At 38.2% G+C, this 288,358-nt stretch overlaps 1 protein-coding gene, 1 non-coding gene and 1 pseudogene across 4 annotated transcripts; 2 read left to right on the top strand and 1 right to left on the bottom strand.

Moving 5' to 3' along the window:
- The first annotated feature begins 83,333 nt into the window (after window positions 1-83,333).
- On the top strand, window positions 83,334-255,462 carry MAN1A1 (mannosidase alpha class 1A member 1). 3 transcript variants are annotated; one of them, XM_010373463.2, is made up of 13 exons: window positions 83,334-83,548; window positions 84,778-85,605; window positions 126,708-126,804; window positions 131,630-131,745; window positions 141,214-141,294; window positions 183,344-183,438; window positions 223,890-224,013; window positions 227,488-227,581; window positions 233,838-233,953; window positions 244,255-244,474; window positions 245,562-245,734; window positions 253,837-253,952; window positions 254,323-255,462. In XM_010373463.2, the coding sequence occupies exons 1-13, from the start codon at window positions 83,522-83,524 to the stop codon at window positions 254,447-254,449; spliced, it is 2,214 nt and encodes a 737-aa protein (XP_010371765.1). In that variant the 5' UTR covers window positions 83,334-83,521; the 3' UTR covers window positions 254,450-255,462. The 3 variants fall into 3 exon arrangements, with proteins under 3 accessions (XP_010371765.1, XP_010371766.1, XP_010371767.1); XM_010373464.2 differs by lacking the exon at window positions 83,334-83,548 and adding an exon at window positions 84,307-84,522; XM_010373465.2 differs by lacking the exon at window positions 83,334-83,548 and adding an exon at window positions 84,322-84,542.
- On the bottom strand, window positions 107,021-107,122 carry LOC115897109. The gene has a single exon (XR_004057054.1). It is a non-coding gene; the product is annotated as a U6 spliceosomal RNA (small nuclear RNA).
- LOC115896917 lies at window positions 162,345-162,919 on the top strand (annotated as a pseudogene).
- Window positions 255,463-288,358: the final 32,896 nt, after the last annotated feature.

The following is a 288,358-nucleotide window of genomic DNA, read 5'->3' as shown; positions in this document are numbered from 1 at the left end:
GAATCAACCCAAATGTCCATCTGTGACAGACTGGATTAAGAAAATGTGGCACATATACACCATGGAATACTATGCAGTCATAAAAAAGGATGAGTTTGCGTCCTTTGTAGGGACATGGATGCAGCTGGAAACCATCATTCTTAGCAAACTGTCACAAGAAGAGAAAACCAAACACCGCATGTTCTCATTCATAGGTGGGAACTGAACAATGAGATCACTTGGACTCGGGAAGGGGAACATCACACACTGGGGCCTATCATGGGGAGGGGGGAGGGGGGAGGGATTGCACTGGGGAGTTATACATGGTATAAATGATGAATTGATGGGTGCTGACGAGTTGATGGGTGCAGCACACCAACATGGCACAAATATACATATGTAACAAACCTGCACGTTATGCACATGTACCCTAGAACTTAAAGTATAATAATAAAAAAAAAGAATAAAATATATATATATATATATCTGTATCTGCTGGGCATGGTGGCTCACACCTGTAATCCCAACACTTTGGGAGGCCAAGGCAGTGGAACACTCCTAATGAGGAGCTCAAGACTAGCCTGGGCAACAAGGCAAAATCCTGTCTCTACAAAAAATACAAAAATTACCCAGGTGTAGTGGCCTGCGCCTATAATCCTAGCTACTCAAGAGGCTGAGCGGGGAGAATCGCTTGAGCCCGGGAGGTTGAGGCTGCAGTGAGCTAAGATTGTGCCACTGCATTCCAGCCTGGGTGACATGGCAAGACCCTGTCTCAGAGAAAACAAAAAACAAAAAGAATTCCTGGCTGAGTGCCCATTTGGGTGTCAGGTAAGGAAAGGAATTGGAGAAAAGTGTCAGATAAAAATCTAGCAATACTGGACAGTTTGTTACTCAAGAAAGAGGGGTTTTAGAGGATGGAACAACAGATAATGCAGGGCTGTTGAGTCGGAAGAGACACGTACAAAGAAGTGTGTGATTGGGCTGAGAGTTTAGCGACCCTCATGACATGCACGTTTACTGGAGAGAATGACTTTAGATCTTCCTAACTCTGTGACTCCACTTCAATGGCCATGAAACTAACAGCTGTTCAAAGAGAAAAAGCAAGCTGGAAAAACAGGAAACAGGTGGCCGTTCTCGAAGAACAGTACACATGTTCATCTGACCAAGCAAGATTTAGCCTTGAATCCAGCAAACGTTTTTCAAGCATCTACTATATGGCAGGGCCTGAGCTAGGCTCATCTGCATATATTATCTTATTTAATCCTCAGAACCACAAAGCAAACTATATGTGTATTAAGATTATAAAGGCTTAATATTAAAACAGAGTGAAGTAATCAGCAGTCAAGCTGGAACATTCCAGAATCCTCAACTCTTTTTACCACCAGGGATGTAGTGGTTACCTTGAAGACAGGTCGGACACATCTGCCTACATCCTTCCTCTTTGTTCCTTCCTCTTGTCCACCTTGGTGGTTCTCAAAGAACTGATGAACAGAGCTATATCATCAAAACTATATTCACTATCCTTTATGGATAATTTAAAGGATTTTCAAAAATAATTCTAATTTTGTCTTAAATACTAACTATATAATCCATCCCCCAAGTAAGATGTGATTCCTCTGTTTGAGAATTTATTGTTATGGGCAGGGGGGTGGGGAAAGAGGAGATGTTGATCAAAGGGTGCAAAGTTTCAGTTAGACAGGAGGAATAAGTTTTTGTGATCTGTTGCATAGAATGGTGCCTATAATAAATAATAATGTATTGTGTAGTTCAAAATTGCTAAAAAGAGTAGACTTTAAATGTTTTCATCACTAAAAATGGTACTTAATGGATTTGTTGATTGGCTTGGTTTAATTATTCCATAATGTAAATATGTATCAAAACATCACATAAATACCCTATAAATATATACAATTATTATGTCAGTTAAAAATAATTTTTTTAAAAAGTAAAGAAAGAAGAATATATTAGTGCATGGAGAGGCTTGCATTTGGGGTGATGATGCATATAACAAGAAAAGCAGACAATATGGAATGGTTCCTAGCCCTATCTCCACTGATTTAAGAGCTAGTTGCCCTGAAATCTCATTAAACAATTGGGACACAAGGCAAAGGTACTTTGGCAACTTTGCCAAAATAAAGAGAAGATGTCTCCCCAGACTGGCTTAGAGAAGACAAATCTTGGAAGTGCAGCTGAAGGAGGAGGGAAAATAGGACAGGGGAGAGAGAGTGTAGGAGAGCAAGGATGAGGCTACTCAGTAATTGATGAGACTTGTTTGTGTGGATATACATGTGAAGACTTCCAGACATTCCAGGAATTTATGAGGCTGGAGCCCTCCATAAGTAGGTAGAACAAGAGCCAATGAACGAGGTTACAGGCAGAAATTCTCACAGACAAGAAATATTTAGGTGGTATATTTGAGAAGGATTTGCAGGTTTTATTGGAGTACCAATGTTTATATTTTGGCTATTTGTTTACTTTTGACTTTTTAGATTAAAGCATCTTTAGACACGTCAGTTTATTCGACTGGTTTTCAAATTTACTTTGAATTATATATCTACTGTTTTTACCATTCCATACAGGTCCAAAAGTGTCTAAAGAATTGTTATGTAAAACTTTGCAACTGTAGTACCTGACAATATATTTTAGCTCCTAATAATTCCCGGATATCAAAATTACTGGCTGATTTTTTTTACAATTCCAGGAAACACAGGCAAAAGCCAAACCCATTATTATAGGTTAAGGAGATAAAACACTAGGTTGCCTGAATTAGTTTACTCTTCAATCATTACTTTTGACAAGGTAGAGACTAAAAATGGCAATGGAAACTTACTTGATTATGGTTGTTAAATTTTCTGAATTGGTAAATAATTTTCTGAATTGGTAAAAAAAGGAAAGCACTTTTTTTCTTTTGATTTTGAAACTATACAGTTACAATGATTCTTATTTTGCACTTTGTTAATTGAGAACTTATACAATAGTCATGTTTGAAAAACATTACAGGTTACAAAAAAGCCAAGGAAATGTTAATTTTTCTAGAAGAATATCTTAGGAAAAGCTTTATTACAATGGATCCATTTTTATATACATTATACCACTGAAAATAATACACAAGATTGCTTCAAAAGTAATTATCAGAGGATGTTGCATCTTGTCTTTTAATCATGTATATATACTTTTATATTTATTTGACATTACAAAACTAAAATATGTGTGGCTGGGGTAGACACATCCTTAATTTCTAACATATATTCTGGTCCTAAAATTCTATACTTAGGATATTCCATTATCAAAATCTGTCCAAAAGAAAAATAGAAATCACCATCACAATTGATTCTATCTTCTAGGTACCAACATTGAATGGCTCTCTCAAATCTCACTATGAGCTAGAACAGAATCTCAAATTCTTTCTTAGGCTGTAACATAACAGCTAATTTTCTTTTCATTTTCATTCATTCTTTTCCATTTTCTGAGCAACAATTACTGTGTTCTCAGTCACTGAGAAATCAGAGATAAAGGTCCCTGCTCTCCAGGAGTTTGGGGAGGAAAATAATTTTAATATAAACGAAAAAGCCCTATGAGCTAAGCACAGGATTTATAGTGAACTCACCAGACAGACAATGAAACCAAACTGGAACATTTCTCTGAGGAGTTGATGCCTGCCCTGAGTTTTGAAGGATATATAAATGTGAAAGGGACAGGAAAGATGTACCAAACAGCAATAATAGAATGTGCAAAAATACAGAGGCAAGAGAGCACTTGGCCTTTTCCACAAACTGAGGGTGGTCTGCTACAATCTGAGTGATGGCTGCAGGTAATAAATGGCAGAGTGTGTTATGAGATGAGTTTGGGCAGTAGGGGTCAAATTAGAAAGGACCTTCTCTACCATGCTAATGAGTTAGAATTTTTTTCTAAAGGCAATCAAGGGTTATTAAAGGTGTTAAACTGGACAATGAACGACATGATCTGGTTTTGTGTTTTCAAAAACTTACTATTTTTGAAGGTGAAGAATGGATTTTAATGAGATCAGAGTTGGATTTAGAAAGAGCAGTAGGGTAACTGTTTCTAAATTCAGCCAGTGACAAAAGAAGGAGATGGATTCAGAGATATTAAAAATAAAACATTTACAGGACTCTGCCACTAATTAGACATAATATGAAGAGGGAACGTTGAAACCAAGACTGTGCCCCAGTTTATCTTGGTTAACTGGCTAGCTGCTCCTCCACTGAACAAGAAAAGACAAACAGGACCAGACTCAGTGGAGACTTCAGTTTTGAACATGTCGGCTTTGAAGTGCCTGTAGTATAGTCAGAGACAAAGGCCCAGAAGAGAAATCTGGATGGAAATGTGGATCTGAGATTCATCTGCATGCAGGTCATAGTTGAAGCCAGCAACCTAAATAAGGCCTTTCACAGACAGTGTGTAGATTAGAAAGCAAAGAGGTCTGGCTGGGCATGCTGACTCACTCCTGTAATCCCAGCACTTTGGGAGGTTGAGGTGGTTGAATCACCGGAGGTCAGGAGTTTGAGATCAGCCTGACCAATATGGTGAAACTCCATCTCTACTAAAAATACAAAAATTAGCTGGGCGCTGTGGCACACGCCTGTAATCCCAGCACTTTGGGAGGCCGAGGCAGGCAGATCACCTGAGGTCATGAATTGAAAACCAGCCATGGCCAACATGGTGAAACCCCGTCTCTACCAAAAAATAGAAAAACCTCGCCAGGGGTGCTGGCGTGGGCCTGTAGTCCCGGCTACTTGGGAGGCTGAGGTGCGAGAATCACTTGAACCTGGGAGGCGAAGGTTGCAGTGAGCCAAGATCACGCCACTGTGCACGGCCTCCAGCCTGGATGACAGAGTGAGGCCCTGTCTCCAGAAAAAAAAGAAGACAAAACAAAAGAAGAGAGGTCTAAGCACACACTACTAGGAAGTATGCATGTTTTAGGAAAGCTAAAAGAAAAAGGAGCCAAAAGGATATCCCACAAGCTATGAAGGACTGGTATAATGGGAAAACAAGTGATGAGAATGTTTCATAGACAACATGGCCACTAATGCTGAACACTGAGAAAGATACAGTGAGAAAATGGCTGAAAAGTATCAGATTTAACAATGAGGACCCTGATGATTTGGAAAGAGAAATTTTAATTATATGATGGAAGTGGATTGCAGTGAGTTCAGGTGCAAAAAAGAGATAAAGAAGTGGAGACCATTGTTATTTTCTTGGGATAATTTCAGTTACAAATGAATTAGAAAAATAAGATAGTGGATAGAGTAGAAGTCAGTGGATAGAATAGAGTCAATAAAGGGTTTTGTAGGGATGTGGGTTTGTGAATGTGTTTTTGCTTTGTCTTATTTGGTACAGAGACAGCAGCGTGTTTACAGGCCAAGATGAGATCCTGGGAAAACAAAGGTATAAGAGAAGGGGCAATCTGCTACAAAACACTCAAAGACATATACAGGAAGAGGATCAGCAAAACAAGTGGAGATTAAATTTCAGACAGTGGGGAAAACAATTCCTCTAAAATGAAGAGAGTAAGCTATGTCCTGGCCTAGACAGAGCTATGTTAATAGAAAGAGGTGGAGGAGGAAATAGGAAGTTGAGAAAGTTGTCTCCTGATAGACTTGATCCCCTCTGTGCCTTAGGATATAAGAAAAGTCATCTGCTGAGAGCACGGAGAAGCGGGTAGGATCCGGTGAGCAAAGAATGTTAAGGTCTAAAATTGCTCAATAGATGGAAGCCCTTGTTTGCTTATTAGTAAACAGCTTACTGGAAAAATAATTTCAAAAATAAAAACATTTGTCAAAATGAAAGAGTTAAAACTATTTTTATGACTACTTTCACTCTCTTAACTTTTGTTTCTTAATTTCATTTGAATCCTTGATCCCTGCCAGTAAGTGGTACCAGTACTATCAGCGTATTCTACACAATCAACAGTGCTTTCCGTACAGCAAATTGCAACACTATTGCAACAAACAGAAAAAATTATTGTCCCACTATATTTACCTTATGTATACATTTACCATAAATTCCATTATTTTTCAAGACAATGGAATTCCTTTACAATACTAGTATTGGGAGACAGGCCTAAGGCTACATTAATAGGAAAACTATAAATTTAATTTTTACATGGAAGAGAATACAATGTAACCACAGTGTATCTAAATATTTTACAAAGAGCTATATTATAATAGACTTCTACTTATAATTTTTTCTCTTAACCTTTCATTTTGTTCTAATTCCACTTTAATTGCATTTTGATTATCCAAAAGGGAATAGTAAAATAAAATAAATGACACAATTATTAAGACACGGCAGTAATTTTAGCTTGGATTGACGATAGATGATATACAACTGAGGTAATTGAAATATGCTATACAAGTGAGATTAAAAAAAAAAACAACCTGAATTTCATACAAGGCCAATAGTTGAATCCCTGTGGAGTTATGTTCTTAAGCCAAAAGTAATTATCTAAATCTGAGCAAAAACTTTTAGTGTAAGTCTTCCAATAATTTATTGAGAATATAATGCAATGAACTATAAATTAATATTGCCTACAAAAATTAAGTTGAACATTTCACAAAGTAACAAGTTAGCTCAAAATATTTTTGTCAAAATCTGTTTCATTCCTATAAGGACATACCACTACTGAGAATGACAAAAGATCAGTCAGTCAGAGAATATGGTACAAAATAATGTAGATATGCCAGTAAAGCTTACTATTATATGATCTTAAATTTGGCACTACTCCTCCCAACCACTTCTGTAGGACCTTATCAAAATTAAATCCAAAGCTTTTTTTTCTTTTTTGAGACGGAGTCTTACTCTGTTGCCCAGGCTGCAATGCAGTGGCACACTCTCGGCTCACTGCAACCTCTGCCTCCCGGATTCAAGCAATTCTCCCTGCCTCAGCCTCCCCGAGTAGCTGGCATTACAGGTGCCCGCCACCACGTCCAGCTAATTTTTGTGTTTTTAGTAGAGATGGGTTTCACCATGTTGGCCAGGCTGGTCTCGAACTCTTGACCTCAGGTGATCTGCCCACCTCGGCCTCCCAAAGCATTTTTATTTTACAACAGTCAAAAATTAGTCATTGGCAAAAGATTTTACACACTCAAACCCAATACTTCTTTTTAGTATTTACAAGAACTGTACAAGATTTGTGAATAGAAAACCTACACATGTAATCTCCTAATTATAGTGCAGTGCCTGATAAAATAATAGAAAATGAACTTGTAAAATGGGCAATCTGTTGATGAACTTTATCCATCAAATACTAATGCACAGTTTAAGCAAAATGTTTAATTAAAAATAAAATTCCCGGCCGGGCGCGGTGGCTCAAGCCTGTAATCCCAGCACTTTGGGAGGCCGAGACGGGCGGATCAAGAGGTCAGGAGATCGAGACCATCCTGGCTAACACTGTGAAACCCCGTCTCTACTAAAAAATACAAAAAAAACTAGCCGGCCGAGGTGGCGGGCGCCTGTAGACCCAGCTACTCGGGAGGCTGAGGCAGGAGAATGGCCTGAACCCGGGAGGCAGAGCTTGCAGTGAGCTGAGATCCGGCCACTGCACTCCAGCCCCGGCGACAGAGTGAGACTCTGTCTCAAAAAATAAAATAAAATAAAATAAAATTCCCTTTACATCCCCAGCTTTAGACTTTATAAATGTAAGATACTTTCGTAACGTAAAAAATATATATTTAATTTGAAAGGAAACATGGAAAGACAATGGGGAATTTATTTCTATGTTACCTCTTCTCAACCTTTAAACTAGAAAGTTGTACGTTTAGAATGCTGTGACGCTGTGGTGTATTTAGCAAATGTGCTATCCTTTACATTCATGAAGCTGTTCTAAAGGCATACCACTGAAATTTTCAGCTCAGTAGCAATGCCATGAAACATTAGGCAAGCATTCAGAAAAGAGCTGGTCAACCTAACTAATGTAGAATCAGAACATACAACAGAGGGAGAGCTAACTGGCTCAAAGTTAGCCAGTTACTGTTTTCTAAATTCACACTCTTTTACGTTAAAATTATGTTTAAAGTTAGGGCTACATTTTATTGCCTGCTCTAACTAATTGAGCTAATCATTCATTATATAGTGTCTACCTTCTTGCTTTTGTTTTTGCTATTAATTGTAGAAAGAAAAAAAAAAAAAAAAAACCATGTAATACAAAATTTACTACCTTAACTGAGGTTTTTTAAGTGTACAGTTTTGTAGTAGTAAATGTATTCCTATTGTTGTGCAACAGCTCTCTAGAACCTTTTCATCTTGCAAAACTGAGATCTTATATCTATTGAACGACTCTCCATTTCCCACTCCCCCACTCCATGGAAGCTACCATTTTACTTTCTATTTCTAAGAGTTCAACTGCTTTAGATGTCTCATATAAGTGGAATCATTACAGTATTTATCTTTTTGTGACTGCCTTACTTCAATTAACATCATGTCCTTAAAGTTCATCCATGTTGTAGCATGTAACAGAATATCCTTCCTTTTAAAGCTCAATAATATTCCATTGTCAGTGCTGGTGAAAATCTTGTTCTATGCACTGTAATGAAAAGCTGTGTCCTTCTAATGGCTCTATGGTGATTTAGCCTAGATTAAATATTTAATGCTACAATCTTAGAGCAACTAATACTAATTATGTTCCTGTACATAGTCCCGAAAAAGATCCCCAGATGCCCTCAATCCAGGGCCTTGCCTTCTGGAGCCAGGTTAACATCTGTTGTTGAAATAGTCTGGGAGGTTGATGCTGTTTCTTTCCTATCTTGGAGATACTTTGGAATAAAAACTAAATATGTATGCCTGCAGAGACATCAACTAGCACTTCTCAAAAACCTACAAGTAATTTATGAGGATTCCATCTTTTCTGATTTGTCAGGGTATTGAGGGGATTGGAGGAAATGTGAAACTATTTTCAGACAATATTACTCTCTTTTAGCAGTTCTAATTAGTTAACAAATAAGGGAAGCATTTCCCTGGCTTAATGGAAATGACTAAAAATAAACATAAATAAATAATGCTGGAAAGAACAAAGAATGTGTGAGAATCCTCAGATCAACAATGTAGGCATACTTCCAAATATTTGTTTTGGCAATAAGACAAAACCACCTATTATATTTCAAATAAAGCATTTCTAATTATGAAAGTTTCTTTTTTTCCCTCACTTGAAATAAAAGTCAAGAATTCTGCTTTAAGTCTTTCACAAGCAGAGCTGCCCAAGAACCTGATATTTTAACTCTCTATTCAGGTAGTTCTCAAGTTTTGCAAATGTTGTGAAAGAATGCATTGGATGTTTATTAATATGCTGATTCACGGGCCTTAGCCCTAGAGGATCTGATACAGTAAGAATCTGATTTATATTCCTACACCAAGTGATTCTGAGGCAAATGGTCTGAGGAGCAGGATTGGCTACATAATTTGTAGAAAATCAAAATGCAGGCCCCTTGCTAAAAAACAATTGAAATTTCAAGATGGTGACAGCAAAGTAATAAACCAAGAGTGAGGACCTTTGAAATCTGGGCCCCTCTGTGACCGCACAGGTCACAAGCCCATGAAGTCAGCCCCAATGGGTAGATTAGAAACACTTCTCCAGATAAGGTTTGAGTCAGACAACGCTGGATGCTTCCAGAGCCCTTAGAGACTGAAATAGAATCTATCCCCACATTACCTCAGAAAGCATAGCCCACGATGGCTTCTCTTCCCAAGGAATCCTTGAGGAATTATGACAGGATCCTCTTCCAGATGAGAATGGAAAAATAATCTTTTTAAGTTCAGTTTTTGGAAAAATTAAATAAAGAGAAAAATGTAAATAGCCATATTTGGGGCCAGATGTGTTTATTTTTAATTTTCTATTTGATAGCTATTGTATGGTTCTATTTCATCAATGTGAGACCATTATAAAGCATAAAGCAGGGATAGAGGATTTAAAGAACAATCTGGTGCTGTGAGGCACCAGCTATACACAGCCCTGGCTGCAAGACCCAGCATGATTTAAATTCCCTCAGCCACATATGGAAAGGGACAGAAAGCAGGAAGTGACCATCCAAAAGTGACCAGGATGTCCATGTTTTCTCAAGGACTGTTCCCCCAGTGGCATTTCAAGGGTCATGGAAAAAAATTGGAAGAGTCTAAACTAAGATGGTAGTGTCTGACAATTGAACCACACAGCCAAAACACCCACGGCAATGTGGAAAACAAGAACATTATGCAACCAGAGAAATCACCAGTGCTTAAATGTCACCTCAATAAGGAGACCTCAGGCTTGTTTTCTGAGAATGTATAGAGAATGTACATACCTAGATTGTATAGTTTAGCACAAGAAATGTATGAGGGAAATCAGGCCCAAAAGTTCTGAGCAACAAGTAGAGATTTTGTTTGAGGCAAGATAGCAAGACATAATCCTCCACCATTCATGAAGGAAAAACCCCTGAGGGAAACTGTCAGGAGGAGGTGAGGATCCAAGGGAAACAAACAGGGCCTGATCAGGACTCAACAGCCTCTCATCCTGGAATGAGGAAAATAGATGATAGATAGACAGACAGACGACAGATAGGTAATAGACAGATGATAGACGGATAGATGATAGAAGATAGGTAGATGATAGATAGATGATAGAGATGATAAACAGATAGATGATAGATAGATACATAGATAGATGATTGATTGATTAGATAGATAGATAGATAGATAGATAGATAGATAGATAGACAGATAATAGATCAATAGAGAAAATCTGCCTTATCTTGAGGAGGGAATAGTAATTGAATACAACCTTTTTTGTTATACATATTGCAGTGACTTCCCAAATAATTTGTTTTCTAATGTCCTGAGCTTAAAATATTTTCTAAAAACCTCAATAATTATAAGTAAACATTTTAAACCAAAATGGACTTACAGACCATATCATGTCCTTTGGTTCCTAATTGGGGAAATTAAGTTTTTCAAGTCGCAAGTTATACCTATATTCCTGTACACTGTTAATTCAAATCAGGTGTAGCTCTGATTGAGCATGTACCAATTATTTCATTTTATAAATTGTGTCAAAATTAGAACATCCCAATTGTGCTTTATTAAAGATAGTCTTTAAAATATTGGCATCAAAGAGCACGTGGTTGAAATAATCTAAATATATATCAGTTAATTAGACAAAAAGAGGAGTGGCAAGAAAGAAAATAGTAAGGCATTAAAGTTGCATCAGAATGTAGACAAAAAAGGGAACTACAATAGGAAAAATCTCACATTAGGCTACTTGAATTATAGGCTCCAAAACAGTGCTTTAATATTATTCATTAGAAGCAAATACTTGGGGTTTTCACAAGACCATGGTCAAATCATGTAATTTCTCTGTAATTATAACTCCTCATCAATAAAATGGGAATAACCTTTTGGAATTGTGAAGATTTCATAACATAATATACATGTTAGCTATTTCAGGCCACCAGGGAAAAGAAGGTACATTCTGGTTGCTTCAATCTAACAGCTACAGTTCCAGACCTCCTGGATGGAAAAGCAGTTGAACTCTCAAAAGTGAGTACTTCTGCTCCCTCCTCTAACAACTCTAGTGACTGCCAGCCTCTCTCTCTGTCTCTGCCTGTAAAGCCCTTTTTCCTCTGATCTGTTACCTTCTCATGCCTCCACTGCCTCATGACTTCTGCTGCTTCTTTTCTGAGTACACGTGTTCCCAACCACTTCTGCCTATTCTAGTGACCTGCATTCAAACTCTCAAGAGTGATTAATTAGATACTTACCAGAAAGAGCATTCCTGCTAGCCAGAGTTCTCCCATCAGGCTGTTCAAGGTCACTGACCTACCTAAGGATGGTGTCTTCAGATGAACCCTTTGTTCAATCAGCTGCAGGGCAAATCACAGGAATTACTTGCAATAATGTTCCTCAGAAGGAGGAAAGGTTGGTAGGCACTTGGAACACCATATCCTGTCTCTTAGAATGGAAAGCTCTTAGCTCAGCAAAAAACAACTAGTATGGGTTCACTGCAGTACTGCAAGTATGAAATGAAGGAGTGGTGATAGGAACCAATCAAACCTTGATAAATATCAATCTTGATGAATATTATGAAGCCAAAAAAAATTATGTGGGTGTGAATTAGAGGGCAGGAGAATGTAAAAACAAAAGAGAGATATGAAGAAACAGAAAAGAGAAGGTATATAAGTATATGTCTGCAGGAATGAAAACAGCAGTGAATATGGACAATTGACCGAAAATGCAAGCAAAGAAATGGAAGGATAGACCTAAGTAAAAGTGAGGACAAGAAGAAAAATCCTAGGGAAAAGAACAAGAATTACGAGTGCTTGACTCTACAATCACAGAAGAACATAGCTCACCGCAAGAGGCCAACCTCCAAGACATCATGCTCTTTCTACTTTTGTCTTTATCCCTAACCAACCTCAGAGTCAAATGGGAATAAAGACAGAAGACAGGCGTCTGAGTCAGCTTCTCATTCGCAGGCACTTAAGTTCTGCCCCTTGAACTGCTGCTTCTTTTCTCAGCTGAATCTATTTTTCTGACAATAGCAATGTCTCATCAGTCATGTGTTAATTGGGAGAAAACATACTGGCCTCTTGCCTCTTTGCTATACTCAGAAATCAAGGACTTGATAAAGACAGAGCTTCCAGTGCAAGGAAAGATAAAAAACAAAAGGTTTCTTCTCTATTCTACCTGTTCTTCCTGCTTACCCCCATAGGCCCATCTCAATCCCCTTAAGGTCAGGGAATATCAGAGTAAACAAATGTATTTATTAACTCCCTTGAAGGTGGAAGTATCAGATAACACTCATGGCAGGTACAATGATTCCAACTAGAAGAAAACTGGGACACTTGTCATCCCACCTTCTTTAAGGATTGTTTTTACACAATATCCCATTCAAAAGATTCACTTCTTTTGGAATTCATTTCTTTTGGATTTAGAATTCAATCCAAATTCAATGACCAAAAATAATGAAAGTAATTAAAATCTTTACTGTTGTCTCTCAAAAATGCCTGAGTCATTATATTTATAATGTATAGCAAAAATTTAAATTATCCCTTACCACATCTTTCTCTTAATTTTTTACATAGTACGAAGTGCTCTCTCCTCACCTTTACTTCAAAAATTCCTAAAACATTTTCCCTGAAATGCAGTCCTTATTGAGTCTCCTCCTTTCTCTTTCTTCCTTCTTTTCCTGGATCTAGTCTTTTTCCATCCTGAAGAAATGTTTTTACTCTATCCAGTATAAGTAAAAAAAAGTCTATGTAACTTCTTTGCCTCTCCCTTACCTGTTAACTGCATTCTGCACAAAGGCCCAAGGATGATCTACCCAAGGCCACATGACAAGAGAAAGAGGAGAACTGGAAGATACTCATACATCAATTATTTTCTCCACCAAGTCATTTTTTTTTTTTCATGTCTAATCCATGACCTTACAACTTTAGATGACCTAGAACACAGAATAAACTTTTCCCAGGGAATAAGGTCACCACAGAAGTTTAACTTAAAGGATCTTCAAAACCTTGCTTGGTGACCAGGAGATTTTATTTCCATCTCAGCTTCAAACATATACATCTTAACAAAAATTATAGCTTAGGCTTTCTGTTTCTTTTATGTATTTGAGAAATCTCATTGTACAAGTAGTTTATTTGAGAAACTGTATTCTTTCTAGAGTATTTGTCCTCTCTACAGAGGAAAAGTAGGAAGCATTCTCTCTGGTATTTTATAGAAGAACAAATAAAAAAGTCAGGAAACTTAAGCAATCAATCAAATCTTTAGCAAGTGAGAAATCAACCAACTAGCTCAATCAAAAATTTCACCCTATTTTCAGGGAAGATAAACTAGACAAAGCAAAGTAAGCAGTCAGGTTTACTAAACACATTGTGAAATATCATGAAAACATTTCATGTTAACTTTTATTTAAACAATATAATCTATGTCTAAAATTTACTAATTTAAACTCCAATTCACTAAAACAATCATTTCACAAATATAGGTCCTCATTGTTTTTTTTTTCTATGAAAGAGAAAACTCCCAAATCATCCCTGTATCCTATGGACCAAGGTTACTACTACTGAGAAACACATTCATTGTTATAAAAGTATAAGAATGTAGAGTAAAATTATCAAGGTATATTGTGAATAAATATACATAGCTTCCCACATCCACTCTTCTCTTTACACAAGAAGTAGGCTCTTTGGACATATACGTGTAGGGCCCTCTCTTCTTCCAGTTTATCATGTTATATTTTGTTTTCAAAAACTCACAAGATTTGCAGTTCTTTATAACACAGAACACCAACTGGGCCCTATTCCTCACTGTGTCCTGCTTAATATTTCTGGGTACTGACAAGACAGCAGTCTTTGTAGACTGCCTGGACTCCCAGACTCTGTCTTCCTCTGTCACAGGAGCTCCACTTGGCAGAAGAGGAGATTATTAGGGAGTATTGACATGTGTGTTTGGAGTCATAGCCAAGCCAAGGCTTTCTCACTAGACCAGGTGGGCACCAGTCCGAGTCCTAAGCCAGTGAATCCTAACTCTAAAGCTTGCCTCAGACCCAGGCATGCTATGGTCAGATCTCCTGGTATGCTGTGGGATTTGAAGTGTGGTGTTGCTGTTACACTTTCAAAAGACAAGAGTATGCTTTTCTGGCTTATAACAATATATCAAGACATTCTAAAAGTCTTCTTAATAGATTGTTCTACCTTTGAAAGAGAAAACAAAATGTGTAATTTATATTTAAGTTGATACCATTGTAAACACAACCTACTGTGCTTTTAAACTATACATGTATATCCAAAAAAGGAAGAAAAATTATCTGAATTATCTGCCTTGCTTACAAAACTTATGAAAGCATGAAGAAATATTTGTGATTAAAATTATGTTAATCAACTAAAGCAAAAAAAGTGACTGATTCTGCTCTTGCTACTTTCACTTCAATTCAAATCCACAAAGCAGAAATTGTGCTGCAAGTCACTCTCCAAATACAACTGTTAACGTTTTGGTATAACTCTTTCTAGTTTCCTCTGCACGTGTTTTTAAAATCAAAGCTGCAATATATTTTGCTGGCATGTTCTAAAAGTCTCTAGATGATTCTCTGTAATCACATCCTCCTATCTTTCACTCCAACTTGTGTGTTCATCATTCCTTGCTATTCTTTACATATTTGCCCAATGTTAATGTACCTGTAAACATAATATTACTAACATTGCTCAATTTTGCCTCAGTTTTGAATGTTATATAATGGAAATCACACTTTGAGTATTCTTTTGTGGTTTGTGCTTTTCTATCAACGTTTGTTTATGAGAATCACCCATGTTGGTGCATGACTCTAGTTTATTCATTGTCATTGCTGCATAGCATTCCATCATACAAATAATCCATAGTAATCCACAATCTATATTTTCCATTCTACCATTAATAGGCATGGGGATAATCTTTGGTTCTTTGGTACTATGAACAATGCTGCTATAATTATTTTTGTACATGTCCTCTTTTGTACACAGAAAAAAGCCTATCTTAGTGGTAGGTATAATCCAGGGTGCAGTCTTTGGACCCTTCTATTTTATCTATACTCACTCTCCTAATCCCATAACTTTAAACACTATCTGCATGTTGCTAACTTGCACATTTATATTTTGATCCCAGAACTCTCCTCTGAATTACATATCTGTATATCCAACACCTCATCTTCATTGGAAGTCTAACAAACCTCTTAAAGTGAATATAACTAAAACTCAACCTTCAACTTTCCCCCTCAAACACTTTCACATATATCCTTCTCATTTTAGTTCAGGCAAGGCCATCTCTCCAATTTCTTTGGCCATAAAATCTGTAGTTATTTTTGATGCCCCTGTCTCTCACATACATCTCCATCCAATCCTTCAGCAAATACGGTTGACTCATTTCAAAAGACACCTGGAATCTGATCATTTAACACCACCAACACTGCTCTACCCCTGGTTCAAGCAACCATTTTCTCTCATCTGCATTATTCTAATACCTCCTTGCCTGCTCACACTGTTTCCTTCTTGCTCCTCCACAGCCTACTTAGCAACTGGCTTTTCACTGTTAAAGCGTAATTTTGATCATGTCACTCCTCTGCTACTCATTTCTTCCATAATAAAAGCCAACATCCTTGCAATGACATTTAAAGCCCTAACAGTCTGCCTTGATCATCTCTCTGATTTCATCTCTTAATGTTTTCTTCTCATTTTCTCCACTCCAATCACACAGGCAACTTGGTTTCCTCAATGGTACCAGAGATGTTCCAGCCTCAGGACCTGCTGTGAACTGAATTGTGTCTTGTCCAAAATTCGTATATTGAAGCTCTAATCCAAGTGTGACTGTATTTGAAGATAGGTCCTATAAGGAGATAAACTTAAATGAGATCATAAGGGTAGGGCCCTGATCAAATAGGATTAATGTTTTCACAAGAATAGACACCAGAGTTTTCTCTCTCTCTCTCTCTCTCTCTCTCTCTCTCTCTCTCTCTCTCTCTCTCTCTCTCTCTCTCTGTCTCTCTCTCTCGCTCTCTGCCATGTGAGGAAACAGTAAGAAGCCAGCCATCTTCAAGCCAGGAAGAGAGCTCTCACCAGAAACCTAACCCTACTAGAACTTTATCTTAGACCTTAGCCTTCAGAATCATAAGAAAATTAATTCCTGTTGTTTAGGCCATCCAGTCTATGGTATTTTGTTATGATAGCCCCAGAAGACTAAGACAGTTGTTGGTAATATGAAGTAGGGTGTTGCTATAACAAATACCAAAAATGTGGAAGTGGCTTTGGAACTGAGTAATAATTATGGGCTGAAGGAGTTTTGAGGTACAGGCTCAAAAAAGTTGATATTGTCATAAAGGGACTGTTGGTAGAAGTATTGTTACTGGCTATAATGGTGAGACTTTAGAAAGAGAAGAAGAGGACTGGAGACAAAGGCTCCATATTCTTAGAAAATACATAAATAATCACGAAAAGAATGTTGGCAGAAATATAGATGTTAAAGGCCATTACGGTGAGGTCTTAGATGGATGAGGAACATGTTAATTGAAACAAGAGGAAAGGTGATCCTTGCTAGAAAGTAGCAAATAATTTGGCTGAATTGTGTTTATGTTCTAGTGTTTTGTGGAAAGTAAAATTTACAAGCAATAAAATTTAGATATTTAGCAGAGGAAATTCCTAAGCAAATTAATGAAAATGCAGCTTGGGCCTTCCATAATGTTTATAGCAAAAAAATTCATAAAACTATTCAACTCTTCTAGTTAATGTCAACATTGTTCCACAGTGTTACGGGGTTTTTTATACTTTAAGTTATGGGATACATGTACAGAATGTGCAGGTTTGTTGATCAGTATGTGTGTGCCATGGTGGTTTGCTACACCCATCAAGCCATCATCTACATTAGGTATTTCTCCTAATGCTATCCCTCCTCTTCCCCCAACACCATGAAAGGCCCCAGTGTGGGATGTTCCCCTCCCTGTGTCCGTATGTTCTCATTGTTCAATTTCCACATATGAGTAAGAACATAAAGTTATTGATTTTCTGTTCCTGTGTTAGTTTGCTGAAAATGATGGTTTCTGGCTTCATCCTTGTCCCTGCAAAGCACATGAACTAATTCTTTTTTACGGCTGCATAGCATTCCATGGCATATATGTGCCACATTTTCTTTATCCAGTAGAATGGATATCCAGTAGAATGATTTATAGTCCTTTGGGTATATACCCAATAATAGGATTACTGGGTCAAATGGTATTTCTAGTTTTAGATCCTTAAGGAATCACCACACTGTCTTTCACAATGGTTGAACTAATTTACACTCCCACCAACAGTGTACAAGCGTTCCTATTTCTCCACATCCTCTCCAGCATCTTTTGTTTCCGGATTTTTAATGATGGCCATTCTAACTGGTGTGAGATGGTATCTCACTGTGGTTTTGATTTGCATTTCTCTAATGACCAGTGATAATGAGCTTTTTTCATTTGTTTGTTGGCCTCATAAATGTTTTCTTTTCAGAAGTGTCTGTTCATATCCTTACCCACTTTTTGATGGGGTTGTTTGTTTTTTTCTTGTAAATTTGTTCAAGTGCCTTGTAGATTCTAGATATTAGCCCTTTGTCAGATGGATAGATGGCAAAAATTTTCTCCCATTCTGCAGGTTGCCCATTCACTCTGATAATAGTTTCTTTTGCTGTGCAGAAGCTCTTCGGTTTAATTAGATTGCATTTGTCAGTTTTGGCTTTTGTGGCAATTACTTTTGGTGTTTTAGTCATGAAGTTTTGCCCATGCCTATGTTCTGAATGGTATTGCTTAGATTTTCTTCTAGAATTTTTATGGTTTTAGGTCTTATATTTAAATCTTTAATCTATCTTGAGTTGATTTTTGTATAAGGTATAAGGAAGGGGTCCAGCTTCAGTTTTCTGCATATCGCTAGCCAGTTTTCCCAACACCATTTATAAAATAGGGAAATCTTTCCCCATTGCATGTTTTTGTCAGGCTTGTCAAAGATCAGATGGTTGTAGTTCTGTGATGCTATTTCTGAGACTTCTGTTCTGTTTGATTTGATCTATATATCTGTTTTGGTACCAGTACCATGCTGGTTTTTTACTTTAGCCTTGTACTATAGTTTGAAGTCAGGTAACGTGATGCCCCCAGCTTTGTTCTTTTGACTTAGGATTGTCTTGGCTATATGGGCTCTTTTTGGGTTCCACATGAAATTTAAAGTAGTTTTTTCTAATTCTGTGAAGCAAGTCAATGGTAGTTTGATGGGAATAGCATTCAGTCTATCAATTACTTTGGGCAGTATGGCCATTTTCATGATATTGACTCTCCATATCCATGAACGTGAAATGTTTTTCCATTTGTTTGTATCCTCTCCTATTTTCTTGAGCAGTGGTTTGTAGTTGTTCTTGAAGAGGTATTTCACATACCTTGTAAGTTTATCCTAGGTATTTTATTCTCTTTGCAGCAATTCTGAATGGGAGTTTGCTCATTATATGGCTGTTTGTCTGTTACTGATGTATAGGAATGCTTGTGATTTGTGCACATTAATTTTGTATCCTGAGACTTTGCTGAAGTTGCTTATCAGTTCAAAGAGATTTAGGGCTGAGACGATGAGGTTTGCTAAACAGGCAAGCATGTCATCTGCAAACAGATAATTTGACTTCCTCTCTTCCTATTTGAATATGCTTTGTTTCTTTCTCTTGCCTGATTGCCCGGGCAATACTCAACTTCCAATACTATGTTGAATAGGAGTGGTGAGAGAGGGCATCCTTGTCTTGTGCTGGTTTTCAAAGGGAATACTTCCAACTTTTGCCCATTCAGTATGATATTGCCTGTGGGTTTGTCATAAATAGCTCTTATTATTTTGAGATATGTTCCCTGAATACCTGGTTTATTGAGTGCTTTTAGCATGAAGTGGTCTTGAATTTTATCGAAGGCCTTTTTTTGCATCTATTGAGATAATCATGTGGTTTGTGTCATTGCTTCTGTTTATATGATGGATAACTTTCATTGATTTGCATATGTTGAACCAGCCTTGCATCCCAGGAATGAAGCCGATTTGATTATGGTGGACAAGCTTTTTGATATGCTGCTGGATTTGGTTTGCCAAATCCATGTTCATCAGGGATATTGGTCTGAAATTTTCTTTTATTGTTGTGTCTCTGTCAGGTTTTGGTGTCAGGATCATGCTGGCCTAATAAAATGAGTTAGTTAGGAATCCTTCGTCTTTTTCTATTGTTTGGAATAGTTTCAGAAGGAATGGTGCCAGCTTCTCTTTGTAACTATGGTAGAATTCAGCCATGAATCCGTCTGGTCCTGGGCTTTTTTTGGTTTTAGGCTATTAATTACTGTTTCAGTTCAGAACTTGTTACTGGTCTATTCAGGGATTTGACTTCTTCCTGGTTTAGTCTTGGTCAGGTGTATGTGTCCAGGAATTTATCCATTCTTCTAGATTTTCTAGTTTATTTATGTAGAAATGTTTATAGTATCCTCTGATGGTAATTTGTATTTCTGTGGGATCAGTGGTGATCTCCCCTTTATCACTTTTTATTGTGTCTATTTGATTCTTCTCCATTTTCTCCTTTATTAGTCTGGATAGTGGTCTATCTATTTCGTTAATCTTTTCAGAAAACCAGCTCCTTGATTCATTGATTTTTTGAAGGGTTTTTCATGCCTCTATCTCCTTCAGTTCTGCTCTGATCTTAGTTATTTCTTGTCTTCTGCTAGCTTTTGAATGTGTTTTCTATTGCTTCTCTAGTTCTTTTAATTGTGATGTTAGGGTGTTCTCCTGTGGGCACTTAGTGCTATAAACTTCCCCCTACACACTGCTTTAGCTGTTCCCAGAGACTCTGGTATGTTGTGTCTTTTTTCTCATTGGTTTCAAAGAACTTGTTTATTTCTGTCTTAATTTTGTTATTTACCCAGTAGTCATTCAGGAGCAGGTTGTGCAGTTTCCATGCAGATGTGTGGGTTGGAGTGAGTATTTTAATCCTGAGTTCTAATTTGATTGCACTGTGGTCTGAGAGACTGTTTATTATGATTTCCATTCTTTTGCATTTGCTGAGGAGTGTTTTACTTCCAATTATGTGGTCAATTTTAGAGTAAGTGCTATGTATTGCTGATAGGATGGAGAGTTCTGTAGATGTCTATTAGGTCCACTTGGCCCAGAGCTGAGTTCAAGTCCTGGATATCCTTGTTAATTTTCTGTCTCATTGATCTGTCTAATATTGACACTGGGGTGTTAAAGTCTCCCACTATTATTGTGTGGGAGTCTAAGTCTCTTTGTAGGTCTCTAAGAACTTGCTTTATGAATCTGGGTGCTCCTGTATTGGGTGCATATATATTTAGGATAGTTAGCTCTTCTTGTTTCATTGACTCCTTTACCATTATGTAATGCCCTTCATTGTCTCTTTTGATCTTTGTTGGTTTAAAGTCTGTTTTATCAGAGACTAGGATTGCAACCCCTGCTTTCTTTTTGCTTTCCATTTGCTTGGTAGATCTTCCTCCATCCATTTATTTTGAACCTAGGTGTGTCTTTGCACATGAGATGGGTCTCCTGAATACAGCACACTGATGGGTCTTGACTCTTTATCCAATTTGCTAGTCTGTGTCTTTTAATTGGGATATTTAGTCCATTTACATTTAATGTTAATATTGTTATGTGTGAACTTGATTCTATAATTATGATTCTAGCTGTTTATTTTGCCCACTAGTTGATGCAGTTTTTTCATAGTGTCAATGATCTTTACATTTTGGTTTGTTTTTGCAGTGGCTGGTACAAACTTTTCCTTTCCATATTTAGTGCTTCCTTCAGGAGCTCTTGTAAGGCAGGCCTGGTGGTAACAAAATCCCTCAGTAATTGCTTGTCTGTAAAGGATTTTATTTCTCCTTCACTTATGAAGCTTAGTTTGGCTGGATATGAAATTCTGGGTTGATTTTCTTTAAGAATGTTGAATATTGGCCCCCATTCTCCTCTGGCTTATAGGGTTTCTGCAGAGAGATCCACTGTTAGTCTGATGAGCTTCCCTTTGTGGATAATCCGTCCTTTCTCTCTGGCTGCCCTTAACATTTTTCCTTCATTTGAACTTTGGTAAATCTGACAATTATGTGTCTTGGGGTTGCTCTTCTCGAGGAGTATCTTTGTGGTGTTCTCTCTATTTCCTGAATTGGAATGTTGGCCTGTCTTCTAGGTTGAGGAAGTTCTCCTGGATAATATCATGAAGTGTGTTTTCCAACTTGATTCTATACTCCCCATCACTTTCAGATACACCAATCAAATGTAGGTTTGGTCTTTTCACATAGTTCCATATTTCTTGGAGACTTTGTTCATTCCTTTTCATTCTTTATTCTCTAATCTTGTCTTCATTTTTTATTTCATTAAGTTGATCTTCAATCTCTGATATCCTTTCTTCCACTTGATCAATTTGGCTATTGATATTTGTGTATGCTTCATGAAGTTCTCATGCTGTGTTTTTCAGCGCCATCAGGTCATTTATGTTTCTCCCTAAACTGGTTATTCTAGTTACCAATTCCTCTACCCATTTATCAAGGTTCTTAGCTTCCTTGTATTGGGTTAGAACATGCTCCTTTAGCTCAGAAGAGTTTGTTATTACCCACCTTCTGAAGCCTATTTCTGTCAATTTGTCAAACTCATTCTTAGTCCAGTTTTTTCCCTTGCTGGCGAGGAGTTATCATCCCTTGGAAAATACGAGGCATTCTGGTTTTTGGAATTTTCAGCCTTTTCGTGCTGGTTTTTCCTCATCTTCATAGATTTATCTACCTTTGGTCTTTGCTGTTGGGACCTTCAGATGGAGTTTTTGCATGGTCTTTTTGTTGTTGCTGTTGTTGTTGATGTTGATGCTATTGCTTTCTGTTAGTTTTTCTTCTAACAGTCAAGCTCCTCTTCTGCAGGTCTGCTGGAGTTTGCTGGGGGTCCACTCCAGACCTTGTTTGCCTGGGTGTCACCAGGGGTGGCTGTAGAACAGCAAAGATTGCTGCCTGCTACCTCTTCTGGAGCTTCGTCCTAGAGTGGCACCCACGAGATGCCAGCCAGAGCCCTCCTGTATGAGGTGTTTGTCAACCCCTGCTGGGAAGTATCTACCAGCCACGAGGCACAGTGGTCAGGGACCCACTTGAGGAGGCAGTCTGTCCCTTAGCAGAGCTCAAGTGCTGTGCTGGGAGATCCACTGCTCTCTTCAGAGTCAGCAGGCAGGAACATTTAAGTCTGCTGAAGCTGCGCCCACAACTGCCCCTTCCCCCAGGGACTCTGTCCCAGGGAGATGAGAGTTTTATCTATAAGCTGCTGACTGGGACTCTGTCTTTCTTTCAGAGATGTCCTGCCTAAAGGGGAGGAATATAGAGAGGCAGTCTGACTCTGACCAGAGAGGGGGAAACTAGAGAAGCAGTCTGCAGCAGTGGGCTTGATCCAGTCTGAACTTCCCAGTGGCTTTGTTTACACTGTGAGGGGAAAGCCGCCTACCAAAGTCTCAGTAATGGCAGATGCCCCTCCCCCCACCAAGCTCAAGCATTCCAGGTTGACTTCAGACTGCTGTGCTGGCAGTGAGAATTTCAAGCCAATGGATCTTAGTTTGCTGGGCTCTGTGGGGGTGGGATCCGTTGAGTTAGACCGCTTGGCTCCCTGGCTTCAGCCCCATTTCCAGGGGAGTGAAGAGTTCTGTCTCACATGGCAGTTCCAGGCACCACTGGGGTATGAAAAAAAAAAAAAAAAAAAAAACTCCTGCAGCTAGCTCATGGTCTGCTCAAATGGCCATCCAGTTTTGTGTTTGAAACCCAGGGCCCTTGTGGTGTAGGCACCCAAGGGAATCTCCTGGTCTGTGCGTTGCGAAGGATGGGAAGAGATGATAGCACCATCTCTCAGGGCATGGTCCCTCACAGCTTCCCTTGGCTAGGGGGGAGAGTTCCCCAACCCCTTGCACTTTCTGGATGAGGTGACACCCCCACCCTGCTTCTGCTTGCCCTCCATGGGCTGCATCCACTGTTTAACCAGTCCCAGTGAGATGAACCGGGTACCTCAGATGGAAATGGAGAAATCACCCACCTTCTGCGTTGGTCTTACTGGGAGCTGCAGATTGGAACTCTTCCTATCCAGCCATCTTGCCTGGCAATCCACAGTGTTTTCACCAATATATGCCACCATCAGGACTGGAAGAGTATTCTTATTGTTCTACATCCTTGACAATACTTGCCATTGTGAAACTTGTTTAAAGTTCAAAATTTGATGGATCAAAAATTATAAACCATTATGATTTTATTGACATTTTGGTGACTACTAATGATATAGGACAAATCTTCATATTGTAATCGGTGGCTTGGATTTCCTCTTCCAGAAAGAGCCTAAGTGGAGGAAATGGCTAAAACTGGCAGATATGAGACAGGACAAATGTGCAGCTGCCACTTAGATGAATAAAATAGTATCTGGAGACTCACATTGTGAACTTTTGCTCCAAGAACCACTGCAGGAGCATACCAGAAAAACTGAAGAAATTCACAGGCCATTTCAAAGAAGCAGCTTGCCACTGCAAACACTGTGAGACAATCAAAAAACTGAGTACCCAAAGTGTGACAGGAAGAAATGTTAACCTCTAAACACACATCCCTACTGGAGATCATGAAAATCCAGATCACAGGAGAAGGATTTAACCTTATCTAGAGCCGAAGCAGATTTAGAGAGTTGAGAAAAATATAAAAGTAGAAGAAGCAATGGGAATAGCCCTGTAGGTACTCCTGTTCCTCAGCTAGAGCCCCGGAAAAGCTATTCCTGACCTTATCTCACAGGGGTGCTTAGGGAATGGAAGGCAGCCAGTGGAACTGGGAAGGGTCAGCAAGCAAGCTTATAGCCTGGAGCAAGATCTCAGCCCTGCTCTCCCACTGGCTGTCTGAATACAAACTCAGTGCTGTTGGGGAGACACGTGGGAGTGAGACTGGCCTTGCTGACTTTGTGGGAGCTGGGTAAGGCCTGTCACTGAGACCTTTCCTCCTCTTAGCTGGTGACCTTTATGACAGAGCAGAGGCAGCCATAATCTTCCTGGGAACATAACTCCATTAGCCTGAGAACCACCTCCCATCACCCATAGTGACCACAGCAAGCCCCACCCAACGAGAGTCTGAGCTTAGGTCCACCTGGCCCTGACCCCACCTGATGGTTTTTCTCTACCTGCCATGGTAACTGTAGACAAAGGACATAATCTTTGGAAGCTATATGGCCCCAACCATCACCTGAGAAACCCAATTACTCATCCTGGCCAATGTAGGGCAAGATTATATCCCCATTCTACTACTACAGCTGGCATTCTCTTGAAACACTATCTCTTGGCTGGAGGTCAACTAACTCAGTCATTACAGCAACTCATAACAAAACATCTTGCTCCAAAAAAAGGGAGAAAACAACAGCTAATTCCACTGCCTGCAGGACTCTGGCCAACCAGAGGTCATGAGTCTGTCCATGTGATAACTTTCTGCTAGCATAACCAGCATTTGAGAAAACCAGTGCACTAAACAACGGTGCAGTATAAATGAGGACTCCCACAGAGTCCACTTCACTCTCCTGCCACCATCACTGGAACAGGTGCTAGCATCCACAGCTGATAGACCTGAAAACCAATCCCATCACAGGACTCTTTTCAGATATTTCCCAGCACCAGCCAGAAGCCCTGCATCCCCACTGGGTGGCTAGACCCAGGAGGGCAATAACAATCACTGCAGTCTAGCTCTCAAGAAACCCAACCCCTAGAGAAAAGGGGAGAGCACCACATCAAGGGATCACCCTGTGGGACAAAAAAATCTGAACAGCAGTCCTTGAGTTCCAGATCTTTTTACTGAAACAGTCTACCCAAATGAGAAGGAACCAGAAAAGTAATTCTGGTACTATGACAAAACAAGGTTCTATAACACCCCCTAAAAGATCACACTAGCTCACCAGTAATGGATCCAAACCAAGAAGAAATCTCTGAATTGCCAGAAAAAGAATATAGAAGGTCAATTATTAAGTTACTCAAGGAGGCACCAGAGAAAGGTGAAAGGTGAAAACCAACTTAAAGAAATTTAAAAAACAATATAGAACATGGATGAAAAAGTCTCCAGAGAAATTTATATCATAAAGAAAAGACAATCACAACTTCTTGAAATGAAAGACACACTCAGAGAAATACACTGGAAAGTTTCAACAATAGAATTGAATAACTAGAAGAAAGAATTTCAGAGCTCGAGACAAGGTTTTGGAAATAACCCAATCTGACAAAGGCAAAGAAAAAAGGTTTTTAAAAATGAACAAAGCCTCCAGAAATGTGGGATTATGTTAAATGACCAAACTTAAGAATAATTGTTGATCCTGAGGAAGAAGAGAAATCTAAAATTTGGAAAACTTATGTGAGGAAATAATCGAGGGACATTTCCCTGGTCTTGCTAGAGATCTAGACATCCAAATACAAGAAGCTCAACAAACACCCAGGAAATACATCGCAAAAAGATCATAACCTAAGCACATAGTCATCAGGTTACCTAAAGTCAAGATGAAACTAAAAATCTTAAGATCTGTGAGGAAAAAGCATCAGGTAACCTAAAAAGGAAAACCTATCAGAGTAACAGCAGATTTCTCAGTGGAAACCTTGCAAGCCAGAATGAATTGGGGTTCTATCTTTAGCCTTCTGAAACAATATAATTATCAGCCAAGAATTTCATATCCAGCAAATCTAAGTTTCAGAAATGAAGGAGAAATATTTTTCAGACAAACAAATGCTGAGAGAATTCACCACCACCAAGCCAGCACCACAAAAAAAAAAAAAAAAAAAAAAAAAAAAAAAAAAAAAAAAAAAAAAGCTAAAATAAAGTTCTAAATCTTGAAACAAAATGTCAAAATACAGCGAAGTATAACCTCCTTAAAGCATATATCTTACAGGACCTATAAAACAATAACAGAATGAAAAAAAAAACACCAAGGTATTCAAGCAACAACTAGCATGATGAATAAAACAGTACACATCTCAATAATAACATTGAATATAAATGGCCTAAATGTTTCACTTAAAAGACACAAACAGAAGAATGAATAAATATCCACCAACCAAATATTTGCTGTGTTCAAAAGACTCACATAACATATAAGGACTCACATAAACTTAAGGAAGAGGGACAGAAAAAGATATTCCATGCAAATAGACAACAAAACAAGCAGAAATACCTAGCTATTCTTACATCAAACAAAACAGACTTTAAAGCAACAGCAGTTAAAAAAGACAAAGCGAAACATTATATAATGAGAAAAGGATCAGACCAACAGAAAAATATCACAATCCTAAATATATATGCACTTAACACTGGAGCTCCCAAATTTATAAAACAATTACTGCTCGACCTAAGAAATGAGATAGATGGCAACACAATAATTTTGGGAGACTTCAATACTCCACTGACAGTACTACATGGGTCATCAAGACAGAAAGTCAATAAAGAAACAATGGACTTAAACTATGCCCTACAAAAAATGGACTTAAAAGATAATTACAAAACATTCTACCCAACAACTGCAGAATATGCATTATTTCCATCCACACATGGAACATTCCTCAAGATAGACCATACGATAAGCCATAAAAAACAAGTCTCAAAAAATTTAAGAAAATCTAAATTATGCCATTGTGGTGATCTCTCTCAGATCACAATGAAACAAAATTGGAAATAAAAGGAACCCTCAAAACTATACAAATACATACGAATTAAATAATCTTCTGAATGATCCTCGGGTCAGCTATTAAATCAAGATGGAAATTTTAAAATTCTTTGAGCTTAACAATAATAGTGATGCAACCAATCAAAACCTCTGAGATACAGCAAAAGCAGTGGTAAGAGGAAAGTTCATAGTATTAAATGCCTATATCAAAAAGTCTGAAAGAACACAAATAGACAATCTAAGGTGACACCTCAAGGAACTAGAGAAACAAGAAAAAACCAAACCCGCCAGACGTGGTGGCTCACACCTGCAATCCCAGCACTTTGGGAGGCCGAGGCAGGTAGATCATGAGGTCAGGAGATCGAGACCATCCTGGATAACACAGTGAAACCCCATCTCTACAAAAATACAAAAAATTAGCCAGGCGTGGTGGTGGGCACCTGTAGTCCCAGCTACTCGGGAGGCTGGGGCAGGAGAATGGCATGAACCTGGGAAGTGGAGCTTGCAGTGAGCCGAGATCGTGCCACTGCACTCCAGCCTGGGCAACCAAGTGGGACTCTGTCACAAAAAAATAAATAAATAAAAAATACCAAACCCAAACCCAGCAGAAGAAAAGAAATAACCAAGATCAGAGCAGAACTAAATGAGATTGAAACAAACAAACAAAAATACAAAAGATAAGTGAAACAAAAAGCTGGTTCCTTGAAAAGATAAACAAAATTGATTCACCATTTGTGAGATTAACCAAAAGAGAAGAGAGAAGATTCAAATGAGCTGAAATAGAAATGAAATGGGAGATATTACAACTAATACCACATAAATACAAAAGATCATTCAAGATTACTATGAACAACTTTATGCACACAAACTAGAAAACCTAGAGGTTATGGATAAATTCCTGGAAATATACAGCCTTCCTAGATTAAACCAGGAAGAAATAAATCTCTGAACAGACCAATAACAAGTAGCAAGACTGAAATGTTAGTATAAATATTGCCAACAAAAAAAGTCCAGGATTAGATGGATTCACAGCTGAATTCTATCTGACATTCAAAGAAGAATTGGTACCAATCCTACTGAAACTATTCCAAAAAAAAAAAAAAAAAAAACAGAGAAAGAGGGAATCCTCCCTAAATCATTCTATGAAGCCTGTATTACCCTAATACCAGAAGCAAGAAAGGACATAGTGACAACAACAACAAAAAACAAAACTACAGACCAATATCTCTAATGAACATAGATGAAAAATCTTCAACAAAATATTAGCCAACCAAATTCAACGGCATATCAAAAAGATAATACTCTAAGATCAAGTGGATTTCATACCTGGGATGCAGGATTGGTTTAACATACACAGGTCAATAAATAAATAGAATTAAATAAACACCACATAAACAGATTTAAAAACAAAAATCACATGATGATCTCAGTAGATGCAGAAAAAGCACTTGACAAAATCCAGCATCACTTTATGATTAAAAACCTCAGCAAAGTCAGCATATAACGGACATACCTTAAGGTAATAAAAGCCATCTATGACAAACCCACAGCCAATATTATACTGAATGGGGAAAAAATGAAAGCATTCCCCCTGAGAACTGGAACAAGATAAGGATGCCCACTCTCACCACTTCTATTCAACATAGCACTGGAATTCCTAGCCAGAGCAATCAGACAAGAGAAATAAATAAAGGACATCTAAATTGGTAATGAGGAAATCAAACTGTTGCTGTTTGCCACTAATATGATTGTATGCCTAGAAAATCCTAAGATTCATCCAAAAGCCTCCTAGATCTGATAAATGAATTCAGTAAAGCTTCAGGATACAAAATCAATGTACACAAATCAGTTGCATTGCTATACACCAACAGCAACCAAGCTGACAATCAAATCAAGAATTCAACCCCTTTTACAACAGCTGCAAAAATAAAATAAACTACTTAGGAATATACCTAACCAAAGAGTTAAAAGATCTCTACACAGAAATCTACAAAACACTACTGACAGAAATCATAGACAACAGAAACAAATAAAAACACATCCCGTGCTCATAGATGGGTAGAATCAATATTGTGAAAATGACCATACTGCCAAAAAGCAATCTATAATTTTAATGCAATTTCCATAAAAATACCATCATCATTCTTCACAGAACTAGAAAAGCAATCCTAGGAACACACTATTCAACAAATGGTGCTTAGATAATTTGCAAGCCACATGCAGAAGACTGAAACTGAATCCTCATCTCTCACCTTTTACAAAAATCAACTCGAGATGGATCAAAGACTTAAATCTAAGACCTGAAACCATACAAATTCTAGAAGATAATATCAGAAAAACTATTCTAGACATTGGCTTAACCAAACAGTTCATGCCCAAGAACCCAAAAGCAAGTGCAACAACAAAGACAAATAGATGGGACTTAATTAAACTGAAAAGCTTCTGCACAGTATAAGAAATAATCAGCAGAGTAAACAGACAATCCACAGAGTGGAAGAAAATCTTCACAAACTATGCATCTGACAAAGGACTAATATCCATAATCTACACAGAACTCAGCAAGAAAAAAAAATCCCATCAAAAAGTTGGCTAAGGACATGAATAGACAATTCTCAAAAGAAGATCTACAGATAACCAACAAACATGAAAAAATGCTCAAGATCACTATCAGGAAAATGTAGATCAAATCCACAATGCAATACAATCTTACTCCTGCAAGAAAGGTCATAATTTAAAAATAAAAAATAATTGATGTTGGTGTGGATGTGGTGAAAAGGGAACATGTTTACACTGCAGGTGAGACTATAAACTAGTATGACCACTATGGCAAACAGTGTGTGATTCCTTCAAGAACTAAAGTAGAACAACCATTTGATCCAGCAATCCCACTACTGGGTGTCTACCCAGATGAAAAGAAAAAAGATGCTTGCACACACGTTTATAGCCGCACAATTTGAAATTGCAAAAATATGAAACCCACCCTAAATGCCCATCAATCAACAAGTGGATAAAGAAAATGTGATACATATATATATATATACACATACCGTGTGATATATATATACACCACGTGATACACACACACACACACACACACACACACCATGAAATACTACTCAGCCATAAAAAGGAACAAAATAATGGCATCTGCAGCAACCTGGATGTAGTTGGAGACCATTATTCTAAGTAAAGTAATTCAGGAATGGAAAACCAAACATTGTATGTTCTCTCTTATAAGTGGGATCTAAGCTATCAGAATGCACAGGCATCAGAATGACATAATGGACTCTGGGGACTTCAGTTAAAGGATGGAAGGGGGTGAGAAATAAGAGACTACACATTGGGTACAGTGTGCACTGCTCAGGTGATGCACCAAAATCTCAGAAATCACACCTACAGAACTTATCTATGTAACCGAACACCACCTGTTCTCCAAAAACTATTGAAATAACAATAATAATAAATAAAATATGTACATAAAAAACAGACTATGTGATTTTTTTCTGTCATAGTCTTTCCCTTATTGGCAGGTGAAAGTTCCTTGTGTATTCTAAACACTAATCTTTTTCAGCTATATATGTTGCCAAGTTTTCTCCTAATTTTTTTACCTATTTTTTGCTATTTTTTAAAATGAAAAAGAGTTCCTTAATTATAATGAAGAAAAAATGACTGGTATTTTCCACTAGTTTTGTCCTTTTGTGTCTGTTTATAAATTCTTCCTGATCTCAGCTCATAAAGATGTTCTCAGATTTATTCTTTCAAATCTTAAAATGTTGCCCTTCAGATTTATATCTTTATTCCACCTGGAATTGATTTTTGTGCTGTACAAAAATTAGAATCTCAGTTTAATTTTTTCCATATGAATAATCAATTTTTCCACATAATTTATTTTTAAAAAATTTTCCTACCTACTGCAATGAAACCTCTATTATATGTCAAGTCTCATTTGTGTGATCTGTTTCAGGGTGCCCTATTCTGCACCACTTAGATAATTATCCAGTGTCAGTGACACTGAACCAGTGTCTCAGTGTATTTATAACTATAGTTTATAATAAAAAATCTGGATATTAAGTAGAGCTAACATCCCTATGGTCTTCTTATTTAAGTGTATATAGGCTATTCTTGGCTCTTGGTTTTTCTATATAAAAATTAGAATCAGCTCATTACATTTGCAACAACCTCTCCTATCTCCAAACAGAAACCTGATTTGGAACTTTATTGGACCATCATTAACCCATAGATTAATAGAGGAAGAACTGACATCTTTAAAGTATTGTCTTCCAGTCCATGAATATGGTACATCTCTTCCTTTATTTAGGTCTTTAATAACTTTATTTAAGTTTTATAATTTTCTCTATAAAGGTGTTGCTCACGTATGATTATATTAATTCCTCTACATTTGATGTTTTGATAATATTTTAAAAGGTGTCATTTTAAATTTCAATATTCTAAATATTTTTTGTGTTGTATAGGAATTGATACTTGTATATTGATTCTTAAATCTAAAAATCTTGAGAAATGGGTTAATACATTTTTACCATATTCTTTTGGATTTTCTTCACAACTTAATTTTTTGACAGTGATAACAATTTATTTCCTGGTAATATGTATGCTTTTTTTCTTGACATTTTTTACTGTCTAGACTCTCTGAATAGAAGACAGGGGACATCTTTACTCTCAATCTCAAAGGGAAGCTTTTATGATGGATACTGTTTTCTATACTTTTTTTAATAGATACCTTTTATTATGCCAAGTTTCTTTCGATTGCTAGGTTGTTAAAACAATACTTTATTTATTTAAATTTTCAATGGGTGTTATTTTATCACATCCTTTTTCTACATATATTAAAATTATATGGCTTTTCTTTTCTGTTAATGTGGTAAATGACATTAATTAATATTCTATTTTTATACTTATTTTTTATTCATGGAATAAACTCAAAATGATCATTCATTCATTTCACAAGTATGCCCTTTACCCCAATTTGCCAAACACTCTCTAGGCATTACATAAATTACCTTGTAAGAATATTATAGCAACAAAGCTGTAAAAAGATGTAATGGTGTTCAGAAAATGGGACACTTGAAACTGAGAATTTTGAAAGTGTTAACATTGGTCCTGAAACGGGCTAGTGTATGCTACTGAGAATAAGTAGCTAAGGTAGGATAAATATCATAATCATTAAAAGATAGGAAGTCAATGAACTGAGAGAGTAAGATCTTAAAGGGATTACTTATGTGACTGTTGAAATCTCTAAGAGTTAAGATAAGAATAGTGTTGGAGAGAGTAAGACAGCTGGGAGCTAAAATTTTAAGGAATGGGGATGAATGAACCAGTCTCAGTAAATGACTGCAAGAAAGGAGAGTTGTGTTAATCTGAAATGCAAAATTTGAGCGCAGGCTTCAGAGAAGAGAGAAAGAATGATCCGGAAGATCACTGAAGCTCAAGGAATAGGGAGAAGTGTGGAGGGAGAATAATCCACCACTTGAGATTGAACAGACAGTATTAGGAGCAGTTTCCTCTGGTGAAAGTCAGGTTTCCACAAAAGCAAGAAAGTGAAGTAAGCATTTAAGCAAAAGGTTGAGAACATAAGGAGTTTAGCCAATGACTCAATGTTAGCTCCAGAAGGCCCAGTGGAAAGATTTCAGGTGTTGAAGAAATGTGGGAGAGGAAGAGAATAGAATGTTCAGATGAATGGGAAGAGAGAACTAGAGATGGGGATGACAAAAGAATACAGTGTTTTTTTGTAAAACTAACATAGAAAAATACAGCAAACATAACCATATTGTTTCTGATCATCTGTAGGTATAATAATGATAAGGCTGAGTTTAGGAGAGTGCAGAGCAATAGGGATTTGGCTGCCCTCTTCATTTCTGTTTATAAAAACCTTTCAGACTTGGAAACAGGCATTTTTATTCTTGTGCACATGTACGTGCTCTTTTGACCCAACCAATGGAAAGGGGTTGAGATGTACTTTTTCTGTTATATTTATTATACATTTTATATATTCATTATTAGATTTGCTAAAAATATTTTAAGGCTTTCCATCTGTGTACACAAGTACAAATGTCCTGTAACTATTCTCATTCTATCTTTGTCAAGTGGTCCAGACCACCATTACCATCCAGGAGCCCCAAGTAATTCTAGAAACCAAAGGAAGGAAAGTGAACCTCCTTCTGGACACCAGGGCTGGTCTTTCAATTCTCCTCTCCTCTCTTAGCATGACCATGAGGGGTGTCTCAGGAAGGTCTTTAACCCAATATTTTCCCAACTTGTGAGTTGCAGTTGGGGAGGCCTCTTGTTTACCCATGCCTTTCTAAATATACCTGAAAGTCCAACTCCTCTGTTGGCCAGGGATATTCTGACCTATATGGGACCACCACCCTGATGGCCCCAGGACAAACTCTTTGTCTCCCCCGGGGGAGATTGCCCAGAGGTTTGGGCAATTCAAGGGGAAACTGGTTAAGCCACAACTGCTATACTGGTCTGGGTCTACTTTAAGGATCCCATCTCCTTTCCTAGCCAGAAACAATATGCCTTCAAACTAGAAATTAGGAAAGGACTGGAAGCCATCATTGATAACTTAAGGTTGCAAGGCCTCCTCAAGCCTTGCAATAGCCCTTGTAATATCCGGATATTGGGGGTACAAAAACCTAACGGGGAATGGAGACTAGCTCAGGACCTCCACCTCATTAATGAGGCTGTAGTTCCAATTCACTTGCTGGGTCCCAATTTGTACACCCTGCTATAGCTCAAATACCTGAGGGAATGAAATGGTTCACAGTCCTGGACGTAAAGGATGCCTTCTGCATACTGTTACACCCCAACTCCTAGTATTTGTTTGCATTTGAGGATCCCTCTAACCAAACCACCCAGTTAACCTGGACAGTGTTGCCTCAGGAATTCTGAGACAGTCCCCACTTGTTTGGGAAAGCATTGTCAAGGGACCTCTCCACATTCCTTTATCCTCAGGTTAAAGTTTTACAATATGCAGATGATAGTCTTCTTTGTGCTCCAACTGAAGAAATCTCTCAGGAGAGCAGTAAAGCTCTTCTTAATTTTCTGGTTAACAGAGGATATAAGGTTTCAAAATCTAAAGCTCAGCTCTGTCAGACTTCAGTGAAATACCTAGGTTTGGTCTTGTCAGAGGGGACCAGGGCACTGGGCAAAGAAAGGATTAAGCCTATCTCCTCCTTTCTCCTCCTCAAAACCCTCAAGCAACTGAGGGGTTTCATAGGCATTACACAATTCTCCAGACTGTGGATACCTGGGTATGGTGAAGTAGCTTGTTCCTTATATCACTTAATAAAGGAGACTCAGGCAGCTAAAACTCACTCTGTAAATTGGGAACTGGAGGCTAGAAAGGATGTTGACCAACTCTAACAAGCCTTACTTAAAGCACCAGCCCTTAGTTTCCCCATAGGGAAGATGTTTAATGTTTATGTGTCACAAAGAATGGGAATGGCCCTGGGAGTTCTAACCAAGGCTTGAGGTTCAGCCCACCAGCCTGTAGGATACCTAATAAGGAGCTTGATTTGGTAACCAAAGGATGACTGCCCTGCCTCTGGGCAGTTGCAGTAATAACCTTGCTGACACCAGAGGCTACTAAGTTACTATGGGCAATAACTTAACCATTTATACTCTAAATAATGTGGCAGGACTATCTTCTAAGGGGAATAGCTGGCTAAAGGACAACCATCTCCTCAGGTATCAAGCTCTGTTATTAGAAGGATCTTCAGTACAATTAAGAACCTTCCCCTCCCTAAATCCAGCCACCTTCCTCTCAGAGGAAGCTGGAGAGCTTAAATATGACTATGAGAACAGATAGTAGTACAAACCCATGTAGCCAGAAAAGACCTCAAGGAAACCCCCTTAGATAACCCAGACTGGATTCTCTTCATGGAAAGAAGTTCTTTTGTAGAATAAAGGATCCATAAAGCAGGGTATACAATAGTTACTCTGGTTGATCCTGTTGAGAGCGCCTCTCTCTCCTCGGGCACAAGAGCTCAACTAACCAAGCTAACTGCCCTCACAAGGGTACTCGAATTAAGCAGAGAGAAAGCAGTTAACATTTATACTAACTCTAAGTATGCTTTCCGAGTCCTCCATGCCCCTGCCACTATCTGGAAAGAAAGGAACTTCCCCACAGCTAACAGGCCTTCCATTAAATAGCATCAGGAAATTAATAGACTATTCTCAGTTTTCCTCCCACAGGAAATGGCGGTAATACATTGTAAAGGCCACCAAAAAGGGATGGATGAAGTGGCCAAGGGAAATAGGTTGGGAAACCAAGCAGCTAAATCAGCAGTGAGACGGTTCCAGATTTCTGATCCATTTGAAGCCCCATTAATCTGGGAGGGCCCCATAAGAGAAATAGAACCTCAGTATTCTCCAGTGGAAATAGAATGGGCCACTTCTTAGGGATACATCTTTCAGTCCTCAGGATGGCTACAATCAGAGGATGACAAGCTTCATCTACTGGCTGCCAACCAATGGAAAGTTCTTAAAAGCCTTCACCAGGCCTTCCACCTAGGTAAGGAGAAAACCTATCAGTTGTCTCAGAGATTGTTCTCAGGTACAAACCTAATACAAATGGTTAAACAGGTTGTTAATGCTTGTGAGACTTGACTTAAAAATAATCCCCTCAACCAATGGCTTCTTCCCTCAGGAATCCAAAGGACAGGAGGCTATCTGGGGAGAGACAAGCAAATGGATTTCACCCTTATGCCAAAGGAAAGGGGCATCCAGTATCTCCTAGCATGGATAGGACAATTTCCATGTCAGACAGAGAAAGACTCTGAGGTAACAAAAGTACTAATTAGTGAGATAATTCTTCACTTTGGATGCCCTAAGTAACTCCAGAGCAATAATGGTCCCTCATTCAAGGTCATTGTCATCCAGGAGGTCTCAAAAGCACTAGGCATACAGTACCATCTTCATCATGCTTGGAGACCACAGTCCTCGGGAAAGGTAGAAAAGACAAGTGATATTATCAAAAGGCATCTCAGGAAACTGTCTCAATAGACTCATCTCCCCTAGACTACCTGTCTCCCCATAGCCCTACTACATAATAGAACCATGCCTTCACAGCTTGGTTTGAATCCCTTTGAAGTGATGTATGGATAGCATTTTCACACCAATGATTTCTTACTAGACCAAGAAATCTCTGATTTGATTAAACATGTAACTTCTTCGGCCCATTTCCAACAGGAACTGAAACAACTGTTGGACGCCCAACCCTACGAACTAGGACCACCTCTATTGAACCCAGGAGACCTAGTACTGGTAAAGGCAGTCCCTTCCCTTTCTTCCTCGATAAGCCAAACTGGGAGGGACTTTATATTGTACTTCTTTCTACTCATACGGCAATGAAGGTCACTGGAATAGATTCTTGGATTCATCATGTCTGAGTAAAGGCCTGGGAAACCAACAGAATTACCTCTGTCAACCCGGAAGAGCACCCAAAGTACCAATGGGAAGATACTGGCGACCTCAAGCTAAAAATCACAAAAGGTTAAGTATTAATAATTAACCTTCCATGAATATCCTCTTTATAGTCTTGCATATGCTTGCTGTTCTTATCTTCATTCTGTTCTATACCATGGGGTACAATGTTGTTTGCAGAATAATTAGTATATTTCATCTCTTATTTCTGTAATCTTTGACATTAGATTCTTTCCTTTTAACTTCTTTTTGTATAATACACATATTTGATCCATGCATACCTAACCTTGTAAAACTTGTTTCTTCTCACCTAGAGGCTATCAAATTCTAAATGGTCAGGCAACAAGAGCCTTGGACAATGGCTCCCTTTTGCTGGGGACCCTTAGGTAGACCTGTGGGAGGAATCTGATTGCTGTCCTCCTCAAAACAACGCCCCCTGTCAGCAGGACGTAGCTAAAACTGGTCATCATCTGTATTCTAACAGCAGTTAGATGTGCCTCTTCAGAGGTGGGGAATAGATAGGTACAGGAGGCAGGGAAACTCTGGGCAGAAGAGGGCAGGTCCCCGGCAAGCACCCCACCCTCAAGCCAAAAAGCCTGATACCACAAACCAAAGTGAGAAATTCACATCACTGTCTTCCCGCTGGAATGTTGTCTTTTCCAAAACCACTCATGGACCGCCCCACCCCAATCCTGCACCCATAAAAACTCCAGGCTCAGCTGGCAGAGACAGGAGAAGCAGCTAGACGTTGGAGGCTACAGTTGGACATTGGAGAGAAGCAGTTTGATTTCAGAGGGACAGTTTGACAGCGTACCTTCAGAGAGGAGTCCAGCCAAGGACAGCTGGACTTTAGAGGAAGATTGCCTTCCCGTTCTGTCCCCTTTCAGCTCTATTTCCCGCTGACAGCCACTTTCATCGGCAATAAAATCCCCCACATTTACCATCTTCAATTCATTCGTGCAACCTAATTCTTCTTGGATGCCAGACAAGAACTCGGGTGCCAAGAGTGTGGGTACCAAAGGTTGTCACACTGACTCTCCACTGAGCTGTTAACACTTAAGCCATCCACGGACAGCAAAGCAAAAAGGGCACTATGACACTCTTCCTGGTATTTCAGGGGTCACAGACATGCCCCCAAGATGCTGCCGTAGGCCTGGTATGAAGTTTACTCTTTCTGGTGCCCAAAAGCACTTGCCCTGGCTCCTGCACCCACTCACCTGCACTCCCCCTCCCATGAGGGGTGGACCAGCGAGTGAGTGGAGTTCGCCCCTGCCAGCTCTGAAGCAACCAGCTAGAGCTCGTGCACTCCAGCTCCCACCTGCGAAGGGGTCAGGGAAATATCCTGCTTCATTTCTTCATTTTCTATCTACAGAATCTGTTTATTTGTTAGATAATTATTTTATTAAAATTTTCTAGCTTAATTTTATTGTGGTCAATAACATGGTATGCAAAATGCCAGTCTTCAGAAAATTGACCAGTACTTTAGGGTTCAGTATGAAGTAACTTTTTTAAATGCTCCATTTAAACCCATTTATGTGTTTGAGGAAAAAATGTTTACACTTTAGTTGTAGGGCACCCTGATTATTTTATCATTAATCATGTTCAAATAGTCTATATCTTACTTTTTTCTACTGTATTTGTCAGTCCGTTACTGAGAGAAATACATTAAAATCTCTGAAAGTTGTTAATCCTCTTATTTTTATGCTTTTTGCCCAAAATTTATTTTGTATGATAAAAATAATAAACTTATACCACATTTCCTTTGTCTGGGTTTTGTCTAAAACATGTTTCTGTTCTTTTATTCTTAAGTTTTTGCAGCATTATGCTTTTGGTGTGTCTCTTGTAATCAGTCTACATTCTCAATTTTATTTTATTTTTCTGATTATCCATCCAGTAATCTTGGATTTTTTGACTGAAGCATTTGGATTTCTTTCTACCTGAATTTTTTTAACGCTGTCTTTTCTGTTTTTCACTTTCCTTCTTATGTCACTTTAGATTGTAGAATGTTTTATCCCATTATGAATTTAGTCATTGAACATTCTATGTGTTCTCTTTTGGTGGTTACCCCAGAAATTTCAATATGCATAGTTAATTTCACAATGTTAAAAATTGATCAATATATTTTTCTTCTACCTGTATACTACAATGGTCTTAGAATACTTTAATTTCACGTAATTCCCTCCTAACTTGCATGCTATTAATATCAAGAATTTTATTTCTGTATTGCTTTTTAACTCCAAATAATTGTTTGTATAGATAATCAATGTTTGCTAAAATTTATCCTCATATTTACAACTTTCTTCACTTTCATTTCTTCTTGCATCTCAGATCTTTCTTCACTTTTCTTCAGCTGAAGTAAAACGTTTCAAATTTCCTTTAGTTAGCCTCTGGTTGTGGCAAACTGTCTCAGTTTGTCTTGTCTGAAGTGTTCTTATTTCACCCCCAAGCAGAAGGTACAGCCCTTCAGTGTTTCACCTTAGTGAGAGATGTTTTTTATTTAATCCCACGCTGTGGGCAAATTCTGGGCTTGCTTTCTCATGCCTAAGCCACACTCCAAAATCACTACCCCCAAAATGCAGATAAAGTTGACGTTCACCAGGTTAAAATAATACCCCAGCCTCAATCCTCTGTTTACTTATCTGGGTTCTTGATTTTATTTTAGTTTTGGACTTAATATTTCTTACTTTTAGCTCATCCCTTTTCAAAAATTTAAAAATATATGTTTAATCCAGTATTTTTTAAAAGGTTAAGTTACTTAGCACTATGTTTTTATTACTCACATGACAATATTTCAATATTTTTTCATTTTATATCATAGCATTTGTAAATAATGTTTTTAAAGAATTTATGTTCCACAGAATATATGTACTATAGTTTATATTGTCATTCTTCTAATGTTGGGTTTTCATTTCCAGTTTTTACTACTATAAATAATACAAAAAGGGAAACCATAAAAGCAGAAAAAAAAAAAAAAACAAGTGAAAAGAACACAAACATTTCAGAGGCAATACATTTGCTTTTCTTCAATTATTTGAAAATGTGAACATTTTTCTGTGCTCTGTTTTTTTTTTAATTCCTTTTACAGATTTATCTATCAATGTCTTTGTATATATATTTTTTGAGACAGAGTTTTGCTCTTGTTGCCCAGGCTGGAGTGCAATGGCGCGATCCCAGCTCACTGCAAGCTCTGCCTCCCGGGTTTAAGCAATTCTCTCACGTCAGCCTCCTAAGTCAGCTTAGCTCCCATATGCCAGGCATCTTCAAATGCTAATCATATGTAACTACAGCTTTGAGAGGTACATTGTAAAGTTAGAAATTCACAGATTTAGGAAGATGGTTTCTGACTGATTTTAATTATTGTATTCATATACATACACAACAATTCATAACATCTAGATTTTTTCCAATATTATATTTTCTTGATTGACACACATATGAACACAGAAATTGACACAGATAATAATAGGATGTCTAAAAATGCAGATATTCACACATTTAGTTTATTTTTTTGCAGCTTTTATAGGTAGACATAACCTTTACTTTGAGCCAACCGTGAAAAACAAGGTGATACAGCATAACTTGGACTCTTCTCAAAAGTTAGGGAAAAAACAGGCATTGCAGGAAAAGAGGACAGTACTGATAATAAAAATGACTTGCTTTGTCACCAATTAGAGTAGAAAAGACCTTAAAGAAGAGCTAATGTCTGTCTATAGAGGAAGAAGATAAAATTAAAGGGTGAAATGACCAAACCTAGCCACACAACTGGAGCTGCAATCCAGTTTTTCAGAGTACTAGTCCAGAGCTTTGTTTTATGCACTTTCTACCTTCTTAAGCCTTAGATGATGTATATGTTCTCTTTGAGCTGCAAGATCTATGACATGAAGAACTTTACGAAATGAAATACATACCCTTGTCTAGGATGGGATAAGACTTATAAATTAACAAGTCAACTATATTAAAAGAGAAATTGAAGAATGACTTAAACCTCCTCAGTCTCAAATTACTTTTATTGAAACCCTCCTAGTAGTTGGTGACTTTCAGACTGTTAATTTTAAAGTAACATAATGCTTAATGGATACAAATTTTTGGTTAAGAGGATAAAAATTTTACATTATTTATGAACTAAGGAATGAGAATGGTGTAAAAGGCAAAAGATAGGTCTGTTCTGTTAAAAACATTGTGCTAATTTAAAAGAATGCTACTCTATACCAAGATAAATAGCTGGTTTCCAAAGTTGGTAGATGAAATGTTACCCTTAAATAGCTCAACAAATTAAGTTTTAAACAAATATTTTATAGGCTTTGCAGCCATATTATAAGTACTTTAAAATAGCATGCTGTGTTAAAAATGCTAAAATATATTTAGTAAAAGTATATTTGATAAGAAAATTGTACTACAATTTGTGTTAAATGGTTTAAAACAACTTATGATTATCTTTCATAGTTCTGAAGATTTCCTAGGCTCAAGTGGATAATCCTCACTTAAGAGTGGGGCAGTTGCAGTCAGATGGTAGCTGGGCCTAGAGTTATCACAAGTTACAACTGAGTTAAACAGCCATGATGCCTTCATGTGCTTTGTGACTAATGATGGCTGTCAACTTGGAGCTCAGCTGGGTTTGTCAACTGGAGCATCTACATGTGATCTTCCCTACGGCTTCAGATTCTCAGAGAATGGCAGCTGCATTCCAAGAGATACTGTCCCAAAAGCAAGCATTCCACAGCTCAGGAAATGAAAACTAAGATCAGTTAAGAGTTATGCTTAGAACTGGCACAGTGTCTGGCTTCCACTATATTCTCATGGTCAAAGCAGTTACAGTACACATCCAGACTCCACCTCTTGATAGAGTAGAAGTAAGATCAGATTGCAGAAGACCATGTGAGTGAAGAAATATTATTTAAACCATTTTTGGGAAACACGATCTGTTGCAACTTGTTACTAAGTCACATAAAAAAGGAATAAATTATCATTTAGTAATAATAAATAGAATTTACTGAATGTTAATTAAGTACCAGTTACTTTTCTCAGTACTTTAGTATGCATTAGCTTATTTAAATCTCAAAAATAAGCTTACAAGGAAACTGAAGACTGTCTAAGGTCTTGCCTCTAGTATATCTAGCTTGTACGTGTGGGAAGAGCAAGTATTACACATTACTCAGATAAATAGTATAACATTCATATTAAAATCCACTGAATTAAAATGTAGTTATATTTAAAGTGTTATATTTAAGTAATGATTTGTGCAGATATACCTAAAGACCAAATCAGAATAATGGCTTTATAGTCCATGGGTATCTCACTAGAAAAATTATTAAATTACTTTATTTTTTTAATTCATTGATTTATTATTTTTATAAAAATAATAGTCATCCACTGTAACGAGAAAAATAATCAGGGGAAAAAAAATGATGCTTCTCCATTCCCATTACCAGCAAGGTATGTTGAGAGTTGATGTAAATCTTTTGCTGCCCCTCTCTATTACATTAATTTATCATCTACAAATGGTTTATTGTTCCTTTTTTTTTTTTTTTCTTTTTTTAAGCGGAGTCTCACTCTGTCGCCCAGCCTGGTGTGCAATGCGTGATCTTGACTCCCTGCAACCTCCACCTCCTGGGTTCAAGCGATTCTCCTGCTTCAGCCTCCCGAGTCCTGGGACTATGGGCACTCACCACCACACTCGGCTAATTCTATATTTGTAGTAGAGATGAGTTTTCACCATATTGTCCAGGCTGGTCTCAAACTCCTGACCTTGTGATCCTACCCACCTTGGCCCCTCAAAGTGCTGGGATTACAGATGTTAGACACCATGCCCAGTCTGTTCCTTGCTTTTACAAAAATGGGATCCTAATTTGTTATCCTGCAATGTTGTCTTACTTCAATATTACATTATAGATATCCTTCCAGGTCTATAAATGTAAACTTAGTTGATTCTTCTAGAGAATTGTGTTTTATTATACGGAGTGAATATATTATAATTTATTGAACTGATCTATTAAGTTGTTTCAAGCCAGAATTGGAAAATGAGATGATCTCTTAAAATAGGAGAATAACATACAATAAAAGCGTCCATGGATAGATGTAATAGGAAACAATAGATCATATTTCTGCTTTCATTGTAAAGTTTCTTAAATAAAACTCTGCCTACTGTGTAACTTTTAGATAGGACAAGTTACTTTTGCCAAGAAAAAATAAAAGTACATTTATCACAGTTATATTATAATGCAATTTTAATCACCTTACTGAAAAACACAATTGACATACAATAAATTAAACTAATTAAAGTGAGTAATTTTAACATATGAACATCCTCAAAACACCACCACAATAAAGATAATGAACACAATTACCACTCCCAAAAGTTTCCTCATACCCTTTTGTAATCCCTTCATCTTGTAAGCTTTATTGGTACATATTCAATATTTTTGATGCCATTATAAATGGCATTGTTTAACATGAATTTTTGATTGCCATTTCAGATACTTAGAAAGGCAGATACTTAGAAAGATTGATTTTTATATCAATCTTGTATCCTACAATCTTGCTAAACTCACTTCTTAGTTCTAGTACCTTTTTTCTAGATTTCATAGAATTTTCTATATAATGATCATGTCATATACTACTGAAGGTATTTCTTTTTCTTTCTTTCTAATGTAGATAACTTTAATTTGTTTTTCTTGCCTTATTGCTTGGCTAGAATCTCTAGTAAGATGTTGAATAGAAGTAAGTGGTAAGAGCAAAAATCCATGCCTTGTGGGGGTAATACAGGCAGTCTTTCACCACGATATAGGATATTAGCTCAGTTTTTCATGAATGCTCTTTACCAATGTGAGGATATCTTCTTCTATTACTCATTTGCAGAGAATTTTTATCAGGAGTGGACGCTGAATTTTGTCAAATGTATTTTCTGCATCTTTTGAGATAATTGTGTTATTTTTCTTTTTAGTCTGTGTTATAAACTGAATGTTTGGATCCCCCCTCCCCCTCAAAATTTATATATTGAAACCCTAACCCCATTGTCTCTATATTTGGAGATAGGGCCTGTGAGGAGATGATAAAGGTTAGATGAGGTCATAAGATTGGAATACTAATCCAATAGGGCTGGTGCTCCAATAAGCAAATGAAGAGACACCAGAATTACTTCTTTCTCCACCATGTGAAAACAAAAAGTTGACTGTATGCAAGTCAAAAAAAGAGTCCTCACCAGAAATGAAACTATGCCAGAATCTTGATCTTGGACTTCCCAGCCATCAGAACTGTGAGAAATAAATTTCTGTTGTTTAAGCCACCCAGTCTACATAGTATTTTGTTAGATAGCCTGAGCTAATACAGTCTAGTAATACACTGACTTGCTTTCATTACTTTTTAAATGTTAAAGTTGGTTAAACCTTGCATTCTTGGAATAAACACCACTTGACTGTCATGTATTCTCATTTCTATGTATTATTTAATTGAATTGGCTAAAATTTTGCTATGAATATCTTTATCTATGTTCGTGATGCATAGTGGTCTGTAATTTTCTACTGTTGTATTACCTTTGCCTGCTTTCTGTATTAGAATAATACTATCCTCATAGAATGAGTAAGAGATTTTTCCTTTCCCTCCATTTTCTGGAAGAGTTTGTGTAAAGTGTATATTATTCCTTTCTTAAATATATGGTAGACTTCATCAATGAAAATATCTTACATAGATTTTTTTTCTTGTGGAAATATCTAAACTATAAATTCACTTTTTAAATAGATTTAGAAGTATTGAGGTTATCTATTTTTTCTTGAGTAAACTGTGGTAGATTGATTTTCAAGGAATTTGAACATTTCATTTAAATGGCTAATTACACTGGCACAAAGTTATACCTGTATAATCTATCATAATTTTAATTCGTATTCCTGGTGTTTATATTTTCCCTTTTAATCTTGATTGATTTAGCTACAGGATTATTAATTTTTTTTTGAGACTGGGTCTCACTGTATTGCCAAGGATGGAGTGCAGTGGCACAATCTCAACTCACTGCAACCTCCACCTCCTGGCTCAAGTGATCCTCTCACCTCAACCTCCCGAATACTTGGGACCACAGGCACGCAACACGATACTCAGCTAATTTTCGGTATTTTTGGTAGAAATGGGGTTTCATCATGTTGCTCGGGCTGGTCTCAAACTCCTGAGTTCAAGTGATTTGCCCATGTCAGCCTCCTAAAATGCTAGGATTATAGGTCTGAGCCACCACACCTGGCCAGGATTATTAATTATATTAATCCTAAAAACCATCTTGTGATTCCATTGATTTCCAGTATTGATTTTCTATTTTCTAATTCATTTATTTTTAACTGATCTTTATTTCCTTTCTTCTGCTTACTCTGTGTTTCATTTGCTCTTAGCTGAGGTCATTACTTTGAGACCTTTTCCTTGTCAAATGAATACAAATGTTTCATGCTAGAAAAGTTTCTGTAATTACTATATTAACTGTGTCCCATAATTTTTGTTTAGCATTTTATTTGTATTCCATAGAAAATACAATTAACTTTTTAAAAATTATTTAATTCACACATTCTTTAGAAAAGTATTATTTAGTTTACAAATATTTAGAGATTTTTTAGCTATCCTCCTGTTATTTTTTTATTATTATATTAAGGTTCTGGGATACACGTGCAGAACATGCAGGTTTGTTACATAGGTATACATGTGCCATGGTGTTTGCTGCACCCAACAACCCATCATCTAGGTTTTAAGCCCTGCATGCATTAGGTATTTGTCCTAATGCTATCCCTCCCCTTGCTCCCCATCCCCCTACATGCCCCAGGGTGTGATGGTCCCCTCCTTGTGTCTATGTGTTTTCATTGTTCAACTCCCACTTATGAGTGAGAACATGTGGTGTTTGGTTTTCTGTCCTCCTGTTATTTATTTATAATTTAATTCTATTGTGGTCATAAAACATACTTTGTATAACTTGAATTTTGTAAACCATACATAATTAGGTCTTGTTTTTTCATCTACTCAGTCAATCTCTGCCTTTTAATTGGAGTATTTAGACCATTTATATTTAATAATTGTTCATATGTGATTGAGTTTAAATCTATCACATTTCTATTTGTTTTCTATTTCTCTGATCTACTGTTTGTTCCCTTTTTCCTTTTTCTCTTTTTTGAATTAATTTTTTATAATTTTATATTCTCTCTTTTATTGGTTTATTAGCTATGACTTTTTGTTTTGGCATTTTACTGGTTGTTTATGATTTATAGTGATATATATGTAAATATATATTTTTTTAACTGAGTCTCTGTCACCCAGGCTAGACTGTAGCGGTATGATCTCAGCTCACTGCAACCTTCACATCCCAGGTTCAAGCAATCCTCCTACCTCAGCTTCTTGAACAGCTGGGACTACAGGTGCATGCCAGTATGCTCAGTAAATTTTTGTCTTTGTTTTTGTATTTTTCTGGTAGAGATGAGGTTTTGCCATGTTGCCCAGGCTGGTCTCAAACTCCTGGATTCAAGCAATCCTCCCATCTCAGCCTCCCAAAGTGCCGGAATTACAGGTATGAGCCACCATCCTCAGCCTACAGTATATATCTTTAAATTATCATAGTCTACCTTCAAATAATAATTTACCACTTCACCTGTAGTGTAATAACATAAAAAATATACTTCATTTCTCCTCTCCCTCCTCTCCCAAAATTAACTCAGGTACTTACTAGAATGCAGTTTTCTTTTTTGGGCTAGTTCATAGGCTAGCCACTGTTCTGGGTCCTTGAGACAATCAACAAATGGCTATTGTGCTATTGTGACATATATTTTACTTCTACATATGTTATAAATCTTGTAATTTATTGCTATTTTTACTTTAAACAATCAATTTTCTTTTTAATCTATTTAGATGTAAAGACAATAAAGTATTTTATATTTAGCCACATAGTCACCATTTACAGTGTCCTTCATACCTCTGTGTAGACCAAATTTCTATCCAGTATAATTTTCTTATGCCAGAGGATTTCTTTTGCAAATATAAATACTATCATGTTTTTCTTCCACTAAAACTCTCCAAGAGAAGGGGCAGAGCAAGATGGCTGAATAGAAGCCTCCACCAATTGTCCCTCCTATTAAATTTGGAACAACAAATTTAATAACTACATCAAAAAACTACCTTCATAAGAACCAAAAATCAGGTGAGCAATTACCTGTTTTTAACCAGGTACTGTTACCTGGTTATAATATTATATGGCTGAAAGAGGCACCAAAGAGGGTAGGAAAGACAGTCTTGAATTACTAAAAGCACCCCTTTCCCATCCCCTAGCAGCAGTTGTGTAGCACGGAGAAAAATTTGTGCACTTGGTGGAGAAAGAGTGTAGCAATTGTGGGACTCTGCATTGAACTCAGTGCTGCCCTGTCACAATCGAAAGCAAATCCATATCGAAGGAGGATTTAGACCAGCCCTAGCAAGAGGGGAACTGCCCATTCCAGCAGTCAGAACTTGGTTTTGGCAATCATTGCTACTGCAGACTAAAGTGTTCTGGGGTCCTAAATATACTTGAAAGGCAGTCTAAACTACTGACTGCAATTCCCGGGCAGGTCCTTGTACTATATGAGCTCACAGCCAGTGGACTTGAGAGGCAAGCAACCTAGTGAGACACCAGCTGGGACACCTAAGGGAGTGCTTGCACCACCCCTCCTCCATCTCCAGACCGTACAGTTCACAGCAACAAAAGTGACTCCTTCCTTCTGCTTGAAGAAAGGAGAGGGAAGAGTAAATAGGACTTTGCCTTGCATCTTGATATCAGCTTAGCCACAGTAGGATAGCACACCAATCATGAAGCCCTCAGTCCAGGCCCTAGCTCTTGGATGACATTTCTAGACAAACCCTGGGGCAGAAAAGAACCTTCTGCTTTAAAGGGTAGGATCCAGTATTGGCAGGATTCATCACCTGCTGACTAAAGAGCTCTTGGGCTCTAAATAACCAGCAGTTATACCCCAGTATACACCATGAGCCTTGGGTAAGACTCTGAGACATGCTGTCTTCAGGAGAGACCCAGCATATTCCCAGCTATGGTGGTTATGGTAGAGACTCTTTTTGCTTTAGAAAAGCAGAGGGAAAGTAAAAGGGACTTTATCTTGCACCTTAGGTACCAGCTCAACCACAGTAATGTAGAGCAGCAAGGAGGCTCTTGGAGTCCTCTATACTTGGCCTTGGCTCTTGAATTGCATTTCTGAACCTGCTCTGGGCCAGAGAGCAACCCAGTTCCCTAGAGAATAAGTCTTAGGTCTGGCAGCATTCACCACAAGCTAACAGAAGAACCCTTGGACTTTAAGTGAACATCAGTGGTAGTCTGACAGTAGTCCCCATAGGCCTGTGGTGGTCGTGGCCACAAGGCATGGTTCCTCTCCCTGTGGAAATGGAAGAGTGGGAAGAACATTGTCTTGTGATCTGAGTGCCAATAGCCACAGTAGAAAAAGCACTGATAGATTTCTAAGGTTTTTTACTCCATTCTCTGTCTCCTGGAAGGCATCTCTGGACTCCTACCCCAGGGCCTAGGGGAACTTGCTACCCTAAAGGGAAGGACACAAACCTGGCTGGCTTCACCACCTGCTGACTGCAAAGCCCTGGAGACTTGAGTGAATACAGGAGGTAGCCAATTAGTGGTTACAGCAGGCCTTTGTTGAGAAACAGTGCTGTGCTGGCTTCAGGTCTGACCCAGCACAGTCCCAGTGGTGATGGCCACTGGGTATTTGTGTCACCCGAACCCTATCTCCAGGAAGCTCAGCAGAGAAACACACAGAGAGAGAGAGAGACACTCTGTTTGTTTGGGAGGAAGTAAAGCCAGAGAAGAAGGGTATCTGCCTGGTAATCCAGAGAATAATTCCAGATTTTATCAAAGAAAACCAAGGTGGTAACCTCTACAAGTCTGCAAGAACCATAGCGTTCTTGCTATGGGTGCCCCCTAACACAGATATGACTTAGATACCAATATCCAAGTCCCTTTGAATACATGAAAAGCCTTCCCAGAAAGGCTAGAGAAGCCCAGACTACAAAGACTACAATAAATACTAAACTCTTCAGTGCCCAAACACAAACAAACATCTGCAAGCCCATCCAGAAAAACATGACCTCATCAAATAAACTAAATAAGGCACCAGGGACGAATCCTGGAGAAACAGAGATACGTGACCTTTCAGATAGATAATTCAAAATAGTTGCTTTGAGGAAACTCAAAGAAATCCAAAATAACTCAGAGAAGGAATTCAGAATTCTCTCAGATAATTTTAACACAGAGATTGATATAATTTTAAAGAATCAAGCAGAAATTCTGAAATTCAATTGACACAATAAAGAATGCATGAGAGTGCCTTAATAGCAGAATTAATCAAGGAGAAGAACTGGCAAGCTTGAAGACAGGCCATTTGAAAATACACAGTCAGGGAAGACAAAAGAAAAGAGAGTAAAAAGCAATGAGGCACATCTACGAGATCTAAAAAGATATTAATATTCAAGACACGAAATGGATAACAAGAGGGTTATGGAACATGAAGCAGATTTAACCCAAAGAAGAGTACCTCAAGGCATTTAATAATCAAAACTCCCAAAGGTCAAGTAAAAAGAATGAATCTTAAAAGCAACAAGAGGAAGGAAACAAATAACATACAATGGAGCTCCAATATGTCTGCCAGTAGACTTTCCAGGGGAAATTTTACAGGCCAGGAGAGAGAAGCATGACATATTTACTGCTAAAGTAAAAAACTTTCACCCTAGAATGGTATATACCACAAAAATATCTTTCAAACGTGAAGGAAAAATAAAGACTTTCCTCAGACAGACAAAAGCTGAGGGATTTCATCAACACCAGACCTGTGCTAAAAGAAATGATAAAGAGAATGCTACAATCAGAAGGTAAAGGACACTAATGAGCAATAAGGAATCATCTGAAGGTACAAAACTCACTGGTAAAAGTAAGCACACAGAAAAACACAATATTAAAACACTATAACTCTGGTGTGTAAACTACTCTTACGTTAAGTAGAAAGACTAAAAGATGAACCAATCAAAAATATAACTACAACAACTTTTCAAGACAGTACAATGCGACATAAAGAGAAACAACAAAAAGTTAAAAAGCAAAAGAACAAAGATAAAGTTTAGAGTTTTTATTTTTGTGTGTTTGTTTATGCAATCATTGTTAAGTTGTCATCAGTTTAAAATAAAGGATTATAAGATAGTATTTGCAAGCCATGTGGTAACCTCAAAAAAAAAATATAATGGATGCACAAAAAATTAAAACCAAGAAATTAAATCATATCACCTGGGAAGTCACCTCCACTATAAGGAAGACAGGAAGGAAAGAAATGACAGAAGACCACAAAACAACCAGAAAACAAATAACAAAATGGCAAGAGTAAGTCTGTACTTATCAATAATAACATTGAATGTAAATGAACTTAACTTTTAAATAAAAAAAAATAGAGTAGCTGAATGGGATGAAGAAACAAGACCCGTTGATCTGTTGCCTGCAAGAAACACAGTTCACATATAATAATATACATAGACTGAAAATAAACGGATGGAAAAAGATATTCTGTGCCAATGGAAACCAAAAAAGAGCAGAAGTAACTATACTTATATCTGATAAAATAATTTCAAGACAAAAACTATAAGAAGAGACAAAGGTCATTATATCATGATAAAGGGGCCAATTCAGCAAGAGGACATAACAGTTGTAAGTATACAGGCACCCAATGCTGGAGCACCCAGATATGTAAAGCATATATTACTAGAGCTAAAGACAGAGATAGACCCTAATACAATAATAGTGAGAGAATTCAACATCCCACTTTCAGCATTAGATAGAAAATCAAAAACATTGAATTCAATCTGCACTGTGGGCCAAATAGCCCTAATACAAAACATTTCACCCAGTGGCTGCAGAATACACAATCTTCTCCTCAGCAAATAGATCATTCTCTAGAATAGACCATGTTAGGTAACAGATATGGTTTAGCTGTGTCCCCACCCAAATTTCATCCTGAATTGTAACTCCCACAATTCCCATGTATCATGGAAGAAACCCAGGAGGAGGTGATTGAATTATAGGGGCAGATCTTTCCAGTGCTGTTCTCATGATAATGACTGAGTTTCACAAGATCTGATGGTTTTAAAACAGGAGTTTCCCTGCCCAAGCTCTCTCTTTGTCTGCTGCCATCCATGTAAGATGTGACTTGCTCTTCCTTGCTTTCCACCATGATTGTGAGGCCTCCCCAGCCACGTGGAACTTCAAGTTCATTAAACCTCTTTCTTTTGTAAAATGCCTAGTCTCAGATATGTCTTTATCAGCAGTGTGAAAATGAACAAATACAGTAAATTGGTACCAGTAGAATGGGACATTACTGAAAAGACACCTGAAAATCTGGAAGCAATTTTGGAACTGGGTAACAGGCAGAGGTTGTAACAGTTTGGAGGGCTCAGAAGAAGACAGGAAAATGTGGGAGAATCTGGAACTTCCTAGAGACTTGTTGAATGGCTTTGACAAAAATGCTGATAGTGATATAAACAAAAAGGTCCAGGCTGACGCGGTCTCAGATGGAGATGAGGAACTTGTTGGGAACTGGAGTAAAGGTGACTTGTTACGTTTTAGCAAACAGACTGGTGACATTTTGCCCCTGCCCTAGAGATTTGTGGAACTTTGAACTTGAGAGAGATGATTTAGGGTATCTGGAGGAAGAAATTTCTAATCAGAAAAGCATTCAAGATGTGACTTGTGTGCTGTTAAAGGCATTCAGTTTTATAAGACAAGCAGAGCGTAAGTTTGGAAAATGTGCAGCCTGACAATGCAATGAAAAAGAAAATCCCACTTTCTGAAGAGAAATTCAAGCTGGCTACAGAAATTTGCTTAAGTAATGAGGAGCCAAATGTTAATCACCAAGACAATGGAAAAAATGTCTCAAGGACACGTCAAAGGTCTTCATGGCAGCCTGTCCCATTACAGAGGCCTAGGAAGAAAACATGGTTTTGTGGGCTGAGTCCAGGGTCCCCAAGTTGTGTACAGTCTAAGGTACTTGGTGCCCTGCATCCCAGCTGCACCAGCCATGACTATATGGGGACAAGGTAGAGCTCAGGCCTTGGCTTCAGAGGGTGCAAACCCTAAGCCTTGGAAGCTTTCCCATGGTGTTGAGCCTACGGATGCACAGAGGTCAAGAACTGAGGTTTGGGAACCTCCACCTAGATTGCAGAGGATGTATAGAAACACCTGGATGTCCAAGCAGAAGTTTGCTACAAGGGCGGCACCCTCATGGAGAACCTCTGCTAGGGTAGTGCAGAAGGGAAATATGGTGCAGAGCCATCACTCAGAGTCCCTACTGGGATACTGTCTAGTGGGGCTGTGAGATGAGGGCCACCATTCTCCAGAGTCCAGAATGGTAGATCCACTGATGGCTTGCACTGTGTGTCTGAAAAATCCACAAACACACCAACCCATGAAGGTAGCTAGGAAGGAGGCTGCACCTTGCAAATCCACATGGGTAGAGCTGCCCAAGGGTGTAGGAATCCACCTCTTGCATCAGCATGACCTAGATGTGAGGCATGAAGTCAAAAGAGATCATTTTGGAGCCTTTAAGATTTGACTTCCCTGCTATATTTCAGACTTGCATGGGGCCTGCAGTCCCTTTGTTTTGGCCAATTTCTCCCATTAGGAATGGCTGAATTTACCCAATACCTGTACCCACATTGTATCTATGACATAACTAACTTGCTTTTGATTTTACAGGCTCATAGGCAGAAGAGACTTGCCTGGTACAGATGAGACTTTGGACTGTGGACTGTTGGGTTAATGCTGAAATGAGTTAAGAATTTGGGGGACAGTTGGGAAGGCATGATTGGTTTTGAAATGTAAAAAGGATGTGAGATTTGGGAGGGGCCAGGGGCGGAATGATATGGTTTGGCTATGTCCCCACCCAAATCTCATCTTGAATTGTAACTCCCACAATTCCTACATGTCATGGGAGGAACCCAGTGAGGGGTGATTGAATTATGTGGGTGGGTCTTTCCTGTGCTGTTCTTGTGATAGTGAATGGCTCTCATGAGATCTGATGGTTTTAAAAATGGGAGCTTCCCTGGACAAGCTCTCTCTTTGCCTGCCACCATCCATGTAAGATGTTACTTGCTCTTCCTTTCCTACCACCATGATTGTGAGGCCTCCCCAGCCATGTGGAACTGTAAGTCCATTAAACATCTTTCTTTTGTAAATTGCCCAGTCTTGGGTATATCTTTAACAATAGCATGAAAATGGATGAATACAGTAACAAATCAAGTCTTAAAATGTTTTTAAAAATTAAAATAATATCAAGCATCTTTTCTCACCATAATGAAAGAAAACAAGAAATCAATAACAAGAGGAATTTTGGAAACTATTAAAACAAATGTAAATTAAGTAATATGCTCCTGAATGACCAGTGGGTTCAAGAAAAAACTAAGAAGCAGATTGAAAATGTTCTTGAAAAAAATGATAATGAAAACACAACATACCAACACCTATGTAATGACACATCTTAAAGGACTAGAAAAGCAAGAGCAAACCAAACCTAAAAATAGTGGAGGAAAAGAAATAATAAAAATCAGAGCAGAAATAAATGAAACTGAAATGAAGACAACAATAATAAAGATCAATGAAATAAACAGGTAGTTTTGTGGAAAGATAAATAAAATTGACAAAATTTTAGCCAGACTAAGAAAAAAGGAGAGAAGACCCAAATTAATAAAATCAGAGATAACGAAAGAGATAATACACCCAACACTGCAGAAATTCAAAGGATCATTTGTGACTACTATGAGTAATGATATGCCAATAAATTGGAAAATCTAGAAGAAACAAATTCCTAGACACATACAAACTACTAAGATTGAACCATAAAGAAATAAAAAACCTGAACAGACCAACAACAAATGATATAAAAGCAATAATAAAAAGCCTCCAAGCAAAGAAAAGCCCAGTACCTGATGGCTTCACTGCCAAATTCTACCAAACATTTAAACAACTAATACCAATACTATTCAAACTGTTCCAAAAAATGGAGGAGGAGATAATACATCCAAACCTATTCTTCAAGGCCAGTATTACCTTGATACCAAAACCAGACAAAGACACATCAAAAAAAAAAAAAAAAAAAAAAAAAAAAGCTACAGGTTAATATCCCTGGTGAAAACTGATGCAAAAAGTTTCAACACAATACTAGCAAACTGAATTCCACAACACATTAAACTTTTCATTTATATTATGATCAAGTCGGATTTATCCCAAAGATGCAAGAATGGTTCAACATATGTAAATCAATCAATGTGATACATCATGTCAACAGAATGAAGAACAAAACCCTATGGTCATTTCAATTGATGCGGACAAAGCAGCTGACAAAAGACCCACAGCTAATATCATACTCAGTGGGGAAAAAACTGAAAGCCCTTCCTTTAAGATCTGGAACACAAAGATGCCCATTTTCACCACTGCTATTCAACATCACACTGGATGTCCTAGTTAGAGCAATCAGAAAAGAGAAAGAAATAAAAGGCATCCAAATTGGAAAAGAAGTCAAATTATCCTTGTTTGTAGATGATATAATCTTATATCTGGAAAAATCTAAACATTACACCAAAAAACTATTAGAACTGATAAACAAATTCAGTAAAGTTCCAGGATAAAAAATCAACATACAAAAATCAGCAGCATTTCTATATACCAAACAATCTGAAAAAGAAATCAAGAAAGTAATCCCATTTACAATAGCTACAAATAAAATACAATACCTACAAATTAACTTATCCAGACAAGTGAATGATCTCTACAATCAAAATTATAAAACATTGATGAAATTGAAAAGGACATCAAAAAAATGAAAAGATACTTCATGTTTATGGATTGGAAGAATCAATGTTGTTCAAACATTAATACTACCCAAAGCAATTCACAGATTCAATACAATCCCTATCAAAATACCAATGACATTCTTAATGACAGAAATAGAAAACACAATCCTAAAATTTATCTGGAACCACAAAAGACCCAGAGTAGATAAAACTATTTTGAGCAAAAAAGAACAAAACTAGAGGAATCACATTACTTGACTTCAAATTATACTACAGAGCTATAGTTACCAAAAAAAAGCATGGTACTAGTGTAAAAAGCGTCACATTACCAATGGAACAGAAGAGATAACCCAGAAACAAATCTATACACATACAGTGAACTCATTTTTGACAAAGGTGCCAAGGACACCTCTTCAATTGAAGGACAGTCTCTTCAATAAATGGTGCTGTGAAAACTGGATATCTATATGCAAAAGAATAAAACTTGACTCTTATCTCTCACCATATACAAAAATCAAATCAAAATGGGTTAAAGACTTAAATCTAAGACCTCAAACTGTGAAACTACTAGAAGAAACCACTGGAGAAATGCTGAATCTGTCTTGCAGACTCTGGCTGAGTGATGGATGAAAGGAGTACTCAGACACAGGTATCCAGTGAAAGAGCAGGCTAGGGGACTGCCAGCATTAGGGGCTGAAGAGAGTTAGCAGTTCCCCTAAGCCAGCAACGTTCACATTTATTTAGTACAGGTTTAATGACAAAGGCTTGGAGCAAACAAAATTTGTGGGTAATAAACATTGTTGACTCCCCAAGTAGAGAGCAGTCTTGTGCACAAATGATCAAAGGTTGGTTTCTGGAGAAAAAAGTAAACAAATTTATCTAGATAAGTTCATTTACATTCCCTTGTTATCTACCTTTTGTTCTCAGGCTCCAGATAAGAGAATCTGGCTGCCTTCAGCTAAATCCTCATTTGAAGCTTTTGCAAAACCTCCTGGCCTTCTAAGAAGGTTTGCATCTTTCCCTATAATTTTTCCCACCATCCTGACCCATCTCCTACAGAGAAACTCTCCAGGATGTTGGACTGGGCAAAGATTTCTTGAGTAATACCCCATGAGCACAAACAACCAAGGCAAAAATGGGCAAATGGGATCACATCAAGTTAAAGACCTTTTTCACAACAAAGGAAACAATTAGCAAAGTGAAGAGAGAACCCACGGAATGGGAGAAAATATTTGCAAACTACCTATCTGACAAGGGATTCATAACCGGAATATATAAGGAGCTCAGATGATTCTACAAGAAAAAAATCTAATTATCCAATTAAAATATAGGCAAAATATCTCAGTAGATATTTCTCAAAAGAAGACTAAAACATGGCAGACAAAAAATGATGTTCATTCTCAACATCATTGATCATCAGAGAAATGCAAATCGAAACTACAGGCCAGGCACAGTGGCTCACACTTGTAATCCCAGTGCTTCGGAAAGCCGAGGCAGGCAGATCACTTGAGGTCAGGAGTTGGAGACCAGCCTGGCCAACATGGTGAAAACTCATCTCTACTAAAAATACAAAAATTATCCAGGCATGGTGGTACATGCCTGTAGTCCCAGCTACTATGGAGGCTGAAGTGAAAGGGTCACTTGAACCCAGTAGACAGAGGTTGCAGTGAGCTGAAATCATGCCACTGCATTCCAACCTGGGCAACAGAGTGAGACTCTATCTCCAAAAAAAAAAAAAAAAAAAAAAAAAAAAAAAAAAAAAAAAACAATTAGCCAGGCATGGTGGTGTGGGCATGTAATCCTAGTTACTTGGGAGGCTGAGGCAGGAGAATCGCTTAGACCCAGGAGATAGAGGTTGCACTGAGCCAAGATCATAATCTCACCCAAGTTAAAATGACTTTTATCCAAAAGACAGGCAACAACAAATGCTGGTGAGGATGTGAAGAAATAGGAACCCTAGTATACTGTTTTTGGCAATGTAAATTAGTACAACCACTATGGAAAACAGTTTGGATGCTCCTCAAAAAACTAAATAAAGAGGCTATAATATGATCCAGGAAACCCACTGCTGGGCATATACCCAAAAGAAAGGAAATCACTATATCAAAGAGATATCTGCACTCCCATACTTATTGCAGCACTGTTCACAATAGCCAAGATTGGGAAGCATCCTAAGTGTCTGTCAATAGATGAATGGATAAAGAAAATGTGGTACATATACACAATGGAGTACTACTCAGACCTAAAAAAGAATGAAATCCTGTCATTTGGAACAGCATGCATGGAACTGGAGGTCATTATGCTAAGTGAAATGAGCCATGCACAGAAAGACAAACTTTGCATGATTGCATTTATTTGTGGGAGTAAAACTAAAAGCAATTGAACTCAGGGAGATAGAGAGTAGAAGGATGATTACTAGAGGCTGGGCAGGGTAGTGGGGGTTGGGGGAGTGGCAAGTGGGGATAACTAATTATAACAAAAAATAGAAATAATAAAGAAGACCTAGTATTTGATGGCACAACAGGCTGACTATAGTCAATAATAATTTTAAATAACGAATAGAGGATAATTGGATTGTTTGTAACCCAAAGGATAAATGTTTGAGGGAATGGATACTCCATTTACCCTGAAGTGATTATTAGGCATTGCATGCCTGTTAATATGGTTTGGCTCTGTGTCCCCGTCCAAATCTCATCTTAAACTGTAATCCCCACATGTTGAGGTAGGGAGGTGACTGGATTATGGGGGCAGTTTCCCCCATGCTGTTCTCATGATAGTGAGTGAGTTGTCATGAGATCTGATGGTTTTACAAGTGTTTTACAGTTCCTCCTTCATGCACTCACTCTCTCCTGCTGCCTTGTGAAGAAGGTGCCTGCTTCCCCTTCCACCATAATAGTAAGTTTCCTGAGGCCTCCCAGCCATGCAGATCTGGGGTCAAATAAACCTCTTTCCTTCATAGATTACCCAGTTTCAGGTAGTATCTTTATAGTAGTGTGAAAATTGACTAATATACCTGTATCAAAATATCTCACATAGCCCATGAATAGATATACCATGTACCCACAAAAATTAAAAACAAAATACACTTATTTTTAAAAACTTTCAATAGATTCCAATCATACTTAATGTAAAATGTAATATCCTAACCCATGACCTCCTAGGTTCTCTATGATCTGTTCTCAGAATACCTTTCTAATTGTTCCCTTCACACATACTCTGACTCTGCTCCACATTGGCTTTCTGCCATACATTACCTCAACAGAAAGGACACACATGCCCATCATTTCCTACACTTTATCTTGCTTTGCTTCCTTTCAAAGCACTTAATGCTACTTGAAATCATATTATATTTTTGTTTATGATTATCTCTCGGCTCTATCATTGGACCTAAGCTCCAGGAAACAAGAACCTTGTTTGTTCATACATTGTCTCCAGGTCCTAAAACAGTGGCTGGCATACAAAACTAGCTCAAAAAGAAAATTGCCTTCCAGTAACTACCTGAGTTAATTCTGATAACCATTATTATCCTACACCAAACAAAAGTCTCAAAAAGAGGATCCAGAACAGACTGGATTTTGGAAATAATTTGGGAGTATCACATCTTTGCCTATTCTGAAAGGATAGTTCCTTTTCTATAAATCTAAACAAGCTAGCTTTGAATTTCAGAACTATAATTAAGGTTCTGCCTTGGGGCAATAGAAGGCAAAGAACAAAGGGCAAGAAAGGCTCTGTTCTTCCGAATTATTCCTTCGTCATTTCCCAAACCCCTATATTTATAGAATACACAAAAGCATTAGGAAGGAGAGAAGGCAGAGGAAGACAAAATGCCAAACTTCTACTCTAGCCATCACAACCCAATAGGTCCAAGCAGATTTTAGAGTCCAAAGAATTTAAAAGTAGGCAAAATCTGGGAAGCTGTTCCATCTCTGAGTGCTCAGTTATTTTATACACTAAACTTGCTGTAGTTGTGAGGAATTAAATGATGACCAGAAGTCTGGATTTTTGAACCCAGTCAAAGGAACATATACCACAGTCCTCTGTCCCTTATATCTTCATTCATTTTTTTTCTGTACTCTGCATACTCTGCTAGGACAAATGAATAGTCTTTCAAATGTTATTATTAGTCCCTAATTTATACGTTGTAATTTTTTAACTTACATCATTCTCAGTCATCATTTTATGTGACCTACAGAAGTGAATTTATGCTACATAAATTCTGTCTAACACTAATAACTTCATCTTTCATATTTTTCACCCACAAAAATATCTATGTTTACAGCCAGAGGAGAAGCCATTATAAACCGTTATGGTAGTAAATTTGGAATGGGACTCCATAAGCAATAATTATTTTCCAAATTCCTTTTACCACTGTGTTTTGACAATTTATGTATTTCAGAAGTAATGTACAAAATATCTCCAGAAAATAAAGATCCCACACTGACTAGAAACCATTTTTTCTATGCACCAGGTCTATTCATGATTACAATAGGAGTAAGATATTCTGACTGTCCTAACATGCATTTGTATCTAAATTGTCTAGATCCATTCTTACATAATCCATAGTTTACTCATAAGATTATTTTGTAGATTTAAAAAGATAATTTATGTATAGCATATAACATATAATAAGCATTTAATAAATATTAGGTACTATTGATTAGTAAGTGACAATATTTCACTTATATAATCTTATGCAAAATATTATAAAATGATCTCCAGACATTTCTTCCAGTTTTCACAAACCTAAATTACAACGAATAGTCAAAATAATATACACCCAGCACTTTGGGAGGCAGAGGTAGATTGCTAGCTTGAGCCCAGGAGTGTGAGACTAGCCTGGGCAACATGGGGAAACCTCGTCTCTACAGAAAATACAAAAATTAGCCAAGTGTGGTGGTGCTCCTGTAGACCCAGCTACTCGGGAGGCTGAGGCAGGAGCATAGCTTGAGCCTGGGAGACGGAGGTGAGCTGAGATGCGGCCACTGCACTCTAGCCTGGGTGGCAGAGCCAGACTCTCACTCTCTCAGATAGATAGATAGATAGATAGATAGATAGATAGATAGATAGATAGATAGATAGATAGATAGATAGACTCACACACAATAGAGGACACAGGGTGAAGTAACTCTTTGTTCTACAGTGAGAGAATGATATAAACATCTCTCATTCATCTAAGAAATATGGATTGAGCATTTACTATAGGACAGGTGCTGAAATATAGTAGTGAACAACACAAGTAGGCTCCCTGTCCTCATTGAGCTTGCCATCTATCGTGAAAGAAAAACCTTAAGTGCACGGCTTACAAATGTGACAAATATTAAGAAGGAGAATTCAAGCAACCAACAGGCTTCTAAACTAGAGGTGATCTGAATTGAGAAAGTCTTCTTCGAGGTAATGGCATGACTATACATTTCATCTAGATATATGGATGTCATTTCTTTAGAGATTTTAAAATACCAACAACTGAAATTTCAAATTTATATTTGTGGATATAATAATTGTAATAGTGTCATCTTAAGCAGTAGATTCTAAAGTTCCTAGTTATTATGGTTAAAATTACCTTGAGAAATCCCTTAAGTTGCCCAAAATATTCAGTGTATGAATATTTACATGGTATTAACAATCTTGAATTTTAACTGTGCCCTGTGCTCCTAGAAAATAGCAAAGGTTAAGAAACCTCCCATCCTTTTGTGTTCTAGGAAATGACTTACGGTAAAGAATGACCTTTCCCATATAACACAGGTAAGACTTATCGATGCCCCCAATTTACCTATGATGAGACCAAACACACATCTTTGAAACATATGGGAACATTCTTAACCTCATAAATTGAAAGCTAAACCGCTCATCCCCACTAACCAATGGAAACAAGATGCTTACTAACCAAATTTTGGTTAAGCTTTTTTCCTTTCCCAAAATCCCTGAACTTTGGCTTACCCTCAAGTTGAGCCAGCACACAACTTTCCTTAAACAGTGCCCCCAAGAGAGCAGACAGGTCTCAGAGTCAAACATTCTCTGTCAGATCATGCCATCCTTTCATCCTTCTTCCCCAGACCCAGTTCATTCTAGCCTAGTTTACTCCTCTCTATAAAAGAAAAGCCAAACTTTTTTTTTTGCCTAACTCTTGAGATGCTTGCCCTTCTCTACCTTGTAATAATCCCTGCAAATAAAATCTCTCTTTACTGTGTCCAAGTTTGGTTTTTATTTGACACTACACACTGGAAACCAACACAATATTCCTCAATAAGGACAATACAATGAGGTTCACTCCAGCATTTAAAGAGCTTAATGTTTTCCAACTTGTTCAGCAGATAAAATACTTACTTGGCAATGTGGCACCAAAAAATATGTGGCTTCAAATGCTACAATCACAGAGCAAAATGTTCACATCATGTGAGCCCTGAGAGTAACTGAGATTGAAGTAACAGCAAAGGCCTCTCTCTGGCCCAACCTCATGCCAAAATGTATGCCCCTTGAGTAGAGTGGCTGGTGTAAAAAAATACATATATACATACCACTTTTTTCTTCATTCTTTCACTTCATCTTTCCTTTTTCTGGACACATATAGTTGAATCCTGTTAAGTGAAATGCAAGTGTAATTTGTCATCTCCACGCTCTAAAACACTACAACAAGAAAGGAGACAAAAGAAAGAAAATCATAATAAAATCTTATCTTCAGGAATCCTTAAGAGAATATGTCATTCTGAAATGTTGAAGATTTGCTCACTTAAATGTCCTTATAAAAATCTTTCTAAATTGCATTGCTTATTTCACTACGTTCTTAAACAAAGTACTCTGTAACTTAATCTGTTCTTAGATGATATATGATTAATGTTATTTTAAAATAAAAGTCCACTCTAGTGTACAGCAATGGTAGCTGCATGATCTACTGTGGTGGATAAGACTGAGTATTGCTGAGCTTTGTGAGCTGTTTTGTTTTGTTTTATGGAAACTGTCTCCTTTCTATCGTTAAAGTTTCATTTTTTTTCACTTCCGTCATAATATCTGCCTGTCACAACAACTCTTCTCCTTCCAAATGCTGCTTTTTATATGCTTTAGATTGAAAAGGAAGGGCGAACAGAAATTTTCATACTTCTAGGACTTGTTTGAGAGTATCCCAACTTTGAGAAAGGGCTCCAGGAACTTTTCTATGTAAGAGATTTTCTACAAACGAACTGCATAAGCTTTAGTATTTTCATCTTGTTCTTCCCATCTTGGCTGTGCAGAGCTCTCTTTATTTCCTGACTTCTAGCTATATTCCAAGTGTCAAAAAAGTAAAATGAAAAGAACATCTTGGAAGAGCATAATGATAGTAGTAAGGATGAAAGCTATTTTTTGGAGAATTGGAAGAGGCAGGCTGACAAATCATGTTAAAAGGTTTGGTTGAAAAGATCAATTCTCTCTCAGGTAATGCAATTTCCAGATTAGTGATTTTTTAAATAGATAGCAGAATCTGGAAGTATGACTTAATGAAAAAGAGTACTGGACTTGAGGCAGAGTACTTGATTCAAACTAAAGTCCTGTCATATATTAACTGTATGACCTTGAATAAATGATTGATTGATCTACACTAATTTTTAGTTTCTCAACTATCAAATAGAAATAGGATTATTTGCTCTGCTTGTATAACAGTGTTGCTGTCAAGATCCAAAAAAGCAATATATTTTAGAAGTGGCTTATAAAAGTATTAGAAGTGAATATTGTCTAAATACCACTATTCATGGACAAAGTTTATTTTTTCAATAAAAATTATATAGAGTAAATGTATGCAACATGATGTTTATATATATACATATAACAGTGAAATAATTACTCAGTCAAGCAAATTAATATACCTATCTCACATAGTTACCTTTTTTGTGTGTCTCCTTGAAAGCACCTGAAGTCTAATCTCTTACCAAAATTTCAATATGCAACACAGTATTACTAACTACAGTCATCATGCTGTAAATTAGAACTCTAGACATATTCATACTACAGAACCATAACTATGTATCCATTGACCTACATCTCCCCATTTGTCCCACCTCTCCAGGCCTGGTAACCACTGTTCTACCTTTGTTTCTTTGTATTTCACTTTTTAGTATATCCCATGGAAGTGTGATCATGCAATGCTTTTCTGTCTAGCTTATTTCACTTAGCAGAATGTCCTCCAGGTTTATCCATGTGGTCTCAAATGGGCATCCCCGTTTTTAAGGCTGAATAATATTCCATTATATATATACATACATCACAATTTCTCCATCCACCCATCCTTCCATTGACAGACACTTAGGTTGTTTCCTGTATCTTCGCTATTGTGAATAATGCAGCAATGAACATGAGAGTGTAGATATTTCATCAAGGTACTGATTTCATCCCCTTTGAGTATATACACAGAAAAGGGATCATTGCATCATGTAGTAGTTCTATTTTTACTTTTTGAGGAACCACCATATTGTTTTCCATAAAGGCTATATCAATATATATGCTTACCAACAGTGTACAAAAGTTCCCTCTTCTCTACTCCCTGGCCAACACATGTCTCTTGTCCTTTTGATAATAGCCATCCTGACAGGAATGAGGTGATATCTCATTGTGGTTTTGATTTGCATTTCACTAATGATTAGTGACATTGAAGATTTTTTTTCATGTATCTGCTAGCCAGTTTATGTCTTCTTTGGAGAAATGTTGATTCAAGTCCTTAGCCCATTTTTCAATCAGGATATTGGGTTTTTTTTGTTTTGCTTTGTTTTGTGTCATTGAGTTGTAGGAGTTTCTTACATATTTTGAATATTACCCTCTTATCAGATGTATGGTTCTCAAATATTTTCTCCCAATATGTTGGTTGCCTTTTTATTTTGTATTCGCAAGTTTTCTGTAATGCAAGTGCATCATATTATTCATGGTAGTTCTCCTAAATTTTCCGATAATACAAAGCACTTAGAACCATGCTTCTCAAACATTAATCAGCACAGAACCATGTTAAAATGTGTTGTTAAATTTGGATTGAGATTTGGACGCTAGGAATCTGACTATGCTTCCAGATGATGCAGATGCAGTTTGAGAAGCACTTTCATAACTTTCAGCACTTTCATAAAGCAGTGATTCTCAATGTTAGAAATGCAAATTCTCAAGCCCCGCCCCAGACTTACTGAATCAGAAGCTAGAAGGGAGAGGGGAGCAGCATTCTCAAGTCTGTTTTAACAAGCTCTGCAGGTGCTTCTGGTGTATTAGTAAAGCTTGAGAACAACTGGCCTACAGCGCTTATTGAATATCACATTTCCAGGCCGTGTCTCTGGAAATTCTGGTATAATAGATTTGGCTTAGGGCTCTGGAATTTGTTTTTAATCACCCATTCCTGGTGTATCTTATCTTCAGGCAAATTTGGGAAACACCGCTATAGCGATGGAGTCTCACCTTCAGGACCCTTTCATGTTGCCTTCAATTAGCCCTAGTATTGGGAACACTGCTGTAAAACATCCCCCATTCCATGTAATAATTCAGTAAGTCTCTGCTGAGCATTTCTATGAGTTAGACAGTATGTTGTACACCATTTGAAGTCCCATTTCCAACGGTCATTTATCCTAAGAGAGACTTAGATATTAGCAACTCTGTAGCCATGTGAAGAGTTTATTAACATTTCTTTCCAACTGAAACTGCCATTGCAAACATTATAACTGAGAAAATTATGACAGTGAAAGAGATCTGATCTAATCAACTCCATCTTGCTTCTAACCTCCAAGCTGAGCCTGTTCATTCCTGGGAATAGGCTGCACTAACTTTGGAAGGAACTTAGTTTATAGTTTAACTTTGAAACAAGGACAATAATAGCCCCTTCCTGAAACAAACCCCCTTCTTGCCTGAGGACTAGATTGCCTTTGTAGGACTAACAAATTAGCCACAAGATTAGAGATCATGGTTTAGGAGTCATGCAGCTAGATTTTGGCCCTCCTCAAATTGCTCCTGAGGATAACATCTTGAGATATTTTTGCAGACCCTGCACCTGATGGATCAGCTGGCACCACCTGAATCAATAAATTGGTTCATCTGGTCTCGTGGCCCCCACCCAGGGACTGACTCAATGCAAGAGGAGAGCTTCGACTCCCTGTGATTTTATCTCTGACCCAACCAATCAGCACTCCCACCAACTCACTGGCCGCTACAGAGTTTTCAGGGAGACTGATTTGAGTAATAATAAAACTCCAGTCTCCCATACAGCCAGCTCTGTGTAAATTAAACTCTTTCTCTATGGCAATTTCCCTGTCTTGATAAATCCGGTCTGTCTACACAGCAAGAAGGAGAACCTGTTGGGCATTACACTGTTAGAGATTAGCAATTCTGTAAACATGTAGAGTTTGTTTCTTTCCGTGAAGACTTCTTTATCTCTCAAGAGGGTCCTTTGGCAACGTTTGATCAGAACATTTGATACTAAAAAGAGGCCAAAACATTGCCCTCAGGACATATGAGCCAATTTGTTATTCAAAATGAAAACAGTTTTGTTTTATTTTCAACTGACTACATCTGTAGCATATACTAACTCAATGATTAATATAACAAAAAGTAAAAGTAGCATTATAATCTTTTCCCAAACAATGCAAACTGGGCTAACGTTAATTAATTCATCATTCATTCATATATTCATTTATATCACGCATCACATGGTTTTTACCTGAAAATTTCAACTTCTATTTTAGATTGAGCAGGTACATGTGCAGAGTTGTTACATGGATATACTGTGTGACGCTGAGGTTTGGGTATGAATGATCCTATCACCCAGATAGTAAACATAGTGATGCAGAATTTTTGCTCCTTAGTTCAGCTAAATCTGGGTTCCTGTGTCACAACCAAGAAAGATTAGGCATACGGACACACGGGAGGGTGAGGAGAGCAGAATTTGTTGGGTGAAAAGGAAAAAACAAAAACAAAAAACAAAACAAACAAAAAAAAACTCTCAGCAAAGCTAGAGGGATTTCTGCCAACAGGCTTCCACCTCACAGATCGAATACCAGGCCATCTTCAGATTGAATACCAAGATGAAAAGCCCAGGCTCCTCCTTGCACAAGGCACAAACTTCCAGTGGCTCCACCCCATTCCCCCAGTGTGCATGTGGGCATTATTCAGAAAGAATCCATCAGGAAAGGGTGGGCAAACAGAGGCAGTTCTCCCTCCAGGTCACGGGTTTCATCTGGGACCAGCAGTCTGGTCTTTTAGCCTTCAGGCTGTTTTAGGCTTGAAGGTGAAGTTTCACCAGAAACCCTCGGCTGTCTCCTGTCTCTATCAATAGTACCCAACAGGTAGCTTTTCAACTCTTGCCCGCCTCCATCCCTCCCGCTTCTAGTAGTCCTGTGTCTATTGTTTCTATCTGTACATCCATGTGTATCTCATGGCGAGCTCCCACTTATAAGTGAAAACACACAGTATTTGGTTTTCTGTTTACATTGATAGGCTTAGGATAATGGCCTCCAGCTGCATCCATGTTGCTGCAAAGGACATGATTTTGCTCTTTTTTATGGCTACATAGTAGTACATGGTGTATATGTACCACATTTTCTTTATTCAATCTACCATTGATGGACCTAAGTTGATTTCATGTCTTGGCTATTGTGAGTAGTGCTGCAATGAACAAATGAGTGTCTGTGCCTTTTTGATAGAATGCTTCATATTCCTTTGCATATATACCCAGTAATGGGATTGCTGGTTCACATGGTAGTTCTATTTTCAGTTCTTTCAGAAATCTCCAAACTGCTTTACACAGTGGCTGAACTAACTTACAATCCCACCAACAGTGTATAAGTGTTCCCTTTTCTCCATAGCCTCACCAACATCTGGTTTTGTTTTGTTTTGTTTTGTTTTACATTTTATTTTCACTTAACTTTTGAGTTCCAGGGGTACATTCAATGATTTATTATATAGGTAAACTTGTGTCATGGAGGTTTTTTGTACAGATTATTTCATCACCCAGGTATTAAGACTAGTACCCATTCATTGTTTTTACTGATTCTCTCCCTCCTCTCACCCTCCGCCCTGATAGGCCCCAGTGTGTGTTGTTCCCCTCTACGTGTCCATGTGTTCTCATCATTTAGCTCCCACTTATAAGTGAGAACATGTGGTATTTGGTTTTCTGATCCTGCATTAGTTTGCTAAGGATAATGGCCTCTAGCTCCATCCATGTTCCTGCAAAGGACATGATCTCATTCTTTTCTGTGGCTGTATGTATACCACTGGTGTATATGGGACCACTATTTTCTTTATCCAGTCTACCATTCATAGGCATTTAGGTTGATTCCGTGTCTCTGCTATTGTGAATAGAGCTGCAAAGAACACATGTGTGTATGTATCACATGGTTATTGAGCATTCACTGAATGGCTGAGTGCTGGGTACTTGTAAATGTTTATCTGTAATGCACTTTAAAATACTTTAGCATAAACAATGTGATATACCCTAAATGTGTTTTTTTTTTCTTTGTTATCCTAAACAAAAACTGCCTGTCCCTGAACTTCAGGGTCATCAACTAACATATACAGTACTTGGAAAGGCCACATTTTAGAACCAGCTAGTACAAGGTTTCAGTCCTCCTTACACATAGCATTCTTCTACATATCAAACAGAGGTTTCCATGAATTAGTATGAAGAATATGAGAAAATCGTTTTCTTTGGTAAAATTAGTGGCTTGTTAATTAGTATAGTGAATATTAGAAATGGATACCCACTAGTGAAATTAGTGGTATTCAAAATAGGTGGTTAGAGTAGGGTATTTTAGAGCTTCCTTCCCAACTCCCATGTTTCCATGAATAGGGATAAGAGTCTAGTGAACAGTTCGTCTTCATCCTTCATCTTTCACCATTTGGAATGACACTTAAGGCTTGAACTCTCGAATCTAATCATTGATTCAGACAATTCTGGCAGCTGGTGCTAACTATAAAGATAACTGAATCCTGACTCTAAATTGATGTTGTATCTGCTTTCAGTGAAACTTAAAAGAACTGAATAACTGGGATTTTACAGAGTTTAGCAGAATAGATAATATATGCTGGCTTTGCCTTTTATTAATCCTTATTTGTTTAATAAATGATTATTTGAGTGGCCCAATTTAGTCTAAGACTTGCTTTCATCATAATCTGCAGAAGAGATTGTGGGGGAGCACCCATCTTCACCCATCTCTAACTATTAGCAGCTTCTGTTATCTATAAAACAGAAATACTCATTGTGCTTGCCCAGATTGGTTTACATCAGTTCTTACAAAGAAACACTGGTGAGAAAAGCCAAACAAGATCCTTGTCTTTGTGGAACTACCCTCCTAGAAGTAGACAGACATTAATCACAGATCATCTAAATAAAATGTAAAATGCAACCAGGACAAGTACTCTAAGGAAGAGTTACATGGGACAATGAGAGCATACAATAGGGATTCTAACCTTGCCAGGGAGTTTGAGGAAGTCAGCTGCCATGGATTGAATCTTGTCTCCCCATCCCTAAATTCATACTTAAAGTCTTAACCTCTGATGTGATTTGGCTCATCTTGAATTGTAACTCCCACAATTCTCACATGTTGTGGGAGGGACCCAGTGGGAGGTAACTGAATCATAGGGGTGGGTCTTTCCCATGCTATTCTCATCATAGTGAGTAAGTCTCATGAGATCTGAAGGTTTTATAAAGCCTTTTATAAAGCTTTTATAAAGCCCTGCACAAGCCCTCTTCTCTTGTCTGCCACTATGTGAGACATACCTTTCACCTTCCACCATGATTTTGGGGCCTCCCCAGCCACGTGGAACTGAGAGTCTATTAAACCTTTCTTTCGTAAATTGCCCAGTCTCAGGTATGTCTATATTAGCAACATGAAAATAGACTAATACAACCTCCATGTGACTATATTTGGAGATAAGGAATTTAAGAGATAATTAGGTTAAATGAGGTCATAAGGGTGGGGCTCCAATATGGCAGGATTGGTAGTTTTATAAGATTTTCTCTCTCTCTCTCTCTGTCAAGCTCTCTCTCTACCTCTTTCTCTCTTTCTCCTTCTCTCCCTCTCTCCCTTCCCAAGGAAAGGTCACATGAGGACACAATAGGGAGCTGGCCATCTGCAAGCCAGGAAGAGAACCCTCAACAAGAACCTAATTTGCCAGCACCTTGATCCTGGACTTCTCAGCCTCCAAAATGGAGAGAAACAAATTTCCGTTGCTTATGCCACCCCATTTGTGGTATTCTGTTCTAGCAGTCCAAGCAGAATAAGACAGCAATCATAAGGAGAGACTATGAGGTAGACGGTGTGAAGAAGGATGAATAGGAGTTAACTATGTGTAGGGAGCAGGGGAAGAAGAGAATTCCAGAAACAGGAAAGAGCCTGGAGATAGGAAGCAAGGCAATTTCCTTGAGGACTAAGAGAAAGTGGAAGTGGCTGGCTGGCAGGGTAGCGTATGACATGATCAGATTTTACATTTAAAGGATTTGGGGAAGAATGGGTTGGGGGAGGAAAAGAGCTCAGGTTGAACAAATACGTTGTTGTAGTTCACGTGAGACATGAGGATGGCTTGGACTCGGGCATTGGTGTTGATGGTAGTAGAACTGGAGAGTAGTGGATAGATTCAAGGAGAGAAATCAATAAAATTTAATGATGGGTTAGACATGAGTTGGAGAAAAGGGGATTATCAAGAATATACCCTGGGTTTTTGGCCTGTTCAACTTGTTCACTGAGACAGGGAATATTAGAAGAGGACCAGGATTAGGGAGGAAAGAATATTAGGCTGGTTTTAAATTCTGTGTCCAGTAGGATGCAAGCAATATAAATGAATTCCAATTATCTAAAAACAAGAAATTGGAGGAGAAAATCAAGAACTCGCCAAATCAAAGGAAGCTAGAGCAAAATGCCTGAAAACCAGAGAGTGTCTTTGGACAAGCATCATCTGGCCAGGAGACCCCGACACTACAAGCATCATGCCACTGTACTACCAAAGATTAATCCTAATCCTGTCTTCATTTATGTTCTTCTTACTTAAATTTATAATCCCAGGCAGCAGTGTCTAATTGATGAGGTGACACACCAAAGCCTTGGCTTCTATGAGTATAGGGAGAGAGAGAATCTGACACCTTCATGTCAGTAGTGGGAGACGAAGCATTTATATTTCCTAGACTATATTCACTGGGGAATGCTTCCAAATAGAGAATACAGCGTACAGCAACAACATGGTTAAATACTAGACAGTCAGAAATAAAATGGCAAACATATACCACAACATTCACTCATATCCTTCTTCTCAAAATTACACTGCCCAAAAGATTGCTCCTCCTAATGTAATATAGGTATTACTTGTACAGGTTGAGCATTCTTCATCCAAAAATCTAAAATCTGAAATGCTCCAGAATTCAAAACTTTTTCAGTACCAATATGATGCCACAAGCAGAAAATTTTACACCCAGAAGTGGAAAATCTGACCTCATGAGACTGATCCTAGTCAAAACACATATACAAAATTACTTACAGTATTACATAAAACTACCTTAAGCCTATGTATATAAGGTGTATATGAAATGTAAATGAATTTCATGTTTAGACTTAGTTGTCATACCCAAGATATGTCATTATGTACATGCAAATATCCAAAATCCAAAAAAATCCAAAATCTGAAGCACTTCTGGTCCCAAGCATTTTGGATAAGGGATATTACAAAAGCACATTCCTTTTCCAAATGAAGATAATCACAAATCTCATCAATTACTCTATTTAGTTACAAATCTACAGTCTCCAGGTTATATCCTTTCTCCCTCTAGTTACACTGTGATATGTATTCTGTAGTCTAAATGATAAATTGTAGAATTAACCTCCACTAATAAAACATATATATTTTATTCTACTATAGAGTAAACAGAAAAGAACTGTGTTCACCAGACTTGGTTTTTGCATAGTAAAATCAAATGTGGCCTTAATGGAATGTTCTTTTTCAGCCCCAAGAATTCTATGATCCATTAGTCCCTGTTAGAGATTTCTGTAGTCATCCCATTTCATACCCTGCTGCCATTATGGGGACCAGGCCCACCATTTATTCCTTCAGTGATAAGTGACCCACCTGGCTTCTCCCCTCTCAGGGACTCACTATTCCTACTGAAATCAAGAAATCAATTTCTATTTCAGCTTCTCGAACAACCTGCAAAGAACAACCAGTACACCCCTTTTGAAATATGTCAGAGCTTTGCTTTGAATACAATGTATATCTCAAAAGCCCTAATGAATGGAATGTTTTCTGGGCCTGCTGTAGGGATACATTTTTGGATGGGTGGCAGGACACCTATGATAAATCAAATCCAAGATTTCAATCTCCCACTTATTTTAATAATCTTCTCCATGTTATTCTTAGGCATTTGTGACACCTGAAGTTCAGATGTAAGGTCAAGTTAGTGTTAACCAGCCCAGCTTCTCTCTATCACATGGCATCAGGAATCCCTGGTAAGTGAACTCATTTTGATAAGTTCAGACTAATCCAAAACATTTCTCCACCTCTGGTCATACGCCCTAAAATTCTATTCTTATATATGTGATTGCTACTGATATAAACTGGGGGAGTCCTACAATCTTTTGATGTCTAAGCCTTCTCCTCCTGGGTGTTACTTTATAATTGTTGTCCTGAGGCTGCCTGGGTTTCTAACTCTAGATATAAATTTGCAAATCATTCTAGTTCCTTCTAGCAGCATAACCACTTCATTTAAGGAAACAGTAGTCACATTTTGATTCCGTGAGCCTATGTATCCTCCTAATATCCTTCTAATAAATTCCTTTTTTGTGTGTGTTTGTTTTTGCTGAAGGAAACCAGTATGTTTTCTGTTATTTGCAATCAAAAGCATCTTAACTGAAAGAATTTGGAAGTAGGGTGTTACATAAAGCCATGAAAGTGTCCTTAGTATTTTGGGAAGACAATGTAGAAGTATATGGCATACAGTGACTAAATGGTAATTAAATTATCTTTCTTGGTTACCTGAGCTCAACTGCCCAACAGGATATAAAGCTCTGGGAGACAATGTTGCCACCACCAGTGAAGAATTCAAACAATTCAGTGATTATGGGTAGAAGTTAGTGCTTTTGATGGCATTAGCAATCTTAAAGAAAGAGATTATCAAATTTGAATACGTAAATTTTTGTCTCATGGTATGAACCAAAACCTAGGAACTTTTAGTTACTGGGCTAACAGCACCTCTTACCTTGCAAACCAAAACCAAAACCAGACATTCACCACTCCCAACATTAATCCACTTTTGGGCTGCCACATTTCAATATTAATCCATCTAGTTCTCACATGAAAGTAATAGTTGATTGTGAAAGAGTGATTCGAAAAGAATTTGGATGAGGGCACAGGGAAAGATCCCTCCCAAGTAAGCTCCATTATAACAATCCCTACTTTTCTGAATGACCAGGCTTCAAAAATAGACAAAAACTGAGGTCACTTTGGAGGTCCTACAGCCACAGAGGACCATAAACATGTTCTAAGACAAATGGGGGTATTGGAAGGAGCAACATCTAAGAAAAGAGGCAGATGCCTATTAGAGATATGTTGAAATTGAGATATTTTGAGACATACAAAAAAAAAAAAGGTAGGTAACTGGACATACAGACCTCAAACTCCAAGTCTGAAACAGAAATACTAATTTGAAAATATCTTGTATATACATACTCACTAAAGCAATGGGTTTGAATGGCATGAGTTAGGAAGGCAGTGAAAATTGAGAAGTTCCAGGACTGAGCCTTAAGGAAATGCCTACATTTAAAAGCCAGGAAGAAGAAGAATCCATCTGAGACAAAATAATTGACCAGAGATGTTGAAAACCAAGAGACTGTGTCTTGCAGAAGTCAAGGGAAGACTGTTTTAAAAAGTCGAGAAAGATAAGCATTGTTGAATGCTACTGTGATGTGAAGTCAAAGGAAGATTTAAAAATACCGCAGGAATTCACAACATGAGGGGCATTGGTGACTTTCATTATTGCTATTTTAATGGAGGGTAGGACCAGAAGCCAGGCTGGAGTAGGCTGAGCAGTGAGTGAGAGGTGGCGAATTGTAGACAGCTGGTATCATTAACAACTGCTTGGAGAAATGTGGCTGTGAAGAGGGAGGACAGGCAGTACCTGAAAGAATAGAACATCTTTTTGTTTTGTTTTGTCTAGTTGAAGAAACTGTATTGTTTTAAAGTCAAAAGGGCAAATATAAAAGGCAAAATTGAATATACATGAACAAAAATTGGATAAAAATAGTATAATGTTACAGAGAAAATGAGAGGTTTTAAAGTCCAACGCATGGGTGGTAGTTAGCCTCAGCCAGGAAAAGGGTATCATCACTCAATCATAACAAGATGTGAGGCTCAGTGCCGAGAAACGTGTTTTGTGTTTGAAACAGAAAAGATGAGGGAGTTCCCAAAAGCTAGCTGCTATTTCTCTGTAAAGGAAAGAAGGCATCTGCCAAGCATGAAGGTGCTAGAGTAGGGTTTCTCATCTCGGCATACTGACATCGTGGACCAGACAATGCTATACTGTGTGGGAATGTCCTGTGAGTTGTAGAATGTTGAGCAGCATCCTTGGCTCTTACCCACTAGATTTCAGTGACACTTCTGCCCACCCTGAACAGTGACAGTCAGAACTGCCTTCAGGTATTGCCAAATGTCACCGAGGGGTAGGAGGCATAACTGCTCTTCCCACCACACCCCCACTCTCTTGTGACGACCACTGGGTTGGAGAGAGTAGAAGAGAATGGAGAAAGTCTGAAAGTGTCTTGTTAAGTGGGAAAGTAAATCAACCAAATAGACACAAGGGGCTTGCCAGACAGTGTTTAGGATCATTTGAAGTCAGATTTGAAACCTGATGAAATCAATCTGCCATACTGTACTTTTTCTGCTAAGACCTGGGCTGCTAGGGTGCAGGTAGTGAAAAAGTTGATGTTTCCTAAAGTTAGAGGTTTGGACAAAAAAAAAAAAAAAAAGATGAAGTAGAAAAGTGCTTGAGATACTGGCAAAGCACTTCTTGAAATTACGAACCACAGAATCTAAGTAGGTTGGTGGGCAGAGAGGAGAGTTAAAATAAAAGATCTTTTAAAGAGGGATACTGAGATAACTGTAGGAGCTAGAAATGAAGTTTTGGCCAAACATCTTAAGAGATACACACACACACACACAGACACACACACACACACAAAATAACTTATTTCAAAAACAGTTTATGCATCCCTTCTTCGTGTACTAAATGAAGAAAATGAGAATATAAACGATTATGTGTTCTGTTTACTTTGTATCCTAATTACGACTCATTGTTACGGTGTTCAGTTTATGAATAACTACTTCTGAAAACTGCTGCAAAGAATTTTCTCTTTGCATTTCAGATTTCCGAGCCCCTTATTTGCTACAAGCAATACATAAACAGCAAGGCATTTACGAAATGAAAAAGGACTGTTTTTACTTAAAGGTTGGTCAACTAAAATGTCCTGTATGGCTCCTGTAGGGCAGTGCCCAGAATTAAATCTTTATCTCTTTGAAAGAACAGTAACACTGAAAGGGGAAATTAACAATAAATCTATTTTGAGAAGTGGAAATAATTAACGTGCCAGGTTCTTCTCACTGGATTTAGTATGTGACAGGCAAGACAAAACAACAACAAAAAACAACCAAACATTTTAAATTTAACTAAAAACTTCTAACCAAGGAGAAAGTAAACCACAACAAAAATTGGAGAGTACCTACAGCTTTTAATCAACCAAAGAAGGTTTGCGTAATTTTAATCTACCAAGAAAAACAGCATAGGCACATAGAGGAGCTGATGCTAAGAGAAGTCTGCTTAGACTAGTTCAGATTATTCTCTCTACATTTCTATGGTTTGAAAAGGAAATTGCACCTGAATGGTTTAGTAGTTTTACATCTTTGTGTTTAAGTGTTTTTGGTTCTATATAACTGCACATATATATATATGGCAGATATAAGATATATATATGACAGATTTAAAATATATTAAATGTGATTATTTCTATGAGGTATGAATAATTGATTTCTCTTTTTATAATGTCTTATTTCCCCAAATCACATTGTAATGATTTGGCATCCAGTAAGAGTAAAGAAATTGGTGGTCAGAGTAAACAGAAAACTCCACAGATTATAAAGAGGAATCAGTGATAATAGTTCTTTAATTTACCATTGGTTACTGTTTCTCAAAAATGAGAACGTTTAGAGATTTAGCAAAAGCATTATGCATCTCCATCTGCTTTCCATGTCAGGCAAGAAAGACAGATACTACTCACTACAAATAATTTTTTAAAGGATGTAGGGAGGAGGAGGAAATCCAGAAAAAATGTTTATTTGAACATATTGAAAGACAGCACGATTTATGCTATAAGACATGTACAACTTATTATTGTAAGAAGTTTAAGGTTTTTTTCATTTTTTGTTGGTCCATATATTCTAAATTTTATTTATACCTATATATTATATTTGTTATAAGAATATATAACAATAAAAAGTAAAGGATAAAAATCTACTTGAAAGAAACATAAATTAAATGGGGAATACTTTATGAAAGCAGAATAGAAAAGTTCTCAGGATATATTGATACTAGCTATTGAAAGCATGAAAGATAATGGTTTCTATTTTGATGAGATTAACTGAACATAAAAGAGTCAGTTATAGGTTCTGCTATACATTTGATAATGTCTTATTAAATATTCATGATTTCTCTAGAAAATAGTTATTCAAAATATTTTAACTTTTTGAGTTCAGGATCTCAGAGGGAGAGTAAGAACAAGAGTGAGGGCGAGAGAGACAGAGAGAGAGAAATTTTATCCCTTTGGTCTTCTCAATAATTTTATTGTTTTTGCTTTTTGTTTTTTTGAGACAGAGTTTTGCTCTTTTGCCAGGCGGGAGTGAAGTGGCAAGATATTGGCTCACTGCAACCTCCACCTCCCGTGTTCAAGCAATTCTCCTGCCTCAGCCTCCCGAGTAGATGGGATTACAGGCGCCAGCCACCAAGCCCAACAGTTTTTGTATTTTTAGTAGAGACAGGGTTTTGCCATGTTGGCCAGGCTGATCTCGACCTCCTGACCTCAGGTAATCCACCCACCTTGGCCTCCCAAAGTGCGAGGATTACAGGTGTGAGCCACTGCGCCCAGCCTGGAATTTTAATAATACAACAACAATACAAAATGTTAACAAATAATATTAGTGTTATTTACATCTTTTTTTTTTTTTAGACCATCTTGCTCTTCTCCAGGCAGGAGTACAGAGGCATAATCACAGCTACCTGTAATCTCAAACTCCTGGGCTCAAGCAATCCTCCTACTCCAGCTCCCTAAGCTGGGACTACAAGCACATGCCACCACGCCAACTAACATTTTGATTTTTTGTAGAGACAAGGTCTCATTATGTCACCCAGGCTGACCTTGAACTTTTGGCCTCAAGTGATCATCTTGCCTAGGCCTCCCAAAATGCTGGGATTACAGGCATGAGCCACTGTACCCAGTGGTTTATCTTATTAATAATTATTAATAGTTATTCCAACACCTTACAGTTGTACAGCGTTCTGCAATACACATATATCTATTTTTAACTTCACAACAAATTTTTCAGTTTGGAGGAGTCCCCATTATTTTACAGACGGAATTGAGGCTGTTTTAATTCATAAAACTCATAGTCAGTTTTAAAAATAGAGCTTCTGATTCCCAATCTAGCTTTCTTGCCTCTGTATCATTTTGTTTAAGTTTAAAAGCTGCCAGCCAGGTGCGGTGGCTCATGCCTGTAATCCCAACACTTTGGGATGCCAAGCTGAGTGGATTACCTGAGGTCAGGAGTTTAAGACCAGCCTGACCAACATGGTGAAACCCCGTCTCTACGAAAAATACAAAAAATTAGCTGGGCGTGGTGGCAGACGTCTGTAATCCCAGCTACCCAGGAGGCTGAGGCAGGAGAATCGCTTGAACCGAGGTGGAGGATGCAGTGAGCCGAGATCATGCTATTGCACTCCAGCCTGGATGACAAAAGCAAAACTCCACCTCAAAAAAAAAAAAAAAAACAGTTGCCAACTACAAACAAGTTAAGTTCTCCTGGAAACATCTTGGTCAGTACAGTGCTGCGAGGTACATTTAATAGTAATTTTCCACACATCAAAAATATGAATACTACTTGCCTATGTTTTACTTAATAGGAATGAGCATACAGCATAGAAGTGATTCATAACTTTAAAAAATTCCCTTGGCTTGACTACTAAATAAAAATACATATTTCTCAAGATGACAAACGATAGCATTTTCTCCTGTGTTTCTGAAAATGCTTCTTGACTTTATCCTCTTAGTATTTTTTGGACTTTAAAATTTAATAATGCTATTTAGTATAATGTCAACTTCATCTAGTTATTTTTATATATTTTTAGTAAGATATTCCATGGTTCTTAAGATTCTTATAAAACAGTTCTGAAAGGAAAACATTATTTTGGTAATAGCTTTATTGAAATATAATTCACATCATAAAAATCAACTGTGTAAAGTACAATTCAGTACTTTTTTAGTATATCCACAAAGTCATGCAGCCATCCCCAAAGAAAATTTTAGAACATTTTTATCACCTCCAAAAGAAATCTTATACCCTTATGGTGACCCTCCATCCTCCTATCCCTCCAGCCCAAGGCAACCACTAATCTACTTTCTGTCCCTACAGATTTACCTATTTCAGACATTTTATATATATACAGTTATATCATATGTGGTGTTTTGTAACTGACATCTTTAACTTAGTATAATGCTTTCAAGGTGCATGCATGTTGTAGTATGTGTCAACATTTCATTCCTTTTTATTGCTGAATAATAATTTTTGTATGGATAACAACATTTGTTCATCCACTTAGCTGATGGACATTTATGTTGTTTCCAGCATTTGGCTATTATAAATAATGCTGCTATGAACATTCATGTACAGATTTGTGTGTGCACATATATTTTCATTTCTCTTGAGTGTATCTAGGAGTGGAATTGTTGGATCATATGGTAACTCTATATTTATCCTTTTGAGGAACTGCCACACTGTTTTCCAAAGCAGCTGCACCATTTTACATTCCTACCAGAGAGAAAAATACTTTTTTTTAAGGAGAGAGAAATGATGAAGCTATGTACACTTAATAAAACGTACTTAAAGGCACAGTATATATAGCTCTCTAGTAACTGAAGTTTCACAAATTTAAATGTCCTTTCTTCTTAATTTGTTCTACCCCCATAAATACCTATGAAATAAAAAAAAAATAGCTCTAGAATTACTTAAGTAAACTATAATGCTGACTTACTTTTAACAATACTGAAGTCAATTTCTTGGTGAAGATATACATGAATTTTAATAATAAAAATATAAAATAGGTGGCACTCTGTTAACACTTTATATTTTCATGATTCTTATTGGTTACTGTTGAAGATAGGACAGAATTTTCATCGTAGAATACATCACACAAATTTAGTATTTGGAGAAAACTGGAGAACCTAATGATCTCAATGAATGTTCAAAAACTGTTTATAATCTAAGAGTCAGGCTAAGTATCTCAAACTCATCACATTTTAAGCCTAGTAATTTAGAAACCCTATATGAGATCCTGCCAGTTCCAGCCAATTAAGTCTAATAAACACATGGGTCACTGATTTGAAATTCCTCCCTTCTTTTTTCCGATGGTAATTTCAGTGTGTGTCTCTCTCTCCTTCCCCAAATCCAGACCAGTATTAATTACGCCAAATGAAATGACTACAAATCAAACATACAGAAATATAATTTGCCAAGGTACTATCTGCAACACAGATCTGCTTTTACTTTATCCCATAAGTGAGTCTATATATTCCAGGAGAATGCTCCAAATGAACTTAAAAAATAAGTTTAATGGACAAAGAACCACAGGTAAGTTCCTATCCATTTACAGGGACCCAAGGCTAAGACAAAGTTCTGTCCTTAAGGACCATATGAAAGACAGAACATGTTGTGCAAACAGTACCTTTATTTTGCAATAAAATTGGGAAGCCAGGTCGGGCGCGGTGGCTCAAGCCTGTAATCCCAGCACTTTGGGAGGCCGAAACGGGCGGATCACGAGGTCAGGAGATCCAGACCATCCTGGCTAACACGGTGAAATCCCGTCTCTACTAAAAAAATACAAAAAACTAGCCGGGCGAGGTGGCGGGCGCCTGTAGTCCCAGCTACTCGGGAGGCTGAGGCAGGAGAATGGCGTAAACCCGGGAGGCGGAGCTTGCAGTGAGCTGAGATCTGGCCACTGCACTCCAGCCCGGGCAACAGGGCGAGACTCCGTCTCAAAAAAAAAAAAAAAAAAAAAAATTGGGAAGCCAAGTGCTGTTGTGTCATAGTTGTAGGTAGTTTCTCCAAAATAGGAACAAGCACATGTGGTGGTTTCATTTCACTTTATTTCATGAAAATTAATTATAACTGGGCAGAATGATGTCTCACTATTTTTTTCCCTTTCTGAATTTTTTTATTGTTCCAGAAAAGCATGTGGTTTTTATGGGACTGAGAATGGAGAGAAAAAAAAGATTTTCTAAAAGAAAAACTGATTTATTTTAAAAATATATCTAATGTACTAGAAACTAAAAAAGGAAATATTTTATATCTTTCTCTGACCATGGAAAGAAACTTTTCCTTTGTTTCACTTAGTTGAAATAGTATATTCTCCTCAAGTCATACCATTCAAACATTTCATATACAAGGACCCCTAACGGTCATTGTTAGCATTCTCAGTGCCACCTTTCAGCTCTAAGACCTTGCTTTCCTGATTCTTCAGGCACTGAACCATAAGGCCATTCTCCTCACATTGAGACTTTGCCATCACTCACATTTTGTCAAGGCTTTAGGAACTATAAAGAATACTATTCAGTTTTTAAAAAGAAGGAAATTCTATCATTTGTGATGATGTGGTTGGAATTGGAGAACAATGCTAAGTGAAGTAAGTCAGGCACGGAAGATACCACATGTTCCCCCTTATACATAGAATCTAAAACAACTGAACTCAGAAGCAGAGAACAGAATCACCATTCTACCCTGCAGAGGCTGGGGATGGGGAGATAATGGTCAAAGGATACAAAATCTCAGATGAGAGGAATTTCTCTTTCTAGTTCTATCACACAGCATGGTGAATATAGTTCATGAGAGAATACTATACATTTAAAACCGGATGAGAAAGTAATTTTCAAATGTTCTTACCACAAACGATATTAAGTATTTGAGGTAATGGATATGTTACCTACCTGGATTTAAGTATTCTGCATTATATTCAGAAATCATAACATCACTTTTTACCCTACAAATTTATACAATTATAAATTGCCAATTAACAAGTAGTAGTAGTAGCAGTAGGTTAGTTGGTCAACCTTTTGATCCTATAAAGGGTGAAGAAACATTTTAAGACTCTCCAGCTACCAAACCCGACGCTGTTCCTCCCAACCATACTTTTTTCTCCAGTGGATATTATTCAAATACGGGTTGGGAGTTGAAAAGTGACAACCATATGAAAAGCCACATAACCTAAAATACCCTGCCTGCCATCCTTTCTTGGGTCTTCTTTAGAAGAATCCCACAGACACTGTTCTTTCCTCATTCCCAACATTAATTACCCTTCTAAGAGAGGGGAAAAATGGACTTAAATTTCTTAAATGCCCACTGTGCCAGATATATTAGTTACATCATTTAACCTAAGAGGCACAACAAAGCTGCAGATGAAGAATGAGAGACACAGAATAGGTGACTTCTTGGCCATGGTCACATAGCCAAGACATGCGCATGCATGCGCTCTATAATAAATTCCTCTCTTATTCAAACCCTTGCCCAGTGACCTCAGGAAAACCTCTCCCTGTTATTTCTTTCAGTCCCTTTGTTAATCAAATCAAAACAAAACCAAAGTAAAAATACCTAAAGGGCAATAGTTATGATATTCTTCAAACCAAAAGAAAGCTACACATGGTAAAGGAAAACTATACCTAAGAACTTCCACACACCTTTCTGAGCTTGCAAGTTGATTTTAGAATATTTCTGAAACTATCATTATATCTCCTCTTTCAAATAAATCTGTTTGTCCTCAGGCTCCAACACTCATAATAAATAAAACACTTTCTAATGTAATGTTACTTTGATTACCAGCATTGCAACAGTACTTTTTCCAAGATGTTATTCTTCCCTAGGGTGAGGTCTTTGCACTGCAGGCTAGCAACCCAAAGCACCATTTACAACTCTGTTTCTATGAAGAAAAATGCTCTGAAAGTTCCAAAGAGCCAATGCACACAAATACTTGCAGGACACAATGTTTTTAAGTTGGGGACAGTTAATATTTATGAAATGTGTTTAAAACAAAACTGTGTATTTCAGCAGGAGCCTGCAGGAACAGAGGGCTCCTGCCTTCACTGTCCCTGGCACCCACGCCCCCTCAAAAAAATGTGATTGGGGTTGTATAAAAATAATCTGCCACTCAGGTGTTTCAAAGTAAATCGAGGAAGAGCAAAAACATGGAATCAGAAATATAACAGTAGACTCCAATTGGCATACAAATAACACTGAGTTTCCTTTAAAACTCTGGTTGATTTCCAACTTAACATATCTCATGTAAAATTGAGAGTGCCCATTGAAGTATTGAAACTTCAAGATTAATATTCACAATAAATCATTTTTTACATATTACATTTGGATTTTTTTTAAATAAGAGCAAAGACCTATTGTGACCTAGAATTTGAAGACAATTAGAAAATCTCCTATTAAAAGATTTTATCAGAAATCTAACTTGTTGGAGAATTTCAGTCATTATTTACTATACATGTAGATTAAATTCATTTCTTTTATTAGATTGTTTTATTTAAAGTAAGAGAACAAAATCCTCAAAAGGATTCTTCCATAAACTTCTAACTAGTAGTGCCTAGAAACTTCCTAAGAAAAGTTTTTGCACTTTAATTTTTGAGAACTTATAATTTTATAAAACTATAAATTTACCAGTGTTATAAAAATATTGCCAATTTTTCCTCTGTAACTCTGCTCATAATTATTACTATATTTCATTTTAGGCATGCTAATGTAAAAATTAAATCTACCTTTTGGTAATTTTTTTTGAAAGCAGGAAAATCTAAGCGACAACATTTGTTTGGGGATTTCTTTGTAGTGTTTTGGGGTATCACTGATCATCAGATTTTTAAAAAATAACTTGATTCTAAAGATATAATCTTGAAACACAAAAATTTACAAATTATCAAAGAAATACAAAAAGACATTAAGTATTGAAAAAGGAAAATGTAAGAATTAAGTTTGCAAGCAAACCTGCAAAAATTACAAGAGAGTCATACTTCAAAAGGACTGGCTGGCCAAATAAAAAAACACAGCAAGTATAAAAAAAAAAAAATCCCACAAAATTACTAAGGTTCCTAGGTTTACATTAGACCATCCATGAGAAAACAGCAATTTCAGCACTATCATTGCATTCATAAAAAAGGTGACATTACCTTCAGGCAGATGTGGCTAGGGAGTCTTAGGGGACAAAGTCAAGGTTTCATTACTTAAAGGACAAGAACCAATCACCTTTATTTTTTATCTCAGGGTACAAAGTACTGTTTTCAATGGTAGAATGTCAAGTGCTTTGTAGCATTGAAATCAGAGGAAAGTGTCAGATTTTGCTTCTACAAAATGCACATTTTTACTTGTTGACTCTTTCTACTCCTCCCTTACCATGAGCACACAGGGCTTTATGTGGTTATTTTAAAGAGGATGCATACTTTGATTGCTATGCCTCTTCAGATACCTTCTTTGTGAATTTTTCAAATTTGCTCTGGCCCAAATATCGGTGTTTCCATATAGATCTTATCCCACCTAATGCACACAGACACCCTTTAATATGTACCTGTAATCAACCACCCATGTTAACTTCTTGTTTAACATACTATTAAAGCCAGGCTGCAAGTATAACCCTGTCATATAAGAAATACAGAAAATAAGAAAAACCATCTTAAAATAAGCTTCATGATGAACTTAAAAAGAGTAGTTACTTTAAAAGATTTAGAAACAACACAGATAAATTTAAAGTTTTTAGGGGGAAAAAAAATCCTTAAACCCATGTACTAAATTTTGAATATTTCCACTACAGAAGTTAAATGCCCAAACTGATCTGGTATCAAAATTAAAGTGTCAGTAATAGAATTAAGTTATAACTCTCCTTCATCACCATTTTAACATACACTTAAAAGTGGAATTTATTGTTTTGCTGGAATACTTAATAACATTAATTTGAAATAAAGCTTCTAAATATTTCTGGGGCTATAATTCCATTCTTAAAACATAATTTTTAAAATAAATCATTCCAAAAAAGGATGATCATAAAAAGATTAGCATTTGGGGTAATTAACCCAGTTCCTATTTATCTATCCGTTCAAGAGGTAACTCAGTTTTAAGGATGTTGTTAGAAACATTATTCCACAGTGATTCAAATCTTTCAGCCTATGCACAACCTATAAATGCATAATCGTTTGAAATAAAAATTGCCTTTCCATCATTAAAAAAAAAAATCATCCTTGTTTTCTATTTCAGGTCAGTCTGAACTTATTACCCTGCTTGGATATGCTGCACTCTTCTGGGCATAGAATTTCATAGCAGGTATCAAAATTACCAAGCCATAAAGCCAGCTTTATCAAACAATAATTTCCTATTAACAAGAACTTTGAGTGTATGACTCATTTTACACAAAACAAGTAGACGACAAATAATGATGGTTACAATTAATATTTAAATAATTAAAAGAAAACTGTTAAGGATTTCTGATTACTTTTCTACTTTCTCATACAGCTTAACACCTGGAAACAACTGTATTGGAACCACCTTCCTGAAAGGTGTTAGCTGTTTCGTCTTAAGCACAAACAGAACTAACGTCACATTTCCAGAGAAGGGTGAGGCTGAAATAAGGCGACTACAAATCAGCTTTCAGAAATGGGAAGTCAGTCAACGTTTTCCTCTCTGATAACACTTTATTTGTGCAGCAACAGGGGAATTACAACACATTTTGGAAAATAATTTCTATTGGACCAACTCCTCACTTCGCTGGAAGTAGTCGGATCCAAGACTTAATTTCAACACAATGTTCGACTTATTGCTTGAAGCTGTCGCAGCATAAAACTCGTCTTCGAATGGAAAATTTGACCAACTTCTATGAGGTAAATGAACACGAAAAGTGGGGGTGGGCGGGAGAGGCATACAAGTTTTTTCGGTTTTGGGGGGGAAGAGAGGGCGCATACGAAAAAAGTCCTAAGCAATCATAGAACTGTATCTCTTAAGATGGAAAAGGATGTTATACCAGAGGGCTCAAAAGCTCCCAGGGTCACGGCTCCCCTAACCGAGGGAACTGGGGTTTCACTGCCACTTGGCATGCGGGGAACCCTGGCCTTGGATAAAAAGAGGGTAACTGGAGTAAAGTCGTGCTTCAGAACGACCCAGTGCCCGGGATCCCCTGCGAGACCCCGTCTTTCCCGGGACTTCCTCGGGAGCGCCCCCGACCGCCCCGCGGGGGTCGGAGGAGGAGGCAGGGAGGTCCCGCGCCGGTCCAGACGCCTCCCGGGTCAGTAGAGGATCAACCACCCCGGGGACCCCGGCCGAGGCCGGCGCAGGATAAACTCCCCGACACCGAACTCCGCCTGCAGCTTCTCGGGGCTGGGCCTCAGCCACCGGTTCCATCGCCCTCCTCACCCCGGCTCCCGCCTACCTCGCGCCTACCGGCCCCTCGACCTCCCCGCCGCCGGCCGGGCCCCCGCGAGGCTGCGCTTCCCGTAAACTCCCCGCCCCGCGCAGCCCCCTCCTTGCCTCGGCCCCGCCCCCGCGGGACCCTGGACAGCGCGTGATTGGCCCGGCCGCGCCGTCACTCTCCGGCCGCGTCGCCTCCCTCGTTTCCTACAGCCCTGAGACCGGCAGTGAGATTAGTGCTCGCGGGGCCGCGGCGGAGGGTATCGTGCTGCTCTATTCGCTGCCACTCGCCCGCAGGTCCGCGCGCTCGCCCACCTGAGCCGCGCCGGGGCTGCGGAGCCACGGGCCAGCGCGCTCAGCCCAGCCTAGGAGACAGCAGTCTCAGCGCGGAGATGGGGAGCGGGCGAAGTTGACGAGTCCCCCGCCCACGCTGCGCCCCTCCTGCCCAGAGGTGCGCTGCCCCTCCACGAGGTGATAGCGCGCTGCCCTGCCCCCCGCCTGCGCGGGACAGCTCGCCCCTACCCACGGGACCCGAAAACTTCACCCCAAGTCCGAAGAGTAGGCTGCGAGGGCGGTGCCCGGAGCTGGACAGGAGTCTGCTCAAGGGGAGCGGTCCTGGCGGCTCGCCAGGAGTCGGAGGGCGGAGACCCGCTGGAAACTTTATCATCGCCGTAATTACTACGTTTTACTGTTTCTCTCCCCGCAGGGGCTGCAGCCAGCGGTCTGTCGCGCGTGCCTGTGTGCCCGAGGAGCCGCCCCGGGGAGAAGACCCGGCGCGGAGTTGTTCCCCCAGGGGAGATCCGCAGCCCAGCCGAGGGGGTCGGGCGGCCTGGATACGCAGGACCCAGCCCCGCAGCCGCGGACGCCCAGCGGCGGCGAAGTTTGGCTGCTGAGCAGCGCGGCGCCGGGCCACTGGACAGCGGGAGCGATGCCCGTGGGGGGCCTGTTGCCGCTCTTCAGCAGCCCCGCGGGCGGCGGCCTGGGCGGGGGGCTCGGCGGCGGCGGCGGCAGCAGGAAGGTGTCGGGCCCCGCCGCCCTCCGCCTGACGGAGAAGTTCGTGCTGCTGCTGGTATTCAGCGCCTTCATCACGCTCTGCTTCGGGGCGATCTTCTTCCTGCCAGACTCCTCCAAGCTGCTCAGCGGGGTCCTGTTCCACTCCAGCCCCGCCTTGCAGCCGGCCTCCGACCACAAGTCCGGGCCCGGGGCGCGCGCCGAGGACGCGGCAGAGGGTCGAGCCCGGCGCCGCGAGGAGGGGGCACCCGGGGACCCGGAGGCCGCCCTGGAGGACAACTTGGCCAGGATCCGCGAAAACCACGAGCGGGCTCTCAGGGAAGCCAAGGAGACCCTGCAGAAGCTGCCCGAGGAGATCCAAAGAGACATCCTACTGGAGAAGAAGAAGGTGGCCCAGGACCAGCTGCGTGACAAGGCGCCGTTCAGAGGCCTGCCCCCGGTGGACTTCGTGCCTCCCATCGGGGTGGAGAGCCGGGAACCCGCCGACGCCGCCATCCGCGAGAAAAGGGCAAAGATCAAAGAGGTGAGTGGGCCGCGCCAGAAATCTCTCCCGACGGGCCGTGTTTTTCAGAGAAAAACGGCAAGCCTTTGAAACTCTGAAGACTGCAACAATGCAGTGTATGGGGAGATGGAGGTTTGCCCCCTCCAGGTGCTGTGTCAAAAGCTGTTTCGTTTCCTGTTTTCAATGTGGTAGTAGATGTGTCCAGTGAGATCTAAGGTCAAATCTCGTTGCTTTTAACTAGCCTGCTCTTACTCTGGTGAGCACAAGCCACACGAGGTAGGTATAAATTCATGGGCAGGTAATATACAAACCTCTTTCTCTGGCCGCTACATGGTTAATCACCCCACCAGTAACAGCAACGGCACTGATCAGCCCCCTGGTAAGGACTGGGGACGTGGCTTTAAAGTGAGGCTTCACGCGTGGTAAAAGGAGCCGGCATACCCCGGGTTCTGCCATGTGGCCCTTGTCTGCCAGGTGGAATTCTGTGTGTACTTCCAGACTATAAAGGTGAAACTTGAGAACTTCCCATCATCGAGGGATACTATTGTTTACTTTTTTAAGAAATGAAAATATAAAAAGTCTTCTGCCTCTTGTATTTCTAATGCACAGCCAGAAATAAGGTATTCCATGTGATGCAACAGGTTTGCCTCCACAGCTGCACAATGGTGACAAACTTAATCCAGGATAAACATGGACTTTGATACATCTTTCCTAATTTCCTTCTCGTAATTGTCAGTTAGAACTTGTAACATGTGATTAGGTCAGGACCAGCTTAAAGCTGAAGGGGGCCATAGAAAGTCCTTTCAGGCTGTCATTTTCAAGATGAAAATGGAAGGACCCAGAGCTCCAGAACTCGTTAGTGATGAGTCAGGACTTCAAGCCCGAGGTCCGAACTTCCACCAGTCACCTGTCACCACGTTGTCTGTCGACATGCCTCCTCTCTGAGCTACTTCCCTATGTGAAACGGTACCAGCCTGGGTTTTACATAGAAAAGCTGTAGGAACCACATTAAAAGCATGTCATTCCAAATCTTGGTTCGATTTTCTAAAATATGAATGGAGGTAATATTTTTGCCATTTAAAAAATAATATAATCTCAGTGAAAGTAAATATTGTGTTTTCATATTGGGTAGGTAATCAGGAAAGGAAGTCCCTGATCCCATTTCCAGAGAGTAAACAGATTTTTTAAGGTGGTTGAGAGGTATTTAGTGTAAGTGGCTGCAGAATGAAGGCAGCGGGATTGTCATAGGATTTGTGACTTTGTAATATAAGACCAGCTGAATTTGGTTAAGCTGTAACTGAGCAAGTTAAAGTGGACTTGGATCCCTTTCAGTTTAGTAAGAATGCCTTCATCCCTCCTGTGCAGATAGCTTCTTTCCACAGTCCATCGGCATATCTGCTTTTTTGAGACCCCTCCTTAGGGACAGAACCCTCCCATACTTGGGGGAATGGATTCTACTCTCCAAAACAACTGTCTAGCAGTTTCCTTTCTCCATGAAATCCTGCCTGTGCTACCAAATCAGGAAGGTGGAACAAAGCTCTACTTCTTACCAAATCCTCCGAGACTCCTTAATAATATCCAACCAAAACCATAGGAAATTAACCCCAAATGTTCTGTATCTGCATGTGTTTCTGTTAAATTTGAACAGTGTAATTCATACATGTCATGCGTCCAAAGCCATACGAGCTGCCAGTTAGCTAGTACAAAATGACAGTTGTCCAAGGAAAAGATTTTAATACTAAAGATACATAGATGTTAAGCTGTTGGTACTGACCAACAGTGATTACAAGTGCATTCAGAGCAGAACCAGTGGGACAGTAGCAGTCTCAGACTCAGGACAGCATATTAACAGTGTACATATCCATCCCTGGTAGATCCATGTTGTCTGTGTCCCTAAATCACAAGGTCTTAATTAACCGTGTAAACGAGATTTATGTAGCCTCTGTCTAACATCTTAGCACCTAGATGTTTTGAAACCGCTCAGTCTTGCATAAACTAGTGGAACTAAATGTGTTCTTTAAAATTCCTTGTTGCTGTGAGAACCCAAAAAAGCCAGCATAATTAGCTTCAGCGTTTAGTCAAAGGCTAATGGGAAGAAATGGATTATGATTTTCCATCAGATTAGTTCAGGCAGATGTATTCCTTTGGAAACCAAAAGGAAAAAAAAAAGAAATTATGATGCTGTTCTAAAAACTGTGATGTAAATATTTGGCTTTAGAGAGGCAAGAGTGGTTGCCCATTGTAAATAGGGCACTGGACTTTACATATTTGGATTCAGTTTCAGGCACCACTGTGGACTTTTTGTTATAAACAAAATCTTTGCCTTAGTTTTGTTCTTTACCATTCCTGTGTTTTCTTTTCTTTTTTTTTTTTTTTCTTTTTTTTTTTTTTTTTTGAGACAGTCTGGTTCTGTTGCCCAGGCTGGAGTGCAGTGGCATGATCTTGGCATCTCGGCTCACTCCATCCTCTGCCTCCTGGGTTCGAGCGATTCTCCCGCCTCAGCCTCCCAAATAGCTGAGATTACAGGCATGTGCCACGACACCCAACTAATTTTTGTATTTTTAGTAGAGTCTGGGTTTCACCGTGTTGGCCAGGCTGGTCACGAACTTGACCTCAAGTGATGGACCCACCTGGCCTCTCAAAGTGCTGGGATTACAGGTGTGAGCCACCATGCCTGATCTGTTCCTGTATTTTCTAATTCTCTTTATACTTAGGTTCTCTATCACACCTGAATGCACTAACACTTTTAGTTAAAATTTAGAAAGTGCACTCAAATCTAACATGTTGGAAGCTTGGATTGTAATTTGAGTCAACCTGTTATTTTGTACTTGGTTCAAAGTCAGTCAATACTGTTTTTTATATCTACAGCACAATTATGTTACTAGTACTGCAGTAGATTTTTAGCAACTTTGTGTCTTAGGGGAGATACTCTGTTAATTTCAAATAGGTCATTGTACAGAATGCTTCACAAAAAATGTTAAATGCTTTCCACTACTAATTTGATGGATGGTAAATCTTTGATGTAAAACTTCAGAATAGAATTAAGATCTTCCTCCCTTAACCCCTGTTAAAACTTTGTAAATTAACTCTGGGATTTCGCTGAGATTTAAGATACATACATAGTGTATATTTATTTTCATGAGTTTAATCTTAAAATTGTACTCAGGTTGTCCTTTGCTTTGAAAAGCAGTGTTAGAATAATGAAGCACAAAAGTTAAAATAGCAGCATGGAAGTTTTAGAAAAATAGTCCATTTACTTTTTTTTTTTTTCAATCAGAAATCGTTTTTAGCTTCCTTTCTCCCCCACCCCGTAACCTCTCCCACTTGCGCAATGAGCCTGTGCTGTCCTTTAGGATTTAGAGCCTTAATCCAATTTGGAGGAAGATTTTTTTTTTTTTTCCGTTTTCTGGAATTAAGGGGGGGTCCTGAGTAATAGGGGCTGAGGCTAAAGACTGTCAGGTTGTTAGAGGGGACTCCTTTCTTCTCAGGCTGGAATCCTCACCAACCTAAGTGGGGATTGGGAGTATGTGCAGACTGGCAGCCTTAGATTTGTCGTGTAAGGTGACCCTGCACCTGTGGGGTCACAGTTTCCTTCTCTCAGTTCTCAAACAAGACTTTGGTATTTTATTCCAGACCTATTGTGTAATCATGAATTTAAAGAACATTTTCATATTGATGGCTAATAGTTAAAATACACATTTATTATACTTTATACTAGCCTTTGGCATATAGCCTATAATTTATGTTAACTATTGACAGTTGACCCTTTTGGTAAAGATCAGATGTGAGAATAATCTGCCTTGACAGGTTAAAGCAAAACACGTTTATTTTGACACTTAACTTTCTAGTTTATTTGTATGGGTAGTTCTGGGGTGGAAAATAATATTTACAAAATAATAAAAGCCATGATTTGGAGACTCAACCCAAGAAGCTTCGACATCCTTAGGTTGCTTGCCTGTGCCGCTGTGCTGTGACACATTCCCTACTGAACATAGGTCAGTGTGGAATTGCTCCACCCAAGGACCCTTCCCCAGAGCAGGGAGGACATGGGGTGTTTGCGAAGGTTTTTCTCTCCTTAGCAAGTAGATAAGTATTCAACAGTGTAAGTACTGGAATAGGTGCTGACTGCTAATATGCAAAAGCAAAAAAATACATATATACATTAATGGGTAGTTAATTACGTTCAGCTTCATTTTCTGTAAGCTGTTGATAGTTTCTCCGAGAAGAGTATTCTGTCTTCCTCTTAACTAGGATTCATATAAAGGAGCTGCTTATGTATATGGGACTTACAACCTAGTTAAAAGTGTGAAAAGAGGTTTTAAAAAATGTATTTTCAAACAAATGCAGCTATCTGTACTTCTTAGATGAGTTAATGAACTAAAGCATCTTGAAAAATTTATCTTAGTATTACACAAGATGCATTTGTATGAGATCTGAATTGGTTGAAATTCGCTGAAGAACTTACATATTTGAATCAGATTATTTCATAAGCTCTGGTAATGCAAATTTTTTATTGAAGAGAATTTTAAGCATGTGTCCAAAGGTCAGAGGGAAGGAATACCTGCAGATCCGTGTGAGGGATGAGGGCTAGATCAGAATTGCGCTGGAACCTGGTTATACCCCCTAACCCAGTCAAGCACCTGTGGTCTTTTAAATTTCTTTCTTTATAATTGTGTGTATGTTGGTCAAAGAAGAGTTTGATTAGTAAAAATAGGAACAGCCATGGTGGGCTCCAGAGATACTGTGAAACGAGTGGCAAAACAGCCTGTCCCCCAAGTAGATGAAAATAGTAAACGAGATACCTGTTTGGTGCGTTTAGGGAAGAGATTCCCTCTTTGAGGAAATGAGTCTTGACTTTTCCCTCAATATTCTTAGCCTAGTTCCTTGCTTGGTGTTCAGTGATTGAGCTCTATCTTATCCCCACACACCACCTCTCAATCTGTTAAAAGGCCCTTTACACAAACTCTGCAAATTATGGCATGATAACTTTAAATCTCAGATTTTAAAACTAAATGTATGCTCTAAGTCATAAAGTATTGCATCTGAAAGAGATCTGAGAGATAGTTCATTCATTTTACGGTAAAGGCAACCAAGACACAAAGATCTTTCTGGAAATCACGTCACCAGCTAGTGGCAGAGTTGAGTTGCAGAGGGAAGCCCCAGTCTTCTGTGAGTGTTGCTCACTGTCCCCCACATGGCTTGTCTCCTAAATAAAACTCCAAAGAATTGTGTAAATTATCCATGTTTATGATTTGCAGGCCCTAATAGAGAGTAAAAAAACATACAATTGTGCATTATTATAAATTTGACCTTATACTGGCATGGTGGTTTTTTTTTTTTTTTTTTTTTTTCAGCCAACCATGGATCAAAGTAATTTTTAAGTCAATTGTTAAAAATCTTACCAGTGGCATGGTTTAGAAGCCGCCTTCTTTGTAAAGACACCCAGGGAAAGCTTGATAGGACATCTTATTCTCTTTATAAAGAGCTCTCCAAGAAGCACAGGCATTTGTAATCATTCAGTTAAACAATCTTTATGAAGAAAAGTGGGGAAAAGAAGGAAGGGAGAGCAGAAGAGAGTGAGTTACTGTATATACAAAGGGTGAAAGGGGAGCACCCAGAGAAGGGACATGTGGTGACTAGAAATGCTGCTTTAAAATTACAAACGTGTGTGCTCTTCTGATACTGCATGATGGATAACAGAAGAATGGCAGCTAACCTAAAGGATGATTATTTTAAAAGTAGACATACATGTAAAAATCGCATCAATCTATGGGCAATTCTTTCCACCCAAGTAGGTTCTGGTGATTCTCTTTTTGGGTGCACTTACCTGTCTCTGCTCCATTCGTTTGGAGCGATGTCGTGGTTAGAAGGATGGTTCTGGACTCACATAACCTGGGTCTGAATCTGTTCTCTACCATTCTCTAGCTTTGTGACCTTCTGCAAATGATTTAATCTCTCAGAACTTTAGTTTCCTCATTTGTAAAATGAGGTTAATAGTAGTACCCACTTTGTTGGATCCCAAGGCTTAAATGTGATAGTAAAGCACTTAGAATGATATCGACATGAAGTGGGCACACAGTAAATGCTGCTTGTGATTATTGCTGTTACTGGTCACCACCAAAAGCCATCAAGCCAAGATTGCATCGATCCATATACTGTTTAATAACTCAGGAAAGTGGATAATGAAGTTTCAAAAGGGCATCAAAAATAGTTAAAATTGAGTTTTAGTGCTTAAAGGGATACATTTCCAGTTCATCAAAAAGACCTTTCCATATAACTGTAATTTTATTGTGCTACGGTCAACACTGATTTTCTTTGATTTCTGCCAAATTCCAAAAAAACTTGTGTCTTTAGAATGATATACTTACTGCATATACGTCTTCAGCTTCTTCAGAATATGTGTTAAAGAATTAATTTGTCTCTTTCTGACAGTCAAATATGCCTATTCCTGCAGATACCATCTTTCTCAGAGTAGTCACAGTCGAGTTATCTTAATTTCTTTTTTTTCTAATAAAGAATTTTTTTATTTACACAATACAGATCGGGTCTCACTATGTTTCCCGAGCTGGTTTCAAACTCCTGAGCTGAATCAGTCCTCCCACCTCGGCCTCCCAAAGTGTTGGGATTACAGGTGTGAGCCACCATGCCTGGCTGAGTTACCTGTCTTAAGTATTGAAGTTAATCTTTTACATAAAGAGATCGAGTAAAGTGAATTTCAGTCTGTTTCGTCTTGGAGGAATGTTTTTAAGAAGTGAGAATTATTATTTTAGGCTGGGCAAAAATTATGTAATTCTGATAAATTCTATAATCAGAGCTCCGTCCATCACCTGATAGTCAAAAGTTCCCTTAAATCAGTTTTATTTTGTAGCTCAGAGAGTTTGGTCTTTCTAAGACCTTCACATTGAATTTAGATTTATTAGGATTCCAGAGCCGCTATTCATTTTACACATGAGAAATAAGGCCAGTGAGCTGTGACTTCCTGAGATGCCCCCAGTGTACAAACAATAGCTGAGAATTGCTTCTCAGGTGTTGAGAAGTACTGAGAACCAGGCCTCACTCCACCTGGGATAAACTTGACTCTAATGAGAACGTGTGCTTTGGTGACTGGCCGACCAGCCTTCCCTCCTCAGCCCCGAATGACGGGCCAACTGCCAGAAGCCCCACTGAGACCATCCTAGAGGGAGGTGGGACATCTTTGCTGGGTAGGGGATTGCCTAAGAAAGCAATACGGGCTAATTCCTTTGCTCCCAGGAATATGGCAGCAGTGCCCCACCCCCACTGAGTTCTGCTAAAGACTTCTGTGATCATTAGGTACTTGAAAGAAAACCAAATGAGATTAAGGCTTAAGAGCATTTAAAAGTCATAGCCCTCATTTCTGTCATGAATACACTGGTAGTTGCTTTCCGTACTTTAGAGCTGAGCAGTCCTGCAGATAATCCAGAACAGAGATAATAAAATTGAAAAGCACACGTATCCTTTGTGTTTACTCAACTTTTGTGACTAGAATGACTCCTTCTTTCTCATGTTTCTCAGTCCGCTCATCTCCTTGGCTATTAAGTTTACCAAAAGCCCAGTCCCTGATTTGCTCTACTGCTTTCTCATCACTCTTGCTGTACATCCTTCATTCAGGTGACACTCAGAACATATTATATTAACTTCATTTGCATTTTTCATGTTTTTATGTGGGTCGCTAATTAGATCATCCTGTCTTGTGTGGGAGTGTTTAGTATGAGCAACTTAGTATGAGAGAGGGCGTGGAGATGAGGGGATAAAAACCTGATGAAGGACACCAAGTTCTGAAAGGGTGGTTTAATAACACAGCATTGCCACCCTCTGAAACAGCCTTTGTTACTGGTGCCTGTTTGTCTGTGCTAGGAGTTTATGAGAAAGGGGGTGAAAGTAATTGGTGTCCGAAGGCCTGTGAATGACTATAGCCAAGACGTGAACTCAGGCCATCCACAGACTACAAGCTATTGATAGTGTCTCCATTTCTGCCAAATTCTTCCTCATTAAATGGTCTCCTCAAGGTCCCTTCAGAACCCTCAGTTCTTCTAAATGACAGGATGATCTCAGAAATAGGACAAGAGGCCAGGGATCCTAGCCTACGCTGGGGGTGGCATGTCCAGCTTCCTGAGCTGATGTTTAGGTCATGATTGTCTGTCCCTAGTTCCTCTTTCACGGGAATACATGCTGGAGCTACGTACTAAAAAGGGAAGTGTGTTTCCTCACTGTATGTCTCTCTTTCGGGGCATAAGACAAGAGAACAGACCTGTGGAATGATTAGGGAAGTCAGGGGTATGTACCCTGTCTCAAAATCTGATTCCCAGCTGCCTGAAATTGACCACCAGTGTTTCTTTTTTACTGTTTTTGTTTTTGTTTTTGAGATGGAGTCTTGCTCTGTTGCCAAGACTGGAGTGCAGTGGTGCAATCTTGTCTCGCTGCGACCTCTGCCTCCTAGGTTCAGGCAATCCTCCTGCCTCAGCCTTCTGAGTAGCTGGGATTACAGACACCTGCCACCATGCTTGGCTAATTTTTGTATTTTTAGTAGAGGCAAGGTTTCTCTACATTGGCCAGGCTAGTCTAAAACTCCTGATCTCAAGTAATGCATCCACCTTGGCCTCCCAAAGTGCTGGGATTACAGGCGTGAGCCACCATGCCTGTCCATTTATTGATTCTTAAAGGTTTGCTTTAAATGTAGATGAATAAAGTTGCTCAGCAGAGTTATTAATATACTTTGAGATTTGTCTTAGCAAGGGATAGAATAGGTTTGTTGAAGCAAGTGTCTTCCATTGTGTTATTTCATTTATAAACTCATGTCTGCTTGGGAAAGAAAAATTTGAAAGCACACTAGAGTAGGAAAAAAAAATCCTTCATAGTTTTATCAGTAACTAAGTAGTGTCAATAATGCTCCTCCCTAACCCCAATATGTAAGTTCATTTTTCCCCCATGGTTATAACCACACTATATATACTTTTTTTTTCCATTTTCTTTGCAAGTGTCATTTTATGTTAGCATAATATATCCATGTCAAAGCATCATACTTTATTTAACCAGTCCTTTGTACCTGAACATTTAGATTATTTCCACTTTTTTGTTCTTATTTAAAATGCTGAGACAGACACCTTTGTCCAGTAAATTTCTGTCTCACTTTTTATTGCGCACACCCTAGTAAGTGGGATTTTCTTTTAAATTCTTAAGAGGGGAAATAAATTGGCGAACAGATAGTACGTTTTGAGGGATAACTTTCCAGAAACCATTTATACTCCCATGTATCATATAGTGAATGGAGTCTATTGATTCTTTGTGAATTTCATAGGTGATGAAGCAGTATATGGCATTTTCAATTTGCTTTTCTTTGATCAACACTGTCTCCTGTGTTGGTCATTTGCATTTCTTCCTTGGGAGTTGTATAGATAGAACAAGGAAATTTTAAAAGGAGAAAGATTGGGAAGGAATGAGATCCTAAGGAATCTTGGAGGCCTAAGGAATGAGATCCACCAGAGGAGATGGATCTGGCAAGGTGGCTGAATGGAACATGGACTCCTGTGGGAGGCAGAGTCCCCAAGGCAAAAGTTAGGATTTTATAAAGCAAAGTTGGAAGAAAAAAAATTTTTCCCCTAGACTGCACACTTAGGATAAAATATCCTTTATTGATAGGAGCTCTTACCAGGCTCTTGGGACAGCCCACATCCCTCAACTACGACCTAGCCAGCTTGACCAGCGCATCTTCATTTTTAAGTGATAGTTGGGATTTTGCCTCAGATATTTGAGGAAGGTATTGACCTCTCTGGAGATCTGCGGAAGGATCTTTCTCCCTTTGGAGTGTATCAGGATGCTTTTCTAATAGTTGAAGATCAAAAGTAGTCCAAATAGAATTTCAGAAGTGATTTTAATGATGCCAGAAAATGGCAAGTCTTACAAAGCTGAATTCTTAAAGAAGAAAATTTAACCAAAAGGAAATCATGAGATTTCATAGAAATATTTGTTCTTATGTGTGAAGAGGCAGGCTAATCTTGTGTGTGTGAGAGGTCTTCAGTGTTTTAATAGGATAAATATGCATTTTATCAAAGATATTTTTAAAGAAAAGCATGATTTTTTGTGTGTGAAGTTTGGGCTTTTTTTTTTTTCCACACTAAATCCTTCAAATGTTTTTAGTCATGTTTTTTAAGATAGTGAAGAGCTGCATATTTCAAAATGTATTTATATTCTGACCTTGGTTCATAAAAGTCTGCCAAATGCCAGAACTATTTAAATTTGGCTATAACACTGTGTTAACATGATGAATAACGATTGACATAAATGTACTATATTATTTTTATAAATTGTGGTTAGACATGATAGTAATTTTAGAATATTTACAACACTATTTTTGGAGACTTTCTTTTAGTCAACTAGCAGTGGTGAATGTTTTATCTAGCCAACTACAGGTTTTCAGCTCATAATTAGAAATGCCTGAGAAGTCCATATTGTGATTTAAGGAGTTATTAGCCCAAGTCAGCAATTTTATGAGGCATTCTTATTAGGAAGTATAAAATGAACTTTATGTAGTAAAAAACGTATTTTATAATTGGCATGTATCTAATACATTGTATACATTCACTCATATTAAGCACTTTGGTTCGTCTTCATTATTTAATCCTCCTGTGGTTACTTAACATAGAATGTGTAATGAAGAACTCAGTAGCTTTAAAGGGGGGTGGGAGAGGAGCATAGAAAATGAAGATGATTTATTAACTACTGTTGAAAGCTGCTTTAGCAGTTAGGGTGAATAAAAATGATGATTTATTAAGTATTCCATCGGTAATAAGATAAAGCCACAGTGTAGGGTTGGAAGTACTTCTATTTTCCCTAACTCCCAAGAATACAGAGTTTCTATGACATTGGCTCTTTGCAGTCATCCGTCCCTTCCAGAGCTATCATATTGAGGGCAGGAGAAAGAGCTTCCCCTATTCATCTATGTGTCCAACAGATAAGTTAGCTCTGGGCCCTGCCCATAATAGGGCCCAGTACGTATGTGTTGAATGAATATGCTCTTTGAAATAAACATGCCTGCAGGAGTTACTCAGGTTAAGTATGATTCCGTGCTAAGTAATCTGGTATTCCAGAAGTGGTGTCCACTCATCTTTGAAGTCCTTTCTAATGTATATACTCAATGGCTACAAGCCTTTGTCTTTTTGATTTTTTTTTTTTTTTCAACAACAGTCAGAAGTCATTTAGAATCAGACCTAGTGAATAAAGAGACTAATGAATGTAGGAAAAGCCTTTTCCAGTTTTCAGGTTGTTTTCCAGAATGATTTATAAAATGAAAACTGCATTCATTTTCTTATATGACCATAAACTGGTGAAAGTGGTGCAAAAAAAAAAAAAAAAAAAAAAAAAAACTTTTTGACCAAATATAACACTGGTGAAATAAACGTAGATGATTGTGAGATTCCTTTAAAGGTGAACACTCGAATATAAAGATTCTGTTGTTTTATTGAAAAGTGTTTGTATCTGCAGCCATTTTTTTAAAGATATGTTATTTTTAGAGTAGGTAGTGTCTTCATGTCTTTATTACCTAGAATACTGGACAGTATTTAATAAGGGATGCCATTTTTCTTGTATTTCAGTTTTATACAGGATATACCTAGAGTTGGTTTTGTTTTGCTTCCATTTTGGCAAAAATTTTTGAGAGATAAAGGTGTCTTAATGAGTAATGCTTACAGTACCATACTAAAATGAAAAGTCATAGGTTAGCTGTTATTTTCCACTAGAGAAATCAGAATTACATAAATATTTTCCTCCCTAAGAAGGTGTGATATTTTGAGAAAGAGAAAGAAGCTTGGTTTTCTATTTCCCAGTTTCATATTGTTTCTCCTGAAAAATGCTGTCTCATATAAATAATTGCATGGTAGAGGCTCAATGAATTTTATGCATTTGTCAATGGTCCCTTTTCCAGTTTATTCTGCAGATGACTATTAATCTTCCTAAAACATCACTTCTCCCATATTGCCCAACTCAGGTTTTTTAATGGTCCTCCATTTCCTATAAAGTAATGATTCAGACTTCAACATGCATCAGAATCACCTGCAGGACATGTTAAACTAGATTGCTGGTGCCGGGCGCAGTGGCTCACACCTGTAATCCTAGCACTTTGGGAGGCAGAGGGAAGGATCACTTGAGGCCAGGAATTCGAGACCAGCCTGACCAACATGGTAAAACCCCATCTCTACTAAAAATACAAAAACTAGCTGGGCATGGTGGTGTGAGCCTGTAGTCCCAGCTACTCAGGAGGCTGAGGCTGAAGAATCACTTGAACCCGGGAGGCGAAGGTTGCAGTGAACTGAGATTGTGCCACTGCACTCCAGCGTGGGTGACAGAGTGAGACTCTGTCTCAAAAATAATAATAATAAAATTTTAAAAGCCTGGAGTTTGATTCAGTAGGCCTGGATGGGCCCCAGACTTTGCATTTTTAACATGTTGCTAGGTGATACTGATTCTTCTGGTCCAGTGACTTCGGCTAGAAAAACACTGCTCTAGAATGAAGTCACAATGAAGTCGCAAATGTTTAGCATGGTATCCGTAGTCATTCATAAATCTGCCTCAGTTTACTTCTTGAGTTGTATCTCTGTTACTTACCAGGAAGGACTCTGTGCTTCCACAAAACTTACATAGTTACTATCTCCAGAACACATGTAGTTTAGGATTTCGTCTTGTTTAGTTTATGGTTCTCAAAAGGAGAGTCTTCTCACGTGCTCAAAATTCATGTCCTCATGAAGCCCTCTTTACATTCTCAACCTTTACTGATCCCTCCCCTTCTGCAAATTCCCATGTTATTTATTATTTCTATCTTTGGCCTGTGTGTCACTGATTTCATGTGCACATATGTTATCTTTCAAGTAGATTTCAGACACCGTAAAAGTGGGGACACCTTTTTTATCTCATAGGTCCATGGCCCAGAATTTGACAATAAAAGGCAATTCATCTTGAATGTAACCCAGATTAAGTATATCAATAAAATGTTTTACAAATGTGAGGCAGTATGGCAGAGTAGAAACACTTCTGGCCTCCCTTTCCACACCTTTGAAAGGGAGCTAATAATTCCTCTTTTTCAGAGTTGTAGGAATTAGAATAGAAAATGTATGTGAATCTCTGAGTGCAATGCCTGTCATATAGCATTTATTATTCAATACATAGTATGTACTTTCTAGCAGCAAGGAATTGCTGGGAGTAATAAGCTTGGACTTCTGCTAAGGAAAGGGGTTGGTAAGTAAATTGGATTCAGAAAGTCATTTCCAGGAAAGGAAAGTATGTTTTGGCTGCAGTGTTGCTGTATTGACCAGTAATAGCTTGTATTTTCTATTGTTGCCTCCCTTTTTAGTTGTTGTTGCCTCCCTTTTTAGTTGTTGTTGCCAAAATTGTCACTTCCTGTGGCAGGAAAGTAAGCATTATTTTGCCTTGTTAGAATTGTTATTACACAGAAGGGATGCTCATCCTCAGGAAAACCATAGAGAGGGTGTTGAATGGAGTGGTTCCTCATTCATTCGTCAGTGTCCAGTTACCTCTGACTTCTGGGCCTGGTGTCACACAACACTCAGATATGTGGGGAGGAAAGAAAACCAGGGGAAAAAGAAATCTGGAGAAATACCTTCAGGGCATAGAAAGAAATAATTTTTGTGAGCTGAAAAGCTGAAAATATTTCATTCAGAGATAGCTACGTGTGTAAATTTAGCTCAATAATTAGGCATATGGTGCTTTCATTTTAGGATGTATCCACCCTTTGTGATAATATCCGTTGATTATTAGAGCTGCTGCAGCTTTAACTACGTTGCCAGCAGAGATTCCTAGTGCATTTAAGACAAGAATTCAAGAGTGAAATGGAAAACTGAATTAATAATTTGTTCTTGGGTGGTTTTAATCTGCTCCTTATTAACTTTGTAGTTTATGCCTGGAGGATTAGATTTAGAAACAGAACACCAACTAATGTTCTAAAAGTTTACTTCCTTTTATTGGAACATTATACTCTTAAAGATTTTCTAAAGAACATTTTGGCTGTTTTAGTTTTAAATACAAGGTACACTTAAGTTCTTATGATTCAACCTAAAATAATAGAAAGTTTTTAATCTATGATATTAATTTTAACTTTTAAAGTATTTCATGTTAGACTTCAAGGCAGGAATTGTTTAATAAAAACCAACTAATAGAAGGAAAGGTATTCTTCACTGGGCACGAGGATATTTGGATCTCTTTTCCCAAGCTTTTTAAAATCCCCCTAGGTCTATATTTTTCAATCTTAGAATTTTAAATCTGCTTGCTGTTGATGGTAAAGAAAATAGGAAAATTAAAATCAAAGGTTATTTCTGTTTACTTCCTGTACCTTGTCAAATGTTTCTAAAATTGATCGAAAACAAACCATTGTAATTTTATAAATTGAAAAAAGAGTCGTATTCCAAGATATAGCCTAGTAGGATAAGCTGAAATAGGAAGTTTAAAAACAGCTGTCTGGGAGAGTGGGAGATGGTGATGCTGTCCATCTGCTGCTTGCTTAAAGCTTTAACTACCATCCTATTAGAATATACCTGAGAGTCTGGGAAGTCAGTGTATTTGCTTCTGTGGTTGTAGTTCTCCACCCACCTGTGATCTGAAGAATTACACCCTAGGTTTTTATAAGGTAAAGGCTCTACAATTTAGACATTTAGAAGGGACTTCTTTGAAAACTAGGAAGAAGTTTGGCAAAGTATACCAGGTATTGGTCTGAGTTAACCAATGGTAGTTTATTAGAAAGCTAGTCTGAATTTGTGTATTCTTGATAAATACAAGTTTTGACAGAAATTCTCCACTTTTGACGGATGTGGTAATAGAGGTTGAGGATTTTATAGCCAGATATGCTGCAGGTAATCAGGTGTTAGTTCTAGCTTAATAATTAGCTTAATTTAGTATTAGCTGTCTTTTTCTGTCGTACTTTTTACCCATGCTCTTAATCATCTTCCATCCTTGAGTGTGTTCTGCTGGTGAGATGCGGTACTAATGGTGCAAAAGCAGACAGCAGGAGAGTTGCAGAAGTGGTATTGTATATTTTACACACATCAGAAGACTAGTCACCTTAATACTGAGTAATTGACTATGATTGACAACAGGGAATGAGCAGCCCTCTCACTTCCTGGAACCTTGAGAGGTGAATTCCATACATTACCACTGGTGTTCAGAAGGATCACCTTTTTCTGATCTGGGGGCACTCGCTCCTAACCTTTTAGAATTCCTGAGGGAGGAAGCTGTCTAGTTACATGATTAGTTAGCACATTTGTGGACCTTTAGCTTTCAGTAGAATTGCTCGAAAGCTGTCTTAGGAAGTAATGCCTTTGGTTAATTTGAAATCTCATGCGTCAGCCGTGTTGCTAGTGTTTTCCAAAACACTGGGGGATTTTTGCAGACAGCATTTTCAGGAGCTGATTTGAAAGTAATAAGCCAAACTGGCAGGGAGGGAAGATTCTTCCTTCACCTCAGGGTTACTTTACTCTGGAGTGCCCTGTCTTCACAAATCCAGGGGACACACACCACATTAGTAGCCATAAGAGTGTCTGTTGTGTGTTATGCAGCCCAGAGTCTTCCACTGGTATATACCAAGTCCCCAAGTTAGATATTTCTCTTTTAAGCAGAATTTTGCCTTCATATTTAAAATAAAAATTATCTTCCTTAGTTGGCTTTTTTTTTTTTTTCTTTTTTTTGAGACAGAGTTTTGCTCTTGTCGCCCAGGCTGGAGTGCAGTGGCATGATCTCAGCTCACTGCAGCCTCAGCCTCTTGAGTAGCTGGGATTACAGGTGCCCGCCACCACACCCAGCTAATTTTTGTATTTTTGGTAGAGACTGGGTTTCACCATGTTGGCCAGGCTGGTCTCGAACTCCTGACCTCAGGTGATCCTCCCACCTTGGCCTCCCAAAGTGCTGGGATTACAGGCGGGAGCCACCATGCCCGGCCAGTTGGCTTTTAAACCTCAGCTATTAATTTGCAAGTATATTTGGTTTATGAACAACAGCAGCAACAATAACAATGTTTGATAATTTTCTTTTTCTATAGGTTTAAAACAGAGGCAACAGTTAAAACTATACTTTTAATAAAAAGTGCAGCTTCTCAGTTATACTCCATCATGTATTCCCTTTTTCTCCTAATAGAATGTGTTTGTTATTCTTCCTGTTCTGAGAGTGGCTCCTTAATTGATTTTATACCATCAGTTTGTATTATTATATATAATTAAGGCAATCAATAGCGAGATTTTTAACATCTCATCTTGACATAGATTTTGTTTCCTTTATCTGCAGTTTTTGTTTTTTGTTTGTTTGTTTGTTTTTTGAGATGGAGTCTCGCTCTGTGGCCCAGGCTGGAGTGCAGTGGCATGATCTCGGCTCACTGCAAGCTCCGCCTCTCAGGTTCACGCCATTCTCCTGCCTCAGCCTCCCGAGTAGCTGGGACTACAGGCGCCGGCCACCACACCCAACTAATTTTTTGTATTTTTAGTAGAGATGGGGTGTTGTCACTGTGTTAGCCAGGATGGTCTCGATATCCTGACCTCATGATCCACCCGCCTCGGCCTCCTAAAGTGCTGGGATTACAGGCGTGAGCCACTGCGCCCAGCTGTCTGCAGTTTTAATTCTAGACTGGTGAAAAGTATGCCGGTAACTACAGGATACCATTTGTTGACTGTTCACTTCCTGTTAGAGACTATGCTCACCACTTTATGTACATATTTTCATTAAATGCTCAGAACAAGTATTTGGTTTTTCTCAGAATACTGGTATTTAACCTTATTCTCCTCATTTTATACATAGGAAATTGAGGCCAGGAAGGGGCAAGCAAATTGCCCAGGGTCGAGCAGCTCCTGGGAGGTTGGAACCCAGGTCTGTCTGGTCCCTGCCCCCACCCTCTTCTTGTGCACTCATTTCTGCTGGGTTCCCCACACCCCCTGGTGCCTTGGCAGCCTCAGATCTTACCCACCTTGAATAAAGAATCAGGACTCCTGTTGCAGTCACTCCTCTACCTGAGAAGGAAGTAAAGGGAAATGAGGTGAGGGCTGGCACGATTTCTGTCCCAGCTTGTGGCAGACAACATGCTTTAATTCTGAAAGCAGCACCAATGCTCAGTTTGTCTGGAAAAGCCTCTCAAGAGTAATATTGTACTCAACTTAAGCACTGTGTTTACTAGTATGTGTTCATGTATGTATATATCACCTTGATGAGATTATATATATATATGTGCATAATATGTACTTGGTTATGTGTGTGTATATAATTATCTAAAATAATGCCTTAAGCATTAATGAAAGTTATTGTGGGTTCTGGAAAGTTGTTTAAATCAAGAGAAAGACAATAGTCACTGGAAGAAACAAATCTAAATTTGCTTGCTTTTTCTCCCTCATCTTGGGGCAACTATGACTCCTAAAGTTTAGGATACGTACAATTATTTAATGTTTAAGCAAGAGATTCTATAAAGTATGACCACATTAACAAAAATGTAGTTTGAATTTTAAATTCACAGTGAGCGTATATCACCAAAAAGAATTCTATGAGTCCAAATAATACATTATTACTGACTTGACACTCAAGTTTTATATAGAAGTGACAACAAAGTCTCTGTTTAATTGATCCTGAGAGATACGGACAGTATAACTCTGCAAATGGGGAAACACAGTGTCAATTCAAACCCGAATAGTTTTTTTTTTTAATTTTAATATTATATTCCTTTAATAAATCAGATTAAGAATCATTTCCAACAACTCTCCCACAAATATTTAGAAGTGCCACCCTGTGCAAGGCACTGGAGAGATGACAGTAAACAAGACCAGTATCACCACTGCCCACATGGAGCCCAAAGGAGTAGAGAGTAAGGAGGCCCTGGGACAAGTACCCTGGGAGGAGCCTAGAGGTACTATGGGAGCCTGGGATAGAACATAACTCTGGCAGATTGGGGTGTTCAGGAACACTTTCTAAATGAAGTAAAGTATTAGACCTGAGGATGAGTGGGAATTAGCCAGTTGCAGGCAAGATGAAGAGGGCTGCAGGATAGGAGTGGAATATATGAAGGTCCCCAGGGCAGCCAGAGGACTGAGCCAGAGTAGTAGTGCTGAGAAGAGGAAGTGGGCCACAGAAATGAAGCAGAGAAGGGGTCTGACCAGGTGTTTAGACTTTATCCTGAGATCATCAGGAACCATGGGAGGGTTTTAAGTTGCAGAAATAATATCAAATCTGCATTTTTGGATAAGACTAGAGTCTAGGATATGTGTTAGAAGGCTCGGCAGTGATCCAGATGAGAGGTGAGGATGGCCTAAATGCATAAAGGGGTAGTGAAGATAAAGAAAGTGAACAGATCCTTGAGATACTTAAAAATGGAATTTATAGAACTTTGTGAGCACTTAAAAATGGAGAGTGAGAGAGGAAATGGAGATAAAGAGGTTCTTGGGTTCCTGATTGGGTCACGGGTTTTCTGATGGTTGGAATCGTCAGGAAAAAGAGAGGAGTGCAGAGGGGTAATGGATGTGGTTTAGGATATGTGGCATTGGAGGAGAAAGATGTCCACGTGGAGGTCTCTTGTGAGCAGTTGGATGTATACAGCAAGCACTGCAAAGAGAGGTCTAGGCTAGAGATGCCCATCTTGAGGCCATTAAACTATGGAAATAAATAAGATCCCTTAGGGATGACGTGTCCTTTGAAAAGAGTCAAAGGCCTAGAAGCCCAAGGAACATCAACATTTACAGGATGTGCAGAGTCAGCAGCGACAGAGAAGGAGAAATCAGAGAGATGCAGAAAGAAAACTGGCAGAATGTGGCACTCGAGCATTTTTAGATCTTCAGTATTTGAAGGAGTGAGTCTCAGCAGTGTCAAATGCTGCTGAGAGTCAAGATGAGGACTAAGAATTGTTCTGTGGATTTGGTAAGAAGCAGGTAGAAGATGACCCTTACTGGGGCCAATTCAGTGCAGTATTCAGGGCGGCAGCTATATTGGAAGGGCACAGTATTGGTGGAGCTAAGGGAGGACACAGACAGTTCTTTCAAGAAGGTCAATGTGAATGAGGCCAGAGAGTTGGGGTGGTAGCTGCAGGATGACAGGGGGCAATGAGAAGGCTGAGTAAAGAAACAGAATATGTGCTGGGCACTGCTGAGCACACAGTCACAGCCAGCAGCTGGCCCCCTCTGCTCACTGGTTTGATTTTTCCTTTGTGGGGTTCAACCACTCTGCCATATTTGGACAAGGCAGACAAGTAGATTGACCTATCAAGGAAGACACAAGTTCCCAAGAACTTTTTTGAGAATCTGATACGAGAGATCATTTGTTAGTAAGAATGTAAATCCACTCAATTTGGGATCGGTGGGTGGAGGGGATGTTTATTATAAAAAGGGATCTCTCATGGATTTAGGTGAAGACCTCACAGAGCCTGGAATTACAAATGTGAAGGTTCCGGGAACCAAGACCGCTATTCCTCATTTCTTATTCTGGGCTACCTAGTCTTTTATCTTCAGTCATACCTGCTTTATTCTTTCCTCCAGTCATACCTGCTTTATTCTTTCCTCTGCAGACAGGCTGTCTTATGAATCAGTCCTCAAGTTTACATGGCCAATAAGTTTAAGTACTAATAGACTTTATAATAAGCACCTCAGAGGCTCAATTCCAAATTCCCAGAGTGGAGAATCTGACCCAGCTTTAGTTAAGTGTCTAATCATCTATGGCCAGGGGGTGGAGTATTGATTTTTAGTGCAAATGTAGGCATGGCAGAGAACCTCCTAAGTGACAGGAAGGAGAGGATTGCCTGGCTGTGCAGAGGTTTTCTGGCATCTCTGCTGCATCCAGACATCTGCTTTGCTGTGTTTACCTTATTGGAGATTTCTCTGTTGTGGGCCCACTTGTCAGAGGCAAGTTGTCCAGGGTTCTGCTATATATTCATCATGGAAGGTTTTACCTTATTGAAATGACAGTTCCCCAGCTTTAGCATTTTATGTTGTTCCATTAACTGTGATACAGACATGCCTGCAAAATATCAGTTCATGAACAAAACTTACTTTCCCTGAGATAGTAACCGTTTCACAGCCTCTCATATTACTGCTTCATTATGCGATGAAGTGTGAACCCTTTAATGGTGACTAGTTAAAACACATACCTGCACACATCAAATCCAGAATTTGATTCCAAATTTACAAAATAATCAAGTCTTCTTTTGAAATCCTACCTATCAAGACCCAATTTAAATCTTCTTCATTCCATAAATTCTTGCCTGTTCTTATCCCCTGAACAGCAGAAAATTATTTTTCTCTGTTTTTATGGCTCACTTTGTTTTAACCTACTTACTATCTTAGTGTTAAAGGCAGCACACGCAAAGGCACTGAGATGAAAGAGCTTGTGGCTTTGCCGCTTATTAACAATCCAACCCTGTGAAGGTATACAATGCATTTGAGCTTTATTTCTTTGTGAGAGTGATGATGATGCCTACCTTTCCTGGATGTGAGGAGCCAGCAGGTGAACGGATGCAAAACTATTTGCATGCTAGGAAACCTATGCAGATACTGATTACTTAAGGAAATAGTTTTGGAGTTTGAAGACCAGGTTTCTGAATCCCTGTCTGCCACTTGGTAATTCATGGTATGGCAGTGGGTGACTTACTGTTCTTCCTTGGGCATGTTGTGTGGTGTGTTTTCTTTTCATTCCTGTGACAAACTATCACAAACAGAGTGACTTAAAACAATCCAAATTAATATCTTACAGTTCTGTAGGTCAGAGTCAGAGTGGGCTTTTTGGTTTCTCTGCACTGAGTCTCATAAGGCCAAAAATGAGCTGTCAGCTGGCCCAGGCTCTTATCTGGCTCAGGGGAGAATCTATTTAACAAGCTCATTTAGGTTGTTGGCAAAATTCAGTTCCTTGCCAATTATGGGACTAAGGTCCCCATTTCCTTGCCGTCAGCCAGGGGACTCTCAGTTTCTGAAGGCCACCTGCTTTCTTCATCACTTTGCTCCCTCCATTTCCTTTTCATTCATTCATTCATTTAGACAAGTAAAAATTGTATATATTTATGGTGTACACATTTTGAAATATGTATCCATTGTGGAATGGCTAAATTCAGCTAATTATCATATCTGTTACCTCACATTCTTACCATTTCTTTTGGCGGGAGCACTTAAAATGTACTTTTTTGGCACTTTTCAAGTGTACAGTACAGTGTTCTTAGCTATAGTCACCATGTTGTACTAGCATCTTAAAAATATGGAATGTAGCCCGGCCAACATGGCGAAACCCCATCTCTATTAAAAATTACAAAAATTAGCCAGACATGGTGGTGCACACCTGTCATCCAGCTCCTCGGGAGACTGAGGCAGGAGAATCACCTGAACCCAGGAGGCGGAGATTGCAGTGAGCCAAGATCGAGCCACTGCACTCCAGCCTGGGCGACAGAGCAAGATCCTGTCTCAAAAAAGAAAAAAAAAATACAGAGTGCTTCATAAATTTGCACATGATCCTTGCAGAGGGGCCATGCTAATCTTCTCTGTGTTGTTCCAGTGTTCATACAAGTTGCCAAAGCAAGAACTGAACACTCCCTCCTTTTTCAAACCTGCAACATCACATGGAGTCCTTTTCAGCTGGATCTCTGACTTTGCTGTGATTTATGTTCAACAAACATAAACTGTTACCCAAGAGATATTTTGTGCCTCAGGTTGCTGGTAGGAGTAATGCAAATCAAAAGAAGCTCGGTTGGTAGTCGTACAGTAGTTCCTTTGTATAGCAACTTTTAGTACATGCAAATAAACAGAGAAGGCAAGCAAACATGCCAGATCCACATGTAAGGAGTACTGATAAATAGGAAGAATATTCCATTTTTTGCTTAGGACTTTTGTTGAAGCCTTTGACAAGCTATGTTATTTCAATTCCATTATTGTTCGTATTCTGGGCTCAATAGGGGTACTTAAAGCACCCAGTGTTGTAAGACTACTGAAAATTCACACACCCCCATCCCCGGAGACAGAGTCTTGCTCTGTCACCCAGGTTGGAGTGCAGTGGTGCAATCTCAACTCGCTGTAACCGCCGCCTCCTGGGTTCAAGCGATTCTCCTGCCTCAGCCTCCTGAGTAGCTGCGATTACAGGTGCATGCCACCACACCTGGCTAATTTTTGTATTTTTACTAGAGACATGGCTTCACCACGTTAGCCAGGCTGGTCTCAAACTTCCGACCTCAAGTGATCCGCCCACCTCGGCCTCCCAAAGTGCTGGGATTACAGCTGTGAGCCACCATGTCTGGCCAGACGACTGAAAATCTTGAATGAAAAATAATTCTAATTTTTGTTTATTCACCCTGCATCTTAGCAGGTATAGTGTAAAAGTTAGGAGCAAAAACTCTAGAGCCAAACTCCCTGATTTTGGTTTCTCTCTCTTTCATGTGTCCAGTGACCTTGGGCAAGTTACTTAACCTCCCTGTACTTCAGTTTTGTCACCTGTTAAATGAAGGTAAATATAGGCCTAACTTTGTGGAGTTATTATTGAGGATTAAATTAAATGTGTTGATATATGTAAAGTGTCTGGAATTGTAACTAGTACATGGTGCTGTGTGAGTCCTGGGATTATTATTCTAATTGAACAATGTGCTTTAACCATTGGCTCTCAACTAAGGCTGTTTTGCTCCCCAGGGTACATTTGCCAGTGCCTGGAGATAAGGGTTGTTACATCTGACAGGGTGAGATACAGACATCTAGTGTGTACAGGCCAGGGATACCACTCTGAGTCCAAAAATGCACAGGGCTGCCTCCCCAACCCCCAAACACAGAGTTATCCATCCCGAATGTCAGTAGTGTCAAGATTAAAAGCCCCTCCCTGTTGGGGCTTTTATGTTTTTAGTAACAACTTCATTTACAAATAAAATATTAATGTATCATGAGTGACTTTTAACAGTGAGGAAATTCATGACTGACAGCCATAGGGCTGGCTCTGAGTTCTACAGGAAAGTGAAAAGTAGAAAATAATTGTTCTGGTGATTATAAAAACAGGTATCACAGGAAAAGAGTGTGCTTAACTTCTAGAATATATAATTAAGGGTAAGAAATACTCTGGTCTTGTGAATCATTGAATGGGAGTTCTCATTTTCTAATTTTCCAGTGAGGTTCTTCTGGAGATGATAAGGAATGAAATTACAGGTGACCCTTGAACAATGCAGGGATTGGGGCACCAACCGCTCATGCAGTTGAAAACCTGCGTATGACTTTCAGTTCCCCCCCAAACTTAACTACCAATAGCCTACTGCTGACCGGAAGCCTTACTCACTAAACATAAACAGTCAGTTAACATGTATTTTGTATGTTATGGGTATGATATACTGTATTGTTATGACAAAGTAAGCTATAGAAAAGAAAATGTTATTTTGAAAATCATGAGAAAATATATTTATTCATCAGGTGGAAGTGAGTCATCATAAAGGTCTTCATTCCTTGTTGTCTTCGTGTTGAGTAGGCTGAGGAGGAGGAAGAGGAGAGGTGTTCATGCTGCCTCAGACAGAGGTGGAAGAAAATCCAAGTATAAGCAGACTCCCAAGTTCAAACCCATGTTGTTCAAGGGTCAGCTGTACTTGGATTTGGAAACTTGCTGTTACTGTGTATGTTAGAATACAGTGAGAGTTAAGATAAATATGCATTACAGTTGCTTATGTGGAATTTACCTATACTGTAGTAGCGGTAAATTTTGCAAGGCCCCAAATGTTTTTGCCACTGTTATTTTTATTTCTGAATATGATACAAGGCTTATGTGTTTGCTCTCTTCACTCCTTCTCATCCCATAGGAATATTGAATAATTTAGAATTTAGGGTATTCTTCAACTACTTATTTCTCTACCACCTCTTCTATCAATTTCAGCTATTTGATTTGTCTGTACAAGATTCTGTAGGACTGTCTGAGACTCTATTCATTCTCGTGGTTACAGAATTTGTCCTTTTGATGATAGGTCACTTAATCATCAACACTTCCATGACCACAGAGTGCAGAAGCTGATTAGACTGACATCCTGGATCATGTAGGAAGGAACCTGGGCACATTCCCATACCTTCCACTCTGTTAACTTACTTGGAGAAACTGAGAATCACAAGACACAAACAAAAATAACCTGCAGTTCATCATCAAGATTAAGCAGAATACTGACATGTTAGTCATCAACTGAGTGCTAAAAATACTTGATAATTGATTACATGATACAATTGCTAAGTATTGGTAAAAATATATGAGATTGTGATCATATTAGAAATACATTTGTCTCATGGTATTTAACAAATTTGTGGCTTACATCATTATGACAAAAGGAAGGTGTTAATTGCAGCGAGGATGGTAACCACTCTATCCTTTTTGGATCATTGTATTACAACTTTGAATCTATAGGCATAAAGAGAAACACCCTGACTCCTTATTTAAAAGGAAGAAACAAAACCTTTTTGAGTCAGATTATATCTGCCATATTTTTAAATTAGGGCTAGAACCTGGGAAAAGCAGTTTATAGCAGAACTACATTTTATAATGCGATCTTTTGTTCAGTTTGACTAGTTTGTTTTTCTGACACTCTGAAGTGGTGTAACAGTGATAACTACTTCTTCACAGACTTTGTGATTAAGAGAGATGAGCCTTAAATATAATTGGCATCTTTCAAGGGTTTGGGCAAAGTCCAGCCAGTATCCTGTGATGTCAGGGTATTAGAACAGAGAACCTCTTCTGTCAGCCACCACCTTGCTGTGGGCTCAGTTGCCTGCTTGAGCACCACATCAAAGACCCAGCTACACAGCAGTTGAAAACTAGCTAAAGCCTTCCTTCTACTTTGAAATGATTGTTACCCAAACCTTAGTTTGCTGCTTCCTAATTCAGAGCCTTATGCTGAAGACATTTTTGGAAAAAACTCAACAGCTTTATCAGTGAAATATGGGGAAATACCTAAGCCGAAATGGAACCAGAATGACAACGCTTAGCCCGGGAGGTTGAGGCTGTGGTGAGCTGAGATCGTGCCACTGTACTCCAGCCTGGGAGACAGAGCAAGATCCTGTCTCAAAAAAAAAAAAAAAAAAAAAAAAAAAAAATGCAGGCCATGTATTCAGTCCACTAGATTTCACAACCTTGGTTCTTTGTCATCAATAATTAGTTGATCTGGGGAAGAGAGACTTAGATTACAGTGAATCAGTATCTACGTATATTATAGCATTTCTGTAAGCAGGCCTGGCTGAGTAGCAAATAGCACACACAGGACCATGTTTCTTGCCTCATTTTGGTGTACATAGTGACATTTTATTGTGGTAGTCTGGACCAGTGAGTAGAGGGTCCCAAAGACTTGAGATCATCCTAGGAAGACAATTCCTTTACAACACATGGTTACCATTAGTTCTGAGAATAGAATTGAGATCTGAGTCTGGATTCCAAAGAATACTGGCAAGGCATATCATAGTAGTGATTAGTCTAAGCTGAGCAGGGCCCAGTACCCAGAGAGTCAAGCCTGGGAGAAGAAAAAAAGCCAAAATGGAACCAGAATGACAACACTTAGTAATGTGGATAAGATCATCACAGATATACGGCTGTACAGCAGTGAGCTCCTCATGAACAGGAATTGAATGCAGTGTAGGCCATGTAGCTGTAGGTGCTCAAGATGATTGTGGAAGGAATGAATGGTTCTGCCTGGCACAAAGGAACACGGGAATGGCTTTTGGTCTGGAGAGTCCAGTACTAGGACAGCTTCCACCCTGCTGCCCCACTGAATCTCTTGGGGAATTTGCTTTCTGCCTGGCTGAGGAAGGTGTGATCTGCTTCCTTCTCTGTGAGTTCTACAGGAGTGGGCCACTGTTAGGGAGGGCTGCGGCCCCTGGAACATTTTTACCATTGCTCAAAGTAAACATTTGCAGGGTCAGGGGCGGTGGCTCATGCCTGTAATCCCAGCACTTTGGGAGACTGAGGTGAGCAGATCCCTGGAGGTTAGGAGTTCAAGACCAGCCTGGCCAACATGGCAAAATCCCGTCTCTACTAAAAATTAGCGAGGCATGGTGGTACGTGCCTGTAGTCCCACCTACTAGGGAGACGGAGGCAGAAGAATCACTTGAGCCCGGGAGGTTGAGGCTGTGGTGAGCTGAGATCATGCCACTATACTCCAGCCTGGGAGACAGAGCAAGATCCTGTCTCAAAAAAAAAAAAAAAAAAAAAAAAAAAAAGAAAAATGCAGGCCATGTATTCAGTCCACTAGATTTCACAACCTTGGTTCTTTGTCAGTAAAATTCAAAGGTGAGTAGTTAGTTGTTGGGAGGGTGACCTTCTGAGTCAGGACCAAGGAAGCAGGCAAGAGGGACAGATCCTTCATAAATCCTGACAGAGCATCCTGTAGAAGGTAAAATATCCTTCTGGTTTGGAGGAGCATTTTAAACAAGGATCTTTTAAATCAAGTTAGAGAGTCCTAAGCCAAGGACAGCATTTTATATTCAGTACTGGGAAGGTATTTTCTGTCAACAGTAGAAGGTCATACTTCTCTGTTTGGAACAACAGCCTTGTTTCCAGAAATGAAGAATGTGGAATTCTAATATTGTTCAAACATTGAAAAGAAAACAGTGTGAGAGTCAGTTTATATGGAAATTGATAGTAGAAGATCACAAGTATACTGACCTATTTTAAATAAGATTTCATGTAGTTACAGTAAAACTTCGGGGAGAAAGTTGTATTCTTTCATGTATACATATTTGAGCGTCAGAAATTTTACATTTGAGAAAGAGAAATTGTAATTCAGCTATGATACCCTGTAAAATTAGGTAAAAATTAAACATTTCAAATAGTATTATCAGTTTTACTGACTAGAAGCATAGTATTTAATACAAATGCTATTATAAAATATTTTTTAACAAGGGCCCCTTTTCACAAAACTAAGGCTGTTTAATGTTATTAACAGAGTGGTATGTAATTATTGGGGTAATTCAGTTTTTACTAGCACTATGAATAAATTGTATTACAGAAGATACTTTAATATTTGAGGTTTATACCAAAGTATATAATATAGCCTTCTTTGATAACAATATTTACTTGAATAATTTATTTGATTTTGATCACATATTTTACTTTTTTCAAACAAGGTGGAGAAAAACTCCTCAAATTATTCTATGATGTTGCTATTTTCCGAGTGAATCCCAGAACCCTGACCACATACCTCTGTTTTTTTGTTTTTAACCATTTGTGCCTTCCCCCAAGCCCACATTAGTCTTTAAAACTTAATCAGAGGAGTTGGCTAATGTAATTTTTTTGGTAAATCATACTATTTATTATTATACAATTGTCACTGTCAAACCTTTAGAGAAGTTTCAGCTACCAAATAATATGAAAAATACTGCAGAGAAAAACTTCTGTTTTCTCAAGTTGGAGCAATGGTGCATAGCCCAGTTTTGAGCTGATCACTCTAGTTTTAAACAAACAACCAAAGGATAACTACTTAAATGCTAAATGCCTTAGTGATTGGTGGTAGTTCAAACTTTAGTTTGAACTTTAAACATAACTGGCTGACCCCTCCTTAAGAGAAGATACTGGCCGGGCGCAGTGGCTCATGCCTGTAATCCCAGCATTTTGGGAGGCCAAGGCGGGTGGATCACGAGGTAAGGAGTTTGAGACCAGCCTGGCCAACAGAGTGAAACCTCGTCTCTACTAAAAATACGAAAAATTAGCCAGGCGTGATGGCAAGCAACTGAAGTCCCAGCTACTTGGGAGGCTGAAGCAGGAGAATCGCTTGAACCCAGGAGACAGAGGTTGCAGTAAGCCAAGATTATGCCACTCAACTCCACCCTGGGGAACACAGCAAGACTCTGTCTCTTAAAAAAAAAAAAAAAAGATACCACCGCAGTTCTCCTGGCAGAAAAACCACTGCGACAGCATATGGGCACGTGCCACACCTTTGTTCAAGGCAGAAGGAAGAAGGAAAGCAAAGATACCCATTGACCTTGACAAATGTCCCATTGGCTGGAACTTTGACCAGTAGCCACTTCTAGCTGTGAAGAGTCTGAGAAAGAACATTAGGTCTTTACAGTTGTCAGTTTCAGCAAGAAGCAAAGGAAAAAGAGGTTTGCTTGTGGGGTAAATATATCTATATTATCTGCAGTAGGTCTAATAGATACTCATATTTTTATTGTTTTGCAGCTTTGTGTAGTCTTTTGGAATAATAAAACAATTTCACCTCTGCTGACAAACTTGACATTCCTTTTACTTCTTAAATTTATGGAGGTCTTTGCCCGATTTTTAAGCTGTAAAATAGCTGAAGAAAATTGGAAGTCATTGCATTCAAAGCTCATATTAAGTAATGCAGTCTATTTTAACAGGTTGCCGAATCGGGCATATATTTATTGCTGGCCACTTGCCATCCAGCAACAATAGAATGAATGATGATGATGAAGATGAATTTTTTTTTTTTTTTTTTTTTTACCATTTTGGAGAAAAAAATCAGGTTCTATCGGATTTTAAAACCCTATCAGAAGGGTTAGAGTAATGTGTTTGCAGGCCCAGGAAGTATTTGCCATCACTTACAAAATACCTCAGATGATCTTCAGTTCATAGAAAATATGATTTTAGGGTGGTAATGATACAGGCATATCAGATGTTAGTGCTTGCCTTAAAGATGGTACTGTATCACATATAGTCTAAAATAATTATTTGCCGTTTTTAGTGATAATCTTAGTAACATAGAAGTCTAGATGAAACCATAGAAGAGAGCTTTGAAAAATAATCTGTATCTCAGTACTTTTTCTCTGCATGTGTTTAATAAGAAATCTGATACTGCCATTTAGGGGCAATGTTTAGAGTATTACTGACATTCAAGCTAAGTATATTGAGCAATGTGTGTCTTTTCAGTAACACAAAATGAAATTATTAGAGTATTCTTTTGGTGATGAAATACAGTCCTCGATGAAACCAAGACTCATGGTAATGAAAGAACCGTGTAGGATGCCCAAGTAGAGGTGAACAGAAATCTTTCAAAGCAAGGAACTTTAGCTATTAAAATGTATGTAAAGCAAAGTTCTGTTTCAGTATATGTCAGGTAACTTTTTCCCTACAGGGTACCAGAAGTAAGAGATACTCATATTTTCACTTTCTTAACATAGCAGTACATTTAATGCTTTCCCTGCATCTGCAAGGTTTTCAAAAAAAGAAATATAGGAAGTTGGTTTTGCATGTCATGTTTCTGAAAGCCTCACTCTTAAACATAATGTAAATTTTTCCAGAATAATGAGATAGGTAACAGAAACATGCAAAGATGTATGTCAACAGAACATGAGTAACACTTTATTTGGAAGGCAAGTTTCCCCCAGATTGCATGGGTCACACATTTGGCTCAGGACAGTGTACAAGGTAATATATCTTAGGCTTCAGACTCAGTGTGAGTTCATAGCCAACCTCCATTGCTAAGATCTGATGTTGGGAAAATTACTTAACCTCTTGATTTCTTCATCTGTGCAGTGGGACTCTCACTGGGGAGACTACCTTCCTTGCAGAGTTGTTGTAAGGGATGAGCGGAGAAATGCTTTACATACTTCCTGATGTGTAAATGTTCAGTAAATGCTATTTCTATGACAAGGATGATGATAAGAAAATACCTTTTTGGGACATACCAATTATAGATTTTAAGTCTTGTAGAATCACTAGTTGCTACTCCAAGATTATCCTTAGGAACCAGCATTTCTGGTAGTATTACATTTCGTAAGTAAAGTCCTTTTATACATTTTTATTATTGTTACGCCCAGATAATAATTTGTAAAACTGTTATCAGCAGTATAAAAGGATTACTTTCAGAATTTACAAGATCATGGATTCTAGATGACAGTGGATATTCCACTTATTAATAATGGACAGTTTTAAGGACAGTTACTTCAGAAGGTTTTGTTTTGTTTTGTTTTTAGGAAAAACAAATTTTCCTATAATATGTGGCATTTTATGGCCAATCTATTTTTTATGAATTCTACCTTCAAATAATGATAACTTAGAGAATTGCAATTCATAATCCTTTAATTAAGAAAATAGTGATTTCTGGCCTTAATTTGAAAAGGAAATGCTTATACTGTGCAACTCTCTTCTTTAACAGCTTTATTCATAATTGCCAAAACTTGGAAGCAACCAAGATGTTCCTCAATAGGTAAATGGATAATTAAACTGCACTATATCCAGACAATGGAGTATTATTCAGCACTGAAAAGAAATATTATTCAACACTAAAAAGAAATGCACAATCAAGCAATAAAAGGGCATGGAGGTACCTTAAATGCATGTTACTAAGTGAAAGAAGTAACATGGCTACAATGTAAGGCTACATATTTTATGATTCCAATTATATGATATTTTGGATGAAACAAAACTATGCAGATAGTAAATTACTGGGGATTGGGGAGAGTTAGGGATGAATAGGTAACAAAGAGGATTTTCATGGCAGTGAAAACACTCTGTATTATACTATGGTGGTAAATACATCCCGTTATACATTGTCAAAACCACTGAAATATGCAACACTAAGAGTGAGCCTTAATGTAAGTCATGGACTTACATCTTTTTACATTTGGGTACTAATGATGTGTCAGTGTAGGAATCGTGCGTAATGTTGATAGTGAGGAGGCTGTGCCTTTTGGGGACAGAGGATATATGGGAACTTTGTACCTTCCACTCAGTTTTGCTGTGCATCTAAAACTTCTGTTTTAAAAAAAAGTCTGTTTTAGAAAACATACACACACAAAAGAAAGGAAAAAGGGGAAATACTTGTGCCCTGCAATTCTCCTCTTGACAACTGAAGAATGGGGCTTGACTCTCTGGGAATAGCTTGTTTCCAAAAAAAAAAAAAAGAAGAAGAATAAAAGAATGTAATTTAAAAAGGTAACTATATCTGACTTTGCTCATTTTAATGAAATTCAAGCTAATTCATTTTTATCGATCACTAAATAATTAGTAACTTTATTAACTACTAGTAATACTAGTGATAACCTCATAGTATTTTGTTTAAAAAAGGAATCTAAAGGGGAAAAAAAGTTTAGTCTTTGTAAGGTTGACAAATCTGTAAACAAATCTTTTAAAGACAGCACATTTCAATTTGTAAAATCATTTTGTCACTACTGCAAAAATTAAACTGTAGTGAAGATTTGAAGTTGTAGAATGATAAATGTATGAGTTAGAATGTTTGGGCTTACCTTTTTATTACAAGTATTTAAAAAAACCTTTTGAGATTAGACACTACATGAAAATAGTATTTGTTTTCTATGGGATACTTTTTTAGCTCTCTTTAGGATATTAAGGAAGCATCTGTGATATCCCAGCAAAGAATACCTTTTTTGCTGGGCACGGTGGCTCACTGCTGTAATCCCAGCACTTTGGGAGGCAAAAGCGGGCAGATCACCTGAGCTCAGGAGGTTGAGACCAGCCTGGCTAACATAGCGAAACCCCTTCTCTACTAAAAATACAAAAATTAGCCAGACATCTGTAATTCCAGCTACTCAGTAGGCTGAGGCAGGAGAATCGCTTGAATCCAGGAGGGGGGGAGATTGCAGTGAGCCAAGATCGCGCCACTGCATTCCAGCCTGGGCGACCAGAGTGAAACTCCATCTCAGAACACACACACACACACACACACACACACACACACACACACACACACACACACACACACCCCGAATACCTTTTTCTCTTAATCACTAAAGATCTATAGTTGCTGATGCTTCCCGTGTTGGGAAAGCCCTATAAGATCTTGGCCTGGGGACCAAGTGAGGAAGATCACCTGTCACCACAGGCCTGCAAGGGGTCACTTGCTGGCCTCACGTTGACCACAGAGGTCTTAGCAAGGCTAATCTAATGAATTCAGGGTTTCTGTGTTAATTAAAAATCAGCCAAATAAACAGACCAAAAACCCTGAGGTTAAACCTTTAAACGCAAAGTGACGACTTCTGAACTCAATGACAGCTTCTGCCTGGAGACCATAGTCATTAACCACAAGACAGATATTTCTGATGAGGAAATAACTGCAAATGGTAGACCCTTAGCTGATGCCAAACTATTCTATGTAAGGAAAGTGTTCTCGGCAATAGTGCTTCTTTCCAAAAAGGAATGGACTAGATATTCACATATGAATGAGCCCTTTTCTGACCTCTAACTTTTGAGTTGCTAAATTATTATCCCTTAGAATGTTTTAGAGAAATGGACTTACATTTTGGTCAAGTATTTCTTTTTTTCTTTTTTTCCCCCTGTACCCTCTTCCATTTGGTAACAGCACAAGAGTTTTATAAAATAATGTCAAAATTTGGCCATAAAAAAAGAGAACCATTAAATGCATATGATCCAATTTTTTGAGCTAGAGCTAGAAACACTGGCTTTTCCTTAGGAGAACAAGATACTACTTAGAAACAGAGCAATCTGTCCTCTACAAGTAGTGATTACTAGAATTCTCATTTTTTAAAACAGGCTTTATCAGGCATTCTGACTCTTTTTCTAAAGAAATTGCTGTTGCTAACCACGCTTTCATTTCACTGGGGAATTAATGCTCAGTGGCGCATTAGAATTCATGCAATAGCATTAAATAATTACTGTTTCTTTATATATCTCTTGCCAACTTAGAAGTACATTAAGATTGGCTGTAGGAGAATTCGGGACACCTCACTCTGAAGAAAATCCCCATCCATATATATATATTCTCCACTCAGCGAATAAGAGGCAACCTTGAGTACCTGGCAACAAACGAATTGCACACATAGCAACAAGAAAAGTCGAGTAATATAGAAAGAGGAAAGAGAAGCTGGTCTACATTAGCTCCCGTGGTGGTAGTAAACCTCAGAAAATATCAGATCTGTAGACAGCAGCTTGACATGAGAGGAATTCATGGTTTTCCATAAATCTAGTGACAGGCCAGGTCGGGTAGGGCAACACCATCTTGTCTGCCCAAGTAGCATACAGGGCAGGAGGAAAAAAGTTAGGTACAGAGCTGGAGTCGAGAGCCAAAGTGGAGGAGGAGGAAGGCTGGGAGAGTTGAAGGATGTAGGGCAGGCAAGGAAAGGTGGTATTGTGAGGGTCTTCAGTTGAGCCAGCTCCCAAGCCTGATTCGGTGTGTCATTTGGTGCCACACCTGGCCACAGCTGCTTAGACCCCAGCGAGGGCTGCCCTCTGTGTGTGGAGCAGCAGGAGGGCTCAGAGGCCTCAAATGACTATCTGAGGTTTGCAAGCAGCAAAAAGTGAGGGCTCTGTTCAGTGTATAGTGGAGAAAATCAGAATGAGAGAGTTCCCAGCCTTGCTCTTCTCTACACTACCTTGGGCCTTAGCTTCATCTGTAAAACAGGGATAATAATACCCCAGAGAGGGTGTTGTAAGGATTGGATGTGTTAAATTATATCGAATTCCCCTCACAGTGCACTGTGGTAGCTGTTTGACAAAGTTAATTCATTTCCTCCTTTACAGCCTCGGACTCCATAACCCATAATGACGACAGCTCCTACAGTTTCATTTGTAGAACAAAATAATACTTTCTAAAATGTGAAACTACTACTCATCCAGTGAAAGAATTAAGAAACTTACACATAATGCTTTATATACCTCAGATCTCAAAGACTTGCTAATTTGTGGCAAAGAGAAAGCACATATGGCGCTACCAGAGCAGTCCAGGAAGCTGGTTCTGAAGGGCAGCCTATGCTAAAAGTGAAACAGAAGCTCCCGGCTGAGCTATGGGAACCAGGGCTGGTGGGAAGCCACATGCCCACAGACCTAAAAACAGAGTGGTTAGTTCTAGCCGTGTGCCTGTAAAGTAGGGGTTGCAGTGCAAACTGCTGGGCTGTGGGCTAATTGTGGCTCACAGATTTTTTTTTTCAACCTTAGCCAGTGTAGTATTTTTTTTTTTTTTAATGGCTTTAGTCAGGGGCTTGACTCTCGTTTATTCATTTCTAGTTACCCTAGACCTGGTGGTTCTGTTCCTGTCTGGCCCTTCAAATGTTCTGACCCCTTTTTTGAGCCCACCGCAGAGCAGGGGCACAAACCAGAGAGCAGACGGTGGACTCAGAACCGGGGACTGAATGTATCCTATCCCTTTGTCCTAGGGTTGCCAGGTGAAATATAGCACTTTTAGTTAAATTTGAATGTCAGATAAACAACTTTTTTTTTTTTTTTTTTTTTTTTTTTCGTGTAAGCAGGTTCTGTGTAATGTTTCCATTTCCTAAATCTGGCAATGCTGCTTTATTCCACTTATAATTCTCATCCTCGCAACCGTAGGTACTAAGTAGTAATTATCATTGTAACATTGAGGTAAAGAATCTTGGAAATAGAACACCTTAGCAGCCTTTGGGACAGAGAGAGGGGATGCATTTATTTCAGCATTTGAAATAGCATGTGAATGAGTGTTTGAATTTGATATGGGGTAAAATTGGAAACTATCACAGCTAGAGGGCTTTTTTTTTTCATGTACTGGGTGATGACAGCTAGAAGGTGACTGGAGGTGGCCCTCGCTCACTGAAGAATCATGTGAAGACAGGGATCATTCCTAAGACTGTCTTGGGTGGCATCTTGATACCTGTTACATGAGAGGATGTTAAATACTTCCAGATGTAATTGTGGTAGACTCCAGGCAGGCAGTCTTTGTGAAGGCGGAGTCACATCAGGCTCTGCACTGTCACCTGTTGGTGACATTGGCCTCTTTTCTTTCCTATCCCGGAACTGCTCTGCCCACTCTTAGTTCAGCTAAAGTTCAAAGCATCAAAGGAAGGAGAACTTCCTTCCTAAGTTCTCCCTTATCTCTGTTTAACCACCTGAAGCCTAGGAGGACTCTGAGGAGGTGGCGTGCGTGGATAAAGGTCAGCCAGGTTCATTGAGTGTCTTCTAGTCAGGTGCCCTGTCACACCTGATCTCCTCACTGTGTGTAAGGGAGATAATATTTATTTTTTTAATAAGCTTTATTTTCTGAGCAGTTTTAGGCTCATAGCAAAATTGAGCAGAAAGTATGGAGAGTTCCCATATACCCCCTGTCCTCACACAGGCACAACCTCCCAATTTCAGCACCTCAACCCACACTGGTGCATTTGTTAAAATGGGTTATTCTTTTTTAAAGGTGAGAGAACTAAGGGGTAGAAGGGCAGACCCTGAGGCAGCCGGCTTCAGGCTTACCCACTGTGACCTGCTGTGCCATGTGCCTGTGACCTGCCTCAGTATCCGGTCACTTGGTGCCCAGTGGTCCTTCTGGCCCTCCAGATCTTCATTCTCATAAAGAAATGTCGGTAGTGGGGATAGCATTAGATAAGCAGAGGAAGGGGTGGTTAGATTGCTGTCTTTTGTTCATCCATGGAGAAATTCTCTTCCAAGGGATAAGTGAAGGTTTGGAGAAATTGTGAATTAATTTCCTCCAAGTTGCTTTTTATCTATGTTCCTCCCTTCTGTTTTCCAATTCCACCAAAGATTGAAAGAAATAAGGTTGATTCAGTGACCCTAAAAATATTTTATCTGAAAGTTCTAGAAGTTACTTTTATATGACAGCCAAGTAATTTTAACCAAAGTTTGATGGAAATTGCTGTCAGGCTTTTAAAGTCACTGTTTTTCAAAGCATCAATGCTAAGTGTAGTTTTAAGAGAAATGGTACATCACTTTCAGGTTTAACAATCAGTGAGTTAGAGTGCTCTTCCACCTCAGACCTTGCCTAAACCAGGTACAGCCCCTTGTATCCCCAAGAACAGCAGGGACATGATTATCACTGGACCACAGAGCTTCTTCCCTTTCATGACAAACAGCAGACTGTTATATAAATGAGCCAAAGATGGCCTCTGTCTGTTGGTCTCGAGGTTATTTCCTCACTGCAGGTTGAGACTCATTAACTCAAGAGCCCACCAACACCAAACTAATTTTTATACATCAAATTATTTTTAAAATAGCCCAAACAAGCAGATTTTTAGCTATTTAGAGCCTGCCTTACACATTCTGTGAAACCTCACCTAGCATCTTTTGGCCATTGATAAGATAGAGCTTTGTGGTTTTAAGACACTGAGCTGCTACTGCCCTTCAAAGTTCTCTGACACAGAGATACTCCACCATGCTGTGAAGTGACATCACTTAGTCCTAAGCCCTCATTCTAATGCACCTCTCCCTTGGGAGTTCCTTCGCCCTCCTCCCCTTCTGCATGGCGACCTGCTCACCGTATGCCTCTGGATGCCCTCGCATGCAACCCTGTACAAAGCACTACTCATTAAAGCTTGTTGTTTGTTAACTGCCTCTGTGGTCCTATCTTTTTCCCAGATCAACCTCAAATCCCTCGAACAAACCCCCCCTACACAGTAGTACCTTGGCACAACTAAGATTTTATGAAAGCCAGTGTATGAACTTGCAGAACTAAAGATCACTCCACATTGCCTTAACCCTGGAGTGGACCCTTCTACTCTTCCTTTCTTCCTCCATCTTTTGGATACCAAATAGTTCTGTATATTTTTTAAATGTATATATTAATAAACAGCTTGTGTATGATATAGGTTTGCCTGGTTTCACATATATTTGTCTCTTGTATTTATGTGTTGTACTAGGAAAAATTATGAAGCTCTTTTAGATTGCAAAGATCACAGACATTCTTAGGTTTTTAATAAAAGTAACTATAATGCCTAAAATGGATTGAGCACTTACTGTGTGTCGGGCAACGTGTTAAGCTCTTTTCATGCACTGTTTTATTTAATCATCACCACAACCAATGAGGTGTTTTTATTCACATTTTATGCATGCAGAAATTGGGCTCAGAGAGATTAATTGCCTCGCTTAGAGTCACACTGACGATGGCAGAGCTCAGATATGAAACCAGTTTCTCAGATGTGTTCACCCGTGATCCGCTCTTACCATTACTCCTCAGTAAATGAGAAGCTTTTCTACAAGTACACATGGGGAAGTAAGCAAACAGTCTCAGCAGGCAAAGAGGAAAAGGGAAGATGATTCATCAATATTCGGGACTCAACAGCATTGTTGATCGTTCTGTAGCAGCGGTACAGGCCTAACACAGTTCCACTGGGGAACCATCCAAGTGGCAACATCATCTCTGCCTCAGCCACCTCTTAACTTTTTTCTCCTTCCTTTCTCTTCTTTCTCATGGCTTCTGCTGCTTCATGGCCCTTTCTCCTGTGTGTTTGTACTTCTCTGTTTCTATGTCGCTGTCTGGCCTCTAGGTTCTCTCTGAATATCTCCCAGTTACACTTCCCTAGGTAGAGTGGATGGTTGGGGTTGTCTCACCCCATGCATTAGTGAGAACTACACACCAGGGCGCCTCGCCTTGGAGGCTCATGGCTGGCTCTCAGCTGTCTGCCTTTGAGTTGGGCTCCAGGCCCTGGTTCATTCAGCTGGGCCAGCATCACATCCTATAAACTATGGAAATTTTATGTAAGATCCCATAGAAGGAGGCCATAAGTGGGACTTGAACTTGTAGGCTTCAGTGAAATAGGGCAATGAAAGCCCAAAGTTTTCCTAAGATGTATCTGGCAAAATCATGTAATTTTCAAATACTTTTAATGTGTCTAATATGAAAATTTAAAGATTATATGTTTAAAACTTTAGCAAATAGAAGTATTTGCTAAGAGTAGTTCTAGCAATAAATATGCAAGATATGAAATCTGTGCATACTAGGGAAATTCCAACGTGTTTCTTCAGTGTGCTTGATTAGATCAGGACATTAAACTTAAATTGTTAGAAACAACAATAGAGTTGTATACGACATTTAATTAGTTTTCTTAGCCTTCTATTTCATAAACATTTAGTGAGTATGTAAGCAGGCAGTATCTTATGTTTCCATATATTATCAATGAGATTATAAGTGAGACACAGTCCTATATACTTCCCTTTCAGTCCTTTAGAATCTTAACTTTTCATAGTGTAGCAGATACTCAATAAATGATCTGGCCTAATTAATCAGCCCCGATGCCAACTGAGAAGAAAGTACAAATCAAAGAATCTTTTCTTATAAGCATGGAGTCAAGGGGAAGTAATACTATTTCTTTAATGCCTTATACCCAATTGAATATTGTCTGGGTTAAAATAATGGGTTGCAATTATGAAATTTTGGGTCCTTTCTTTCGTTTCACACAGTGTGTTGGCCATACCTTTCACCGGAGCAAATAGACGTATTCAGGAAAAAAACATCTTTGGCTTGCTTTCAGTTTATCTTTTTTTGTGAGGGTTTCACTACTGCATTTGAAATTTGGGCCCATTTTACTTCTACATGGAATGTCAGGCTGTAAAACCCTAATTAAGTTGATGAAAGACTACAAAAGAAACCTAAGGAGCCTGTGAAGAGGGGGGATCAATTCTATCCTTGTTAGTAGTTAAATTTTAGAAGTGTGACTTCCTTGTCCTGCCAGCTCATGAGAACTGGGTCTAGAGAACTTAAATTACTTCATCCCCGTCGCCACTCTGCTGGATAATGCCTTAATACTACAAAATTAAAAGCTGGTAGCCTTTTGATGTTTTCAAATATTTGTGTAAGTCGTAAATCTAAGTTAACAAGTTGATTTTATTTGTGACTTTTAAATTGAGGTTCATAGTCTATGCATGCATACACACACGCACACAATGTCTTACAGTTAGCTTTAATGCGGTAAATCATTTCCAGAGGTGATCAGCTGGTGGAATTGGTTAACCATATGACTGTTCCTCTTTACAATTGCTGGATAAACCCCTCCCAATGCTTCATTCAGGGCATTTTGACCACATCATTTTCTTCTTTTCTAACTGTAACTCATAGAAATCCCATGGGATCAGGAACCCATTTTGAGAAATATGTCAGCAACTTTTGAAATGTAGGAAACTAACCAATTAGTGTCAGCTTTTCCCTTGAGGGAATAAAATAGGAAAAGTTAATATATGCTACAGAGGTTACTTTAGGAGATCCTCTACTAGTGGTACATTGTATAAATTATCATTTTTGACAAAGCTGAAACAAATCATCATAACTTTTTTTTTTTCTGTTTTGATATTCAGTATATTCCAAAAGCTTTTGAATTGATAAAGTATCTTTGGAAATTTACAGGAATGAAGAATTTACTAAATGTAGTACATTTAATGGGAAAACCAAATAAAACTCAAATATAATCTCTAGGTGTTCTGTAGATTTTTTTATATACCTAGTCTTTCAGAGGCTCATTGGTTTCTATTTTTCTGTGATGTGAATTTAATTAGTTTTAATGTAGATTTAAAATTTAATAAACATGTGATTACCTGCCATCTGTCAAGCAGTATGCAAGGTACAAAAACACACACCATGTTCATGTATGCCTTACATACATCCTGTAAGAAATTATCCCAAATTCCAGATAAGAATCACAAAAGCTATGACTCATCCTTAAGTATGTGACTAATCAGTGGCATTGTAGGGATTATAAATCAAGTCATGTGACCCTCAAATCTATTTTACTTCTCAACAAAATTAATTTATAAGAAAAAAATCCTGAAAATACTGCCATATACACATTCTTTTGATTGTTGGAAGATCAATAATCTGATTCAGTAAAGGAAGATTTTGTTGCTGACTCATTAAAGGAAAGTGATGCAATGTGTTGGTTAATGCCGTGGGCTTTGGAGTCAGGCCAGCTTGGAGATGAACCCTGGCACCTTGTCTATGGAAAAATGTGGTGACTTTGACTAAAGTTGTTTTTTTAACTTCCAAGCCTCAGTTTCTTCATTTCTCTAACAATTATGATAAAACATATTTTATAGGGTTGTAGCAAGAATTGGTTACAATACTAAAGTCACAGCATTTAGCAGAGTACTCAGCAGATAATACTGATTCTTGGTAACTGTTGGTAATAATAGTGGTGAGTTAGGAAGGTAATTTACAAATTGGTTAAAGATGCTGATTGTTTTGTTCAGGAACGTATGAAAACTTTTGTTATTAATAAAATGATATTGATCTCAATGAAGATTTTGAGTGGTAAATGGCCCATAAATAATATCTATAACTTTATATGATGTTTTAAGATACTCTGAAATATGGAGTCAGATTGGAACATTTTCCAATTATGTCCATATTTTGATTACTGTTGATAATAAATTGGGGCTAGTGGCATGAATAAGTTCTAGACAGTTGAAGCATCCCAACCCTTTTAAAAAATATGTGTACAAAAATAATTATGTGTGGCCGGGCGCGGTGGCTCAAGCCTGTAATCCCAGCACTTTGGGAGGCCAAGACGGGTGGATCACGAGGTCAGGAGATCGAGACCATCCTGGCTAACACGGTGAAACCCCGTCTCTACTAAAAAATACAAAAAACTAGCTGGGTGAGGTGGCGGGCGCCTGTGGTCCCAGCTACTCGGGAGGCTGAGGCAGGAGAATGGCGTAAAACCGGGAGGCGGAGCTTGCAGTGAGCTGAGATCTGGCCACTGCACTCCAGCCCCAGCGACAGAGCGAGACTCTGTCTCAAAAAAAAAAAAAAAAAAAAAAATTATGTGTTATTTCAGTCATTGAAAACAATTTATACAACTAATTTATGGCAGAGGGGTTTGGCTTTTAAAACCATTATTGGTGCATGGACCCTCAATTAGGAATATACTGGATCAATCTTCAGTTACATACATATACACACATATGTATCCAATTAAAGATTGATCATGTTAAAATAAACAAGTTTTTCCAAAAGCTAGGCATGATCAGAGTTTTATTTTTTATTTCTTGTAAATATTTTAAAATACTTCTCCATATAGTCTTGGTCAGGAAACATCAAAGTGATTTAAAGGGATAACCTGAATATTTATCTGTAAGCTGTGAGGTCAACGAAGTAAGAAGAACTTTGTGCAAAAATATGAATTTTAAAGATAGTCTTCGCAGAATTAATCTTTTATGAAAATGAACTAGATAAATGTAGACATGGTTCATACTTTCAAGATAAGCTAAATTCCTTTGTCGGGAACTGACTTTTGAAAATGGTATTTGTATTAAATAGGATTAAATGAACTCAAAAAGAAAACTTTCCATTTGTAAACATAAAAGGGTAGTGTGTATGTGTACGAGCATGTTTATATGAGCATGTGTGTTCTGGTTTATATAATCATAACCCTTTTACTTAGTCATCCTTTTAACTAATGAATTTTAATGTTTTAGCCTTTGCTCTTCAATATATTACCTATTTTGTAGGAAAAACATCTCCATTCAAATTATAATCCTGTTTTTATTTTATTTCTCAGATGATGAAACATGCTTGGAATAATTATAAAGGTTATGCCTGGGGATTAAATGAACTGAAACCTATATCAAAAGGAGGCCATTCAAGCAGTTTGTTTGGTAAGTAGATGTGCTTTGGTTTCTTAGTGACTTAGTAACTTCTCAGTAACTTACTAACTTCTCCCCAGTTGCTTCAGCTTATGGATGGTGAAGAAGTCTGTGTAATATGGCCCAGGCCATTTGGTTAGGAAACTTGCACACCTGATGAAATTAGGTAAGGATTGTGCATAGTGTGTCCTTCAGTTAGAGTAGTGGCTGCGTGTTCGAATAACCTGCGTAACTTTAAAGAGTACTGATTCCTGGAGCATACTTATAAAGATTCTCACTTAATGGTTATAGGGTGCAGTATCAGGATTTTTGGCTTGTGGGGTGATTCCCACCATAGAAGCACTTGGTGGGCTGCACTAACTGCATCCTGTTAGGTAAAAGCTGTGCCTTTATACGTAAGCTGGGCAAGGCTGCCAGCCGTGGTGATCTTCACTGTATCTCAATTTTGACTGTAGGTTTCTCCTGTTTGTACCATGGAAGAGAAAGTGAGGATGGATTAGGTTAATTGAACTTCCATTTATCCACTTTTGCACACTTTATTGCATTTGGTTCCTGCAGCAGCCCTCTGTGACTGGTACTGTGGGCGTTAATAACATTCCATTGTGGAAGTAAGAAAGCTGAGTAACACAAGGGTTTCATGGATTCTTTGGGTCACAGAGCTGCCCAGTATCCTCCTACTGCACTTGATTTCTTTCTAATCCTTAAAATTTGTCTGTAAGTACCAGGATGAAGGGAATACAGTGTTACTCAGGAACTTCTGAATTCGACAATAGAACACTTTCTATACTTTAACTGAAAATGTTAAATAATAGCAATTCACATAATAGTTTCAGCTCACATTTATTGAGCACTTACTGTGTGCCAAGTGCCATTCATGCATTATCTCATTTAGCCTCATTAAAATATAATTTTATAGGTGAGAAAAATGAGGCCCAGAGAATAGTTTTCCCAGAGATAGCCACCTACTAACTGGCAGAGCTGGGACTTGAACCCTGGGGTGGCTAACATTAGAGTCCATGCTCCTAATTCTGACATGTTGCTTTTCCATTTATTTAGAACCTTCCATGTGTTTGGCTTTACTTGTAGCACTGGTGATAATGAAAATAATACAAGTCTTTGCACAGGTCTTTACACAGGTATTTGCCTAGTACACAACATATAAAATGTAAATAGTGAATTATCAATGCACCAGGTGGTTCAATATATACTTCCATGAAGTTCTGAGGAACCAGTAGGACCTCAGATTGGGAGAAGGGCATTGCAGGGTTTGCAAGAACAGGTAGAAAGAGCTGGGAAAAGTAGAAGAAAAGAGACTGTTGGTCTATCAGAGTGACACAGTTTTGAGATGAATAGAGCCTGTACCTGAAGTAGAGGCAGTAGAAGTAATTCCAGACACTTCTAAAGTAGTGTTTTTAGGATCCAGCTACCAGTTAACATGGGTAAGGGAGAGGTATGAATTGAAGAGAGAAACTCTGAAACTTCATGCAGAGCCAGAGGCCTTTATTTTTTCATTGTTTAAGATTTTTTAAAAAAATTGTAACTCCCATTTTGCTTTTATCTGTATAAAAGTCATTCGTACCCTTAAGAAATCAGTTAATGTGTTAAATTGCCGTAATCTTTATCAGAGGGATTGTTTGGTTTTCTGTTAAAACATTTATGATTTTAAAATTTGTTATTGAACATTAAAAATATGCTAGGTCTCTTAGGCCTGACTTTTGTTTTTTGGTTTTCATTGGCTTTTTCAGTAAAAAAAACACTTTTCATAATCAAGATAAGAACTTGCTCTTAGAAAAAGAGCTACAGGTATTAGCATAAGGAAATGAAATATTAATAATTCAAATGGTAATTAATCTCATTCCATCTTCAAATTAAAATAAGATGCATAATGATTTTCTTATTATAGAAATACCAATATAGTGGAACTTGTTACAAAGGCATACAAAGTTTTCATTTTTACAGATGAGAAAAACTTTTAACTGACTTCTTTAGCCCGCTTCTCAGTCAGATTTCTTATCTGTGTAATATATAGTCCCGTATAATCACTCAGCAAACCAGGCAGAAGATAGGAAAATGTGAGTTCTTCACCACCTGGCTTCTTAGGAAATAGTTTTTCTTTTGAGATAAGTGATTTTGAGTTTTAACCCTAAAAACAACCTTTTTGGAGAAAGAATTAGGCATTATGAATCTTTTCCCAGTTATTAGCCATTGGGGAACTCTTCAAGTCTGCTTCCTTCTCATGGTTGTTTCTCGCCAGTTATGTTGAACCTTCCATCTTTTTCATAGACAAAGACTGGTTCCTTCCTAAACAAGTTTAATGAATATAAAAAAGCATCTTAAATATTCCTGATCTCCCAATTCCATCTTAAACAGGAAACTAGAACTATTTGTTTCAGTATTTCAGTGGTAAAAAAGATTTCAAGTAAAACTGCACCTCAAAGAGAGGTATTTTGTGCTTGACCAATTATTCTCATGTAAAGCTACAATACAAGAAATAAAAATATTAACTTAAGGCTGTTAATAACTTAGAAATGAAATGTCAATGAAAATATGAAGCTGATATCATATTTCAAAATGCCCACTTTAAAATATTCCCTCCAGTGTCTCTCTGAATCCATAGTTCTAGCTTCAAAAAAGTTAAAGGAAATTGGATTACAGTAAAACATTTCACAAAATGCAAACGTCTTCAGGTTTCTTTCTCCTTATCATTAGATAAGATTTACAATTTTTATCTTTTTGAAAATCAAGTGTTTTAATATTCTGTTATTTATAGTTTTCTAATAACTTCTCAACTTGGCATTTGAAAGGCATGTGCCAGTGAAATAATTTTCATTTATATTTATAGATTCGGTCTTGGATCGTCCAGAATGCTAATTATATATAGGAAGTGTAGTGCCCAGTCTTTCAGCAGCCATTCATTGTGCACCTGAGTGTAGGATCAGCTGCCTGCCACTTGCACAGTCAATAACAAGGATGAAGTTCAGTGAAAGGAAAATGACTTTTATTTCCAAAGCTAGAGGTGGCTGGCTTACTCCTCTAGAAACTGCTTCAAACTTGAGGCTGGGAAGAGGATCTTAAAAATGGAACTTGAACTGGGAGGCATATGGGAAGGGTGCCTGAGTGTAAGGTCTGCGTGTCTTGTTCTGGTGGCTTTCTCTAGCTGTAGTCCACCTGGAGTGCAGGCTGACGTTATATCAACAATGGCTGGGTTGCTGACTAACTGCCTTGAGGTAGTCTCTGAAATTTTGCAGCTGGGTCTCCATGCTTGATCTGTCACAAGATTAGCCCCTGGAACTTCTAAGTAAGCACATAATTAGATCCAAGTATACAATTACGTAAATGTTCATGGGGTAAAAGAGTGCATAGTGGGAAAGGGAAGGGAGTGAAGTTTCAAAGCATGTTTCAGGGGCATACTTTAAGACTAAGGAAAAAGGTTTCTACAGTTTGCTTCAAGGTTACATCTTGAGACTGGAAGAAAGGACGAAGAAAAACATTTTAAAATGCGTTTTGAAGCTGAACTACTCAATTACAGTTGGTCATCATTGTCACAATTCCACAGGACACCATAAGGAATCTGGAGATAAGTAAGACGTGACTTGTTTGTTCTAAGTTGATAGTGCATCCCTCATGCCTCTAATTCCAGTACTTTGGAAGGCCAAGGTGGGAGTATTGCTTGAGGCCAGGAGTTTGAGACCAGCCTAAACAACATACCAAGACTCATCTCTACAAAAAAATTTTAAAAATTAGCCAGGTATGGTGGCACACACATATAATCCCAGCTACTCAGGAGGCTGAGGCAGGAGAATCACTTGTGCCTAGAAGTCTGGGGCTGCAGTGAGCTATGATTGCACCACTGTACTCCACCCTGGGGGACAGAGCAAGACCCTGTCTCAAAAGAAGAAAAAAGTTTATAGACTAAAAGATGCACATGTGTAATTTTAATACAAGATAGAAGGTGGTGAATGCCAGGGCAACATGAAGTCTCCATGTCATTGGAATTCAGAGGAAGTAAGCCACAGAGGTCAGGACTTGTAGAGGATGGAGGGCAGTTAGCATCAGTCAGAGTTCATACGGGGTGAAATTTCATTTTAGAGTAATGTCTTCTTAGAACTATCACTAAACAATTTTAGATCTAATTATATTTAGAGTTTTGCACAGGTGCACTTTGATTACATTAGTCTTAATAAGTCTGTTGCTCCTTGGTTTTAGGCCTATTCTTTTCTTGCTAGAGAATGCAATCACAGGCCGGGTGCAGTGGCTCACACCTGTAATCCCAGCACTTTGGGAGGCCTAGGCGGGTGGATCAGGAGGTCAAGAGATTGAGACCATCCTGGCCAACATGGTGAAACCCCATCTCTACTAAAAACACAAAAATTAGCCCATCATGATGATATGCGCCTATAATCCCAGCTACTCAGGAGGCTAAGGTAGGAGAATCACTTGAGCCCAGGAGATGAAGGTTGCAGTGAGCTGCGATTGCGCAGCTGCACTCCAGCCTGGGCAACACAGCGAGACTCCATCTCCAAAAAAAGAAAAAAAAAAAAACGGAAAGAAAAGAGAGAGAATGCAATCACAAATGAAATTTCTAAGATAAATTTCTGAGACATTTATTTTTTATAACTCAGAAGAAACTTTAAAGATTAGTATATCAGTCAATAGCCTGTGATAATTTTTAGTTTGGTGCCATTTTATGCTTTCATTGAAAGCATTTTAGACTATGTTTAATATTATTGCTTAATAATAAATCCAGTATTACCCTCTCGCTGTCTTAGGTGTGGTCAATTTACATATATTTTATCTAGCCAAAGTATTTTATCACATATTTTTCTGCTATTTTCAGGTAACATCAAAGGAGCAACTATAGTAGATGCCCTGGATACACTTTTTATTATGGAAATGAAAAATGAATTTGAAGAAGCAAAATCATGGGTTGAAGAAAATTTAGATTTTAATGTGGTAAGTTAAATAAGAGTTGCTAATTCAGTCCTTAAATTTCAGTTAGCATGGATAAATTCTGTAGTGGGCCGTATTATTGTAATGTACTCTAACAAAAATAATGCAATTTTAGATAGTACAAATATTATTATCTTATACTGTGTTCTTAAATTGTCCTCACTTACTACACAAATTTGTGTCTTATTTTTTGGCAAATTAAGGGTAAGAGAAAATAAATTAGTATTTATGGAGACCTACGTGTGCCTAGTATTCTTGTTCAGTCCTACCGCAATGCTATGAGATGGGCATTAATTTCACACCTTTGTATATTAAACATCTGCACCTCAGAGGCTTACTCCAGACTGCACAGCTGGTTGTGTATCAAGAGCTGTGATTCTGATATAGGTCCGTGGGGCTCCAGTGCTTATGCTTTCACACGGTGTCATGGTGTCTCCAGCAGCAGCAGCAGCTTTCATTTTCCCGTAAAGAAAGCTTCAAATTTTGTGGATCTTATACACCTCTCAGTAAAAACAAATTGATTATATATGTGATATATGTTTTTAAATTTTGTGTGCTGTCATTCTCAGCAAATATTTCAAGGCCCGTTGTATACTGAGGGAAAGAATCAGAATTAAGGATAGTGAATACTTCTAATACTTCTTGATAATTTCAGCTGGGGAGGACTACATCTTATCAGCTCTGATTTGATAGTCGTTGTTTTACTTTATAATGATATTGACAAAGAACTTATTCTAAGAAAAGAAAGCATGTAGGCCATGGAATTTTTTAGTCATTCACTTAAGTGTGCGCTATCGGTATTTCTAATCTGAGACCACTTTGCAGAAATTCTCGTAAGTCTCTTGTCTGTTGGGCAAGCATTTGATAGTATCTGTAAATCCCAGTCACCATGCACAAGTAACATTCTATATGTTGAAAGTGGACAAAGAGAATTTCCCACTGTTGCCTCTGCTTTGTGGCACTCTTGCTCTCAGAGACCAAATGAAGACACCAGTTGTTAGGCAGAATATTAAGGATCAGTAAAGCTAAGTATTTCCCCCATCTATTTCAATTAAAAACTTATATACATTAAAAGTTTAATATTTTGTTTCTACTCCCCTAATTAATTGCTATATATACCACATTTGGGGCACCTTAAAGACAGGCAGATGAGTCTGTGTTTAATTTGCCTAATAATTGAATCTAGAATATAAAGGAGACAATATTCCAATCAATGTTAAGGAACCTTGGGGATCAATGTGTTAAACCCTTCTATTTTAAATGTGAGAGAACAGGCATAAGGAGCTAGTGATTTGCTCAAGGTTATGGAGCTATTTGATTAGAGTGACCTGTGGTAATGCTGATATTGATAGAGCTAAACATGAAAAACTAAAGCACTGGAAAAAAACTGTTTCATTTTGGAGGCTTGCTTTCTTAATAATACTTCTGTGGGCCGGGCATGGTGGCTCACACCTGTAATCCCAGCACTTTGGGAGGCCAAGGCAGGCAAATCACGAGGTCAGGAGTTTGAGACCAGCCTGGGGTTGCAGTGAGCCGAGATTGCACCACTGCACTCCAGCCTGGGCGACACAGAGAGACTCAGACTCAAAAAAAAAAAAAAAGAAGAAAAGAAAAGAAAAGTTAATGCATCTAAATTTATTGCAAAGGGATAATAAAAACAAAACAAACACTATTGTTGAGAGTTGGCTTATCCTATGGTGCTCCTAAGTATAAACAAATTTTATACTCAAGAATAAATTTGTTAATGTGAAATATCCAATTTATATCACCGAAAAATGTAAAGTTTTCTATTGGTTTATACTGTAATTAACTAAAACTCATTTTCTTTTCATTAGGGCATAGGAAATTGATTCATTTTGCATACTTGGTAGCACAAAGTTCAAATGACTTTAATAGCTGGCTTAAAATAAGTCACTGGGATAATATGTTCTGGGGAGTAAGGAGCAAGGACTTCACAGAAGGAGCTTGTATTCAGTTCAGGTATCTGTAGAAGCACATACATATTGGGAGAAAACCCTAAGTATTGACTCCATGAATAACTTTTCTAATTTTAGCTCAAAGTAATCTTAGGACAAAGAATCTAAAACTGATTCTTGGTTAGTCACTCTTCATTCACTCATGTATTATTTACTAAGTATCTTCTAAGGATCAAGTATTTACTCTTATGGGCATTTAGTCTAGCAGGAAAAGTAGAGAACCTTAGCTAGTGCCAGGCTATCTCGGTAGGAAAGAAATGAAAGAGGAAACTACTATTTGACCAGGCGTGGTGGCTCACACCTGTAATCCCAACACTTTGAGAGGCCCAGACTTGTGGATTTCTTGAGCCCAGGAGTTCAAGACCAGCCTGGGCAGCATAGTAAGACCTCTCCCACCCCATATCTATTAAAAAAAAAAAAAAAAAAAAAAAAACTCCAGCCTGGGCAACAGAGTGAGACTCTGTCTCAAAAAATAAAAAAATTAGTAGTTTGTGATACATCCCAAGTATTATGATACGTGATTTTTTTTTCGTGGGTGTATCTTGTTTAATCTTCGTGACAAGCATACAGAGTAGTAACTGATATTTTTCCCTGTATTTATAGATGAATAAGTGGTTAATTAGTCTGTCCCAAATTATGCAGCAAGATCTCAGGTTTGAACACAGTCTGCCTAACTCAGTGACCTTGTGTTTTTTTAATTGAAGAAGAAATGCAAAGAGTTGAGAAATATATAGACAGCCAGAGAATTTGAGTCCTCTGAGGTTAGGCATGTCATCTTAATATTAGAGTACTAATTAGAGTGTATTGTTCAATAGTGATTTGATAAATGTTTGTTAAATGAAAGAGAAGTTAAGCTATCTTGTCCTACTTCCTGACAGCCTATGCTATACTCAGCTGGAAGAAGAGCTCAGGTGGAAGGGTAGCTGTATTGTGTCATCTGTTTATATAGTTACAGATGATATGGAGTTCAAATCAGTTGGTCTACCTGTTATTACCTAACCTATTTCCAGAACAGATTTGTAGTGGCCCCTGACAACAGGAAGATCAGTCACATAAGAACAAGTGATCAAGGGTTTCCTATTTGGGTATTTCTGATTTCAATTGTGGTTTTACTGACACTTAAAACAATGTTGGTTACCTAGAACCTCACATGAGAAATATTGAAAACTATCTTCTGTAATGAATTTTATAGAATATATAGAATTTTTCTCCAGATAACAATTTCTTATATTAACCCTTTGTAAAAGCTAAAGCTGTGTAGAAATTTTCCTTAAAGCCATATTTCTAGACTGCGGTAAAGCGATATCTGAGTGTGAGAGGCAGAGCCTTGAGCATGGCAAAGGATAGATGATCAGCCTGCTGTAGACACTAACTAGCAACACACTGCAACTGTGATCTTTGGCAAGCATCTGGATCATGCCTTTGGTTGTAATGAACACTTTGTGTTTTGGAGAACAGAAGTACTGGTGGCAACGGTGACTTTTTTTTTTTCTTCAGTGTAAAGATCCAGATTGTTTGCATATCCAGTTGGAATGCCCTCCTACTTTTCAAGAAAGTTAAGTTGTAGGGTTCCCTGTCCGGAGGATATATGTTGACTTCAAGAAGCAACTTTGGATCTTCTCAAATGCGTGACTGAGTACTTGGCTTAGGTCCAGAGTTCCATACTATAGAGCATGAAAGAAGTTACTTTTGCCCTAGTGTTGCTCCTGAGAAAGGTCTGTTTTAGAGCCACATTACATCCTGATGGGTGCAGATAACTAAATTAATTATCCTGTTAAATGAAGTTATTGAGTGTGTTCCATCTGAATGCTAGGGAATACCTGCCAAGAGTGATGATTTGGGTTTTGGTTTTAAGAGGATACTGTGCTGTTCTCTCTGATGGTAATTAGGGCTGCTGCTTGAGAGCCTCTGTACCTGCATGGTAAAACCAATCTATTAACATAGAGAAAATAGGTATTTGCATATCTTTGTGGCCCACAGAACTTGCACTTTGTTAGTGGTCTTAAGAGGTTTGTCACATTGCTTAAATAGGAAGCCAAAGGCTCTTCGGACACACTGTGACACACTGACTTACACTGTGAAATATTGCAATTTAATCTGTTTAAAGGGAGTTGTATGCTTTTAATCCTCAAAGTGGTAATCCAGCACACACTTTGAAGTATCATTTATAAATAAAGGTGTATGCTAAGCCTAAACATAGGCAAGGCTTATTGGTAGTTACCAGTCTTTAATCAATGGCTTTGAAAAGTCTCATGTTGCTTCTGACAAAGCCATTGATTAAAGATAAAGCATCGTTATCATGTGTTAGTAATGGAGCAGTTGTTAGTTATTTACGTTGGATTGTAGTGAAACAGTTGATATTAAACAGAAATATTGCATTGGTGTGTAGTGGGCAGTTATTAAAGCTTGCTTGATTCTCATGTGTGATAACAGCCCTGTACCCAGGCTCATAATTCACTAAGTAGAAAGCTGATACAGAGTTTGGAGGAATAGCTAGCAAAAGAGTAGCCACTGATTGTAGGGATCAGAGAATTGTCCTTTTAAAAACGAAAACTGTTACACTTTGAGTTCACTCTGAAAATTAAACACTCAGAATAGAATTTAAATATTTCTGAAAAGTTCTTTTCCAGGAAATATTTTTCCATTTAATGCAGTCAATCAGATCTGTTATGCTGTATGGAATCATAAGATAATAATTAAGAATTCTAATACAAATGCGACTCTAAATAAACATCATAAGGCTTGAAGGTTCAAAGAAACAATTTATATGTTCCTCGGAAAAAGCTTGCATCTTTATATAGCTCCTCAAGCAAAAGGAAACTGGCTGAATCTGCACCAAAACTTAAATTTGTTATTTTCATTGTCGATTCTGTTATTTCACTTACTGAAATCTATTAAAATACATTATCGTATAGCTAATTTTGGTGAATAAGTTGCCTATAAAAATATCAAATTTCAGAGTTGTTTAAAGTGCTGTCTTGTCTAGTGTGAAGAGGTTGGTCTTTCAGATACTTATTTGAAAACAGGTTTTGAAGTGTTCATTTTCTTTGTTGCCTAGATGGGGTTAGATACTTCCTGTCCATGATCTCAGGATACGTTGGTTCGGAAGAAGCCTTTCTTAGCAGAGAGATGGAACATGATGTTAGGATTGGAGGAGGGAAGCATACAAAATAATTTATAAATTGGACTCTTTTTTTCATGTTAGCAGTCTTTATCACTTTATCTCATGTTAGCAGTCTTTATCACTTTATCTCATACGTTTACATACATGTATACTAAATGAGTAGACAAAAATATACAGAAAAGGGATACATTTAAGGAGGAAGTTATCAATCTAAAACACCCAAGACAATGATAGAGATTAGTACTGAGAGATAATTTTTTCATGATTTGTAATACTTGCCTCTTGATTTTAGGTGTAAATTTAGGCATACCATATATTCAATTTATAGATGAATCTGGTTTAGTGTGTTCTTTGATTCAGTGGTCATTCATATAAGTAAATCAAAATGAAAGAACAATTTCTCCAATTCTTATTTTTTTATTGGTAGGTCTTAACCAAAAATTTCCAACCTTTTCTTGTTTATTGGTTGACATTAACTAATAGGTACATGGAATTTAAATAAAAGATGGGATCTACTTAAATTACTACTCACGTAAGACTGTGTACTAGAAGCCACTGAATACATGGGGCATACCGGAATGCAATCTTGAAGATTTAAAGGGGAAGTTAATTTTATTTTAAAACAAACTCAGGTAGACTGCAAAATTCACATTGTTAGGATAAATCTCATAAGATTTAGTGTTACAGGCTGCTTTGTCTACCTGCTGTCCCCGCCCTGCTCCAAATACCTCCTCTGTCATCAGGATAAGTCAGTAGAAAACTTTTAGAACATCAAGATTATTAATAAGAATGTATTTATTTACGTTTAATATTTTAATGGCAATTAGAATCAGAAGTTTATAGAAATGGCCTGAGACCCTCAATTGTAGAAATTCACTTTTGAAAATTCAGATTTCATATAAAATATATCAAGCCCCAAAGGAAGTTGGTCAACTTCTGTATTTCAAAAGAGGATTTTTAAGCCCTTGAGAAATAAGACCTCAAATAGGCCAAAGAAGGTGAGTATTTATGACTCTAGAGTTTCTGATTTTCCAGTGACCCTGGGAAGGTAGGTTTTAGTTCATTTAGGCTGAGCTGCACAGTGGTAGCAGCAACAACTGTCTATTGAGTGCGTTATTTGGGCCAGCTATTGTGTACATTACTTTACGTCATGGAGGAATGCTTTGTCCCTTTCTACATATGACGAAACCAAGACTCGGAATAAATTAGTTACCTGGGACCTCAAACTCAGGTGGCTTCCAAATCAACCTTCAATCCCAGGTCTTTCTGATTTCTGCAGTTTATAGTCTGCTGCTCAAGGATAGCCAACCAATTTGGTGTGGTGAGAGGATTTTTATCTTCTTAGTCTTTTTCATCTACGGATCTGTAAAGAGTGAACTAAAGGTTCTAAATTTCAATCTTTTGGCCTAAAAACATAATACAACCTAGAATATTGAAAGTGACCTCAAAGTAAGATTTCTATATTACTTAAACTTAACTTTGAAAAGGAGAGAGAAAGAATTATATGTTGGAAATTTGAATGTGGTTCTGGTTTTCAAACAGAGAAGATGGTGACTTGAGAACTAGTGATGGTGGTGGTGTGATGTTCCAGAGCAAGATTTATTAAAGATAAGGACATAGCAGTCACTGGGATCCTTCATGGATTAACTAACAAGCCAGATTTGCTTCTTAAACAGGCTCACTGGACAGACTGTTAGATCCATGAAATCCAGAGCTATAGCAAGTTACCTTGAGTATGGCACCTTGCAGGGTCATTTCTCAATATTGTACAGTACAAAATAAATAAAATTTAGGTTTTAGAATATGTAATTGAATCAATAACTGGTTGAATAACTGCATCCAACAGTTGATTGATGTCTAGCTGAAGATATATTTCTGGCGGTGTTTGACATAACTCAGACCTCCATGTTGCAATAATTTTTATCAGATGTCTATATAAAGGTCATGATTATCCAGATTTTCACAGGAGGAAGAGAAAATGCGTTATGTAAAGAATCTATAGCCAGAATAAGAATATAAGATCATCTTATAAGTCTTCAATAGGCAGAAATGTGGGAAACTGTTTCCAGGTTTAAAAACTGAAAAACCTAAGTACTAATTGAGAGGAATGTGATTTGAGGGTTTAAGCTTATTACATTTTATTATTAGATATTATTACTCTTAAACATAGGAAACATAGTCACGTGAACCAAACTAAATGTATGGATTATCTTCCCTTTTCCTTATCAGTAATTTTGTAGAACATTAAAGCCTTTGCCAATATTTATGTAAAACTCATTCAGTGTGATAGACCTCAAAGTTAAATTACACCTATATAGAGTACTTTTAATCAGATTGTATCAGGTGCACATTACAAATTATAAAATACAGTTAAACACACCAGTCTTATTTTGTGATGTTTTTGCCTAACGTTGACCTAATAATTCTGTCTCCTAACTTGTTTTCATAATTGTCCTTTTATAGGAATTTTTTTGAATTTTTTTAATTTAAGCAATTATTTGGCTTTAATTGTTAGATCCTTAAACCTTTTTACAGAGAGCATGTAAGGATAAAATGAATACTTATCACCTTTTTTTGTGGAAATGTTTTATCCCACTAAAATGTAGACTCAAGTGACCTTGAGGACCTTATCAGTCTTTATTGCCATTTCCCTATAACCTAGGACAGGATCTGGCACATAGTAGTTGCTTAATAAATGCTTGTTAAAGGAAATAATATCTCATGATTTTGACTAAGTTTATCTGCCAGATATTGACTCCATACATTTTAAATTGCTGTGAGTCCCATGATTATTAGTGAGTGGTTTGATGTTAGGCAAAAGTGAACAACTACTCAGTAGGCCCAATGAACATGAAAAGAAGGTAACTAAAGCTTGAAATGTACTTTATAATCTAAATAGTAGGTTAGCTATTCTAACTTATCTAGTAACAGAATGTAAGACAGATCTATTTACTAATTGAATATAAAATATTGGCAGTCATTACTAATTATATGACCATGAATAAAGAGACTTGGAGCATTATCATGTGAGGTGTATAGAAGTCAGACTAGCAGAGCCCTGCATCAGGAGTCACAGTACTCAAGTTCAAATCCTGCTTCTACCAATTATTAGTTGTCTGAACTTCAAAAAGTAACATTAACCACTATAAGTCTCGGCTTCAGCATTTTAAAATGGACATAAGAATAGTAATTAATTCATAAGGTCATTGTGAGGACTAAAAGAGATAGTCTATATGAAGACATTAGCACAGCACCTGGTACGTTGTAAATAAGAAAAGCAAGCTATTATTGATGTAAATAAGGACTATTTCACCATGGTATAGCATACATGATTATTATCACGTCCTTTATGTGAAGACAAATTGTCTTCTCAGAGATAAGAAGAACAATCCCAAGCCACAGGCAAAAAGTTGGAAACCAGCACTAGGACCCAAGTCCTCGGACTTCAAATCCTATTTGCAGTCCAGCTGTGCAACATAATGAAAAGATTCCTAGACTAATGTGGAACTACTAGATTCCTAGACTAATGTAGGCTGAATGGCCTTTCAGGAATAAGAAGCAGGCAAACAAATAAAATAAAGGAGAATGCAGATCAGAAAAAAAAATGCCCTGGCCCCATTGTGTTTACACAAATAGGGAATATCAAGTATTGTATCTGCTGTTGAAGAGAGAGGAGAGAACTTTAGTTTACAAATATTTTTATAGTTTTGTTTAGGAGTCAAAAGTATTTTTATCTATTGTGTTAGTCCATTTTCACACTGCTGATAAAAACATACCTGAGACTGGGAAGAAAAAGAGGTTTAGTGGACTTACAGTTTTACATGGCTGGGGAGGCCTAACGATCATGGCGGAAGGCAAGGAGCAAGTCACATCTTACATGGATGGCCAGAGGCAAAGAGAGAAAGAGCTTGTGCAGGGAAACTCCCTTTTTAAAACCATCAGATTTCATGAGACTTATTCACTATCACAACAACAGCACGAGAAAGAGCCCCCCCGCCCCCACCATGATTCAGTTATCTCCCATGCGGTCCATCCCACAACATGTGTGAATAATGAGAACTACAAGATGAGATTTTGGTGGGGACACAGAGACACACCATATCCTTTATTTTAAGTATGTTTTTCCTTTATTTTAAAAAATTGTCATATAATGATTGTACGATTTTGGGGGTCCATTAGTGATGTTTTGACATATATAATGCACAGTGATATTTAATACTTTAATTTTAAAAGGGAGAGCATTTCCCCCTGTATATAAATTTCTCTGGGCAAGCATAAGATTTGAACAAAATTTAAGTATTTAGTATAATGTATCACAATTATGGTTTTCTGAAATGTGTACTATCATGTTTGATTTTTTTTTTTCCATAGAATGCTGAAATTTCTGTCTTTGAAGTAAATATACGCTTTGTTGGTGGACTACTCTCAGCCTACTATCTGTCTGGAGAAGAGGTAAGATGAAAAGTGGTATATAAATATGAATTATAAAGTGTCTTAAACTAAATTTTTGGTAAAATATGCCATTTGTGACATATACTTAGAAGGAATCTATGGAATTTTTATATTTCAATGAAGCTGTAGCTTACACTGAGTTTCTTACAATATGTGCTAATTAAATGAGCAAGCTGGGAAAGTTTGGCAGAACATATTGTCAGCAAATGTTAATGCCTTTAAAAACTGGCGCTATTGTGTTATGTATGGTGTGATTATAGCCAAAAATTATATGTGCCTATGGACAAATTAAAGAAGTTTAGTGTAGTGGCAGGCTTGTGGATGAATTTTTTTCTTTAAGAATTATTTTAATGTTAATATAAATAAAAACTTCTTTAAATGAAGGCTGGCAAGCAAGATATAAAAATTATAGTTTTTATGTAATTGAGGGAGTGAGACACTTAGCTACCAAGTAAACAGTCCTAAAGGCCAGCATCCCTGTATCAAGTGCTTTGGAGCTCTTCCTGAGTCGAGGCTTCATTAATTATCCACTGCTTGGAGCAAGGCAGGAATTTTAAATTTAACTGCCTTTTATTGATAGATTAAGAAAGGATTTTTGTATCCTCTTAAAGGCCACTGATGCTATTTTCTTGAAAGGTTTTGGACAACTTTAGGAATATCATAGGTGTCCACTAAGGGTTGTTGGAATGGGCCTCATCTTTAATGTTGACAGTGTTAAATGCTGACATTATGGAAAAACTGTCACGTACTTCAGTTGCACCTCAATCAGATTTGAGTTAGCCTCAGCATTCCAACTGGGGAAAGAGTAGATCTTACCCAATGCAGTATTTCATGTATTGCTATGCTCCTTCAAACATTTAAGGAGAGCAATAAATGTTTAATGAGAAAAACTGTTTGACTTTGTTTGTGTCTCTCAAGTACTTTCTTAACCACAACATACAACCCTCACAATCTTACATTTCTTCTCTGTTTAGATTTTATTCTACCTTAGATCTTTCCAAAGTAAATAGGTGACTTCTGTATTCCTCTGTATCTCTCCTGTTTTAGTGTTAAATGTTGTTCATTGTGGACTCTGTTACCTTCTCAGCCAGGGTAATGTGATCCGCCGGTGCATTATGCCTCTTCCTCCCTTTTTTCGATTTTTCCACTGCCAAATAACTTCATTTGTTCAGTTCAGTTTACGGTATAGTAAGGATTAAGCCAAAACCAAAATACCCCAGGACACTATATTTTTTAAAAGTTATGATTAAAATTAACTGATGGTATTTTAGTTAACAGGTTTCTGCTTTTAGAATACTTGTCCTTGAGTATCCAATGCCAGGATGTTCTCATTGCTTTGGTAATGCTATACTAAGATGACCTTGGTTTTAACTTCTTCCATAATTTATGTGGAGGTGAGACAATTTGGAGGAAATAAGGATTGCATCCTTTTGTGTCTGGGCTCAATTAGGATAATAGAGCATACAAAGAAAAACACATATGTATTTATTCTAAATATACATCATGTTTGATTAGGATACTTTTTCACTCAGTGTTTTAAGTTTACATATATATATGTCTTTCTTATATATGTGTATACTTGATATGTGTATATATATATAATTATAATACCCACATATTATAGTTTGCCTATAGATGAAATAATTTGCCTAAGACTTTGTAAGGATATTTTTAATTCTGTACAGTGAACTTTAGTAAACAAGTGGCTACAAAGAACACTTCCGTTGCAAATAACTATTCTTTCAGTCTGTCTGCTTTGTCCTCATCACTATACAAACATGTTTTTATTACATGTAGGTTTTTTGTATTTTTATTTTTATGATAAAAATGTAAGATTTTCTTCTTTTATTTTTGTATCTGTAGAGTGCTTTAGTTATAGGGACCCATATTCTTAGCATGTTTTTTCTTATAATTTCTAAACATTGGACAATTAGATTATTTTCAGTATCTTTTTATTTTGAATAATATTGCTATAATCAATAATATTTGTTCTCTGAAGTGGTGTTGGCAGGTGAGAAGTGATTAATACTGGATTGTTTTAACATCATCACTTACCTATTTCTCCCAATTACTTAGTCCCTAACAATTGATTTTCATTTGATGAATGCATTCAGGGGAATTGGCCATTAGGAATGTGATCCAGAAAATTTATTTTACCTCAGGTCTGTTCTTGAGCTATTTGTATTCATATCAAAATGTTTTTAAATGAGCGTTCATGTAATAGAACACCACCATAGCAAATTATGAATAAGTTGGTTTTAAATAGTTGATAAAGTTTTATACCACACACTTTTTATGTAGATCAGACAATTTACTAAGGTGTCTAAGACAATTCATCTTTCTGTGTATCTCATAGGGGGACTTTTAAACCACCATGATTTAACATTGATTTCATCACCAAGGCTCAGGAGTATTTTAAGAACAAATCACCATCAGAAGTAGATAGACCCCACATTGATATCAGCTCAAGATTCTTAAATTTATATTGCAAAAGCAGGAGAAGAAGTACCACTGATTTGTGACACGTGTTTCAGGAAAGTTACAGTTAGAAACAATGAACAATAGTTAAGAATCCCAGCAGAAGTCTAAACTATCGAAAAACTAATAGAAACATGAAGTACCTGTAGTAAACTTTGATTACAGGTGCATATTCAAAAATTTGAAACCTCCTAGCTCAGTTAAAATATTTTGTAGCACCATAAAAAAGTCAATCCTCAGTATTTTCAAATGTTATGTAAGAAACTCAACCACGAGAATTACAAACAGATAGGATGGAGATGAGATGAATATTAAATAGAAAGGATCAGTATTAAAAGTAAATTTAAAAGGTAGCACTGCTCTATTATAAGCTGGAAGGGAACTAAAATTCTCACTAGAGATGGTAAATATAGCAGCATCTAGAATATGATTACCCAAAATATGTTCTAAAGACCACTAGTTTCTTTTATGGCAGGATAAATCTGTATCTGTGTAGATACTAAAAATATGTTTGAGAAGAGCTACATCCTGTATTCTTTCTTGGAAATTTAGAATGCACAAAAAAAGCGAATTAACTTTTATTTACCCTCACATTTTCCACACCTACTTAACAATAGCCTTCCTCTATTTAAAAAAAAAAATAAAGTGACATCTGCTAAGAGTAAATTATAATTATTTTTCAGAACAATTTTTGGAAATACTACTACAGAATAAGAGTAAAGCAAAGATGATATTGAAATTGACAAGTGCAAAAACGTGTAAAATATGACATTGCAAGAGAAGGTGACACATGTAGAAAAGAACTTATGTGAATATACCATGTAACATTATTTGTTTTACAACAGAAACCAATAGCTATATTGAGCAGAAAGCGAATGTAATAGGACATAGAGATGTTACAGAATCAGAGAGAGGGCTGAAGAGCAACTTGGAACAAAAAGTGTCAAGTTGGCATAGGGGATCTCTATAGCTGTACTATCACCCTGGGACACCCTACAATTAGTAACATGACTGTTTCTTCCACCCTTCTGTTAGTCTACTCAAGACACAAAGTCCCTGGAGAAAGAAACTAATTATGAGAGTTTCCGTTACATTCAGCCTCTTTGGGGATCTTGGAGAATGAAAAAGGATATGATAGAAATCTTCTGCAAAGTTTGGATTCATATCCCGTGAAGACTGAGTAGTATAAGGAAGTATAGATTCCTGAACAGGAAATTGAGGCCCTGTGAGAAGGGTAGGGAGGTAGGACGGGTAGGAGCCAACAATAAGATTTCACCCACTGTGGTGAATATAAATATGGCAGAGGAAATAGACAAGCCACATGGAAACTGACAAGTTAATAAGATATCTGAAAAAATGTAATCTGATTTGCAAAACTGTTTTGTAAGCTAAGAGACGACATTTAGAATAGACCAGAGTATTTAGTCCTCAAAGAAAACATTCCGCCAGTACAATTTAAGTGTGTAAAACAGAAAAACAATAGCCAACTCCTGGAAGCCAAAATGATTAAGAACTAGCTTTCAAAGAAAAAAGGTGAGGAAGACATCGTATCCAAGAATGGTAAAAGAGACAGAATGGATTTTTACAGTAGATGAGTTTACTATGATAACCTTTCATTCTGAAGGCAGCAAAAGGATTTTTCTTCAGATTCCCCCTAAAAGTTATCCACTGCTGCAAACACCAGTACAAAATATTGCTGAGAGAGATTTACTCAATAAGTATAATACTGCCAAATTTTAAGACTAACAAGGAGGAAACATGGAGGGGAGTAGGATTGTGGAGTAGAAAGGAGATAAGATTGAGAATGTTTACTGGTGGGAAGATGTATTTGCTTTTTCATAATAGGGTTAAGATATTTGGAGCATTTGGGAGTTAGAAATCGATTTTTTAGAGTTTGTTTTATGGATAATCATAAAAAGTTTAGAAATTCTCTAGAAAATTAGGATATATGGGCCGGGTGCGGTGGCTCACACCTGTAATCCCAGCACTTTGGGAGGCCGAGGCGGGTGGATCACAAGATCGGGAGATGGAGACCATCCTGGCTAACACAGAGCAACCCCGTCTCTACTAAAATACAAAAAATTAGCCAGGCGTAGTGGCACACACCTGTAGTCCCAGCTACTCAGGAGGCTGAGGCAGGAGAATGGCGTGAACCCAGGAGGCGGAGCTTGCAGTGAGCCGATATTGTGCCACTGCACTCCAGCCTGGGTGACAGAGCGAGACTCCATCTCAAAAAAAAGAAAAAAGAAAATTAGGATATATGATTGGTTATGTTTCAAACTCAATGTCTGCCACAATTCATTAGAAAGTGAGTAATCTCCCAGACTATCCGTCTGTTTCCTGCCTCATTCTGCAAAATAATCAGAGTGCCGGAAAATGTGTATGATTCCATCAGAGCTGTGGAAAAACAGAGAATAAAGTTAGGGCATATGAAAGTTTCAGGTAAGGTTAGCACATAGCAGTGTATTCTGCCAGTTTGTAAATCATCTGGGCTTTGTACGGAAATGTATCTTCAGGTTTCCTAGGGATCAGAGCAAAGAAGGGAAGAGAATTAACAGCAATCTGGTTTTGCCATATGAATACAAAAAATTTGATATCATAAAATAACCCACATATATTGCTATGATGAATTTTCCATAAAAGGTAGAAATACGTGGTATAAACAAGAAAAATCCAGCAATACATTTGGATCCACCAGAAATACATTAGCACCTTCCCAAATCCTGCCTAAATTCTAAATTATGACAATTGAGCTTAGATTTATCCTGCTCTCTTATATATGGAAAGAATTTTAATTATGATCTCTAATTAGGTAGATGTAAATCCAGAAAGCAGAGATATCAACAAAAGGCCTAATTGGGGAAAAAAATAAAAAGGCCGGAATTGAAAACAGTGGTCATAATACCTTAAAATAAAAATAAATGTTAATCCCATACAATGAAGAAATAACAGAGCTATGCAATACAGTTAAAAGGAAGAATTGAAATAGTGGTACAGCAAAATTGAAAATTAGGTAATTGATACAGTTTGGATGTGTGTCCCCTCCAAATCTCATATTGAAGTGTGATCCCCAGTGTTAAAGATGGGGTCTAATGAGAGATGTTTGGGTCATGGGGCCAGATCCCTTATGAATGGCTTGGTGCCTTCCTCCAGGGTAATGAGTGAGTTCTCACTCTATTAGTTACCGCAAGGTCTGGTTGTTAAAAAGAATCTGGCTGGACATGGTGGCTCATCCCTGTAATCCCAACACTTGGGGAGACTGAGGCAGGGGGATCACTTGAGCCTCAGGAATTTGAGAGAAGCCCAGGCAACAAAGGCAGACTCTGTCTCTACTTAAAAAAAATAAAAAGGGTGCTACCTTCTTTCTCTTTCCCCTGTCTCTCTTGCTGTCCCTCTGGCCATGTGTAACACCTGCTCCCCCTTCACCTTCTGCCATGATTGTAGGTTTCCTGAGGGCCCCACCAGAAGCAGATGCTGATATTATGCTGCTTATACCATCTGCAGAACCATGAGCCAAAATAAACCTCTTTTGTTTATACATCACCCAGCCTTGGGTATTCCTTTATAGCAACACAAAACAGACTAATACAATACTTAAATTCTTTACAATATTTTTCATATGCTATAGACAATGAAAATTTTAGGAAAATATGTACATCATACCTCCAATCAAAATATAACATTAGAAATGTACACATATTTAAAATGGTAGACCTACTTGAAAATTTAAAAATCTCTCAAATAACTAGATCAAGGAATGAGTATATTAGACTATTTAACAACTACAGTATAAGCATCACATTAAATTTGGTGGAAAGCAGCCAGAGTTATACTTAAAAAAATACATAGCTCCAAAGGTCTGCATTAAGAAAAAGTAAATATGTGGTTAAGTCTATATTTCATTAATTTAGGGGAAAAAAGAGATATAACAAAAATAAGAATATAAATAGATCGCAAAATGAAAGAGAAGCTGAGAAAACTTTCTCTGCCCCTTCTCAACAGCATCCTTATTGAGACACTCTTCTGGGAAAAACCTTGAAAGCAGTAAGAACCATGTTGTTCACTTATTAAGAGACAGAAAGTTTTGATGACCATGAGTTTGAGTGGCCCCCTCAGCAGGAAGACTCTTCTAAGCATGTTTTTGTATAGTGTCCTCACCTGTACAGAGCAGCTCATGGAAACGGTGCTTATCAGATTGGGTGGTGATTGGGATAAAGCAGTGAGAGAGATGCTCCAGATCACAATCACTGTTTGGAAGAAATCATGTGTCTCTTCAGCAGGTATTGGATGAGTGTCAACTACATGTCAGACACTGCCCATGGCCTCGAGATACGCCTGAGATAAAATAGCCCCCAGTCCCTGGCCTTGTGGAGCTTACATTTTACTGATTAAATGTAGCTCATAAATCAAAACTGGAAAACTTGATGAGACCTGTAAGAAAAAAGTTGATGTTCTGGTTGGTCGGTTTTGTTATTGGAATGACAGGCGAGCACACAGGGAGAAAACTGACAGTGATGTTCATCCAACTGACCTTCATACTGCCAGCATCTCCCCTCTTCAGTCTCTCCCCCACTGTAGCACTAAGGAAAGTCGTCATCACTCCACACAGTCTTCTTGCAAACCACCACTGGTCCATGTGGCCTTAAAAGTTTAATCGTTTTGATTCGGCCTACAAAACCTTTGTAATTCAGTCTCAGCCTACTTTTTCTGGTTTCCTTCATAACGGTCCTCATGCATCTTCCACTGTATAACAGACCCTTTTTCTTCCAAAAAACGCACCAAGCACATCTGAGTACTTCTTATATCTGCATTCCCTCTACCTGGAATGGCTTTCACCCTGCTCCTTCCACCTGCCAAGATAGATACAGCCCCTCCAAGGCCCTCCCTGGTTTTACAACACTAAGACACCCCACCCCCTGCCCCTTCTCTTCCTTTCCTGCATTCTCTGCATACACTGCTGTTATAGTTCATTGTTTACGGCTCTGTGAACCTTCTCACCTCCTCACTCCCTTTTCCCCAGTAGGATTTGTACAACTCAAAAATAAAAATGATGTTTTTGCTGTTTTCATATCCTCATGCTTAGCACTGTATGCCTGGCACTAGAAAACATTTAGTAAATGTTCATTGACTAAAACTCTTCAACAGGTTTTCTGTGACCTTCACTTTTTAAAACCCCAACAGAAAATTCTTCCAGTGACTTTTAAAGTAAAATCTGTACATGGATAATATAAATAAGCAATTGGCCTGGAAGGCTTGTGGTAAGAGATTGGAAGGAGAAAACGTGATGTCGCAAGGTGATTAACAATATGCATCATCTCTAACCACATACAGCCTCTGTGGCTCCACCTCCAACCACCCCAGCTAGCAAAACATCTTCCTTTTTATCTGTTCTGTAAATGCTGATTCTCTGAAAAAGAAAGTTTTCAAAATCAGCTGGAAACTATTTGTAAATTATATCATTACTAAATACAGTAGCTCATTTATTGTAGACATTTAAAGTAGATTTGACATAGAGCATTCTGAAATTATAAACCTAAGAAGAAATTATAAAAAGTAAATGTGAAAGTGATTCTACAAAGTATATATATGGTCATTAATTTGAGGAAACTAACTAAAACTTAATGACACATTTATGCCAATTTCCTAGAAAGGAACAATTTTAATTATATTTATCAGGTGATACTGACTGTAATATTAATGTAGTTATATAATTATGTAATTATTGTATATTAATGTGTTTGGCCCTATAATTTCTTAGAGGTTTAGATTTAGCCTTACATATATTTTAAATATTAATTTGCTATTTGGCAGTATTGAAATTTTTATAAGAAAGGAATGTAAAATACTGAATAGCTAATATTTTCATTTAAAAGTTTAATTCAGTAAAACAGAATTATAATTTTACTTATTATGTTTATAATTAAATTTCCATGGTTAATGAGTTATAGCTGTTACACAATGACTATTCCATTATGATAGGTAAATTTAATTTACGTTTTAAAAGTACAGAGTTAATTCAAAAACAACACATATTTTAGTCAAAAGAAATTACTACTTTTTCTTGTCCTAGAGTGAATTGCAGAAATCATACCTACCCCTTAACTCAGATTTGTTCTGTTTGTCCCTCTGCATAAGCCCTATCTTGTACTGATAATTGTTTTTGAAAGCATTGTTTCATAAGCTGTAAAAATTTTATCTCCACAATTCATGAGCTCATTTCTACATTTCACTAACAATCCCAGCACTAAAACTTATTTATACTTATGCGTAAATGGTAGAAGCTGGCCTACCCCTTGATCTCATTGCCAAGTGAGTGCTTGAAACCTAACAGAAAGGGAAAGTCAGAAAATTCAGTTGTTTTTGTTTGTTTGTTTTGTTTTGTTTTGTTTGTTTGTTTTCTGAGACGGAGTCTTGCTCTGCCGCCCAGGCTGGAGTGCAGTGGTACGATCTCAGCTCACTTCACTGCAACCTCCTCTCAGGTTCAAGCAATTTTCCTGCCTCAGCCTCCTGAGTAGCTGGGATTACAGGCTCCCGCCACCATGCCTGGCTAATTTTTTTGTGTGTTTTTAGCAGAGACGGGGTTTTACCATGTTGGTCAGGCTGGTCTTGATCTTTGACCTCATGATCCAACCGCCTCGGCCTCCCAAAATGCTGGGATTACAGGCATGAGCCACCGCGCCTGGCCAAATTCAGTTGTTTTTTAATGGAATGTTTTTATTCCTTGTAGTTTAGCATAATTCCCTACACATAGCAGCAAATTACAAATTCACATCAGTGAGAAATAGACCTGTGTTATCACTCAGCAACAGCCTGCAATCTCAATGGATTAAGACAGTATGTTCTACCTGGACTCTGCTTCTCATCATCTTTCCTTCAGAGTCCAACCTGCTGGGGCAGCTGCCATCTAGGTCATTTCCAGTTGTCATGGGGAAGAGGGAGTGGTGACAAAAGAGATTCTGGCAAATCCCACACTGGCTTTGAATGCACCTGTCTGAAAGACCCATGTTACTTCAGCTTACATTTCATTGGCCAGAGCAAGTCATAGGGCCACTGTAACTTAAAGGGGTGAAGAGGAGGTGATGAACAGCATTCATGACCACCACAGCGACCGCTGACTTGGGTTAGACTGTGTAGCCCTCTCGACTGCCCAGAGTAGCAGAAGATAAGAATTACTGAGAAGAAAACTTTTTCAAGAGTCCCCACACTGGAGCCAGCCAGTCTCACTGGAAAACACCTTCCATAAAATGGCACCAAAGTAGTAAGGGTGACAAGTATGATTTGGGATACGAATCTTCACTAATACACATCTTCACTACATTTTCAAGTAAAAAGCACTTGTTTACAAAGTTTGCCCTCTCCTGGAAATATCTTCTACTTTGTAGGCTTCTCCCCAGCCTTCCAGATTTGAAACAGTAAAGTTGACAGACAGACATGTACTGCCCTCTATACCACCACTGCTGTTGTCTGTGATGGGAGGCAGTTGCTGTTTGGCAGCGGCCTGCTGTGTTGCCTGGTTGTCGAAGACCTGGTGCTTTTCCTTCCACCACTTTTTCTTTGATTTAAGTGCGCACTAGGTCAGTCACTTCTCATTTTTCAAAAGCCTAATGAAAGAGGTGAGGTAATACGTTATATTTTGATTTATATTGAATCACTTTATAATTCATAATGACTGTTGAAACCAGTACTTCAAATCATTTTTATTGCCTGAGTCATATTGACATGGATTTCTAACACAGATTTTTGCCTGTGAGTGAATGTTTTTCAACAAAAGTTGTTTTTTCCAGGAATGTTCTTGCAAATTATTTTTCTTTGAAATTGTGATCTCCTTTAGAAGGGTATATAAGATAGCTGTAGCAAGGAATTTAAAATTTAATAGGGCTAGCAGAAAATGCCTCAGAATTGTGATAATTTACCATCTGGTAATTTCATTCATTAAGTGAATCAGCAGATGCTTATTGAACACCTGCTTTGAGGCACTGCAGTTGGTGCTGCAGAAACAACAGTGAATAAGAGAAACGTAGTCCCCATTGACAAATGTTAATTCTAATATTAATTTCACAACAACCGTATAAAGTAGGAGTAGGAACTGTTTTTATTCTCATTTTATGGAGGAAGAAACAGAGGCAGAGTGTTCTTTGCCCAAGGACATGCAAAGTAGCAGAGCTAGGCTTCCAACTTGGGCATTCTGGCTCCAAGCTACTGAATAGCAGCTAGACATTAGAGATCTCAAACACAGAAGATAAGATATCGATAGGCCTGAACCCATGAGTCATCAACAACTAAATGATAATTGAAGGAATGGACAGGAATAAGGTTGTCCAGGGCAATAGGCCTTACTATTTAAGCGTTAATGAGAAGAAAGAGCTAGAAAAGGAGACTGAGATGTCGTGGTCTGAGAAGTAGGAGGGAAACTAGTAGATTGTGACATCACAGAGTCCAAGAGAAAATAGTATTTTGGAAACTGAGATATTCAGTTGTGTCAAATGCTGCTGCTAGAAGTTGTATATGGACTCTCTTTAGCATCTTACAACATGGAGGTCATGGATGACTTTATGCAGGGTTCTTCTGGTAGAGTAATAGGATAGAATCCAAATTTTTTTTGATTGAAGAAGAGAAGATGGTAAGGAAATTAAGATTAGTTCAGGGTCTTTAAGCAGTTAGGGAAGGTGGCATTCACGAAAACAGATGGCCTTTGGGGAGGCATCCTTTGTAATATAAGAAAGTGGGGGAGAAGGTAGGAATACAAGTAGGTAACTTGTTAGACTTGGTGGCAAATAAATGAGATAATTATTCTCTGGTAGACCCTGTTAAGTACAAGACAAGGATTTCTGCTGAGACTCAGGGACAGGAGAGATGTTTGATGTGAATGTGTACAGTTTAAAATTGTCATTCTGAAGGGTTGACTACAGAAACATGGTAGAGGTCCTGGACAGTGTCTAGGCTAGTAGCCATGAATTGATGGTAGGCTTAATCCTCATAAGTGTATAATACTTTTTCCAACAGTGATTGACATTTTAGGTACGAGCATGGAGAAGGCAGTTAGTTGGTTTTAGTTGAGGTTTGGTAGCCAGGTAACACAGAGAGAAAGGCATGGATTTTAAAGTATTGGCAAAATTTATTGAATTTATAGACCCTGCAGTCCAAGATGAATATAAGGCAGTAGGAAAAAGGCAGGTAAATAGTGGTTAGAGAGAAAATGGACTGGTTGAATTGCTTGAGGTTTAGCTGAAGTAGAATAGGAGTAGTAGCCATAATTTAACAGGTTATTGGAAGCTTTTAAAGTTAAGGCTATATGGTGGGATGTATGAATTATAATTTTTTTGTAATGTATTAGTTTTAAGTGATGTCATGATCTAAGATAACATTATGAGATTGAGTGGTTGAGGGGGGATTTTGCCAGAGTCTATCTGCATGGCTGTGTTAATCCATTTTGTATTGCTATAAAAGAATACTGAGGCTGGGTAATTTATAAAGAAGAGAGATTTATTTGACTTACGGTTCTGCAGTCTATGTAAGCGTGGCTCCAGCATCTGCTTGGCTTCTTGTGAAGCCTCAGGCAGCTTTCCACTCATGGCAGAAGGCAGTGGGGGAGCAGGCATGTGACACAGTGGGAGAAGGGACCGAGAGAGAAGGGAGGTGTCATAATCTCTAAACAACCAGATGTCATGTGAACTCGCAGAGCAAGAACTCACTCATCACCAAGGGGAGGGCACCAAGACATTCATGAGGGATCTGCCCCCATGACCCAAACACCACCTGCTAGGCCCCACCTCCAAAACTGGGAAGGGGGGCACATTTCAAGATGAGATTTGGAGGGGACGGATATCAGTTATCACTGACTATGCAACGTATTTCAATTTTAAAAATAATAAGATGTAAAAATTGCTGTTTTAAAAAATCTAAGCACCAGTGAACTGATTTTTAATACTGCTAAAATATAAATGCTTTCTATAAAATTCATAAATCCATACTAAAATGTGTACTGAACAAAGCTTACTGCTTAAACAAAAAGCAGAGGGAATTATTCATGCAGAATGAAGTTTAAATATGTGATTGTTGAACAAACATTATGACTCTAGAATGACTCTAGAGCCTTAAGAAGTAAGTCAGATGATTAGAGTTGGCAGTAGAAATGTAAACAAAATGCATATCAGCTAATTAGCTGGATTTAAATGCAACTATACCTGTACAGAGCTGTTTCTTCTAAACAATAACTCCTGGAATTTTATCTGCATAGATAAATGTAGATAATTTGATTGTGGTGCTGTGAATTTGTTTTGGATTTTTGTCACTGGTTTTTTTTTTTTTTTTTTTTTTTTTTCTTTCTGAAATGAGGGTCTCTCTGTCACTCAGACTGGAGCACAGTGGCATGATCATAGCTCACTGCATCCTTGAACTCCTGGGCTCAAGGAATCCTTCTGCCTCAGCTCTCTGAATAGCTGGGACTACATATGCACACCACCATGCCTGGCTAATTACTTAAGCCGTCACCATTTTGTCCAGACTGGTCTTGAACTCCTGACCTAAAGTGACCCTCCTGCCTCTGCCTCCCAAAGTGCTAGGACTATAGGCGTGAGCCACTGCCCCTGGCCTGGATTTCTTGTGTAAATTAAGTCTTACCTTAATGTATGAAACTATGATTTGATTCATAAAAATTTGTTTTTGTTAAAAATTTTTATGGTCTAGGAATGAGGTGCCTTCTAAAGGATGTCCTTTAAAGATTTCATTTGTCAAACTTTCTTGTGTTATCACTTTATGATGTAGATTTATGGTTTATGTACTTTTTTAAGTTTTTTTCTTTAATACATTTTAGAAAATAGTTCATTGACAGATCATAGGGTTAACCATTTTAGTAACTGAGTCCACTTCTGCTACATGATGAAATGTTTTCCCAAGAGAGGTTATATATCTGAGTATGCCACGATTCGTTTGCATTTTGGGCCTATAGGTAAATCATTGGTAAACAGGGTTGGCCGGGCAGGGTGGCTCACACCTGTAATCCCAGCACTTTGGGAGGCCGAGGCAGGCAGATCACCTGAGGTCAGGAGTTCAAGACCAGCCTGGCAAACATGATGAGACCCCATCTCTACTAAAAATACAAAAAATTAGCTGGGCGTGATGGTGCACGCCTCTAACCCCAGCTACTCAAGAGGCTGAGGCAGGAGAATTGCTTGAACCCAGGAGGCAGAGGTTGCAGTGAGCCGAGATCATGCCACTGCACTCCAGTCTGGGCAACAGAGTGAGACTCCGCCTCAAAAAGAAAAAAATAAATAAAAATAAAGACAGGGCTACTTGAAATAGTCATTGTATTGGAGACATCCAGCTAATGAACTTAAGAAGTAGCTCTTATAGGGTGGAAAGAACATGACCTTTAGAATCTAGAATCCTGGTTTCTCAGGCTCTATTTGGTTATTAGGTATTACCTAGAGCAAACCCTAGTCTTATAATTTAGCTGAAAATTCATTTAAATTGATATTAAAATAAACATAAGCCTTGAGGGCAATGTTTGTTTTTAACTTAACAATTGATCTTTATTTTATAATAATTTGAAGTATCCGATTCCTCTGAAGTAGTACAGATAGAAATTCTAGGGTCCTTCAAAAACAAGGAAATTCAGGAGCTTTAATAGAATAGGCATAGAACAGAAGAATTTTTTTCATGGCTCTTTCTTCTAAACACTTTTGTTTTTCATTCTTGCCATTAGGTAGAAGGCTAGAGTTAGAAAAGATAGGCAGAAGAGATTTTCATCTTAGTTTTATAAATGCCGTTTAGTAGGTTGATGCATTTACTTGTGTAATCATATTTTGTTGTTTTTAGTTGACAAAACAATAACCACAGTTGCTCTAATTTATAAATTACTGCTAAGTTATGTGTTTCAGTTCTTAGATCTAACTTGGTATTATGATTATTAAATAGTGACTTCTTTCGTTTTCTCTCATGTACTTACTGTAGTCAGGCAGAAAGAACACTGTGTAATACAGTTTAGGCTTAATTGTTACGTCAAATAACAACTCCAGCATTTATGAGTTTCTGCCATCGAATGCTTTATAACTAGACTTAGAATAATACTAACTTAGAATTGAGACCTGAATAACTAGTTATAGTAGACTTCTCTCTATCATCTGGTCAGGCTTCCAATTTTTAACATGTCTAGTCCCTTATGATTCACTCCTCTATTCAGCAAATGTGTTAAGCATCTATTATGTTCCATGCCATGTTCTAGTCTCTGGAGGATTCAGCAGTGAACAAATTAGACAAAGTTTCTGCTTTCATGAAATTTACATGGTAAGGGGATAAAATGTTCAACAAGTTCACAGGATAATTTTAGATGGCAATAAGAGCTCTGAAGAAAATATAACCATGGGATAAAGTGACGGAGGGTGGGAAAGGGAGATGATGAGGACTACTTTAGGCCAAATTGGAGCCACAGTCTGAATGACATAGAAGGGTCAACCATGGAAGATTTGGAGAAAATAACATTCTAAACAGAGGAACTTAAGAGTTCTCTATTGATGGTTCATTTCTTTCTTTCTTTTGGAATGAGGAAGAGGAGAAGGAAGGCAGCAGTGGTGATAAAACTGTTTTTTTACGGTTTATTGTGTGCCAAGTACAACATCAGTACTGGGGTAATTACATAATCTCCATATTGTAGATACACTGAAGCTCTGAGAAGCTAATCCTTAGCCATATAGGAGATGACAGAAATGGGATTAGACTCTGCTGTCTGTAGCAAAACGTATGAACCTGTCCACATATTATTCCCAAAACCAGTGTTGCCAGGGTTGGTACCACAACTTTTCTTCCTCTTCTGTTTACTTGCTCATCAGTTAAATACCTAAATCTCATAAAAATGAACTGGCAGTTGCAGGGCACGATGGCTCACGCTTGTAATCCCAGCACTTGGGGAGGCCGAGGCAAGCAAATCACCTGAGGTCAAGAGTTCGAGACCAGCCTGGCCAACATGGTGAAACTCCATCTCTACTAAAAATAAAAAAATTAGCCAGGTATGGTGGTGCATGCCCACAATCCCAGCTACTCAGGAGGCTGAAGCAGGAGAATTGCTTGAACCTGGGAGGTGGAGGTTGCAGTGAGCCAGGATCATGCCACTGCACTCCAGCCTGGGCAACAGAGTGAGACTCTGTCTCAAAAAGAAAAAAAAGGAACTAGCAGCAACCTTCTAGCCCATGAAATCTTCTACTTCTTGAGCAATAAAGAATAATTGACTTATGAAAACTACGCCATAATCACACTCATAATGCTTATGAGTTAATAACAGATTTTTGCACAAGTTGTATTTGAAATTATTCATTGCACTTAAGTCTTTCTCAAAACACAAAGCTCTCCTTGAATTTTTCATATAGTTCATTAAATTGAAAAAATTATTTTCTTTCTCCATGTTTTTATTCCTCAATCTCTCACTCTCTTCAGTAGAGTAAAATGGTTTTCATTGTCCAGTAAGTACATGTAACAAAAACCTTTAATATATATAAAGACAGCCATGTGATTTCAGCTTTAATCCCTCTTTTTATTCTGAACTAGTGTCAGATACACTTCAAAATGTTGGTAAAATGAATATATTTTGGTGTGACATCGTGACAGTTAAGGTATACATTCAGCCTTTTCTCAGGCATATTGAAGATGGTAGTAGTTGAGACACTGAGGTAGATGTTCACGATTTAGAAAAAAGTGTTTTCAATTTTCAAATCATATCTGATATAAAATATGAAGGGAAAAGGTAATACCTTGTCATTTCAAATGAAACTAAAATATTTTGGCTTTATCAACAGACATAAATTGTGAAGGCTTACCAATACAATTGGTATGCTTTTATGTAATTAGAGAACTCCAAAAAGCACTTAGGAATAGCTCGTAAATCTACCATATGTTGACAGCACTTTAATGAATTTCTCCAGACTATGAATAAAAATTTGGACTTCAGTGCTCTTTATATTTTATTCACTTAGAAAAAGTGCGACAGGATCGCTCAGATTTATTGTCATATATCATAAAAGTAACTAGAAAAATATGATTAAAATATCTATTCATTATAGTTAAAGATTTGCAATGAACATTGTATAGTATGTTTCCCCTTAATTATGTTAATTGTTCGCAAATGAGAACACTCAAAACCAGTGCTTCTAAGGTTAAACTAAGATTAGATCCAATGACCTGGCATCTGTCAGGAGTTTTTCATAGGGGTCCAACCCATAGTGAAATCTCAGGAGGTCCCCTCAAATAATGGAGTTTAATTATTACTCATAAATCAACAGTTTTCCACATTGACAGATGTTCTCAATCCCACGCAACCCCACTACTTGGTATTGCAATTCCCACTACTTTTCCTTATCCATTCATTGCTTTCCCTTATGTCCAGATAAATGCTGAATCAGCATTTACCCACTTTATGAACACTCAAAATAAAATACCAACACTTAGACTCCTCTCCCCCCACCCTTTTTTTCCTATCAAATTAACAAAGACAGAAAACCATGTTAATACCTAGTTTGGTAAGAGTGGGGCAAAAAATTTACTTTCAGACATTGCTGTTGGGAATGCAATATGATAAAAGGGTTCTGGAAAAGAAAAAAAAAAGTGCCATATCTATGAGTAGATCCTTTTAGTTCCAGTTGCTCTTATCCTGCACTGAGGAATCTATCCAAAGGAAATAATCCAAAAATGTAATTACATTATGCCAAAAGCAGGTCTTGGAAATATTTTATATATTTAGTAAATAAGAAGAAACATCTCAAATATTCAGCAGTAACGGAGCGCAGCACATCATGGAATGCTCACATAACAGAATGATATGCAGCCATTAAAATGTATGCTTGTTTAATTAAGGGCATGGGCATGTATGGATATGATAAATTATGCAGGGTACTTTCATGTATAACATGATTTCAGCTATGGAAAATATAGAGAAAAATGCATATGGAGCTATTTCTAAATATAAACCTATAAACCTAATATTCCTAAATATTTGCTTCTGGTTGGTATGTGATCCTTCCCCCTGCCTGTTTTTCTGTACACATCTGAATTTCCATAGTGAATTTGTAGTATTCTTATGATCAGAAAAATATTAAGGGAAAATCACAACAGATTTGGAAAAAAAATCATTAACTAAATTTCTTCCCCATTCTTACTCAGGATTCAGTTTTTCTAACCTCTTAAGATTTAAATTTTTTTAACTTTTCATACTAGAATTCAGCTTATAAAGTCTTAAAAGTCATCTTTTTCCCTTTCTGACATCTATTTCATAAAGAAAATGACTTGACTTAATGGTAACTGGATTTCCTTCTTGATAGTCAATTTATAGATTTCCATCTTAGAAGGTTATTTACAACAACATCTATTAGCTGTTAATATTATCCTCCATTCACATGGAAATGGAGGTGACATAAAGCTTAAAGATTGGTCATAAATCCTTGTACAGTCTCAGATCCAACTACTTCGTCCTTATATTATCAAAAGCAGTTCAAAAAGACAAAGGCTGCTGATAGTAACAAGATTTATCCATTGAAAACACACACACATTGATAAATCAGTTGAAAGTGTGGTACACAATAGTATGTCTTTCGTATTCTTTAAAAAAAAATGAGCATTTCTAATCTCTTTGCATTTTCCTTAACCATTTAGAAGTCAAAAGTTGAATTATTTGTGATAAGTATATACACCGTATTAATATATTATTGCTATAGATAAGAATATAATAAAGTTTATTACTAACATACATGGAAATTTTGGGCTACTGAGATACCTGGCACAATCAGTGACTTTGTCTTTTCCTACAGCATCTAATTGAAAGGTGTTAGGAAAGGCATAGCAAAGAGCCTCTTTCCTGTTACAAGCAGTAAATGGCCCTTAAGAAACTTCAAAAAGAATGAATGCTTGCTTGAGGAAGAAAGGAGTAAGAGAAAAGCTGTTCAGTAACGAGCAGAGAAAAAAGAAAACCTGGTCTGAGAGATAAAAGAGGTGACTATTAAAAGGGAAGGACACAGTCTACTAGAAACTCATGAAGCTTCACAAATCAAAATCTAGACTCACTTTACCATGGAAACCCAAGATAATTAGAAAGTGTATGTTTAAATGTTGTAATATTTTACTTTATTTTTAATTATCCAAAGCAAATCTAAGACTGTTAATGATAGGAATTGATAGTTTGGTTAGGACTATACAGATATTAAAGCTATGTGTAAATTTGAAATACTTAATTTTTAAAAACTGTTTCATGGGATCCGTAGATGTGACAAAAAGCTAATAATGTATTCTTTCTCTTTACTTCCTTGTCACCCTAAGACTGTGCCTCTCCTTCCGGTAATAGGATACGAGCTGCTTGTCTGAGAACATGTAATTGGAGTAGACTTTTATGTAGTCATCTGAGGCCCTTACTAGTTCTCTTTCTTTCTGAGGGAAATCACCAAATTTTGAGCCTATAGGTAAATCATTGGTAAACGGGGTTGGCCGGGCAGGGTGGCTCACACCTGTAATCCCAGCACTTTGGGAGGCCAAGGCAGGCAGATCACCTGAGGTCAGGAGTTCGAGACCAGCCTGGCAAACATGATGAGACCCCATCTCTACTAAAAATACAAAAAATTAGCTGGGCGTGATGGTGCACGCCTCTAACCCCAGCTACTCAAGAGGCTGAGGCAGGAGAATTGCTTGAACCCAGGAGGCAGAGGTTGCAGTGAGCCGAGATCATGCCACTGCACTCCAGTCTGGGCAACAGAGTGAGACTCCGCCTCAAAAAGAAAAAAATAAATAAAAATAAAGACAGGGCTACTTGAAATAGTCATTGTATTGGAGACATCCAGCTAATGAACTTAAGAAGTAGCTCTTATAGGGTGGAAAGAACATGACCTTTAGAATCTAGAATCCTGGTTTCTCAGGCTCTATTTGGTTATTAGGTATTACCTAGAGCAAACCCTTATCACATTGTTTTTTTTTTTAATTGATTTAAGTAATGGAATATGAAATAAATGTCTTTTAAGCATTCCTTCAAATCCAGTTTTCTAGAACTATGATACACTAACATTCAGGTTCACAGAATACTAGAAATTAGGGGAGGGGTATAATGGGATAAACTTCCTTCCCATAAGTGAAAACTTCTTAACCCATTTTTTTTTTTTTTTTTTATCTAAACCCAGTGACTCCTTCCAGTGAAATGTAGAGTTGTGTTTCTTCCCATACAATGCTTAGGTAGTCCAGATATGTATACATGGGAATGAAAAAGAAATAGAAAAGTTGGACATCTTTTTCCCCTGGAAAAATACTGTGTTCTATGGAAGAGAAAGTAGTTGGTGGATAGCAGAAGGAAGATGCTAAAAAGTAAGAAGTCGTTAAAGGAAAACAATAAACTGCAGTATTCACAGAAACAGTTGGGAATATGTACTAATTCTTACGGGATGACCACAGTTTTAACTCATTTCTTACCCCAAATTTGCAGATTGCGTTCTATTATATTATAAATAGATCTCTCATTTTAATGACCAGCTCAAGGTATATTCTGGCAGCCATGGTGAGAATGAGAAACAAAGATTTTTATACCCAGAAAAACTGACTTTCAGGTATAAATGACACAGGCAGGCTATTATCAGCTTGCAAGAACTTGGGAATATTGTTTCCAGGAGTCTTTCCTGATGAATTGATGAATCTACCTGGGAACAAGCTTCAGACAACCAAACACATACTGTATGATGTCCAAAATAGGCATATTCATAGAGACAGAAAGTAGATGAGGGGTTGCCTAGGACAGGGGGTTGGAGGGAAATGGGGAGTGACTGCTGATGGGCCCAGCACTTCTTTTTTGAGATGATGATAATGTTCTAAAATTGTGAACCAACTCAGTGTGAGTATACGAAAGCCACTAAAGTGTATACTTTAAATGGGTGAATTGTATGATAAAGGTATTAAAAAGAAAAACACTACAGTTCTGAGTTTTATTTGAAAATATTAATATGAGCATATGATATATTGTATTTTAAATATATATAAATATGCATATATGTGTGTGTCCCCTGAAAAGGCCTAGAAACAGTAATGAAACCGGTAGCTACGAGCATCTCTAACACACAGCGCAGGCTTGAATTAATATTTTCCACTAACCAGGGCTTCTTGGAGAAAAGACTGAAATTGGAAATGTACAAGATTAGTCCGAAATATCAAACCAGGTAACAAAGAAGCTAACAAAGACTACTAGAGTAAGGTCAAAGGACTCGGGAGCAACTTGAAGAGGCCTTCCACTGGCCAAAAATGAGAATTTTGAGTTTCAGTAAAAATAAGAGCTGTCTAACAGATTAAAATCCACTAAGTATGTTTAAATTGATAAGTTCAAGCCACGGGCAGTGAAGCATGCATATAATCACAGCTACTTGAGAGGCTGAGGCAGGAGGATAGCCTGAACCCATGAGTTCAAAACCATTCTGGACAGCATAGCAAGACCCTATCTGTAATTAAAAATAAAAATCAAATGGATAAGTCATCATAATGAAAAGCAAAAATAATTGGTCACTTTCAAAGAATGACAGGAAAGCAGTTATCTTGAAAGCTGGTATTTTCCCAGGCAGCTGCCAAAGATGGAGGGGCAGGTCCTGATGCTCACTGGCCGAGGCCACCTTCTGGGCTGCCTGACCGCCGTCATGGATAGGCAAGTACTGCTGGACCAGAAGGTGGTGGTCGTGCACTGCAAAGGCATCAACATTTTTGGCACTCTCCACAGAAACAAGTTGGAGTACCTGGCCTTCCTTCACAAGCAAATGAACACCAACCTTTCTGAGGCCCCCCACCTGCGTCTTTTGGCAGACTGCTTGAGGCATGGTGCCCCGCAAGACCAAGTGAAACCAGGCCGTCCCTGACCACCCCAAGGTATCTAATGGGATCCCACTGCCCTATGACAAGAAAAAGTGGATGATGCTTCCTGCTGCTCCCAAGGCTGTGTGTCTGAAGCCTGTGAGAAAGTTTGCCTACCTGGGGTGCCTGGTTCACGAGGTTGGCTGGAAGTGACAGCCACCCAGGAGAAGAGGAAGGAGAAGGCCAATATCCACTATTGGAAGGAAAAACAGCTTATGACACTATGTAAACAAGCCGAAAAGAATGTGGAGAAGAAAACAATTACACAGAGGTCCTCAAGACCTATGGACTCCTGGTTTGAGCCCAGTAAAAACTGTTTATTCCCTATGATTGGCCTGGCCTGGCCTTCCACCGTTGCTGCTGTAGGGTGTAGAGGACCCAAGGGTGGCAATCCAGGTGCTACAGATAGCCTGGGACTTAGGAAGCTGTGGCGGGAAAGGGCATTAGTCAATTGCTCATCTATATTGTTACTTTAAATGACTCTAAGAATTGTTCAGGCGTAATTTGTCTATGGCCTACTCATTCATGAGAGAGTTGTTTTAGAAAAATGAGGGCCAGGCGCATTGGCTCACACCTATAATCCGAGCACTTTGAGAAGCCAAGAGATCGCTTGAGTCCAGGAATTCGAGACCATCCTGGGCAACATGATGAAACCCCATCTCTAACAAAAATGCAGAAATTAGCTAGGCATGGTGGCACATGCCTGTAGTCCCAGCTACTTGGGAGGCTGAGGTGGGAGGGTCACCTAAGCCCGGGAGGTCGAGGCTGCAGTGAGCCAAGATTGCACCACTACACTTCAACCTGGGTGACAGATGAGACCCTGTCTCAAAAAAAAAAAAAAAAAGGTAAAACAATAGTAAGAAGAGCCAGTTACCTTGGTTTCAAGATTAGCAAAAGGGAGCTGGAACATGAATGCAGGGAACCCTACCTTCTGAATGGGTCATCTGTTTTTAACTTCCCACCTTATATACTCTGCAGCTGTGAGAATGTGGGGAAAAAAAAAAAAAAAAAACACTTGGGGACTGTATGAGCTTGCTGTTTTACAAAGAGTATGTATAGAAGCATACACTGGGAAGATGTGTGACCAGGGCGTTACAGAGTAGCCCTTGCTCCTTCCCTGTATTTTGTAGTCAGAATCAAATAAATTACTTTTAAAGAAAAAGAAGTCTGGTAAATAAAGGAATCAGGCGTTTGTCTTGCCTCTCCTGTATGAACTATATCACCGGTAACTAAATAGTAGATAAGCAAAGTTTCTCTTAAAATTATACCTGCTTACAAATGAAAGTGAAATGATAAAACTAGAAAATCACCCATTTTTACAACCCCTGATGAATTAATGGATCTGGGCCATGGTCACCAACAGCTGCTCACTTCTCAAAAGGAGAGCAAACCACAGACATGCCTCCTGACAACATATCACCTATGGTCTTGCCAAAGGCATCAAGTCTCCACATCCAGCTTCCAATTTGTCATAAATACAGAAAAAAGAACGTGCCAAACTCCACCACACATATGCAGTCAGGAACCCATAGAATAAGTCTCCAACAGTTCAAATAACCCAAATTTGTCCACATAAATTATAAGGAAAAGAAAAGAAAAACTGAGACGCCTATGGTTTAAAATAAGAGGCTTCGAAGTCATCCTTTTTTAAAATGATCATGACTGTCTGTAGTGTCGAATGGTGTAGATTTGGTTGCTAAAACCATATAAGATAGTAAATGCCAGGATGTGGTTGCTTTGGGAGAGAGAGAAGGAAGTATGATTGGGACAAGGCCCACGTAGGGTTTCTAGGGTGGCTGGCAAAGTCCTGTTTCTTGATCTGGATGCTGCTTACTACGGCGTGTGTCTTATAATGTTACACTAGGCTATACAGCTGTATGTTTGTGTTGGAGAGTTCATATCTGTGTACGTCTTTTTAATTAAAAATATTTTGAAATAACTACATAATTTTTAAAAGGTTATTTAGAAAATCAAGCTTAGTGGAATCTGCCTTGGATCTTGAGATGTATTTTGGATCTCTCTCTGTAAAATAATACTTAATGTACTGAGTTATCTTCATATATGTAAATTGCAGATTATATTTCAACATAAAACAAGCATCATTCAAATATGTATATGTAAATATTCTATAATACGTGTCTGAAAGTGCTGCTGTAAATATCTGTCCAGTTTTTTGTATGGTCATAAGTTTTCAGTTCCTTTGTTTAAATACTAAGGAGTGCTATTGCTGTATCATATGGTAAGAGTATGTTTAATTTTGTAACTGCCAAACTGTCTTCCAAACTATCTGTACTATTTTGCATTTCCACCTGCAATGAATGAGAGTTCCTGTTGTTTCATACCCTCACCAACATTTGGTGGTGTTCGTGTTCTGAATTTTGACCATTCTAATCAGTAGGTATTGTTGTTTGCATTTACCTGATGATTTGTGTTGTGGAACATCTTTCCATATATTTATTTACCATCTGTCTGTCTTCTTTAGTGAGGTGTCTATTGAGATCTTTGTCCCATTTTTAAAATTGGAATCTTTGCTTTCTCATTATTGAGTTTCAAGAATTCTTTGTATATTTTCATCAACAGTTCTTTATCAGGTATGTGTTTCGCAAATGTTTTATCCTAGGCCTTGGCTTGTCTTCTCATTCTCTTGACAGTGTCTTTTGCAGAGCAGTTTTTCATTTTAATGAAGTTCAGCTTGTCAGTTTTTTCTTTCATGGATCGTGCTTTTAGTGTCATATCTAAAAAGTCATCTCCAAACCCAGGGTCATCTAGATTTTATCCTATGTTATCTTCTAGGAGTTTTATAGTATTGCATTTAGGTCTATGATCCATTTTGAGTTACCTTTTGTGAAAGGTATAAGGTCTGTGTCTACATTCATTTTGGTTGTTTGTATGTGTATATGGATATCTAGTTTTTCTAGCACCATTTGTTAAAAAGACTATCTTTTCTTCATTTAATTGTCTTTGATCTTTTGTCAAAGATCAACTGACAAAAGTGGATCAATTTCTAGGCTCTCTATTCTGTTCCTATTGATTTATTCTTTCACCAGTACCACAAATCAAGACAAGATTGTCTTGATTTCTGTATCTCTATAGAAAGTCTTGAAGTTGGGTAGTGTCAATCATTGTCAGAAACTGGCTATTTTGGACCTCTTGCTTCTCTACGTAAACTTCAGAATCAGTTTGTATCTACAAAATAACTTGCTAGAATTTTGACTGGTATTGCAGTAATCTGTTAACTAAGTTGAGAATAACTGACATCTTGATATTCAATCTTCTGTCTGTAAACATGGAGTATCTCCATTTGTTTGATTTTTTTCATCAAAATTTTGTAGTTTTCTTCATGTGGATCTTGTACATATTTTGTTAAATTTATAGCTAAGTATTTCATTTTTTAGGGGGGGCTGCTCACAATGTAATCCAAGTGGTATTGTGTTCTTAATTTCAAATTCCACTTGTCCATTGCTGATACATAGGAAAGCACTGATTTTCTATATTAGCCTTTTATACTCACTTGCAATACTCACTTGTTAGTTTCAGATTTCTTTTGTTGATTCAGATATTCTCCATAGAAAATACGTCATCTGCAGACAAAATTTTATTTTTCTTCTTTCCTAATCAGTATACCTTTTATTTCCTTTTTTATTTTTTCTTATTGTGTTAGCTAGGACATCTAATACAGAATTGAAAAGCAGTGGTAAGAGGGGACATCCCTGCCTTATTCTTGATGTTAGTGGGAAATCCTCTAGTTTCTCACCTTATTATGATTTTTCAAATGTAAAGGCTCAACCAGCACAAAACCAATATGTTTATTTTCCCCTTCCTTCTAGATTCTAATTAATCATTGGTAGAAGAAGTTTAGGCTGTGTGAAGAGTTTGGAAAGACCTTAGGAAATTTTTTTAAATGTTTATTTATTGAAAATGTTCGAGTTTCCTGAAGTATTTAGACATCAAGAAATATTTACATACATCTCTAGTTTATATTTCCATCCTACTGATTTCCCTGTTAAGAATTTTAATGAAGCCAGGCTCAGTGGTTCATGCCTATAATCCCAGCACTTTTGGAGGACAAGGCAGGAGGATCACTTGGGCCCAGGAGTTTGCAACCAACCTGGGTAACAAAACAAGACCCTGTCTCTAAAAAAAAAAAAATTTAAAATTAGCTGGGTGTATTAGTCCCAGCTACCTGAGAGGCTGAGGTAGGAGGATCCCTGGAGCCTAGGCTTTCAAAGCTACAGTGAGCTATGATTGTGTCACTGCACTTTAGCCTGGGTGACAGAGTGAGACCTTGTCATAAAAAAATTTTTTTTTAAAAGGCACTTAAAAGAAGTCCAAAATGCATCTCAGGAAAGTTGTACATAAATCTTCACACTATGACTATAAGACAGGCCTCATTTTACAGATGTTTCTCAATTATGGTATTCCAAATCTACAGTATTGGCATAGCTTTCACTGTTGAAAGCTGTTTCATTTCTTAAAAATGTTTTTAACCTCCTATCACCAGTCCTGTGTTAAAACAGGGTATTTTACCTATGAACTACCACAAATAGATAAAATAGCTACTTTACATATAAATGGCCCTTTAAAACTGGATACTGTTGTATGCCAATTTGCAACATAGTCTATATGAAAAGAGAAAATACTAATAAATGCTGTGTTATAGACCAATAATTAGATTCTCAATGTGGTGTAAAGTACTCACAGGAGGTTCATTCTTGGCCTCATAAATTTGACCATATCTTTTCGTTCTAATGCTCTTAAATGACTTAGAGACATGACTTAACAGTAAAATAAGCTCCTAAACAACAACCGCAAGCACATAAAAACCAAAATTATGCAGTGATGGCATGCCATTTGTTCAGGAATTGGCTGTCCTATTTACTCTTAAATATAACAGCAAATAGAGAGTTGATTGTTAAACTGCACATTCAGGATCTCATGGTTTAATATCTCATGTGTTATTGGCCAGACTAAAGATTATTAACATTTTTTGCTTTGTTTGCTGTGGGAACAATGCAGTACTTATATTATACAAATATTTTGATTAAAGTATTGTTTCCAATCAATTTGTTTCCCATTCCTGTCAAATTACCTGAGTTAACCTAGTTCAGGGGTTCTCAAATGTAGTGTACATCAAAATCCCAAAGAGAGCTTGTTAAGATACAAGTTTATAAGCCCTGCTCTCAGAGCTTCTGATTCAGTAGATCTGGGTTGGGCCTGATCATTGGAATTTCTTAGTTTCTCCATAATGCTGATGCTGCGTCTCTGGAGGACCACATTTTGGGAACCACTGACCTATTACCATGAAACCTTTCTCTCTACAATGAACAGAATTCTTTTTTAAAAAGTTAGCTCAAAACAAAAAATAGGCCTCATGATTTGGCTGTCACCACTCTTTAGGAAATCATGTTCTAATTTACTGGGTCAAGAACTGAAGGAAACATTTCTTCTATAGGAGATCATAGTAAAGCTTCTTCTTGAAATCTTACAAACATTGTATTTATCAAACGGAGTGTTAAACTATTCGAGATTTCGTTTATATTTGGGAAAACTCCAGTTAAATAAAGCAGATAGAAGAGCCCTCTTAAAATCCCTGAGGAATATATGACACCAATTTCTATCATTAATATTTAATGAAGTTTTTCTGGTATTGTTTTGTTTGTTGTCGTTTTCTCCTGTGTTATATTTTGCTTAATCTCCCTGGCTGCACATTTAATTGAGTTACCTTTATTTTTAACTTTAGGTTCAGAGATACATGTGCAGGTTTGGTATATAGGTCCATGGCATGTCACGAAAGTTAGGTATACAGATTATTTTGTCACCCAGGTAATAAGGATAGTACCCAATAGGTAACTTTTCAGTCCTCCTCCTTCTCCCACCCTCCACTCTCAAGAAGGCCCCAGTGTCTGTGGTTCCTTTCTTTGTGTCCATATGTACTCAGTGTTTAGCTCCCACTTATAAGTGAGAACGTGCAGTGTTTGGTTTTCTATTCCTGTGTTAGTTTGCTTAGGATAATGGCCTCCACCTTTATTCATGTTGATACAAGGACGTTGTATTAATCAGGGTGCTCTTAGCGGGGACAGAACTATATATCTGTATCTATAGATCTACATATATCCTATAAGTATTAAATTAATACTTAATAAACTATAAGTATTAAATTAATACTTAATAAACTATAAGTATTAAATTAATACTTAATAAACTATAAGTATTAAATTAATACTTAATAAACTATAAGTATTAATATTTAATAAACTGTAAGTATTAAGTTAATACTTAATAAACTCCTCTTTTATATATAAAACTAACACAATCACAAGGTCCCACAATAAGCTGTCTGCAAGATGGGGAGCAAGGAGAACCAGTCCAAGTCCCCAAACTGAAAAACTTAAAGTCGGGTGTTTGAGGGCAGGAAACATCCAGCATGGGAAAAAGATGTAGGCTGGGAGGCTAGGCCCATCTCTCCTTTTCACATTTTTCTGCCTACTTTATATTCACTGGAAGCTGATTAGATTGTGCCCATCAGAGTAAGGGTGAATCTGCCTTCCCCAGCCCACTGACTCAAATGTTAATCTCTCTTGGCAACACCCTCACAGACACACCCAGCATTTATACTTTGTATCCCTCAATCCAATCAAGTTGACACTCAGTATTAACCTTCACAGACTTGGTCTCATTTCCTGCAGCTGTGTAGTATTCTGTGGTGTATGTGTACCACCTTTACTTTATCTAGTCTACTGCTGATGAGCATTTAGGTTGATTCTGTATCTTTGCTATTATGAACAGTGCACAATAGATACATACATGTGTCCTTATGGTAGAACAATTTATATTCCTTTGGGTACATACCCAATACTGGGATTGCTGGGTTGAATGGCAATTCTGTTTTAAATTCATGAGAAATCACCAAACTACTTTCCACAATGGCTGAACTAAATTTACATTCCCACCAGCAATGAGTAAGTATTCCTTTTTCTCCACAACTTCACCAGCTTCTGTTATTTTTTTTTTTTTTTTTTACTTTTTAATAATAGCCATATAATGAAATTTTTTAAAAAGGCTTTTGAAATCTTATTTCCTTAAAGCCCAAGATGCGTGTTGGCCTTTACCAGAATCGTTTGTTTTATTACCCCCTAAAATAAGATAGTTTCTTTTTCCCATGGTTATCAGCCGTTTGCCCTCAATGGTACTGATTTGGACTGACTAAAATTAGGGCCAGAGTAACAGTACCTCACTTTTATTCTATTTTGTAGTAGATGAAATGTTCAGCATTGACATTAAGTTTTTAACCACTGTGTTGCTGTTTGTTTAATGCTGAAACAGCTTGACTCCATTTCTTTTCACCTCGATTCTGTGGGTTTTATAGACAGCCAGTGTTTGGTGCCTGGCCCCAGGACGGGACTCTGCACTGCCACTCATCTGCCATCACTTCTGTTACTCCCTTTTACCCTTGCCTTGCCATCCACCATCACTTCTGTTATTTCCCTTTTAACCCTTGCCTGCCTGTGTTTTTTCCACTTAGAGCTTTGGGTCTTTTTTAAACGCACATGCTGCTATGGCACTCTTTCTTTTAGAAGTAGTCCTTTTGAACAAATCTAATAGATCAGTTACTTCACTACTTAGGATGATTCCTGTCTGAACAATAACCTTCAGGATGTTGGCCAGTCTCAGAAGAGAACATATACATATAATATACATAAATCATATTGGGTAAAGTCAGTTTTATCTAAAACTGAATTTAAGATCTTCAGAAACACTTAAATGAACTTTCTTTGCAGTTTTGTGCTATTCTCTTTCTAAATTTGCCAGTTGTATGTGGTAAGATTGATGGTGAGGATTTATCTGATTACCTTGTGTAGTATTCACAGTATTCGTCTTCATTTTCTTTTTGAGGAGGAATCGAAGTTATTACTTGAGCCTTTCCTATGTATCACATTTTTCCAGTGTTGCACTTCAAAAAGAAGTGTTATTATGAGTGATTGACCACAGCTGTCATGTTTACTTTCATATTCCAAGTGCTTGTGCAGCTTGATATGTAAGTACATAGGCATTAAATAAATATTTGTTGAATAAATGGATTGACATTTTTAAAAGGTCAATTATACAAGCAGGTCCTTTTTGAAAGTTTGTAATTTAGAAAGTTTCAATTATGTTGAAGTATGTGTGTGTGTGCAATAGCTTTAAAAAGCAGTAAAAAAAAAAACCATTCTGATAGTGCATGAGTAGCTACAATGGACAACATAAATTGTGTTTCTTGTTATTATTTCTGTTTGTATTCTAAAGAGGAAACGCCTGCCAGATTATTTCAGTGTGATATTTTCAAAACTCTTCTAATAAAAAAGATACTGAGTTATGTGACATTTTGATAGTCTGATGAGGATCGTTATTAAGGCAGGGCGTTGTTTCATTGAGTTGTTTATAGTACTGTAAGAATTTAACACTGATCTATTAAAAACAGATGCAATGTTGTCATGAAATGGGATATATGAAAATATGTTAACGCCTCTTAAATGAAAAAAAAAATTAAGATGCTTTCAAGTAAATTAACAAAATTCAGGGGTTAGCAAAGTATAGCCAAGCGCATTCGTTCACATTTTGTCTATGGCTGCTTTGACCCTACAACTCTAGTGAGTGAGTGAGTGAATGAATTGAATGAATGACTGCTGACCAGAAATTGCACTTTCAAACATTTAACCTGAGGAAATAGTTATATATACAAATAAGTATATACAGGGATGGTCATTCCACAGCTGTTTGTAATATCAAAACAAGGGAAACCTAAATGTTGACTTATAGAAGACTGGCTAAGTAAGTTCTGGTGTATCCTTATTATACCAGAACTAGTGTACGATATAGCTATTTTTAAAAAGATGTTACAGAAATGTATCCAGTGTTAGGAAACAAGGGTCAGCAAACTACAGCCCTTTGGCCAGATTGGCTCAATACCTGTTTTTATACTACCAGAGCTATGAGTGGGTTGTTAAATTTTTAAGGATTGTTAAAAGTAAACATGAGACAGAGTATGTGACTAGTAAAGCTTAAAATATTTACTATCTAACCCTCTATAGAAAATGTTTGCTGACCTCTGATATAGAATGTTGTATACAATGGAGATTAAATTGGTGGGGATGGGTTTAAAACATTACAAAATAGTATATATGGACCAATACTTTTTTTAAAAAAATGCAATCAATATCATTTAGACACTTAAGATGTTAATAGTCATTTCTGGGTAGACAGAATTAATAAGATTCTATATTTTATGTCTAATTTTGTGATTTTTTCAATAATGAGAATGTATTCATTGTTTAAGAAAATAAAAATTTAATATTGGCATGGGGAAAAAAGAGAACTTCTCTGAGTTTCAAGGTGCACAAATATGTTTTTCCATTTTGTAGATGAGGAAACTGAGACTAAGAGTTTAATTAACTTGCCTGGAGGGACACAAACATAAGACAAAAATTGCATTGCTGTCAAATGTTCTGTCCAACAGTGTCACCATTTGATAATTTAAAATGCTCATCTGTCAGCTGAAATAAAACTATAGACCCTGTACCCAAAGGCAATTTAAAGGTATCAGTGTATAATATATGATAAAGGAGGATTATGCAGAAATAGCAAACTGCCTGCCTAATGGTATTAAGTGTGTACTAGATAGGTTTACATTTGCTTAAATAGAATGAAAAATTAGTAGCTTACATTTTACATTTTTTAAAAGAAACAAAACCTGTGCACACAGATATTCAGTTGACTTTGTAAATTTGCAAACTGTTACTGCTACATAATATGGTAATTCATTGCTCTTTCATACCTATAGAGTTTAATTGTTCAAATTCAGGCATGTGACACAGAAAGGGACCATGTCCTGAAGCTTGTGCCCTTCACTGTAAGAGGAAAGACATTTGACTTGTCAGATCCTTGTGCAGATAACTGTTTACAAAATAAGCAACTCAGAAGGAGAATGAATACAACAGTGAGAAGTCTCATTGTAATGAACTGATGGCTAATAAAGAAGCAGTAGGACTATAGAAAGCAGACATGATAGCTCAGCAGCTTTTGGACCATTTAGTGTGTGGACAAAAGGCCTAATATCCTTCTATTATTCCTGAGGAAACTACTATCTTATAGCCAAGAATGATAACTATTATTGCTCTTTAAAAAGCACTTGTTCCTTTAATTATAACCATCTTGTGATTTGGAAGGATTATTCTCTATTCACTTATTTAGAAACTGAGGCACAGAAAGGAGGTTGAGTGTTCAAGGTCATGCAGACCTGGTGATGCTGAGTAAAGGCAGGATCACTCTACTTTTCACCGACTCATAAAAAACAGATAAACGTGTCTTTAAAACTTATATAAATTATTAAACTATAAATGTTTTGATGCTCTTCAGAGATGAGGTTCAGTTAACAGGAAAAAATTCACTAGTGTAGAATGCTTTGTAACTAAAACATGTCAGGGAGTTACGACATACAGTCATGCCTAGGTATCTGTGGGGGTAGGTTTCAGGACCCCCTGAGGATACCAAAATCCACAGATGTTCAAGTTCCTTATATAAAATGTTACAGTATTTGCATATAACCTGAATACATCCTCCCATATTCTTTAAATCATCTCTAGATTACTTATAATACATAATATAATGTCAGTGCTATGTATATAGTTGTACTGTGTAGTTTAGTAATAATGACAAGTCTGTAGGTGTTCAGTACGGATGCAGCCATACATTGTTTTTCAAGCATTTTTGATCTGCAACTGGTTGATACCACAGATGTGGAACCCACAGATACAAAGGTCCAACTGTACTTGCAAAGTTGAGGCTATCATTTTTTCTTTTGTCTTTTTCTTGAACAAATATTACCAAGCCTGGATTGTGTATATTTTAATGATTTCTGATGTCTGCTTGCAAAAGCAGTAGTAAATAGAGTAGCCCCAATTTTAACCCTGTGATGTCGCATATTAACATCTATGAAGTGGATTCCACAAATTCAGTTAGAAATCATAGCCAGATAGAGTATGTGCTTTCATAATTCCCTTCCCTTTAGTAGGCATTATATTTTTTTTAAATAAAGATGTTTTCCTTTTGATGTGAAGTGTATTTTCAGAAATTACTTGTCATGTAAACATTATTCACTATATACTGCCTATTTTTCTAAATGTCATGTTGGCAATTTGCCCATTAACCTAAAATTGAGATAGAATGAGTAGCTTTAGGCACTGTATAATGACTTGGATTGTTGTGGTGTTCTTGCTGTAATTTATTATTATTTATCATTCTTGGGCAGGAATTTTAGTAATTAGAATGCCTACAATAACACATGTGGTACACTTAAGAATAGTTTGAGGCACTAGAGCTGTATAGCCATTGGGTTTCCTCTCCCTTTTTAACTTCCATATTGAATGCATATTAGAAGGACATGTAACCTTTATCATACTATTTCCTTGCTCCCAGCCCACTGCTTATTTATGTGTACAATAGCATATACTTTCTTCTTGAGGAAAAATTTTTTAAAGGACTCTAATTTTTTCTTAAGATTTATTTTCCTTCTATCAGGTATCAGGTAGCCAATACAGTGTTTTTTTGCTGTTGTCATTCATATATGTTTGCCTCTTACAACTCAGGAAAGTCCCATAACCAGTGAGAACTACTGCCTTTCTTCCTTCCCTATTTCTCATAACCCTGATGACCCAGAAATCCCTCCACTTATCATAAACAGGAGGCACTAACAGTGTTAGGACTTCCTTAAGACATTTAATGTGCTCTTTTAACCATCTTTTTAACTTCTCTTCCTGGCATTTAAGGCCATGAGCTTGTCTTATTTTATCTGTCTCAATTTTCTAGACCCTAGTAATCTACCTCTCCACCTGCTCTCCATCATGAAAAGCCCTTCGTCTTCCCTTTTGATCTCTTGTCCTCCTCCACATTAACCCAGAGCATGTACACAAACATGTACGTACCTACTCCGAAGTAAGTACACACCTGTATCTATATAAGTGCCACCATTTCAACCTTACCTCTCCCCCTAGACCTAACTCACTTTTTAAAAAAATTCCCACAGTTACAGCATGTATCACTTAATGTATTCTCTACCTATGGTTTATATTGTTTTATATTGTATATCTTATGCTTATATGGCTTTAAATGACTGACTTACCTTCCTGGTTATGAGCTTCTTGAGATCAGGGATTTAATTTTTTCTCATGTATCTTTCTTACAGTCCTTACTACATTGGTGAAGGTGTAGTAAGTGCTTATTAAGTCTTAAAATAAGCCTGTCCTGTGTAGCAGAAATGTTCCTCAGAAAGTGTCTTATCTAGTGTTCCCATTTTACAAAGAGAAAATTAGAGCAGTGAAGTGACCCATTTCTTTGGGGCATAACTGGTGAGTAGCAAGCTCTGCACTAGAACCTAAGGCTCCTGACTCTTAGTTCAGTGTGCCTGTTCCCAGGCAGCCTTGACCACGCTGATGCTGAGGGAAACACTGCCACGAGAACATGGCATTTACTGCTGCTCACATGGATAGCGGTGATATCCCTGCCCTGAACAACAGCCTGAAGTTCTCCCCAGCATTCCCCCATTTTTTCATCTTGCCTTCTTAACTTTATAAAACCCTCCCTATTCAGAAACTAGGGAATGAGAGTCTTCTCTCAGGGGAAAAAAAAAATCAATAACGGGATGCAATTTTATTCATTCATGTATCAACATTTACTCATTTTGACTAGGAGATAGCATAAAAGCCACTTCTCTTCACTACCTCTTTTTTTTCATGAGAATAAATGTCTTTAAAAAGCTAGATAAATCTAAAGTGCCTATTCACTAGAACATTCTACATTTAGATTTTTAAACTAGGCTTACAATTAGAAGTGTTTTCCTTTTTTTACATTTTATGCTTTTATATGTTAGTAAACTCAAGACTAAAGGACAGCTACATTGATTCTTCTTGGTTGTAATCGATGGTTATTGGCAGGATAGCATGTGTAGCCTTTTTATTTTGAAAGAAACAAGTTGGGAAGATCTCTGTGCTTTAATATTTCAGGAAAATAAGCAACACTCTTTTCATCTAATTGCCTGAAGGCTAAAAATTGAATTGTATTGAATCACAGGGGAGAAAAACAAAGTAATTAACAAAAGCAGTCATCTAACTAAATATATTGTTTTTAAAAAAATGAAGTTTGTAATGAAATTTCACGAATACAACACGTAATTTTTTTAAATTTAAAACTTCAGTTTTATGTTTTGATCAATTACGGAAACAGAATGAGAAGAAAGAAAGAGACAGTGGTATGCGCACAGTGGAGAGTCCCTCTGAATCAAAAGGATCACCCGTCTCTGAGATGACAGGAAGCTGGTATTCACTTGGATGTAGCTGGCAGTAAACCATCCCACATCAGAGCATTTAACTAGGAGAATAGGCCCTCTCGGAACTTCAGTTTCCTCATCTGTATATCAGATTATAGAACTAGATAACCTTTGATGTCCCTTCCAGCTCTAAGTTTCTGCTGGATTAATTATTTTTACATATCTTTATTCTGATATTTAAATCTTTCACAGATCTACTCTAAAAAGCCAGAATAGCTTAATAAGTACTTACTGGTTTAATGATTGATTTTGGCCCATATTATGTGCAAGTTGATCAAGTCAACTAACAGTGTATGGGTTATTTTAGTTATTTGCAGCCAAAGATATTTAGTGTGTCTATGGCATCTTGTGCTGAAAGCTTTATGTAGTGAAAATAAGTAATAGGTAAACTCTACTTATCCTAATGGTGAATTGGTGTTTGATCTTTTAATGGTGAAGTTTTCAACATGAGCATTTGAAGAAAGGCTTTGATATTGATTTTGCATTTCAAACTGAAGTATGTCTGAACTGAAAATATTTCCTTCCAAATCCATCTGTTCTTATTCATTTCTTTTTCCCTTATTCTTTGCTCTGGCATGTATATATTCCTATATAGTTCTTTAGGGAACTGCAAACTAGAAAGGCAAAGAAAACCATATGTCTTGTTTACAGCCTTGTCTAATGCTATCTGTCAGGGTAAAGTAAAAAGATAAATGTGTCTATTTAATAGATTTTAAATTTTGAAGTTTTTAAAACATTGATCAAAAACAGCAATAAGACTGTGATGATCTTACTTAAGTGTAATGAAAAGATACAGTTTTCATGTAGTTATTTTGAAATTCTTAACTTTAGGCTATAAAAGTTTTTATTTAAAGTTATTTGTTAGTTACATGCTCAAAAGAACAGTTTCATCATATTTTACCACCCTTCTTTCAGCAAGTTACATTGTTTTGACTTTTGCTATGAATGTAATCAGAATCCCTAGAATGCAAAATATTTTTTAAAATTCTTGTTGGATCATAAGATTGCTAGTTGTACAAAAACCATATTTTCTTTTAGTGGACATTAAAAAATATCTTCTATTAGCAGGGATTACATTTTATGAACTGTAATTTTTCACCTGACTCTCTTTATAAAATCCTCCCCACCAAATAGAGGTACCGACAAACCCCGGAAACCAAGATTGGTGAAGATCGGTTGGCAAATTAACATTTCCTATCTTCAAAAAATGATATTTGTCTTGCTTTTTTCCCAGTCCCATTTTAGTACTAGTTTTGTGGCTTCTGAGTACTTATTTTTCTAGTGATAAATCAAAAAGAGAAATGATCAGCCCTACTCTCCCTCTTTTTTTCCGGGGATATTGAGAACCAGAAGAGTTAACTGACCAACCCAGGCCTCACATGGAAACAGTAGTACAGCCAGTCCAAGGACCTGGGTCTGGGGCTTTCTCCATCGTGCATATCCCCGTTTGAAGTAGCACTAAAGTACCATTTAGTGTACTTTTTGTAATAATTTGCTTTTTAGCGCATCATCTAAGATGTGCTACTTAACACTTGATTCCCCTTTAGAATGATTTGTGGTATGCCTCCTTCATTCTCTCAACAATTTGAATGTTACAAGCTAGTTTTATTACAAGCTCACCAGTTTAGGTAGAAGGATGTTCTCTTTTAGAATCTGTGTTCTTCCTCCAGCAACTTCATCAGAGCTCAGGAGGAGATAACAAATCAAACATTGAGAATTGAAGTTGATTTAGTCTCATGTATGATTTGATGAAAGCATCAATGAGCTAAGTAATATTTTTATCTAAAAATATTTTGTCATTGTGCCCTAATTGTGCCCAAGGTTGAGACTCTAGAATACTGGAGATAATTGTTTTCAGACAGTAGCAACTAGAGGAATGGGATGGAGCACTTTGCAAACAATATATCAATGGTTTCTTATTACAATGCCCCAGGTATGTTATTAGGTTGATGCAAAAGTACTTGTGGTTTTGGACCATGAATTTTAAATCATTGTAACTAGGCTCAAACACATCTTTATTAATCAAAATAGGAACCATTACAATCAACACTTTTTTGCCAACAAGAAATGTTTGTTTATTCCTGTAATGTAAAAATCCATGCTTTGGGATTTGACAACCTCTTGGAAAGCATTTTCTGCATCCTTCTGGTTGTGGAAATGTTTTCCCTGTGAAAAGTTGTCGAGATGCTTGAATAAGTGGTAATGGGTTGGCGAGAGGTCAGGTGAATGTGGTGGATGAGACAAAACTTCATACCCCGATTTGTTCAACTTTTGAAGTGGTTTTGCAATGTGCCGTCAGGCGTTGTCATGGAGAATTGTGCCCTTTCTGTTGACTAATGCCAGCTGCAGACATTGCAGTTTTCTGTGCATCTTATCGATTTGCTGAGCATACTTCTCAGATATAATGTTTCACCAGGGTTCAGAAAGCTGTAGTGGATCTCACCGGCAGCAGACCACCAAACAGTGACCATTACTGTATTTTTGGTGCAAATTTGGCTTTGGGAAGTGCTTTGGAGGTTCTTCTCAGTCCATCCACTGAGCTGGTCATCGCTTGTTGTCATATAAAAGCCACTTTTTGTCGCACGTCACAATCCGAGAAATGGTTCATATTATTGTGTAGAATAAGAGAGGAAGACATTTCAAAATGACGATTTTTTTGATGTTCACTCAGCTCACGAGGCACCCACTTAGCCAGTTTTTTCACCTTTTCAACTTGCTTCAAGTGTAAAATGACCATAGAATGATCAACGTCAAGTTCTGTGGCAACTTCTAATGTAGTTGTAAGAGGATCAGTGTTGATGATTGGTCTCAATTGGTCGTTATCAACTTGCCAAGGCTGGCCACTATGCTCCTCATGTTTAAGGCTCTTATCTCCTTTGCAAAACTTACTCTTTTTATTTTTTTTAAGACAAGAGTCTCACTTTGTCACCAGACTGGAGAGCTGTGACATGATCTCAGCTCACTGCAACCTCCACGTCCCAGGTTCAAGGGATTCTCCTGCCTCAGTCTCCTGAGTAGCTGGGACTACAGCCATGCACCACCACGCCCAGCTAATTTTTGTATTTTTGGTAGAGACGGGGTTTCACCATGTTGGCCAGAATAGTCTTGATCTCTTGACTTCATAATCCACCCACCTCTGCCCCCCAAAGTGCTAGGATTACAGGCGTGAGCCCCTGCGCCTTGCCGCAAAATTTCTTGAATCACGACTGCACTGTATGTTTGTTAGCAGTTCCTGGGCCAAATGTGTTGTTGATGTTGTAGGTTGTCTCAGCTACTTTACCACCCATTTTGAACTCAAATAAGAAAGTCACTCGAATTTGCTTTCTGTCTAACATCACTTCCTTAGTCTAAAATCAACATAAAATAAACAGCAAGTAATAATTCATTAGGAAAAAAATTAAGAAAGTGAGAAATACCCATTAAAATTATATGTAACAGAACCACATTTAAGAATGTATTCCAATATCAAACAGCAAATTCCAACAATGCAAAAACCACAGTTACCTTTGTACTCACCTAATAATTAATCTTAGATTGATTCATTTATTTATTAAGTGAATATTTATTGAGTGCCACCTGCTTCCATGCCCTCATTGAGATCGTATCTAGTGGAGTTATCAAACAGTAAACAAGCAAATAAAATAATTAAGACATGATAAATAGTGGAAAAGAAACAAGGTGATATAATAAATAAGGATGGCCAACTTTGTGTGGGGTAGTTAGGAAAAGACCTCTCAAGGGGACATTTATGCAGATTCCTGAAGGTAAGAATGAGCGAAGCGTGGAGAGAGCTCAGGAAAGAGCATTGCAGGCAGAGGAAACTGCATGTGTAAATACCCCGATATGGGAAGGGGCCACTGTTCCTGTCTGTTAACTGAGAATATTAATTCTTCCTGCCTACTACTCATAGGAGCCCTGTGGTGATATCTGTAAATTTAAATACAAAATGACTTAATCTGGGTTAGATCTGTATAATAGGCAGTGAAGGAGAAATTGGGGTCTTTTTCTCTACTTCTAGGAAGAAAAAATTATTGGGGGATATGAGAGAAAACACACAAGAAAATGTTCAGAGATCTCTCTCTTGCCTTGTGTATCTTGATTTAGGGATCTGTATTAAAGACCATATTGTATGGTACTAGTTATCAGTGTGGGAATTCACAGAAGGCAAAGATCTTGGCCTGGAGTCTTGGCCTGGACTTGACTTTACCCTTAAAGAATAAGTAAATTTGGACCAGCCAAAAGGAGGCAGAAGAGAGTGATTTAAAATGAGAGAATGTGTAAATAAAGTTGCTAAGATGGACTAAATATGAATGAGTACTTAAGACAATGAAGACTCAAAAGCTGGAGCTGGAGCGAGAGCCAGACGGAAGGAAAATAATTGAAGGGTCTGATTCATAAGGTGGTTGAACAATCTAACAACAGATGTGACCTGATGTTAGACAACAGGGGTAGTCATGATCATTTCTCGAACAAGAAAATTGTATGGTCAAAAGAGAAAGTTGGTAATATAAATACAGATTAATGGAAGTGAGGAAAAATTATTAATGAAAATAAGGGAACAAGCAGGCTAGATAGGAGGACCTTCTTTTTTTTAATCATACATTTCATTGTACCTGGCAATGAGAACATGGCCTATGCTCCTATCAGAGAATGAACTGCATACAAGACATTTCAGATGAGTTAACAATGATACTTGGTGACTGAAGCGGGCAATAAATCAAAAATCAAAATACCTGCTCACTTGAGTCCAAGGGACTGACCAGAAAGTAATGTCAGTGATAGAGCTGGGGAAGTTTGCCCAGGATATTAAAAGATTAATTCCATGTTGGACATGTTAAGTTTCAGAAGATAACAAGACGCCCAAATTGTAATGGGTGTACACAGGTAGAAGTACTGAACTAGAGCTAAAATAGAAAGTTGAATTTGAGAATGCAAATAGGTGATGAGAACTGAGGTCTTAGCTCTTGAGAATGCATGCACATGATTAAGAATGTGTGTATGTTGGGGAGGAGGCAAGGAGGCAGGTGGGGAGTAACTAACACACATACACATGCAGAGAGAGAGAGAGAACGAGAGAGGAATCTGAGTAAGTAGAAGGTACCAAAGCAACGGTTGGATAAAAGCCAGCTTCTTGAGGAAATACCATTATCATTATCACATCACCATAAAAACTACAACTCCCTGTTAGTGATTACTATGTGTCTTAAAGTCTTTAAATATAATAACTTATTATTTCTTTCCACAGCCTTTAAAAAGTAAATGCTGTTGTTATCTGCATTGTACAGATGAGGAAGCTTAGGACAGAGAAATTAGGCAAGTTGTACAAGATTGCCCAGTTTGGAGAAGTGGAGCTGAGATTCAAGCACAGGCATTGTGCTTCAAAGCCTGAGCTCTCAACTCCTGTGCCATATGGTTATACCCAACTTTGTGATTTAATCACATGGTTTGACTTTGATCTTATGTAAGTTTCTTGAAAAGGAGTTCATTAACAGTTTTTAAAAGTTGGGCAGAAACTAGAAAGTCAACAGATGGCTGGGCAGTGATTGGATAAATCCTTATAGCAGAAGACAACATGAAATTTCTCTAGGGTAAGGCAGAGAAAGAGAAAGAGGAATATACCCTTTGCTCTACTTTTTTTCCTCCTCTCCATACACTACAAGTTATTGATACAAGAAATTATTCTCTTTGACAAGAGTTACAATAATTTGTGGGGAAAATGACACCTCTATCTTTTAGCATTTTCTATATACTACAAATGTGTTTCTTTATTTGTATACAAGGAATATCAGTTTATCTAAATTGACTGTCAACGAAAGTCATTTCTTTCTTGACTTCCACTACTAAATGAGAGTTAGATTCCAAAAGATCTATGGTATACATAAGGAAAATTTAAAATTAAAAAATAATTTTTTTTAAGATCCCAAAAGATAGGGTTTGGGAAGTAGCCTCAACATTGGTATTACTGGATTACCTTCAGTCTGGGAGCCCAGGTGCCTGGATGTCTTAGTGGAGAGGCTCAGAACTTAGGGCGGGAGTTAGACACTGAAGCCCTTCCCTCTGGGGAGAAGCCACACATGACTTCTTCGTTGATTGCTTTAGTGAATGCTTCCCCAGTGGCTGACAGAGAACTTTGCTTCTATTTTCCATCCTCTTCAGGGCTCCTCCAGCCTCTCTCACTTGGAGGAAATGGTACACTTCCAGTCCGCCATGCTGAGTCATACAGCTTAAAGGACGGGACTAGGCACCTGCTTGGTGCCACAACTGTAGCAGGCCTTTCTTCAGTAAATAAGTGCTTTTCTTTGGACCTAAAACTGAGGATGGATCATCTAATTAATCTTCCTAAAACACAGTTCTGCACAGTAGAATTGGCAGATCAAAAACTTTCATTATTTTTCCATTCTAACCAGAGTAAAAGTTTTAGCCTCACATTTGTGGCCCTCCATGTTTTGGCCTGAGCTGTGGATACCTGACCTCATTTACCAGTATCCCCTTTTTTCAGGCTGGCTGCCCAATTCCCTGTTTATTCTGTAGGGCCCCATTTGCCTTCTTCTGTGGGGAGGAGGCCGATCCCTCAGGGATTCCCTCTTTACTTTCCAATCTTCACTCCGGTCTGTGGTATTATCGGCCCCAGTTCAATGCTGCATGCAGTTCTCATCTAAATGCTGTCTCCAGCATACAGCCTCACTGAACTCACCTGAATGTCTCACTGAACTCACCTAGTATTTTATCTCCAGCTCTCATTTTATCTCTGTTCTAGATATTTATGTGCATATAATTATCTTCCCTACTAAACTCTGGGCAGAATCTGTACCTAATTTAACTTAGTATTTTTTATATCACTTACACTTAACATCAGAGAAAGTTAAAGCTGCAAGGGCTGAAAAGACACATAGACCTGTGATAATGTCTTTTTAAAACTTTCTTTCTCTGTGCTCTAGTAAATAATAGTGCTGAAGGTGGGATAGACCAGACCTCCTGGTTCTCAGTCTTATCCTCCAACAACAGTGGTTCTCCCACTGGCTTGCACATTGAAATCACCTGGCATCACCTGTGATGCTTTTGAAATCCTGCTCCAGAAGCTTACAACCAAAGAAATTAGAATCTCAAGAGTAAGACGTTCACATCAGTAGCATCCAAATCTCCCCACATGATTCTAATGAGCAACCAAGATTGGGAATAAATATCCCCCAGTGTGATGGCCCCTGGACCACTGTTGCTTTACTGGGTAATTCTGTTAATTTGGTAAACTTTTTGTCAGATATTAAGGTAGAAATATTAAAGTAGAAAAGTGGTAACTGTTAGATAATAGTGTAATACCTCTTGTTTTGCTTGCAACAGTAGCTTACAGTTAACTGTTTAACTTTTCAGATTTTTCGAAAGAAAGCAGTGGAACTTGGGGTAAAATTACTACCTGCATTTCATACTCCCTCTGGAATACCTTGGGCATTGCTGAATATGAAAAGGTAAAACTCTTCATTTTCAACAACATGTTTTAAGTTGAAATATTCAAGATTGTTGCTTATTAAGTATACATTAGATAGATAATTACTTGTATGATGCTGGTGACTAACAGACTCCACTGGGAGACTTGAGATTTGTCTTTTCGTTGGCAGCTATTAGCTTTCCAGTGTTCCATAGCCTCAGATGTGTCCCCACTGTGGGATGGCATGACCTCAACAGAGTCATTCAGGCCAGACAGGATTGGAGGTTTTCACTGTTTCATAGTGACATTGCATCAATGATACTGTCTCTCTCCATAAATACCAAAAGAATCCCATTATCTTTTAAGTTGTCATCAAAGCATTTCACTTCCAAAGAAGCAAATTCCTAAGAACCTTTATTTCAGTTGAGCTACTGGTCAGAAGTATGGCAGAGATACAATATTTGGCCTAATCAGATCCCCCATAAAAGGAGCTGGTATAATGGAGACTGGGAGCACCTGCGGTTACCCAGCCCCTAGTTGTAAGAAGGGAAGGCAGCTGATGCACTCAGATCAATCCAACCTTCTCATCTTCTTTGGTGGAGAACCCTAATATGCCAAGTTCTTGAGAACGTGGCCCCAATTAGAAAACACACACACACAGACACACATACCCCCAGGCTGAACAGACTTTCTGGTATTCTCTGATGTTTTGAAGTTAAACTGAATGAAATTGAGCAACCATTTTGCAGCTGATAAGAATCATTTCTTGTTGGCAACATGCATGAGTTTTTAATTATAAATTGTATCCACTCTCAATCCCAGTTACTAAATACGAGTGACTTACCCAAATTCGCACAATAAGCACTGGCAAAATTAATAGTATCAGTTCACTAAAATTCCCCATTCCTTTGCCCGATCAAGTACACTCCTTGAATCAGCTGTACTTCAAGGCGTGAGGATGATTTATCATCTTAGAAGTTTTCCTGTAGGGGAAGAAGTGACATTTCATATTTATCTACAATATTACTTTTCAAGATGTGCTGTTGGTGTCACTTGTACATATATACTGTTCTGCGAATCACTTTATTTCACAGTATGGGCCAAGGTATAGGGAACAGCTGGCCTATAGCTGCTTTCTTAGTTTTGGAAGGCTGTCACCAGCCAAAGTTTCAAAGGAAGGGGGAAACATATATCTGGCAAAATCGTATTTTTTAATTACCTTCTCAGAATAAGAGAATGTAGAAAGCTACCCAGGAGAAGAAAAAAGGGGGGCTTAAAGATGCTTTTTAGACTAGCTGTGTATTCGTTGTTGACTGACTTTGAAACTCTTGGCAAGAATTACCACTGGAGAGACACTGAATGTGCTGGCTGTAATATCATAATTCTGCTCTTCCCTCTCAATTTTGAAGATAGTTTTGAATGTATCTCTTTGTCAACATCTATATGTTAATAGCAGTGTAAACTTACTGGTATTATCTGTTCACATTCCTCTGGTATTCTGGTTATTGCCTAAAGATAATTGGTTTCTTTACCTTTTCTTTGTCAAAACTAAGCATTTATTTGAGTGTCTGCTGTGATAAAGATTTCTTACTAAGTCCTGGGAAGAGTTTCTACTTCTCTTCACTTTATTCAAGAAGATAACAGACATGTTCTTTCCCTCAGGGGACTCACAGCCTGGTTGGTAAAGCAGAATATATGTTTTCTGTGTTACACACTCACGCATGTAATTGACAAACTTAAGATGGGCCAAGGAGAGATAATAAGTACTCACCAGGTTGAATTTAAAGCAAGCAACATTTTGAATTGGGGAGATTTATGTATTTGGAGACAAAACATCAATTAATCAAGTTGTATTTCAGTATTTGTGCAAGCTGAATATATGCAGAGAAACTAAATAATTCACTCATATACTACATTAGGAACTCTATTCCAAAAACGGTTCAGAAAAAAATATTTTTAAATTGTCTTTTCTACCACATCTATTATAGATTCTTAATTCAATAAGAATTCTTAATTCAATAAATTCTGAAATTGTGATTTAATAGAAAGTACTCATTTGATAACCTAGATGCTATACACAGTTCCTCACTAGACTAACATGTTTCCTTCACCAATACGATCATAGAATGAGGATGCATAAGTTACATACGTCCACTAAAAGAAAACCATTGCCTTTCTAGTATTAGGTTTTGGTAGAACTCAATTTCTCTAATGTGAAAATGTCCAAGTTTGGTGTCTGTTCTTGTTATTACTATTAGAAGTCTATGCTTTTTTTTCTCCAACCTTAAGCAGGAAAAATTACCTCTGTGATTTGTAAAATCAGGCATTTCACCATTACTGTATTTCCAAAGGTAATTCAAGTCTAGGTAGAGTAGACTTAGATTTGGGGTTTTTTAAAGTGTCTTCTTAAAATAGTGTAGTTAATGTTCCCATTATTCATTTCTATCACAGGGCATACAGTCTGGGCATTCCTCATAATTATTCTGTCTTTCTTGATAAATGAGTTAGTTTTAACTATACACTATTTTATCACTTCTCTGTGTGGATTTTTCTGATGCCTGCTTGGTGTTACATTAAGTTAGTAGAGCTGTCTACAGTGTGTGCCTTTATTGCACACCATCAAGGCATAGGTAGGAAATGACTGATCTTCATTCAGACTCTCATTAGCAGTGAGGTGACGAATGAGGCACAACCCCTCACCTGTTTTATTTTCTGCTCTGTAAAGCTTTATTTACTGACTCTTCTAATTATCTGATGAAAATACATACAATGTCGTTAGTTACATTACAGTTTATATTATAATTAAATTGCAGATTGCTCTACTTTAACTGAAATAGGGCTTTAACTAAGAATAGTACATAGCTGCCTGTCTTCTAATAGTGAAGGAGTATCCTAGGGAAGCATGTAATGTGTATATTTTAAGAAAAGGTGATAGCCCCCTTGTTGGGTTTATTAATACTTTGGTGGTATAAAATGTTTAAATATTTCATTATAGTTGGTTAATTTTAATAAACACAAACTATGAAAGATGGTCTAATAGGTTAAATATTGTTAAAGCATTTTCCTGTATCTCCCTATGTTTTTACTTGACAGTTAAAGCGTAAATTTCTGCATTATTAAATTTGCTAACAGTTTTTTAAAGTTCCTGGTTTCAGATTTGAAAGAAGTGTGTTATATTTTCAAATGAAGCAGAATACAATTCCATACTTTCATGTAATAGGAATAATATGAAACTATCAGTAAACAAATTTTCTGAACATAAGCAGATCAAATTGATTTAATGGTGCTGGTATTCTATGAGGCAAAAATATTGCTTAATTATCCTAAGAATGTTCTGTAGCAGTGATATAAGCCTGAGTATAAAATCAGAGCTCCATCTTACACTTTATGTTTTATTTATATACTTTATGGATCTGTTAAGAATTCAGAGACAAGTTTAGCAACTGTAGAAAAGTTTTTTAAAAAGAAGTTACAGTCTTTCCAAGTATTTTAAGTTAACCTTCTTTATGGTTTCTTTTTCTTCCCCCAGTTGGAGTTTTTTAAAATATTGGGTTTCCCACTTCCCTCTTTTATCTATTTTAATTCATTTGGCCATTTGTAGTCTTCTGGAAATAGTAATCAACAATACTTTAAGATTTTAATAGTGGTATGTACAGTTATTGATGTCAAACATTAGAATATTATTACCATAGTTAAAGCTGCTATTAGCAGTCTGTCCCTGGAAAATTCACTGAACTATCTGGGTTTATCTTTTCATAAGTAAAACTAAAATAATAGCAATAATAATACCTGTCTTGACCTCGTAAGGGCTTTTATAGAAATCTGTTTAGTTGATGTGCAGAAGGTGGTTAAACCTTGCAGAGTGCTGTGAAATAGATGGACATTGAAATTTTTCTTAATTTATGGTTCTGCTCTCAATATTTCATTATGAAAGAGTATATATGAGTATGGTATATGATAAAATAGTATATTTCTAGAACTGACTAATTTGGTTCTGATGTCCTTTTATGGTAGGATTTCATTTTTAAGCCATCAGTGCTCCTGACCTGTTCAAGCTCGAGTTGTATTTTTCTCTGGCAGAAAAGAGATGGTAGAACCAATTGGATGTGTGGAGAGAATGTCTCAATGTGGTTTATGTAGGATAGTGGTGGCTCCATGCTCAAGCTTTTATTGTTTTTTAAATTATTTGGGATCCAGCCTATAGTGTCAAAACTAAATTTGCTCCCTAAACTTACATTTATTCGTGAACTATGTACTAGAAACTGGAACTGTTCAGCCAGTTAGGTTTTAAAAGGATGTGAGGCAATACAGGTTTCTGCGCTTATCCCAAGTCTTACATGCTAGCTAGTGCCTAATTAATGTGGTGCAAACCCAGTCTATGAAAGTGTGTGTGTGTGTGTGTGTGTGTGTGTGTGTGTGTGTGTGTGTGTGTGTGTGGTGTGTGTGTCTGCTATAGATAGCCACATAGCCCTGTTTCCTAGTTCTGGGACTGTTCTGCTAAGGGTCTAACTGTTCTGGTTGCTTTAGATCAGTGATTGCTCAACTTTCCCATGCCTTAGAATAACTGGGATTCTAACATACATACACACACACACACACACACACATATACACACATACATACATACATACATACATACATACATTTAATGGCTGCCTTCATCTTTCCCCTTCCCCCAGTCTGTTTCAATTAATTTGGGGATAAAATCCTGGCATTTTTTTAAAACCCTCCCAGGACCTTCTAATACTCAGCTAGGGTCAGGAATCCAGCATTTATATGCTGAGGATAGCTTTATTTCTCATCTCAGTTGCATTTGAAAACGTTGAGTTGAAAAACGTTTCCCTATTCACTGATGGTCAATTTAATTATTGAAATTTTAAAATCCTAGAAAATTACTTTTAAAATACCCAGCTTTAATAGAACAGTGCTTCTCAAACTTTAGAATATGTAAGAATTTCCAGGAGAGATAATTAAAACATATATTGCTGGATCATAAACAGAGAGTCTGATTCTGTAGGTGTTTAGTAAGGTTTGATAATTTGCTTTTCTAAACAGATTCCAGCTGATGGGGAAGCTACTGCTACTGCTGCTGCTGCTCACCCAAGGACCACACTTTGAGAACCATTGTGATAAGAAATGACTGAGCCATCAGAGGCATGTAGTTAAATCTCAGAGCTGTTCAGTGAGGCAGCCAGGGCCACTGTTGGGGAAGCAGGAGTGGGGCCTGTGTTCTGTTTCTATCATTAGTTTACTTTCATTAATAGTTACACAAAGTTTCCACTTAACTCTAAGCAGTTTGTTGCTTCTTCTGGAAAGCAGCCAATTCCAAGCAGTAATTACCCAAACAGAGTTTGCATGTCCTTTTTCCCCTTGTACTTTTTTTTTCCAATCCAGTGAGACTGGAAAACAAACTTCGGCATTTTTAGCACAGAGGGGAAAAAAACCAGGCATTTTTAATTAGAAACTTCTGGGTTACTGTTTAAAAGTAAGGCTATTTCCATAAAGTCACACTTGTAGCTTCAGGCAAAGTGGCCTTACTATAAACAACTGGTAACCCGGCCCTGTACCTAAGGGTATTGCAAAGAATGAAGCAGAATCAGGGATTACCCTCCCACCAGATGAACAGGAGGGAATAGAGATCTCTTCTGTGATCATTTAATCCTCTCACCGAACTTTGGATCACTACAGCTCTGCCAGGCACTCAGTACCTTGACCAAACTAAGGACATTCATTTATTGCAAGTGGACAGTTAAGGATAGCAACATTTAATTTAAGTGTACTTTGTGTATAACCCCCTTTATGGAGACATTAGGGATAAGCAAGTCTGAGCAAAGGATGCTTTGATGTTCTTAGTCATGCATTGTGAGGCAGTAGGAATGTGAAGAACCTCAGGATGCCTGAACGGTTTCCTTTCTTCCCACCTCTCTGGTCATAATTGAAGTTAACACTCAGGTAAATGGGTTTTTTAAGTGTCTTTTATTCTCTGAAGGAAGGAGCAGACCATATCTGCCTCTGAACACAGGCTGTAGCGGTCCTCATTTCTTCTGCACCCCACCCTCCCTCCTTTTCCATGAATTTCCATCTGCTCAGGCTCCTGCTGTGTTTCTGATAGGGCAAGAGCAGAAAATTGACATGAATGGAATGACCAGGTTCACGTTTTACTCAACAATAAATTAGATATTTTAAAATATTTTTCGATACTTTCAGAAGGTTCTATTTTAAGGGTAAATTGTAGCATATGAATAATTAAAGTGCAGAAATTTATCAAAGGTGATACGTCGAGAATTAATAGGCAGTTTATCCAGAGAGTTGCTTAAATCCCTTTTTAAATGACTTGTGATATGTGGGAAGTCTGTTTCGAGGGCTTCCTCACCCTTCAATTTTGGGCAAATAGAATCTTGGTTCAAAGCAGATGGGACTGGATTGTTAAATATGACCACGACTTTTCCCATAGCGTCTACCACAGTTTAAGCAGTTAACTCACCAGGAAAATTTCATGTAAGGACAATTATAGTTATTTTCATGCAACAATTTTAAAATGGCTTTCATCTCAAGTTTTTCAAATGCACAGAACTGGTGTTTTACAGATTCAGCTTTGTTCACTCTGTTCACACAATTGGTTGCGAATCAGCCTCAGCAATTTGAAATTTATGCTGTGTACAGAACTTAGATCGGGAACAAGTCAGAACACATAAATTCATATACCTCCCTCACAAGCTAGCAATGGAATAATCTTTTCAAGGAATTGACTTCCTCAGGTTTTCAATGACCCAGCAATCAATTTCCTGTGATTAATCTCAAGACTGGGCTTATGTTGTTATTGTGGGACAAACTTTTCAAATATCTAATTAATAAAGTTTAATTTAAAAATTTATGAAATCGTTTGAATACATGGTCGAAAATCAGCCCAGGTATCAAGGCACTTTATCAGCCCTCATAATTGTTAATCATTGTAAATATTCAACTAACTACATTGAATCTTTGGGAATTGGAAGGTCAATATAAACTATTTAGGCTACAGCCAATAGTTTTAAAGGCCTCACAGTCTCAATGGATACATTAACTACCCCATGTTTCCTGCTTGTGCAGTAATAGTTATAGTTGATCTGTTCTGAAAAATGGGATGAACAGTAATTAATTGCAGTTCTTTTTATTAACTAGAGAAAAAAGTGATGGAGCAATAATGAGAATTAATTGCAATTTACAAATCTAGAAATTAATGTGCAGCTGGGCATAAGTACAGGCAGTGCAATTTGGTGATTTAGCAATCATGACACATTATCTTCATCTATAAGGTGGAGAGTTATTAGGATTCCTTTATTCATCTTTTAATAATAGACCCAGTTTCAGGAAGACTTTATGTGAATGCTCATGTTGCCCTTTTATCCTGAAAGTGTGAGTTGGAGTTTAACATTACTAATTAAATCTTGCTTTCCCTCTTTGTCATGTCATGCTATAGTTTTTATGGAACGCTTGTACAAAACAGTGATTACTGGTAATTGACCTGCATATATTGAATAATCTTAAGATGCTACTGAGAGTTTAATGTACCTTGTAAATTGAGAGGCTTCCAATTAAGTCAAATTCTTAAGATAATCACTTTCAAAACTAATCAAGTAATAGGACATTAGTAAAGCTCTTATTGACTTAATTGTGACAAATTAATAAACAGACCCTGTGCAATTACTATAATGGCTTTATCAGTGAAGAGTTTTTCAAAATTTAAGCATAAATCTATTCTGCCCCCCCCCCCCCGCAAAGTACAATAAAAACGATATATGCCATTTTAAGGTGGGTATCATTTCAGATAGCTGTGTTCAAGTACATTATACAAGTAGTTTGAATTTGTATGTGTTTCTTTCTTTTTAAATATGTTTACATTTGTTTATTTCAAAGGTCAATTAATCTACTTGCTAAGCCCTTAGAGCATATTAATTTTACAAGCGGTCTTCCGTATGCCATGGACAAAACAATTACATGTTCTTATGTGTTCTCTCATCTCTACTTTTTTATGTGCTATGTCCTTGGTGCTATCTCTCCCTGAGAGCTATAGAATATCTGGTCTTGTTCTTTCTTTGTTTTTCTTGCTTTCTCAAAAGCTTTTTGGGGACAAAGTTGGCATAGTGCCTTTTTATTCCTAGTAGACATTCTGCAATGGACATTGAAAAATGAATAAATTATGAATTACAGATTTGCCATAACTTAAATATCTGACAGTGCCAATTCCTGTAACTGTGCTGACTGTGTTTAAGAAAAATCAGCAGAAAAGAAAAGGCAGTAGAAAGAGCAGGGATGTAAGTCTTGCTTCCAACACTTTAAGAGTAATGTGACGGTTATATATATTTGCCTAGGTCCATCTAACTGTGTGTATTTAAAGTGCTGTGCTTTATTGAATATTACTCTATCTTTTTAAGTGCGATCATGTATCTTTTTTAATTTAAAAAAATGTAGCATGCTACCCAGCCATTAGTCAACATACCTTGTTTAAGCATTGGTTTTCTTATTTGTTAAAGTAGGACTAATAAGTAATATCAGTTTTACAAAGATCACATTTATGACAGGACCTAGAAATTTGAGGAGCAGAGCAATATTTTACGCCCAAAGGAATAGATCATTATGGAATTCCAGGACCTCATACAGGTTGCTGCCAGCATAGTGCCCATCCAGATTTCCTGAAATCATTAAGGGGCCATCCGCACTATGTTTGATTTAGACCTTAGCAAGGAAGAATGGATTTTGAAGTAAAGAATTGCGTGTATGTACGTGTGTGTGTGTGTGTGTGTGTGTGTGTGTGTGAGATGTATACACATATCTGTAGTTCTAACAATCCTCCATGTATTCATTTTATAATGCACAGGCTTCTGCAAACAAGGAAGCATTATAGAGTCCTAATAGTAATTGTCGTCATCTGGGACAACAAAGAGAAGTATACAGTGAAACTACCCAGCTGAAGAATGATTATTTTTCAATTATTGCAATACCCTAAAATGAAACTAGAATAAGGACTAAAGTTGTGGCGATTTCCTTAATTATGAAATATTATGAAGACCTTAAATTTAACACCAAAAAGTTAATGTCACACTATAATAAATGCAGTCCTTTTATCGATTTATTTATATATGAATTACTATATCTAGTTGCATGATGGTGTAGGAATTGCATCCCACAAATATATCAGGACCATAAACCAGTGGTCTTTAAACTGTTTTGATTGCTCTCTCATCATTAAAATATTTTTGTGCATTCACCTCAAAACATGTATTCTTATTTATAAATTATATGTACATGTACCACTGTACTGATATGTTCACTTTGATGCATTCAAAAAGTAAAATTGCAAAATGATAATATATAGATGAAGAAATAAAGTCTTTATAAATTACTGAGAATGGATGAAAAGTTTTAGTGAGAGCAGTGTGAGATACTGATATTTTTAGTGAATACATTCATTCTTAAAATTCCAGTTTAACACTTGTGGTATAGTGAGTGATTCAGAAGTCTGTGTTGCTTATTTCAAAACTTGGTTTTAACATCTGTCCCACATGATGAAAAGACATAAAGTGGTGTTGATGAAAGAAGTATGGTATTGGCTGACATTCCTAAAACATGTTTATTTCAAATCCCATCTTCTAGCTATGCAAAGAATTTTCTTAAAATTCTGCTAGCAAATGTCTTTCCTGATATCATCATACATTCTTGCAAATTAATAGAAAAATAGGTGCAGTGAGTATGTAATTTTAATATATAAAAACAGGCATACCCAGGAGGTATTGTGTGTTTGTTTCCAGACCACCACAATAAAGCAACTATGGCAATAAAAGCGAGTCACACAAATGTTTTGGTTTCCCAGTGCAAATAGAAGTTATGTTTCCACTATACTGTAATTCATTACGTGTACAATAGCATTATGTCTAAGAAGAACAATGAATATACTTTCATTTAAAAATATTTTGTTGCTAAAAAAATGCTAACAATCATCTGAGCCTTCAGCAAATAGTAATCTTGTTGTTGGTGGAGCGTCTTGCCTCGATGCTGATGGCCACCCATTGACAATGCACCTGGTCACCCAAAAGCTCGGATGGAGACGTACAAGGAGATTAATGTTTTCATGCCTGCTAACATAATGTCCGTTCTGCAACTCATGGATCGAGGAGTAATTTTGAGCTGGGTTTGGTGGCTCACGCCTGTAATCCTGGCAATGATAAGGGTAGTGGTCGCTGAAGGTTGGGATGACTGTGGCAATTTCTTTAAATAAGACAACCGCAAAGTTTATTTTGTTGTGGTTTTTGAGACAAAGTCTCACTCTGTTGCCCAGGCTGAAGTGCAGTGGCACAGTCATGGCTCACTGCAGCCTCAACCTCCCAGGCTCAAGCAATCCTCCTACCTCAGCCTCCAAAGAAGCTGGGATATCAGCACATGCCACCATGCCTGGCTAATTTAAAAACAAAAAAAAAAAATGTAGAAATGGGATCTCACTATGTTACCCAGGCTGGTCACAAACTCCTGGGTTCAAGCAGTCCTCCCATGTCAGCCTCCCAAAGTTCAGGGATTACAGGTGTGAGCCACCACCACACCTAGCCAACAATGAAGTTTACTGCTTTAATTCTTCCCTTCATGAAAGATTTTTCTGTAACATGTGATACTCTTTGATGGCATTTTCCCCACAGTAAAACTTCTTTCCAGTTTGGAGTCAGTCCTCTCAAACCCTGCTACTGCTTTATCACTGTGTTTATGTAATATTCTTAATCCTTTGTTGTCATTTCAACAGTGTGCACAGCATCTTCACCAGATCCCATCTCAATAAACCATTTTCTTTACTCATCCATAAGAAGCAACTCCTCATCCATGAAAGTTTTATGATGAGATGGTAGCAATTCAGTCATGTCTTCAGGCCCCACTTCTAATTCTAGTTCTCTTGCTATTTTACCACATCTGCAGTTACTTCTTCCACTGAAGTCTTGAACCCCTCAAAGTCATCCAGGAGGGTTAGAATCAACTTCTTCCAAACTACATTAATGTTGATTTTTTTACTTCCTCCCATAATTTACAAATGTTCTTAATAGCATTTATAACGGCAAATCTTTTCCAGAAGGCTTTCAATTTGCTTTGCCTAGATCCATCAGAGGAATCACAATCATAACCTTATGAAATGTACTTTTTAAATAATAATACTTGAAAGTCAAAATTACTTTTTTTTTTTTTTTTTTTTTTTTTGAGACAAAGTCTTGCTTTGTCAACCAGGCTGGAGTTCAGTGGCACCATCTTGGCTCACTGCAACCTCCGCCTCTCAGGTGTAAGCCATTCTCCTGCCTCAACCTCTCGAGTAGCTGGGATTATAGGCCCCCACAACTCTGCTGGCTGATTTCTGTGTTTTTAATAGAGATGGGGTTTTACCATGTTGGCCAGGAAGTCAGGAGTTCAAGACCAGCAAGTGATCCACCTGCCTCAGCCTCCCTAAGTGCCGGGATTACAGGCGTGAGCTACCACACCCATCTCAGAATTACTCCTTGATCCATGAATTGCAGAACGGACATTATGTTAGCAGGCATGAAAACATTGACCTCCTTGTACGTCTCCATCAGAGCTTTTGGGTGACCAGGTGCATTGTCAATGAGCAGTAATATTTTCAAAAGAATCTTTCTGTCTGAGCAGTAGGTCTCAACAGTGGGCTTTAAATATTCAGTAAGCCATGTTATAAACAGATGTCCTGTCAAGCAGGCTTTTTTCTTCCATGTGTAGAGCTCAGACACAATAGATTTAGCATAATTTTTTTTTTTTTTTTTTTTTTTTTTGAGATGGAGTCTTGCTCTATCAGCCAGGCTGGAGTGCAGTGGTGCAACCTCAGCTTACTGCAACCTCCGCCTCCCTGGTTCAAGTAATTCTCCTCACTCAGCCTTCTGAGTAGCTGGGATTACAGGAACACACCACCACAGCCGGTTAATTTTTTGTATTTTTAGTAGAGACGGGGTTTTGTCATGTTGGCCAGGGTGGTCTCAAACTCCTGACCTCAAGTGATCCGCCAACCTCGGCCTCCCAAAGTGCTCAAATTACAGGCGTGAGCCATTACACCTAGCCAGATTTAGTATAATTCCTAAGGGCCCTAGGATTTCTGGAATCATAGAGTCACCAGCTGCATTTAGCCCCTAGCAGGAAAGTCAGCCTGTCCTTTGAAGCTTTGAAGCCAGGCAGTGATTTCTCCTCTCTAACTGTGAGATTCCTAGATGGCATCTTCTTCCAATAGAAGGCTGTTTCATCTACACTGAAAATCTGTTAGTGTGGCCACTACCTTCATCAATAATCTTAGCCAAGTCTGCTGCACTTCTAGCACCTGCTGCTTCACTTTGCCCTGTTACGTTACAGAGACAGCGTCTTCTCTTCACCCTCATGAACCAACCTCTGCTAGCTTCAAACTTCTGTTCAGATTCTTCACTTCTGTCAGTCTTCATAGAATTAAAGAGAGTTAGGGCCTTACTCTGGAGTAGGTTTTGGCTTAAGAGAATGTTGTGGCTGGTGTGATCTTCTATCCACGACACCTAAAACTTTCTTCTGTATAGCCATAAGGCTGTTTTGCTTTCTTATCATTCATGGTTTCACTGGAACTTTTAATCTCCTTTAACTGTTTGGTACAAGAGGCATAGCTTTTGTTCTGTTTTCACTTTTGATATGCCTTCTTCACTAAACTTAATCATTTCTAGCCTTTTGATTCAAGGTGAGAGGCATGCGATTCTCACTTTCATGTGAACACTTGGAGTCCATTGTTGGGTTATTGGCCTGATTCCAATATTGTAGTTTCTCAAGGAATGGAAGGTCCTGAGGAGAGGGAGAGAAATGAGAAACAGCTGGTCAGTAGAGCAACTCAGAACACATGCTTATAAATTAAGTTCATCATTTTATATGGGTTGGTGGCACCCTAAAATACACTTAGAATTGTACCATCTGATCACAAATCACCATAACAGATATCATAATAATGACAAAGTCTGTAATATTGCAAGAATTCCCAGAACTTGACAGAGACACAACATGAGCATAGGCTGTTAGAAAAATGGCACCAATAGACTTGACACAGCGTTGCCACAGATCTTCAATGTGTAAAAAACACAATATCTGTGAAGTGCAGTAAAGCAAAGTGCAATAAAATGAGATATCCCTGTATATAAACTTTTTAAATGTATAGTTTTTAATATATAGAATTATGTGACTGGGTGCGGTGACTCATACCTGTCATTTCAGTACTTCGTGAGGCCGAGGCAAAAGGATTGCTTGAGCCTGGGAGGTCAACAGCGGCCTAGGCAACAAAGCAAGACCTCGTCTCTACAAAAAATTTAAAAAATTAGCTGGGCATGGTGGCACATGCCTGTAGCCTCAGCTACTCGGGAGGCTGAGGTGGGAGGATTGCTAGAGTCCAGGAGGTCGAGGCTCTGCAGTGAGCCATGATTGTAACACTGCACTCCAGCCTAAGTGACAGAGTGAGACCCTGTCTCTCAAAATATATATATATATATATATTATTTTATATACTTACATGCACACACATATACAAACACAGTTTTTAAAAATGAGTTCAGAAACGCCTGAAACTTTTCCTCTGGAAGATTTTAAAACAAGGTAGAAAACCTCAATTTTTAAGTTAAATATAAAGATGAATTTTAAAGGTGAACCACTTTCACAAATATTTTCATTAAATTTAGTTTCAAAGTAATCTTTTCTTAATATGAGTTTCTTTCAAAATGCAGATTTGTTCTGTTCTTGTTAAATTGTCACCTCCTTTATCTTGAAGTGGGAGATCAAGTGTGTTGTTTTCTTCTTTTCAAATTATCTGGTAGGAAGCATACTTGCTGACAACCACTTGTCACAGAAGAAACGATCAGCAAATGTGGGGACACCTTTCTATTTTGTGAAATGGCAACTTTTGATTAAATGCCTTGCCTCAAGACAATCCAAAAATCTGTTTGGTGTAGATATTATTGTGGTCACTGTGCAGCTCTTTACAAAGTATTGTGATAATGTAATAATTCTACTGTGCAAAGGTTTTGGATTTTAAAATTAATTGCATTGGTGGCACTCATAATCCACAATCCATCAAAAGCCTCTGAAAGCTGTAGAACAGTGAGGCTCCCATTGCCAACTTCTGATTGTGGAGTCTCTACAAGAATCTCTGGTATCTCTTGTGTGTCACCTTTCACAGAAGCACCAAGGAACGGGAGCAGTGTATGTCTGAAGATTTATGAAAGCCTTTTTTCTTGCTTTTAGATTTAAGACTTAGCAGCTTTGATAGTTTCCTCTTGTACCCTGTGCTTATCGCACTCTAATTAAGAGTCTTGCATTTGGCTTCAAAGGCTGCTGCCATAAACAATAACTATCTAAATGTCATTTACCTTTAAGCCCAGACCAATTCCTTATCATCTGACAGTTTATAATGGGCATATTGTCTCATTACATTAAGTGGACTTTGATCCTCTTCAGATTACTCTTGAGAATATTTTTTAAACTGGCTTACAGGAAAGTTCTAAATTATTTTTAACTAGATGTAAGTATTACAAGGCTAAATTTGTGGCACACTCTTTTATTTGTATAATTTTCTCCACTTTAAAGTAGGCCAAACTGTGTTCTTGTGCCCAGATTGGTTATTGATTAGATAAAGAGCTTGTCTTAGGTGGTTTTCATGTGAAATCGCTTGGAAAGTACTTAAACACATTACTCTGTAATATTGGTTGGGTAAGCAATAACATGGTGGAGGGTGTCAGTCTGTACTAAAAGAGTGATAAATGAACAACATATTTGGTGCTAGTATCCAAAATTTTTGCTAGATTCAAAGGGATTCAAATTATAGAATTCACTAATCTGAGTTTCTGAGTCTTATGAGCAAGAAAGTGATAATTTCATATTATGTTTGACAAAGAAGTTTCAGAAAATGGAATTTGTAGTGTAAACATAAGCACTGTATAGAATAATCCTTAAGAATTATGAATTTGCTTTTCAAATTTTTCTAAAGAAGAGAAAATAGGTCCCTTTTCAAACTAAAGATGTTACAATATACAGTATTGTGTTGATTATAAAGGAAAAGAGAGTAAAGGAGAAGAGGTGGGAGTCAGGAAAATTATGAATTTACAAGCTATAGGCAGCCAGATAAGCTAATAGTAGTGCCTTATGCTTCTGTAATTTTCTGTAGTCTATAACAGATTTCCAAATACACACACACACACACGTGTATGTATAAAGTCTCATTAATTTGATCTAAGCTGGTACAAGCATGAATATACAATTTTATCATTTGAATTTCCTTTTGAAATAGTTTGGAACTATTGGAACTGAAAGAAATAATTTAAACTTCCCAGTACTCAGGGCAAAGGCAGGGAAGATAAAATTATCTTAGTATTTTATTGGCATTGTAAGCTATCACTTGTTGGCATTGTAGGCTCTCACTCTATTTGTCTATTTGTAGTATATTGATCATTAAGTAGTTCCAATGTTATTTTAAAAAGTTTTCCATGGGTCAGGTTGAATTCTACATACCTACCAGAACTATATTTCACCAGTAATCCTAGGGTTTGAGATATACAGCCACCTTTCATTAAGCTTATTCTCACTATTTAAAGATAAAAAATAAATGTAAAGTTCAAAATCTTTCTCTAAAGAGTTACAAGTGGCAACTATATACATAGCACCTTTCTTACCTGGATGTGAAAGCTATGATTATGGAACCTGGATTCTTTTAAACATCTTTTGTTAGAACTGATTTTCCTTCCTTTATGCCATCTTTTTGACTCCACTACTGTCTTCTCCCCATCTTTGTGATCATGTGATCGAATGTGAAACTATATTCAGTGAGAGCCTCAGTGGTGAGAGTGGAAGCCTTTCCCTCCAATCCAGGGGCTTCATCCTTCCTTCAGTGCCTTGGCCAGCCCCTCAGGGAATGAGACCTTTGGTCCGCCCTCCACCTTATCCTGACTCCTCAAGCCTCCGGCCTTGGGGAGGCTTCTCTAGATGAAAGCTCCTCAGTAATTGTATTAGTCTGTTCTCACACTGCTATGAAGAAAAACCCAAGACTGGGGAATTTATAAAGGAAAGAGATTTAATTGACTCACAGTTCTGCATTGCTGGGGAGGCCTCAGGAAACTTACCATCATGGTGGAAGGCAAAGGAGTAACAGGCACCTTCTTCACAGGGTGGCAGGACGGAGTGAGTGGCAGCAGGGGAAATGCCAGATGCTTATAAAACCATCAGATCTCATGAGACTCACTCACTATCACGAGAACAGCATGGGGGAAACTGCCCCGTGATCCAGTGACCTCCACCTAGACCCACCCTTGAGATGTGGGGATTATGGGGATTGTAATTGAAGATTCATTGTCTCAAAACGTATTAGCACTCTGCTCTTCATACTTTTTCCCTTTAATCAAGAATCTTTAATCGTTTTCCAAAAGCTTCAGGGCTTTTCTTTAAGTAGGCACTGCACTCTGTAACCCCATGTTCATCCACATGTAGCCCCTTTGAAGGACTTCACCTCAAACAAAACCCTGCTATTTTTAAAGGTTCAGTTGTGTCATCATCTCTTTCTCTCATCCTTGTCCCTTCCCCACCTTGGAAAAGTAATCACCACCTCCTTCTCGTAACACTTGGTTTCCCATTGCCAGTATAAGCTATACCATGGAGTTGAGGGACTCCACAAAGTTCTATTAGTACATAACTGTGTTGAAGGCATGAAAATGAAAGCTCTTGGAAGAATTAAAAAGTAATATGTTCACTTGGGTTTTTTTTTTCCCCTAAAATAAATGTTCATTATTCAGGAAATACCAGGTGAACACCCTTCTCCTAGATCCTGGACCCAGGTGCAGGGGATAACTGGTAAACATTTTCTAGGTGACTCTCACAGAGTTTACAGTCTAGGGGAGAAACAGACATTAGTTAATCACAAAAGCATTTCAAATTGCAGGACATGAAGAAGTCATTTTTGAGCTGAAATCAAGGAGATGAGTAGACAAGAGCTAGGAGAAGAGAAGAGAGTGGATGGTCCAGGCAATGGAGCATGTGGAGTGTCAAATCTCTGTATTGAAAAGGAGCAGGACAAGGCCATGAGGCTGAAGGACGGCAAAGCTGCCTGGGGCAGAGAGCAGCAGGCTGGAGAGCAAACACAGGCAGACTCTGTGGCAGGTTCTCAGGTTTGTCTTGGCATCAGTGGGAAGCACTCAAAGTCCTGAGAAGGACATCGTTGTGTTTGTGTTTAGTTGATTCAGGTTCACTGCTCATCCCTGTCTCAAGAGCCATGAAGCATTATGACCAAATCATGCCAGCTATCAGGAGCGATCGTTTTAGATTGTCATGTTTTACCTCTTTGATATTTGTTTACCTTTTCCCAAAAACACAAGCCTGCAAACCCAAGTTCCTAGCTGGATAGGCCCTTGAAATGTTGGGTACAGTATTAAACTCTGGTTGGTCTCCTGGAATTGGTTTCACCATCAAACAGTAAAGATTTCATTTGAGATTATCTGTCATCAGATCGTTTCACTAGAGACTGCTACCAGAAGAAAGGCCTCACTTGTCCGAAAGAGCATGTATTTGACACAGCTAGCAAGTTTGTATTTTTTAGTTCTGTTAACTTGTTTCAGATAGTCAAAAATAACTTTAAAAAAAGAATCATTTAATTTGAAGAAGAGAATGTCATGTAAAATGGATTCACGTTCACAATTGCTACAACTTAGAATGAGTCCAGTCACCAAAAACTAAAGTCAGAACGTGCAGATATATGTACTTATCTTTATCTGTTTATTTTCTTTATTTTTAAAACAGAGAAGAGGGGATTGCCTGAATTGAAAACATGACAGAGGAATTAGCACTATAGGAAACCAAGAGGAAGGTTCATGAAAAATGAAACATTCTGTGCTAGTATTGTTAAAGTATTTACACTCAGAGGACATAAGTGGGTGCCATTGATTTTCAGTCAAAAGTGCTTGCAACTCCACTGCATTTATGAAATGTATACCTACATATTTAAGCTAACATAACAATTTATAGATAAGTAATATTTCCCAAATTGCATTACCCAGAATATTATGTCCATGAAATATTAATAGATGATCTATGAAAAGAAAACAGCTCTATAGATAAATAAGTTTGTCAACACTGGATTTAAAAGGTTTCATTACTGTAAACTTCTCAGAACTATTAACTGGCTAATGTGCAATAGACATCGCTCATCTCTGGGATGGAGCTTTATTATAACACTGCTTCCCAAACTTCTTTCACCATAGAACCTCTTTTATCCAAAACAATTACTAGTATTTCTGATCTGCGTTTTTTGGGTTTTTATTTTGTCTCCAGAACACAATTTGATAGTCACTGATTCTGATAAATGTTGTTGTATGTCCTTCAAAATAGTCATCTTAATATCATTGCCCTAGTAATGAAGTTCTTGCCTCAAATATATTTGAAAATAATTTGAGGTAAGTCATTTATTACACATGTATACTAGTTACTAATGAGAATATTTTGTGATTTATAATATGAAATCTTAAAAAGTACCTACTGCAGAAAATTAGCATTATTGCTGTGTTTATGCTTCTTTTTAATAAAAAAATAAAAAATAAAAAAGCAGCCTTGTTTGCCCTCAATGAGAGAATTGAACACTAGGAGGCCAAGTAGTGGGGACAAGGTAGAGTCACACACAGTTACACATGTGAAGTTTCGCAATGGGCCACTATAAGGGCCCACACTTTTTATGCCTATATTTTGTCATTTTTTAAAAAGTATAAGATATACTATAATTATAACTATTTTCATTTATGGATAGGTACATAATTTGTATATTTAGAAAAATTCTAACCTTTCCTTCCAAAATTTTTTTAAGTTCTTCAGATTTATTCTGAATTTCATATCCTTGTGGCTAAGAAATTAGGGGTTTTTCTTTAAAAAAGATAGTTTTCTAAGAGTCTGAGCTGTTTAATTTTGTGATACAAATTTAAGATGTATAGTCATAGAATTCTTTTTCTGAATTACAAGGGTCTTTTGCAGTCTAATAACATGTATTCCATGATGTATATTTGAATGGCAAGTCTAGATAGTTGAATTTCTCAGTGAAAAATTTGATGAAAGAATTAAGATTTTTGAAAATTATCACTATATATTATTAAAGAAGACCCTAAGTCAGTACCACAATGTCATGATACTTGCATTATGATCATTTGTGTTACCCAAAGCTTCGGATTCATTATAAACACATGAAATACCACTAGGGTTGGAATGAAGTTAATCATATTATTTGCTCTTAAACTAAAGGTAAAACTTTTTTCAGTTAAGTTATTGAGGAATAAATATGCTGGTGAACAATCAATAAGTAATTACTACAAAACTGTATTACAAGGGTCTCTCTGAACCATATCCCTTTCACAAGTCTAATAAATTTCAGCATTAACTTTTAGTTGAGTGTGTTAAATTAAGAACTATGATATAAAATGTTTTGTTTCTTATTTTTCTCTCCAATAGGTACTTTCATATTTTTAAAAAAGTTTTGGTTTCCTAAGCATTTACATGAATAGAGCAATGAAATATTGCAGGTGTATTTCTCTATATATAGTGCATTGTCTTAAAATTTTAGTGAATAAAACTTGTTGTTAAATTCACTTTTTTATAAAACATAGTTTCTTTTTTCTGATTATAGAAAAATGTTCATGGGAAAAAAATAATCTCTCAAAATTGCAATCCATGTTAATATATGCATCACTCAATTCTCATTTTTAAAATAACAGGCCAGGTGCAATGACACACGCCTGTAATCACAGCACTTCAGGAAGCCAAGGCAGGAAGATAGCTTGAGTGTCTAGGAGTTCAAGACTCACCTGGGCTATGTCATGGCACCTCATCTCTACAAAACATTGAAAAATAGCTGCTCATGGTGGTGTATGCCTGTGGTCTCAGCTGCTGGAGAGGCTGAGACAGGAGAATTGTTTGAGCCTAGGAGGTCAAGACTGCAATGAGCCATTATCACATCACTGCACCTAGCTTGGGCAATAGACTTGAGACCATGTCTCAAAAACAAACAAAACAATGAAATTGTATACTTTTGTTCCATTTGCTTTTTGCTTTGCATCCACTTTTTGGAGGCATAACTTACCTACAGAATACACCCATTTTAAGTGTAAATTTCAGTATATTTTGTCAAATGTATATGTCTGTGCAAACACTGCCACAATCAAGATAAACACTTTTCATTACAAAACTTCCCTTGTGACCCTTTGCAGCCATTCATTTGCCGTCATCTGACCCCAGGCAACCACTGATATGTTGCTGTCACTGTACATTAGTTTTGCCCCTTCTACAATTTTATACAAGCAAACGCGCAATAGGTACTCTGCCGTATAGCTTTTTTTGGTACAGCATGGTGTTCGAGGTTCATTAGTAACTATTCTGTGTATACTAGTTCAGTCCTTTGTATTGTTGAGTGGGATTTCATTGTATGAATATACTATAGTTTATTCTCCTGTTTATGAATGTTTGTGTTATCTGCAAATTTCAGTGATCATGAGTAAAACAGCTTATGAAACTTCATGTTAAGTCCGGACATGGTGGCTCACACCTCTAATCCCAGCACTCTGGGAGGCCAAGGCAGGAGGATTGCTTGAGGCCAGGAGTTCAAGACCAGCTGGGCAACATGGCAGAACTCTGTCTCTACTAAAAATATATAAATTAGCCAGGCCTGGTGACTCACACGTGTAATCCCAGCTACTCAGGAAGCTGAGGCACGAGAATCACTTGAACCCAGGAGGCAGAGGCTGCAGTGAGCCAAGATTGCACCACTGCACTCCAGCCTGGGCAACAGAGTGAGACTCTGTCTGAAATTAAAAAAATAAAAATAAAAAGTTCATATCCAGGTCTTTATATGAACATTTTATATATTTATTTATTCTTGGTAGTTGCCTATGAGTGGAATTATTGATCATATCAATTTTTATTCCCTACTGTCTTTTTCAAGGATGTTTATCAAACAACCTGGGAAGATGTGTCTAAAATGTCATGTTTTAGGACAATGGGCAGTTTTTTGTTTGATTTCATTTGTTTTTAGTTTGTTTGCTGTCCACAAGAATAACATTTCCTTCTGGAACAAAGATTGGGTGTGTTTCCTAGCAGCACCTTTTAAAGATTAGGGTTCCCTCAGCTGTAACACAAGCCAGTGGCATGTGCAGCGTCCACCCAGGCTGCTGTGCGTCACCCCTGTGTGACGTGAAAGGCAAGGGGCACTGATGCATGGATGAAACTCATGCTGCTTGCTGTTCCTTTCACTCCTTTCCTGTGGTTTGTGTGTGTGTGTGTGTTATGGTAATCAGATATTTTTAGTATTCATTTTGAGTCCTCTTTAGACATGTTAGCCGTCTCCTTATTAGTTTCTTTTCTCATGGCTGCTGTAGGGATTACAACTTACTTAGAGTTAATATTGTATTTTAAGTAAATTATAGGAACTTTAAAATAGTATAGATCTTCTTGACCATCTTACCTTTTGGGAAAAAATTCAGATAGCTGGATAGACAGACAGATGTACCTACGTAATTTGCCATTTTAAATGCCTTTCGTTTTTTCCTCTATAGCTGTTCCCTGCAGCCTAAATATGTGTTCTTCTAGTATTTCTTTTACTGCAGGTTTGCTAGTAACAAATTATCTCATTTTTTGCTAATCCGAAAATACTTCCCTTTCACTTTTGAAGAAAAGTTTCATCAGATATATTGTTCTTTAAAAAATATGTTAAGAAGGGTTATTGGTTTTCAGATTTTTTATCAAATTTTGAAGATGCCATTCTTGCGTCTTATGGCTGTTCATTGTTTCTGAGAAGTCAGCCATTAATCTTGTCATTGTTTCCATGTATGTAATGTGTTATTATTTTCTGGGTACTTTCAATATTTTCTCATTATCTTTGACTATCAGAAGTTTGAGTTTGATGTCCATAGCTAGGGTGGTTCTTGTTGTAGTTATCCTGCTTGTGTTTGCGGGGTTTTTAATATTGGTAAATTCATGGCTTTCACAAAATCTGGAGTTTTTAGTCAGTACCTCTTGAGATATTTTTTCTCCTCCTCCTCCACCTCCTCTTCCTTCCGTTTCTCTCCCTCTCTAAGAGACAAGGTCTCACTCTGTCACTCAGGCTGGAGTTCAATGGCACTTCAGCCTCAAACTCCCAAGATCAAGTGATCCTCCCACCTCAGCTTCCCAAGTAGCTGAGACTACAGGTGTGAGCCACCACACCTGGCTCCAGTTATACTTTTGTTTGACCCCTAAATGTTATTTCATAAGTCTCCAAAGCTCTATTCATTTATATTTAATCTTTTCTCAATATTCTTCAGATACAATTTTTTCTGTGGTTTTTTTGATATGGAGTCTTGCTCTGTTGCCCGGGCAGAGTCTCCCTCTGTTGCCCAGGCTGGAGTGTAATGGTGCAGTCTCGGCTCACTGCAACCTCTGTCTGCCGGATTCAAGCAGTTCTCCTGCCTCGGCCTCCTGCGTAGCTAGGATTACAGGCACGCGCCACCATGCCCAGCTAATTTTTGTATTTTTAGTAGAGACAGGGTTTCACCATGTTGGGCAGGCTGGTCTCAAACTCCAGACTTTGTGATCTGCCCACCTTGGCCTCCCAGAGTGCTGGGATTACAGGCATGAGCCACTGTGCCCTGCCCCAGATACAATTATTTTTGGTGATATCTTCAAGTTTACTGTTTCTTCTGCCCACTTATTTAGCACGTTTTCTTTGAATTCTTTGTATTTAAATAGTTGCTTTAAAGTCATTGCTAAATCCACCATCTAGACCCACTCAGAGTCCGTTTCTATTCATTGTTTTTCTTCCTGAGCATGGGTCACATTTTCCTGTTTCTTTGTATGTCTAGTAACTTTGGGTTGAAAACTGGATATTTTAGATATGTTTAGTAGCTTTTGATATATTATATTCTTCCGAGAATTATTTTGTTCTTGTTTACCTAGCAGTTAACTCTCTTGGATTCAAACCATAAACTGTGTCCCTTGCCATGTGCGACAGCTGGTATTTCTGCTCAGTTCTTTCCATTTCCAGCTGTTGGTTTTTAACCTGGCACCCTGGGGATCTTCTCTGTACCTGTGCAATGTAGCATTCAGTCAAGGATTTTGGCAAATTTTGTAGACATTGCTAAGCTCTGTCTTCTGACACTTCAGTAAGGGTTTCGCTTCCTGCATCCTGAGTAGATCATGGGTTCAGGAGTACTCACAGTCTATAAAAGTAGCAAACATGAAATCTCATCTAGTGCAGTCTGTCTTTCAAAGGTAGCTATCCGTCTGGTTTCTCTCAGCTATTTCTTGGTGATCCCCAGTGTCTCCCTTGTGGCACGTCTTATTTAGTGGTCATCCTGGGATTTCAGCAGAGATTATACCCAGAGTTTTGATCCCACCTCTTCTATGGCTTACTTGTTTCCAGGATTCCACCCTGAGCTTTCAGCTACCCTGCCAGCCTTTCACTCTTTCCTGTGCCATCTTAAAATGAAACTGCAATTTTTTGAAATCAGATTTTTTTAAAAAGTCTTTAACTCAAATTCTTACTAATTGCTGTTGCTGTTGCTGTCTTTCGATGGTTAATGCTCTGTTAGTTTGCACCTGCTTTTGGTCACTTTCTAATGCCTTTAAATAATTGAGTTTTATAATACATATATAAAATGCCCAGGTTTTATAATTGCTATTACTAGAGTATTTGCTGACCAATTTTCTTCACCATTACTAGAGGCCAGAAGTCCCTCCATTTTTAAAATATCCTAAAGAATTTTCTGTCATTAAACATCCTCTTACAGCTTGACCTTTAGTAGCTGCATAATATCAGATCTCCTAAATAGGCCGTAACTTTTAACTTGTCTCCTGTTTTTAGATATCCAAACTCTTTTCAGTTTTATAATAGTATAAATACTACCATAATGTATAAACCACGTATTTTTACTTGGGAATATAAGTATTCTTGGGGATAAAATTATAATTTTTAGGGTAAATTTCTAGAAATGAATTCAGTTAGTAAGTATGAATATTAATACATTTGATACATTTTTCCAAACATCCCTGCAGAATGGTTGTGCCGGTTTTCAGTGCCACCTATGAAATGTAAGATTACTTACTTTTTTTAAAGTCAGATAATTTTAAACTTATGAGATTTGGTGTTGTTTGGTTTCTGCTAAAAGAATTATTTGATTTGTTTTATAAGCAAAAAATTATTCCCGATTGTTTTGTAAACTGCATAGGCTATGCTTACATTAAGAAAAATATCACTTGTAATACTGTTATATAACTAAAATAGTAGAATGAGTAGGAGCTTTAGTTTATTTAGTTTAATTAATAGACTGTTATTTCAGTAAATACAAAAACATAGAAAATTTTTAAATTCCACTATAGGGAACTAATTTTGTTCACAGAATATTTTAGAAATTTCCTATTTCTTATTTCTTCCCTTCCCCCCTTTTTAAGCCACTTTGAGATGTAATTCACATACCATATAATTCATCCACTTAAAGGGTACAATTCAGTAGTTTTGAGTATATTCACAGAGTTGTGCAGCCATCAGCACAACAAATTTCCCTTCCCTTTTGAATAACAAAATGGGAATACCAGATAGAATCCCAGTGGCAAGGTCGGGAAGGAGAGAGCTTATGGGGTAAGGAGAAGAGAGATTCTGCCACCAGAGAAGCTGGATTTTCTCCTCCTCACTCCCAAACTCTGCCTAGGATTTCAGCTTTGATTATATAAATAACATTTTAAAGGCAGTTTTGTGCATTTTTAAACTGTAGAAAACCAGTCATGGTGAAGAAGTTTCCCCATGCTAATATGAAAATGAAATCAAGATCATTTTGTGTTCTTGTTTTGTAAAGATAAAAGGTGGACTGGGCATAGTGGCTCATGCCTATAATCCCAGCACTTTGGGAGGCTTTGGCAGGAGGATCTCTTGAGCTCAGGAGTTTGAGACCAGCCTGGGCAACATAGCAAGACCTTGTCTCTTCAAAAACTTAAAAAATTAGCCAGGCATGGTGGCATATGCCTGTAGCCTCAGCTACTTGAGAGGCTGAGGTAGGAGGATTGCTTGAGCCCAAGAGGTCAAGGCTCCAGTGAGCCATGACCACACCACTGCAATCCAGCCTGGGCAACAAGATGAGATCCTGTCTCAAAAAAAAAAAAAATCCTTAAAAAAAAAATGAAAGATACCATAAACTAATAACCAAAATAAAAAACACTTCAGGATGTTTATTAACTAAAAAGTATTATTATCTGTAATACTTTTTATATTAGCCAGATATATAATGTTTGTCTCATGCTAACAGTGCTGTAGCAAAAATGAACTCTGGAAAATATGGTTCTTCACATTTTTAAGTCAGTTGAGGAAGTTTGAATATGGACAACGTACTACTATTTCATTTGAGAAAATTATTGTTAATGTTCTTTGTTGCCATATGGTATTGTGGTCATAAAGGAGAATTTCCCTACTTTTTGGAGATGCATACTAAAATATTTAGTGAATTGATATCTGTGACTTCTTCAAAATAATTTCCCAAAAGAATATTAATATGGAAAAAGAATATTATGCTTATATATAGATAGGTGATGCCACTACAAAATGATTATTAATATTTGTTAAATCTAAATGGTGGGTATATGAGTAAATTTAAGTGTTTATTTCACTCTTGCTGTTACTTTTTTATGTATTTGACATTTTTCATTAAAAATAAAGTTTTGGAAAATAGGTCTCTGAGGCCGGGCGCAGTGGCTCACATCTATAATCCCAGCACTTTGGGAGGCCCAGGTGGATGGATTACTTGAGGTCAGGAGTTTGAGAGCAGCCTGGACAACAAGGTGAAACCCTGTCTCTACTAAAAATACGAAAATCACCTGTAATCCCAGCTACTGGGGAGGCTAAGGCACGAGAATTGCTTGGACCCAGGAGGCGGAGGTTGCAGCGAGCCAAGATTGTGCCTCTGCACTACAGCCTGGGTGACAGAAGTGAGACTCTGTCTCAAAAAAAAAAAAAAAGAAAAGAAAGAAAGAAAAGAAAATGGGTCTCTGAATATTCTAGACACAAAACAAGAATATGATCTTAATGGTATGTTTAGTTTGCTAGTATTAGGTAACATAAGGAGGATATCTATTTATATTTGTTAGTATATGCAAAAATTATCTTTAAAAATGTGATTGAAGAAATAACGTGGTTATCTGTGGAGAGGAAATAGGAAAAGTGTGGAATGGGCAGGAATTGGAAGTAAAATTTGTGGTTACTTTTTTATGCTTTTTAATATTTTGAAACATTTTATTATCTAATAAAAATTACATATTGAAAGAGAAGGAGAATATTGTCATTAAAGATTGGAGCCTAAAAAATAGAAAAACGTATTTTATGCTGAAAAATTTTTTCAGATAATGCTAAAGCACTGTGCTTGTAACTGTTGTTTACCTGCTGAGAATACATTCAGAATTTGCTTCAGGGGTATTAAAAATTGGACTTCTTTTTTGTTACAACATGTCAGCATTGTTTTTCTTTTATTGTCTTTTTATAACATGTTTACACTGGGGACTTTTAAAGAAAAAAATGTATTATGAGTCAGTTTTGTACATATTGGTTTTTTTTAATGCCATGTTTTCAAATAATATAGATTGGTGATATCTCAATTTTCAGTGCTAATAAATTTCCTTTGCTGTCCTCGGCTCAGGAAATTGGCTAATTTAACTGCTAACCTGTATAGAAGTATTCATATGAAAAATGACATCTTGTAGTATCTGAAAAAAGCAGAGCACACATTGTTAAACTAGTCAGACCTGGTGTGGAAACCCACCCACCCCTGACACTTAATAACTGGAGCAAGTCACTTAACCTTGTAGAGTCCCAGTTTCCTTTGCTAAACAATAATATCCTACCACCTACGAGGTTATTGTGGTGCTTAATTGAATTACATGAACAACTCTTACTTGTAGTGTCCTCATTTAAAGAAGGTGCCTATTTATTTTTTTTAATGCGGATTACCATTAAGTCTGAAGGACTAGCAGTTTAACATTGGTGATATGCTTTGCTTTGTTTACAAAAACAAATTCTAAAATTTAATTCTAAAGAGAAGGAAATTTAAACCATTTTACGTACAAAAGGATACTACGTGAAAGTAATGTTTAGTTAAATTAAAATTTAATCAATGTCTCTTTAAACTCGCCAAGTAAAATAAATTCCTATGTTATCAAATTGTTACCTCTTGGAATTAAGCTTTAAATTTTCTATTGCATTTGACCAGTGGGTTCACTGGTGACTGAATCAGCAACTCCAAATATCATGATGTCCTTTACAAACCTTATATATTGTCCGTAAAGTAGTTGTCGTAATGAACAAGTTTTGGCAGAAGAAAGATTTCTGTGGTAGTCTTTTGAAAATCATTCTAAAATTAATATTGTGGTAAAAGTCTTCTTCTGGTGGGATAAAGAGAATATTGTTTACTAATTTCCTGTGCATGTGGATATTCAAAAGTGTATGGATTTTTTAAATGATGATTCTGTAAGAACTCATAGTTGATTACTTAGCCACCTGCAAGATATTCCTTTGAGGAAAAAAAAATCAACAGACAAGGTTTTCCTAGCTTTTCTTACTAAGTTGTATAATGTGTCATTGATGTCTGTCACTGTTTCTTACTATTAGAAATATTTTTATTACCTTTTTCTGGAAGACTTATGATACGTAAGAGATTTTTTTAAATGCTGTATATTTGGTAGTTGTGTAGCAATTAAATTGCTTTGAGAAAGTTGGCTGTTAACAGTAGCAATTTGTTACACTTTTAAATTTGGGAATACCTTACATTGTTTCATTACTACTTGTGTTGCAATTCTATCTCCAAGTGAACATTTGGTGAATTTTTTTTTTTTTTTTTTTTAGTAGACGTCTAAAATTGAAGGGGAAAAAAAAAAAAACAAAAACAGATTTATTTTGGTTAGCTAAATGTCAATTGCTTAATCCAAAAAGATAAAAATGTTTTGCTGGACTAATCCCTGTAGTTTCAAAGCATTTTCATGTGTATTATTCCATCTGATCCCACTAAAACTCTGTAAGGTGGGGTAGGCAAGTGTTACTTTGAAACTGCAGCCTTAAGCAAAATGACATATAACCAAACCAGTTTTACCCTTGGCTAATTGTTATAAACAAGGGTTAATTTTCTGCGGCACATTCATGGTCACAAAAACATCACCAAACTTCTAAAGATCAAAGCACTTCTAATATTAAACATTGAAGTAAATGTGAGCTATACTTAACATTTAAGAAAGATTAATAAAACAGATAATTATTTACCCAGTTTTTCTAGTTCAGGGTCGCTGGTTGTCAGAGCCTATCTTGGCAGCTCAGAGTGCCAGGTGTGAACCAGCCCGGGCCAGGACGCCATCCCAGAGCAGGGTGCATTCATACATACACATTCATTCATTCATTCAGACTAGGACCATGTAGACATGCCAATTCACCTAACATGCACAGCTTTGAGATGTGGGAGAAAAGCTGGAGTACTCAAAACCCAGGCAGACATGAGACAACATGCAAACTCCATACAGACAGCGGACCCAGCCCAGAATCAAGTATTTTTTTTTTCTTATCAATGTTATAATTAAAGGACATTGAATGAAAAGACCTTATTTGAGGATCTTTGGTGGTTTAATATTCAAGAGCAGTAATTAGCTAAGATATTGAACAGGTGAGCCTAATACAATGTGTTATCTGATGTGAAAAACAAACACATTTATAGTTTAAAACAGTAAACTTTACATACTGTATATACTACTATAACTTTCTCTCCTGAACCTAATTAGGAAGAAAATCACTCCAGGCTTTTAAACAGGGGATGATAAAGTCTGATTCACGTTTCTAAAGTTCACTCTGGACACTGTGGGAAGAATAGGTTACATAAAAGAAAGAGTGGAGGCAAGCAAGCAAATGATTATATAGGCAAGTGGCAGACAGTTGGTGTCCTGGTCTGGGTGCTGATAGTAGAGATGGACTGATATGGAGGAACTGGAGCGATGTTCGGGAGGTAAGAGTTGAGTTGTCAGGAAGAATTGGATTTGGGGATGAGGGAAGACAGGATCAAAGAAACACTTGATATGGCCTAATGGCCCTGTGTAATTTGCCCCTTTATCAGCTCTCCAGAGTCCCTGGCACTGGAGTCCCCTCACTGACTGTCAGCTACACCAGCCAACCTTCTGTTTTCACACTTTGCAGACTCATGCCTAACTTAGGACACTTGTAAGAGCTACTCCCAGTCTTCACTGGCAGGTTCATGTGATCGTTTCTGGTCTCAGCTTGAAGATCTCGCCTTCTACATGTTCTTCACAACAAGCCAGTCTAAAGAAGCTTCTCATCAAACTCCACCACATCAACCTGTTTTATTTTCTATTTGGCACTTCACATTACAAGACAGTTTTGCCATTTTTCACATTGGCATTCCACTGTTAACTGAAATAAGTAATCTTAAGCTCTAAGAATATCTACTTTCCCCCGTGGGATCCAAGAAAACATTTTCATTTTGAGTAAAGAGAAAAATAGCCCCAAAATATTGTCATTATCCTTAAATTGACATTCAAGGAAAAAGAAGCAACTCATCCCAACCATAAGATATACTTTGTACCAAGAGTAGACCCAATCCATAAATTGTGGGATCTTCCCACTGGCTCATTGCTTTATTTCTCAACAGTTCATTTCACACCAGATCTATCTGGAAAAGTCTAGTATTAGTCTAGTATAAATAGTCTGAAGTTCAGCCTGTCTCCTGCTGTTTCAGATTCATCTATCACCTAGAGACCCCTCTTACCACATTACCAGTCTCTACCCCTAATGATTCCCTAGAATTGAGAGTTTGGGGCCTAATTATTACATAAACTTTTCTGTATCCTTTGCCATGTACCTCATACTATATGCTTGATGCCATGTAAAGCCCAGATTCCATTAGCAGAACATAAAGAAGAAAGGGTTTTCTTTTCTTTCTTCCTTTTCCTTAAAGATAAAATGAGAATGATTAGTATCTCTAATTTCAAAATGCTATTCTGAGATTTTTATTTTGCATTTTATAATGTTTTCTAAAAAGTACAGTTTCCAAAAGTTACAGTTTTCTTGTGTCAGCATTCATTTATCTGAGTATTTCCTTAAAGGCAAAATAATGCCAGTAATTTGTTTCAAAATGCTATAGTGGGCCAAGTGTGGTGGTTCATGCCTGTAATCTCAGCACTTTGGGAGGCCAAGGCAGGCAGATCACTTGAGCTCACAAGTTTGAGACCAGCCTGGGTAACGTGGCGAAACCCCATCTATACCAAAAATACAAAAAATTAGCCGTCCATGGTGGTACGCGCCTGTGGTCCCAGCTACTCGGGAGGCTGAAGTGGGAAGAGTGCTTGAGCCCAGGAAGCAGAGGCTGCCGTGAGCTGAGATCCTGCCACTGCACTCCAACTTGGGTGACAGAGTGAGACACTGTCTCAAAAAACAAAACAAAAATACAAAATACTGTAGTGATGTTTTTACTTTTTGCATTTTATAAACAATTTTAAAACTTTTTTTAATAAACTACAGTTATTTCTGTCAACACTGATATATTTTGATTATTTTTCCAAGAAAATATGTAGTTTTACTATCAGCCAGTTACTTTGTTCTTTGAAACATTTTTTAATGTCAAGATCATTATTAGGAGGCTACCAGAAGTTCAGAGCATGAGAAGTAGCTCCATTTTGATTATTCTTATTTTATAAAAGTTTTTAGGGCTGAGCGCGGTGGCTCACACCTGGAATCCCAGCACTTTAGGAGGCCAAGGCGGGCAGATCACGAGGTCGGGAGCCTAGCCAACATGGTGAAACCCCATCTCTACTAAAAATACAAAAATTAAGCCAGGCGTGGTGGTGCATGGCTGTAATCCCAGCTACTCAGGAGGCTGAGGCAGGAGAATTGCTTGAACCCAGGAGGCGGAGGTTGCAGTGAGCCAAGATCGTGCCACTGCACTTGAGCCTGGCCGACAGAGCAAGAATTCATCTAAAAAAAAAAAAAAAAAAAAAAAGTTTTTAGGAGTTTCGTTACATTTGCAATATATTTATCCAATAATCTTAATCACTGAAAATGTATAAACATGTAAGTTAAAGGTAAACATAAATTGAAACTATCACCACATGAAAATATTTTAACTCTTGAGTAATAAACCTTGTTTGTTTTCTATTTCATGGAAAATATAATGGATTACTGTGATATGTTAGAAATGGATTTGTCACTGCCTTATTATAAATGCAGCAGTTATAAAATGGCATCTACTATGTAACTATCTTTTTGAGGAAGCGGTGGTGCTAGTAAAAGAAACAATTGTTTTTCTGCCTTTAGATTTGCATGAGAAGTTAAACACAGAAGATGTCGCAAGGCAGCATAGAGCTGATTAGATGCAGATTGTCCTTTAACCCTGACTGTATTTTATATAAAGGTGTTGCTAAGAACCAAAACAGGGTACACACTGATTTCGTTGTAGTAGTTTATGTTCCATTGAAAAGATTATCTTTATTGCTGAGTTTTCCTCATTTTTTATTCTTTATTGTCCTTTTTATTATTTTGTCTTTTTCTTTCATCTTTATGCTTTTAAAATTTTAGTTGCCAAAGTGTTTCATAACACAGCATCCAACAGCCTCCAAACCATAAGTTGTAGACAGAAGGCAGGAAAATGAGAATGAAGTAGTTTGGTAGCTTTATTCTTAAGCATCTGTTTGAGAGTAATCTCTGAATCTGTTTGTTTTTATCACAAGCTATGTGCACATTTTTATTTGTGCATTACTTCTTTCATAAAAAAAAAAGGTAAGAAAAGCTACCATTTTAAATTATGAGATGGTTTAATTAACTGTCTGGTTTCTTTTGGTTGGGTAGATTCATTTAATTCAAAGACAAATATCTAAACTTATGCAGCTTAAAAATTACACCTTAATTATTGATCCTGATTACCTAGACATCATCTGTTTTCCTAAACTCCCTTCATATTAATTCATCATTTGGGAATTTGAATACCATTTTCTCCCTATGGGTTCCTTAATAGCATCCATTTTACTGATCCTGCCTTAAAACAGTTGATTACTCACTCTGAGGTGTAGTGATAATGAATGTATTAGGCCTCACGGAATGAATCCTTTCCACTTAATCCTAAGTAGTTTAATATCTGGAAAAGACCTACAGTAAGGATCTGCTGAAATGGGTAATAAGATACCAGTGTGTTTCATATACCAGTCAGATGAAGTTCAATTTATTTTATAGAAGTTTAATTAGAGCCTCTTGATCTTGGCTAAGTAATGCCCAGAGGAAGAACAGAAATGGTTTTCCAAAAACTGTTTTTCCTCTACTCAGCTGTCAGAACAAAATTTAATTGAGCTGCAATTGAGACCCCAATCCTCCAACATTTCAGGGTAGGACATCTTGGTCATCAAAAACAACCTGAGCATATTTCCTAAGGTGTTTAGTGTTTGGATGGCACGGTAACAGGCATGGAGTAAGCGCTCCGTAAATTATGCCTGACTGACTGGCTCAGTTTTAAATTGCTGAGTTTGGCAAGATGCATCCCCGAAGTGCTTACTTTTTAACCTGTTGAACAGAATCACTTAATATTGTCCTTTATGCCTCAGAATTTCTGCCAAAAACTAACATTACTTTTGGCATAATTGATAGTGAACTGTTCTTTCCAATAGTAATTGCTCTGGTGCTTCAGCTGGGCCCTGAGACTAATGGTGCCAGACTTGTAGCTTTCATGGGCCAGGTAAAATTTTCCTAATTACTGAGAGACTGGCCTTAGGTTACCAGTGTTTTTATTTCATTTAAAAAGTATACCAAAAAAAAAAAAAAAAAAAACCCTACTATTGGCTGGGCACAGTGGCTCACACCTGTAATACCAGCACTTTGAGAAGCCGAGGTGGGCAGATCATGAGGTCAGGAGATCGAGACCATCCTGGGTAACATGGTGAAACCCCGTCTCTACTACAAATACAAAAACTTAGCCAGGCACGGTGGCAGGCACCTGTAATCCCAGCTACTCAGGAGGCTAAGGCAAGAGAATTGCTTGAACCCGGGAGGCGGAGGTTGCAGTGAGCCAAGATCACACTACTGCATTCCAGCCTGGGCAACAGAGTGAGACTTCATCTCAAAAAAAAAAAAAAAAAAAAAAAAAAAAATCCTACTATTATTTCATTTAAAAAAAAAAAGATAAGTTTAGCATCATAAAAACAGGAAAGACAGAGATTCAGAATAAAAGACAATCATTTAAATTGAATAAAATTTAAGCCTTCATAAGAAGTTGCCACCCTGTCGTTATTTTCCTCATTTCACCTTTTCTTGACCCTTAGAAGTCACTTCAGACCATTGCAAATTTGTGATAGTAAATCATGGGATCAGCCTGGAAGAGGAAGCTTTCCTTAAATTGGCTATCAGAGGAGCATGTATGTGGTGACACTAAATATGGGGTTAGATTATCCAGATATAAGTTTGGGGTGAGAGCCAATGACACAACCTCTTTGTTTTTGCTTTTTGGTTTTATTAAATTAAGCACGTATTGAGCACCTCTGTTTCTTGGCACTGCTGTAGACTTTGGAATAAAACACGTGCATAATGCAGGGATCTCTGTTGCTGATGATCTTAGAAACTAGGAGAAGCAAGTAATACTGGCCACACTGTTGACCGTAAGAGACCATACGACAGAATTTGGAGAGTTACTAAAAGCCTGAGGCCTGGACTAATTTCATGTGGCTTGAGCCATAGATGATCCATAGACCCATAGAATGAAAGACAGAGATAGACAGACATAGCTGAATTTCACTATGGTGTTAGTGTCTTCAGTACTGTCTTGAAATGAAGCTATGTGTTTAACTCTTACAATGATGGGACAGTTGTATCTAAAACCAAAGTAAGGGGAAATTTTAAGAGATGTTGGGCAAACTAATTTCATATATTATTATTTTCAAAGATGGAATATACTATGCTTCTATTCCATCTTGAAGCTTATTAGAAAAATATCTTGATATAAATGATTGTGTGTAGATTCCCCCTCCCCAGTTTTAAAAGGAGTCAATATGATGATTTACAACAGGTGGATGGATGTGCAGTATCCCAAAGGCTATGGAAGCTACCAAATGAGGTGGGATATTATTGGCCCACACTGTAAAGAGAAATAGCTGTGTAAGTACTGGATGTTTATGTCTCTAATACACATTCCCAAGTCCTTCCTCATTATCAGTTTAGATAATTAAACTAACATCTTCCAGCTGGAATCTTTGTAGACATTTTTGTCTGAAAATAAGTTAGCTTTAAAAAGAAATGATTCATAAACATGACAGGAATGGAAAAAAAGAAACCAGACACACCACTGAATTGTTTATAGTGGCAAAAAGGTAAAAATAAATTAGCTTCAGTGTCCAGTGCTGCAGTGAGTTTAAATAAATCGGAATATGTCCTTTGAAAATGTTTTAAAATAATATATCTATTTAGTCAGATAGTATGCACTCAACAGCAATAATGATGTACATTGATTGGCATGGGAAATGTTTGTGAAAAATGCAGTGTATATTTAAAGCAACATGTAGGACTGATTTTTTTTTTTAAGTGGTGTATATGCATGCCAACTAAATACACCAAATTGCTTTTTCCATCAGTTCTGCTCGCCTTTTTGGTGGTGTCTCTGAAGCTAGTGATAGAATATCCCAACTTGCCCAGTAACTGGACAGAAACTGCACTCATCTGCAATTACTGCACTTGACTTATCTGCAATTTGTTGATAGACGTTATCTTACCCAAAAGATAGATGGGAACGAGAATTATGGCATCTTTGAACCTCAGGAGCAGGTTATTTGTGGAATCAGAGAGCGCCTTTTGCCGTCTTTGTCTTCATAATCCCCATCTTCCCCCACAGCCCAAGATAGTCAGATGTAAGAACAGCAGTACTGAGAGTCAGAGTAAACTAAATTGTTCCATCTTCAGTTGCAGCTCTGTCTAAAACAACTACCCGTTATGAGATGGAGCAAGATATCACTAATTTTAAACATTATTTTGACCCTTAGTTAAAAAGTTGTGTGGAAATTCTGTGGAGATTTGCCCTGCTGCTGTTTGGAAGCAGGAAGCTGGGGTTTATGGATTAATTCAGTAAATAGCTGTCCTCTGTTAGCCACCTTTCCCCAGAGGGATAGTCATTGGGAAGTAGTCCTCCACAGTCAGAGTTTCTGCAAGCTGCAATAGAATTGTGGCTAGTCTTAGAATGCCAGTCCCCTGGAATTGTTATTCCAGCTTTTAGTGAGGTCTTAAGAATGTAAACTTGAAAGATCGGCGCTGTGCAAACCTTTTCAGGAAGGACACATTTGTAAGTGAAGCCGAAATCGCTTTATCTAAAAATCAGTTCACTTTGAGAATACAGCTAAATGACACAATCGTTCATGACATTTTTGATTATTCTTTCCCAATCTGCTAAAGTCCAAAAGGAATAATGTTGGATTATCTGCTCTTTTGAATTAAATATCGCTGTGTGCCATTCTATTTGCGTACATGACAGAGGCTTTGCAATAGTTGTATGGGATGTGAGGGAATCTTTTTCTTCCAAAAATTGATAACTGTATAACCCCAAGGAGTCAACTATATTCTGGACTATGAACTTGAATGAAGTTTGCTTACGGCTCAGAAATTATTCAAACCAGAGTTCTCAAGAAAAATAATTTTGGTTCATTTCCCATTTCGCATAAAATAGCAAGCAGTGAGGAAGAATAAATTGAAAGTCATAGCTAATCAAGACTTTATAACTATTTAATGCTTTGTTTATATATTCATCTGGCAATTTTTAGAATTGCTTCAGTTCTATAAATTATCTGGTACATTTGATGATAATAGGTAGCCAAATATATGTGTTAATGATCCAAATTGTATTGGGACAGTCACTGTAACCTATACCTTTTTTTGTTTGTTTGTTTGTTTTTGAGACAGGGTCTTACTCTGCCACCCTGGCTGGAGTGCAGTGGCAATCACAGCTCACTGCAACCTCCACCTGCCAGGCTCAAGTGATCCACTCCTTCTTCCACTTCCCAAGTAGCTGGGACTAGAGGTGCACGTCACCATGCCCATCTAATTTTTGTATTTTTTGTAGAGATAGGGTCTCACCATGTTGCCCAGGATGGTCTCCAACTCCTGGACACAAGTGATCTGGCTGCCTCGGCTTCCCACAGTGCTGGGATTACCGGAATCATACATCGCACACAGCAACCTGTGCCTTGAGTTACCTTAATTTAAGATTATTTTGAAAGAATACACCATCAATCCAGAACAATCTTCCAACTAGTTGAATCATTACAGGCTCTAGGAAAAGAGTTAGCATCTCTCCCATGGGATTCAGATACGAATAGATTAGCACCATTAGTACTGCGGTTCCTTCCTCCGGCTCTCTTAACCATTCCCAGGAGACAGGAGGAAAAGCACATAAAGCCCATTGCTCTCGGAGCTCTGAGGTCTGTAAATAATTATGCCTTCTTGTTTTTGAGTAAAGTAGAATGAAGTATATTTCCACAGTTAATAAACTACGTTCAAATTATAGCCTCCAAAGCAACAAAAGCATTCCACACTTTGAAAAGATCATAGTGACTCAATTCCTTTAAAGAGACGTTTCTATTTATAGTTGCCAAAATCAATTATTTTAGTTGTGATATGTTCTTTCTAAATATTTATTACCTTTATAGAATACTGAAAATTTTAAAATTGAAACATATACATTAAGTAATACTCCAATTTAAAATGGAAGAAGTAGGAATTGGAAGAAACATAAATAATTAGAGTGATGTAGAAGTTGAAGTTCTGCTGCAGAGTCCTTTGAACCAAACACTTGGCAGCTCCCCAGATCACATTAATTGCCTTTTTGTGTATACATTTCCACTGGCCGACTCGTCATCTTGGCTTAAAATGTAGTCATTGTAACAAGATTGGTAATATTTAAATATTCTTTCCTTTCATGCCTGTCTTATGGAACTAATGGTTTCTGAACACAAACTATTATTTTATCTTTGAAATATTTTTCTAAATATTATTAGTTTTTGTAAAGTAGGCCAGATAACACCATAGCTGTCTTTAAAATACTGTCATAGTGGAACTGAAGTTAGAGACATTTTAAATCTCCCACTGCCATAGATAAAATTCATTTTTGGCCCAGCAGTCTAGAATGCCTCACCTTTCATAACCGGGGACGCCTGAGACCCTGGAACCCCCGCACCAGACCAAGGGAACTGAACTCTCTCTGGCCTCATTTCCCTTTGTCACCAACCCCCCATTTTAGTGTCAAATGCCTGTGTCCATACATCATTTTAAAGATTAAAGCCTTACAAATACATAGATTCCTCAGTAGATTATAGAATTTAAAGACAAAAATAACTTTGGAAATCATTCTGTTCATCTCCCTCAATCTGTGAGTGAGCAAAGCTTACATGCTTGCTATGCAAGACAGGAGGCAGCCATTTCTCTGAGATGCACACACATTTCAACTGTGGCGGCCTGTGGTAGATAGATGTGTGCCCCATGTCCTCATCTAATGTCTATAGTTGTACCATCTCTAATTTATTGAACCCCTTCCCTGACTTATATTTAAGAGCCAGTACAACTGTTGATCTCATAAGCAATCTTACTGAAATACATTAATTCTGCAGACTGAATGAATGGTAACCAAAGCTGTCCTTTCATATAAACATACTGTATATTCTAAATCCAGTTTTCTTTCTATTAGCATAACATTTCCTCTGCTAGTGATTTTAATGTTCTTGCTTCCATGGTTGGGGGTTGGGAGGGTGGTGACAGAAGAGAGTACCATTTTCCTTCTGGTATGAATGTGTACAAAGAGGGAGGAAGGATACATTTTACCCTTTTTAAATTAAATGTTAAGAAATGTTTCTAAACATACTGAATGCTTTTCCAGTATATCTCTGGTTTTCTCTTGATTCACCACATGAATGGCAGAGAACAAATACATGGATATAAAGTAATATGAGGCTTAGTTTAGTATATATATATATTGCTTAACTTTCTCATCTGAGTGTGCTACCACATGCTCTACTCCCCGAACTTAACCAGTCCCTGAAGATCTGGAAGGTGGACTGGGCTTCCTCAGCACTGTGTTCTCTTTCTTTTCCAGGATAAAGTCATCATCTCCCCTTACCCTGCTATTGCCTTATGTTGCAGCTTTGTTTTTAATATTTCTCCAGACCACAGAAATTTGTAGTTTTGCTAAATAGGCTTATTGACATTGGTCAGTGATGGAGTGATTGGAATAAAACATTGATATGTTGGCCAGGTGCGGTGGCTCACGCCTGTAATCCCAGCACTTTGGGAGGCCGAGGCGGGCAGATCACGAGGTCAGGAGATCAAGACCATCCTGGCCAGCACTGTGAAACCCTGTCTCTACTAAAAAAAAAAATACAGAAAATTAGCCAGGTGTGGTGGCGGGCCCTGTGGTCCCAGCTACTCGGGAGACTGAGGCAGGAGAATGGCGTGAACCTGGGAGGTGGAGCTTGCAGTGAGCCAAGATCACGCCAGTGCACTCCAGCCTGGGCGACAGAGCGAGACTCTGTCGCCAAAAAAACAAACAAACACAAAAAAAATAACATTGACATGTTGTGACAACTAGTTAATGACCAATAACCATGTGCATTTGCCATATGTTAATAAACTTTGAAAGTAGCTATTCATCCTATTTGGATGATTGGAAATTCTCTTTTATAAGCCAACTATGAAAATAAAAACTGACTAACATTCCCAGAACCTAATAAATTTAGGGCATTTTGTACAATAAATGAATATATCGTTTTCAGATCTCTGTGTCTTATTTCTCTTTACTTTTTCTTAGATGTACTGTATGTCAGTGTTTTGGAGGAAACTCTAGGTTTTGCTGTAGAAAGGAGCAAGAAGTGAGAGTGAGGCGAGCCCAGGACTGTAAGCGCCAGTCATCCTCATGGTTTCTCTCTTCCTCAGCATTCCTGAGCAGCCTGGCAGCAGACCGCAGGACAGGACTGAAAGGGTTTACCCAGAGCTGTGACTGATATATGGCAAAAACAAAGTGGGGGTGGACACCAAGAGCAGCATTTTGATGGGGTCTACCTTAGAAAGAGAGAATTCCACAAGCCGTTAAGACCTGGCTCCAGCCTATCCTTCCAGCCTTCTCTCCCACAAACCTCCATTCCCTGCATTCTGCAGTGTAAGAGCTGCTTCTGGTTCCTGGCCAGCCCCTCTGCTCATGTGTTCTCTCCTTGCCCAGATTCTCCTCATTTTTTCCTCACCAACTCGTACTTACCCTTCAAGAATCAACTCAGGAGTCTCTTCCTTGAAGCAGTCTTCTGTGATCCATCCCCACCACGCTGGACTGTGTGTCCCAGCTTTAGATGCTCAGAGAACTTTTCACACATGTATCTCGGCATTCACCGTCTGTGATTGGAACTATTTATGCTTAGTTCTTTTTCTGTCATTACACTATTAGGTCTTTGAGAAAAAGTGATTGATTATCATAACCATGCTCGTAACCCAATGCCACGTATAGTCCTGGCAGATAGTAGGCATGCACTAAATGTGCATTCTAAACTAAAAGTGTGGGATTTTAGCTATCAGAAAGGGAATGTATTAGGAGAATAACGAACTTTATTCTTTTGAATTACCACATCTTTTTTGTAGTGTTAAGTGGCTCTCCAGAAATAAACTGTACCCAAGAGTACTGCCATGTCTCGGGAGTCACTTTATGTGCATTTGGATGTGTGTATGTTTATAACTGTTTTAAAAGGCCTAGTTTTCTGAAAAAGCATTTCTCCAAGAAAGGCCATGGAGCAGTAATTTCTGAAGCTCATGCCTCTGACCTTTCCAGACTTTATAACCTAATTTTGTTGGGATTCTTGATCACAGGTTGTATAGAGTAGGGAATGAGTTAGCACCTTAGGTAATATGCTTAGAAAAAGACAAAGTAGTGGGAAGATACACATAAGAAAGAAAGTCTGGTAAATGCAGGAAGATTTGGAGAGGGATGAAGTGAGTGTATAATTAATGAATCTTGGAAATTTATATTTTATCCAAATAAAATTTTGTATATAATGTGAATGTCCGAAATTCTTGGACTCTCAGACTGAAACTAATTAAAATGTTGAAGAGCTTTATGTGATATTTGGGCATGGTGGGAGTGTTTTGGTCAGGTTTTGTTTTATCTTCTACGTGGAATGGTTATACATCTGTATAGCATCTCTACTTTCCAAAAGATTTGCCTGTTCATCAACAGCAAGTACTCAGCAGCTTTGTTCTAAATTAAGTCAACAGTAATTTTCAATTTGGAGACAGGAGTCAAACCCTAAAACTGGTAGCCAAAGAAAACAGTGCTTGGTTTTACAGTATCTAGAGGGGACTGGTAGGCGGGATGCCTTGTTTTAAAAGCCGTCTATTTCATGTCTACTATTTAGATAGTGAAAAATGGAATTAGTCTGACCCATAACTCTTCAATGTCATCTCTTCTTTAGTGGTATTGGAAGGAACTGGCCCTGGGCCTCTGGAGGCAGCAGTATTCTGGCAGAATTTGGAACCCTACATTTGGAGTTTATGCACTTGAGCCACTTATCAGGAAACCCCATCTTTGCTGAAAAGGTGAGATTTTTCAATGTGCCTTGGCCTGCAAAGCAACACTTATGAGAAACAGTATCCTCTCTGAGAAGGTTTAGGAATTTTTGAGGTGGAAATAACAACCAAATTTGTTACAGCTCTTTCTGAAGTTTTGCAACATGCAGCATTTCAATTAGCCAAACTGTAAACCTACAGCCTTTCCAGTGCACCGCTCAGGATGTGAGGACACAGCTTCCACCTCTGGTTCCCTCTACCTTAAGTTAGTTGCTTAAGTCATCTGAAGTTTATGTCCTTATCTAAAAATGTTTAGTACTAAATGCACTGCATGAGCCAACTATGTGAAATACAGACTGAAACTATTATACAAATGTGATGTTGCACCTGAATTGGTCCCTCATTTTCCGAAAGCAAACCCATCGATATTTGGATAAATTCATGTTCCCCCCATCACTCTTCCTTTATTTTCAACCTGCTTTTTGGCTTCCCTTTACAGTAAAATTCCTTGAAAGAGTCGTCTCTGTTGTCTGCTTTTCAAGTCTCTTGAACCTGCTTCAGTAGGACTTTTCCCCCAGCCACACCTGTTGCAGTGACCAGTGAGCACCACAGTGCTAAAGCCACTTACCCATTCTCCCCTTCATCTTCCTTGCCCTCTCAGCATTCGACACAGTCAGTCAGTTCTTCGTTCCTGAGATACACTTTGCGCATGGCATGTAATACTCTCCCAGTTTGTCTCCTTTTTTGCTGGATGCTCCTTCTGTCTTCCTCTTTGTGTCCTCCTCAACACCCCAACCTCTAAATATTGGAAAGCCTAGCACTCAGTCGTGTGCCTCTTCTTTTTTATATTCACTCCCTGCATTGTTACATCCAGTCTCTGGGCTTGGCATACCATCTCTATACTCTAGACTCCAAGTGTATTATTTCAGTCCCAACCCGTTCCTGAACTCCATTATATCTGTTTGTTAAACATCTCCACTAAGAGGTCCCATAGACAAGTCCCACTTAAAATGCCTCAGGCTCAACGCCTAGACCTGCTTCTCCTCCAGTCTTTGCTATCTTGGTAAATGGCATCTCACTGTACCCAGTGGTCAGCCCAAAGATCTTGAGATCCTCCTGGTTCTTCTTTTTGGTAAACCCCAGGCCCAAATCCAGTAAGAAATCCTTTGGGTGTCTCGCTGCCTCTACTGCTGTCCTGATCTGGTATCCATCATGTCACTTGGACTATATACCTGACCACCACTTCCTCTCTTGCCCCCTCAGCCTTCCCATGACACTCGAGTGAAATAGGCCCTTATTGTGACCTGCGGGGCCTGGGTGGCCTGGGCCCTGGGTCTCCTCTCCCCTCCTCTGCCTGCTGACATTCTCCCCTTTGCCTCCTCACCTCTGGCCTCAGTGGCCTTGCAAACCTGCTGTTTCCTCAGGGCCTTTGTACTTGCTCCCCTCTCTGTTCCGAGTGCTCTTCCTCCACATTTCCATGTGGCCTGCTCCCTCACTTCTTTAATACTCTGCTCAAACACCTCTGCCTTGCCGGGCCACTCTGACTAACATGGGATAGCCTCTCCACATCACCCTGTCCCATTACTCTCAATCAGCTCCGGCTACCGTAACAAAAACGCAGCCAGAAACAACAGAAATTTCTTTCTTACAGTTCTGGAGGCTGGGGAATCCAAGATCAAACTACCAATGAGGTAGGTTTCATTCTGAGCCTCTTCCCTGAACTTTTAGACAATGAGCACTGTCCCAGTGTGTGTTCACATGACGTCGTCTTTGTGCTCTGAGGGAGAGAAGGAGTCACAGAGAGAGAGCTCTTGTGTCTCTTATGAGGGCACTAATCCCATTTAATGGTCTGCCGTCATAACCTAATTGCCACCTCCAAATAAATCTCCAAATACAATCACATTGGGAAGTAGGGTTTCAGCATATGAATTTAGGGGTATGCAGTTCAATCCGTAGCACCCTCTTATTTTTTTCCACAGTATTTACCATCTCCTGATACACTATACAGTTAGATGTTACTTAACAGTGTTTCAGTCAACAATGGACCACATATATGACAGTGGTCCTGTAAGTTTATAATGGAGTTGAAAAAATTCCTACGGCCTCGTGACATCATAGTCGTCATAATGTCATAGGGCAATGCATTACTTACATGTTTGTGGTGGTGATGGCATAAACATACTCTACTGCCAGTCATATAAAAGTATAGCACATATAATTATGTACAGTACATAATATTTGATAAAGTAAATGACTGCATTACTGATTTATGTACTACTCTCATTTTTATTGTTATTTTAGAATGTACCACTTTTGTTTTAAGTTACCTGTAGAAGCAAGGTCCTTCTAGAGGTATTCCTCTTGAAGGCATTGTTATCACAGGAGTTGACAGCTCCATGCATGCTACTGCCCCTGAAAGACCTTCCAGTGGGATAAGAGGTAGAGGTGGAAGGCAGTGATATTGATGGTCCTGCTCTGTGTAGTCCAAAGCTAGTGTGTGTATGGGTCTTAGTTTTTAACAAAAAGTTTAAAAAGTTAAACAACTTTAAAAAGAAATTTTAAATAGAAAAAAGCTTATAGATAAGAATATAAAGAAAGAAAATATTTTGGTAGAACTATACAAAGTGTGTTTTAAGCTAACGGTTATTACAAAAAAGTCAATTTTTTTAAATTAAAAAGCTTATACAGTAAAATTACAGTAATCTAAGGTTAATTTATTATTGAAGAAAGAAAAATACTTTTACAAATGTATTGATAATGGCTAAGTATACCGTGTTTATAAAGTTTACAGTAGTACACAGTAACGTCCCAGGCCTTCACATTCACTCATTACTCACTTACTAACTCATCCACTGCAACTTCTAGTCCTGCGAGTTTCATTCATGAAGAGTGTTCTATACAAAGTGCCCTGTATTTATATATAGGGTTCTAAAACGTATAACCCTATAGAAAGGCATCATTTTTCATCTTTTATAGTGTGCTTTTCTATGTTTAGATACACAAATACTTTAGTAGAGTAACATACACTACACAGGTTTGTAGCCTACAAAGAGTAGGCTGTGCCAGCTACATTTGTGACAGTGTACTCTATGATGTTTGTACAGCAGTGAAAATGCCTGTGTTTCCCAGCATGTATCCCTGTCATTAAGTGACACATGACTATACTTACGTATTTATTTATCTATTTATTTATTTATTTATTTATTGTCTGTCCCATCCCACTAGGATGCACAGTTCTAAGAGTACAGTGACTTTGTGTATCCACTGGCCCCTTGTTCCTAGGATGGCATCTGGCTAATGGTAGATAACTAATCAGTGTGACGATATTCACTTACTGCTATTATGTTTGTAATAATAAGCTAACAGCAATTATCTTTGTTCTAACTCTGCATCATTTAAGTCAACTTATTTTTTCTAAAATGGAAAAATATGTTCAAGAAGAAGAAGAATGGCATGAAAATTGTTTTTCACATTTTCACAGTAACATTTTATTTTCTATTATAGGTAATGAATATTCGAACAGTACTGAACAAACTGGAAAAACCACAAGGCCTTTATCCTAACTATCTGAATCCCAGTAGTGGACAGTGGGGTCAACGTAAGTCAGAAGACTCGCATTATTATAGCTCTTTATGGTACTGTACTCGTCGAGGGAGAGGAAGCACAAAAGCAGCACAGATTTTGTTGAGAAATGTTTAGAAAAGGAGAAAACGGCATGGCTCCTTTAATAAACAGGCTTCTGTCATCAAGATTGTGTTACCAGGAAACTGGATTGTGTATTGTTCATATATAACTCCAAGTGTGATGACATATAAGCACATTTAAAGCTATTAATAAGAAAGGGAAGATCTGGCCAGAGTAGTGTGGGGATGATAACCTGTAATAAGCTGGTCATGTGGATAGAAAGGAAATTCATTCCTTTGTATTAATGACTATGAGGGTTTTATAGAGAGTAGGTAGACCATTCTGCTTCCTAACATTCTCTATTTCTACGTGACTATACAATGAGAGGGAGCCTGAATTTTTAAGAGTTGGGAAATTGGAAGAGCAAACACCCTGTTTTTCTCTCCTTAATTTTAAGCTGCCAGATAAAGGTTTCTTGCCGGTAGAATTACCTTTAGGATGGAAGAAAGTATTGTACAAGGACTTTTGATCCTAGAAGCCTGCACTTAAGACTCTTCAGATGATTTTGAGCAGGGGCATAAAGATTCAGAGTAGTTGAAAGAAATGTTCTCAAGCTGATTTGGAAAAACAGTAGTAGATTAAATAGCAACTGAAAACAAGTGAAGAATATTGAGATGCCCAGCTGTGGCAAGAGTACACTGCCTTAAGATTTTACTCTAATTTGGATTTTTTCTTTATATTTTAATGTCATGTTCTTAGATACCTCACTGTTACTTTAGAAGTACTTTTCTTAAAGAATAATAGGAAAGAATGTGCTAAAATCCATATGCTAAAATATGTCTGTAGCTCTGGAAGGCCTAGCCATTGAAACCTTAGGGCTATACTCAAGGTTACCACTGACGTAAGTGTGGTCAGCAGATCACTGGAAGTCCTTGAGACCTCTGAAGAGGCCCACAAGGTCAAAACTATTTTTATTATAATACTAATATAATATATTAAGACATATAATACATGTCTTAGTCATATTTACTAAGCCAGTACACCGTGTCTTGCACTTAGTGGGTGTTTACATACTTAAATTTTGTGAATACATATATGCTCTGTATCTCACCTCTCTTTCTGCCTGTGCTGTTTAATAGTACTTTAAAAGGCTTTTTGCCTTTTCTAAAACGTTGATATTTACACCTGCAGTGTTAGGTGGAACTGCTGAAGCCTCACTGAGAACAAAGGCAAACAAACACCAAATAGTACTAATACTCATATTCTTTCTTTTTTTTTTTTCTTTTTTGTGGGACAGTGCCTCACTGTGTCACACAGGCTGGAGTACAGTGGCATGATCTCAGCTCATTGCAACTTCTGCCTCCTGGGCTCACACTGGGTTCAAGCGATCTTCCCACCTCGGCCCCCCTGAGTAGCTGGTACTACAGGTGCACACTGCCATGCTCAGCCAATTTTTATTTATTTATTTTTTTTGGTAGAGACAAGGTCTCATTATATTTCCCAGATTGGCCTCAGACTTTTAGGCTTGAGCGATCCCTTTCCCTTGGCCTCCCAATGTTGGGATTACAGGCATGAGCCACCACACCAGCCCCCATTGTATTCTTAGTAGCATTTTAATAAAGGATACCAGTTTCACTTTTGAATGTGCTTAATGAAACAGTAAAAAAAAAAAAAAATAGTGATTCTAGTAAATATCAACCCTTGAGTACACACCTTTGTCATATTCTATGAGATGAAATGGAAAGTACTCATAAATCACTCCTGCTGAATTATGAAAAATGGTAGTTGCGTCAAGGAAAAGCTCTTGGGTGTTTGAGTTGCAAGCTGAACTAGCCACTTACTGTTTCATGGATTCAACATTTTTACTTGAAAGAACAACTTTAAAAATGGTTATTTAGGCTAGGTAATTGGGAGCCATATTCTTGAAAATGAGCTTGTCACTTCAAGGAAAAGTCACGGTATTTGTGCCAATGATTATAATCCAAGTTTCTAAATAAAAAATAGAATTTTGGAAAACTTGTACATGCTACCATGAACTTGACACAAATACTTTTCCTATTAGATTGATGATGATATTAACAAATGTGGTTTTCTGACATTGTATAATGGAACGTGTCAATATTTGAAAGATCTGCATAATTCAGTGGGCCAGTATTTTCCAAATGACCAAAGCATGATATTATAAGATCATACATGGAAAACAATCTATGTGAAGTACAAGATAGACCAATGGATTTTAATGTAACAATACAAAAATTCATTGATGTAATTTCTAATTTTACAACGCAATTAACCTTTAAAAAAGAAACCACTTATTGACTATTGTAGTATCAAAGAAAAATATCCACAATTGTGTGAAAAGTCTGTTAAGATATCCTTTCTTTTTCTGACTATATTACTGTGTGAGGCTGACTTTTCTTGATGTATTACAGCCAAAACAGCATATAGCAAAGGATTGAAAGTAGGGCAGGCATGAGTATCCAGCTGTCTCCTATCAAGGCAAACAAGAAAGAGATATGCAAAAATGTGAAATTGTGTCAATCTTCTCACTAAATTTTTGTTTTGTTTTGTAAAATATAACTTTTTTGAAAAATTGTATATGTTAATGGGCATGTAATTATTATTTTAAATGAAATAAGAAAAGTATTTTTAAATTATTTTAATTTTACAGTGTAGTAAATATATGTATTACTTACATAAATTATTTGGGGTACCCATTTCTTTTGAAGATTACAAAAGGGTGCTGAGACTCAACAGTTTGAGGGCCACTAGAGGACTGGGGATAAAACAACTTGTGTATATTTCCGTTGTTGTTGTTGTTGTTGTTGTTGTTGTTGTTGTTGTTGTTGTTTGAGATGCAGTCTCGCTCTGTCACCCAGGCTGGAGTGCAGTGGCACAATCTCAGCTCATTGCAACCTCCCTGTCTCATGCTCAAGCAATTCTCCTGCCTCAGCCTCCCGAGTAGCTGGGACTACAGGCGCGTACCACCACACCCAGCTAATTTTTGTTTTTTTAATAGAGATGAGGGTTTCACCATGTTAGCCAGGCTGGTCTCGAACTCCTGACTTCAGGTGATCCATCCTCCCCGGCCTCCCAAAGTGCTGGGATTACAGGCGTGAGACACCACGCTGGGCCTGCCTCTGCTTTTAATGGTTGTTCTGCTTGTTCTCTTTTAGCAGTTGCCCCTGCTCCTGAGTTACGGCTGAAAGGCGGTATCCGGTCCTGGTCACTGATAATATGAACTGATCTTGTTACTATTGAGGCCAGATGGCAGGGTTTCATGTCTGTACACAGAGCATTTATCATCCTTTGATTTCTGTAACAGCCATCCATCTATCTGTATCTAATCTAGCTAGCTATGTGTAGTGTCACTAGCATCATTGGGGGATTGTTTCAGAGAGAGAAATTCAGATGAAGTCAACAAAAATTTTACAAGGGAGATAGTGAGTATTTTAATTCTTCTTTGTCTTGATTCTTTTGCTACTTGCTTTTTCTCTTTTTTAGATATTAGAAATCCTTTTATGGGACCTATTCTTATGAAGAAAAGAATAAATTATTCCTTCAGAGAAGAGCGTAATATTTGACTGACTACAGTACACCTCACCTTTAGAGCAGTTGGACATAAAAATACTGTATTATGTTCTTTCTAGGAGTAGGTTGATCCTTTCCTACTGATAAAATCAGGCCTACTGTCCCCCACATCCGCTAAGATGTTTACACAGGACTGTGTTGACAAACAGCCATCCAGGCCTGAAGGAAGGTTAGTGAGTGATACGCTAAATTAATGAGAAGACCTGTTTCTCCTCTATGTTTCTTTGTCTGAAATTTTTATAGGCAGGAAATTTTAAAAATAGAAAACTAGCAAATACCAAAATTAATTAAAACAAATGTATTCTTATGTAACACTTTTTTCTTTTTTTAAAAAAATCCCCAAATGCCCGAACTCGCTTCTTCCATCTATTAGAAAATCATAACCCAAGGGGAGGAAAACATCAAGCTCCTTCAGGCCGTTGGTTTTCAGCTCTCATTGCTTTAACTCCAAAGGACATGTCTGGATCCTGGCCATCGTTTCCTATCACTTCATGGAGTCAGTGTTGTTTTGACAATGCCAGCGCGGGATTTGCTTTTCCACGCATCACTTGCATTTGTCTCCTACAATGATGTTGATAACAACAGGGTTTATTATTGATGAGTTCGTACTTAGTCTGTTTAGTTTGTAAATGTCAGAGGTTTCTGTGTTGATTTAGGAAACTGTAAAGGTCACTTCAAGAATCAGATTTAGAATTTTTAAAATATATTTTTACACTAAAATTTAAACTATAATTCTACACTTTCTGCAATAAGAAAATCACATACTTAACTACTTTAAAACATGGCTTTTTAGCTTGGATAGTTACAGCCCTTTATTAAGGTTGACATAGAAGAATTTTGCTTTGTTCATCAATTATTTGTTGAGTACCTACCATGGGCAGGACACTTTCCAGGAGCTGGGGTGGACTGGAAAACATAATAGGTCTGGTCTCTGCCCTCTTGGTTCATGATCTCTTGGAGGAGACAGAAGAAAATGTTACCATATTATGAAATTGTAGTTGATAAATGTGTGCAATCAAAAAGTGTGTGACAAGGGAACCTAGTGGGATTGTCAGAGAACATGCCTTTGAGGGAGTGCCATTTGATCCCAGGTATGAAGTATGAGTAAGAACTACTAAAGAAGGGGAAGGGGGTCCTAGGGTCTATTTCATGCATAGAGAACAAGGCCTATAGAAGCCCTGCCTGAGATGAGATGGAGCCTGATGTTTTTGAGGAACCAAAAGAAGGGCTGCATAGCAAGTGAGCAGAAAGCAAGTGGAGCCAGACTGAATGGCATAGAGAAGATTGAGATCTTGCATGGCACCAGACACACAGTATTGGGCTTCGAGTAAAGGGTAATCACATTCATGTATTAAGAGGGCTACTCTGACATTAATGTGGGGAACAGATTGAAGGAGCACTGTCATTAGAACTCTGGGCCGGGCGTGGTGGCTCATGTCTGTAATTCCAGCACTTTTGGAAGGCTGAGGCGAGCGGATCATGAGGTCAGGAGTTCGAAACCAGCCTGGTCAACATGGTGAAACCCCGTCTCTACTAAAAATACAAAAATTAGCCAGATGTGGTGGCCAGTGCCTGTAATCCCAACTACTCGGGAGACTGAGGCAGGACAATCACTTGAACCTGGGAGACAGAGGTTCCTGTGAGCTGAGATCGCGCCATTGCACTCCAGCCTGGTGACAAAGCAAGACTCTGTCTCAAAAAAAAAAAAAAAAAATGAGGATACCTATCCTATAGTTGTGAGATTGTTGATAATACATGTAGAGGATCCGGCATGATAAATGGCAGTGAAGGTGGACTGTAGGAATGGAGTATTAGGAGGAAAAATTTCTTCTGCCTCATATTCTTTCTGACTGCCCCTGTCCCATAGGTATTTGGGATTCATAGCACTAGAAAATTTATCAAACAGTAATAGGCTGAGCACAGTGGTTCATGCTTATAATCCCTCTTCTTTGAGAGGCCCAGGTGGGAGGATCGCTTGAGACCAGGAGTTGTAGATCAGCTGAGGCAACATAGCGAGATGCCGTCTCTACAAAAAATTTAAAAATGAGCCTGGCGTGGTGATGCATGCCTGCAGTCCCAGCCACTTGGGAGGCTGAAGCAGGAGGATCGCTTGAGCTCAGGAGTTTGAGGTTATAGTGAGCTGTCATCGTGCCTCTGCCCTCCAGCCTGGGTGACAGAGTGAGATTAGAAATAATAATAATGGCAATGAACCTGAGGAGCTTCTTGTTTAATTTATTACAAACCACTTGTTAAAATTTGTTAATATTCATAGCTTTGCCAGAATTTTATATTATTCAGAACTAAAGCAAATAAAAATGTATTTAAATATATACTGTGAACATTTTAGTTGGGTATTTTTCACTAGAGAGCCAGATTTTTAGAATTAGGGGTGATTACATATCTTTTATCTTCCATGTTTACAAAACTACTCTGGTAATTATTTAGAGTATGTTACATTAGTTAATAGCCCATCTGCTCATTTCAGAGTATTTTTCTGAAAATAAAAGATTTCTTGGAATTTAAATGTACCAGTGACTTGCAGTTGACATAGGGTTGCATCCTAGTTGCTAATGTGATTTTGCTCCTTTATCTGAATTAAAAGCTGAATCACTCTAAAATTCATTTCCCTTTCTCTCCAGATCATGTATCAGTTGGAGGTCTTGGAGACAGCTTCTATGAATATTTGCTAAAGGCCTGGTTAATGTCTGACAAGACAGATCTGGAAGCTAAGAAGATGTATTTTGATGCTGTTCAGGTAACCCAATATTTAAATCTTCTTTGCCACTCAGCCCTAACTTATAACTTTTATATTAATCAAGTTTTAATGAATAAGTGATGTACTACATGAATGAGTTACAAAATACTTCCAGTTAGGTAGAGTTCAATATCTGCTAATATCATAATAATAGTAATCATATTTGATGTTTATTTCTAATTGGGCAGCTAAAGTTTTTGCATGGTTTAAACCTCAGTTAAGAGTCACATATCTGAAAAAGTCGTATTCTTTCATAAATATGAATTATCTCCTTAGGACCACAATTTATATTATGTGGGGGGAAATCCTGAATTTGTATTCTGACAATCGCCTAAGTTAAAATTGCCCGGGGCGGAGCAAGATGGCCGAATAGGAACAGCTCCAGTCTCCAACTCCCAGCGCGAGCGACAAAGAAGACCGGTGATTTCTGCATTTTCAACTGAGGTACTGGGGTCATCTCACTAGGGAGTGCCGGACAATCGGTGCTGGTCAGCTGCTGCAGCCTGACCAGCGAGAGCTGAAGCAGGGCGAGGCATCGCCTCACCTGGAAAGCGCAAGGGGGAAGGGAATCCCTTTTCCTAGCCAGGGGAACTGAGACACACAACACCTGGAAAATCGGGTAACTCCCACCCCAATACCGCGCTTTAAGCAAACGGGCACACCAGAAGAATATATCCCTCACCTGGCCGGGAGGGTCCCACGCCCACGGAGCCTCCCTCATTGTTAACACAGCAGTCTGCGGCGATCAAACGGCGAGGCAGCAGCGAGGCTGGGGGAGGGGCGCCCGCCAATGCTGAGGCTTAAGTAGGTAAACAAAGCCGCTGGGAAACTCGAACTGGGTGGAGCTCACAGCAGCTCAGGGAAACCTGCCTGTCTCTATAGACTCCACCTCTGGGGGCAGGGCTCAGCTAAAAAAACAACAGGGGAAGTAGCAGAGGCCTGAGCAGACGCGAACGACACTGTCTGACAGCTTGGAAGAGAGCAGTGGATCTCCCAACACGGAGGTTGAGATCAGAGAACAGACAGACTGCCTGCTCAAGTGGGTCACTGACCCCTGAGTAGCCTAACTGGGAGACATCCCCCACTAGGGGCAGTCTGACACCCCACACCTCACAGGGTGGAGTACACCCCTGAGAGGAAGCTTCCAAAGTAAGAATCAGACAGGTACACTCACTGTTCAGCAATATTCTATCTTCTGCAACCTCTGCTGCTGATACCCAGCCAAACAGGGTCTGGAGTGGACCTCAAGCAATCTCCAACAGACCTATAGCTGAGGGTCCTGACTGTCAGAAGGAAAACTGTCAAACAGGAAGGACACCTATACCAAAACCCCATCAGTACGTCACCATCATCAAAGACCAGAGACAGATAAAACCACAAAGATGGGGAAAAAGCAGGGCAGAAAAGCTGGAAATTCAAAAAATAAGAGCGCATCTCCCCCTGCAAAGGAGCGCAGCCCATCGCCAGCAACGGATCAAAGCTGGTCAGAGAATGACTTTGACGAGATGAGAGAAGAAGGCTTCAGTCCATCAAACTTCTCAGAGCTAAAGGAGGAATTACGTACCCAGCGCAAAGAAACTAAAAATCTTGAAAAAAGAGTGGAAGAATTGACAGCTAGACTAATTAATGCAGAGAAGGTCATAAACGAAATGACAGAGATGAAAACCATGACACGAGAAATACGTGACAAACGCACAAGCTTCAGTAACCGACTCGATCAACTGGAAGAAAGAGTATCAGCGATTGAGGATCAAATGAATGAAATGAAGCGAGAAGAGAAACCAAAAGAAAAAAGAAGAAAAAGAAATGAACAAAGCCTACAAGAAGTATGGGATTATGTAAAAAGACCAAATCTACGTCTGATTGGGGTGCCTGAAAGTGAGGGGGAAAATGGAACCAAGTTGGAAAACACTCTTCAGGATATCATCCAGGAGAACTTCCCCAACCTAGTAGGGCAGGCCAACATTCAAATTCAGGAAATACAGAGAATGCCACAAAGATACTCCTCGAGAAGAGCAATTCCAAGACACATAATTGCCAGATTCACCAAAGTTGAAATGAAGGAAAAAATCTTAAGGGCAGCCAGAGAGAAAGGTCGGGTTACCCGCAAAGGGAAGCCCATCAGACTAACAGCAGATCTCTCGGCAGAAACTCTACAAGCCAGAAGAGAGTGGGGGCCAATATTCAACGTTCTTAAAGAAAAGAATTTTCAACCCAGAATTTCATATCCAGCCAAACTAAGTTTCATAAGTGAAGGAGAAATACAATCCTTTACAGATAAGCAAATGCTTAGAGACTTTGTCACCACCAGGCCTGCCTTACAAGAGACCCTGAAGGAAGCCCTAAACATGGAAAGGAACAACCGGTGCCAGCCATTGCAAAAACATGCCAAAATGTAAAGACCATCAAGGCTAGGAAGAAACTGCATCAACTAACGAGCAAAATAACCAGTTAATATCATAATGGCAGGATCAAGTTCACACATAACAATATTAACCTTAAATGTAAATGGACTAAATGCTCCAATTAAAAGACACAGACTGGCAAACTGGATAAAGAGTTAAGACCGATCAGTCTGCTGTATTCAGGAGACCCATCTCACATGCAGAGACATATATAGGCTCAAAATAAAGGGATGGAGGAAGATCTACCAAGCAAATGGAGAACAAAAAAAAGCAGGGGTTGCAATCCTAGTCTCTGATAAAACAGACTTTAAACCATCAAAGATCAAAAGAGACAAAGAAGGCCATTACATAATGGTAAAGGGATCAATTCAACAGGAAGAGCTAACTATCCTAAATATATATGCACCCAATACAGGAGCACCCAGATTCATGAAGCAAGTGCTTAGAGACTTACAAAGAGACTTAGACTCCCATACAATAATAATGGGAGACTTCAACACTCCACTGTCAACATTAGACAGATCAACGAGACAGAAAGTTAACAAGGATATCCAGGAATTGAACTCATCTCTGCACCAAGCGGACCTAATAGACATCTATAGAACTCTCCACCCCAAATCAACAGAATATACATTCTTCTCAGCACCACATCGCACTTATTCCAAAATTGACCACATAATTGGAAGTAAAGCACTCCTCAGCAAATGTAAGAGAACAGAAATTATAACAAACTGTCTCTCAGACCACAGTGCAATCAAACTAGAACTCAGTACTAAGAAACTCAATCAAAACCGCTCAACTACATGGAAACTGAACAACCTGCTCCTGAATGACTACTGGGTACATAACGAAATGAAGGCAGAAATAAAGATGTTCTTTGAAACCAATGAGAACAAAGATACAACATACCAGAATCTCTGGGACACATTTAAAGCAGTGTGTAGAGGGAAATTTATAGCACTAAATGCCCACAAGAGAAAGCAGGAAAGATCTAAAATTGACACTCTTTAACATCACAATTAAAAGAACTACAGAGGCAAGAGCAAACACATTCAAAAGCTAGCAGAAGGCAAGAAATAACTAAGATCAAAGCAGAACTGAAGGAGATAGAGAGACAAAAAACCCTCCAAAAAATCAATGAATCCAGGAGTTGGTTTTTTGAAAAGATCAACAAAATTGACAGACCGCTAGCAAGACTAATAAAGAAGAAAAGAGAGAGGAATCAAATAGACGCAATAAAAAATGATAAAGGGGATATCACCACGGACCCCACAGAAATACAAACTACCATCAGAGAATACTATAAACACCTCTACGCAAATCAACTAGAAAATCTAGAAGAAATGGATAATTTCCTGGACACTTACACTCTCTCAAGACTAAACCAGGAAGAAGTTGAATCCCTGAATAGACCAATAGCAGGCTCTGAAATTGAGGCAACAATTAATGGCCTACCCACCAAAAAAAGTCCAGGACCAGATGGATTCACAGCTGAATTCTACCAGAGGTGCAAGGAAGAGCTGGTACCATTCCTTCTGAAACTATTCCAATCAATAGAAAAAGAGGGAATCCTCCCTAATTCATTTTATGAGGCCAACATCATCCTGATACCAAAGCCTGGCAGAGACACAACAAAAAAAGAAAATTTTAGACCAATATCCCTGATGAATATCGTTGCAAAAATCCTCAATAAAATAGTAGCAAACCGGATTCAGCAGCACATCAAAAAGCTTATCCACCATATTCAAGTGGTCTTCATCCCTGGGATGCAAGGCTGGTTCAGCATTCGCAAATCAATAAACATAATCCAGCATATAAACAGAACCAAAGTGAAGAACCACATGATTATCTCAATAGATGCAGAAAAGGCTTTTGACAAAATTCAACAGCCCTTCATGCTAAAAACGCTCAATAAATTCGGTATTGATGGAATGTACCTCAAAATAATAAGAGCTATTTATGACAAACCCACAGCCAATATCATACTGAATGGGCAAAAACTGGAAAAATTCCCTTTGAAAACTGGTACAAGACAGGGATGCCCTCTCTCACCACTCCTATTCAACATAGTGTTGGAAGTTCTGGCTAGGGCAATCAGGCAAGAGAAAGAAATCAAGGGTATTCAGTTAGGAAAAGAAGAAGTCAAATTGTCCCTGTTTGCAGATGACATGATTGTATATTTAGAAAACCCCATCGTCTCAGCCCAAAATCTCCTTAAGCTGATAAGCAACTTCAGCAAAGTCTCAGGATACAAAATTAATGTGCAAAAATCACAAGCATTCTTATACACCAGTAACAGACAAACAGAGAGCCAAATCATGAATGAACTTCCATTCACAATTGCTTCAAAGAGAATAAAATACCTAGGAATCCAACTTACAAGGGATGTAAAGGACCTCTTCAAGGAGAACTACAAACCACTGCTCAGTGAAATAAAAGAGGACACTAACACATGGAAGAACATACCATGCTCATGGATAGGAAGAATCAATATCGTGAAAATGGCCATATTGCCCAAGGTTATTTATAGATTCAATGCCATCCCCATCAAGCTACCAATGAGTTTCTTCACAGAATTGGAAAAAACTGCTTTAAAGTTCATATGGAACCAAAAAAGAGCCTGCATTGCCAAGACAATCCTAAGTCAAAAGAACAAAGCTGGAGGCATCATGCTACCTGACTTCAAACTATACTACAAGGCTACAGTAACCAAAACAGCATGGTACTGGTACCAAAACAGAGCTATAGACCAATGGAACAGAACAGAGTCCTCAGAAATAATACCACACATCTACAGCCATCTGATCTTTGACAAACCTGAGAGAAACAAGAAATGGGGAAAGGATTCCCTATTTAATAAATGGTGCTGGGAAAATTGGCTAGCCATAAGTAGAAAGCTGAAACTGGATCCTTTCCTTACTCCTTATACAAAGATTAATTCAAGATGGATTAGAGACTTAAATGTTAGACCTAATACCATAAAAACCCTAGAAGAAAATCTAGGTAGTACCATTCAGGTCATAGGCATGGGCAAGGACTTCATGTCTAAAACACCAAAAGCAACGGCAGCAAAAGCCAAAATTGACAAATGGGATCTCATTAAACTAAAGAGCTTCTGCACAGCAAAAGAAACTACCATCAGAGTGAACAGGCAACCTACAGAATGGGAGAAAATTTTTGCAATCTACTCATCTGACAAAGGGCTAATATCCAGAACCTACAAAGAACTCAAACAAATATACAAGAAAAAAACAAACAACCCCATCAAAAAGTGGGCAAAGGATATGAACAGACATTTCTCAAAAGAAGACATTCATACAGCCAACAGACACATGAAAAAATGCTCATCATCACTCGCCATCAGAGAAATGCAAATCAAAACCACAATGAGATACCATCTCACACCAGTTAGAATGGCAATCATTAAAAAAATCAGGAAACAACAGGTGTTGGAGAGGATGTGGAGAAATAGGAACACTTTTACACTGTTGGTGGGATTGTAAACTAGTTCAACCATTATGGAAAACAGTATGGCAGTTCCTCAAGGATCTAGAACTAGATGTACCATATGACCCAGCCATCCCACTACTGGGTATATACCCAAAGGAGTATAAATTATTCTACTACAAAGACACATCCACACGTATGTTTATTGCAGCACTATTCACAATAGCAAAGACTTGGAATCAACCCAAATGTCCATCTGTGACAGACTGGATTAAGAAAATGTGGCACATATACACTATGGAATACTATGCAGCCATAAAAAAGGATGAGTTTGCGTCCTTTGTAGGGACATGGATTCTTAGCAAACTATCACAAGAAGAGAAAACCAAACACCGCATGTTCTCACTCATAGGTGGGAACTGAACAATGAGATCACTTGGACTCGGGAAGGGGAACATCACACACTGGGGCCTATCATGGGGAGCGGGGAGGGGGGAGGGATTGCACTGGGGAGTTATACATGATATAAATGATGAATTGATGGGTGCTGACGAGTTGATGGGTGCAGCACACCAACATGGCACAAATATACATATGTAACAAACCTGCACATTATGCACATGTACCCTAGAACTTAAAGTATAATAAAAAAAAATAATAATAAAAAAAATTAAAAAAAAAAAATTGACCAAGAAGACAGAGAGTCCCAATGGCTACCTCCATGTGAAGTAAACTTGTCCCCAGAGATATGTGGACAGTACTCTAAGGAAATCCACACATAAAAATCTGAATAAACTCATATTTAAGGGAAGATCATTAATAGTATCAAAGATTCTTTACAGTGGAGAAGTAAGAGGCAACAGTTGTGTGTTGAATTGCCTACCATGTGCTAAGCAGTGTGTTAGGGTAGCTCCTTTAAATGAAATGGTGGAGTTGGGTTTTTTTTTTTCTCTCTCACAGTACTTGAGATATTACTCACCCAGTTTTACAGATAAAGTTGCTGTACCTCAGAGAAATTACATGTCAAACCAAAATTAAGATTAAAGTTTGTCTGTATCAACACCCATTCCTTTTAACTCATTCACTGTGGATTTATTTGTAAGAATTTCCATTCTACATTTAAATCTTCATTTACTAATTTGTAAGCAGTAAGTTAGTAAGGTAAGTTAGAAACTACTTAAAGTCTCTAGGAGGAGGCCAGTATAAAAGTAAACTAAGAAACACCTCCAGTTAAGCTTCAATCAAAACCGAAAATAAAGTTAGAAAGTAAATCAAGTCAGGAAGAAAATTATTTTATCTAAAATATTTATACTCTTCAGGAACAAAATTTTTTAGTGCAATCAGGTGTTTTTGTGATTATTTTATGTGGTAACACATATATTCTTTTAATATTATCAAGGCTTCTCAAGTAGTGTTGTAAAATAGTGGCTCAGTCCTCAGAAAAAGTTTCTTTGTCTTGACAGCTTAGAAATTTTTTAATAAAGTGTTAATTCATAAGAAAAAATTGAAATTTTTAATGCCAAAGATGTAGCCATTATAAAATTGGTCTTTCGAACAAGAGATCTGGGTTATTTTGACATAGGCATACTTGTTTATTTAAATAGAAATGCAGCTTGCTTTGTTCTGGTTAACTACACTGAGTATGGCATTGGTTTCCTTTACAAAGTCTTCACTACTTTCCATGCAGGAACCAGAAGCGCCTTAGTGAGAACGTTGGCCTACATTTGGCACAGCCTTTATAAAGGCATGTGATTAACATCAAAAGCAAACTAGGATATATGATCCACATGGCCTCTTTTAGGTTCATTTTTCCTCACTGCTATGAGGTTTCAGATTTTAATCTAGGGAGTTCTCCATATTTTATAGTTTCCATTCTGTCATCCTCTAATTAACATATTGGCAGACATTTTAATTATTCTAATCTTAAATTGGCCCTCTGAGATCTTGATGTTCAAAAAAAGACAACTTTGAAATATTATTTGAAATATTTTCTTCCTAGTTCCTAAAACCATACCTACACAACTTTTAGTATATTGTAATCAGACAAATCATTGACAGGAAAATCCATTAAGAACAAATGAAGTCAAAAAGTGTTTCCTGCTTCTCTTAGTAGTAAAAGCTAATTTTCATTGCATTGTATATTTTCAACTTAGAAAGCAAAGCTAGAACAACTAAATGTCTGTTTTGAGAAGTAGCAGCGTCTTATACAGCAAAGTTTCTTTCTGTTAAGTTGTACTTTAGAAGATTATTGTAACCAAGGGGAGGATGCTGCACACTATTGTTCTTGACAGTTGATTACTGAAGATACGGTTACTCTGTTGTAGTTTCAAATAGATTTTGGGAAGCATTTAATCCCAGAGTGGTATATTTTATTTGATTATTTTAGTAAGAAAATATTTTGAGCTTTCAACTGGCCATCATGGCCCTATCTGGAGGTTACAGTAGGAACTCAGAATGGTAAATGATACCTGGGCAGGTGACTTATCAGACACGATTCTGAAGACTTCATCAAACCAATTTTTTAAATCAATTATGGAAAGATTAAATCACAAAATATATAGTACCCTTTTTTCTAATCAATTATCTTTAGCCTTGACACAGTTTTTTCAGATCTACTAAAGACTATCCTTCTTTGTATTTATTTATATTTTCCCATGGCCACACAAAATTATTGCTTTGAAGGTCTTGGAATTTCATTGTAGCTTTTATTAAAAGGTAGCAACTTGGTCCAAATCATGCCAGAAATAATATCATACTTTATTTAGGATCCATAACAGGGTAATAATGTTTCTCTAATTCATGCTCAAAAGCTATTACTCTTGCCATGTAGAAAGAATAATTTCTTGGGTTATGAACAAGTATCTGCTTGAAGGACTTTATTGCAATTTTTGTTATGAGAAGTATAAATAGCTAAGATCTTCAGTTGCGTAAAATAAGAATGAAAATGTAATAACTAAACCATCAATAACATTAGCTTAACCACGGTTAATGAGCACAGTAATATGTTCATTTATTTCTTACCATCTTAGTTTCATTCGTTTATTTCTAATAAAGGTAGGAAAGGTTTTAGCTTCCTGTGTATTCATTTTCATTCATTCTTCTCTATCACAAGTTTTTTTCTGTGTCTATTCCCAAATGTTCTTCCTAACAAATCCCTGTCTCTTGATAGCAGTGTACAGGTATAGACACAGTCATGGCCTTTTTCCTTCCATGAAGTAATTGTGGGGCGGCAGGGAGAGCATTTTCTGTTACAGTAATTGGAGATTATTTTTGCTTTTTAAAATATAAGGCATATTTTATTTGTCTGTCTAGTTTAAGAGAATATCAACAGACCTGGGATAGAAATAAAAAATGTTTTATAAATCATTTTTGTAAACATTATCATTTCTCCCAAATTTAAAGATTTTTATTCCAATTTTTAAAATATATACATTTATTCATTATATAATAGTGTGCTTTTTAATAGAAGTATTAGGGAGGAACTTGATTCAAGTGTCACCACATTGGAGATGTAAATGGTAATTATAAATGACTTTGATCACGTGCCACTTGCATTAGTGACTGCTTTATGAACAAAATGTGTCAGAGTCCTATCAGGAGATCCTGTTGTTCCCATTTATGGATTAGGATGCTGAGATTTAGGGATATAGTAAGCAAATTGTTCACTTCCACAAATTAGACATAGTGTCAAAGCTGGAATTTGAAGCCAAGTCTTCTGCAATTCCACCTAAGGGTTATTGGCAGCTTGGGGATATTCACCTCTGTCTGTTTCAATAAACACTTCATGTGTTTTTCTGTCTTTGAGCTTTAAAATGCTAACATATGCTTTTACTTAGAGTAAATAGCTACTTAGATCTAGGGAGATTTAGGGATATAGTAAGCAAATTGTTCACTTCCACAAATTAGACATAGTGTCAAAGCTAGAATTTGAAGCCAAGTACTTCTAAAGTACAACAGAACACCCCCTCTTTGTCACTCTATTTTGTGATCCCTCCAGGCCTACAGAATTGAAAGGAAGAGTTTTGCCACCATCCTGGATCTCGTCCAAAAATATGCTGTGTTCCTCATCCACCTTAGGGCCTGGGCTTTGTGTTATTTCACCACTTGTGGAAATGAAAATGTACCAAAACAACTATTACCGCGGCACAGTGGCCTGTCTTTGGGAAGGGGAAAGGTTTTTGAGTATGAGGAATACAAGCGTTTGGTCGCGGAACCAAGCAAAACCAACTGTGCTGGCGCAGCAGTGTTAATTCTGACTAACCAAACTAATAAGGCATAAACTAGCAGAGGAATACAGAAAGCATAGCGTGTAATTTCAGGTTGAATGGATTTGTAACACCAAACTCTGACTGGGAGTTGTGTTTTATTCTCTTTTTTATTAATGTTGGGCATATTTTTAGTATAAATTTGAGAAGAGATTACAAAATAGTAAAAAAGTGTTTTTTACAGGCCATTGAGACTCATTTGATCCGTAAGTCTAGCAGCGGACTAACTTACATCGCGGAGTGGAAAGGAGGCCTCCTGGAGCACAAGATGGGCCACCTGACCTGCTTTGCAGGAGGCATGTTCGCACTCGGGGCTGATGGAGCTCCCGAAGGCATGGCCCAACACTACCTTGAACTCGGGGCTGAAATTGCCCGTACCTGTCATGAATCATATAATCGAACATGTGAGTACATGTTATTCTTCACTTACAGCCTATTCCCACATGCTTTGATTTCATGCAGTTTTGTCATTGCTGCCATCAAAAGACTGTCCACTCTGCCTGTGAAACTTGATGATCGTGATTAATGTCATAAAGGAATGTATATTTTTATTTTAAAAGGCAATGATTTTCTACCTGAAAATACCTACGTTTAGTTTGCCAAGAAACAAAACTCCAGGCCATAAAGAGTTAAAGCCAGCCTAATTTACTGACTTCTGCTTTTGCTAATAACACTGGGCAAGGGTCTCTATCTCCCTGCAAAGAGAAACTTAGCATTGTATTAACCATTGTTAATCTTCTGCACATCCCCCATGAAATAGATCATGAATCCCACTCCCTTCTTATAAAATACGAATTTGCAACACAAAGTATAAATAACTGGCCTTTTGTAGCAAAATTACTTAGGATTGTCAACCACTAAGTTTCTGGCTAACTCAAATGGTATTTCATGGTGCCTTGCACCTGCCTCGTGGGTGCTCAGTAAATGGGGGTTAAATGAAAATAAATAAATTGTTACTGTTTTCTAAAATGGACTCTTTTAGATGACTAAATGTTTTAAGTATATGAGTTTTATATATTACATGATGTTTATAACTCTTTTTTAAAAATGATCACTTTGACATCTGTCTTCAGTGTTGTTAAAGTACAGTCAGACCTTCGTATCCTTGGGTTCCACAACCGCAGATCAGAAATGTTCCCCCAAAAATGGATGGTTCTGTCTGTACTGAACATTTATAGAGTTTTTGTTCTTTATTCCCTAAACAATACAGTATAACACCTAGTTACATAACATTTACACTGTATTAAGTATTACAAGTAAACTGCTGATGATTTAAAGTATATGGGAGGATGTACCTGGGTTGTATGCAAATACTTTGCCATTTTATATAAGGGACTCAAGGATCCATGGATTTTGTTATCCTTGGAGGGCCCTGGAACCAATCCCCCACAGATCCTGAGGGATGACTGTACTTTCTAGTTTTATTTAACTTATTGACTGTAAGCACCATCCAGGACAATAACCCTTATTCATTCATTCCATGTCCTTTAGTTATGAAACTGGGACCAGAAGCTTTCAGATTTGATGGTGGTGTTGAAGCCATTGCTACAAGACAAAATGAAAAATACTACATCTTACGGCCAGAAGTTATGGAGACTTACATGTATATGTGGAGACTGACTCATGATCCAAAGTACAGGAAATGGGCCTGGGAAGCTGTAGAGGTGATGTTTTAATTTGCATGTTTCTTATAGATAAATGTCATAGTAAAAAATGTTCAGTTGATACCTATAAATCAGGCTTATCAACTTTTCTATAATTTTTAAAGCTTCGACCAGGATTTTTTCCACCTAGGACTGTGTATTTTCATTGAAGTCATTTTATATCCCTGGCTTCAGCTTTGCTTTGTATAACATTGATATAGATATACCTCCTGATAGACTTAGATATTGAAGGAGATGACTAGAAAGGTATAGTCTAAAATTAAGTTCCCATTAATACAAAAATGATGATCTCCTAATTCCACCTAAGGGTTATTGGCAGCTTGGGGATATTCACCTCTGTCTGTTTGAATAAACACTTCATGTGTTTTTCTGTCTTTGAGCTTTAAAATGCTAACATATGCTTTTACTTAGAGTAAATAGCTACTTAGATCTAACTTTTAGAAAGCACTTATAGAAGAATTACTTTGTATAAGGATATTCCTTCACCAGTCTCAGGTTTCTTGGAATATCTGTAAGCTTTCCACCTGCCCAGGGTGTTGTTTTCATTGTCTGTCACCTCTTGGGTCTCTTCCTGCCCAGGATGGTGTATCTCCTTCCTAAACTAATCTAGTGAATGCTTTGTGTGCAGAATGCCTGAGGAGGCACCCTGCAGGATATGCATCGAACAATGTCTGTCTAATTGTAAGAGTTATTATTCCGCAAGGAGTGGAAGGGAATTCAGGGGATAAGAACAAGCAAATGCTTTAATTACACTCTCATTCTCTAGCACTCTTTGTTAGAAAGTTAGCTATCTTTAAAAACTGTCCATGAGGAATGACTTCTCTCAGGAAATCTAAAATGAATATTGCCTTTGGTAAAATTTAACTAATATCTTAGGAAGCCATCGGTGAATCTTGCTTATTATCCTCTTCATTTAGTATGTGTCTGCTTATTAATCATCAGTCATTTTGGATAACGGCAATTCTCTAGGCCTCTTTGAGGGGCAGTTTTATTACATTTAACAGTAGTCATTGTAATTTCTTTACATTTCTGTTTTTTCCTCTGGAAAAAAATGTTAAAATTGAGGCTTTTCTAAACTTTGATGATAAGAATTGTTTTGATCTTCAATTGGCCAGCAAATGAATTGAATATCAGTTTAAGTTGAGAATATCAGGAATAATGTATTCCATCAAATCTAAAACATGATAGTAAGAAGCATCATTGTTTTATATACCACTAAGAAAAATAACACTGCCAATTAAATTATGACATCCATTTTATAGATGTTAGAATGTGCAAAATGTATGGCCGAGAAGGGATCAAAAATGGGAGGTAAGCAAATTCGTATTGCAAGGTAGACAGGGTGCTTTGGTTTGCTCTGTTCTTCGGGAGGTTGGTTGTTTATGGGATCATAAGGTTGGTTTATGTGTTATAATTTTTATTTCTTGTCAACCCTTTAACATAATATATGACATGAAATCATTTCCCTGTGTCACAACACTGAGGTCTCAATTTTGGGGACACCCCCAGTAACCTCTGCTAGAACCTGAGCTATAGTGGTGAGCAAGGAGTACTGTAGGATCTTGCATTTTTTAAACCAGAAAAACTGGGACTTCAAAGGCATGGCCACACATTTCCCCACCCCCATGGCCTCCTGTATTTCAGCAGCAGCCCCGCATGTGCTGGCAGCTCTCACCTCCAGCACCTCCAGCACCTCCAGCACTTGGCTGTTGTGATGCATACTTGAGACCACAGCTGGAAACCATGTCAGGAAAAGAAGGTGGAAGAGCTTTCCCTAGCCAGCTGGCTGTGGTCTGGGAAGTGCTGGGGAGTTAATGGCTGTCAACCAAGGAGGTTTTGGAGTTGATGGATAACTATCCCAGTCTTCTTTCTTTCAAGAATCATTCTGGAATGCATGCTACATGGTTCTTCAGAGGGTTTCTAGCAGGAGTGAGCCTCGTTGCACACAGTCGTAACTTAGTATAATTCATTGGCTCTTCTGTCCCTGTTTTGCCCTTCCCACTTGCCCACTTCCTGATATCACCTCCCTGATAGACTTCCTGCATCCTGCGTCCAACCCTTGTCTCATGCTTTATTTTTAAGGGAACCCAAACCGAAACATAGGGGGTCTTAAAAATCACCTCATTCAGCTTTCTACTTAAAGACAAGACTCCCTTCCAAATCTTTGCAAGATAGCTGTTCCTCATCAACGCAAGGACTTCCCAGCAAAGAGGAATGTATCACCTAATAAAGTAACTCATTCCAATTGGTAATGGTTGAAGGTGTTAGAAAGTTACTTATTTTGAAGCCACAATTTACAATGTTCTGTGCTCTGGGGGTACCAGAGGAAAAAAATCTCCCTTCTACATTTCAGCTCCCCAGTTATCTGAAGACAGCATGTTCTGCCATCTCTTCCTTTCCTCATCCATCATTTCCCTTGAATTTCTTCTCCTGACCTGGTTTCCAGCTGTGGTCTTTTAGGGCTGAGCAGTGTGTCTCAAAAACCTCTCTTCCTCTCTTAGCAGTGTGAATTTTCACAGCTTATAGTCCAACTTGTTCTTTTAGTAGATTTATATTTTTAAAAAAAACAAAAATTGCCAGCACTTTGGGAGGCTGAGGTGGGTGGATCACGAGGTCAGGAGATCGAGAACATCCTGGCTAACACGGTGAAACCCCATCTCTACTAAAAATACAAAAAAAAAAAATTAGCCGGGCGTGGTGGCGGGCGCCTGTAGTCCTAGCTACTTGGGAGGCTGAGGCAGAAGAATGGCATGAACCCGGGAGGCGGAGCTTGCAGTGAGCCGAGATCATGCCACTGCACTCCAACCTGAGTGACAGAGCAAGACTCCATCTCCAAAAAAAAAAAAAAAACTGGCTTATATTGAAATTATGGTCAGTGTTAGCTTCTCCATTCGCTACCGCTGAGTCACATCTCCTTTGCACTGTACTTTTTCACCCATACTTTCAGTTTGTAAAGTATTTGTAAGCCATCTTCCTATCGTCTAACAAAGCACTCCCTTCCCAGCCTTCTTTCACTGATACACTTGAGAAACCTGCTTTCTGTGTCTTAAATTTCTACTAATAATGTCAAATAAGATATGAAAAGGTATATAATCCAGCACTACAACACTAGGCAGTTCTTTTGTGGGTTAACAGCACTCCATTAATCACAGGTGTTCAAGCACTTGTGAGTCTGCCTGACAGAAATAATGTTTAATATTATTAATATAGTTATAATATAGAAATAATATTTAACTGATATTTATTTTGCTTTTTCTCAAAAATGTCACGAAGGCCAGGCGTGGTAGCTCAAGCCTGTAATCCCAGCATGTTGGGAGGCCGAGGTGGGAGGATGGCTCAAGGACAGGAGTTTGAGATCAGCCTGGGCAACAAGTCATCACCCTGTCTCTACAACGTTTAAAAATTAGCTCATCATGGTGGCACACTCCTATAGTCCCTAACTACTCAGGAGGCTGAGGAGGAAGGACCACTTAAGCCCAGGAGTTCAAGATTATGTTGAGCTAAGATTGCATCGCTGCACCCCAGCCTGAGCAACAGAGTGAGACTCTCTCGAAATTAAAAAAAAAAAAAAAAAAAAATGAGAAACTGACAGATTCCTTCCAGTTAAACATCTGATAATTTACAGCATGAGCTTTATCGGAATATTAATTATATGTATATATTCACAGATTATATAATGTCTCAGCTGATCTACAGTAAAGGGTAAAGCCTTACATAGGGATTTGCGATTTTTTTGACTTTGGGGGGGTATTTTTGGAATTTCAGGTTTTTTGGTGTTTTTTTGCACAGACATTTTTCTTTGCTCTTCTAAACCTAACCTTTTCCACTCAGACATTTCCACTCTCAGAAAGTGACTTCTCTTCCTCCTTCCTCCTCCTGCCTCCCCAGGCTTCATCCTGTTTCCAAACCCTCTTTGATTTGTTCAAGGTGCCTAGTTCTCTGTGTTCTACCCTTGAGTTCAGACCACACACACAGACAGCCTTACTCCATGGATCAGCCAGTTACATATCTGGTAGACAAGAGAATACTCTTCTGTCCTCTGACTTAGAATGTAACTCATGATGCTTGCTATTTTCTTACCCATCATCCCGTGTTTAGAGTGCCAGTCACTATAAACATTCTCATATCCTGTTCTCTGCTATTAGCACATCCCAATAACATAGGATCACTAATAATAATTACTAACAATTACTAATAATTTCCTCAAAACCAAGGTGGTCCCTATGCCTAGAGGCTGAGAGTCCCAAGAACAGATTATAGTACAATGATGATCTGATTAGACTTAGCCATACAAACACGTGACAACGTCCACTGTTGAGATGCTGAGAGAATCAGGGCTGTTGTAAGGGCCCAGGAAAGCTGCTTGTCCCCAGCTTCACATTCCTAAAGTCTTAAAATCTAGACTTTTGCGTAAGGGGAGAGGGGTGGGTCTTTGGTGCTTTTCCTTAAAATTTTTTTTTTTTTTTTTTTTTTTTTTTTTTTACCAAAAATTTTAAAAACTGAAAGTGGCTGGGCCTCTCTAAACCTCTGGAGGCCCTTGTTATTGTCTAAGCATTTCTTCATTTTGTTTCATTCTCACTTACAACCCCATGTTGAGAAGGAAGATGCTGCCTGGGACATGGAGCCTCTGGGGCCACTGATAAGGGGGATCTCAAGCTGGAACTTGGCCCACCACTCAAAATGTTTGACTGTGTTCATGAATACTATAGCTTGCCTCAAGAGGACTTGTGGGGAACAAGAATGAGAGGGTAAACTAGAAAGAAAGGTGATTAGGCATTGTCCACCCCAAAAGCAACTCCTCTAACAAAATAAAGGAGCTTAGAGCAGTTTCCATGGGAAGGGGGAGTGGCTATTTATCATGGCTGACCCTATCATTAGCTCATCACCAAAAAACCTCAAGGGAACAAAGGTTTTGGGATTAAAATCTGTTTAAAGAAATATCTGGAAATGGGGTTTCCCATAAAAAGCTTGCCCATTTTTTCTAAATTTTGATTTTTTTTTTTTTTCCTTTTTTTAACCAATAATTTTTGGCTTACTCTACGTATCTGGTATTTGAGTTTTTGTCAAAAAAAAAAAAAAAGGAGGAAAGAAAAAATAATAGGACTTGAAAGTTTCTTCACGCTCCTCCTCCATTTGATGCACTGTCTGGAACTTAGAATTTAATCGAAGCATCTGTTTTTAAGTTGATTGGTCTTATTTTCTTGGGGGCTTTTTAAAAGTGTGAAATCATGAGGCATTTTCTTTATTTTCTTTATTCATGTGGCCTTCTGGTCAGATTTTCTTTAACCAGGTAATTAAATTCTTTTCCTCATAGTCTCTGCTCTCTCCCTTCTGTCCTCCAGCCCTGATGTGAAAAATCAATAACCTCATTATCAGTATCTGCAGATGGGAGCTGAGCTCTCAGTTCAGCATCTCTGCTCATGAGAATCCATGGCTGGTATTTAGTTTCCCTCGCCTCTTTTCTGGGCTCTACATTCTTAGAGCCTTATTTTCCTCCAAAATCCTTGCTAGCCAGAGAAGATTTTTCTCAACTAATAAGGCAAGGTCTATGCTTTCCATCTTCTTGGTAGTTGGATTAAATGGGAGAAAAATGGGGTACAATTGTACATGTAAAAAAGAAAAAAAAGAGGGACAGAACAATGATCCACAGGGGAAAACTAAAAAGTGAAAAATGACGTGAGAAACTAAGAGTAAGTATATCTTGTTTATATTTTCTTTATTTCACTATAAAATATATTAGGGTTTTAGTCTTAAACTTTATTATTTTTGTCTATAGTCAATAAATTAGAACCAGATTGCAGATGGCCATTTTTGTACAATGGAAATTTTTATTTGACCATATAATTAATAGGATTAGTAGGATGTGATGAGCAGAAAATAACTTCCCTAGAAATGAATATGCCTGGTAACTAGCAGAGCAGCAAATGTAATTTCAAAATATAAACAGCACAAAAAAAAAAAACAACTCAAAATGAATTAAAGACTTAAATATAAGACCTAAAACCATAAAACTCCTAGGAGAAAACAATGAGGGAAAAGCTCCTTGACACTGAGCTTGGCAGTGATTTTTTGGATTTGACCCAAAAACACAGGCAACAAAAGCAAACATAAACACACGAAACTACATCAAACTAAAACGTTTCCTTACAGCAAAGGAAAACAATCAACTAAATGAAACACAACAAAAATGTGTGCAAACCATGTATCTGATAAGGGATTACTATCCAAAATATTAAGGAACTTACAATTCAGTAGCAGAAAAACAACCTGATTTTAAAATAGGCAAAGGATCTGAAGAGACATTTTTCCGAAGAAGACGTACAGATGGCCAGTAATGAAAAGATGCTCAACATCACAACTCATCAAGGAAATGCAAATCAGAACCACAGTGAGATATCACCCCATACCTTTTTAAATGGCTGTTATCAAAAATTCAAGAGATAATCAGTCTTGGTGAGGATACAGACTAAAGGGAACGTTTGTACACTGTTGGTGGCAGTGAAAATTGATATAGCCATTGTAGAAAACAGTATGGAGGTTTCTCAAAAAATTAAAAATAGAGCTACCATACGATCCAGCAATCCTAATTCTTGGTGTATATCCACAGAAGATGATGTATATCCACATCAGAAGATGATGTATATCCACATCAGAAGATGATGTATATCCACCACAGCAGATGGTATATATCCACAGAAGAAGTGTATATCAAAACATCACATTGTACACCCTCCAGTATATACTATTTGTATTTGTCATACATCGGTAAAGCTGGAAAAAGGTTAAAGAAAAGTAGAAACAAACAAAGAAAGAAAGTGGGCTCTGGAAGGGGAAAAGAAAACACAAACAGCAGTCATCTTAGTGGTAACCAACAAAGTGGAAGGCAGGTTGGTTTAGGTTGTTACATAAATGTTCATCCTCACACTGCCCAACCCATCTGTTTTCCAAATATTCATTAAATTCAGACAACTACAGAAATGTAGGATCATTTCTCTCTAGAGAGTTGTCAGTGGAGTCATCCCATCTTCTTCCATACTAGACTAAAAAAAAAAAAAAAAAAAAAAAAAAAAAAAAAAAAAAAAAAAACCTGTTTTAGGAATAGATTCCAGCCACGTCTCTCACTGTCTTTCGTTTTCTTCTTTTAGCTCTGTTACCAGTATCACTGATTAGTACCCTACAATCAATTTTCAAAAACTCAGATATTCTGATTATAGTAGCAGCTGATTTTGTTCCAATATAGTTTCTCAACCAGTGGTTTATGATCCCAGTTGACATTAGCAATCTCTCCAAACTAGGGGTCAGCAAACTCTTTCTGTTAAGGGCCAGACAATATCAGGCTTGGGGGACAGACAGCCAGTCTCTTTTGCATCTACTTAGCTCTATCATTATAGTACAAAAACAGCCACAGACAATATTTAAACAACATGGCTGTGGTTTAATAAAAGTTTATTTACAAAAATAAACAGTGGACTGGATTTAGCCTGTAGTTCATACTTTGCTAAACCCTGCTCTAGAACATAGGAGGAATTGGTAAAAATCAGTGAAAAATTTTTCCAAAACTAAAGGCAGAAGTGTTTCAAATTAGGTAAGATATGTTGTCCATACGTTCTGTGACTTCATTTTTGATTTACATTTAGTTTATGGTTTTAATTTTTTTACCTAAAACTCTAACACACTTTGATTTAATTTGAATCCAATTTGTAAAAAATAAATTTTGGCTAGGCACAGTGGCTCATGCCTATAATCCCAACTCTTTGGGAAGCTGAGGCAAGCAGATCACTTGAGCCCAGGAGTTTGAGACAAGCCTGGGCAACATGGCAAAACCCCATCTCTACAAAAAATTAGCCACGCATGGTGGCACATGCCTGTGGTCCCAGCTACTTGGGAAGCTGAGGCAGGAGAATCACCTGAGCCCAAGAGGTAGAGGCTGCAGTGAACCATGATGGTACCACTGTACTCCGCCCAGGCAACAGAGTGAGGCCCTGCCCCAAAAAAATAAAAAATAAAAAGTTTTATCTGAACTTGACAGTCTAATAATAAAAATTAGTGACAATCAACTTATTAAAATGTGACCATTTTTTCCCCTCCTCTTTGTAATTTAGGCCTTGGAAAACCATTGCAGAGTGAATGGAGGCTATTCAGGCCTAAGGGATGTTTACCTTCTTCATGAGAGTTATGATGATGTGCAGCAGAGTTTCTTCCTAGCAGAGACATTGAAGTAGGTAAAAATTATTGTAAAACCATGTGGCTAAGGTACCTGGACAGATCTTTGTAGATGTCTTTTATCATGAACACATTCAAGTAATATCAAGTATGACTGATACATAATATCAGGCATGGCTATAATTGCAGGCGTATTCTCAATAACTAGGTTCAGTGACTTGGTACTGCTAACACCAAAGCACTGAGTAGCTTCTTTACCCCATGTTAGTGAGTATAACCCCTCAAGGTTTTGTTGATATATTTGACTCTTGTCCATGTTTCTCGGTAAGATGAATGGAGACATTGATATGGTTTTTGCTGTGTGTTTGTGGTTTCACTGCCTGCCTAGTCTCTTGGGCCTCATATACTTATGTTTCTCTCACCAGATATTTGTACCTAATATTTTCTGACGATGATCTTCTTCCACTGGAGCATTGGATCTTCAATAGCGAAGCACATCTTCTCCCTATCCTCCCTAAAGAAAAAAAGGAAGTTGAAATCAGAGAGGAATAAAAAGACATTTTATATTTTACTCTGCTCCATTCCCTTCACTGCATACCTTAATAATTCCTTTTCTGGTAATCAGGCACATGATGAACTTTGATTAGTAGGTCTATGATTAAGTTCTTAAATTGTTTTGCAGTCTTTTATGTTTATTATCATAAGTATAGGAGGACCTAAATTCCTTATCGTATCCTTTATTGTTCAGCCAGTGTATCCACCAGTTTTTTGTTTGTTTTTAAGTAACCTATTATCTCTGGAGTTCATGAAGGTGTAATACCATTTTTATTAAACTGAGTAGAATGGTATAGCAATGATCTCCTAATTACAATTTGATTTGACTGCAAAACTTTTTCCTCCTCTAAGAGGAGATGATGTCTGCTTTAAGCTGTAATGTTTTGCCATGTTGCAAAAAGCCATAATAATAAGTATAAAAAAGCTTTTTCCTTTTCAATTTCATGTTAATCTGGTTTGTCTGTCCACCAGAGACAGATCTTCTAACTGTGACAGCCTCTTTATGCAGGTCTATCATTATTTGATAGAATGTCTTCTAAAATACTTCACTCACATTATAATTCAAATTAGAAAGTCATTCCAAAAGGATCATCTCATGTTGACCTCATTTAATCGGAACTGCAGTGTATTTTTGTTGCTTAATTATATTAGTGTTTTCTATTTTGTAAATGTGTCCTTTAATTTTACTTTACTGCCCTGTGTCAATTCTGGATTATATACTGGTTAATTTCTTCCATTCCCTACTACACAGAGAGGTGAGCTCTCAAATTTTGCAGAGCTCTGCTATCACTGAATTACATTTTTCTAAACAAAATAGTATAACTTAATGGATTAGCTTTTGTGTTTAACTGAATATATGAAGAAATTGGGTCTCTCTAAAGAGAGGGTCTTTCTTTCTTTTTTGAGACGGAGTCTTGCTCTGTCACCCAGACTGGAGTGCAGTGGCGCTATCTCGGCTCACTGCAACCTCCGCCTCCTGGGTTCATGCCATTCTCCTGCCTCAGCGTCCCAAGTAGCTGGGACTACAGGCGCCCACCACCACGCCCGGCTAATTTTTTGTGTTTTTAGTAGAGATGGGACGGGGTTTCACCGTGTTAGCCAGGATGGTCTCGATCTCCTGACCTCGTGATCCGCCCACCTCGGCCTCCCAAAGTGCTGGGATTACAGGCTTGAGCCACCACGCCCGGCCAAGAAAGGGTATTTCATATGGCTTTTAGTTCCATTTGTTTGTATTTCATCTTGATTTTTTTCCTTGGGAAAATAAAGCATTCTATTTGGTTCAGATTTCTCAGATTTGAAAAAGGCTCTATCTCAAATGTAGTAAATTATTTCCTTTCAGTTTGTGAAAGCAGGATTTGACTCTGAAGGAAGCTTTGCCAATTTTGCTTATTCATGATCAATCAAGGAAAATCTAATACATTTTAGGCCAAATAAGAATATAGCATATTTAGTATGGTTATATTCAACATAGAGATCACAACTTAGAAGAAATATAAAGAAATGGCCACTCCCAATTCACCACAGTCCTGGAGTAGATAAAAATCCGTATCTGATTCTTTTAAACGTTAAGTTTGAAATAGGAATGGTTTTCTCAAGAAGAGATTTGGTGATACCTTGTGTTTGCTCACACTGGCTCACTGTATATGCAAATATATTTATGTGGATAGAGATACTTCCATGAAAGGGCTAATATGATGCATGTACTAAAGTGCAAAGACTTTGACCATGTGAATTTTCAGCTGAGAATGGTCAGAAATATCAGTACAACCCCATGGATTCGGCTGAAGCATATGAAATTGCTGCATTTGTGGCTTAAAAACTGTCCACAGTTTCATATGGTTCCACCTATTATTACTGAAGACAATTATTTTCTTAGCTATAGGCTTAATAGTTTTAGTTATTTTAGCGTTTGAAAGTGTTTTAAAAGATTGCCTTCATCTGACAGAACCACCTTTATGACCTGCTTTGTTTTTCAGCATCATCCATTGGTGTATGTCAGAGAATAAATTAGTAAAATGAGTAAATGAAAAAGACTCTTCCATACATCGTCATTTCCATGGCAATGTGTCTCTGTGATCCAGAATAATTTCTCCCACTCATGTCTTCAGTTCACCTAATGAAATAAATGGATAGCAAGAGCCCTTTGTTCCCAGGACTTTAAGGCAAAATATTAAAAATTATTGCCAAAATTGGGCCATATGTATTAAGATTATAATGTTTATATAAATGTCCTTGAACTTGCCATTTAAATTAACTCATTTTCTTTGCAGTTTGATTTGAAGGAGCACAAAGCTGATAAGTATTTCTGCAGCAGATACAGTATTAAAATCAGGTTGTGTGTACACACTGCACTGTAAGGTACCGTGGTGTCCTGGTGTGAATAGACAAGAAGCTGTGCTGTATGTTGCTCTCTCCGTGGCAACAATGAAGTTTTTGCAATTCTAGAACTTGGATTTTTTTTAACAAAAGTCCCAAAACACCAAAAATGTAAACAAGAGAGTAATATTATAGTGATGTAATTTAATTAAAGTTATATTTTGGGTTAATTTTAACAACTGAAGTCTTTAAGTAGAAACATTTTCAGCAAAACTGTGCAGTTAAATTTATATATGTATTCACATACTGAAAAATGAACAGGTAAAGTAGCACTTAATTTTGTGTTTCTTCAATATGTCTTGATATACTTTGTGCAATTAATACTACACATGTAAGTTGTATGGCAGTTTACAGAACTCAGTGACTTACGACGTTTTCACATGAGCTACACATTGTGTACATTGATTGTTTTTGATTTTTACGTAAATCCATTCTGTCATTTTCAACTTTATATATAAATCTCCAATGTTATGGGAAACAATAGATTGACACATAATTTTTAAAAATTATATTTGTAAAATTTCTCTATTGTGAATAAAGTCTTTTAATATATCTCCTCATTTGTTATATTTTTCTCCTTTTTAGTTGGCTTTTGCATATCTAAGGGGTGAGTGCATTCTGTTGCAAATAAAAGTACTTGATCCTAACAGCAATTCCATACCACACCTATAGGATCTTGACAAGGAAACATTTTCCCTTAAGAAACTTTACATAGCACATAATTTTGCTTATACAGTGTGGGTAATCAAATGACTTTTATTAAGGATCTAACATATGTTCAACACCAGGACACAAAGGCTAGAAGTTTTGGTGTCAGAAATAGCACAAACTATGTTCTTTGTTCATAAATCTGCAATGCAACTAAGAAAATTAGACTGACCCCACACTACCTCTCAAAACAAGACAAAAATAGCATTTAGTTGTGTTAAATTACAAGCCTACAATTCTATAGAAGTTCATGGGAACAGGAGGTCCGTAGCGTGTGAGTGGTCAGAGAGGCTTAATAGAAAAAGGAGAACTTTTATGCTGTAGGAGATCCTCCAAAAATTTTCAAAAAGCCCAGGTTTTCAGTTCTTCAAATTCATACTGTACTTTTTAGAATGTTTCAGGTATTTTGGTTGCCATTGCCACTACCTGCAACTCACTTTCTCTAATATTTTTATAGCTCATTCTTTATCAGGTCTCTGCACAATTGTCACCTTATTAGAATGACTCCTTTGACAAATCAGTATAAAATTATCTCCACCTTTTGTCCCCTACCCTATTTTATTTTCTACTTAGCATTTGTTATATTACATATTTATTTCCTTATTTGCTCATGTCTTTCTAACCCCTTAGTATGAAATCCCATGAGAATAGAAACTTCAACTGGCATTTCCCCCCTATTTCTCTGTCTAGTGCTGAGAGCAACATCTAGCAGTTGATGTAGTACACAACTGAGAAAGTACATGAATTAGGAAACTCTGTCTTATATTCATAGTCTTTGCTACAACTATTTGCAAATGTCTTTTACTAAGCAATACACTTTTGAAAAATAAAGTACATGTTTGTGACTAGAATCAACTCTCAATCAACAGATTATTTTTAATCCACTTATGTCATGTAAAATAAAGTAAGGCATGACTCCTCCAATAGAGTTTTCAGTATTCAACAGCCCATTATTGTTTTATGTGACTTAATGTCATAGTCCCTGCTTCATATGTTAAACAAAAAACAAAAAGTGATTACAACAGCACCAAGCAAAGAAATTAGCTGATTACCTAACAGAGAGTCAAATGGGAACCTTCTGAATTAAATTATTGGTAACACAAATGATGTTGGTTGTGTTTATGTTGTTGGTGACAGAATTATTAAAATTTATTCTAAGTATGGTTTTTATGTATACTAATCAGCCATCAACACAGAGATGGCAGCTTGGCAACAAATACGTCTAATGACTGATAATGATATGTAGACGGTTGCTTAAAAAGCTTTTCAAAGTTAAGATAAAATCTTTTGCCCATTCAGTATGATATTGGCTGTGGGTTTGTCATAAATAGCTCTTATTATTTTGAGGTACGTTCCATCAATACCGAATTTATTGAGCGTTTTTAGCATGAAGGGCTGTTGAATTTTGTCAAAAGCCTTTTCTGCATCTATTGAGACAATCATGTGGTTCTTGTCTTTGGTTCTGTTTATATGCTGGATTACGTTTATTGATTTGCGAATGTTGAACCAGCCTTGCATCCCAGGGATGAAGCCCACTTGATCATGGTGGAAAAGCTTTTGGATGTGCTGCTGAATCCGGTTTGCCAGTATTTTATTGAGAATTTTTGCATCAATGTTCATCAGGGATATTGGTCTAAAATTCTCTTTTTTTGATGTGTCTCTGCCAGGCTTTGGTATCAGGATGATGTTGGCCTCATAAAATGAGTTAGGGAGGATTCCCTCTTTTTCTATTGATTGGAATAGTTTCAGAAGGAATGGTACCAGCTCCTCCTTGTACCTCTGGTAGAATTCAGCTGTGAATCCATCTGGTCCTGGACTTTTTTTGGTGGGTAGGCTATTAATTGTTGCCTCAATTTCAGAGCCTGCTATTGGTCTATTCAGGGATTCAACTTCTTCCTGGTTTAGTCTTGGGAGAGTGTAAGTGTCCAGGAATTTATCCATTTCTTCTAGATTTTCTAGTTGATTTGCGTAGAGACGTTTATAGTATTCTCTGATGGTAGTTTGTATTTCTGTGGGTTCAGTGGTGATATCCCCTTTATCATTTTTTATTGCATCTATTTGATTCCTCTCTCTTTTCTTCTTTATTAGCCTTGCTAGCGGTCTGTCAATTTTGTTGATCTTTTCAAAAAACCAACTCCTGGATTCATTGATTTTTTGGAGGGTTTTTTGTGTCTCTATCTCCTTCAGTTCGGCTCTGATCTTAGTTATTTCTTGCCTTCTGCTAGCTTTTGAATGTGTTTGCTCTTGCCTCTCTAGTTCTTTTAATTGTGATGTTAGAGTGTCAATGTTAGATCTTTCCTGCTTTCTCTTGTGGGCATTTAGTGCTATAAATTTCCCTCTACACACTGCTTTAAATGTGTCCCAGAGATTCTGGTATGTTGTATCTTTGTTCTCATAAACCACTGCTCAGTGAAATAAAAGAGGACACAAACAAATGGAAGAACATACCATGCTCATGGATAGGAAGAATCAATATCGTGAAAATGGCCATACTCCCCAAGGTTATTTATAGATTCAATGCCATCCCCATCAAGCTACCAATGAGTTTCTTCACAGAATTGGAAAAAACTGCTTTAAAGTTCATATGGAACCAAAAAAGGGCCCGCATTGCCAAGACAATCCTAAGTCAAAAGGACAAAGCTGGAGGCGTCATGCTACCTGACTTCAAACTATACTACAAGGCTACAGTCACCAAAACAGCATGGTACTGGTACCAAAACAGAGATATAGATCAATGGAACAGAACAGAGTCCTCAGAAATAATACCACACATCTACAACCATCTGATCTTTGACAAACCTGAGAGAAACAAGAAATGGGGAAAGGATTCCCTATTTAATAAATGGTGCTGGGAAAATTGGCTAGCCATAAGTAGAAAGCTGAAACTGGATCCTTTCCTTACCCCTTATACGAAGATTAATTCAAGATGGATTAGAGACTTAAATGTTAGACCTAATACCATAAAAACCCTAGAAGAAAATCTAGGTAGTACCATTCAGGTCATAGGCATGGGCAAGGACTTCATGTCTAAAACACCAAAAGCAACGGCAGCAAAAGCCAAAATTGACAAATGGGATCTAATTAAACTAAAGAGCTTTTGCACAGCAAAAGAAACTACCATCAGAGTGAACAGGCAACCTACAGAATGGGAGAAAATTTTTGCAACCTACTCATCTGACAAAGGGCTAATATCCAGAATCTACAAAGAACTCAAACAAATATACGAGAAAAAAACAAACAACCCCATCAAAAAGTGGGGAAAGGATATGAACAGATATTTCTCAAAAGAAGATATTCATACAGCCAACAGACACATGAAAAAATGCTCATCATCACTCGCCATCAGAGAAATGCAAATCAAAACCACAATGAGATACCATCTCACACCAGTTAGAATGGCAATCATTAAGAAGTCAGGAAACAACAGGTGTTGGAGAGGATGTGGAGAAATAGGAACACTTTTACACTGTTGGTGGGATTGTAAACTAGTTCAACCATTATGGAAAACAGTATGGCAATTCCTCAAGGATCTAGAACTAGATGTACCATATGACCCAGCCATCCCACTACTGGGTATATACCCAAAGGATTACAAATTATTCTACTACAAAGACACATGTACACGTATGTTTATTGCGGCACTATTCACAATAGCAAAGACTTGGAATCAACCCAAATGTCCATCTGTGACAGACTGGATTAAGAAAATGTGGCACATATACACCATGGAATACTATGCAGCCATAAAAAAGGATGAGTTTGCATCCTTTGTAGGGACATGGATGCAGCTGGAAACCATCATTCTTAGCAAACTATCACAAGAACAGAAAACCAAACACCGCATATTCTCACTCATAGGTGGGAACTGAACAATGAGATCACTCGGACTCGGGAAGGGGAACATCACGCACTGGGGCCTATCATGGGGAGGGGGGAGGGGGGAGGAGGGAGGGCTTGCATTGGGGAGTTATACAAGATATAAATGATGAATTGATGGGTGCTGACGAGTTGATGGGTGCAGCACACCAACATGGCATAAGTATACATATGTAACAAACCTGCACGTTATGCACATGTACCCTAGAACTTAAAGTATAATAAAAAAAAAAAAAATCTTTTTCATTTGAACATGGAGTTCATATATCTAAAAATTGCCATGCAAGGGTCCCTACCTTGTGACTGAAGAGTGAGGGCAGGGAGGGGAGTCTTAGGAAACTTCTTAACTGATTTTATGGCCTGAAGCCTCCGTTCTATTTTTTCCAGGCTCATTCCATCCACCACACTAGCCAATACATGAGTCACAGTTTTCAAGAAATATTTACCAGGCGTCAGATACATATTTAAAGTATTGGAACTACAGAGGAATGTAGACAGCATTTAGTCCAACCCTCATTTTAAATATGAGGAAATGGGGCTTTTCCCAGCAACAGGAACTGTTTTTCTATCCTTCCTCTGTGCTGCCAGACACAGGAATATGGTAAGATTTCGTGCTAATCCTAAAAATACAAAAAAAAATAGTCAGGCATGGTGGTGCATGCCTGTAATCCCAGTTACTTGGGAGGATGAGACAAAAGACTCACTTGAACTCGGGAGGCAGAGGTTGCAGTCTACTGCACTCCAACCTGAGTGACAGAGCCAGACTCCACCTCAAAAAAAAAAAAAAAAACAGCCATGTATGAGAGCATATGTTATTTCCAACCAACCACTCCAAAATAAAGGTATAAATTCAGAGTTCACCCTTAGAAATTGGTCTACTGCTGTTTCTTTCTCCAGCTGGGGCTACAGTTTACCTAACCTGAATCTCAGCTAAGGTTTGTTAAAATGCAGATTTCAAAGCCTTCCCCCAAATTTTAACAAATCAAAATTGTGATGGGGTCCTGGAATACCCACGTTTAGCCCTTTGTGTTATTCCTACACACACTAAACTGGAAAACAATTTTAAGTTATAGGTAGAAGGAAATCCCAAGACTATCAGAACAATTAATGAGTTAATTAGCAAATCATGACAAGAATGTGTAACTTTTCCTGCATTTTTGTCTGTACCTCAAGGTTTAAGTACAACTTGACATAGCTTTGGTCACTTTGAAAACAGATTCTTCCTTTTCTACAAAAGCATTCATCTGCAATAAGCCATACACCTAAATCTTTTAGAAACAGATTTACACTAGATTCTTAAACATAATTCTTTCTTATTAGGGGAAATCTCAAAAGTATTAACTACAATCATTCTTCTGTTTATTCAGCAACTGTTTCATTCATTGGCTTTCTTTTCCCAATAACTGCATTTTTAAGTCATTTTTCAAATTGTTTCTACTGTTCTTGTTGATTTTAACACGAGTGTCACTTGCACAGACTACACGGAATTTCTAGTTTGGCTATATGTCATGTAAATGTATAAAATGTTCTTGGAAATGACCTCTGAAAAATACCTTCATTTCCCCCGCCCGTGTTTTTACATTCATTGTTATGCTAATTGTCAAAGATTTGTTGACTTGCCATTATTATGATTACTTTGAGTCCCCTTAAAACATGCCATTACTTACAGAATAAATTAAATGTGTATCACAGATCCATTTAGTCCCCCAGTGAATGCAAATTACCATGAAATGTTAGAAAACAGTGATAGATGTATGGTTTTTAAAAACTTTTACACATGCTGGGATATTTTGGCCTTAGGCTACAAGCGCTTACTAATTCACAATTCTGCAAACACGGCCATAAAGTGTACTGCTTTCAAATAGTATTTTCCAAAATGACTGGCACCTGAGAGGTTTCTGTTTGTTTTGTTTCGTTTTGTTTTGTTTTGTTTGTTTAACTCTTCTAGGAGAAACAAGTGAATGATTCCCATTCACAAAATCTTTGGGAACTGTATTCCTCACTTTCCAACTCTTGGCATTCTTTTTTTTTTTTTTTTTTTTTTTTTTAATTATTATACTTGAAGTTCTAGGGTACATGTGCATAACGTGCAGGTTTGTTACATATGTATACTTGTGCCATGTTGGTGTGCTGCACCCATCAACTGGTCAGCACCCAACAATTCGTCCTTCATATCAAGTATAACTCCCATTGCAATCCCTCCCCCCTTTCCCCTCCCCATGATAGGCCCCAATGTGTGATGTTCCCCTTCCCGAGTCCAAGTGATCTCATTGTTCAGTTCCCACCTATGAGTGAGAACATGCGGTGTTTGGTTTTCTCTTCTTGTGATAGTTTGCTAAGAATGATGGTTTCCAGCTGCATCCATGTCCCTACAAAGGACGCAAACTCATCCTTTTTTATGGCTGCATAATATTCCATGGTGTATATGTGCCACATTTTCTTAATCCAGTCTGTCACAGATGGACATTTGGGTTGATTCCAAGTCTTTGCTATTGTGAATAGTGCCGCAGTAAACATGCGTGTGCATGTGTCTTTATAGCAGCATGATTTATAATCCTTTGGGTATATACCCAGTAGTGGGATGGCTGGGTCATATGGTACATCTAGTTCTAGATGCTTGAGGAGTCGCCATACTGTTTTCCATAATGGTTGAACTAGTTTACAATCCCACCAACAGTGTAAAAGTGTTCCTATTTCTCCACATCCTCTCCAGCACCTGTTGTTTCCTGACTTTTTAATGATTGCCATTCTAACTGGTGTGAGATGGTATCTCATTGTGGTTTTGATTTGCATCTCTCTGATGGCCAGTGATGATGAGCATTTTTTCATGTGTCTGTTGGCTGTATGAATGTCTTCTTTTGAGAAATGTCTGTTCATATCCTTTGCCCACTTTTTGATGGGGTTGTTTGTTTTTTCTGTAAATGTGTTTGAGTTCTTTGTAGATTCTGGATATTAGCCCTTTGTCAGATGAGTAGATTGCAAAAATTTTCTCCCATTCTGTAGGTTGCCTGTTCACTCTGATGGCAGTTTCTTTGCTGTGCAGAAGCTCTTTAGTTTAATGAGATCCCATTTGTCAATTTTGGCTTTTGCTGCCTTTGCTTTTGGTGTTTTAGACATGAAGTCCTTGCCCATGCCTATGTCCTGAATGGTACTACCTAGGTTTTCTTCTAGGGTTTTTACGGTATTAGGTCTAACATTTAAGTCTCTAATCCATCTTGAATTAATCTTCGTATAGGGAGTAAGGAAACGATCCAGTTTCAGCTTTCTACTTATGGCTAGCCAATTTTCCCAGCACCATTTATTAAATAGGGAATCCTTTCCCCATTTCTTGTTTCTCTCAGGTTTGTCAAAGATCAGATGGCTGTAGATGTGTGGTATTATTTCTGAGGACTCTGTTCTGTTCCATTGGTCTATAGCTCTGTTTTGGTTCCAGTACCATGCTGTTTTTGGTTACTGTAGCCTTGTAGTATAGTTCGAAGTCAGGTAGCGTGACGCCTCCAGCTTTGTTCTTTTGACTTAGGATTGTCTTGGCAATGCGGGCTCTTTTTTGGTTCCATATGAACTTTAAAGCAGTTTTTTCCAATTCTGTGAAGAAACTCATTAGTAGCTTGATGGGGATGGCATTGAATCTATAAATAACCTTGGGCAGTATGGCCATTTTCACGAGATTGATTCTTCCTATCCATGAGCATGGTATGTTCTTCCATTTGTTAGTGTCCTCTTTTATTTCACTGAGCAGTGGTTTGTAGTTCTCCTTGAAGAGGTCCTTTACATCCCTTGTAAGTTGGATTCCTAGGTATTTTATTCTCTTTGAAGCAATTGTGAATGGAAGTTCATTCATGATTTGGCTCTCTGTTTGTCTGTTACTGGTGTATAAGAATGCTTGTGATTTTTGCACATTAATTTTGTATCCTGAGACTTTGCTGAAGTTGCTTATCAGCTTAAGGAGATTTTGGGCTGAGACGATGGGGTTTTCTAAATATGCAATCATGTCATCTGCAAACAGGGACAATTTGACTTCTTCTTTTCCTAACTGGATACCCTTGATTTCTTTCTCTTGCCTGATTGCCCTAGCCAGAACTTCCAACACTATGTTGAATAGGAGTGGTGAGAGAGGGCATCCCTGTCTTGTGCCAGTTTTCAAAGGGAATTTTTCCAGTTTTTGCCCATTCAGTATGATATTGGCTGTGAGTTTGTCATAAATAGCTCTTATTATTTTGAGGTACGTTCCATCAATACCGAATTTATTGAGTGTTTTTAGCATGAAGGGCTGTTGAATTTTGTCAAAAGCCTTTTCTGCATCTATTGAGATAATCATGTGGTTCTTGTCTTTGGTTCTGTTTATATGCTGCTGGATTACGTTTATTGATTTGCGAATGTTGAACCAGCCTTGCATCCCAGGGATGAAGCCCACTTGATCATGGTGGATAAGCTTTTTGATGTGCTGCTGAATCCGGTTTGCTAGTATTTTATTGAGGATTTTTGCGTCGATGTTCATCAGGGATATTGGTCTAAAATTTTCTTTTTTTGTTGTGTCTCTGCCAGGCTTTGGTATCAGGATGATGTTGGCCTCATAAAATGAGTTAGGGAGGATTCCCTCTTTTTCTGTTGATTGGAATAGTTTCAGAAGGAATGGTACCAGCTCCTCCTTGTACCTCTGGTAGAATTCAGCTGTGAATCCATCTGGTCCTGGACTTTTTTTTGTTGGTAGGCTATTAATTATTGCCTCAATTTCAGAGCCTGCTATTGGTCTATTCACGGATTCAGCTTCTTCCTGGTTTAGTCTTGGGAGAGTGTAAGTGTCCAGGAAATTATCCATTTCTTCTAGATTTTCTAGTTGATTTGCATAGAGGTGTTTATAGTATTCTCTGATGGTAGTTTGTATTTCTGTGGGGTCCATGGTGATATCCCCTTTATCATTTTTTATTGCATCTATTTGATTCCTCTCTCTTTTCTTCTTTATTAGTCTTGCTAGCGGTCTGTCAATTTTGTTGATCTTTTCAAAAAACCAACTCCTGGATTCATTGATTTTTTGGAGGGTTTTTTGCGTCTCTATCTCCTTCAGTTCTGCTCTGATCTTAGTTATTTCTTGCCTTCTGCTAGCTTTTGCATGTGTTTGCTCTTGCTTCTCCAGTTCTTTTAATTGTGATGTTAGAGTGTCAATTTTAGATCTTTCCAGCTTTCTCTTGTGGGCATTTAGTGCTATAAATTTGCCTCTACACACTGCTTTAAATGTGTCCCAGAGATTCTGGTATGTTGTATCTTTGTTCTCATTGGATTCAAAGAACATCTTTATTTCTGCCTTCATTTCGTTATGTACCCAGTAGTCATTCAGGAGCAGGTTGTTCAGTTTCCATGTAGTTGAGCGGTTTTGATTGAGTTTCTTAGTCCTGAGTTCTAGTTTGATTGCACTGTGGTCTGAGAGACAGTTTGTTATAATTTGTGTTCTCTTACATTTGCTAAGGAGTGCTTTACTTCCAATTATGTGATCAATTTTGGAATAAGTGCAATGTGGTGCTGAGAAGAATGTACATTCTGTTGATTTGGGGTGGAGAGTTCTATAGATGTCTATTAGGTCCGCTTGGTGCAGAGATGAGTTCAATTCCTGGATATCCTTGTTAACTTTCTGTCTCGTTGATCTGTCTAATGTTGACAGTGGAGTGTTGAAGTCTCCCATTATTATTGTATGGGAGTCTAAGTCTCTTTGTAAGTCTCTAAGGACTTGCTTCATGAATCTGGGTGCTCCTGTATTGGGTGCATATATATTTAGGAGAGTTAGCTCTTCCTGTTGAATTGATCCCTTTACCATTATGGAATGGCCTTGTCTCTTTTGATCTTTGATGGTTTAAAGTCTGTTTTATCAGAGACTAGGATTGCAACCCCTGCTTTTTTTTGTTCTCCATTTGCTTGGTAGATCTTCCTCCATCCCTTTATTTTGAGCCTATGTATGTCTCTGCATGTGAGATGGGTCTCCTGAATACAGCAGACTGATGGGTCTTAACTCTTTATCCAGTTTGCCAGTCTGTGTCTTTTAATTGGAGCATTTAGTCCATTTACATTTAAGGTTAATATTGTTATGTGTGAACTTGATCCTGCCATTATGATATTAACTGGTTATTTTGCTCGTTAGTTGATGCAGTTTCTTCCTAGCCTTGATGGTCTTTACATTTTGGCATGTTTTTGCAATGGCTGGCACCGGTTGTTCCTTTCCATGTTCAGGGCTTCCTTCAGGGTCTCTTGTAAGGCAGGCCTGGTGGTGACAAAATCTCTAAGCATTTGCTTATCTGTAAAGGGTTTTATTTCTCATTCACTTATAAAACTTAGTTTGGCTGGATATGAAATTCTGGGTTGAAAATTCTTTTCTTTAAGAACGTTGAATATTGGCCCCCACTCTCTTCTGGCTTGTAGAGTTTCTGCCGAGAGATCTGCTGTTAGTCTGATGGGCTTCCCTTTGTGGGTAACCCGACCTTTCTCTCTGGCTGCCCTTAAGATTTTTTCCTTCATTTCAACTTTGGTGAATCTGGCAATTATGTGTCTTGGAGTTGCTCTTCTCGAGGAGTATCTTTGTGGTGTTCTCTGTATTTCCTGAATTTGAATGTTGGCCTGCCCTACTAGGTTGGGGAAGTTCTCCTGGATGATATCCTGAAGAGTGTTTACCAACTTGGTTCCATTTTCCCCCTCACTTTCAGGCACCCCAATCAGACGTAGATTTGGTCTTTTTACATAATCCCATACTTCTTGCAGGCTTTGTTCATTTCTTTTTCTTCTTTTTTCATTTGGTTTCTCTTCTCGCTTCATTTCATTCATTTGATCCTCAATCGCTGATACTCTTTCTTCCAGTTGATCGAGTCAGTTACTGAAGCTTGTGGATTTGTCACGTATTTCTCGTGTCATGGTTTTCATCTCTGTCATTTCATTTATGACCTTCTCTGCATTAATTATTCTAGCTATCAATTCTTCCACTCTTTTTTCAAGATTTTTAGTTTCTTTGCGCTGGGTACGTAATTCCTCCTTTAGCTCTGAGAAGTTTGATGGACTAAAGCCTTCTTCTCTCATTTCGTCAAAGTCATTCTCTGACCAGCTTTGATCTGTTGCTGGCGATGAGCTGCGCTCCTTTGCAGGGGGAGATGCGCTCTGATTTCTTGAATTTCCAGCTTTTCTGCCCTGCTTCTTCCCCATCTTCATGGTTTTATCTGCCTCTGGTCTTTGATGATGGTGGCGTACTGATGGGATTTTGGTATAGGTGTTCTTCCTGTTTGATAGTTTTCCTTCTAATAGTCAGGACCCTCAGCTGTAGGTCTGTTGGAGATTGCTTGAGGTCCACTCCAGACCCTGTTTGCCTGGGTATCAGCAGCAGAGGTTGCAGAAGATAGAATATTGCTGAACAGCGAGTGTACCTGTCTGATTCTTACTTTGGAAGCTTCCTCTCAGGGGTGTACTCCACCCTGTGAGGTGTGGGGTGTCAGACTGCCCCTAGTGGGGGATGTCTCCCAGTTAGGCTACTCAGGGGTCAGGGACCCACTTGAGCAGGCAGTCTGTCTGTTCTCAGATCTCAACCTCTGTGTTGGGAGATCCACTGCTCTCTTCAAAGCTGTCAGACAGAGTCGTTTGCGTCTGCACAGAACTCTGCTGCTTCCCCTTTTGTTGTTTAGCTGTGCCCTGTCCCCAGAGGTGGAGTCTACAAAGACAGGCACGTTTCCTTGAGCTGCTGTGAGCTCCACCCAGTTCGAGCTTCCCAGGGGCTTTGTTTACCTACTTAAGCCTGAGCAATGGCGGGCGCCCCTCCCAGCCTCGCTGCTGCCGTTTAGGTTAGATCGCAGACTGCTGTGCTAGCAATGAGGGAGGCTCCATGGGCGTGGGACCCTCCCGGCCAGGTGTGGGTATAATCTCCTGGTGTGCCCGTTTGCTTAAAGCGCAGTATTGGGGTGGGAATTACCCGATTTTCCAGGTGTTGTGTGTCTCAGTTCCCCTGGCTAGGAAAAGGGATTCCCTTCCCCCTTGCGCTTCCCAGGTGAGGCAATGCCTCGCCCTGCTTCAGCTCTCGCTGGTCGGGCTGCAGCAGCTGACCAGCACCAATTGTCCAGCACTCCCCAGTGAGATGACCCCAGTACCTCAGTTGAAAATGCAGAAATCACCGGTCTTCTGTGTTGCTCACGCTGGGAGTTGGAGACTGGACCTGTTCCTATTCGGCCATCTTGCTCCGCCCCCACTCTTGGCATTCTTTGTGGAAAACAGAAACACAATCACCTTGCAGAACCAGGATGGGAGGTTCCATAACAACTTCTTGAGGCAGGCACGATGCTATTGGTTCCCTTTCATGTATGTGACAGCTTTGGTTTCTTATGACCCAAGGCTCTCTATTTAATAAGTGACTGAAGGAGAAGCAAACTCAATCTCTTCCTTCCTGTGCAAAACCTCCTTACCACTCTGCCTTTCAATACTGCACTTCACTGTTTAAATAAACCTCACTGGTTAAATAAACCCTAAGTGCCCCTCTCAGCTATCCACATTCCTTCTCCATCTTGCTTTTGTCAACTTGATCACTTTGTGACTTACATAATTTTGGCAGGGAGTTGCAAAAATATATTTTTTTATGCCCCATTAAAATACATTAAGGCTAAGTCTCTTTTCTGTACACGATGCAGCATACAGAAGGGGTAGAAAGTAGGTGCAGTGGGCCAGTGGGAAGCTGACCTCACTAGGAATCCAGACAAGGGTTCCCAACCTTAGTTGGTGGCATTAACTCCCTGTGTGATTTAGAACAAGAACTTCCTCTTCACATCTCCCTTTCCATAATCTGTAAAATGAGAGGAGTGATTAGCCCAGGCCTAACAGCTAGGCTGTGCGTTGCATGACATCTGTTGTGGATACCCGAGCAAGAAACAGCAGTCCACATGCCTAGAATATTTCCATGCATAGACTAGAGACCACCACACCCAAATTACAAGATATCAAAACCTTAGTGTCCTCATCCATAAAATGGGAGGGATCATATCTACTTTCCAGAGAATTAAAATAATGTATGTAAAAGGTTTTAGCTCATGCCTTCAATCCATGACTTCCAGCCCCTTCTTTCAGCTTCTGCATCCTATAAAAGAATCATCTTTCCTCCACCTTGGGAAGCCTCCAGCTTGTTTTGTTATGACAACACATTTGTTATTATTTTACTTGCTGTTTCCAATAACCCTAGGCTTTTTTGGATACCTTCCTTCAATCAGACTGCTTCAAACACATGTTATTACTCATCTTCTAAGGTCAAAGTTCAGCTCTCTTCTGACATGAGAAGACAGAAGTAGCCAGCTCTTCTTCTTCACACCTGCATCATGAACTAATTGGACATTTTTCCACTTTTTTTTGTTAGTGAACAGTAGAGTTTTGTTTTTTGGTTTGTGGGGGGTTTTTTTTAGCATTTGTAGAAGACAAGAAATAGGGATCAAACTGCATGATTGTTGCGCTATTATCAATTGTGTTATTTGTGTATTCAAACAATCCAATGAAAATAAGACAGTGTCCACAACAGCTAAGAACTCCTTTTCGATTGCAGAGCAGTTTTATTTTCAACTCAGAGTAGCTTTGGAAACCAACCAAATCAATTTTGTGAACTAGGAAGGTTACTGAAATAACTCTTCTGAAAGAACCAGCATTGCTTCCAAAATCAGCTTATATTTTTGAAAATTACTTATAGTGACTTAAAACTGATCACTTTCAAAGAAAAATGTATAAGGTGATTTTTATTGAGAGTCTACTTACCTATTCCCCCCTCCCACAACAACAACAACAAAAAACTCTTGGTTTCTATAGCAGTGGAGATGTAAATTATATGCAACTAATATTTACCTTTTCTTCTGGCACTCCCCACACAAGAATAAGGCTATTAGCTTCTGAAGAGAGGCTAACACTGTTGAACAAAGTACCCATAGTTCATGTCCTTCCCCCAATATGCCTCACTCCTGCTGGCCTTCACTTTTCTGTATTATCCCTGAAAAGGCCTTCCTGGTCTACCTCCTTCCACTTCTTGGAAAATGTCTATTCCTCCTTTTAAGTCTCAATTTGTATGTCTGTGACCAGTCTGCCTCTCATTCCAATTTGTTCTTGCTTCTTCTGGGACTCCAAAGGACTTTGTGCAAACTCCTATTCATGTATCACACTATATTGTCATTATTGGTTTTCATTCATTCATTCATTCCACAAATATTTCTTAAGTAACCAGAATATTTCAGATACTGTCATAGGTCCTGGGAATTTAGTAGTAAGCAAGTTAGGCTTGCTTCTTGCAAGTCTTGACTAGGAAAAAAGGCAAATATGCAAAAAATAGAATTTTTAAAAGTTAAAAAGGAGGGTGTCATGGCTTATTTGCTAATATAAATACTGGATTTGATATAGCATCTGGCACACATTTGTTTTCAACCCAATTTTACCCTTCCTTTCTTCACATAGGAGGCACTCAGTGAACACTTGGTGAAGAGTGAACAAATTGTTAAGAAATGAAGAAAAAGTGAGTCAAACTTCTGTTCAAAAACATACACATAATTTTCATCTTAAGTTTGCCTGCAACAGAACACAGCCCTGCTAAGCCCTACTAACTCAAAGTGGTACTTCCATCTGTGAAGCTGAATACAGATTCTATTTTCAGTGAAAAATCTGGTGTTTACCTTAACTGTGAGATACCTAATTATAAGCTGCCATTAGAAAAATTGCATCACTATAATTTCAAAACAAACTTACCAAAAGTAGGATGGTTTTCTCATATTGTGGTATGCTCAAAATACACCAACTGTCTTAGGGAAAACCCACAAGAGTCCAAGCTATATTCTTTCATTGTCATTTCTTGTGAACTATTCACTATCCTTGAGATCAACAGACATATCAGATACTCTCAATTCCACTAGAGTTTGTCTTGTTTGTGTTTGGTTTGAGGGTAGGGGAGTCAGGGGATGTCTTTGTTGGTTTGTTTGTTTGAGCCATTATCGATGCCTGAATTGACATGCCCACACGTCCAGGGCTGGCTTCTTCTGTTCAGTGGAACACTTGAAGAGCACTGTGAGTGATGTAAATAATAAAGAACTTCTCTGTAGTGACTGCAACCTTTCTGTAATCCTCTCTAGTAATAGGACCAAGGATTCTAGGGCTAAAGTGAAACTATTAATAATTCTATTGCTAATTTTTTTCAAATAAGTTCACTCTGTTCTTCCAAGCTGGCTTTTCTTCAACCATTCTAACGGAAATGAAATGATTGATTATGATTTTGCCATCATCCACCTTATCTTCTTTTCTCTACCTCCAGAAGAGGTGCTGACATAAATGATCAAAGAACAGAGAGGGAGAAAAACAAAGGATCTCAGAGAGATTAATCAGTCCCTGAAAATCTGAAAGTGACTTTTGTCACCATTATAAATCAACATACAGGATTTCTTTAAACACTAGATAAAAAAAATATAGTATGTCAAAACCACAATTAAAAAGTAGATAAATATAATTAATTTTAACAAGCTCTTGAATTTATTTTGCTGCTTTAAAAAATAGAGGATAGATTGCTGTCTTCTTTCTGGTCTTCTTCATACAATGATGATTACGTTAAGGGAAGTTTCAAAATTTCCACATTGTATATCTGGGCTTTTAACCTGTCCCAAAGATGAGATAAAGACTGCCAAACCAAAAAGCGTTTTTGGCTCACGTACACAGCTCATTCTTTAAATAGAAGTTTCAGCATGTCCAGGCAGGAGCAAAGATTTCTAAAGAGTCTTTATCTATTGATTAACTGTAGAGGATATTCTGCTTAAATGAATCTTAAATACTCTCTAAAATAAATGTTTTATTCTACATTAGGGTAAAAGGTGTAAAGGGAAAAGCGAGACATTACTACTCCTCTCCCATCCTACAAATGTATGTTACATCTTTGCCTGCAATTTTTCTATAAAAAGTTGAAAGTAGGAAAAGAACCCATTTGGCAATGAAATTGTATTTTCCTCCTGAGATGGATATTCAAGAACTCCTACTCCAAGAATTGCTACTCCAAGTAATTCCAAGTAGATATCCAAGAATTAATACTCCACTGAGCAGAGGTCAGTTGGTGACTCCCCATTACACAGGAGAAACTCCCTTGGAGACCACTGGCTAAACTATTGATACACTCCACATCTCAAATGGGGTCAGAAAAACCCCTTCCTTTTTCTGTGATTCTGGTGGCTAAAAATATACCAATACACCTAGATAGAACCCTGAGAAGCAGGCAGCATATAGTGAAGAGATCAAGGTGAGAATCCCTCCTGTGTACTTAAAAAAAAAAAGAACTTTATTAAGTTCCAGGATACATGTGTAGAACATACAGGTTTGTTATATAGGTATACATGTGCCATGGTGGTTTGCTGTACCTATCAACCCGTCATCTAGATTTTAAGCCCCACATGCATTAGGTATTTATCCTGGTACTCTCCTTCCCCTCACCTCTTACCCTACCACCCCTTGACAGGCCCTGATGTGTGTTGTTCCCCTCCCTGTGTCCATATGTTCTCATTGTTCAACTCCTATTTATGAGTGAGAACATGTGGTGTTTGGTTTTCTGTTCCTGTGTTAGTTTGCTGAGGATGATGGTTTCTAGCTCCATCCATGTCTCTGCAAAGGACATGATCTCATTCTTTTTTATGGCTGCATAGTATTCCATGGTGTATACATACCACATTTTCTTTATCCAGTCTATCATTGATGGGCATTTGGGTTGGTTCCATGTCTTTGCTATTGTAAATAGTGCTGCAATAAACATATGTGTGCATGTGTCTTTATAGTAGAATGATTTCTATTCCTTTGGGTATATACCCAGTAATACAACTGCTGGGTCAAATGGTATTTCTGGTTCTAGATCCTTGAGGAATTGCCACACTGTCTTCGACAATGGTTGAACTAATTTACATTTCCACCAACAGTGTAAAAGCATTCCTGTTTCTCCACAGCCTTGCCAGTATCTACTGTTTCTTGATGGGTTTTTTTGGTTTTTGTTGTTGTTATTGCTTGTTTGTTTTTTGAGACAGAGTCTCACTCTTGTCACCCAGGCTGGAGTGCAGTGGCCCAATCTTGGCTCACTGCAATCTCCATCTCTCAGGTTCAAGCAATTCTCCTCCCTCAGCCTCCTGGGCAGCTGGGATTACAGGCACCCATCACTGCGCCCAGCTAATTTTTGTACTTTTAGTAGAGACTTTTAATGTTGGCCAAGTGGGTCTTGAACATCTGACCTCAGATAATCCACCCACCTCAGCCTCCCAAAGTGGTGGGATTACAGGCATGAGCCACTGTGCCCAATTTCTTGACATTTTAATAATCGCCATTCTGACTGGTGTGAGATAGTATCTCATTGTGGTTTAGATTGCCATTTCTCTAACGATCAGTGATGTTGAGTTTTTTTTCATATGTTTGTTGTCCACATAAATGTCTTCTTTTGAGAAGTGTCTGTTCATATCCTTTGCCCACTTTTTGATGGGGTTGGTTGTTTTTTTTTTTTTCTTTTTCCTATAAATTTTTTTAAGTTCCTTGTAGATTCTGGATATTAGCCCTTTGTCAGATGGGTAGATTGCAAAAATTTTTTTCCTATTCTGTAGGTTGCCTATTCACTCTGAAGATAGTTTCTTTTGCTGTGAAGAAGCTCCTTGGTTTAATTAGATCCCATTTGTCAGTTTTGGCTTTCGTTGACATTGCTTTTGGTGTTTCAGACATGAAGTCCTTGCCCATGCCTATATCCTGAATGGTATTGCCTAGGTTTTCTTCTAGGGTCTTTATGGTTTTGGTTTTTACATTTAAGTCTTTAATCCATCTTGAGTTAATTTTTGTATAAGGTGTAAGAAAGGGGTCCAGATTCAGTTTTCTGCATATGGCTAGCCAGTTTTCCCAGCCTTTAAATAGGGCTGGGAAATTTATTTATTAAATAGGGAACCCTTTCCTCATTACTTTTTTTTGTCAGGTTTGTCAAAGATCACATGGTTGTAGATGTATGGTGTTATTTCTGAGGCCTCTGTTCTGTTCCATTGGTCTATATGTCTGTTTTGGTACCAGTACCATGCTGTTATGGTTACTGTACCCTTGTAGTATAGTTTGAAGTCAGGTAGCATGATGCCTCCTGCTTTGTTCTTTTTGCTTAAGATTGTCTTGGCTGTATGGTCTCCTTTTTGGTTCCATATGAAATTTAAAGTAGTTTTTTCTAATTCTGTGAAGAATGTCAATGGTAGTTTGGGAATAGCATTGAATCTATACATTACTTTGGGCAGTATGGCCATTTTCACAACACTGATTCTTCCTATCCATGAAGATAGAATGTTCTTCCATTTGTTTGTGTCCTCTCTTATTTCCTTGAGCAGTGGTTTGTAGTTCTCCTTGCACAGGTCCTTCACATCCCTTGTAAGTTGTATTCCTAGGTATTTAATTCTCTTTGTAGCAATTGTGAATGGGAGTTCACTCATGATTTGGCTCTCTGCTTGTCTATTATTGGTGTATAGGAATGCTTGTGATTTTTGCACATTGATTTTGTATCCTGAGACTTTGCTGAAGTTGTTTATCAGCTTAAGGAACTTTTGGGCTGAGATGATGGGGTTTTCTAAATATACAATCATGTCATCTGCAGAGACAACTTGACTTCCTCTCTTGCTATTTGACTACCTTTTATTTCTTTCTCTTGCCTGATTGCTCTGGCCAAAACTTATAATACTATGTTGAATAGGAGTGGGGAGAGAGGGCATCCTTGTCTTGTGCCTGTTTTCAAAGGGAATGCTTCTAGTTTTTGCCTATTCCGTATGATATTGGCTGTGGGTTTATAATAAATAGCTCTTATTATTTTGAGATATGTTCTATCAATACCTAGTTTATTGAGAGTTTTTAACATAAAGGGATGTTGAATTTTATCAAAGGTCTTTTCTGCATCTATGGAAATAATCATGTGGTTTTTGTCGTTGGTTCTGTTTATGTGATGGATTACATTTATTGATTTGTGTATGTTGAACCAGCCTTGCATCCCAGGGATGAAGCTGACTTGATCGTGGTGGATAAGCTTTTTGATGTGCTGCTGGATTCAGTTTGCCACTATTTTATCGAGGATTTTCACATCCATGTTCATCAGGCATATTGACCTAAAGTTTTCTTTTTTGTTGTGTCTCTGCCAGGTTTAGGTATTGAGATGATGCTGGCCTCATAAAATGAATTAGGGAGGAGTCCCTCCTTTTCAATTGTTTGGAATACTTTCAGAAAGAATGGTACCAGCTCTTCTTTGTACCTCTTGTAGAATTCAGCTGTGAATTCATCTGGTCCTGGGCATTTTTTGGTGGTAGGCTATTAATTACTGCCTCAATTTCAGAACTTGTTATTGATCTATTCAGGGATTCAACTTCTTCCTGGTTTAGTCTTGCCTCTCATATTCTTTCATAATCATTATATTTGTCATTACAAGTAGTGTTATCAGCCAGAAAAACAGAAAATACTCTATCTCGAAAAGAAGAAACTTAACACAGGGAATTGGTTATACCTGTGATGAGAGAGCTGAGAAGACACACAGAGGATGATGAATTCTGATGACAATACTGAAATTAACAACAGCAGGATGCTTCTATCTGGGGTAGGAGATGGAAAGACACTATGTGGAGGTGATGGCACCACAGACCAGAAATAGGAAGCAGAGCATGAACTATTAATAGATATGCAATGGAGGACTTCCCAGCAGAAAGTGAGATGACAGAGAGAAGCAGTAGTCCAATAGGAGGCAGAATATGAAGGAGATGTAGCAATTGCCAGAGACATCACTAGAAGCATAGTGAATAGGAGACATATCCTGGGGTCTCCTTCTTTCCAATCTTTTGCCAGTGCCCCCCACTTGTCAAGACTACCAGGAAAACAGGACAAGGGAGTCTGAAAAATCGAGTTCCCTGAGATGCAGGGCCAAGCTGAGAAAGTCTGGGAAATAGAGATGAGAGAAAACAGTTAAATGACTGGCAAAAGTGACTATAGCCTAATCACAATTCACCATTTGGAGCCGCTGCTTAGCTTGAGAGGTCTTCATTGAAATAAAGAAACCTCAAGACCACCAGTGACTAGACACTGACAGGTTTAGAGCCTTGATTGTGATCTCTGTGTCCTCCCTGACCCTACACAGCAAAAATAATGGATGTATTTTTTTGAGCCTTTAAGAGCTCCTTCGTATTTCAGCACTGAACTTGCCAGCGAGAAGCTACACATGGCACACCCGTGAAAGTTCAAAAATGATATTTAATAAGTGGTTTCATCAAAGAATAGATTTCAGAGAAGAAAATCTCTGAGTTCATGAAGGACTTGCTCTCAGAGACTAGAAAGACAGATAAGCCTAAAATAAAACCTGTAGAAGGCATGGCCGTCAAAATGATCATTTTAGATGTCAGTGATTAAACTTTGCCCACCCTGCTTTGGATCACAACTGATCCTAACTCCAAATTTTCATATGACTGACAGTAACACTTTCCTAAGCCTTCATCTGCCAACCCAAATATACCAGCCTCATTTTATATTCTACCAAGTAGAGCATAAAAATGATGAAAGCTAAATGATCATGTAAGAGAGAGAACTTAGATTATTTTTAAGACACTGACTCTATTAGCTTAATAGCACAGTACTCATCCGCCTAGAACCCTGTGATTTTTTTAAAAGAATTACTTAGAGAAAAGACATTTTGGAACATCTTGTTCTGAATTTCTCACTGAGCTTAGATGGCAATACCTACTCTTTCAAGTCTAGTTCAAATGTCACCTCTGAAGCTTTCCCTGTCTCCTTCCATTTTGTTCTGTTAGTGTCTTCTATAAGCCTTAACGGATGTACTTATTACATTATATTGCAATTATTTGTTGTCAGTCTATCTCTTTCTACTAGTGATTTAGACAAAAACAACTTGTCAAAAGCAATTTAACTTTAGAAATTGAACAAATATAAATTGGTCAGTACCAGAAATTGGTCAGAAATGAATATCCCAGTCCCTTTTGCCAAGTCTTATAATTCTGTTGTACAATGGGGTTGTTTTTCAACACTTTATGGGTCCAGAATTTAAACATTTTTTGTCACTTTTAAAGAAATGGGATTGGGCATTTTTCTTATTCGTTCCTTATTTATTTTCAGCTAGTCATTGCTACCCTATGTTATTTGTAATGGGTAAAAGTTGAAACAACCAAAATATCCAATTTAGAAGATTGTTTGAAACACATGTTCAGAAGACAAATTGGAAAAACTTTAAAGTCTAAAGTTGATTGGCTAGAAAACAATATGTAAGCTATGGTTTCCCTTTTATAGAAAAATGTTGTACTTATGCCTATTCATCTTTGACGTTGCTCATAGTTCATAATAAGTATCTAATAAATGACTATGAATATAACTTTTGTCCTTTTTCCTACTGGGTACAATCCATATCAATAGATGGCACCCATTCTTTCAGGTATTCAACAAATGTGTGTATACTGGCTGGTCAGAGGTCTTTTTTTATTGAAGCCCCTAGAGTTTGCATGAATACACGAGTTCGAACTTGATTCTACTGAGCTAAGATGCTATTTTTCAAAATGGAAAATAAACAGTCTCTCTCCCTACTCTTCTCTCAGAGAGAGTCCGTTTCTTCCATTTCCTTTTCCTCTCATTCCCCTACTCCTCCTCCTGGAATTTTAAGCAAAAGTTTCACTACACATAAACCATATGCCAGGACAAAGTTATCTCTTTCATAATTACCTTCTCCTCAAATCTAGGAATTTCATTTGGACAACACTCTTGAGGGCCTTCCGTATCAAAGTTTTCTATTACAGCTAAAGGCACAGGGGTTAGCAAGCTCATAAGCTGTTCTTGAGTAGTTACCTACTTCCCAAGCCTGACTGAGAGTGTGACTGCAACACGTATCCTTTATAACTGATGCTAGCAAAGTGTTGACTGGTGTTATTTCCAGTATATGGTGCAGGAGACATGAAATTTAGTTGGGTATGTTAATGAACATTAATGATCTATAATCAGTTCATAATAAGAAATCCATTAAACAAACAAGTAATTGGCTTGCTTGAAATGTAATTAATAAAATTGCTAATTCAGGTCAGAATTTAATTGCTTTTGGCAAGACCTTTTTTGGAATTACAGCTATGTGCAGGCTTGACAGAATATTATGGAGAAGTGTTTTGTTGTTCTTTTTTTTTCACAGAATGCAAAGGGCCTTATATATAGTATGCACCCAAAAAGTATCTGTTCTGTAAAGACTGGAGAGTAGGAAGGCTGTGATTTTTTAAATAAATCATTCAAATGAAACAAGAATAAAAAGGCATTTTGGGCCGGGCGCGGTGGCTCAAGCCTGTAATGCCAGCACTTTGGGCGGCCGAGACGGGTGGATCACGAGGTCAGGAGATCGAGACCATCCTGGCTAACACGGTGAAACCCCGTCTCTACTAAAAAATACAAAAAGCTAGCCGGGCGAGGTGGTGGGCGCCTGTAGTCCCAGCTACTCGGGAGGCTGAGGCAGGAGAATGGCGGGAACCCGGGAGGCGGAGCTTGCAGTGAGCTGAGATCCGGCCACTCCAGCCCGGGAGACAGAGCGAGACTCCGTCTCAAAAAAAAAAAAAAAAAAAAAAAAAAAAGGCATTTTGGATTACGAGAATGGAAAGATCATATTTAAGAGCAGTTTCCATAAGATAACTTACCAGCTGCAACGTCACCCCAGCAGCTTTAGTGTTGAATGTTTAAATGGCCAGTGCAAATAAGAGGAACAATACTGACATTATCACCTTTGACTTTGTATGATATATCTTCACACATGTATGAAGATTCATTCATGTGATCATTCAGTAGAGAAAGTGTCATTCACATACATAGGTAGTATATGCACATGTTTTAACATAAACACCATAACTCTGGTACATTTCTAGAGTGCACACCAAAGAACATATAAACACAACAAAATGTTGGCATAGTGTCAGATGAGTGATTATTGACCCAGGGGTCCATGATTGGGGTCTCAGGGGGTGTGCGTATATGTGTATTTTTCAGAAATGAAGATACAAAACTTTAATCAGATTCTCAAAAGAGGAGGAAGAGGAGAGCCTGTGACCTGGAGAAGATTGGAAACTACTGTTTCAGACAGATGCTACAGTAAACAGTTAAATACAGATGGTTCCATTAACCAGGAGCCCCCCAAATGCAGGTTTGTTACACAGATCTATTTGGATCTGTAGAATTCTGCTAAACTTGCTCATCTTTTCTTCCATGCTCCCAGTAACAGACAGTAAACATTTTTTTTATTTATTTAGGAATTTCAATTAGAAATACCAAAGAAGAGGCCAGTCATAGTGTCTCATACGTGTAATCCCAGTACTTTGGGAGGCTGAGGTGGGTAGATTACCTGAGGTCAGGAGTTTGAGACCAGCCTGACCAACATCGTGAAACTGCGTCTCTACTAAAAATACAAAAATTTGCTGGGTGTGGTGGCGCACACCTGTAATCCCAGCTACTTGGGGGGCAGAGGCTAGAGATTTGCTTGAACCCAGGAGGCAGAGGTTGTAGTGAGCTGAGATCACACCATTGTACTTCAGCCTGGGCAACAAGAGCAAAACTCCATCTCAGAAGAAGAAGCAGAAGCAGAAGGAGGAGGAGGAGGAGGAGGAGGAAGGGAGGAAGAAGAAGAAGAGGAAGAGGAAGATGAAAGAAGAAGAAGAATGAAAGAAGAAGAAAAGAAAGAAGAAAGAAGAAAAGAAGAAGAAAAGAAAGAAGAAGAAAGAAGGAGAGGAAGAGGAAGAAGAAGAAGAAATCAAAGAAGAGATGCACATGTGGAAAAGCAAGTTGCTTGTGGGTAATACCCAGTATGTTTCTGCTAGAGCAGGCGGGTTTGTCAAGGGGCCATGGACAAACTGCATGCTGCTAACCAGTACACTCTGGGGAGTTGAGAATGTTGTCTCAAAGCCACTTGAGTGCTCTCTAAAATATTTGTTTCATTTATTTGTTAGGTGATCAAAAAGTGACAATCCGCATCCTGAGACATGCTTTGAGATCTTTCATTACAAAGCAGCCCATAAAGAGAAAATGTATCTCTTTTGGGAGCAAAACTAAGAAAATCATCCAGAATTAACAAAAGGAATGACATGTTCATTCCAAGTACTGAGATATTTGCAGATATCAACTTCTTGCAGTGGGAAATTATATATAAGTGATTTATTTTCATTAAGTCCATTTTCTAAGTGCTATTCCCAAGAATATGCATTGGCTTCCTGCGTGCCATCAGCCAAGGCCTGATCTGTGCTTGTGTTCTGATTTTCTTCATCATACTATTCCCCCAAATACTCTGCCTTATAGTTATATATGCAATCAATCTCCATATAGAGATTTATGTTGAAATAGATGCCACAAGCTAGGAAATGCTAAATGAATCCCATTACTCTCTTTGGTGAGAAAGAAATGCTTGTTGTTGACCAAATACCAGTCTAACTGGCTGCTCATTGACTGTGTTAATATGTGCCAGGATGGTATTCCTGAGCAGTTGGAGTTTTCATTAAAACATTAATTCCTGGGCTATTGTAGAAACATTAATAGTGAGCCAGTGAGTATGAGAATAAATATGAATGTTCCCTTCTGCCCAACATCCATACAATGTGTAACTTTTTATTACCAAGCTATTGAGATTGCAATGAAAATTGCCCTTAATGCCAGCATAAACAAGGTCACCCAATAACAGGAACAAAAATGTGAAAAACAAAACAGAAACCAGAACCACACACGCAATAGGTAAAAAGATCAGATGAATGGGAGTTCACAGGAGGATCTATACTGAGGAAACTGAGATAAAGATGAACAGCTACATGTTTGTAATCTAAAGCTGGTGGACCCCACCAGTTGGCCCAACTGTGCCTCCATGGTATGGAGTTTCTTTACAGTAAACACCTCCATCCCAAATTCTAATTAAAAACAAAACAGAGGCCGGGCGCAGTAGCTCATGCCTGTAATCCCAGCACTTTGGGAGGCCAAGGCGGGCGGATCATGAGGTCAGGAGATCGAGACCATCTGGCTAACACAGTGAAACCCCGTCTCTACTAAAAATACAAAAAATTAGCCAGGCATGGTGGTAGGCACTTGTAGTCCTAGCTACTCGGGAGGCTGAGGCAGGAGAATGGTGTGAATCCGGGAGGCGGAGCCTTGCAGTGAGCCAAGATCACGCCACTGCACTCCAGCCTGGGTGACAGAGTGAGACTCCATCTCAAAAAAAAAAAACACAGAACAAAAGCACTGCAGCAGCCCAGCCCTAAGACTCAACTGCTTTCCTGCCCTAGAAAGCAGCCACCCTGGTAATGCATGATTTCCCTTCTCCACCGGCTTCTCACACCCTCTCAGGCTCTGTCCTGGCCTGGCACCTCCAGCTGACATCTTACAAGCAAGCCCCAGCTGTTTCCCTCCATCATTTCCTAGAAAGCAAATCCTTCAAGCAGAGGCTGAGAGCCAACCCTGGATTTGACAGGTATCTGACTTGGAGAGATCTCAAGCATGTGTCTTAAGCATCCAGCATGGACCCAACAACTTGTGCTGTTTTGGGGACACTCCCAAGGACCATAGAGGTTGGTGCCCTGTGACCAGGAGTGTGCCACCTCATCGAAACAGCAGGATGCCAGCAACAGGTGGGCCCATGGGAAAACCTGTAACTCAGGAAAGACAAGGCAAGGTCCTATGTTCACAGACATCTGTCTGGCATCTCTGCTATGAAGGAGCAGTCTAATGGTGAAATCTAACAAACAGGCATCTCTTGAGCAACCAACAGTATGCTCTCTACCTGGACAGGCCGTGGGTTCTTTGGCAGGAAGGCAAGATGACCAGCTTTTGAGTTGAGTCCAGCTCTGCCTCTTACTAGAACAAGGCTAGGGTGACGTTTCATAAAAATTGATTCATTAGCTATGGACTGAGTGCCCACCATATGCGTGTCACCATTCCAAGTGCTTGGCAAACATCAGTGGACAAGAAAGGCCAAGTTCCCTGCTCTTATGCAGCTTACATTCCAGCAGAAGACAATACACTTCATAAGTAAGTCAATCACATAAGAGTTAGGAGATGATAGGAACTATTGCAAAGTTTAAAAGTGGAACAGAGTAAGATGACCTGGAGGCTCAGGGATGCGGAGTGTGGATGCAGCACATGCTGTAGTATTAAGATCCAGCGGTCAGAATGGGCCCGTAGAGAACAGGAGATTTGAGCAAAGGCATGAAAGCTATGAAGAATTAGCCAAGCAGTTACTTGGGATTCCCAGGGGAAGAGTGCTGCAAGGGTGCCCTGGCTACAGCAAAGGACTTTCGGTACAAGGAAGCGTGGCAGGTCAAGGAACAGCGAGGACGCTGTGAGCAGCAGTGGAATGGACAAGGGCATAAATGATAGGACAGAGTTGCAGGAGGGTGACGTGAAGAGCATTGTCAGCGGTAACTCACCTCCTCTTGCCCTCACTTCCTCATTGATACGATGTATAGAAAAATACCTCTGCAAGGGGCTGTGAGAAGGTGATAACAGGTGTGAAGAGCTTGGCATAGCACACAGTGGAGTGTCCGTAAACGTCCGTGGTTTTTCTTCTCCCTCTTTTGTCCCAGATGACATAACTCGTACAAATTAGCCCAAAATTAGGGCTGGAAAGTGGGAGCTGTGCTCTACAACAGAGTAGCGGAGTGCACACATTTTTAAATAAGATGTTTAAAGTTTTTTTCAACAAATATGAAGGTCTTCCCTGCCCTAGACTCCCACCTCCAGCCAGCATCCAAGCTCGAGACTCCCTCAGTCCCCTGGCAGTGGGTAGGGGTTGTGCAATCCAGAGACTCAACATCAATGGGGAGAGTCCAAGATAGAGGAACATTTGTTCCCAAGGGGCTCCTCCTTCCCTCCTTTGTCTCTTTTCTCCCCCAACACACCCACGCTTGCCTGGGCCTTAAACTGTGGGGTGGGGTCTTATCCTGCTGCCGAGTGACTGTCACCATGGGCCCTCCTGGTTGTTGCCACTGGGCACAACAAAAAGCATCTCAAGTACTTCTTGGAGGAGGGAAGTGGGTATAGACCGCAGGTTCTTAAAAACAAGGAGGGCATATGAGAGAGGGGACAGAAGGCAGGCAGCAGGTCTTCCTTGAAGCAGAATGCTCACTCCACGGGACCTGGAGGCTTCCATTTCCACCCTCCTTAGGGTAGGGGGAGAGAGTCGCAGCCTTTCTGGTTGTGGTTTCTCCCACTTCTCCCTTATGACCAATGAGAGGAAACCAAGAGGGAGAAGAGTCCTCTTCCTACTGCAGAAGAAGTGCTTGGATGGGAGCCTACGGCAGCCAGACTGCCAAACGCGCAATTTCTTGTGGCAAATGCCTCTCTCCTTCCCACAAACCCTCCCCACCCAAGGATGGGCCCAGCATGGTGAAGTGGTGTGGATTTCCTCCAAGCAGGAACCAAGGCTAGAGTTTCTTCTCCAGGCCTGACTTTAGGCCACAATGCCTTGAGAGAAAAGTGAAGCTGAGGAACAGCACAGCAGGAAGGAGCAGGCTCCCTCTTGGCCATCCTGGAGCCTGTTCTGCTTGTATGTAAAGGAAGGAGTTGCAACATTAACATTATAAATCTGGTCATCCCATTGTAGAGTTCCTGGTTGACTCAGCTCTGCTCGAATTAGGAGGCTCAGGGCAGTGCCTACTATTCCTGCTCTTGCACCAAATAATAGGTATAGTGTTCCAGTATCTTTGTGATTAGTTGAGAATAACCAAGGATTGATGAGGAATTTTCCTTCTTCTCAGGCAGCAACTGCCCCATTCCTTTTCCCCTTCTAATAACTAACTGACTTGTCCCTCTCTGTTCCACAGCAGGTCACAGCTGAAAATCACTGGATCTCCTGCCTAGGAATTCCTGAACTCCAAGGAAAGCACCGCTCTTGTCTGTGTTTACCAAAATGGGGCCTGGGGAGAAAAATTAGATCATAACTCTGACCTCCATGTGTTTTAAATGAGCTGAGTGGGAGACAAGACTGACACAAAAGACAAGAGCGAGCTTTGAAGACGGTGCACAATGAATGCCAACTGTATAGTAAGTGCCACTGGATCAGAAGGGAGGAGAGCCAGGAGACCTGGAAGATTCTATGGAAGATGAGAAATTTAATAATGAGGCCAATAGGGCGACCAGACAGAGGAAGGGATATTAAGGACAAGTACAAAACAAATTGCATAAGCAGGATGGGGGCAGACCGAGCAGGATGTCGAAAGCAAAGGGGAAAGGCTTAGAATTATTCATTAAGAAATGACCCATGGAGAAATATGGGGTCATTGAAGGTTCCATGTGCTGGGCTGATGTTGATGATGAAAGAGCTGCTGCACAGCCTTTTCAGCTTCCCATGATGCACAAGGCTGCCCGGGCACACAGCACACACTCAATGCATCAGCAGAAGTAAATGCTGCCCAGATCCCACGGAGTCACAGCCACAGAGAACATTCTTCCTGAGTGGATCAGATCTCTGGGGAGGCTTCTCGACCTGGATACTCTATTTCTGGCAGCCAAAGAAGGCTGCCAGGATAGGGGAAGCTCTGCATATGAAAGTAATGTCAGCGCCTCTGGAGGGGAGGCTGGAAGCAAAATCACTGTGAAAACTCACAGATGGCAAGCACAGACCACATTATTTTGGCCCCATCCGTTTTTTGTTCTTTTATTTTGCATTTGCAGGTTCCAGTCACCGTAGCCTGGGAAACACTTCGTGACAGAGGGCTGTATTGGGTGGAGGAGGAGAGGGACAGAAGGATGTGCTCCAGGACCCACTGCTGGTAGGCAGACCCTACCCTGCTGCCAACACCTCACCTAACCACTGCAGGCGGCCACCAGGCGCTCGAGCTGACCTCTGCCTCCACTTTACATCTCCTCTCAAGTTCATGCCCATCCACAAAGGAAGGAGCACTCTCCTCTCCTTGTTCCATCCAGTAAGACCTTCCTTAATTCAAGTCCTCTTTCTTTCCTACTCAGTGGTCATGGCTTCATCTTAATGGCAGAAAAACTGCAGGGGATACATTGAAGAGCTAAATGTAGCCCCATTACACATCCAGAGGACTTTCCCTTCAGAAGTAGAGATTGGGGTAGGGAGGGGAGTTGCTACTGGGAAAAGAACTCGTGATCCACACTTCCCAGTATAAAAATACTTCTTTCTGTCCTTCACAATGTTATCTGTGGTTGGAATTACCCTTCTCTTTTAGTAAATAGTTACGGTACACTTACTCTTTGCTCCAGGACGTATGTTATATGCTGATGCTGATGACCTGTGTATTTGCTGTACCCCAGTAAATTTCAATGTCTTCAGCCAGCACTCATGTGCTATCTCCCTTAGCACTGTGGGAGATTATGCATCATGCCAGCTCGTTGAGAACCTCTGCAGAAAGCCAGATGTGAATCATCTGTATGCTCCACAGCCTCTCAGCTGTACTCTGGTTTGTCTACACTCAAATCTTTGCCAAACTCCCAGTCCTTTGAATCTCCTTGCACTGAAGTACAGACTGAAGCACAGTTTGCTTATTACGCAGTCTGGCTGGATTAAGAGGGGCTGCAGTAAGGCAGGAAGGAAGTCCCACTGGGAGTGGTGGGAAGAAGCACTGGCCAGGATGGCACCTAGTAAGGTAGGCGGCAGGCCAACCTGGCCCTGGATGCAGTGAGCATTTGGTGAAAGCTGGATGCTGGGCCTGCTTGAGATCAATGACGTCAAGGAGACATGCTCCAGGCTCCTGCAAGCTGAGCTCCTACCAGCTCTGAGATCGGCTCTTGGAAAAGATCACTGGCACTTACTGAGGTGAAAGTCCCAACTCTAGTTATGAGATACAGTCTCAGGGTTTTAAAAGACCCAGGTTTTGGCTCCCCTGCCTCCAAATGAGAAGCCCCACTGAGCCTAACTCTACCCCCACAAGCCATCAAAGGTAAGGAGGTGAGACCCTCAGCCCCAAGGGGCTGGCTCACACTGAGACATTCCGGTTTACACTGAGACATTCATGAGCTTTGTGGATTGCTCCCCTGGTATTTCTAGTCTTTCACAAAAACATGGTGTTGTGCTACATACCACGATATTCCAGAATAATTTGGCTCAACGTCACAGAGTGTTGGCAGCATTTAACAGCCTTGTAAAAATATGTTGGTGAGGTTTGTTGGCCATGTGATTTAAAACACACACACACACACACACACACACACACACTGTTTGGGCGACAGCTAAGTATGTGTATCACTTATTTAAAGTTCATGCTATTAATTAATAAATGCCTGCTTTAATCCTGCCTATCATCTCTTTCCAGGCAAACAGTTTATTTTATTCTACAACAAAAAATACCAGAGCAACAGAATGAACTAGCTGGCTGTGAAGGTGGTTATGGTGACAGTTACCTGCCCTCCCGCCACCATTCTGTTGACTGTCCTCGCCTCTGTGCTCATCTCAGGCCTGGGGCACACAGCTCCCCAGTACATGACCCCAACTCCCCTGTCCCTCAAAGAACTTCTGCTGGACCTACCAATCTCTCAGGGAACAGTAACCCACACAACTTCTTTATTATTATTATTATTATTATTATTATTATTATTATTATTTAAGTTCTAGGGTACATGTGCACAACGTGCAGGTTTGTTACATATGTATACATGTGCCATGTTGGTGTGCTGCACCTGTTAACTCGTCATTTACATTAGGTGTATCTCCTAATGCTCTCCCTCCCCGCTCCCCCCACCCCACGTCAGGCCCTGGAACCCACACAACTTCTAAAAGGAGAAGCGGGTTCTTGGTATTCTGACTCTCTTGACACTCTTCTGAGCCATGTGACCTTCTTGTGCTCCATCCTGTACCCTCAGCTGTGTCTCAGCATGCAGGTCACTCAGCCTCTATCCCAGTTGCTGCTGGAGACCATAGGCAGTGGCAGGAAGGATTTACACAGATGCCTTCCTGTACAGAGCTGATGTCTATAACCAGTTCTGGATTTTTCACCC

This window comes from Rhinopithecus roxellana, chromosome 4, assembly GCF_007565055.1.
Source record: "Rhinopithecus roxellana isolate Shanxi Qingling chromosome 4, ASM756505v1, whole genome shotgun sequence".
NCBI classification, from domain to species: Eukaryota; Metazoa; Chordata; class Mammalia; order Primates; family Cercopithecidae; genus Rhinopithecus; species Rhinopithecus roxellana.
This window is presented reverse-complemented; position numbering and strand designations above follow the sequence as displayed.

Bases quoted from the DNA above. Each gene is read 5' to 3' on its own strand.
- MAN1A1 (XM_010373463.2), top strand. From the start codon at position 83,522: ATGGAAAATTTGACCAACTTCTATGAG. The intron at 224,014-227,487 runs GTGAGATTTTTC...TTTCTATTATAG, and splicing joins ACCCCATCTTTGCTGAAAAG to GTAATGAATATTCGAACAGT. The intron at 253,953-254,322 runs GTAGGTAAAAAT...TTCTCTCACCAG, and splicing joins TTCCTAGCAGAGACATTGAA to ATATTTGTACCTAATATTTT.